Source organism: Heterodontus francisci, chromosome 5 (genome assembly GCF_036365525.1).
Source record: "Heterodontus francisci isolate sHetFra1 chromosome 5, sHetFra1.hap1, whole genome shotgun sequence".
NCBI lineage: Eukaryota > Metazoa > Chordata > Chondrichthyes > Heterodontiformes > Heterodontidae > Heterodontus > Heterodontus francisci.
This window is the reverse complement of record NC_090375.1, coordinates 101,732,428-102,016,485: the sequence shown is the minus strand read 5'-3', so window position 1 is coordinate 102,016,485 and position 284,058 is coordinate 101,732,428. Positions and strand designations below refer to the sequence as shown.

Genomic DNA, 284,058 nt, shown 5'->3' with positions numbered 1-284,058 from the left:
TCTAGAGCAATCCAGTCAGTCCCATTCCCCTGATTTTTTTGCCCATACCCTTGAAAGTTTATTTCCCTCCAGTGTCCTTCCAATTTCCTTTTGAAATCATTGTCTCCGCTTCCACTATTGCTTAGGTAGCAAGTTCCAGATCATTACCATTCGCTGTGTAAAAACATTCTTCCTCACACTTCTGCCCGCATCTCTTGCCCAAAGCCTTAAATCTGTGTCCTCTAGTCCTTGTACTAATGGGAACAGCTTTTCTTTGTCTACCTTATCTAAACCTGTCGTATTCTTGTGCATCTCCATCAAATTTCCCTCAATCTCCTTTGCTCCAAGGCAAACGACACCAACTTCTCCAACCAAACCACACAGCTAAAATTCCTCATCCCTAGAACCATTCTGGTAAATCTCTGCACCCTCTCAAGGATCTTCATATATTTTCTAAAGTGTGGTGACCAGAACTGGACACAGTACTCTAGTTGTGGCCTAACCAGAGCTTTATCAGTGTTCAGTATAACTTCTCTGCTTTTGTACTTGAAACCTTTATGTAAGAAGCCCAAGATCCATATGCTTTGCAACTACTGTCAATATGTCCTGCCACCTTCAAAGATCAATGCATGTGTACCCCCAGGTCCCTCTGTTACTGCACACTCTCTTTAGAACTCTGCCATTAAATCTATATTGCCTCACCCTATACCTTCTGTCAAAATGCATCACCTCACACTTGTCTGTACTAAATTTCATCTGCCACCTCTCTGTCCATTCTGCTAGCCTATCTTCCCTGTTGTAGGAGGTTCATATCATCCTTACTGTTTGCCACTCCTTTACCATCTTCAGCTGCTTCATCAATGACCTTGCCTCCGTCATAAGATCAGAAGTGGGGATGTTCGCTGATGATTGCACAATGGTCAGTACTATTTGCAACTCCTCAGATACTGAAAAAGTCCATGTCCAGATGTAGCAAGACCTGACAACATCCAGGCTTGGGCAGATAAGTGGCAAGTGACATTCACACCACACAAGTGCCAGGCAATGACCATCTCAAACAAGAGAGAATCTAACCATCTCCCCTTGATGTTCAATGGCAGTACCATTGCTGAATCCCCCACTATCAACATCTTGGAGGTTACCATTGACCAGAACTGAACTAGACCAGCCACATAACTACCGTGGCTACAAGAGCAGATCAGAGGCTGGGAATTCTGTGGCGAGTAACTCACCTCCTGACTCCCCAATGCCTGTCCACCATCTGCAAGGCACAAGTCAGGAGTGTGATGGAATACTCTCCACTTGCCTGGATGAGTGCAGCTCCAACAACAATCAAGAGGCTCGACACCATCCAGCATAAAGCAACCCGCTTGATTAGCACCCCATCCACAACTTTCAACATTCACTCCCTTCACCACCAATGCACAGTGGCAGCAATGTGTACCATCTACCGGATGCACTGCAGCAACTCAGGAACTCTCCTTCAACAGCAGCTTCCAAACCCACAACCTCTACCACCTAGAAGGAAAAGGGCAGCAGATGCATAGGAACACCACCACCCGCAAGGCCCCGCCAAGCCACACACCATCCCGACTTTGAACTATATCACCATTCCTTCATTGTCGCTGGATCAAAATCATGGAACTCCCTTACAGCACTGTGGGAGTACCTACACCCCAAGGACTGCAGCGGTTCAAGAAGGCGGCTCATCATCACTTTCTCAAGGGCAATTAGGGATCGGCAATAAATGCTGGTCCAGCCAGTGACGCCCATATCCCATGAATGAATTTTAAAAAACCTCTGCAGCTTTGGCATCATCGGCCAATTTTGAAATTGTGCTCTCTTCCAAGATCCAAGTCATTCATATGTAGCAAAAAAAAAGCAGTGTCCTAGCACTGACCCTTGTGGAACACTACTGTTTACCATCCTCCAGTCTGAAAAACAACCATTTACTACAACTCACTGTTTTCTGTCTGTTATGAAAGTGCTTCCAATTTTTGTTAAATATTTTTTGAGGACTCATATTTAAAGTGTGGCAATAGATTCATTTTGGAAAACTGAAGATTTCATAGATGCTGGACTTTGTTTTTTTGTTGAAAGGACACTGAGAGGTCTTGTTTGAAAACAACCTTTACTGGATATCACATGCCCAATAAAGCTCAATAAACAACAGAAATCTTAGTGACTTGGGGGAGATGTTTACAAAGAAGTGACATGTCAAGAGTTATTCAGATCAGGAGGTGGTTTTGCTTCTGAGATATTGTTTTGGTTCAGTTGGGGTGTGGACAGTGTTGAAAAGCAGTTAGTTTTGCAGCCTGCTAAAAAGAAACCCTCAGCTCATCTTTCCTGCACCTCCCCAAGAGACCCAGAGAAATCCAGTGTGTCAGCTCCTCTTTCTCTACCTCTTAAAAAAAAACCCTGCGAATCTGGAGTGTGATCACTGAAACCCCTGATGCGACATTTCTCCTGGAAAACCTACCAGACTATTTCTCGACATCTCCATAACGAACTGCTTCTGAAAAGATCCCAGTAACCCATCTCCGTATACCCGGACATCAGACCAAAAGGGACAACTGACATCCTTCTAAATCTTCTCTTTTTTCTTCAAGCATTAGCAAGTATTTGGTCAAAGTATTCCTTTTTTTGTCTTTTTTGTAGAAGTGCTCTGCAGAGAAAATGTCTTTATTTTTCTTTAACCAATGCGAGTGTGTGTGTGGTGGAGAGGGTGGGGGGGGGGAGTGGGGGCAGTATTTAAAAAGGAAACTTTCATATTTCAGTATGTGTTAATGCTTTGCTTCTTTACTGGATAAGTCTTGTTTTCTAATAAACTGATAACTTTGTTGCTTATTAAAGAAACCTGGTTGTTGTCTTTTATTCTGGGATAAAGAGTAGATTATATGATTGACCTAATCGGTAACTGGGTAAATATTTAAATATATGTTGTGACCTGTGGAGAAATGGAACTAGAAAAGACAGTGCACTCCTCCCATCTCAGTCATAACATGTCCTTAAGTCCATTTTTTATCTAATTGTACACTGACCCTCCTATTTCACGAGTCTCAATTTTGTTAACCAGCCTTTTATGTGGTACTTTATCAAACGCTTTCTTAAAATCCATATAGATGACATCCACCACATTCACTTCACCAACCTTCTTTGTTACTTCATCAAAAAATTCAATTAGATTGGTCAAGCATGATGTGCTTTTTACAAATACTGGCTATTCTTAATTAACTCAAACCTCTCCAAGTACCTGTTGATTTCACCCCCCCCCCCCCCCCCCCACCCCCCGATTATTGTTTCTAAAACCTTACCCACCACTGATCTTAAACTAACTGGCCTGTAGTTACTAGGACTGTCCTTACACCCTTCCTTGACACCTCCCCGATTACTAGGGAAGATTATAAGATTATGGCATGCCCTCCCATTTCCTTTAGCAACCTGGGTTGAAAGCCATCTGGACCAGGTGGTTTATCTATCCTAAGCATAGCCAACTTTTCCAGTACCTCATAGAGTTATATAGCACAGAAACTGACCCTTCGGCCCATCGTGGCTGTGCCGGCCATCAAACACCGATCTATTCTAATCCCATTTTCCAGCACTTGGCCCGTAGCCTTGTATGCTATGGCATTTCAAGTGCTCATCTAAATAGTTCTTAAATGTTGTGAGGGTTCCTGTCTCTACCCTCCTTCAGGTAGTGTGTTCCAGATTCCAACCACCCTCTGGGTGAAAATATTTTTCCTCAAATCCCCTCTAAACCTCCTGCCCCTTACCTTAAATTTATGCCCCCTGGTTATTGATCCTTCCGCTAAGGGAAAAAGTCTCTTCCTATCTATCCTATCAATGCCCCTCATAATTTTGTATACCACAATCAGGTTCCCCCTCAGCCTTCTCTGCTCTAAGGAAAACAACCCAAGCCTATCCAGTCTCTCTTCATAGCTGAAATGCTCCAGCCCTGGCAACACCCTGATGAATCTCCACTGCACCCTCTCCAGTGCAATCCCATCCTTCCTATAGTGCAGTGACCAGAATTGTACACAGTATTCCAGCTGTGGCCTAACTAGTGTTTTATACAGCTCTGTCATAACGTCCCCGCTCTTATATTCTATGCCTCGGCTAATAAAGGCAAGTATCCCATATACCTTCCTAACCACCTTATCTAATTGTGCTGCTGCTTTCTGTAATCTATGGACAAGTACACCAATGTCCCTCCAAGCCTCTGTACTTCCTAGGGTCCTACATTGTATATTCCCTTGCCATTTTAGTCTTCCCAAAATGCATCACCTCCTCCCTCAATTTTTACCCTATCCATTGCCTCTGCCCTCTCCGCTTCTACCAATATTTTCTCAGATTCCTCTTCCTTAGCAAACACCGATGCGAAGTACTCATTAAGTATTCTAGCTTTGCCCTTTCTCTCTAAGCATATATTATCCTCTGTCCTTATTAGGCCCCACTCCACCTCTTACTACCCGCTTACTATTTACATGCTGGTAGAAGAATTTTTGGCTTCCTTTGATGTTGACTGCCATTCTATTCTCTCTTCTCTCTTTGCCAGTCCTATTTTTCCATTCACCTCGCCTCTCAACTTATTGTATTTGGCCTGGTTCTCGCTTGAAGAATTCACCTGACATGCATCATACACCCTCTTTTAGTCATAGAGTTAAACAGCACAGAAACAGACCCTTTGGCCCATCGTGTCTGTGCCAGCCATCAAGCACCTAACTACTCTAATCCCATTTTCCAGCAGTTGACCCGTAGCATTGTATGCTATGGCGTTTCAAGTGATCATCTTAAATGTTGTGAGGGTTCCTGCCTCTACCACCTCTTCAGGCAGTGCGTCCAGATTCCAACCACCCTCTGAGTGAAAATTTTGTCCTCAAATCCCCTCTAAATCTCCTACCCCTTACCTTAAATCTATGCCCCCTCGTTATTGACCCATCCACTAAGGGAAAGAGTTTTTTCCTATCTTTTTGTTTTGTTTCATCATAATCTGTATCTTCCTCATTATCCCAGGACCCCTGTTTTTGGTTTCTCTACCTTTTCCCTTGTTGGAGTGTACTTAGCCTGTGCCTGAAGCATTTCTTCCTTAAAGATAATGCATTGTCCTGTTACAGTTTTTCCTGCCAATCTTTGTTTCCATTTTATCCTGGCTAGAATCCTTCTCATCACATTGAAATTAGACCTCTTCCAATCTAGCTGTTCTACTTTATATCATTCTTTGCTTTTCTGTATTACGGGTATAAACCTTACGAAACAATGATCACTCTTACCCAAGTGCTCCCCCACAGACACTTGGGCAGGAATTTTACCTTGTGACAGAGGCCCTGCATACTGGCAAAAAAGTCAGAGGGCAAGCCCACCTCCACTGGGCCTGAAAGTCAAACAGCGATTTTGCGTAGCCTTGGCCCTTAATTGGAAGAAGTCAGGCCTTCCGCCCCTCTGAGGCAGGAAGTCCTGCCTCCAAGGGCTGCTGGCCAATCAGTGGGCCAGCAGCTCCTCGGTCCCAGCAGCACCACCGAGACCGATGCCTACTGTTGGGACTGCATCCAGCCAGGACTGGTAAGACGGACGAGGCCCTGGAATAACGCTAAGTGTGTGGGGCCTTGCTGGGGACAATTGGCTAGGCCCCAACAGGGGTCGCTCGAGAGGGTGGGGTAGGTATTCCAGCAGAGGAGGCTTGTGCCACAGAGGGGGCCCTCCGTGGTGCACAGGGTGCCCAATCAGGAGGGCCCCGCAGCCAGCAAGTAGGCCGCCAGGTATAACTCCCCAGATAGCCAAGTAGCTGTCTGCCACTGGTGATATACAGCGGCTGCGGGAGGAGACCTTTAATTGGCTGGGGGCGGGCAGGCCATTTGTCAGCGCGCCAACAGCTGGTAAAATCGGCGCCCCCGCTCCGATTCAATTTTACACCTCCAGCCCGCTTCTAGGGGTCCATTTGGCCCACCTCATTTCCCAGCAACAGATCCGGCAATGCCTCCTTCCTAGTTGGGCTGAGAACATATTGATCAAGAAAGCTCTCGTGAACACATTTCAGAAATTCCTCCCCCTCCTTACCCTTTAATCTAAAATTATCCCAATCGATATTTGGTTAATTAAATTCCCCCAATATCACCACTCGTTCATTCTTCACATCTCTGTGTTTTCCCTGAAGATTTGCTCTTCTATCTCTCACTATTTGAAGGCCTATAGAATACCTCTAGCAGTGTGATCATAACCTTCTCTCTTCTCAATTCTAACCAAATGGATTCTGTTCTTGACTCCTCAAGGACATCTTTTTCCAAAACTGCAATGTCTTCCCTAAACAGTTCTGCCTCCCCACCTTCCTTTTCTCCTTCTGTATCTTTTCTGAACACTTTATATCCTTGTATATTAAGCACCCAGTCCTCACCATTTTAAAGCCACATTTCTGTTATTGCCACTAATCATATTCCCATACTGCTATTTGTACTTGTAGCTCACCAGCCTTATTATACATTGTACATACATACATTGTAATCCTGTCTTTGCATTCCTCATTGTCCTTTTCAGTCTTGCTCCTATCTAATATGTAGGGGCCTGCCAAAGTCACAGGCATGGAAAATGCGGCCTGGCTGTGAAATCCTGGGTCCTCTGTGAAATTGGCCATTTTACGAATTTTGCAGGTTTTATTGATTGACACAAGGCTGAACTCACTGATTTGTAGATGAGGGAGGGCCTCTGGTGCAGTTTTGAGAGAAGCAGTCTCAAGTATTAGCAGAAAAGTGAGAATGCCAGAATGAGCAAATCGAAAACAGCCACAACCATAATTGCAGCACATTAAGTAAAAGAATTTGGAAGCCAAATTCTGCATGCCGATGGTGGAATACTGTTTTGTACAAGCTGCAATATTTTGTTGGATCACACATGGCGGGCAATGGTTCAGAACCACTTGGAGTCCAAAAGCCATCGCAGCAGAAAGAAAGCATTCGACACCGCACTGCTGGAAAACAAATATGCAAAAAAAAAAGGAACAATTTCATCTCCTTTTAAGAAGTCAACAGAGAGCTCAGAAAATCATCAGTTGATTACAATGGAACTTGTGGATGCTTTTGCAAACACTAACATACTGTTGGAAAAACTTGATCACCCAAAGCTGCGGGTATTCATTCAACGTAATGTGCAAAATTATGGTTGCTTGCCAGGTGTCAATAAACTACGACAGGACGACCTACTGAAGGTTTTTGCTACACATTGTGAGGAGATGCAGAATCCCCCACCTTACAAGGCTAGCAAAAAACCGTCTGACAATTCCAACAAACTCTGTGGACATGGAGGGAGCTGTGTTTAAACATGGACAGGTGTTCACAACGCAAAGACAGGAAATGAAGAAAGAGGTAGTTGCAGGTTGCTCCATGCTCACATTCAACCACTGATTTCAGTGAGTAAAGAATGTGACCTATGTTTTGCCCGCTTTTTACAATAGGATCATAGGCAATAGGAGCAGGCGTAAACCATTTGGCCCATCGAGTCTGCTCCGCCATTCAAACAGATCACAACTGATCATCTACCTCTATGTCAATTTTCCCCACTATCCCCATATCCCTTGATGTTATTAGTATACAGAAATCTGTCAATTTCTGTCTTGAACATGCTCAATGATTGAGCTTCCATAGCCCTCTGGGGTAGAGAATTCCACAGATTCATCACCCTCTGAGTAAAGAAATTCCTCCTCATCTCAGTCTTAAATGGCCTGTCCTTTATTCTGAGACTGTGTCCCCTTGTTCTAGACTCACCAGCCAGAGGAAACATCCTATCCACATCTACCCTGTCATGCACTGTAAGAGTTTTTTTGTAAGTTTCAATGAGATCACCTCTCATTCTTCGAAACTCTAGAGAATACAGGCCCAGTTTTTGCAATCTCTCCTCATGTGACAATACCGCCATCCCAGAGATTAGTCTGGTGAACCTCTGTTGCACTCCCTCTATGGCAAGTATAGCCTTCCTTAGATAAGGAGACCAAAACTCTATACAATACTCCAGGTACTTTCTCACCAATGCTTGATATAACTGCAGCAAGACATCTTTGCTCCTGTACTCAAATGCCCTTGCAATGAAGGCCAACATACCTTAGGACGGCACAGTGGTGCAGTGGTTAGCACCGCAGCCTCGCAGCTCCAGCGACCCGGGTTCAATTCTGGGTACTGCCTGTGTGGAGTTTGCAAGTTCTCCCTGTGTCTGTGTGGGTTTTCTCCGGGTGCTCCGGTTTCCTCCCACAAGCCAAAAGACTTGCAGGTTGGTAGGTAAATTGGCCATTATAAATTGCCCCTAGTATAGGTAGGTGGTAGGGAAATATAGGGACAGGTGGGGATGTGGTAGGAATATGGGATTAGTGTAGGATTAGTATAAATGGGTGGTTGATGGTCGGCACAGACTCGATGGGCCGAAGGGCCTGTTTCAGTGCTGTATCTCTAAAACTAAAAACTAAAATACCATTTGCCTTCCTAATTGCTTGCTGCACCTGCATACTAGCTTTTTGTGACTCATGAACAAGGACACCTTTGGATATCAACACTTCCCAACCTCTCACCATTTAAGAAATACTTTGCCTTTCTGTTTTCTTCTACCAAAGTGGATCACTTCACTCTTATTCACTTTATAATCCATCTGCCATGTTCTTGCCCATTCACTTAGCCTGTCCAAATCCCCTTGAAGCCTCCTTGCTTCCTCCTCACAACTTACATTCCCACCTAGTTTTGTGACCTCAGCAAATTTGGAAATATTACAATTGGTCCCCACATCCAAATCATTTATATAGATTGTGAACAGCTGTGGCCTAAGCACTGATCCTTGCGGTATCCGAATAGTAACAGTCTGCCATCCTGAGAATGACCTATTTATTCCTACTTTCTGCTTTCTGTCTGTTAACCAATTCTCAATCCATAGCAGTATATTATCCCCAATCCCATGTGCTCTAATTTTGTTTATTAATCTCCTGTGTGGGACTTTATCAAAAGCCTTCTGAAAATCCAAATACACCACTGGTTCTCGTTTATCTCTGCTAAAAGTAACAGCCTCAAAAACTCCCAACAGGTGTGTCAAACATGCTTTCCCTTTCACAATCCATAGTGACTCTGCCCAATCATATCATTATTTTCCAAGTGTTCAGTTACCTCATCCTTTACAATAGATTCTAACATTTTCCCTACTATTGACATCAAACTAACAGGTCTGTAGTTCTCCATTTTCTCTCTCGCTCCCTTCTTAAATAGTAGGGTTACATTTGCTATTTTCCAGGAACCCTTCCAAAATCTATCGAATTTTGAAAGATAACCACCATCTCTATAGCCACCTTCTTCAATACTCTGGGATGTAGCTCATCTGGTCCAGGGAATTTATCAACTTTCAATCCAATTAATTTTTCGAGTACTACCTCTTTATTGATACTAATTACTTTCAGTTCCTCATTTTTACAAGTCCCTTGGTTCCCTAGTATTTCTGGGAAATTTGTCGTGTCTTCCTCCATGAAGGCAGATACAAAGTAATTGTTCAGTCTCTCCACCATTTCCTCATTCTCCACCATAAACTCTCCTGTCTCCGTCTGCAATGGACCCAAATTCGTCCTTGCTAATCTCTTCCTTTTCGCATACCGAAAGAAGCTTTTATAGTCTGCCTTTATGTTTCTTGCTAGCTTGCATTCATAATCTCTTTTCCCTTTCTTTATCAGATTCTTGGTCCTCCTTTGTTGGACTCTAAATTGCTCTCATTCCTCGGGCTTACCACCTTTTCTGGCAACCTTATAAGCCACTTCTTTCGACCTAATGCAATCTTTAACTTCTTTTGTTAGCCACAGTTGATTCACCTTTCCTGTTGGGTTTTTGTGTCTTAGAGGAATGTATATTTGTTGTAAACAGTGTAATACTTCTTTAAATACTAGTCATCACCTGTCTACTATCAAATTGTTTAATGTATTTTCCCAATCCACCATCGCCAACTTGCCCCTCATACCTTCATAGTTTCCTTTGTTCAGATTTAAGACCCTAGTTTCAGAATGAACTATACCTCTTTCAAACTTAATGTAAGATTCTATCATACTGTGGTCACTATTTCCTAATGGCTCCTTTACAGCAAGGTTATTAATTAGCCCTTTCTCATTACATAATATTAAATCTAAAATAGCTCGATCCTTAGTTGGTTCTTCAACGTACTGCTCCAGAAACCCATCTCGTACACACTCCAGGAATTCACCCTCCACAGCATTAGTGCTAATTAGGTTTACCCAATCTATATGTAAATTTAAGTTGCCCATTATTACTGTATTGTCCATGTTACATGCAGCTCTAATTTCCTGATTTATACCATGCCCAACATTACCACTACATTTTGGTGGCCCACTAACAACTCCCACCAATGTTTCACAGAATCACAGAATCACAGAATAATACAGTCCAGAAGAGGCCCTTCAGCCCATCGAATCTGCACCGATGCATTGAAATACCTGACCTGTCTACCTAATCCCATTTGCCAGCATTTGGCCCATAGCCTTGAATGTTATGACGTGCCAAGTTCTCATCCAGGTATTTTTTAAAGGATGTGAGGCAACCTGCCTCTACCACCCTCCCAGGCAGGGCATTCCAGACCGTCACCACCCTCTGGGTAAAAAAGTTCTTCCTCAAATCCCCCTTAAACCTCCCGCCCCTCACCTTAAACTTGTGACCCCTCGTAACTGACCCTTCAACTAATGGGAACAGCTGCTCCCTATCCACCCTGTCCATGCCCCTCATAATCTTGTACACCTCGATCAGGTCACCCCTCAGTCTTCTCTGCTTCAGTGAAAACAACCCAAGCCTATCCAATCTCTCTTCGTAGCTTAAATGTTTCATCCCAGGCAACATCCTGGTGAATCGCCTCTGTTTGCTGCCCCTTGCTTTATCTTAGCTCCACCTAAACTGATTCTACATTTTGCTCCATCAATCTAAGATCCTCTCTCACTAATGTACTAATCTCGTCCCTTATTAACAGCGCTACCCCGCCTCCTTTTACCCTCCGCCTAGCCCTCCTAAATGACGAATATTCCTGAATATTCAGTTCCCTGGTCACCCTGTAACCACATCTCCGTAATGGCCATTAAATCATACCTATTTACCTCTATTTGTGCCTTCAAATCATTTACCTTGTTATGAATGCTGCATGCATTCCGATAAAGTGCCCTTAGTCTTCACATTATTCCTCATTCTGATCTTAATGCATGTTTGCTTTCATCTCATCTGTCTTCCAATTTTGCTTACTTCTTTTCTACTTCCTTTTACCAATTTTGCTTCCCTCCAATCTGAGTTCCCTTTTAGGTTCCCAACCCCCTGCAAATTTAGTTTCAACCCTCCCCAACAGCACTAGCAAATCTCCCTGCGAGGATGTTAGTCCTGGTCCTGCTAAGGTGCAACCTGTCCAATTTGTACAGGTCTCACCTACCCCAGAACAGGTCCCAATGCCTCAGAAATCTGATGCCTTTTCTCCTGTACTAATTCTCCAGCCACTTGTTACATCACTTAATCCTCTTGCAGCCATTCTGTGACATCCTTGACCCTGGCATCAGGGAGGCAACATGCCATCCTGTTATCACGTTTGCAGCTGCAGAAACACATGTCTGTTCCTCTAACTAATGAATCCCCTATCACTATTGTCCTTCCACTCTTTTTCCTCCCCTCCTGTGCAGTTGAGCCACCCGTGGTGCCACGGACTTCGCTCTTGCTGCACTCCTTTGAGGAATTATCGCCTTCACCAGTATCCAAAATGGAAAACTGGTTAGCAAGCAAGATCAACTCAGGGGACTTCTGCACTACCTGCCTGGTTCTCTTAGACTGTCTGGTGGTCACCCACTCCCTCTCTGCCTGCACACTCTTAACCTGTGGTGTGACCACCTCCCTAAACGAGCTATCCACATAGTTCTCTGTCTCGCGGAAGCACCACAGTGACTCCAGCTGCTGCTCGAATTCCAAAACCCAGAGCTCAAGCTTCTGCAGCTGGTGACACTTCCTGCAGATGTGTTTGTCAAGGACACATGGTGCTTCCATAAGTTCCCACATACCACAGGAGACACATTCCACTCGGCCGAGCTGCCCTGCCATACCTTAATTTACGAACTAATATTGTTAGTGTAATAAGTAGAATAACTTACCAGTTACTCGCCAATCAATGTTTGGGGCCTTGGATAGTGAGGAGAGAGGAGGTAAATAGGCAGGTATTAGACCTCCTGTGATTGCAGGGGAAGGAGCTGTGGTTTAGTGTTTAATTCACTGCCACTTCTCTTCCAGGAATACCTTCGCTATTCAAGGCCCCAAACACTCCTTTCAGGTGAAGCAGCAATTTACTTGTACTTCTTTCAATTTAGTTCTCTGTATTCACTGCTGACAATGTGGTCGCCTCTCGATTGGGTGACCGCTTTGTGGAACACCTCCACTCAGTCCGAAAGCATGACCCTGAGCTTCTGGTTGCTGGCCACTTCAACATTACCGCCACCTCCCCAACCCGACCCCTGCTCTCATGCCCACATCTCTGTCCTGGAATTGCTGCCGTGTTCCAGTGAACATCAACGCAAGCTTGAGGAACATTACCTCATTTACTGATTAGGCACGCTAAAGCCTGCCGGACTGAACATTGAGTTCAATAATTTCAGAGCATGACAGGCCCCCCTTTTTATTTTTAGTTATTTTGTCTTTTTTCTTTGTTTATTTTATTTTAGTTTGTTTAGTGTGTTTCTATTGTGCCTACCCACTGTTTTTTTTCATGTTTGTGCTTGGGGCCATGCTGTTCATTTTTCTGTCAATTAACACCCGCTCTGTACTAACATTTTGTCTTTCACCACACCATTAACATACCATTTGCCTTTGCTCCATGACCTTCTGGTCAGTTATTCTCTGTGAACTTGTCCTATCAACACCTTCCCTTTTGTTATCTCTTGCCTCACCCCCACTTTATTTGCTTAAAATCTTTTACATTTCTAATATTTGCTAGTTCTAATGAAGTGCCACTGACCTGAAACATTAACTCTGCTTTTCTCTCCACAGATGCTGCCAGACCTACTGAGTAGTTCCAGCATTTCTTGTTTTTATTTCAGATTTCCAGCATCTGCAGTATTTTGCTTTTATTATAGGCACCAACATCTTGCACTATGGACATTTGACAAAATTATTGATGGGGGCAATTAATCTGTATATAAAGTATATATCCAATCTCATGCCATCGAAATACAGTCCAATTTAAAACACATTTCTCCCTATAAAGTAGCTAAGCATATAAATATCAATGGAGACGAGCACAACTGTATTAGCTAGCAAGCAAAATAGCATGCAAGGCCAATGGGAATTACTTTTGCAATTACTTTTATTGCTAAGTTATTTTACACAAGGTTAAAGGCTTGAAGTAGAGGCGCCCAACATTACAATTTTTATCTTATATAGGGGGCCAGTGAGACAATTTCAGAAAGATAAATGCATTAAAATGTACCTTACTATAAATCAAATCAACAACAAAGGTGCATTTTTGTAAAGAAGCTTTAAGTGATAAACTAATTTATTGACTTACTTTCTGGTCACTATGTTGGACACTGAGTTAGTGAGACACCTGGCATTTTTTTGCTTGCACACTTCTTGTAATGATGCTGGATAGATGTCCATTTTCAGGAGTGATCTTCACTCTCTCTCCCACTTCTCTCTCTCTGTCTGTCTATCCCTCTCTCTCTGTTGCTCTCTCCCCCTCCCTCTCTGTGTCCCCCTCTCTGTGTTGTCCATCCCTCTCTGTGTCACCCCAACCCCCGTGTTGTCCCCCTCACTCTCGCCTCTCTCTCCCCCCTCTCTCTCTGCCCTTTCTCTCTCTCTCTGCCCCCTCTCTATGCCTCACTACTCCCACCCTCTCTCACTCCCTCTTTCCCTCCCTGCCACTCACCCTCTCTCCCTCCCACCCTCTCTATCCCTCCCTCTCTATCCCTCCTTCCCTCTCTCTCCCTCCCTCCCCTGTCTCTCTCCCTCCTTCCCCTCCCCTCCCCTCTCTCCCTCCCTCTCCCTCTTTCTCCATCTCCCACCCTCTCTCCCTCCCTCCCTCTCCTCATCCTTCTCTCCACCCTCTCTCTTCCTCCCTCTCTCTTCCCTCTCTTGCTCCCTCCCCTCCCTATCTCTCTCCCTCCTCTCCTTCCTCTTTCCCTCCCTCCCCTCCCTTCCTCTCTCTCTTCCTCCCTCTCCTCTCTCTCCCTTTCTCCCTCTCCCTCACTCTCCCTCCCTCCCTCTCTCCATCCCTCCCTCCCACCCTCTCTCTCCCTCCCTCTCTCTTCCTCCTTTGCTCTCTCTCTCCATCCTCCCTATCTCTCTCCCTCCTCTCCTCCCTCTCTCTTTCCCTCCCTCCCCTCCGTTCGTCTCTCTCTCTCCCTCCCTTTCTATCCCTCATTTCCTCTCTCCCTTCCCTTGCCCCTCTCTCCCTCCCTCCCTCTCCCAATCTTTCTCCCTTTCCCTCCCTCCCTGCCACTCTCCATCCCTCCCAACCTCTCTCTCCCTCCATCTCTCTCCCTCCCCTCCATGTCTCTCTACATCCTCTCCTCCCTCTCTCTTTCCCTCCCTCCCCCACTCCCTCCCTCTCCCTCCCTCCTACCCTCTCTATCCCTCCTTCCCTCTTTCTCTCCCTCTGCTTCCTCTCTCTCTCTCTCTCCCTCCCTCCTCTCTCTCCCTCCCTCCCCTCCCACTCTCTCCCTTCCTCTCCCTCCCTCTCTCTCCCTCCCTCTCTCCATCCCTCCCTCACCCTCTCTCTCCTTCTTTCTCTGTTCCTCCCTCCCTCTCTCTCCATCCCCTCCCTATCTCTCTCCCTCCTCTCCTCCCTCTCTTTTTCCCTCCTTCCCTCCCTTCCTCTCTCTCTCCCTCTCTCCCTCCCTCCTGCTCTCCCTCCCTCTATCCCTCCCTCTCTCCCTCTCCCACTCCCTCCCTCTCTCCTCTCTCCTCTCTCCTCTCTCCCTCCTACCCTCTCTACCTTCCCTCTCTATCCCTCCTTTCCTCTCTCTCTCCCTCCCCTTTCTCTCCCCCTCCCCTCCCACCTTTCCCTCCCTCTCTCTCCCTCCCCTCCATGTCTCTCTGCATCCTCTCCTCTTTCTCGTTCCCTCCCTCTCTCTCCCTCTCTCTGCCCCATACTCGCTCCCTCCCTCTCTGTCCCTCCCACTCCCTCTCCTTCTCGCTCTCCCTCCCTCCCTCTCTCGTTCTCCTTCCCTCTCTCTCTCCATCCCCTATCTCTCTCCCTCCTCCCCTCCCTCTCTCGTTCCCTCCCTCCCTCCCCTCTCCGTCTCTCACTGCCTCTCTCCCTCCCTCCTACCCTCTCTATCCCTACCCCTCTATCCCTCCTTCCCTCTTTCTCTCCCTCTGTCTCTCTCCCTCCCTCACTCTCCCTCTCTCCATCCCTCCTTCTCCCTCTCCCTCCTGCTCCCTCCCTCTCTTCCTCTCTCTCTCTCCCTCCTTCCCTCTCTCTCTCTGTCTCCCTCCCTTCCTCCCTCTCCCTCTCCCCCTCCCTCCCTCTCTCTCTGTCTCCCTCCCTCTCCCTCTCTCCCTCCTTCCCTCTCCCTCTGACTCCCTCTCTCTCCCTCCCCTCCCTCTCTCTTTCTCCCTCTCCCTCCCTCTCTCTGTCTCTCTCTCTCTCTAATAGTTGCAGTGAGCGGGAACTCTCAGCTTTGTGATTGGTCCATTAAAAAAAAAAATCGTCGTCAGTAGTTTCACAGCTGACGGGTGCTTGGAATGGGAACAGTGGCTTCTGATTCAGACAAGTTCAGGCTTTTCGGCAAGCTTTAAAAAAAACTGAATCCCGCCAGACAACCCTGAACTTGTCTGAATCAGTAGCACTGTCCCAGCACCTGTCAGCTGTAAAATTGCCAGCTGCGATTTTTTAAAAAACTGACTGTTTCAAAGAGGAAGCCAATGGGAAATTTCTCATCCCTGAAATTACCAATCATGGAGCTCAAAAATTTTACCACAGACACTGGTGTCTGTGTACGGACACGTTGCCGACCCTGCTCCAATCCCTTTTATAACAAATGCTAACATACCATTTGTCTTCCTAATTGCTTGCTGTGCCTGCATATTAACTCCCTGCGATTCATGTACAAGGACAACCAGGTCACTCTGAATGCAAAAAAACCCTGCTTTTTTTCCCCTACCAAAACGGATAACTTTGTACTTTGCCACATTGTATTCCATCTGCCATGTTCTTGCCCACTCACCCTACCTGTCTATATCTCTCTGCAGCCTCTTTGTATCCTCCTCACTGTTTTCCCACCTAACTTGGGTACGCAGCAAGAGAGCAGACAATATAAACCAGGATGGAGGTGGAGTGGGGAGAGACTGTTAAAGCCTAATGCTTGGACTGTTGTCAGGTGGATGCAATGGTTTAGGATTGGAGAAGGCTGCAGCCTTCAAGCGAATGGGGAATATTTTGGGGCTGACTGCCATGGGATGAGTTGTGGAATGGTTTATGAGGCTTGTCAGTACTGGTGCTCTACCCTTAAGGAGAGTAGAACACTCAAGCAGGAGTCTGAAAACTGGGAGATTTGGGTCATATCTAAGTGAATTAGAAGGTGCTAAAAAATACTGGATTTGTGAATATTTGGAACCTGTAAGAGGGAATATGGTGTCGACTAGGATGGAGAAGTACTGGAGGAGGAGAGATGGCAAAGGAAGTGGAGGTATCAGAGGTGGAGTGAGAGGGTGCACTGTGACCGCTGACTAGCAAGCATTGAGATGACGATTGCAAGAACTGAGGAGTCTAGAAACAATAATGTGGCAAGATGGCTTCTGGGAGCAGTATCAGAAGAGCTGAGAGATCCGCAAGGAGAGCTTGGAAATTGGAAGCACTAAGAAAAGAGATGGAGCCAAGATTACTGAGTTTAGAAACTGCTGGAGCTAGAACAGTCAAGATACAAGCAGAGATCCCAAAGCTCAGCAAAGTTTGGTGCATTATGAGAATCAGAAGAGTTAATTTATTTATTTTATTTAGAGATACAGCACTGAAACAGGCCCTTCGGCCCACCGAGTCTGTGCCGACCATTAACCACCCATTTATACTAACCCTACACTAATCCCATATTCCTACCACATCCTCACCTGTCCCTATATTCCCCTACCACCTACGTATACTAGGGGCAATTTATAATGGCCAATTTACCTATCAACCTGCAAGTCTTTTGGCTGTGGGAGGAAACCGGAGCACCCGGAAGAAACCCACGCAAACACAGGGAGAACTTGCAAACTCCACACAGGCAGTACCCAGAATTGAACCCGGGTCGCTGGAGCTGTGAGGCTGCGGTGCTAACCACTGCGCCACTGTGCCGCCCAGTTAAAGAACAAAGAGAACAAAGAACAAAGAAAATTACAGCACAGTAACAGGCCCTTCGGCCCTCCAAGCCTACGCCGATTCAAATCCTCTATCTAAACCTGTCGCCTATTTTCTAAGGGTCTGTATCTCAAAGATACAAAGATAAGTGAAGGGGGCCACAGCTGAACAGGCTGTGAAGATGTTTTCAGCCAGAAGTGAGTTAGAATTGCCAGAAGACACTGAGTGTCATTGAAGTGTAATACACCCATCTCTTGGACCAAAACACTGAATCTCTGCAGCAAAATACTTTGGGGCTCAACCTACACAGAGATCTCACGATTTTCCACCACAATTTCAGCAGATAATTAGAGCACAGAGTCATAGAGTTATACAGCACAGAAACAGGCCCTTTGGCCCACCATGTCCGAGCCGGCCATCAAGCCTATCTATTCTAATCCCACTTTCCAGCACTTGGCCCATAGCCTTGTATGCTATGGCGTTTCAAGTGCTCATCTAAATACTTCTTAAATGTTGTGAGGGTTCCTGCCTCTACCAGTTCTTCAGGCAGTGTATTCCAGATTCCAACCACCATCTGGGTGAAAATGTTTTTCCTCAAATCCCCTCTAACCCTCCTGCCCCTTACCTTAAATCTATGCCCCCTGGTTATTGACTCCTCCGCTAAGGGAAAAAGTCTCTTCCTATCTAAACTAACAATGCCCCTCATAATTTTGTATACCTCAATCATGTCCCTCCTCATCCTTCTGTGTTCTAAGGAAAACAACCCTAGCCTTTTCAGTCTCTCTTCATAGCTGAAATGCTCCAGCCCAGGCAACACCCTGGTGAATCTCCTCTGCACCCTCTCCAGTGTAATCACATCCTTCCTATAGTCTGGTGCCCAGAACTGTACACAGTACTCCAGCTGTGGCCTAACTAGCGTTTTATACAGCTCCATCATAACCTCCCTGCTCTTATATTCTATGCCTCGGCTAATAAAGGCAAGTATCCCATATGCCTTCCTAACCACCTTGTCAACCTGTGCTGCTGCCTTCAATGATCTATGGGCAAGTACACCAAGGTCCTTCTGACCTTCTGTACTTCCTCCGGTCCTACCATCCATTGTATATTCCTTGCCTTGTTAGTCCTCCCAAAATGCATCACCTCAAACTTCTCAAGATTAAATTCCATTTGCCACATTTCTGCCCATCTTACCAGCCCATCTATATCATCCTGTAATTTAAGGCTTTCCTCCTCACTATTTACGACACCACCAATTTTCGTGTCATCTGCGAACTTATTTATCATACCTCCTATATTCATCTTTAAATCATTAATGTACATTACAAACAGCAAGGGTCCCAGCACCGATCCCTGTGGTACACCACTGGTCACAGGCTTCCACTCACATAAACAACCCTTTACCATTACCCTCTGTTTCCTGCCACTAAGCCAATTTTGTATCCAATTTGCCAAATTGCCCTGGATCCCATGGGTTCTTAACTTCTTAACCAATCTCCCATGTGGGACCTTATCAAAAACCTTACTGAAGTCCATGTAGACTACATCATTGGCATAAATCCCAAAGAAATGGTGTAAGTGCAGGGTTTCAACAGTTCTTTCACCAAAGTTGTGGTGGACAATCATGAGAGCCCCCAAGAAATTCAATCCCTTTATTTTGATATTTGTAAGTCAGACTTTGCCAGTGAAACATGTCAATCCCAATAGCACCAAAAATAATGGTTTTCAAACTTTTGGGGGCTAGAATCACTTGATAAACTCAAGGCCTGAAATTCTGTATTTTGGAGCAAAAATGGTATTGTTCTGGTTTGATGACTATAATTTGGGACATGGTTAAAAATGCCAAAGTTTGATCCATTCTAAAATAATACAACAGAGAACCAGGCTCAATATAGTAGGTTCAGAGGAGAAGTGAAAATGCAAATAAGAGACCAAAGAGAGAGTATGAAAAGAGACTGGCAGCTAACATAAAAGGGAATTCCAAAGTCTTCTATAAACATATAAATAGAAAAAGGGTGGTAAATGGAGGAGTGGGGCTGATTAGTGAATTTACGCATGAAGGCAAGAGGCATAGTTGTGGTAATAAATGAATACTTTGCATCTGTCTTTACCAAGGAGGAAGATTCTACCCAGGTCACGGTGAAAGAGGAGGCAATTCAGACACTTGAAGGGTTTAAAATTGATAAGGAGAGGTATTAGAAAGGCTGTTTGTACTTAAAGTTGATAAGGCACCAGGACTAGATGAGATGCATCCAGGGGTACTGAGGGAAGTGAGAGTGGAAATTGCGAAGGCCATAATTTTCCATTCTTCCTTAGACTTGTTCAAAAAAGGGTGTAAAGATAAGCACAGCAACTACAGGCCAGTCAGTTGAACTTTGGTGGTGGGGGAATTTCTAGAAAGAATAATTTGGGACAAAATTAATAGTCACTTGGAGATTAATTAAAGAAAGCCAGCATGGATTTGTCAAGGGAACATTGAGTTTGACTGATTTGCTGGAGTCTTTTGTGCAGGTAACAGAAAGGATTGATGAGGGTAATGTTGTTGATGTGTACATGAACTTCCAAAAGGCATTTGATACAGTGCTGCACAACAGACTTGTGAGCAAATTTATAGCTCATGAAATAAAAGGGAGATGGAGAGACAATATAAAATAAAGGGTACAACTCTAAAGGGGTGCAGGAGCAGAGGGACCTGGGTGTATATGTGCATAAGTCATTGAAGGTGGCAGGACAGGTTGAGAGAGCGGTTAATAAAGCATATAGTATCCTTGGTTTTATTAATTGGGGCACAGAGTACAAGAGCAAAGACATTATGTTAAACTGAGATAAAACACTAGTTCGGCCTCAACTGGAGTATTGCATCCAATTTTTGGTGCCACACTTTAGGAAAGTCGTGAAGGCATTGGAGAGCTTACAGAAAAGATTCACAAGAGTGGTTCCAGGGATGAAGAACTTCATTTAGGAAGATCCATCAATTATGTGGCCAAGAAACCTCACTGTCAACTGTGAGAATACACACTTGTCATTTAATGTGAGCCCTGGCTCTTGTAATCTGTGTAATACTGCTCTTACCCTTGCGTCGTACTCTTCTTGGAACGTCATCCATACGGCAGATAATACCCTCTAAGCCTTCTAGGATTGTTGATATCATCCACTGGAATATGTCTGGCGCTGACGTGATACCGAAGGGCAGTCTACTGAAACAGTAACTACCGAAGGGTGTGATAAAGGTAGTTAACGATTTCGACTCCTTTTTTTTATTCATTTATGGGATGTGGGCGTCGCTGGCTAGGCCAGCATTTATTGCCCATCCCTAATTGCCCTTGAGAAGGTGGTGGTGAGCTGCCTTCCTGAACCACTGCGGTCCATGTTGGGTAGGTGCACCCACAATGCTGTTAGGAAGGGAGTTCCAGGGAGTTCACCCAGCAACAGTGAAGGAACGGTGATAGAATTTCAGGCGAGGATGGTGCGTGGCTTGGAGGGGAACTTGCAGGTGGTGGTGTTCCCATGCATCTGCTGCCCTTGTACTTCTAGGTGGTAGAGGTCATGGGTTTGGAAGTTGCTGTATAAGGAGCCTTGGTGCGTTCCTGCAGTGCATCTTGTATATGGTACTCACTTGCCACGGTGCGTCGGTGGTGGAGGAAGTGAATGTTGTGGATGGGGTGCCAATCAAGTGGGCTGCTTTGTCCTGGTTGGTGTCGAGCTTCTCCAGTGTTGTTGGAGCTGCACCCATCCAGGCAAGTGGAGAGTATTCCATCACATTCCTGGCTTGTACCTTGTAGATGGTGGACAGGCTTTGGGGAGTCAGGAGGTGAGTTACCTGCTGCAGGATTCCTAGCCTCTGACCTGCTCTTGTAGCCACGGTATTTATATGACTACTCCAGTTCAGTTTCTGGTCAATTGTAACCCCCGGGATGTTGATAGTGGGGGATTCAGCAATCGTAATGCTGTTGAACATCAAGGGGAGATGGTTAGATTCTCTCTTTTTGGAGATGGTCATTGCCTGGCACTTGTGTGGCTGAATGCTACTTGTCACTTATCAGCCCAAGCCTGGATATTGTCCAAGTCTTGCTGCATTTCTACACTGACTGCTTCAGTATCTGAGGAGTTGTGAATAGTGCTGAACATTGTGCAATCTTCAGTGAACATCCCCACTTCTGAAGTTATGTTTGAAGGAAGGCCATTGATGAAGCAGCTGAAGAAGGTTGGGCCTAGGACACTACCCTGAGGAACTCCTGCAGTGATATCCTGGAGCTCAGATGATTGACCTTCAACAACCACAACTAGGTATGACTCCAACCAGTGGACAGTTTTCTCCCTGATTCCCATTGACTCTAGTTTTGTTAGGGCTCCTTGATGCCATACTCGGTCAAATGCTGCCTTTTTGTCAAGGGCAGTCACTCTCACCTCACCTCTTGAGTTCAACTCTTTTGTCCATGTTTTAACTAAGGTTGCAATGAGGTCAGGAGCTGAGTGGCCCTGGCGGAACCCAAACTGAGTGTCACTGAGCAGGTTATTGCTAAGCAAGTGCCGCTTGATGGCAATGTCAACGACACCTTATATCACTTTACTGATGATTGAGAGTAGACTGATGGGGGGGTAATTGGTCGGGTTGGACTTGTCTTGCTTCTTGTGTACAGGAGATACCTGGGCAATGTTCCACATTGCAAGGTAGATGCCAGTGTTGTAGCAGTACTGGAACAGCTTGGCTCGGGGCATGGCAAGTTCTGGAGCACAGGTCTTCAGTACTATTGCCAGAATGTTGTCAGGGCCCATAGTCTTTTCAGTATCCAGTGCCTTCAGTCATTTCTTGATATAGGAACATAGGAAGATAGAAACAGGAGTAGGCCATTCAGCCCCTCGAGCCTGTCCCGCCATTCAATGAGATCATGGCTGATCCGCGGCCTAACTCCATATACTTGCCTTTGGCCCAAATCCCTTAATATCTTTGCTTAACAAAAATCTATCTCAGATTTAAAATTAACAACTGTTCTAGCTTCAACTGCTGTTTGTGGGAGAGAGTTCCAAATCTCTACCACCCTTTGCATGAAGAAGTGTTTCCTAACATCTCTCCTGAATGGTCTGGTCCTAATTTTTAGACTATGCCCCCTAGTTTTAGAATCTCCAACCAGTGGAAATAGGTTATCTTTATCTAGCCTGTCTTTTCCTGTTAATATCTTGAAGACTTCAGTCAGATCACCCTTTAACCTTCTAAATTCTACCGAAAACAGGCCTAATTTGTGTAATCTCTCCTCGTAACTTAACCCCTGTAGTCCAGGTATCATTCTTGTAAACCTACGTTGCACTCCCTCCAAGGCCAATATATCCTTCCTAAGGTGTGGTGCCCAGAACTGCTCACAGTAGTCCAAGTGGGGTCTAACCAGGGTTTTGTACAGCTGCAGCATAACCTCTGTGTCTTTATACTCCAATCCTCGAGATATAAAGGCGAGCATTCCATTAGCCTTTTTGATTATTTTCTGCACTTGCTCATGGCATTTTAAAGATCTGTGCACCTGAACCCCCCAAGTCTCTTTGGACATCCACTGTACTTAACCTCTTCCCATTTAGAAAGTACCCTGCTCTATTCTTTTTTGGTCTAAAATGGATAACCTCACACTTGCCTGCATTGAAATCCATGTGCCACAGTTTTGCCCACTCACCTAGTCTGTCAATATCTCTTTGCAATTTTATGCTATCATCTAGACTGTCTACAATGCCGCCTAACTTTGTATCATCAGCAAATTTGGATATATGACTTACTATGCCATCATCCAAGTCGTTAATGAATAATGTGAATAATTGAGGTCCCAACACAGATCCCTACGGGACACCACTAGTTACATCCTGTCAATCGGAGTACTTACCCATTATCCCCACTCTCTGTCGCCTACCACTCAACCAACTTCCTAACCATGTCAATAATTTGCCCACAACTCCATGGGCTTCTACCTTAGTTAACAGTCTCTTATGTGGGACTTTATCAAATGCCTTCTGGAAATACATATAAATAACATCCATAGACATGCCCCTGTCCACTACCTTAGTTACCTCTTCAAAAAATTCACTGAGATTTGTCAGGCATGATCTTCCTGTCATGAATCCATGCTGGCTGTCCCTGATTGACTGAAATTTTTCTAGGTGTTCAGTCGCCCTCTCCTTGATTATAGACTCCAGCAACTTGCCCACCACAATCGGCTATTAATTTTTTCGGGACTTCAGGCAAGTTATCCTCCTTTTCAACTGTAAATACTGAGGCAAAGTAATTGTTCAACATGTCTGCCATTTTCCCATTATCAATGACAATATCTCTATTGTCAGCTTTTAGTTGGCCTACATTGCTCTTGACCACCCACTTTCCCTTTATGTAACTATAAAATTTCTTCTTATTGATCTTGATGTCCCTTGCAAGTTTCCTTTTATAATCTCTTTTAGTAGCTCTTATAAGCTGCTTTGTGACCCTTTGCTGGTCTTTGTATCGATCCCATTCAGCTGGATCTGTGCTGCATTTTGCATTTTTGTAAGCCATTTCTTTTTGTTTTATGCTATCACTAATCTCTTTAGTTGTCCATGGCTGTTTTTTCTATGAAGTGGAGCTTTTTCCTCTCAGGGGTATATGCTCGCTCTGTATTTCATTAAATGTTTCTTTAAATATTCTCCACTGTTCTTCACGTGGAGTGAATCAAATTGGCTGAAGACTGGCATCTGTGATGCTGGGGGCTTCAGGAGGAGGTTGAGATGGATCATCAACTCGGCACTTCTGGCTGAAGATTTTTGCAAATGCTTTAGCCTTATCATTTGCACTGATGTGCTGGGCTCCCCCATCATTGAGGATGGGGATATTTGTGGAGCCACCTCCTCTAGTTAGTTGTTTAATTGTCCACCACCATTCATGACTGGATGTGGCAGGACTGCAGAGCTTGGATCTGATCTGTTGGTTATGGGATCGCTTAGCTCTGTCTATCACATGGGGCTTACGCAGTCGGGCATGCAAGTTGTCCTGGGTTGTCGCTTCACCAGGTTGACATCTAGTTTTGAGATATGCCTGATGCTGCTCCTGATATGCCCTCCTGCACTCTTCCTTGAACCAGGGCTGGTCTCCCGGCTTGATGATAATGGTAGAATGGGGGATATGCCGGGCCATGAGGTTACAGATTGTAGTTGAGTACAGTTCTGCTGCTGCTGATGGCCCACAGCATCTCACGGATGCCCAGTTTTGCATTGCTAGATCTGTTTGAAATCTATCCCCTTTAGCACGGTGATAGTGCCACACAACATGATGGAGGGTATCCTCAATGTGAAGACAGGACTTCGTCTCCACAAGGACTGTGCGATGATCACTCCTACCAATACTGTCATGGACAGATGCCTCTGCAGCAGGCAGATTGGTGAGGACAAGTATGTTTTTCCCTCCTGTTGGCTCCCTCACCACCTGCCCCAGACCTAGTCTAGCAGCTCTGCCCTTTAGGACTCAGCCAGTAGTGGTGCTACCGAGCCACTCTCTGTGTACATTCAGCGTCCTTGCCACCCTCAGTGCTTCCTCCATGTTCTGTTCAACTTGGAGGAGTACTGATTCATCAGCTGAGGGAGGGCAGTAGGTGGTAATCAGCAGGAGGTTTCCTTACCTATGTTTGACCTGATGCCATGAGACTTCATGGGGTCTTAGTCACTGTTGAGGACACCCAGGGAAACTCCCTCCCCACTGTATATTTATTTTATTTATTTATTTAGAGATACAGAACTGAAACAGGCCCTTCGGCCCACTGAGTCTGTGCCAACTATCAACCACCCATTTATACTAATCCTACATTCCTACCACATCCCCGCCTTCCCTCAATTCCCCTACCACTTACCTATACAAGGGGCAATTTATAATGGCCAATTTACCTATCAACCTGCAAGTCTTTGGCTGTGGGAGGAAACCAGAGCACCTGGCGAAAACCCACGCGGTCACAGGGAGAACTTGCAAAGTCTGCACAGGCAGTACCCAGAATCGAACCTGGGTCGCTGGAGCTGTGAGGCTGCGGTGCTAACCACTGCGCCACCCCATGTGAGGCTGCAGTGCTAACCACTGCGCCACTGTGCCGATGTTCTGTCACATCTCTTCTGCTGGTGGGATAGGACATAACTGGGGATGGTGAAGGCGGTGTCTGGGACATTGTCTGTCAGGTATGATTCCATGAGGGTGACCATGGTGACTGCAACAACTACCATGGTATCTCCCTGCTCAGCATAGTGGGGAAAGTCTTCGCTCGAGTCGTTTTAAACAGGCTCCAGCAGCTGGCTGAGCGTGTCTACCCTGGGGCACAGTGTGGCTTTCGAGCAGAGAGATCCACCATTGATATGCTATTCTCCCTTCGCCAGCTACAGGAGAAATGCCGTGAACAACAGATGCCCCTCTACGTTGCTTTCATAGATCTCACCAAAGCCTTTGACCTCGTAGGCAGACGTGGTCTTTTCAGACTACTAGCAAAGATCAGATGTCCACCAAAGCTACTAAGTATCATCACCTCATTCCATGACAATAGGAAAGGCACAATTCAGCATAGCGGTGCCTCATCAGACCCCTTTCCTATCCTGAGTGGCGTGAAACAGGGCTGTGTTCTCGCACCTATGCTGTTTGGGATCTTCTTCTCCCTGCTGCTCTCACATGCGTTCAAGTCTTCAGAAGAAGGAATTGTCCTCCACACAAGATCAGATGGCAGGTTGTTCAACCTTGCCCATCTAAGAACGAAGACCAAAGTACGCAAGGTCCTCATCAGGGAACTCCTCTTTGCTGACGATGCTGCATTAACATCCCACACTGAAGAGTATCTGCAGAGACTCATCAACAGGATTGCGGCTGCCTGCAACGAATTTGGCCGAACCATCAGCCTCAAGAAAACAAACATCATGGGACAGGACGTCAGAAATGCTCCATCCATCAATATCGGCGACCATGCTCTGGAAATGGTTCAAGAGTTCACCTACCTAGGTTCAACTATCACCAGTAACCTGTCTCTCGATGCAGAAATCAACAAGTGCATAAGAAAGGCGTCCGCTGCTATGTCCAGACTGGCCAAGAGAGTGTGGGAAAATGGCGCACTGACACAGAACACAAAAGTCCGAGTGTATCAAGCCTGTGTCCTCAGTATCTTGCTCTACGGCTGCAAGGCCTGGACAACGTTTTTCAGCCAAGAGCGACATCTCAACTAATTCTATCTTTGCTGCCTCCAGAGAATCCTTGGCATCAGGTGGCAGGACCGCATCTCCAACACAGTAGTCCTCGAGGCAGCCAACATCCCCAGCATATACACCCTACTGAGCTACTGGCGCTTGAGATGGCTTGGCCATGTGCGCCGCATAGAAGGTGACGGGATCCCCAAGGACACATTGTACACCGAGCTCATCACTGGTATCAGACCTACCGGCCGTTCATGTCTCCGCTTTAAAGACATCTGCAAACGCGACATGAAGTCCTGTGACATTAATCACAAGTCATGGGAATCAGTTGCCAGTGATCGCCAGAGCTGGCAGACAGCCATAAAGGCAGGGCTAAAGAGTGGCGAGTCAAAGAAACTTAGCTGTTGGCAGGGAAAAAGACAGAAGCGCAAGGAGAGAGCCAACTGTGTAACAGCCCTGACAACCAATTTTATCTGCAGCACCTGTGGAAGAGTCTGTCACTCTAGAATTGGCCTTTATAGCCACTCCAGGCGTTGCTTCACAAACCACTGACCTCCTCTAGGCGCTTACCCATTGTCTCTCGAGACAAGGAAGCCAAAGAAAAAGAAGAAGAAGAAGAAGGTTGTTACTTGACTAGTCTGTGCGACAGCTCTCTCAACTTTGGTACAAGCCCCCAGATGTTAATCAGGAGGACTTTGCAGGGTTAACAGGGCTGGGTTTGCCATTGTCGGTTCCGGTGCCTCGGTCAATGCCAGGTGGTTTGTCTTGTTTTGTTCCTTATTGACCTTATAACAGTTAGGTACAGCTGACATTTCAGAGAGCAATGTCAACCACATTGCTGTGGGTCTGGAGTCACATGTCGGCCGGGCCAGATAAGGACAGCAGATTTCCTTCCCTAAAGGGCATTAATGAACCAGATGGGTTTTTACAACAATGGCCACCATTAGACTAAGCTTTTAATTCCAGATTTATTAATTGAATTCAAATTCCACCTTCTGCCATGGTGGGAATTCAAACCTATGACCCCAGAACAATGCCCTCGGTCACTCATCCAGTGACAATACCACTATGCCGCTGCCTCCTCATTTAAAGGCAACTGCCAGAACTTGCTATTTACATCTAATTTGGTGAATATGGAGCTTTTTCCCAATTTGGCAAGGCTGTCGTCGACTGACGCCATAGGGTGAATCTCTCTCTCTACAGCTTTATTGTGTTGGGTAAGGACCCCGCAAATCCTAATAGACCCATTTAGTTTCCTTACTGGAACCCTCCCAGAGCACCACCTAGTGGGTTTATTTACTGTGGAAATGGCTCTGGTTTACATGACATCGATTTCCTTCTTCACGTTTTCCAGGAGTGGGTGTGGGACCTTTCTCAGTGTAAACAAACATACCAGTCCTGCCCCTTTGTTGAGAGTAATGTGATACTCTGTTTATAATTTTCCTAAACCTTCAAATAATTTGAGAAATTCAGCTCTACAATCGCTAAGCTGATTCTCTTGTCCTTTGATCTTATACCCTGCATATGAGCTGTAAGGCTAAACAAGCTTTCTTACTGAGTAGTGAACAGGCTTGGTTCTTTATAACATCTCGGGTTTCCGGAATGGTATTATTTCTATTTGTTAAGGTTGTTTGTATTTCTTCTACAACCTTTAATAGAATCCCTTCCAGCCTGTATAATTTCTTGTTGGTTTTCCCAAGCTTTTCGTTTCTCAGCCATGGTGTTTTGTCGGATAGGACAGAAACTGCTGCTCCTGTATCCAACTTGAAGTTAGTTTTATTTTCCCCACTAGGATTTCTGCTTCCCAGCAATCTTTGTTTTTCTCTTGACTTTCCGAAGGAAGGGAGTATTGATCCTTTGTTTCTCTTTTATTTCCTCTATTGTTTGCTAGTCTGCAGCATTTGTTTTCTGCTGCGACAAACCTGTTGAAAGTGCCCCCTTTTCTTGCACCAGCAACATTCAGCTTCCTGGGCTGGGCAAATTTCCTGCTGGTGCCACTCCCGGCCACACCTACTGCAATTCTGTGCTGCTGCCTGTAGACGTCTTTCCGCCTTTTGGGCTTTCTGGCGCCATTATTTTCTGTCTTCTCCACAGACTCAAATGATTCTAGAATTTTCAAGGTTGGACTCCCCCAGTCCCCCCAAACTAGTCGGCAATAACATTTTCAGACCTCTGTCTGCCTGCTCAACAGAATGGCTTTTTGCAAAGTCAAATCCTCTTTTGACCGAAGCTGGTCTGACAGCACTTCGTCTAGGACCCTGACTACTATTCTGTCCCAAATTAGTTCTTCTCGCAATCTTCCATAGTCGCAATCCTCAGTTATTTTATGTAGATCATTAATGATTGAATTGATACTTCCACCGTCTTTTTAGATGCTTATGTTGAATTTTACCCTTTCCATGGTAACATTCTTTCTGATCTTAAAGTATTCCTTTGAGGCTTTTATCACTTCGCCATACAGGGTTTCCTTTTCATCAATCCCCAGGGTAATTAAAATGTCATCCGCACTGTTTCCTATGGTGTAAAGTAAAACACTGACTTGTCCCCTGTCTGGAAATGCTGCTAGATTTGACGCAGAACGGTACCTGTTGAACCTTTGAATCCATCTTGGCCACGCCTCAGCCTGGCTGGGTCCCACCGTTTTCTCGAAGCTCTCCGGTAAGGGTATTGGCTTCTCTCCAATGTTTTTGATATCTTCTGTCTTTACCCTACAAAATTTGTTTTTACCACTGCCCCCATGTGCTGTACTGGTCAGTGTGCTGTTAATAGTAAATGAGGATAGTAGAATTTGGGTCAAAGTAACAGGAGTTTATTTACAGGGTCTTATCTCTAAGGCATCTACATTAACACAAAGTTCAGACTCGTGACATCATATCCTGTGATGATACTTAAGGTCTATGTACATAATCCACCCAGCAACAATTTATGTACAGTATACTATACATACCACAAAGCATGGCATGCATTCTGTGCATGTCATTGCGCAGTTCCTGCATCCACTCTGAATGCTGCCACTTATGGCTCTCCATGAGGTTGGCCATGTCTCCATGGAGGAGCTCATGCATTCATATCCCTGAGCCATGGTGGTGCACATGAGCTGAATGGGCTCCTCCGTTCTCAGCTCATGACCCTGCACTGGCTCAAGAAATTCTGACCAGCGGGTACACATCAAAGTAGAGCCACCTTGCTTGTGACTCCAGAGGCCCTGCATCTGCGCCTAGCTGAGCATGGCTGCGTCTGACCTCCATCCTCCAGGTGGGACTGCCCACAGTTGCCTCCTACTCCTCCTGCTCACTACTGCCACACAGTTCTCTTCATCCTGTGCCAGACTTTCCAACCGCATGCAAGGACCCACCAATGTGATTGTATCTGTGCTGGTGGAGGGTGCGCTTGAATGACGTGATGGTGCTGGCTCTGCTGGTTCGGTTTCTTGAGAGGCCCCGGTGATACAGCTGCACTTTCATGCACCCCCTCCATGACTGATCCTGTAGGAGGGATAAGCAGGAGATCATGAGAACTCACCAGTGACAACAGAAGCTTCTTTAGAGCTGAGGCTTCCCAATGCAGCTGGATCTTTGGCATGGCGTCACAGGGGGAGCAGTGCACTCCATTCCCTTCCTCTACAGATCTCAATATCTTTTCACCCTCTCCTCCATGTATTCCCATCTCTCCATATTCCACTTGGACATGCGGGGCCACCCTGGCGATTTCTGTCACTGTCTCCTCCATGGCAGTGAGGATGGCGAGCTGAGGCACTCCTCCTCCTGTGCCTTTTCCTACAAATTATGTGTCCTCTTCTCCTGCAATGAACAAAACAAAGAAAGATGAGGCAGTGCTGGCCTCTCTGACCAATGCCTGCAGCACTTTCACAAAAGAAGCTGCATGAATCCTGCCCATAGCCCACGTCCACAAACTGTCTGAAACAGCAACATTGGCCAGAGTGATTAGAAAGATCTTTTCTCAGCTATTTAACCAAGGAAGGATTCTGCAAATCCTTTCAGCAGCTTTATGAAGAGTAATTTTTTTCTCCCCTTACTATATGGGCTTCAATATGGCTATTCCTATATACGTCCTTAAGATGGAAGCAGAATAGAAGGAAGAGAATATAACAACGGTATGCAGTGTGGATTATATCAAAGACTAACCAGGATGAACACTTCCATCAGAGTCTACAGACTGTGCTGCTCACTCCTTAATGTCTCAGAAGAGATCAGCTTATGGAGGCAACTAGCTATCCATTAAGGAGGCATCGAAGAAACTGCATTTCTGACCTCCAAAATCCTCCTGCACATAAAAATCAAATGAAGAAGAATACACAACTCTAGATCGCAAAGTGATTTTACTGTGCATATTTATTTGCAACTGCTGCTGTTTTGTTTTTACCACCATCCCTACCCCTGGTGCCAGTCCTGCTATTGTTCCAAGAGGGCCAAGGATGTGAATGGTGCAGTCTGTGCTGAGACATAACACGTTTCTTGGGACTGAAGTGGCCTTGTCTCAGGGCTTCTGAGTATCAGGAAGAAGCCATTGCAGATGAATGGACAGCCTGGACCTGAGGGCAGGAAAGAGGAAAGCATCATGAAGGTGGATTCTAATAACACCACTTGTATTGGGTTCTGGATCTGAGTTCCCATTGATTAATGAAGCATCAAACCTGATGGTATCAGCTTGATCTTGCAGATCCTGAGAGATAGCACAACAAATCTTGTAGAGTCCAGTTACCATTATTCCCTCAGGCTTGAAGGCCAGTGGTCAAAGCATCTGCTTTGGATGCACTAATTGAACAGATTCAGATGTTCTTTATGCAACCACCTACTCCAGATATTGCTGCATTTTGTTGCATTCTTGCCAGATATTGGCACTCTGGATGCAATTAGACTCTGCTATGACCTTTGCCATTGTCTCATTTCCTTTGAGATCATTCTCAGTGTCTCCATGTATGTTATACCCATTCATCATTCTTCTTCACAGCAAGAGCCCAAAGACTGAGTTCAAAGGCTTTTGAGCCGGAGATAACTTCAGTGGGGCCTCTGCTCTCCACTCTCAGATTTCACTTTCACTTCTGATTCAACAACAACAACTTATATTTATATAGCATCTTTAATGAACATTATAAAGCCAAATTAGACATCAAGCCACATAAGATTACATTAGGGCAGATGGCCAAAAGCTTGGTCAAAGAGGTAGGTTTTAAGGAACGTTTTAAAAGAGGAAAGAGGTGGAGAGTCGGTGAGGTTTAGAGAATTGCAGAGCCTAGGGCTTGGGCAGCTGAAGGCATGACCACCAATGGTGGAACAATTAAAATCGGGGATGTTTAAGAAGCCAGAATTAGGTGAGGGCGGATATCTTGGAGGGTTGTGCGGCTGGAGGAGATTACAGAGATTGGGAGGGGCAAGGCTATGCAGGGATTTGAAAACAAGGATGAGAATTTTAAAATCAAGGTGTTGCTTGACAGGAAACCAATGTAGGGCAGCAAGCCCAGTGATTATAGCTGAATGAGATTTGGGGCCAATAAGGACATGGGCAGCAGAGCTTTGGATGACTTCACGTTTACAGACGGTAGAATGTGGGAACTGGCCAGGAGTGTGTTGGAATGGTCAAATCTGGATGTAACAAGGGCATGAATGGGGATTTCAGCAGCTGAGGCAGGGGCGAAGTTGGGTGATGTTATGGAAGTGGAAATGGGCGGTCTTCGTGATGCCGCGGATATGTGGTTGGAAGCTCCTCTCGAGGTCAAATCTGACACCAATGTTGTGAACAGTTTGGCTTAGTCTCAGACAGTTGCGAGGGAGAGGGATGGAGTCAGTAACTAGGGAATGGAATTTGGAGCAGGGACTGAAGTCCTTCCAGTCTTTCCAATATTTAATTGGAGGAAATTTCTGTTCATCCAGTACTGGATGTTGAATAATCAGTCTGATAATTTAGCAACAGTGGAGGAACCGAGAGAGGTGGTGGTAAAGTAGAGCTGGGGATTGTCAGTATACATGTGATAACTAACACTGTGCTTTTGGATGATGTCGCCGAGGGACAGCATATAGATGGGAAATAGGAGGGGACCAAGGATAGATCCTTGGGGGACACCAGAGATAACGGTACAGGAACAGGAGGAGAAGCCGTTGCAGGTGTTTCTCTGGCTACCTTTGGATGGATAAGAATGGAACCTGAAGAGAGCAGTCTCACCCAGCTGGACAACAGTGGAGAGGCATTGGAGGAGGATGGTGTGGTTAACTATGTCAAAGGCTGCAAACAGGTCAAGAAGGATGAAGAGGGATAGTATACTGACGTCACAGTCACATGGATTGCCATTTGTAACTTTGGTAAGATCTGTTTTGGTACTGTGGCAGGGTAGGAAATCTGATTGGAGGGATTCAAACATGGAGTTCCAGAAAGTTGGGCACATTCAAAGACTTTGGAGAGGAAAGAGAGGTTGGAGATGGGGTGGTGGGGTCAAGAGTTGTTTTTTTGAGGAAAGAAATGGTGACAGCAAATTTATAGGAAAGAGGGACAACACCTGAAGAGAGAGAACTGTTATCAGTTAATATGGGGACCAAGAGGAGAAATTGGGTGGTCAGCAGTTTAGAAGGAATAAAGGTTGAGGTAGCAGGAGGTGGGTCTCAGGGACAAAATGACCTCTGAGTGGGCAGGAGGGGAGATAGAAGAAAAACTCAAGAATGATGCGAGTTCAGGGCTAGGGCGTGGGGGTATGTGGTTTAGAGGAAGTTTGGCCCAGTAGACTAGTGGGATGGAGGAACACGGCAGTGGCAGCTGATTGGGTGGTCTCAATTTAGTGATAAAGAAGTCCATGGGCTCTTTGCACTTATTGTTGGATGTGAGGGTGGAGGAGATGGGGATAGGGGTTTAAGAAGATGGTTTGCAGTAGAGAAAAGAAGCTGGGAGTTATCTTGCATTCCAGGATGATCCTGGAATAGTGAACAATTTCAGCAGACAAGTGCATGACCCAATAGTGTTTTATGTGGTTCAGTCAGATCTGGTGGTGATCGGCTAAACCAGTTGTCTACCATATCTTTTCAAGTCTTCACTCCTCGGACTTAAGGGAGCAGAGATGAGGACTGTACTGGGGGAATGACCAGGTAAGAGAGAGTACTGTTTTATTGGAGTCTAGGGCATCAGAGGTGGAGCTGCAGCACAGTGTCTCTCCCAGCAAAAAAAGCCCTTATTGGAACGATCTATTTTCCCCATGTGGAGTTCTCTGGGTTAGTGAGTTAGAAAGGGGAAAACTATGTGAAAGTAGGGCAGAGGTGGAAAGCTGCTTGCCTTTTTCTTCCTCCTCTTCTTCAGTAGTACCTTCATATAATATGAGATGCTATAATGTTATAATGCTACCATGGCTATTGAAGTTGCCTGATTGTGCGTCTTGTGCTCCCAAACCATTATACAGGCAGGTTGCAGATGGTCCAGACAAACATGGCCCTCTTATGTTTCCATTGCGAACAGGTTCAGCGCATGGCATCCTAGGATCTCTAAGGCTTCTTTTTCTTGAAAGGTTAGAAGTCTGTTCTTAGGGGGAATAACCACCTGTGGCCTGAGATTCCCAGTGGCTGTTCAATCCACCAAATTGCACTCCTAGCCCATCTACTGGGAGTAGACAATGTGACAGATTATGTTCTAATGAAAGGTCACAGACCCGAAACGTTAACTCTGTTTCTCTCTCCACAGATGCTGCCAGACTTGCTGTGTATTTCCAGCACTTTCTGTTTTTATTTGAGATTTCGAACATCCGCAGTATTTTGCTTTTATTATTGTGGCAGATTATGTCAATGGAATTGTTCATCCACACAATAGTGTTATGATCCTGTCTTTATTTTTCTTTTCCGGGAAGTATACAGTGTGCCTTTAAGGCTGTAAAAGGATCAGTACTGCTTTAAGGCAACAAGCTCCAGGGACTGTGAGCAAGGAAAGTGCATCTTGGTTGCCCCGGGAGTCACCCGAGCAATGGCTAAACAGGATCCATTGTCGGAGGTAAAAGGGACACCACAAATAGATAGCTAAGTACCTGAAACCTTATTTGGGGATTTAGATAATTCAAATGAGATGTTTAACAGATCGTCTATCATTGTAGCACAGCAAGCTGATCCAGAGATATACCGAATAGCACAGACGGCTCTGTCAGAAGCAGAGGCGAAAGGAGTTCCGGAAGGCTATTATATGACAAACGGGGTTTTGAGGAGGAAATGGAGACCGCCTCATAGGCCTGTCGATGAAGATTGGACAGTTGTTGAACAAAAAGTGGCATCGCCTAAATATCAACAAGGATTATTAAAGTTAGCACATAACATTCCTTTTGCAGGACATAGGGGAATTCGGAAGACCAAATCACGCATAAGCCAACATTATTACTGGCCAGTTCTGATGAAGGGTCACTGACCTGAAACTTTAACTCTGCTTCTCTCTCCAGAGATGCTGCCAGACCTGCTGAGTATTTCCAGCATTTGTTGTTTTTATTTCAGATTTCCAGCATCTGCAGAATTTTGCTTTTATTATTACTGGTCAGGTCTTACAAAGGATGCGAGACAATTTTGTAGAACATGCCACACCTGTCAAATGGTGGGAAAACCATAACCTACCATAAAACGAGGGGGTGATGAAGTATTAGTGTTGTTACTGACACAGGGAGAACCATTAAAAGCATGGTTCAGTGGCCCATATGGAGTGATCAAAAGAGTGGGTAAGGTAGATTACTTGATTAACACCCCTGATCACCGGACAAAGAACTGTTTGTGTCACACCAATATGCTCAAACAATATTATCACAGGGAGGAGGATAAGCCAGTACAGGTATGTCAGGTAATCGGGACTGTTGAGAAGGAAAAGGATAGTGAGGATGAGGCAGAAGTAGGCCTAGGAAATTCTAAGATTGAACCTCCAACTATCCAATTAGTGAATACAGAATGACTAGGAAAATTAAACAATTGGCATTTACACTTAGAGGCAAAACAGCGTGAAGTCCTAACTAGGGTTTTCACAATGTTTCAAAATGTTTGTAGGGATAAGCCAGGATGTACAACCTTAGCAACACATGATGTGGGTATAGGGGGAAGCATTCCTTTAAAACAACATCTTTACTGCTTAGGTCCAGACAGACAGGCCCAAGTGGAAGCAAAGGTACAATGTATGCTGAAGGGCAGCTCAGTTGAATCTAGTCAGGACAGCTGGAATTCACATGGGGTCTTGATGCTTAAACCAGGTGAGTCAGCTCAAACTTGCATAGACTCTAGAAAAGTTACTGTGGTAAAGAAGGCAGATTCCTACCCAATTTCTTATTTAAGGGCTGTACAGACAGAGTGGGCAAAACAATGTTTGTTAATGAGACAGATGTGTTGGAGGGATACTGTCAAATTCCTGTGATACCCCAGGGTAAGAAGAAATCAGGTTCTGTTACACCGGATAGGGTTTTCCAGTGTCAAGTGATGCCACACAGGTTAAGGGGTACTCGAGAAACTTCTCAGTGAATAGTGAACCCAGTAGTGGCCAGTGCTCCTAGCTGTGCCGTTCACCTGGCTGAGATGATGGACAATAGGGACACTTGGAAGGAAAGCATGAAACAACTGGAAGACTATGCTTAGAAATTTGAAAATGGGTTAATTGGGACAACCTTTTGAAAATTTAAAGCCGAAAATGTTCTGGTGGAACTTATTGTTGTAGTCCTAATATTTTTGAAAAAGTGTATGCCTGAAAATGTGGGAAAAAATGTGTTAGTATTTTATTTTTTCAAATTGTATTTTTTACACATTGTCATGAAACACTTTTCAGGAATGACGTTTCATTCCGCCAGGGGTGGAGGTGTTACGATCCTGTGTTCTTTTTGTTTTCCAAGAAGCATGCTATGTGCCTTTAAGGCTGCTTTAAGGCAACAAGCTCCTGGGACTGTGAGCAAGGAAAGTGCATCTTGGTTGCCCCGGGATACAGCCACTCAGAGTGGAAGTACCAGCCAGCTTTAAATGTGCATTCTGGTTGCTCTTGGATACAGCCATTCAGAGTGGAAGTACCAGCCAGCTTCAAATGTGCATTCTGGTTGTCCTTAGATACAGCCACTCAGAGTGTGAGGATCGAGAGATACGATGTTACAATTTAATTTTGAAATTGCTTATAGTGGAAACACACTGCTCTAACTTACAGACACAGACAGCTGAACCAGCAGGAACCTACCAGAGTTCTCTAATAATTTTAAACTGCAGGAAGGTGAATTTTAGAGTGTCTGCCAGTTGTTGATTGCTGTTTTCATCACTGGAGAAGAAGAGCATTACCTCAACTTCTGAAATAAACTACTGACTGTCCAACTGTTGAAGAAACTTTTTTCCCCCATCGGACGGCTGTGAGGACTTCAAGCAACCTTGGACTGTTCCACATTGGAAGATTCCACTTCGGCAGGAGCGTAAATCTGCAAGACACTAATTTTTTCTATTTAAATATTGCTTATATGTTAGTAGCATTTAAGAATTTAGTTTTTCCAATTAAACAGTTAATTTGTTGATCTAAAGACACCTGGTTTGGTTAGCCTCGTTCAGGGTTTAATAGATGGTCAATTTGGCTGTGGTTTTCTTTAATTTGGAAAGTTTAAAGTGATATATTAGGCGATCTGTGGATTGGCGGGACTGATTTGACAGTGTGTTGCTCCCACCGTAATCAGAATTATATATTTTGATTGGGGGCTTTGTCTTGAGTGGTCGGTTGTAACAATAGACTCCACTTAGATTGCAGCTGTTTTGAGAATTTTTATAGGAAACAAACCATTGGCAATCTTGTACAACAAGAGGCCATGGAAAGTCAGCTTGGGACTCTTCTGCACATCCTGGAAAGGGAGATTCACATATTTCTTCCCTCCATGTCTCTTCATATTAAGATTCCTTAAAAAAAAAGGATGGATGCAGGACAACTCCCTTTGTTATTCCTTCCTAGCCATGAACACTGTGATTATTGAATCTACTCCATGTATACTGTAACAATTTACCTAACTTTTCTTTCCTGATGCATTATCCTTGGCTCAATGGTAGCATTCTCACCTCTGAGTCATAAGGTCATAGGTTCAAGCCCCACACCAGAGACTTGATTGCATCATCCAGGCTGACACTTCAATGTAGGGCATACTGCACTGTTAGAGATGGCATCTTTTGAATGAAACATTAAACTGAGACTCCATCTATCCTCTCAGGTGGATGTAAAAGATCCCATGCCACTATTCAAAGAAGATCAAGGCAGTTGTTCTGGTCATCTAACAACATAAAAAAAAATCTGGTCATTACCTCATTTCTATTTTTGGGACCCAGTTGTGCTCAAATTTGGTTGCCATGTTTTCCTACATTGCAATAATGACTACACTTCAAAAGTGCTTCATTAGCTGCAAAGTGCTTTGGGGTGTTCTGAGGTTATGAAACACGCTATATAAAAGCCATTCCTTTCCTTTATCTCACCATCAAAACAGATATATTAAGCTTGAGACCTAGTATCTATGCAGGAAGACCATCTCAGCCTTTCAATTTGCCCATAAAGTAGGATATACTATGTAATGCTTTAGTATATTTTAAGAAGATTATCCCACGATTTGTGGCATTAATTTGGAACATCGAAGTATCTACTGAATGAAAATCTGACGTTTAGTTTAATATATATGTGTCTGGTGGCTATTTCAGTTTTCTATTGGTCCATTAAGAAACTATCACAGGCTTTACAAAAGAAACTTTTGTTCATCCTGTAATTCCCTGCTTGGAATCTTAATTTTAGCAACATCTCGCAGTTTGTCATCCACTGTTGCATAAGGGAGGTCCACTGAGGCTCTCCATTCAAAGACAGCAAACTTCATTTCATTTTCTCTTGCCAGAGTCAAGCAGACATTGTGAGCACAAGGGTTTGCTAGGATTGCAGGCTTCCCTATAGTGTTGGGTGCAATTGACTACACACACATTGATTTGTCCATGCCATGTGTCAATTTTCCAAACCGAAATGGATTCCACCGCCTCAATGTCTAGCTGGTGTATGACCATAAGCAGCGCATCTAGCAACCAATGCTTGATATCCTGGAAGTGATTATGATGCCTTCATTCTGTGGCAGTCCACTGTGACAGCTGCATTTCAGCCACCATGGCAATGGAGATAGCGAAAGGGCTTGCCATGATCTTCCAGTCTTCCCTGGATATAGGGGAGGTGCCAGAGGATTGGAAAGTGGCAAATGTGACACCCTTATTCAAGAAAGGGTGCAAGGACAGTCCTAGAAACTACAAGCCTGTTAGTTTAACATCAGTGGTGGGTAAGTTTATGGAAACAATAATCAGGGAAAATATCAACGGATACTTAGAAAGGTTTGAGTTAATTAAGGATAGCCAACACAGATTTGTAAAGGGTGTAGCATGCTTGACTAATCTAATTGAATTTTTTTGATGAAGTAACAGAGAATGTTGATGAAGGGAATGCGGTGGATTTTGTTTATATGGATTTTAAGAAAGCATTGAAAAGGTACCACACATAAGGCTGGTTAACAAAATTGAGGCCATTAGAATAGGAGGGTCAGTGTCCAATTGGGAAAAAAATTGACTTAAGGACAAAAAACAATGAGCCATAGTAAATGGTTGCTTTTCAGACTGGAGGATGATAGACAGTGGTGTCCCACAAGGGTCACTGTTTTTTTGCTATGGATAGATGATTTAGATCTTTGAATACAGAGCAGAATCTCAAAATTTGCTGACGACACCAAACTTGGAGGTGCGGCAAACGGTGAGGATAATATGAACCGCCTGCAACAGGACATAGGTAGGCTGGCAGAATGGGCAGAGAGGTGGCAGATAGAATTTAGTACTGACAAATGTGAGTTGATGCATTTTGACAGAAGGAATAGGGAAAGGCAATATATACTTTAATTGCACAGTTCTAAAGAGTGTGCAGGAACAGAGGGACCTGGGTTTTTAAAAAATTCATTCATGGGATGCAGGCGTCACTGGCCAGGCCAGCATTTATTGCCCATCCCTAATTGCCCTTGAGAAGGTGGTGGTGAGCTGCCGTCTTGAACCGCTGCAGTCCATGTGGGGTAGGTACACCCACAGTGCTGTTAGGAAGGGAGTTCCAGGATTGTGACCAAGCGACAGTGAAGGAACGGCGATATAGTTCCAAATCAGGATGGTGTGTGACTTGGAGGGGAACTTGCAGGTGGTGGTGTTCCCATGTATTTGCTGCCCTTGTCCTTCTAGTTGGTAGAGGTCGCGGGGTTGGAAGGTGCGGTCTAAGGTGCCTTGGTGCATTGCTGCAGTGCATCTTGTAGATGGAACACACTGCTGCCACTGTGCGTCGGTGGTGGAGGGAGTGAATGTTTGTGGATGAGGTGCCAATCAAGCGGGCTGCTTTGTCCTGGATGGTGTCGAGCTTCTTGAGTGTTGTTGGAGCTGCACCCAGTGGAGAGTATTCCATCACACTCCTGACTTGTGCCTTGTAGATGGTGGACAGGCTTTGGGGAGTCAGGAGGTGAGTTACTCGCCTCAGGATTCCTAGCCTCTGACCTGCTCTTGTTGCCACGGTATTTATATGGCTACTCCAGTTCAGTTTCTGGTCAATGGTAGCCCCTAGGATGTTGATAGTGGGGGATTCAGTGATTGTAATGCCGTTGAATGTCAAGGGGAGATGGTTAGATTCTCTCTTGTTGGAGATGGTCATTGCCTGGCACTTGTGTGGCGCGAATGTTACTTGCCACTTATCAGCCCAAGCCTGGATATTGTCCAGGTCTTGCTACATTTCTACACTGACTGCTTCAGTATCTGAGGAGTCACGAATGGTGCTGAACATTGTGCAATCATCAGCGAACATCCCCACTTCTGACCTTATGATTGAAGGAAGGTCATTGATGAAGCAGCTGAAGATGGTTGGGGCTAGGACACTACCCTGAGGAACTCCTGCAGTGATGTCCTGGAGCTCAGATGATTGACCTCCAACAACCACAACCATCTTCCTTTGGGCTAGGTATGACTCCAACCAGCGGAGGGTTTTCCCCCTGATTCCCATTGACCTCAGTTTTGATGCCCTTGATGCCATACTCGGTCAAATGTTGCCTTGATGTCAAGGGCAGTCACTCTCACCTCACCTCTTGAGTTCAGTTCTTTTGTCCATGTTTGAACCAAGGCTGTAATGAGGTCAGGAGCTGAGTGGCCCTGGCGGAACCCAAACTGAGCGTCACTGAGCAGGTTATTGCTAAGCAAGTGCCGCTTGATGGCACTGTTGATGATACCTTCCATCACTTTACTGATGATTGAGAGTAGGCTGATGTGGCGATAATTGGCCGGGTTGGACTTGTCCTGCTTTTTGTGTACAGGACATACCTGGGCAATTTTTCACATTGCAGGGTAGATGCCAGTGTTGTAGCTGTACTGGAACAGCTTGGCTAGGGGTGCGGCAAGTTCTGGAGCACAGGTCTTCAGTACTATTGCCGGAATACTGTCAGGGCCCATAGCTTTTGCAGTATCCAGTGCCTTCAGTCGTTTCTTGATATCACATGGAGTGAATCGAATTGGCTGAAGTCTGGCATCTGTGATGCTGGGGACTTCAGGAGGAGGCCGAGATGGATCATCAACTCGGCACTTCTGGCTGAAGATTGTTGCAAATGCTTCAGCCTTATCTTTCGCACTGATGTGCTGGGCTCCCCCATCATTGAGGATGGGGATATTTGTGGAGCCACCTCCTCCAGTAAGTTGTTTAATTGTCCACCACCATTCACGGCTGGATGTGGCAGGACTGCAGAGCTTAGAACTGATCCGTTGGTTATGCGATTGCTTAGCTCTGTCTATTGCATGCTGCTTACGCAGTTTGGCACACAAGTAGTCCTGGGTTGCAGCTTCACCAGGTTGACACCTCATTTTGAGGTATGCCTGGTGCTGCTCCTGGCATGCTCTCCTGCACTCTTCATTGAACCAGGGTTGGTCTCCTGGCTTGATGGTAATGGTAGAATGGGGGATATGCCGGGCCATGAGGTTACAGATTGTGGTTGAGTACAATTCTGCTGCTGCTGATGGCCCACAGCGCCTCATGGGTGCCCAGTTTTGCACTGCTAGATCTGTTCGAAATCTGTCCCATTTAGCACGGTGATAGTGCCACACAACACGATGGTGCCTGTGCATCAATCTTTGGCAGGACATATTGAGAGAGTGGGAAGTAAAGCATTTGGGATCTTGTGCTTCATAAATAGTGGCATTGAGTACAAAGCAGGGAGGTTATGCTGAACCTTTATAAAGCTCTGGTTAGGCCCCAGCGGGAGTATTGGGTCCAATTCTGGTCACCACACTTCAGGAAGGATGTGAGGGTCCTTGAGATGGTGCAGAGGAGATTTACCAGAATGGTTCCAGGGATGGAGAATTTTAGTTACAAGGTTAGGTTGGAACAGCTGGGTTTATTCTCCTTAGAACAAAGGAGATTGAGGGGAAATTTAATAGAAGTGTAGAAGATTATGATAGGCTTAGATAAGTTAAATATGGAAAATCTGTTCCCACTAACAAATAGTACAAGGACTAAGTGACACAGATTGAAAGTTTTCAGCAAAAGATGCAGGGGGAATATGAGGAAACACTTTTTTACGCAGCAGGTGGTAATGACCTGGAACTCGTTGCCCACAAGGGTGGTGGAGGCAGAGATAATCACTGACTTCAAGCGGAAGTTGGATGGCTACCTGAGAGAAATAGACTTGCAGTGCTAAGGGGATCAAGCCAGGGAGTAGGACTGACTGCATGGCTCCGTGGAGAGCCAGCATGGACTTGATGGGCTTAATGGTCTCCTTCTGTGCCATAAATGATTCGATGACTCTCTGACTCCCTTTCTCTACGGCTCTAAATCAAAGGGTGGCTACTGGGTGACAAGGACTATCCGTGATGATATGGCTTGACTCCGGTTTGCAACGCACACACGTGCAGTATGCATACAATGAGAGCCGTATTGCCACAAGAAATGTGATCGAGCAGACCATTGGTGTGCTGAAGAAATTATTCTGCTGCGTCGACTGCTCTGGAGGAGCCCTGCAGTACTCAGCTGAGCAGGTCTCAAGATTCGTAGTGCTCTGCACAACCTCGCCATCATGAGGGGACAGCCCTTGCCACCAGCTAACAGGTAAGAAGCTGAGCCGTAGGAGCATGCAGAGGAGAAGGCAGAAGAGGAGGAAGAGAAAGGGAAGCAGCAGCCTAGACAGCCCTTTTTTGCCAGGCTGTATGTGAAGCACTCATTTGAATGTGATACCAGTAACTTGCAACCCCAATTCCCCATTCACTCCACCACAAAGCAAACATTCCATACCAAATTTATTAAGTAAATTATGTCATATTGCATACATAAGGCAACTAATCACCCTTGTAAATTCCCTTAGTACCTGTCTTTTATATGTCATTGTCCTAGTGCTCCTACAAACTGCTACCTCAGTGGCTACGGCATTTCCAGTGGAAGGCCACTGACTTTCAGTGGAGGAGATTGCAAATGACCTTGGAGGCCTAGAAAGACCGGCTGCAGACTGAACCATCTTGGCATGGGTGACAGCAATCCAGATTGGCTGGCTGACAGGCAACAGCAAGGGTACAGGCGGAGTGGCGGCGGTGGGAGGACGAATGTTGAGCCGGTGCCTCAGCAATCCTAGTAGTATGTTGGAGGAGAGTTTGTTGGTCTGCTGTGACACCCTGAAAGCAGAACTTGCGTCTGACCTCCAGTGAACTGCTATCTTTGTCCCCTACCCTGGCTGCAGTACATTTGTTCCCAGCATGTCACCACATGCATATGCTGCCTCTAATCAATCCTCTAAGACATGCGCAGTGTCAATATTTGAGCTAATGGCTACGAGTGTGAAATCAAGTGATGATTTGTCTCCATCATCACTCACTTTTTGATGTTGCTTCACTGCCTGACAAGATTTCACTTCTTTATTATCTGAAAGAAAAAAGGCACAAATCACTATGTTGTGGTCAGGGGAGGACGTGAAAATAAGAGGTGCATGCTTACACCATTTGTAGCTTGTAAGTCAGAAGAGATTGTGGGATCAGGGGAGTGAGATGTGAGAAGGAGGATTAGGTATAAGAGTACTGTCATCTTCAATGGTTTCAGCTCCACTGCAGGTCTGGTGCCTCAGCAATGGCTATTTCGATAATGGCCAGCAATGGTATGTTGGAGCCTCCATGAGGCTTGGTGCATGCAGGCTCACCTCTCCCACTCCAGTTAGTTCCTTCTGCCTGTGGTTGTGCGCCACCTAGTCCTGCCAAAGAGAGGGAAGTGCATTGCTTCTTGTGGTGCAATATGTTTGGGTGATGTGGCTGCTATGGTTTAATAGCTGGCAGTTCAAGCTGTGAGATGCGGCTGTAAAGTTGAGTGCTAAGTGTGTGACGGTGAGGAAAAGTGTATGCATGTCAGTTATCAGTCCTAATTGATAGAGATTGTTGTTAGGTGAGTGATGGGGGTGGGGTGAATTGAGCATTGGATGAGGCTAGTGATGCAGTTTGTAGGATATAGCATTTGCAGATACTTTGACAACTTATGTGAGGCCATTGAACTTCTTGTGCCACTGCATCCAACTCTTTGGGGCTAAATTCCAGACATTGACCTCCCCAGCTATTTGTTCCCACTGCCTTTTCACCATTTGTCTGGAGGGCCTCCTGCCTCTCTGTAGATCCATGACATCTCTTCTCCTTTCCATCTCCTTCAGTGCAGCAGCTGAAAACGTTGGTGCCTGCGTTCTCTCATGTTCAGCCAATCTCATGTCCTTCCCAGGTCAGATTCAGCTCCCACAGGACTCCCAGTACCTGGTCCAGCCACAATGAATCTCCTCTAAACAGTGCAGGCTAACTTTAAGTACTACTAGCAAGGGCGGCACAGTGGCGCAGTGGTTAGCACCGCAGCCTCACAGCTCCAGGGACCCGGGTTCGATTCCAGGTACTGCCTGTGTGGAGTTTGCAAGTTCTCCCTGTGTCTGCGTGGGTTTTCTCCGGGTGCTCCGGTTTCCTCCCACAAGCCCAAAGACTTGCAGGTTGATAGGTAAATTGGCCATTATAAATTGTCACTAGTGTAGGTAGGTGGTAGGGAAATATAGGGACAGGTGGGGATGTTTGGTAGGAATATGGGATTAGTGTAGGATTAGTATAAATGGGTGGTTGATGTTCGGCACAGACTCGGTGGGCCGAAGGGCCTGTTTCAGTGCTGTATCTCTAATCTAATCTATCGATTTTGAGCTGTCTGCAGATGCGTGCAGCCAATCAACAGTGTGATTAGCACTGGCTGCACACAGAAATCATGCTGCCTGCATTACATCTAACATGCATGGGTTAATCACGCACCGAGGCTGTTCAATTTAGTCTGATGAATAGATTATGTGATCTATCTCTTTATTGACACAATTTGACAGGTAGGGCATATCCTGTGAGAGTTAAAGGACTTGTGGCAGCCTGATGGGCTAATGTTGAGATCAATCTTGCACTACCCATATAAATACGGTTCTTAGATTACTTTTGTACTTTTGATACAGAGGTAATGGATACAAGACTTGGGCCCAACCTTCTTCCTCTTAGGATATTGTTATGTATTCATTAATATATGGACAGTAAGTACTATTTCTTATTTTTAGCTTTTCGCTTACTTTAAATGTTTATTCTCCAGAAGTGCAAAGGAGGAAAAAGGTAAAAAGTTAGTTCGTGAACTGTTAACTTACAAACTATTTTGCCCACTTCCTGATTTGAAAATAACCTGGCACTTGCCAAGAGGTGCAATTTATAAATGGCACGCGAAGGGGATTCCCTGAAATCCAACATCTTAAATGGGGAGACTATCCTTGTGATATCCCGCATTGGAGAACTGCAATTATTCATTGGTCTGTGAAGTATAAGCATTTGAAAAGAAATACATTTGAATCAATCTAATTTCTCAATTATTGTTGATTATACCTAACTTCAATTTATAAGTCTTAAATTTGTATTTTAATTTGTTATACACTGAAATTGTAAAGTAAGATGCTAATACAGAAATAGGATTGAGAAAGTATTTAAATTATAGCCTAGTGGCTTTGATCAGCAAAGAACAAGTGAATTTTGGGCCTTGTGTCACATCATCAGTGCAACAAACTCCCTTAAATATGCAGTCATAAACATCTAGTTCATTATTTCAATTTAAAATGCATTTTATTCTATGATTTTGGTTTGCAAATACCAACCCAAATGAATGGATGGTAGTGTGGTGGCATTTGGATATCCAGATCCTGATCTGTTAGCCATAACACTGAAAAATGTAATGAAATCAAGATTTAACTTGATCAAAGAGATAAGATGATCACATGTTGAGTTAATCCTCTGATCACTCCAGAAGCACTCGTATTTGCGAGTCAAAAATGTAGCCAGATGGCATTCCAAAATATTTCATTCAGAGAATATTGTGAATTAATTAATTCCTTTATTCAAACTGATTCCTTTTACCTCGTCAGTATTATAAGTTTACAGACAATTTTCCATTTGGGGAAAGCTCATGCTTATTGTGTAAGCGGCAACAAATATTTAACATGAAAACTATTGCAATGGTTAATGATGAGTTTGTGTTTAGGCTGTTTTTATGTTTATCTATAAGACATGCACAGGGAAAAATTAGATAAAGCCCAAAAATAGGCACTGGAGTCGCGATGCGCAGTTAACCCTCACCCGTTCCTTCCGATGCTCTTTGCTGATTAAAGCCACTAAACTATCATTTAAATATTTTCTCAAATTCTTTCAGCTTATTATATAATTTCAATACATAACAAATTAAAATCTCGATTTAAGACTTTTAAATTAAATTGAAGTCCGTTATGAACACCAACACAATATGGAAGGCACAATTCAGCATAGCGGCGCTTCATCAGACCCCTTTCCTATCCTGAGTGGCTTGAAACAGGGCTGTGTTCTCGCACCCACACTGTTTGGGATTTTCTTCTCCCTGCTGCTCTCACATGCGTTCAAGTCTTCAGAAGAAGGAATTTTCCTCCACACAAGATCAAAGAGCGAAGACCAAAGTACGGAAAGTCCTCATCAGGGAATTCCTCTTTGCTGACGATGCTGCATTAACATCTCACACTGAAGAGTGTCTGCAGAGTCTCATCGACAGGTTTGCGGCTGCCTGCAACGAATTTGGCCTAATCATCAGCCTCAAGAAAATGAACATCATGGGACAGGACGTCAGAAATGCTCCATCCATCAATATCGGTGACCACGCTCTGGAAGTGGTTCAAGAGTTCACCTACCTAGGCTCAACTATCCCCAGTAACCCAGTAATCTCTCGATGCAGAAATCAACAAGTGCATGGGAAAGGCTTCCACTGCTATGTCCAGACTGGCCAAGAGAGTGTGGAAAAATGGCGCACTGACACGGAACACAAAAGTCCGAGTGTATCAAGCCTGTGTCCTCAGTACCTTGCTCTACGGCAGCGAGGCCTGGACAACGTATGTCAGCCAAGAGCGACGTCTCAATTCATTCCATCTTCGCTGCCTCCGGAGAATCTTTGGCATCAGATGGCAGGACCGTATCTCCAACACAGAAATCCTCGAGGCGGCCAACATCCCCAGCTTATACACACTACTGAGTCAGCGGCGCTTGAGATGGCTTGGCCATGTGAGCCGCATGGAAGATGGCAGGATCCCCAAGGACATATTGTACAGCAAGCTTGCCATTGGTATCAGACCCACCGGCCGTCCATGTCTCCGCTTTAAAGATATCTGCAAACGCGACATGAAGTCCTGTGACATTGATCACAAGTCGTGGGAGTCAATTGCCAGCGATCGCCAGAGCTGGCGGGCAGCCATAAAGGCAGGGCTAAAGTGTGGTGAGTCGAAGAGACTTAGCAGTTGGCAGGAAAAAAGACAGAAGCGCAAGGAGAGAGCCAACTGTGTAACAGTCATGACAACCAATTTTATCTGCCGCACCTGTGGAAGAGTCTGTCACTCTAGTATTGGCCTTTATAGCCACACCAGGCGCTGCCCCACAAACCACTGACCACCTCCAGGCGCTTACCCATTGTCTCCTGAGACAAGGAGGCCAAAGAAAATTTTATAATTTCAATGCATAACAAATTAAAATCTAGATTTAAGACTTTTAAATTGAAGTCAGTTATGAACTCCAATAGTTGAGAAATTAGATTAACTCAAATGCTCATTTACATGATGGCATGAGTGCACAGTTGAGTGGCTGCATGCTTGAGTAGGGGGTACCAAATCATGAGAGGCCAGCATGAGTTCAAGCTAGTCTGCGCGACGTAACGCAAGCCTGCACCTTTAACGGAGAAGTGCATTTTGGCTGGAGCAGGTGCTGGAATTCATTGTGCATGTGAATTTGATCTGGGAAAGATACAGGAACGGCACAACATGTCAGAGAGCAGGCTCCAAGGTTCTCCAACGCAGCACTGGAGGACTAGGTGCAGGAGGTTGACAGGAGGAGAGAGGTGCTCTGTCTACAGGGGTGCACAACCAGAGGCAGCAGCACCTAATGCGAGGGACAGCATGGCTGCACGTCCTCACCCCGATGAAGATCATGTTCGCCATCATTGGAGCAGCCACAACAGTCCGTGGCCAGCAGCAGGGCTGAAAGGTTTGATGGTGATGGTATGCTTATACCTAATCCTTCTTCTCCATCCCACTTCCTGCTCATTGCATAATCTCTTCTGATTCCTAAGTTTTACATGGTGCAAGCATCCACCTTGTGCATTCTCTCCCCTCCCCTCAGCGCATTCCTACCCTTGTGCCTTTTCCCCCTCAGATATCCAAGAACTGCCCCCTGGCCAGGCAATGGTGCAGCAGCTTGGTCAAAGAGGAAGAAGAGACTAATGAAGAAGAAACATCATCACTCGATCTCATGCTCACAGCCACCGGCTCAGATACTGGTATTGCACATACTTTAGAGGGTAGCATAGAGGTGGGATCTGCGGCATACAGGAGAAGACTAATTGATATGCATAATGGTGCATGGACAGGCCTGCCAGAAAACCTGTGGTCACCACCAAGGAGCATGGAGGAGTTCAACACCAACTTGGAAGAAAACTGTGTGCAGAGATTGGAGTCCATCCTTTCCAGCTTGGGACTGGTGGCCAACTCCCTAAGAACATTTGCAGACCCAACTGTGCACTAGGCGAGGCAAAGACATACAGAAGATAGGCACTTTGGGAATGCACAAGGGAATATTGGGTTGTTTGTTTTATAAAGTTGGTTTAAAGGCTGAAATTGTGGTGGCTTTTATGTCAGCTTTGTGGCCAAGAAGGTGCCCTGAAGGTCTCTAACAGAGGGAAGATAAGGCACAAGACTGCTATGGAATGGAGAATTAGGGTTTCATTTGCTGGTACCATAGTCGGATGAGCCAATCTTGACAGATGTCCAGAACAAAGATGTGCCTCATTTTCCAAGGCATTCTCCCCATGCGGCAGAGGCCCTCCACCCGCTGCGCTGGTACGATCCCAGCGGCGGCAGGAAGTGGCCCTTAATTAGCCGTCAATAGGCCATTTAAGGGCCTCAATTGGCCTCTGGGCAGGAAGGCTGTTCTTGGCCTATCCCACCCCCGGGACTTGTTACAGCAAATGGTAGCTCAATATTAACAGTATCTCATATTGTACAGCATTTTTATGCTGAACAACATATTCCATGCCTTGTATAGAATTTTCTTTGACCTTGTAACCTCTTTAGTGGAGGTTCTGTTCACTAAATATTACTTAATGACACTTTTTTAAAATCAATCTTTTACTTGTGAATTTATCTTTTTTATTGGGTTTCTCCCTATTGTCAGTATCTAAAACTGTCATGTGCATGTACACCTTATTATCTTGTGGAATGAAATTGTTATCGATTATTTTATCTGTAAGAGTGATACATTTTACTTTTGGCCTTTAATTTGTCAGTGTGACAGTATGCTAAATGCATTTCTAGGTTATTTTAAGAAACCATGTTCAAAGCTGCATATCACAAGTAACTTATTGTTCAAAGGATAAAAGCAATTGATGTTTTAAAATAAAAAGAGCATACTACAAAAGCATTATATACATGTCCCTCCATTGTGTCCTCACAAGGAGATGCAGTTCTAGCAGAACAAGGACAGCAATACCAATTTTTCCCCCAAATGGAAGGTGGGTTAAGGTGTAGAATATATGTACCATGTACAATATATTTCCAGTATATTTCTTTTTAAAGGATTTTAATCACGTTGTGCAAAAGATGAATCACTCACAACCATCAATTAAAATGATTGTGCTTTATTTTTTTTGAAAAGAATTGAAATGCCCACACTTTGTCCGTTTTCCATTTGCAAAATAAAACCAGTGATAAATTCTTTAAAATTAAGTTTTATAAACATTCACAAATTGTAACTAAAAAAAATTGCATTTAAGCAAAACTCTGATATTAAAATAATAGAAGTCTTACAACAGCATGTTTTATAGGCAGTATTTTTCCAAACCATTGGCTTAGATACTTGAAGTTGATCCATTTTGTTTCCATCAGCACTATGTTTACATATATCAAGTATATATACTCCAAGACAAGTGGAAGTACCGCCCGAAATAATGCTGATTGTGGCGATGGCATCATTATCATAGCATGGAATGGTAGGAGAATTTTAAACTGTATCATAGCATATGTAGCTTAGGTGAGATGTCATTAGAGGAATATCAAGGCACTTCCGCTATCAAACTCTTGTCTTCGAGTACATCTTATTACTATTTTATGTAAAAAATACAACTACAGGCTTTAAAACGACTAACATTTCATCAGTCATCCTTTGGAGAATCTTGCTGTGTTGATCTGAAGCTGTGTTTTGGCCTGTGTTCAGAGCCCTCTGCAGATAGACATTAAAATCCTTAGTAAAATATGCCTGAGTATTACCTTCTGTGAAGATCATATAGCTCCGGTGTCCCTGTGAGTATTAACAGCCCACAGACATTTCCAATTTTTATTTTCAGAAACATAGCCAAAAAAGTCTTAAGGTTCTGATGATGTATCAGTTAAGGATTGAAGCAGGGTTTTGTAGAGTGCAGAGTTCATGAATCTTGGGTAAGAGTCTCTGTGCATTAATGTGTAAATCTGAAGCTGTGCATCATCAAATGTGTGAGGGGTAGGTTCGAGCATGTTTCTGTTGATGACCTCGCGTACTCTGGAATCAAGGCTAACCTATATTTAGAATAATATAAAATAAGAATCAGCTATTTCAGAGTATAATGTGGTATTCATATTAACCAGTGAGCTATTAGTTTAGAGAATATACTTCCATTACATAGCTGCAAAAGCATTGTACTAAAAATTTCCAAGTAGCTAAACATATAGCATAATAGAAAATGTTTAACTCTGCATTTGTTTTGATCTTTATAACAAGAATCAACTAACTGGTAGAAATCATAGGTATGACTTTTTAAAAGTTTGTTTCAGGGAAGATCCACATGATCAGTTCTGTATAGATTGTAAAAACTTGCTCTTGCTTTATAGTCCTATCTCTCGATGAAAAAAATCGCCTTACGCAGCTTCTGCATAGTCTGTTAAAAAGGGTGAAACAAATAGCTCAAATGGCTGGCTCCTGTCCTGTATCACAGAGGAAATGTTTGTCTAATAAATGCAATCTATTAAACCCTGGGATCTTCTTGCAAGGAATAAAAGGCTGGCATACATGATCTCAACAAGAATAGCAATTGGCATTTACTGATCAGTAATATCAAAAACTTGGTGCTCCAAATAGTTGCCAAACTGGGAAGAAGATTAGGATGGGTGACAGAGATAAAGGCAGAGGAGTGGGGGCGGGGGGGGGGGGGGGGGGGGGTGGGCGGGGGGTTGCACTGTCTGGAGAATAATTAAAATGTGCTTATTCTAGGACTGCTTTCTGTTATATGCTGATAAAACTATATTCTTTCTTGGTGTTTCAGGACCTAAGTGATTAAGGCCTCCATATAACATAGAAGGCTATATCTGTACTGTCTTATGATTCCATTCTCAATTCCTTCGACTAGAACATATAAACTTGAATGGAGCTAAGTGCAGAGCCATAAACCGTGATATATAGCTATAAAAAATGAACTCTTAAAGTCTATGTGGTATGAGTATTTGAAACCCTTACTTTTAAAAGACAAATTATTCAGGCATTGCCATTGAAGGATTCTCAGCTACTGTCATTAGAATCACTGAGACAGTCACATATTTTCTCTCCACATGGAATAGAACCCTTTTCCATTCCAACAAAGGCACATGCTTTTGAGTGTTCATTTGGGATCTCCTCTCCCACAAGATAAACAGGAAAACAACACTATAAACACTAGTCCTGGAACTGAATGCTTTATTGGTAATACCCGTCAAATTTTATTTGATGTATGCAATGCAAGAATGAATCCACAGAATCTCCTCCAGGTAAAGGTAGTATTTCAAACCTTTGCACTTACCAATACAAATCTTTTTAGTGTTTCTGATGCCATCTACAAGCAGGGTCAGTTTCCCTTTGAACTGCCCTTGATAATTTGTATAAGTACAGCAGCTGTATTTAAACTTTGAAAATGGATTCACATTTTTTTTTCATAGTGTAATTATCAGAAAGATGCTCTCAACCCCGAGAAAGAAGCTATAGTCCAGATACAGTAAGCTAGGAAATGTACTTGAAGGATAAAAAGGGTGGGTTGCAATTGACTCTGAAAGTTTGTATCACCAAATGTCAGGTACATAGTATATACTAGATAGACAACTGAAACCCATACACAGAATGTTGCAGCCTTCCCACAAATGTGGACTAATTCCAACAATACAGAAATTTGATGTCACAGAATCACAGAATTGTTACAGTGCAGAAGGAGGCCATTTGGCCCACTGTGTATGCACTAGCTCTCTGAATGAGCAATTCACTTAGTGCCATTCCACGGCCTTCTCCCATAACCCTGCACATTCTTCCTTTTCAGATAACAATCTAATTCCCTTTTGAATGCTTCAATTGAACCTGCCTCCACCACACTCTCAGGCAGTGCATTCCAAACCTTAACCACTCTCTGTGTGAAAATGTTTTTCCTCATGTCACTTTTGCTTCTTTTACCAAATACTTTAAATCTGTGCCCTCTCGTTCTTGATCCTTTCTCGAATGGGAACAGTTTCTCTCTATCTACTCTGTCCAGACCCCTCATGATTTGAATACCTCTATCAGATCTCCTCTCAACCTTCTCTTTACCAAGCAAAACAGTCCCATCTTCTCTAATCTATCCTCATCCCTGGAACCATTCACGTGAATCTTTTCTGCACTCTCTCCAATGCCTTCACATCTTTCCTGAAGTGCAGCGCCCAGATTTGGGATGCAATACTCCAGCTGAGGCCAAACTAGTGTCTTATACAAGTTCAACATAACTTCTTTGTGCTTGTACTCTATGCCCTATTAATAAAGTCCAGGAGACTGTATGCTTTATTAACTGTACTCTCAACCTGTCCTGCCACCTTCAATGACTTATGCACATATACATCCAGGTCCCTCTTTTCCTGCACCCCCTTTAGAAATGTACCCTTTATTCTACATTATCTCTCCATGTTCTTCTCACCAAAATGAATGACTTCACATTTCTCCGCATTGAGCTTCATCTGCCACCTGTCTGCCCATTCCACCAACTTGTCTATGTCCTTTTGAAGTTCTACACTATCTTTCTCACAGTTCACAATGCTTCCAAGTTTCATATCATCCGCAAACTTTGAAATTGTGCCCTGTAAACCAAAGTCTAGGTTATTAATATATATCAGGAAAAGCAAGGGTCCCAATACTGATCCCTGGGGAACTCCACTACAAACCTTCCTCCAGCCCGAAAAACATCCATTAACCTCTACTCTTTGTTTCCTGTCACTCAGCCAATTTTGTATCCATGTTGCTACTGTTCCAATTATTCTATGAGCTATAACTTTGCTCATGAGTCTGTTGTGTGGCACTGTATCAAATGCCTTTTGGAAGTCCAGGTACACCACATCAACTGCATTGCCCTCATCATCCCTCTCTGTTACCCCTTGAAAAAACTCCAGCAAGTTAGTTCAACATTATTTTCCCTTAAGAAATCCATGCTGGCTTTCTTTAATTAACCCGCATTTGTCCATGTTACTATTACTTTTGTCTCGCATTATTCTTTCTAGAAGTTTCCTCACCACTGAAGTTAAACTGACTGGCCTGTAGTTGCTGGGCTTATCTTTACACCCTCAATGGCAATCTTTTCCTGAACTTGACTATAAATTGCAAAAATCTCCAGACCTTGAATGAATTTGCTCTTTTCTGGCAAGTTTAGGGACCAATAGACAAGCTATGAAGACCATACCTGGTCCAGAAAAGGTCATGAGGCCAAAACCTTATCAGCCTAGCATTTAATGGATTGGTACTACAGGCAGTCTGGATTGTTGCACTCAATTATTTGTAGGATGCTAAGTTTCCAGGGAATCAGCCCCTTTCACTTCAAAAATAGTTCTTCCTGCCTCCTGAGACACTATGGTCATTAACCATGTGACATGAAATATAAGTAATGGAGAAGAAAGGTAATTTCTCATCTCTAACATAGCATAATTCTTGTATTCCTTTGCATTGACGTTATATCATTCTCCCTTGAGTGGCTTGGGTATGTATCTTATTTAGTATGTTTCTTTGAATATATATACATATTAACATAAAAGCCTTTTTTCAATTTTAGACGTATTGATTTCCTAGTTGCAGCTCTTGATGACCTTGTATGGCTTCATTAGGAAGATCACATAGTTCCTCTTCAATGCTCTTATGTTGGAGGCTGTCCCTATAATTTCCTTTTTGTCCAGTAGGACAACTGTATTGAATTTTGGGAATATATGAAAAAGGTGCATTACTTACAATAAGGCATTCTTTACATTCAGCTCCTGATCCAGTAAAACCTTGAGAGCACCTTTCTGGCAATTACTCTATGAAAAGAAACCAGTCATCCATCTCTTGAATTGATGCTTTTTTAAAACCTTCTAATATTTTACACTTTAATGCTGTAAGACTGCAGTCTTCAGGTAACGATGTGAGCATGACTGATCAGTTATAATCCTGTGATTGCATTCACACCCAGATGACAAATCTCTAAAGTTAAACAACCTACAAGCCTGTACACTACTATGTCTCAATAGCTCATTAGAATGTAGCTTATTTTGTTTCAAACTTGTAGTTATTCTGGGAAGTGCTTTAGAATTGAACAATGATAAACTCAGCTATGTAGAACCCAATAAATAATACCAGTACATGGTATGGCCCAGATTTTGCAGTCAGCAGTAAATGCTTAGAGCTGCCCACAGACCTTTTTGTGGGTTTTTGCGCAGCAACTTACAGTCATTGGGAGTCTGATACAATGTAATGTCTTCTACAGGGGATCTGGGACCTGTGTTCAAAGAGCAAGCAACAGCATGGGGGAAAAATTTGTTCATGAAGTGCCACTTCAAGTGACGCAATGCATGCAATGTCAATTCCCCGAGGGCAGACAGTTCCCCGGGCCGATACCTGTGTGGCCCGCGTGGGTATGCTCATTGATATAATTGAAGAATGCCGCACAGGCCACTCAGGTAATGGCCCGTGGCACTGTCTACCCTCAGGGAATCAGCGTAGTGTACATAGTGCTGCTCGAAGTGGCTCTAGGCATACAAAATTCTCCCCCCATGTCTCTTCAACCAAACAGACTGAAGAATTCTTACTGAGGCACACTTAATTTAAACCAGGAAATGTAAGTTAGACTATTTAATTCAATGTAAAATCATGGGCAGAAAGCAATATTGAGAGAGGGAAAGAAAGATGGGATTAAGAGAGAGAAGCGACAGAAAGAAAAAGTTAAAAACCTTTAATTTTTTAATATCCACCAATAATTAAAATCTGAAGGAATGAGATTCCACACTTAAAAAGTAAATTGTCAGTACCAGAGAAGTTGCTTTATAGTAATTAAGACAGTAATAGATAGTAATATGCCATTTAAAATTCACTTACATTTGAATTGATAATAGGTTTTTCTGGCATGTTTAGTGCGTAACTAGTAAGTGATGCAGAATTATGCCTTTCGTGTGTTTGAATGCCATATCTTTTGGCTGAATACCAGTGTAGTGAAGCTTGTGGAAGAGGAGGACAACTAGAACAGCAACTTCTAGATTACCATGTTTAACTTCGCATGTGTCGATGCCGGAAGTTGCTGTCTGATTTACTCCTTAATAATAATCACCATTAATCCAACTGTAAAATCCAAGCCAATATGTTGTTTTGGTCTATTCCTGCCATTTTTTGAATATGTTTGTTTAACTGGTGCCTCCTAATGACAGATGGACTACTGACTTGAATGGTTTGCCATACCCAGCAGCATTAAAAAGCTGAATTGTTGCTGACAGTTTAATGGCATGGTTACTGAAGCACCTGGGTTAATGTCTACAGATCCTGATGTTAATTCAGGTTTCACAGGTAGGTTCAGTAGCACCTTCATGACAGTTTCACCAATTTCTTCAGCACATTGTTTAAATTAAAGTCAACTAATAGAAAAAATGTACATACATTGGCATAAATTGCAAGGTCCTTCTAACAGTTTGATTTTTAAACTGAATACCTACACTGAGATTATTCCGTTCAGCCTGATGTTTAAGACATTGGCTTCCACATGGGCAGATTATTTGCATAAATGCAAAAGAACAAAAAGCAAAAAACTGCAAATGCTAGAAATCTGAAACAATAACAGAAAATACTGGAAGCAGGTCAGCCAATTTCTGTACAGGCAACAGACAAGTTAAATGTTTCATCTCTTCAAGATTGGAAAAATAATGAAAGATGGAACAGCATATAAAAAGGAACAGAACAAAGTGAAGGTTGAAGGAAAAAAAAAGACACCGACACTCACACCCACGAGATAATAAGTACGTGTAGAAAGAGCTATGAAGCGTTTAAAAGGAAACTGGAGATGATTAAATGGTTGAAGTGATATTATTATGAGATGTTAAGAAGAAGTTAATGACCAAAATTAAAGACATGTAAGAGACACAACTGATTTGTGAATAGCTGAGACGGTATTGTGAGTGGTACAGCAAAACTGAATTGGAAATGGGGAAGCTGTCAAAATGGAATTGTATTCAGAAATCTTAGCAGAAGGAAATAACAGGTTGACTGCATCACCAGCACTGTGTTCCAATGGAGGGTCTCCATCCTAATATGTTGATACACCCATTCCCAACATCAGCATGTTAAGGTCTGAAATGATTAAAATCATTGTTAATCCCAGAGGGCTGCTAAGTGCCTAATGGAAAGATAAAATACTATTCCTTAAACTTTTGTTGCACTTCATTAGAACAGTATAGAAGGTCAAACACAGAGAGGTCAGAGTAAGAGTGGGACAGTGAATTCAAATGACAAGTGACAGGAAACTCAGTGTTGAGCTTGCAAAGCAGTCAACTAATTTGCATTTGATCTTAAATGTATTTAAATGTATTCAATTTAAGAATGTGGCAGATATGGGAAAATTTGAATATGAGAGGACATGGTACTAATCTGAGATATTGACATAGAGTGCTATAAATGTTGGCATAATTTATGTGTAAGTGTGATCCAGGAAATTCTGGTTCTATATTAGGTTCCCAGTTACTCACTTAAAGAAATAAATAATGTTTCTTAAATAGGTACATCTGTGAGTAATGACATCTGCAATTTCCAGTTTTATCACACAGCCATTCACAAATCCTGTGTAGATTGAAAGAGTAGTTTTTATTTTACAGTTTAAAATCTTTGAATATACCTTTATCCTTTCTAGTTGCATTTTTAAAATGTGCACTGGTTTCATCTTGAATTTTTTTTTAACAGTTGTGTTAGTATACCGGCAACTCAGCCTGCGCAGTTTCAGTGCTGTATCTCTAAACTAAACTAAACCTCTCTCCATTTTGTCGCTGGGTCAAATACAGTGTTGGATGCATCAGTCGATGCTCTATCTGAGAAACTGGTTGGGAAGCAAATGTACAGCAGCAGCTATCTAATTCTCCCCAGATTAAAATGGCAGAAAGTTAATTCTATTTTCTTTATAAAGCTAATTTGCAAATGATTAGGTATAGCATTAAAAATATTAGCAATAAAATCACTCGCTAACAATTCCATGTTAAGGCTTCCTGGTCCTTTAATGGTTTGACTTTAATGTTCGCAATAATGGTATTTTTTGAATTAAGAATGTTTCAGTGGCATCTGGGGTTTATTTGTTTCTAAATTTGGGTATTTGAAAAAAAGAGGCTTCAGAAGGGAATTTTTGGATAGGCTTGGTTTCTGGAACAGTCTGCTTTTAAACTTTTGTCAGACCATTATCCTGTTGATCTTCTGTAGAAAGATTTTGCATAAGTAGAAAGAGTTTTAAGGGATTAGCTGGCTAGAGATTATAAAACACCCCTTCTTTCCTCCCTCACGCATGCACATTTCATGTTATGTTAATTCCTTTAACGAGAAAAAGCCTGATGAGTACAACTGATGAACTGAATTAAAGGTTCTAATACAGGCAGACATAAGTGATCAATACTTTCCAGAATATATGTAATGGTGGCCTGAATACCTCTGCACCCGCCCTCTGATCATGGCCTCTCTACTCAGTATTTGCCTCAGAAATCAGACATGACTTTGCAAAGAATCCCAAGTCTCAGAAAATAAAAGGGAGCAGCAGCATTCAAGTTGCAGAACCAGACATGGTGCTACAACATCTCACTCCAGCACTTCCGAGCATGAGGCTGACTGTTGATCATTTTGATCAGCTGAGCAAGGATCGAGCCATCATGTACAGGTTGGTTGATACCCGAATATTTCAGTCAATTAGCACCTCACTGCCAAAGCCACTTTATAAATAAATGCAGCACTTACCTATAATTGGCTCTGTTAGACTTTTTTTCAGTCTATGATCATCCACATTATTTTGACTTTGATCCAGTTACAGTACTTTCTATGGTTAAATCATATTCTATTGATGACCTATACTGCTACAGTTCCCTAAAGCCAGCTGTGATCTATCCCCACCCTTATTCTGTCTTTTCCAGCTGTGATGTACTTTTCTGGAGGAAGAAAGTTATGCTTCTTCTGTGTTACTAGATTGTGGTCACTAAGTTGCCTTTTCACAAAGTCACACTTTGGCATTATAAAGACAATATGTAAGGTTTAATGATGGAACCAGGTGTTTTGAATAGAACTGGTTCCATTGTTGCTATATTTTGTTCAATGATCCCAAAAATAGTTATTGTACTATAAACTCACCTCTTTAGGTGACAGGATGGATATATAATCCTCGTATATTAATCTTGCTTTCTCCTCAAGAAGATTTTTGTTGACTTCTTTCTTTAGGTCCTCGCAGGCTAGCCAGAATAGCATATTCTCCTCACTGTATTCTGTTCGTAAAAATTCTCGGAATGCATTTCTTCCTGCAGCACTTTTCATTAATTTGTCGAAAGATTGACCCCAGGATTGCACTTCTTCAAGTGTTGGCTTTGGACTGTATAAGCAAAATCACAAGGAAACTGTTTTATAAGAACTTCCCAGAAAACAGAATGAAAGTCACAATGTTTTAAATAAAACCAAAAAAGAAACACAAATTAGAATTGCACAGTTAATTTCAGAAATAAGGTGGACAAAATTTGCTGGATGCTAATTTTATTTAATTAACTCAACACAACAGTATTTCTGTGCCTTGAATCAAGGAAGACATGAATCTTAGTCTATTTCTGTAACCTCCTGCAGCCCTACAATCTTCCGAGATAACTGCGCTCTTCTAATTCCGACCTTTTGCGTATCCCTGATTTTAATTGCTCCACCATTGGTGGCTGTGCCTTCAGTTGGCATGGCCCTAAACTCTGGAATTCCCTCCCTAAATGTCTCTCCCTCTCTATTTCTCCTTCCTCCATTAAGATGCTCCTCTAAACCTACCTCATTAATCACACTTTTGGCCATCTTCCCTAGTATCTTCTGACGTTGTTCAGTGTCAAATTTTGTTTAGTAATGCTCCTGTGAAGTGCCTTGGGATGTTTTACTAAAACAAGTTGTTGTTAGTCAATATAATACACTGAACTGAAAGAAAATGCAAAGAGGGAAAATTAACATTCTTAGTCATATAATGTAAAATCCTGATGGTTGCTATATAATGGATATGGCGATATTACATTGTTCTGATCCTGTAGTTTTTTCCCCCTGGGAAGTATGCAGTGTGCCTTTAAGGCTGTAACAGGATCAGTACTGCTTTAAGGCAGAAAGCTCCAGGGACTGAGTCAAAGAATGCATTCTCGTTGCTGTAGGATACAGCCAGCTTCAAATGTGCATTCTTGTTGCCGTAGGATACAGCCATTTGGAGAACAAGGACAAAGATACAACGTTGCCTATTGATGTTTGAAACTAGATGAAAAACTAGCTTTTGAGACACAGTTAACAGACACAGACAGACAGCTGGACCAGCATGAACCTAACAGAGTTCTCTGATAATTTAAACTGAAGGAAGATGAATTTTAGACTGATCACTTTTTCACCCCTCAAAAATTCTAAAGCCAAATTAATTCATTGAACTGTAATTGCTGAAATTCATCGCTGGAAAAGAAGAGCAGTAATTCAACTGTTGAATTGGACTACTGATTGTTCTACTGTGGAAGAACCTTCTTTTTCCCCCATCAGACCACTACAAGGACTTCAAGCAACCTTGGACAGTTCCACATTGGAACATTCCACTTTGGCAGGAGCGTAAATCTGCAAGGACACTAATTTTTCTATTTTAAATGTTGTTTATATTTCAGTAGTATTTAAGCATTTAGTTTTTCTAATTAAACAGTTAATTTGTTGATCTAAAGACACCTGGTTTGGTTAGCCTCATTCTGGGGTACAATTTGGCTGGGTCTTTCTTTAATTTGGAAAGTTTAAAATGATATGTTAGGTGATCTGTGGAGGGGCAGGACTGCATCAACAGTGTGTTTCTCCCACCACAATCAGAATCATATGTTTTAATTGGGGACTTTGTCTTGAGCGGTGGTCATAACAACATACATAGTATTACATAGTGATAACAGCACAGAAACAAGCGATTCAGCTCAACAGATCCATGCTGGTGTTTATGCTCCACACAGCCCTCCACCCACCCTTCTCTATTGAACCCTCATCAGCATATCCTTTTATTCCTTCCTCCCTCATGTGTTTATCTAGCTTTCCCTTAAATACATCTATACTAGTTGCCTCAACTCCTTCTTGTGGTATCAAGTTCTGCATTCTAACCATCCTCTGGGGAAAGAAGTATCCTCTGAAATCCCTTTGGGACATATTAGTGGCTAGCTTATATTTATGCCCCTAGTTCTGGTCTCTCCTGCAAGTGGAAACACCTTTTCTACATTTACTTTATCAAATCCTTTCATAATCTTAAAGACCTCTATCAGGTCACCCCTCAGTCTTTTTTCTAGAGAAAGGAACCACCAGCTATGCTGCGACCAATCGAGGAGGAGGAGGAAGAGGAGGATGAAGGAAGAGCAGGAGGAGGAAGATGGGAGGAGGCAACTAACAAATCTCCTTTCTGGCCGGGCTGTCCTTGATCAAATCATCCAACTGCAGTACCAGTGAATGCAACCCCAATACCCTATTCACCAACAGTCCCACATCTTACCTTCCCTCTATACTTGGCCATCACAATGTCCTCTTTACTACAATGCTAAAACAAAAGCCACCGCATAACAAACATTCCAAGCCAAATTTATAAATCAAACATTGCCATATTCCATAAAAAGTCAACTGATCAGCCTTGTGCATTCCCTTAAGGCTTGTCTTCTTTATTTATCTGCCTGTCCTAGTGCTCCTATGTAGTGCTACTCCAATGCCTGCAGCTTGGCTGGTGGAAAGATGCTGATTATCACTGGCAGAGACTGCAGATAACCTTGCAGATGGCTTCGCACAGATCTGGCCTAGCAAGTCCAGCTCTGGACCGCACCGTCTTGGCATGGGTGGCAGCAGTCTGGACTAGCTAGCTGAAAGTAACAGCAAGGGGCAGTGGTGGAGTCACTATGGTGGAAGGATGAATGCTGCTATCCTGAGAAAGGAGAGCAGGTTTGTGCTCCATGGAGTGACTGCCACTCCCCGGGACAGCACCTCAGTAATCCTCGTATTCTGTTGGAGGACAGATTGCTGGACTTCTGTGAGACCTTGCAAGCCCCTTTGAACACTGGTATCTGGAGCTATGATGGCAGCTGTCTGAGCCTTCGTGGCACCAAGCTGAGTTTGCATGAGATCAATCTGAGCTTCCACTGCAGCAGCCAGATGTTGAGTGGCTTTTGCTTGTGCTGCAATGGAAGCTGCACCATGGTTGGGTCTGCAAGTGATCTTTGGCCGCCATGTCCACACTGGAAAGGATGAGCTCCAAGCACTCCGTAAAGCCCTGTGCCAAGTTGGTGCCGGTGTCTTCCATGCTCCTTGACATTGACTGCATGCTTTTTGCCAATGCACCAAACATTTCAGTGTTTCAGTCTGCATACCTATCAGTTTTCTTCTGTAGGCCCCCCTATCAAAGTCCTCATCTGAGTCTTCTGCAGCCGAACTCATGTGTGACCTCCCCCTCCAGTGAGCTGGGTCTTGTGCTACCCTTGACTCCTGCCTGGCTGCAGTCCACTCATTCCCACTGTCTCACCACGTGCAGATCCTGCCTCTAAGCTATCCTCTAAATTACATGCAGTGTCAATATCTGAGCTGGTGGCTGTAAGTGTGAGAGTGAGTGATGATGCTTCTTCATCACTGTCTTCATGCTCTTCCATCTCTTTCTTTTCCACCACTGCCTGGACAGGTTGAAGATCTTAGGTATCTGAAAAGGAGAAGGGCACAAAGATAGGGTTGCAATGAGGGAAGGGGTGGCGGAGTGTGTGTGAAAGAGGTGCATGCTTACACCATCTGCAGCTTGTATACCAGAAGAGATTGTGGGGTGAGGGGGAGGTGTGCTGTGAGAAGGAAGATTCGGTATGAGGATACCGACATCTTTGATGATCTCAGCCCCACTGCTGGCCACGGCCTTGGTCATTGCCAATCTAATGATGGTGAGCACTGTCTCCTCCATGAGGGTAACAGCATACAGCCGGGCCTGTCAACTGCCAGTTAGATGTTGCTGCCTCCGGTTACGTGCCACCTTGTCCTGCAAGAGAGAGGGAAGTGAGTCAGTGAGTGTAGTGCAACATATTCAGATAATGTGGCTGACACGGTTGAATAGCTGGCATCGTGTACAAGCTGTGAGATGTGGGTGTGAGGCTTGCAGCAGCGCTAAGTGCATCAGGGTGAGTTGAAGCAATGTAAACTAAGTATGAGTCAGGATTGATAGAGATTGTTGGTAGGTGAGAGATGGGGATATGGTACACTGAGCAGTGTGTGAAGCTAGTAGTGCAGTTGTTGGGATGTGGCATTTGAAGATGCATTTACTAACCTTGACCACTTGCGTGAGGTGATTGAACTTCTATTGGCACTGCATCCAGGTCCTGGGGGCCACAGTGCTGGCATTGACCTGCATGGCTATCTGCTCCCATTGCATTCTCAGAGTTTGTCTGGAAGCCCTCCTGGCCCCCTGCTGATAAATAACATCATTGCTCCTCTGCACCTCCCAATCAAGGCCTCCAGTGCAGCATCAGAAAAACTTGGAGCCGGCTCTCTGCCATGTTGTGCCATTCTTGAGTCTTTCCCATGTCAAACTCACTTTTACAATGACTTCCAGCACTTGCTCCAGCCGAAATGCACCTTGCCTTAAGAGGTGCAGTCTAGCTTGAGCTGGTGCTAGCCTGTCACGATTTTGCATCCCCTGTTCAGACATCCTCAACATAATGCTTAGCATTGGCTGCACACTACAATCATTTAAATGAACAGGCAGCACAAAATTTGTGTGCTGCCTGCATTGGAAGCAACTGCCGCAGGTTAATAGCACATCCCGATCCCAGTGCCTGTTTTCAGGTCTTATTGAATTTTGCAGCCATAATATTCGAACTCAGAGGCAAGCATGCTACCAGCTAAACCAAGCTGAATCTGTAGCCCTGATACTCATTTTAATTGAGATTTCAACAAATTTGTAAACAGGAAAGAAGGTGGTTTAGGCCCTATTCTCTGGAATACATGAGAGATTAAAGAAGTTGATCCAATGAGAGGTGGAAAATTATACAATGAACTACTTCTACAGGACATCTTTAACACAAAATAGCAAAAGCCTAACACTAGAGTTTGCTGCAGACTACCAGATGGGAATAAGAAGACAATTTATTCTATGAATAAAGGTTTGTGTTTCTTTCTCTCTCCCTCCCCATTTCCTGAGAGCATCACTTTCGCCTGACTCTACTGTAATATAGGCAAATATGACAGTTAATTTGTATGCAATAAGGTCTCACAATCGGAAGAAGGTAAAGGACCAGATACTCTTTTTTTATTCATTCATGGGATGTGAGCGTTGCTGGCCAGGCCAACATTTATTGCCCATCCCTAATTGCCCTTGAGAAGGTGGTGGTGAGCTGCCTTCTTGAATTGTTGCAGTCCATGTGGGGTAGGTACACCACAGTGCTGTTAGGAAGGGAGTTCCAGGATTTTGACCCAGCGACAGTGAAGGAATGGCGATATAGTTCCAAGTCAGGATGGTGTGTGGCTTGGAGGGGAACTTGCGGGCGGTAGTGTTCCCATTGCATCTGCTGCCTTTGTCCTTCGATGTGGTAGAGGTCGCGGGTTTGGAATGTGCTGTGTAAGGAGCCTTGGTACGTTGCTGCAGTGCATCTTGTAGATGGTACACTGTTGCCACTGCGTGTCGGTGGTGGAGGGAGTGAATGTTTGTGGATGGGGTGCCAATTAAGTGGGCTGCTTTGTCCTGGTTGGTGTCGAGCTTCTTGAGTGTTGTTGGAGCTGCACCCATCCAGGCAAGTGGAGAGTATTACATCACACTCCTGACTTGTGCCATGCAGATGGTGGACAGGCTTTGGGGAGTCAGGAGATGAGTTACTCACCGCAGGATTCCTAGCCTCTGACCTGCTCTTGTAGCCACAGTATTTATATGGCTCTGTTATAGCTGTTGAATGAAGGATAAATGTTAGCCAGGACAACGCCCCTGTTCTTCTTCAAATAGTACTATGGGATTTTTGCCTTCATTTCAGCAAGCAGACAGGGCGTCAGTTTAATGTCTCATGCAAAAGACAGCATTTGGCCACTGTAGCATTCTCTCAGTAATGCATTAGTATCTCAGCCTAGATTATGTGCCTTAGTCGGGCTGCCAAGTCTGGTTTGAAATATTCTAGGGAATTTGATCATTTGATGGCATTCTATCACATGACACCACTCATGTGATGTTTAATCAAATGACATTTGATCACTGTTTGCAAATGTTATTCCATTTACCTTAGTTAAGTGTCTCAGTATCATCAAGTTCTGAATAAATTATTTGGCTTTTTGTTTTATAGTGAGAAGAATCACAACTTAACAATTAAATAAAACACTAAATAATAGCAAGATTTAAGGATAATAATGTTTAAATAAAAACTACTTCTGTGATGTTTTTACAGTTTTGACTGCAATGCGAATCAGCAAGTAAATACCACTGATGCGACAAAAAAATCAATGTAAGTAACGTCTAATAAGTTTTCATACAGTCTTATAACTTCTTAAAATACACAGTAAGTTATAAAAATAATAAATAAAGACAAAAGGAAACCTAATTCAACACACTGACCCAAACCCCATGGCTGAAGCCCAGCTTCAGGGAGGTGAGGTTCAGTCCAGGGGGAGTGAGGTATAATCCTCAGGGAGGTGAGGTTCAGTCCAGGGGGAGTGAGGTATAATCCTCAGGGAGGTGAGGTTCAGTCCAGGGGGAGTGAGGTATAATCCTCAGGGAGGTGAGGTTCAGTACAGGGGGAGTGAGGTATAATCCTCGGGGAGGTGAGGTTCTCTCAATGCTCACGGAGTTTCCAGACGATTTTCTTTGGCCCCAATGCTGTCATTCCTCACAACTGGCAATGACATGGTGCGATCCGAATAATGGGGCTCAGTCAACCCTGTTTGTTTACAAGCCATGATAGATGAGGTACTGTGCATGTGTGAACTGCACATACAGGGACTGATTTTCCTTTGTTGGGAGACCAATCACCCATTCCAGTAGACTCCTGCCCAAAGCAGTGGGTTAGGAAGCCTACACCTAAGTGTGACTTGAACCCCCGACCTGCTGGGTTAGAGAAACAGAAGCTATTAATAAGTCAGTCCTTACACCCATGCCAGGATAAGAATGTTGCATAATAACAGGAAGGTTATTACGGAAGGGTATCATAGGGACATAAGAACAAGAGTAGACCATTCAGCTCCTCGAGTCTGTTCTGCCATTCATTGGGATCATGGTTGGTCTGTGACCTAACTGCATATACCTGCCTTTTCCAATTATCACTTAATATGTTTGGTTAACAAAAATCTATCAATCTCATATTTAAAATTATCAATTGACCCAGCATCAACTGCCATTTGTGGAAGAGAGTTCCAAACTTCTACCACCCTTTGCATATAGAAATGTTTCCTAACCACATGCTTAAAAGGCCTGGATTGAATTTTCAAGCTATGTCTCCCTGTCTCTCCATCCAGTGGAAACAGTTTCTATCCACTCTATCAGTTCTCCTTAATATCTTGAAACCTTCAATCTAATCACCCCTTGACTCTCTAAATTGCAGGTAATACAACCCTAGTTTGTGCAATTGTTTCTCATTATTTAACTCTTGGAGTCCAGGTATTATTCTGGTGAACCGACACTGCACTTGGGGAAGATGGTGGGGTCGTGGTAATGTCACTGAACTAGTAACCTAGAGGACCAAGCTTATGACTGGGGATGCAGGTTCAAATCCCACCATGGAAGCTGGTGGAATTTAAATCCAATTAATTAATAAAAATCTTGAATTGAAAGCTAGTCTTAGTAATGGTGCCATGAAACTATCATCAATTATCATAAAAACACATCTGGTTTACTAATGTGTTTTAGAGAAGGAAATCTGCTGTCCTTACCTGATCTGACCCACATCCCATGAAAAAATAAAAGAACTCCCTCCAAGGCCAATATATCCTTCCTAAGTTGTGATGCCAAAACTGAACACTGTACTCCAGGTGTAGTCTATCTAGGGCTTTGTATAGCTGTGAGTTTTAGGAGATACCTGATCAACTAATTGAATATAAATTGTGACACCTCAGTGCTTTGAGTACTAAAGGGAAGACTTTCTGTTTGGGTGCCCCTAGGACTTAAAATTAATATATGGCAAATGATCCATTAAATACTTACTTTCTCCAAGTATTCAGTAGGGAACAGAAGAGCAACATGTCCTCTACAATTACTGGTAATCCAAATAGAATTAATCCCTTCAATGTCAATGAAATGAGGGTCCTAGACAGGTTAAAGGGATTTAAACAAATACATTCCCAGAATTTATCCAAGGGTACGATGAAAGAAAATGGATGAGATTTGTAGGCTGAGATTTTCATTTCTGTACTTGCCAGCCTGTACTAAGATGTATGGATGGAAAATGCTGGGGTGTTGAGTGCAGAAGCAGAAAATCCCAGCCATCAGGTTATAATGATAATTATGAATTCTGCGGATGTCCTGCAAGATTGGAAACAGCATAACGTGCAAATCATTTACAAAAAGGATAACCAGAAGAGATCCAAAAACCCATCAGCCTCATATCAGTATCCAGTAAAATAACGGAACTGATTATAAAAGTAAATTGAAATATTATCTGTGTGTTAATAACTTGGTAAAATAGCAGCCAACATGAATTCAGAAGGGTGAAGATCTAACCTCCTTGATATTTCTTTTGAGGGATTGCCATCTCCCAACTAACATGTCCTACCCAGACTTTCAAAAAGCCTTTGACCAAAGCACCACACAAAAGGCTGCTGCTTAAGCTTAAAGTGATGAGGATTTAAGGTAAAATCTAGTACTGCACAGGAATTTGGCTGAAGAATACAAAACTACTGGTATGTGTTCGGAAAGTGATATTGGGGTGGGCGATATGGTGAGTGGAGTGGTATTGGGATTCTAACTATTTTCAATTTAAATTAACAACCTGGGCTCAGAAGCTCAGTGCAAGCTGATCAAATTCACAGACAATACCAAAGTAGAAGGGATGGTTGAACCTGAGGGGATAGCACAGCAACTACAAAATGGATCAGAAAAAATATGTAATTGGGTAGAAATTTAATATGGACCAGTGTAAACTACTGGACATGGGAGGAAATAGAGGACATAAGCATTCCATGAACAGTGCTGAAGTTGCTAAAGTTATAAGATAAAACGATTACACAGAAACAGGCCATTTGGCCTAGCTAGTCTGGGGCAATGTTTATACTCCACATGAGCCTTTTTTCACTGTAATGGCCTGTTTCCAATCTGCTATAAAATCCCTCTAATCCTTCCTCGCTTGTGTATGTATCAAGGCTGAGTCCTGAAGGACATAGCTGCCAGACTAGGCTTGCGGCAAGTGGTGAGAAAACCATCGCGAGAGCAAAACCTACCTAACCTCATCCTCATCAATCCACCTGTTGCAAATGCATCTGTCCATGACAGTATTGACAGGAGTGACCACCGCACAGTCCTTGTGGAGACGAAGTCCCGTCTTCACACTAAAAGCACCCTCCATCATGTTATGTGGTACTAGCACTGTACTAATTGGGATGGATTCAAAACAGATCTAGCAACTCAGCAAAGGGTATCCATGAGATGTTGTGGGCCATCAGCAGCAGCAGAAGCAGATGCAGAATTGTATTCCACCACAATCTGTAACCTCATGGCCCGGCATATTCCTCACTCTATTAACATCAAGACAAGGGATCAACCCTGGTTCAATTAGGAGTGTAGAAGAGCATGCCAGGAGCAGCACCAGGCTTTCCTAAAAATGAGGTTTCAACCTGGTGAACTGCATGCATGTCAAACAGCAGAAGCAGCAGCTATAGACAGAACTAAATGATCCCACAACCAACAGATCAGAGAGAAGCTCTGCAGTCCTGCCACATCCAGTCATGAATGGTGGTGGACAATTCAGCAACTAACATCCCCATCCTCAATTATGATAGAGCCCAGCAAGTGTGTACAAAAGACAAGGCTGATGAGTTCGGAACCATCCTCAGCCAGATGTGCCGAGTGGAGGATACGTCCTGGCCTTCTCCTGAGGTCCCCACCATCAAAGAAGCCAATTTTCAGCCAATTCTGTTCACTCAACATGATATCAAGAAATGGCCGAGTGCACTGGATACAGCAAAGACTATGAGCCCTGACAACACCACGACCACAGTGCTGAAGACTTGTGCTCCAGAACTAGCTGAGCCTCTAGCCAAGCTGTTCCAGTACAGCTACATCACTGATGTCAATCCAGCAATGTGGAAAATTGCTCAGGTATGTCCTGATCACAAAAAGTAGGACAAATCCAAACCTGTCATTTAGTCCTCCATGGTGGTGGAAGGTATCATTGAAAGTACTATCAAGCAGCGCTAAATCACCAATAACCTGCACACTGATGCCCAGTTTGGGTTCTGCAAGAATCACTTAGCTCCTGACCTCATTACACTTGTGGTCCAAACATGGACAAAAGAGCTGAATTCCAGAGGTGAGAGTGACTGCCCTAAACACCAAGGCAGCATTTGACCAAGTGTGGCACCAAGTTGACCTAGTAAATTTAATGGGAATCAAGGGGAAAACTTTCCACCGGTTGGGGCCATACTTAGTAAAAAGGAAGATAGTTGTGGTTGTTGGAAGCCAAACATCTAAGGCCTAGGACTTTGCTGCAGGAATTCCTCAGGGTAGTATCCTAGGCCCAAAATCTTCAGCTGCTTCATCAATGGCCTACCCTCCATTACAAGTTCAGAAGTGGGGATGCTCACTGACGATTGCACAATGTTCACTAACATTCGTGACTCATCAGATACTGAAGCAGTCTGTGTCCACATGTAGCAAGACCTGGACAACATTCAAGCTTCAGCTGATAAGTGGCAAGTAACATTCGCGCCATACAAGTGCCAGGCAATGACCAGCTTCAACAAAAGGGAATCTAACCATCTCCCCTTGACATTCAACTGCATTACCATTGCTGAATCCCCCAAAATCAACATCTTGGGGGTTACCATTGACCAGAAACTTAACTGGACCAGCCATATAAACACTGTGGCTACAAGAGCAGGTCAAAGGCTGGAAATTCTGTGGCGGGTAACTCACCTCCTGACTCCCCATAGCCTGTCCACCATCTACAAGGCACAAGTCAGGAATGTGATGGAATATTTTCCACTTGCCTGAATGAGTGCAGCTCCAGCAACACTCAAGAAGCTCAACACCATCTTGAACAAAGCAGCCCGCTTAATCGACACCCCATTCACCACCTTCAACATTCACTCCCTTCACCATTGACGCACAGTGGCAGCAGTGTGTACTATATACAAGATGTACTGCAGCAAACTGCCAAGCTTCCTTCGACAACACCTTTCAAACCCATAACCTCCATCACTAGAAGGACAAAGTAACAGATGCATGGGAACACCACCACCTGCAATTTCCCCTCTAAGCCACACACCATCCTGACTTTGAAATATATCAGCATTCCTTTGCTGTCACTGGGTCAAAATCCTGGAACTTCCTTCCTAACAGCACTGTAGGTATACCTACACCACATGGACTGCAGTGGTTCAAGAAGGTTCTCAAGGGCAATTAGGAATGGGCAATAAATGCTGACCTTGCCAGCGATGCTCACATTCCAAAGACGAATAAAAAAACAATACAACCTCCAAATACTTTCATTAACTCAGCAAAAGACTGTAGAAATCAATTAGCAACTATTCAAAAAGACGGCCAAGATGGAGGCCCTCTATGTAATGGAGAGACAAAGGGCAACAATGAGGGTAGCGAGCGAACAATGGAAGTTGGTGACCAATGCACGCAGTATGAAGTCCACAAACCTCACCTACCCTCCCAATGCAGGAAGTTTAATAACCTAAGCAGGGCATACAATGGAAGAGGAATCTATCACATCTTTTGATAATACACCTTACTATGCATGTTTCTCACCTCCACTGAGCTCCCTTCATAATATGCTAAAGCATTTCAATTACTTTGCCAGAAGGAGCTATTGTTTTGTATGTAAAAGAAAAATGAAAGGAATGGAACAATTAAAATTGGAGTTATTCGGGCACAGTAGAAATATTATGGGTTGAAATAAAGCAAAATACATTGAAGAAACTAGTTGCTGGGAAGAAATCACCAAGTCAGGGTAAGGATAAGGATGTTTAACAATGCAATCAGAAAGGGGATTTTAATCTATTAGCTGAGAGACTACAGTGGGAGAAAGAGCAAATTATTCATTTCACTAGACATGGTCATGGGCTGCTTTTTGACCTAGCGGTTTAAGGATGAAGTAGCCTAGAGGTAGAGTACAGAACTAGCAACCCAAAGGTTGAGAGTTCTAAATCCCACCATGGTAAGGTGTAAAGTTGAATTCAATAAAATGACTATTAAAGTTCTTGGATTGTTATTAAAAACCTGACTGGTTCAGTCCTTCAGAAAAAGGATCTATCACCTCCACCTGCTATGGCCGACATTTAACTCCAATCCCACACTATGGGCAGAAACTTAACTGCCAAGGGAAGGTGGGTTTGGGTGCATGTGGGGAGTTAAATCTCCTCAAAATGATGATGAGTTGGGATCCTGACATCATCCTGCCCACTTCTGGTTTTCACCCAAGTGTGTTTGCAGGTGAGCAGGGAACTCCCTTGGAGCTGTTGGTAAGTAATTGTCATATGCAAATAGATTATTAACTGCTGTTTTAACCAACCATTCTGGCTTTAACAGCCAGCAGGCCTATTTCCCAAGCTGTCAGTAACTCACCAGGGTCAGCCAGGCAAGGATACAGCGGGCAGCGCTTCTTCAGTGAAACTGACAGGCTGGGAAGGCTTTGAACAGTGAAACTGAAAAGCTCCAGCTATGGTCATGGGAGAGACTGTGCTTAGAGCACTTCTTCTGAGGGTGCGTTTTCACTGCTTGACAGGTGATCTCCAACTTCTTGTAAGTCATTTTATCTTGATCTGCACTTCACTCACCTTGATCTGTACTGCCCTACTGTCAGCCTTCACTGAGGCATGGTAGCAGGTTATGCAGGATGAGGAACAGCAACACCAACAGCATTAAAAGCAGCAGGAGCAACACCAGCAGCTGGATTAGCTGCCTTCTCCTCAGTCACATGCTGCTCCACAGGATAGAGGGGATGGAGACAGAGATCCAGCTCAAAGGAGGCAAGACCCCCAACACAGGCTTTTCAGGCAAAAGATCTGCTCTCTTGACATGTCTGAGCACCAGCACTTCAGGAGGCTCAGACTTTCACAGGAAGTGGTTGCTGAGACTACAGCCTCCTGGAACACAATGTCCTTCCCAGTGGACCAGATGGGCATACATTGTCAGTGGCCATCAAGGTAGCTGTCACTGGAGGAACACTCCAATCCCCCATCACACACTGCTCTCCCACCTCCCCAACTCCTGGTCTCTGCCTCTCCACAAAGTTGTGTGCTCTCTTCTCCTGTAAGGAGAGACAGCAGAGAGTTATGAGTGTTACAAATGGCTTGTGTGGAGAGGAGGCAAGGACAACATTGGTGGAGGGTGAGTGTGAGGCATGGTGTGAGAGGGCAATAGGAAGAGGGGGAGTGTGAATGTTGGCTGTTCCAATGGAGATGTGAGTTGCCTGGAGAGAAAGGCAGTAGCGGAGCTGCAAGGTATGTTGACCTGAGCAGTGCTATGCAGGAGAATACTGGGAAAAGCAGAATATGGGTCTTGGCACCTGCAAGTGCCACTCACTTTTCCTGATCCTGGATCCTCTTGGTGTACTGTTTCCAGGTTGGAAGGACCACACTTCTGCTCCTGACTTCTTTGGCCTCTTCCATCCAACCCTGCTTAGTTGGAGAGATAGTCCTCTTTCTCCTGTCCTTGTTAGAGCTCACCTCACTGCAGTCCCTCAGGTCCCTCAGCAGGACCATCAGATAAGAGTGAGAGAACCAGGGGGCAGCATTCCCAGGTCTCCTCTACATTTCTGTGGCTGCCAGAGCCTCAACAATCCAGTTGAGCCTTTCTGACCCATGCTGAGGTCCCTTTAAATAGAAATTCCTCCTTTGACTGATTTGGCACATCATCCCACCTACCCTCTCTGATTGATCGGGAAATCCTGAAGCAGGATGCTAACATTGTGGCTCAGTTGAAGAGCCATGGGAAAGCCCTCTGCAGATTCCAACCCATTATAGGTTCTGCCATTTCGGCTGGGATTATGAATTCAAAATTATGCCCTATGTTGCATAAAAGAGGCAGCCCGTTCTTCACTCTGCCCAATTTTCATTTCCATTAACCTTTGCTCCCATCTGTTATGTGCCCTGCCAGAGTTGAATTTTATCCACTTAATGTCCTTAGGGCAACTACGGATGGGCAATAAATAATGCTTTGCCCGTGCTGCCAAAGAGCAACTGAAAAAATAAATGAGGGAGAAGCTGATTTGTATCTTGGAAGAGATTTGTATCTTGTTTTGTGCAACAAACCAGAGATGATAGGAAAATGTAAGGTTAGGGAACATCTTGGAAACTGTGTGTATAACATAACTAAGTTTGGCATCAGACTCACCAAATATAAAGAGAATAAAATGAAGACTAAATTTTGGAAGTTCTGGAAATACTGATGAAAGGTCACTGACCTGAAACTCTGCCTCTCTCTGCACAGATGCTGCCTGACCTGCTGAGTATTTCCAGCACTTTCTGCTTTTATTTCAGATTTCCAGCATCTGCAGTATTTTGCTTTTATATCAGAGTCTTTGACATCTGTTTCCTGTGGATGAGGCACCCAGTTGGGAGCGTATTGTTGAAAATAACCCCTTAAGAGTTTAAAACTCATAAAACAATATTTCCATTGTTTCTCCCAAGTGTAGGGTAAACCTATTCCAATGTATATGTGAAGGGCAAAATATGCCCAAAACATACTTTCCACACTCAGAGTCTTAAAAATAGAGTATAATCTACAATCCCACACTTCAGGGAGTGAGTGTATTGTTGGAATCCTGAGAAGGTGGCCTGTAATTTTTCTACACATTAATTATTTTAATGGCGGGGAGATCTTGGAATGCGAACCCACAATTCACTCTGTTCAAGCATTGCACCCAACTAGTAGCTCTGAATCAAGTCTAATATTCTGTGTGATCTTGTGTTTCTGAAGCTAGTTGGATCAACAACTTATTTTCTCCCTTTATCAAATGTTTTATATTTGCAGTGTCAAAACATATTTTTTTTAAAAAGATCTTTTCTTTGTAATTAGTTGGTGAGATGTTCTGTTATTGTCATGCTTGCAATTGGACCTGGAAAGTCTTATCACTGAAATGCCTCCTTTCCCTAAGACAGGTTGCGCAGATGACAAAATTATTAAAGAAAGAGGACTTATCCAGATGATTAACTGATTTGGTACATCTAGAAGACGCTTATTTCCAAAAACACAACTATTCACCTTTAGGTGTAATAGTTATCGGCTTTCTCAGTTGCAAAATTCCCAACTTTTCACTCTTCCGTAAATCCTTCCTTGGGATGGCCAAACATCCTGAATAGAGTCCTGAACATTCTGAACTGACTTGCATAATATGAAATTGAACTCTGTGCCTAATATAGGCTAAATCAAATTGAATAAAAATTATGTATTTGTTTTCAATATACAGTAGCAGGCAATAGAATATTGAGTTTAAACTACCCAAAGAATTGATGCTACTAACCCACTTAATTTTTAGCAGTTGTGGCATATTCTTTTTAGAGAGTCGTACAGCATAGAAACAGGCCCTTCGGCCCACCGCGTCCATGCCGACCATAATGCCTATCTATATTAATCCCATCTGCCTGCCATAATTCCATATCCCTCTATGCCTTGCTCATTCAAGTACCTGTCCAGATGCCCCTTAAATGTCACTACTGTTCCTGCCTCTACCACCTCCCCAGGCAGCTCATTCCAGATACCCACTATTCTTTGTGTGAAAAATTTACCCCTTTGATCCCCTTTAAACCTCCTCCCTCTCACCTTAAATCTATGCCCTCTAGTTTTAGCCACCCCTACCATGGGAAACAGACTCTGGCTATCTACCTTATCTATGCCTCTCATAATTTTATATACCTCGATCATGTCCCCTCTCAGCCTCCTTCGCTCCAGGGAAAACAGACTCAGCCCATCCAATCTCTCTTTATAACTCAAACCCTCCAAACCAGGCAACATCCTTGTGAATCTTTTCTATGCCCTCTCTAGCTTAATCACATCTTTCCTGTAATGTGGCGACCAGAACTGCACACAGTACTCCAAATGCGGCCTAACCAACATTATGTACAACTGTAACATGACGTCCCAACTCTTGTACTCAGTGCCTCGGCCAATGAAGGCAAGCATGCCAGATGCCTTCTTCACCACCCTGTCTACCTGTGTTGCCACTTTCAGGGAACTATGTACTTGCACCCCAAGGTCTCTCTGCTCAACAACACTCCCCAAGGCCCTGCCATTCACTGTACATGTCCTGCCCTGGTTTAACTTCCCAAAATGCATCACTTCACACTTGTCTGCATTAAATTCCATTTGCCAATCCCTTGCCCACTTTTCCAGTTGATCTATATCCTGTTGTAACCTTAGACAACCTTCTTCACTGTCCACTATACCACCAATTTTGGTGTCATCTGCAAACTTACTAATCATGCCCCTTACATTCACATCCAAGTCATTAATATATATGACAAACAACAGAGGGCCCAGCACTGATCCCTGCAGCACACCACTGGTCACCGGCCTCCAATCTGAAAAACAACCCTCCACTACCACTCTCTGCCTCCTATCACCAAGCCAATTTTGTTTGCAATTTGCTAGCTCACCCTGGATCCCATGCATTCGAACCTTCTGGACCAGCCTACTATGCGGGACCTTGTCAAAGGCCTTTTATGCATCTTATTCTTCTAACTCTCTACTTTGCAAATCAATACTGAAATGCTATCTTATTAACAATCTTTGATTTAAGTCAATTATGAATCACTCTGACAGAAATTAAATATTTTCTGAAGGCCAGAGAAGTAACTATTTGGTAACGGGGCTATTGAAAGTCACTGATACACATGCAAAACTTTGAAATTCCAAGCTACTGAAGAAACACACTTGCCTGTTTTATGTTTAATACTGTGAAAGTACTAAAATCTGTTTTGTAATTTATAAATATGTAATTAGCAATATCCATTTTTTCATACTTCCTGAAGCTGCTGTTTAATTTTATGCAAACAAAGCAAAATCAATGTTTGATTTTATGAATTGACAAAAAGCATACTTGAAATCCATGTTCCTCATTCCAGACATCTGATCTGGAACAATCCATGTCAGGATACAGATTTCTTGCTGGCCCCATGGAATATTTTTGGAAGTGGAGAGTGCAGGAAAAAGAAAATTATCTCCACATTTATCATTCTATACTACAGCCTCCTTTTATGTTGACTTTCTCACAAGCCCCTTCATCAGCCTTGGTTGAGGAAGAAGTTAGTTAAATTGGGTTAAAGTAAAACTAATGATACTGGACCATGAGGGCAGAGAATCCTATTTAAGTTGCATAAGTAGCTTGAAGATAATTACAGCGAAGTGTCACGGTCCTGTGTTTTTTTTTCTCTCCTCTGAAATACTGCGGTGCGCCTTTAAGACTGTAAAAGATCAGTGCATCTTTAAGGCAGAAGATACGGAGGCTCAGTGAGCCAGGATGCATTCTGGTTGCCAAGCAACAGCCAGAGAGAGAGATAGGACATGCGATTCAATGTTGCAGTTTGACTTTTTTTTAAAAATTAGCTGAGCAGCAGTCAGTTGAGAGCTCTGAGACAATTTAAACTGAAGGGAAAAAAGCTGTGCTATTTCCCTCTCAAGATTCTACAAAGCTTCAAGCTGAATTAATTCCATAAAAAATAAAGAAAGCTTCTTCTTTCACAACAAATTCTTGATATCTGCTGTGTTAATTGCTGGGGGAAAAAAGAGTTTAATACTACAACAGCTGACCTGCTGAATCCTTAGCTTGGAAGGACCTTTTGTTTTCATCGGACCTTGGAAGACTGCAAGTGAACTTTGACTGTGTTGTATTGGAAAACCATTCATCAAGAACATAACGTACAAAGACTTGTTTATTTGTTTTATTTATGAGAAAAAGATACTTTTAAAATCTACATTCTTTTAAAATCTGAACCACTGTTAATGTTGTGTATATGCATGTGAATGCTGAAGATAGATTTTTAAATAAGAAGTTATAAGGTCTTTAGATATTGGTTTATCTTAATAATGTTTAAGATTTTAGTTTTCTTTTCAATAAATAGTTAATTTGTTGATATATAAAGATACCTACTTTGGTTTGCCCCATTCGGGGTTATTGGATTGTTGAATTTGGCTGCTTTTTTTCCGATTTAGAAAGCTTAAAGAAATATGCTGTGAGCTGTGCAGCGACGGGTCTGAATTGACAGTGCGTTGCTCTAATCGCGATCAGAATCATTTATTTTGATTGGGGCCTTTGTCCTGAGTGGTCGTAACAGCAGAATGTAAAAGGATAATTGAATCATTCTCTTTATTTCCGTTGGACCCAGATCAATAATATACAAGAATATAAATTAATATACCTCACTAAAATTTTTCAAAATTTCAATATCCTGACTACAGTAATCCATTTATCTAATGCCTTATTTGTATTGGTAGTTCAATGATGTCCTGGAAACAGCTTGTGTATCCGAATATAAGTTTTATAGAGGAAGTTGGTAAAAAGTAAATACATTTTATCAGAGTAAATAAGTTAGTCCATAGTAAATAAATCAGTAGTTTTGACTGAGTTTAAAATTTCTACCAACAGGTGCTTTAAATGAGATTTTGCCATGGTAATTATCTACTGATAATTTAAAATAATATTTTATATACTGTGTTATTGGGAAATTTCACCCATTAAAATTAGCCATTTTTCAAACCAAATTAAAACAATTGCAGTTGATTTTAACTTTCAATGGTGACGGGAAATGGGTAATAGTGGATCTGCCACTCATTATGAATGCTAGCTAATTTTTCACAGTGGAAGGAAAACCAAGGCGAAGTATATACTGGTGAGATGTTTCACGATTGCCTATGATCCACTAATGCCTATTTTTTACCACTGCCCAAGGTTAAAATGAATCCTTTAATCTTTACCTCACTACTGAAATACATGCATAGAAAATATAACAGAAAATGCTTGGTATTTTATGTGATTTTTCACACTGATCACTCATTTATACTACCAATTACAGTTTAACCATACTTGGAAGCTATAGGGATTGATTTTAACTTTCCGCAGGCACAGAAAATGGACAGTTGTGAATCGGTCGCCCATTATACACATGCCCTATTTTCCTTTTCATTGAACTCAATGAGATCAATTTTTAAGGCTCCAACTTTAGGGTTTCTGTAACATAGTCACATCATAAAGTATTTGCTATTTGGTGTAAAAATACATCTGTTTTCATTTCATAATGTTTCAATAGTACTGAGCACAGAACAAAGACAATAGTTTCAGTGCAAGTAGAAATTGGTTAAAGAATAGTGTACCTTTCTTCACAGTTTGGCAGGCTTTCTCCTCTAGCTTCTTGAGACATTCTTCTTGCTCGTTCATCATCTTCATTCCTAACAGTAAGACTGCAAGGTAGTAAATAAAATCATTTTATCTAGGTACAGGAGCAGATGCCAATGGTGTGTTACTCACAAAAGAAATTCAGGCTGACCAATAGTAATCTTCTTGACTACTGAAAATGAAGATAGGGAAGAATCTCTGAAGTGTTTCCTTCAGGCTAGTGCAGCAGTTTTCAAAATCAATAACATTCACTGGCAATATTATTTGGCCTTGCTGTCAGTACAAAAAAATTAAATTGCAAGTTGTAATCACTTATTACCTGTTGTGATAATAGCAAGCTAGCCAATCTGAATTATTTTTGTTATTTGTAATATGCACTAATTGATTTCCCATGGCATTGCTCACAGACAAATTTATGTCTATCTCTCGCTTCCTCTTCAAGTAATGATCCTCCTCCTTGTCTCCCACTCTCGAAATTCTTTGTGACTCATTCATTTTCTATTGTTGTGTCTGTATCTGTCTTCCTCTTTCTGCTTCCTCTTTATGCAAGGCTGTCCTTCCCTCTATCTTCTCTCTCTTCCGTATGTCTCCCACTCTGTGAATTCCTGTCATTCTTTCCTTGTGTCTCTAACTGTCTATATGTCTTTAAAATCATAGAATCTCTGAACTTAACAATACAGAAGACTATTTAGTCCATAGATTTTGTACTTGCTCTCTAAGCCCATTTCCCTGGCCTTTTAGAAATTTCCTTTTCAAATTGTTATCCACTTCTCTTATAAAATCTAGCATAGATTTTACTTCCCCCAATAGTTCTGATAGGGCATTCCATGTCCTAAGCAAAGAAATTCCCTTTATGTTCTTTTGGTGATGATTTTAATTTCATGTCCTCTAGTTGCTGATTCACCAACAGGTAAGAATAGTTATCCTTTATTACCTGCATCAGGAGATGGGCCTGCTCAGAGTTCTTAAGCGGTCGTTGGGTAAACTGCCAGCAAAAGGTAAGTGTTTTTAAAAACAGATTCAAAAAATCATTCTCCTGGAGTCAGGAGGAGCAGAAGGGTAAATATGTCTAAAACGGAACATAAAATTCTAAATACAACTTAACCAGTGATTTGTATAGGTGATAACTACCTGATCCCAAAATTAATGGAGCAATGGCAATGCTGGAGGAATAAACCTTCAAATGTTCATCGGAGATTGATAAAGAAGTGACTGGATAACTTGCCCAGTGAGTTTTTTTTAAAACTATTGTGGGGAAGCAGCCTGACTCCTTAATGCCTTGCTGATTGCCCAGTTCATCCAGTGCACACACGTAAAGGTTTGCTTTGGTGAAACAATAACATGGTTAATAGTTATTGTGGTTGGTTGGATGGAAGCTAATACTGCAGAAGGCTTCACTTTTGATTTCTTTTTCATTTTTAACTTTTACTGATCTTTTCATTCTGAGAACTTCAAAAAATATTTATTGACATTTCTAATATCATTCCACAGCAGTACAATTATTCATTTTATCGAAACAAACTGGGCTACACAAATGCTTCACATTGCACATACATATTGCATGTGTACTTTTGTGTCAGTTTAACACAAGTTTGCACTTGTTTCCTGGAGAACTTGTGGCTTGATTTGTTTCATTTCGGTGAACTGGCTACTTTCTGGTGCATCTTGAACGTTTACAAAATTTTAGTTCCTAAGTTAAGTGGCTTCTTTTGTTATTGCCTCTATTCTTTATATCTTCCAACCTCCAAACTAAATGCCAAGAAAGAGGACAGCCTACCTGCTTCCAGGCCTTTGCCAATGTCATTGCAGATTGAAGAGGCGCATAAGCAAGTGATTCATAATGACTTGCCCTTTGACTATTGTTATCTTCTTGTTTAGTGGCTCACTGTTTATCCAGTTAAGCTGGTTACTTCATTGTGTTACTTCATACAGCACATTCATAGTGCTCCTCAAGTACAGAAAGACACAACAGAGCCCTTTTCATGCTGATAAACAAAGAATAAACATTGAATGGGAGGGAGGAAAGATAGAAGGGCAAAAACTGGATCAAGGAGAAGGTTCTGAGAGGTTTTGGAAAGCAGGCAGAAAGGTAACAAGGCAGACTTATTCAGAGAAGGCATTCCAGATGGTAGAGATGTAATAGCTGCAGCAATGGCAGCTGATAGAGCAAAGGGAGCAGGAATAAGCAGAAAACCAATATTGGAGGAGCAGAGATGGGGTGGGGTAAGGCCATGGAGGCATATGAAGGGGAGGTGAAGATTCTTAAAATCAATTAATTCCTCATCCTTTCTTTCAAATCCAACATAGACATGTGTTCCGAATTTTACCGGCCCCTCGACACTGCGAGTCGCGGCACGGGGGCCGGTAAAATTCTGCGGGGAGAGGCCAGCCTCGACCCCCGACGTCGAGAAGGGCCTGCTGCATATTACCGGCGGCGGGTGGAACTCAGTGCGGCCCCCCTGCTGCTTGGCGGCAGCACCCCAATTACCATCTTAAAACATGGTACTTACCTCTGCAGATTATACAGCACGTCGCCTCTCGATGCACACTTCAGGATTTTAAGTTGAAGGGGCAGCCGTCACATGCCGTCCCATTCCCGAACAGAAAAGCCGGCGGGTCATCAAAGGCAGAAGGTTTCGCTACAGAAGGTAAGTTCTGATATTCAGGGGTCTCACTCTGCTTACCGGAAGGGAGGAGGGAGGGGGGATATTCAGGGATCTCAGCTCTGCATTCTTAAAGGGAGGAGGAAGGGGGACCGGGATTACTGGAGGGAAAACTCTGCAGGCATGAAGGGAGGTACTGTGTACCCTCTCTCCATTAACAGTGAACGCTCTGCGTTTGTTTGTGTGTGTGAAGGAGCAATGGCACTCCAGTCACCCTGTGTGTGGAGGGTCCCAGAAAGGGTAGAAGAGTTAAGGTTATATGGATGGTGGGGCAATTGATGCAGCAGGTAGGATCTTGATGTGGTCATGCTGTGCCACTCTGAGTGTTAGCCAAGATGGGCAATGCCATGCCATGCCACATAGTTGATCCATGAAATCACCTGATGTACCCATCAACACCAATCCCTGCCTTGTTAGGAACCTTGGAATACATGCAGGGTTCAACTTTATTTATCACATGGAAAAAGAATGGCTCATCCTACATTGCTCCTGAGGATCCGTATGCGACAGAGGCAAAATCGACAGGCAGGTGCGATCCATGTAGAGGCCCCCGGTCATGAGCAGCAGTCCCCAAGGGCAGCTCGCCGTTACAGTTGCTGTGCATCTACTGGCCCCACATGACATGCCATCAGATGTCAGAGCACCAATGTCAGAGGCGATTGCGCATGTAGAGAGGGTGGTGACACATCTCTGTGCCCTGCTCAAGGATGACCTACAGCCCATGGGCTTCAGTGGACATCCTATGCCTGCGATCCTCATAGTGGTAGCGGTTCTCAAGCTTGACATCTATGTGTGGGGTCACACAGTCAGCAGTACACTGCTGCATCAAGGAGGTCACCGATGCCCTGCACTGGAGGGCCAGTGAGCATGTCCGCTTCAGGACGGACTCTCACAGCCAGGTCCAGAGGGTCATCGGTTTCAGCACCATTGCCGGAGAGCCATAGGTTTTAATGTTCATAGACTGTGCCATGTGGCATCTAGGTGAAGCTGGTATGTGATCACTGGAGATGCTTCATGCAAATCTGTGCCCGTTTCTCAGGCAGCTGCCATGACACCTGGACCCTGTGCCAGTCCCAGCTGCTACCGCTGTTCACTGAACTGGTTCAGATGGAGGGGTGGCTTCTTGGAAACAAGGGCTATCCCTTGCAGACATGGCTCCTGACACCAGTGAGAGACTCCACCACTGCTGCAGAGGAGCAATACAACGCCAGCCACTGAGCTACAAGAGCCACCATTGAGCAGGCGACCAGCATACTGAAAGAGCGCTTCCAATGCCTGGATAGATAGGGTGATGTCCTGTACTACAGGCAGAAAAGGTCAGCTCCTTTCTTTGATGCTTGCTGTGCTCTGCACAACTGCGCACCCAATAGGGGGCAGGATTCGCATGAGGAGGAGCGACATCACAGGCCACCATGGCATCCACAGCAAGACGCCTGTCTCATGTCCAGTGGGGTGACAAGGATTCTCAGTTGAATCATGTGCAGATGAGGGAGTTGCGTGTTTCCCATGCATGCATGTCAATGGCCATGGCCATCATCCCTTCATGCATGGCCATTGCATGCTGGGTCTAGATGTGCTTCCATCTCATCCTTCTCCTCGGAGGTGGCGCACTTAATACTGTCCTCCGTTGCCCGTTCAACCCTTCTCTCTGCACCAGGTTGTGTAGAGCACAGAACACCACCACAATAAGGGAGGCCCTCGAGGGGTTGTATTAGAGGACTCCCCCAGAATGGTCGAAGCATCTGAACTGCATTTTCGGAAGGCCAATTGCCTGCTCGATGATTGCCCTTGCAGTCACATGGTAGCAGTTGTATGCTTCCTCTGCCTTGGTGTTGGGGTGCCGCACTGGTGTGAGCATCCATGTCTTTAGTGGGTAACCCTTATCACCCAGGATCTATCCACAAAGGCGTTCAGGTGGAGTGAGCAGTTGAGGCACCAGGCACTGTCCCAGGATGAACGAGCCATGGCAGCTTCCCGGGAATCTTGCGCACACCTCGAGGATCCTTTTGTGGTGGTCACAGACAATTTGAACATTAAGGGAGTGGAACCTGTTCCTGTTCATGAATGTGCCTGGTTGCTCTGAGGGATACATGTTGGCCACGTGTGCAGTCATAACCCCCTGGACCTGGGGGAATTCTGCCATGGCGCCGAATCAGTTTGCCCTCTTGGCCTTACTGGCCTGATTGGTGTGAAACCTGATGTATTTTCCTGCAATCTTGAACAAGGTGTCTGTCAATTGCTTGATGCAACAGAGGGCCGCTGACTGATGTCTCCAGATGATCCCTGGAATGACCATGTAGTGAAAATGAGCACCATGGTCACCTTCACTGCCATGGCAATGGGTGCCCACCACATCCCAGTGGCCTCAAGTTCTCCTCCAGCATTCTGCATAGGTTTGTGACCACTTGTCTCCACAGACAGTTTTTGGAGACATTGGTGCTCGGACTTTTCCGTAGCCTCTATCGGTGCACACTTTGCGCCAGGTACCGCCTTTCTCGAACATTTGACTGCCTTAATGCCCCGATGCGCTCTCCATGTCCACATTCCTTTGCAGCATCATGCTGCTGGTGCTCCTCTGTCTGCTGCTGCTCCCTTGCGTTGCCTGTAATCACTGCAGCGGACCTGGGAGTTACCCTTCCAGTTACAGCCCTCTGCACTGGCTTTCCACACAGCTGTTCCTCTAAAGGTCCCTGCCTTCTACTCTCTGCCCTGTGCTTTCGCACTTGTAAATGTGGCAGAACTGAAAGGTTGTTAGTTACAGCCAACACTCACCAGCCACTCAGCTCTCACCTCCTATGAGCTGGTGAGCCGCTGAAGCTCCGTGGGAGCCATGCACCCCATGGAAATTTATAAACGAAGTGAAATATCATCTTCAGTTGGCAACTTAACAGGTTCAATTGGATGTCCGCCACTAGCCTGTGTAGTGCCAATCCCGCAGTCTGACTGCCCCTGGGAAATCTGGCCAGTGGCAGGAAGATGTCAGGAATCCGCTCTGGCTTGTTTGCCCACTATTTGCACCACCCCCCCCCCACCCCCCCACCAGCCTCCATGTTCATCACCACAGGGCCAGTAAAATTCCATCCTATTTTTCAGGGCCTCAGTATGATATGCAAAATCACTGTAAAAATTAAGTAAAACTTTTTTAATGCTTCCATTTTAAATAGAAACATAGAAAATAGGAGCAGGTGTAGGCCACTTGGCCCTTTGAGCCTGCTCTGCCATTCATTATGATCATTGCTGATCATCCAACTCGGTAACCTGTTCCCGCTTTCACCCCATACCCTTTGAACCCTTTAAACCCAAGAGCTATATCTAACTCCTTTTTGAAAACATACAATGCTCAACTGCTTTCTGTGATAGTGAATTCCACAGGCTCACCACTCTCTGGGTGAAGAAATTTCTCCTCATCTCAGTCCTGAAAGGTTTACCCCTTATCCTTAGACTATGACCCCTGGTTCTGGATTCCCCCACCATCGGGAACACTCTTCCTGCATCTACCCTGTCAAGTCCTGTGAGAATTTTATAGCTTTCTATGAGATCCCCCCTCACTCTTCGGAACTCCAGCGAATATAATCCTAACTGACTAAAACTCTCCTCATACGTCAGTCCCGCCATTCCAGGAATCAGTCTGGTAAACCTTCACTGCACTCCAGCTATAACAAGAACATCCTTCCTCAGATAAGGAGACCAAAACTGTACACAATATTCCAGGTGTGGCCTCACCAAGGCCCTGTATAATTGCAGCAAGACATCCCTGTTGCTGTACTCAACTCCTCTCGCTATGAAGGCCAACATACCACTTGCCTTTTTTACTGCCTGTTGCACTTGCATGCTTACCTTCAGCGACTGGTGTACGAGAACACCCAGGTCTCGCTGCATATTCCCCTCTCTCAGTTTATAGCCATTCAAATAATAATCTGCCTTCCTGTTTTTGCTACCAAAGTGGATAACCTCACATTTATCCACATTATACTGCATCTGGCATGCATTAGCCCACTCACTCAACTTGTCCAAATCATCCTGAAACCTCTCTGCATCCTCCTCACAATTCACCTTCCCACCCAGTTTTGTGTCATCTGCAAATCTGGAGATATTACATTTAGTTCCCTCATCTAAATCATTAATGTATATTGTTAATAGCTGGGGTCCTAGCACCGATCCCTGCGGTACCACACTAGTCACTGCCTGCCATTCGGAAAAAGACCCATTTATCCCTACTCTTTGTTTCCTGTCTGCCAACCAATTTTCTATCCATCGCAATACACTACCCCCAATCCCATGTGCGTTAATTTTACATGCTAATCTCTTATGTGGGACTTTGTCAAAAGCCTTCTGAAAATCCAAATAAACCACATCCACTGGCTCCCCCTCATCAACTCTACTAGTTAAATCCTCGAAGAATTCTCATAGATTTGTCAAGCATGATTTCCCTTTTGTAAATCCATGCTGACTCTGTCCGATTCTACCACTGTTCTTCAAGTGCTCTGCTATAAAATCTTTGATAATGGACTCCAGAATTTTCCCCACGACTGATGTCAGGCTGACTGGTCTATAATTCCCTGCTTTCTCTCTACCTCCCTTTTTCAATAGTGAGGTTACATTAGCTACCCTCCAATCTGTAGGAACTGTTCCAAAGTCTATAGAATCTTGGAAGATGACCACCAATGCATCCACTATTTCTAGGGCCACTTCCTTAAGTACTCTGGGATGCATACCATCAGGCGCTGGGGATTTATTGACCTTCAATCCCATCAATTTCCCCAACACCATTTCTTTACTAATACTGATTTCTTTAAGTTCCTCTCTCTCACTAAGCCCTGTGTTCCCCAACATTTCTGGTATGATATTTGTGTCCTCCTTTGTGAAGACAGAACAAAAGTATGCATTTAGTTGGTCAGCCATTTCTTTGTTCCCCATAATAAATTCCTCTGTTTCTGACTGTGAGGGACCTACATTTGTCTTCACTAATCTTTTTCTCTTCACATACCTGTAGAAACATTTACAGTCAGTTTTTATGTTCCCCGCAAGCTTGCTCTCGTACTCTATTTTCCCCTTCTTAATCAATCCCTTGGTCCTCCTTTGCTGAATTCTAAACTGCTCCCAATCCTCAGGTCTGTTGTTTTTTCTGGCAGATTTATATGCCTCTTCCTTGGATCTAATGCTATCTCTAATTTCCCTTGTAAGTCATGGTTTGGCTACCTTCCCTGTTTTACTTTTGCACCAGACAGGGATAAACAATTATTGCAGTTCATCCATGCGCTCTTTAAATGTTTGCCATTGCCTATCCACGGTCATCCCTTTAAGTAACGTTTCCCAATCCGTCATAGTCAACTCGCGCCTCATACCTTCGTCGTTTCCTTTACTAAGATTCAGGACCCTTGTCTCAGAATCAACTACGTCACTCTCCATCTTAATGAAGAATTCTACATATTATGGTTGCTCATCCCCAAGGGGTCTCGCACCACTAGATTGTCAATTATTCCTCTCTCATTGCACAATAAATAATCTTATTCAGTTTTATTATTCTTCCTGATTTCAACATTTGGCAGTGCATTTGCCAATCGAGTGATCATAGGACAATTTATTCTATGTAATGTGCTGTTGAAAGAATATTAATTTCCTGGCCAGAATTTTATGGACCCCCACCACCCCCAAGGCTGGATTGGAAGCTGGGGAGGGGAGGCACAGAGTATCACAAGGGGAGTTGCGGGGTGGGGGATGCGGGTGGTGGGGCAGAAGGCCCATTGCCTCCCCGTCGCCCAGTGATCTTCCTGGGAGTGAGATAGGCCAACGATGGCCTTCCCACCCAGAGGCCAATTGTGGCCCTTAAGTGGCCTATTAATGGCCACTTAAGGGCCTCTCCTTCCGCCGCTGGGATATGATCCCTGCCTGTGGGCTTGGGGAGGTTGTCCCTCCTCCGTGGGCAATTTGTGGCCCACAGAGGAACCCCACCAGGAACAACCTCTTGGGTCCCTCCTCCCCCTAGACTGAACGACCAACCACCCACCCCCCACCCCTCAACCCCCTCATCCCCCTTGCCGAGGCTTTCCAGACTGGTCCCAGCGACCCCGCCTCACCTACCTCTGTTTTGGGGTTCCAGCGCTGGGCCTGGGTCTGAGGCCTCTGCAGTACCGGCAGTGACCGCCACTCCCTGTGGCGTTGCCAATACTGCTGAGCTGCCAGCCCGCTGATTGGCCGAAAGCTCTTGGAGGCAGGATCCCTGTCCCTTTAAAGTCGGGATCCCGACTCCTAAAACTTTGAATCAAAAAGACCGGTGGATCGCTCTGGGGAGGGCACAAAAAGGCAGAGGCGGGGATCCCACCACCTTTTCAGCCCAGCGCCGGGAGCCCCGCCTCCAGCACAAAATCCAGCCCTTTAGTGGAAAAGGGACATTGCAAGGAATGCATGATTTGGCCAGTATAGAAAATGCCACAATGCAAAATAAGGGTTCTGAGGCTATGTCATGTTGTGGCAGGGACACAAGAAATTTATTGACGTGAGGATACTTGGTACTGGGTGCGATAATTGTGGAGAATTTCTATTCTCCAACAGATTGATAGGGACTAATGTTCCAAAATAAGTAACACAAATGCTTGCAACTTTAGATCAGCACAACCTGCTAAAGGTGGATTAATCCTTCAGAGCTTTAAGTATTGTAAAAACAAGTTGTGGGTAAAGTGGCAGCTTTATCTGAGGAGACCTATAGTTAAGTAAAATAATAGACGGAGAGGAGAGGAAGGGAAACAACACTCTGGGGACAATTTTTTAGCGCACCCCATGTGGCCAAGTTCCCAAAGTTGTTGAAGTCAAGGTATAGGAGCCCTGTATCATTGAAAAATACCAATGCATACTCAGCATGCATTGCTAGGCTGCACAGTTTGAGGGATCTTCAAAGGGGGTCCATCTTTCCAAATCTTTGGTGTTACAGGGCTGCACTGTGTGGATGGGAAATTTTTCTGCTGATTCCGGCACAAAATTAGGTTGCCACTTTATGCTGCTCCAGGATATTAAGCTAAAAAAGAAAAGAGTTAACAAAGTGAGCATTGGTCCCATAGAAAGTGAATCTGGGGAATTAATAATGGATAATAAGGAGATGGCAGATGAATTGAACAGATATTTTGCATTGGTCTTCACTATTGAGGATACAAGTAACATCCCAGTATTAGCTGTAAGTCAGGAAATGGAAGGGAGGTACGACCTCAGGAAAATTACAATCACCAGGGAAGTGGTACGGAACAAATTGTTGGAGCTGCGGGCTGACAAGTCCCCGTGTCCTGATGGATTTCATCCTAGGGGATTAAAAGAAGTGGCTAGTGAGACAGTTGATGCGTTAGTTTTAATTTTCCAAAATTCCCGACATTCCGGGAAGGTTCCGTTAGTTTGGAAAATAGCGAATGTAACTCCTTTATTCAAAAAGTGAGGGAGGCAGAAAGCAGGAAACTACAGGCCAGTTAGCTTAACATCAGTCTTAGGGAAAATGTTCTAAACTATTACTAAAGACGGTATCGCAGGGCATTCAGAAAAATTTAAGGTAATCAGGAAGAGTTAACATGGTTTTGTGAAAGGGAAATCGTATTTAACCAATTTATTGGAGTTCTTTGAGGGAGGTACATGTGCCGTGGATAAAGGGGGATGTATGGTACTTAGATTTCCAGAAGGCATTTGATAAGGTGCCACATCAAAGGTTATTGCAGAAAATAAAAGCTCATGGTGTAGGGGATAACATAGTGGCATGGATAGAAGATTGGCTAGCTAACAGGAAACAGAGAGTAGGCATAAATGGGTCATTTTCTGGTTGGCAAGATGTAACGAATGGTGTGCCACAGGGATCTGTGCTGGGGTCTCAACTTTTTACAATTTATATCAATGACTTAGATGAAGGGACTGAAGGTACGGTTGCTAAATTTGTTGATGACACAAAGATAGGTAGGAAAGTAAGAGGACTTAAGAGGGCGACAAAGGGATATAAATAGGTTAAGTGAGTGGGCAAAGACTGGCAAATGGAATATAATGTGGGAAAGTGTGAGATTGTCCACTTTGGCAGGAAGAATAAAAAAAGAAGCATATTATCTAAATGGTTAGAGATTGCAGAGCTCTGAGATGCAGAGGGAGGTGGTGTCCCAGTGCATGAATCACAAAAGGTTAGTATGCAGATACAGCACGTAATTAGGAAAGCTAACAGAATACTATTGTTTATCGAGAGAGAAATTGATTACAAAAGTAGGGAGGTTATGCTTCAGCTATACAGGGCATTGGTGAGACCACATCTGGAGTACTGTGTACAGTATTGGTCTCCTTATTTAAGGAAGGATGTAAATGCGTTGGAGGCAGTACAGAGGTTTACCAGACTAATATTTGGAATGGGCGGGTTGTCTTATGAGGAAAGATTGGACAGGCCAGGCTTGTATCGCTGGAATTTAGAAGAGTAAGAGGTGACTTGATTGAAACATATAAGATCCTGAGGGGCCTTGACAGGGTGAATGTGGAAAGGATGTTTCCCCTTGTGGGAGAATCTAGAACTAGGGGTCACTGTTTAAAAATAAGGGGTCGCCTATTTAAGACAGAGATGAGGAGAATTTTTTCTGCTGTGGGTCGTGAGTCTTTGGAATTCTCTTCCTCAAAAGGTGGTGGAAGCAGAGTCTTTGAATATTTTTAAGGCAGAGGTAGATAGATTCTTGATAAGCAAGGGGGTGAAAGGTTATCAGGGGTAGGTGGAAATGTTGAGTAATCAGTTCAGCCATGAACTTATTGAATATTGGAATAGGCTCAAATGGCCGAATGGTCTACTCCTGCTCCTAATTTGTATGTTCGTATGTCGCATGTCTTCCTATAACCTATTTGCCGTGAGTGTCAAATTGAAAGTGGTAGTCTTACCCAGAACTCGTCCAGGCCAATTAGATTTGCTGAACCCAGAAAAACAGTAGGGTTCAATAGAGGTCAGGTTTGCAAAAAGCACACTGCTTGACTGATACTGGGACAAGCAGAGGAGGGAAGAAAGATGGCCTTATTATTATCGTCAGCTATGTCAGTTAATTAGATTATATACATGATATTTCTAGATATTTAGGAAAATTGAATTATAATTTAAATTATCTGCCATTTTCTCCTGTTTATATGAGTGGACTATTCATCATTTGGTGACTTTTTTACATTTGCTACGAGCCCCCACCACCACAATATATACTGGAGTTAGTTTACATTGATGCATCAATATAAATGTAGAAGAAATAAATCCTGTGAATAGACGAAACACCACTAATGTTGTAGTCTGTTAAATCCATATTTTATGCATGTATTATTAACAGTAACAAGGTGTACAAACAGTACATTAAATTTTTATTATGATTACTTTCTTTTTTGTACCATTCAGTATTGAAATTTATGGGTATTATTTTAGATACATTTCTCCTATGTAATACTAACCTTAGACATACTATGGTGGTTTGATTTCAATATATAGTGATCAGGCTGAACAGGGAAGGCTGGAGAGAAAAGCAGAAAATTCTTTCTGAATTTATAATTATATATCTGCTTGTTACTTGAAGTGTTGCTAAGCTGTGACATTAGGAAAATAAAATTGTAAATGGCACTGGAGTACAGTGCCATGCACTGAAGTTGCCAGTATTTGTTTTTGTATCTTTATTTTGAGGTTATTAGAGATCCTTTCAAAAATACAAGCCACAAATATTAATGATTCCTATTATTTGATACCCCATGGCACTGAGACAACATTTCTTTTAAAGCAATTACAAGACTGCAGTTTTATAATACTTCTCCAGTTACAATTTTGTAAGGTACCTGCATTGATGATTCCTTTTACTGTCAATTTTGCTCCTTTTAAATCAAACCATATCCAATTTATTCCATATCAAGTCGATGCTTGCTATTTACTTTGTTTGCAGCAATTCCTCTTGAAATCAGTTGTCAATTGTAAGTCATGGAATATAATTTGATATTTTTAACAAAGGAATATCCAATGAAATACAGCTAAATACTGTGGGATAATATTAGAATAGAAGCAATATGAAGCTATGACTACTGTGATGGGACAACATTTCTATACCATATTTATCTTCTGGTTGTACATGTATTGTAAAACTGTCAGCCTCAATATTAACATAACCTGGCAAGAATGGGGTGCACATAAATAATGTTTATCTCTCTACTGGAAAATATATTATAGATATTTATTGACTGAAGGCATGGCAAATAAGTAAAGATGAACAAAAATATTTGTCACCTATTTTCTACTTGCAGCATCAGCTGCATTCATGCAAGGTTTAGGCGCAATACTCAACTTCTCGTAAATTTGCCTACTGTGCAACTTTGTCCCCATTCCACAAGCTTAAAAAAGCACATCGCAATGCACCAATAAGCAACTTTAATTTCTCATCCTGTCTAATTATACAAATTTGCAAAACAGGGAGCGGAATTTTCATTAGCGATACGTAAGGCTAGCGAAATAGTGCGGATGATTTTCTGGGAGCTGTTCTACTGATCCATGCTATCCTCCACCACTTCTGGGATTCTGCATTGGAAATGACAGGGGTGTGAATAGGACTGTCCAAATGTGACTGCAAGGTCAGGTCATTAAAATAATCTAAATACTCTCTTGATGGTCATAATTAGTGAATGGAGGGGGAGTCATCCAGTCCAACTCGGCAGCCCTTAAAGACTGCGGAGAAAATTACTTTGAAGTAGCTGCAAAATTTCATCCAATCTTGAATAAGTTTTTAAATATTTATCATCCTTTCCAAAGGCTGTATGGGAGACAGAAGACCAAAAGCAATGAAAGGCAAACCCAAAGATAAAAGGAAAAAGTGGAGCTTCTGGATAAGTGGCAGAATATCTAACTTCCTGTTTCGTGTCTGGTGAAGTGGAATCATGGAAAGGTGATAGAATCCTGTGATTAAGAAAGCAGGGAGCTCTCCAGAAATGGAATCTGAATGGATTTAGCATTAATTTAACATTAGGAAGACCACAAACCTAAAGGATATGATGCGACAAGACTACTGCAGACTCGCCACACTGAGGTGTCCTGAGCTTAATAGATCAAGACTGCAGTGATGAGTAGAAACCAGTTGATGATCGTGGTGGTGTTATGCAACATTGGAGTATCTTTCTGGTTTGCAAGAACGGTTAATGAGGCTAAATGAAATGGACAGCAGAAGATGGTGGTGAGCTGCCTTCTTGAACCACTGTAGTCCATGTGGTGTAGGTACACCCACAGTGCTCTTAGGGAGGGAATTCCAGGATTTTGACCCAGCAACAAGGAAGGAATGGAGTTATAGTTCCAAATCAGAATGGTGTGTGACTTGGAGAGGAATTTGCATGTGGTGTTCCCATGCGTCTGCTGCACTTATTCTTCTAGGTGGTGGAGGTCGTGGGTTTGGAAGGTGCTGTCGAAGGAGCTTGGTGAGTTGCTGTGGTGCATCTTGTAGATGATACACACTGCTGCCATTGTGCGCTGGTGATGGAGGAAGTGAATGTTTAAGGCGGTGGTGGGGTGCAAATCAAGCAGGCTGCTTTGTCCTGGATGGCGTTGAGCTCTTGAGTGTTGTTGGAACTGCACTTATCCAGTCAAGTGGACAGTATTCCATCACACTCCTGACTTGTGCCTTGTAGATAGTGGACAGGCTTTGGGGAGTCAGAAGGTGAGTTACTTGCCACAACATTCCCTGCTTCTGACCTGCTCATGTAGCCACAGTATTTATATGGCTGGTCCAGTTAAGTTTGATAGAATGTAGGAAACACAGAAATAAGGTAACCACATCTGTCAGTGGCTTTTAATGCAGCCATTTCATTTGTATTTTATTTTTGGGTTTCCTATCCAATCAGCGTTAGCGTGCATGATGTGCTCTCAACTTCAGTATTTAAAGGAACGAACCAAGCATGCAAGTTGAAGGAACTGGAGTTGGGAAAAAAATGAGAAAGTTCAGAAGCATTCAAAGGCTGCACCCTACTGCATGTTTGCCTCCCTGGATGTGTTGTTGGGGGCTGTGAGGATTCAGAGGGAGATACTCTTCCCTACTGATGGGAGGAAGAAGCCTACCGGGAACCCATAAAAGCGTGATTGGACATGACGGAAGAGGTCAGCTGCAGAAATGTAGTACCACACTCCTGAATGTAGTACAGGAAGCGGTTTAATCACCTAACCAGGCAGGAAAGGCGAGTACAGTAGCAGATTCACGTGCAGCCCAATGTCAGATATCACGATATCTGGGATGCCGTGTGTAGCAAAAATTCTTCTTAAAGATTTAATCAAAGCCATGAACTCTGGCCATGTAATAGCTTAACTTCAACACCTCAAGTAAGAGTCAACGACAATAAGGAACATCTCTTTCGCTCAAAGAGATCCATTTCTAGGTGCCCCCATGGTCTGGATGGAAATGGACAGACATTCGTGGCTCTCTCACCTCTTGTCTGGTAGTACATGTGAAACATCGGGATACCATTTCTTTTGATATCCCTGGCCACCATACTGAGCTTCTGGTTCTTGTTCTACATTCAGTGATTCCTTATTGACCTTGGTGTAATTTCTCCAAGATATCCGACCTTAAAGCTCTTGGGATGACCAATCTTTCGTTGTAGACTAGCAAATCATCCACAATACTCAGATGACCTCTTTGTTCATCATAATTTCCTTAAAACCAGGTTATGTGACATATTGCTGGCCAACCATTTTGACAATATTCTTTTCTTCTGTTGCATACCTCGTCTTTCTGCAAGTTTCTGATTACACTCAATTTTTTAGCTGTTGCTGGTAAATTCTCAGTTATTGTTGAAGCAGACTTCTACTTCATCCAGAAGTAAGATATCTCTTTCTTCAGGTCTTCCGATTGTTGTTTTTGATAATGCATCTGCTGTTATTTGTTGTTTACCTGGAACATATCCGGTCGAATTAAACCTCATTATTCCTAGTCGAAATCCTCGGAGGTAGCTTTGCTAGCTCTTTCAAATTTAGCAACGTCAAGAGTGGTTTGTGGTCAATTTCAATCTTGAACTTAAGGCCCAATACATAGTCTGAACATTTTTCGCATGCCCACGTTACTGTCAACGCTTCCTTCTCACTGACTGCATATCTCTGTTCAGTTTCAGTTAACGACAGAGAAGCGAAAGACACAGGTTTGCGTCTTCCATCCTTTTGCACTTGAAACAAGACTGCATCTAATGCTGATGCATCTGCTGCTATTATGGTCATTAACTCTGGATCACAGTATGCTAACGCCTCTGACAAAGTTAACAACTTTGATTTTCTCAAAGGATTTTTTCTGGCTTTCTCCACAATACCACATATTACTGCTCTTTAGCAGCTGTCGGAAGGGTATGTTTATAGTAGCTAAATTTGGTAAGAATTTCTCTACCTGATTCACCATTCCCATGAATCTTTGTAGCTCTGTTATTGTTTTTGGTTCTGGGAAATCTTTTATTGCCTTTGTCTTCAGTGGGTGTGCCTTGATAGCTGACCCATCAATTATGTGACCAAGGAACTTCAATGTTGTCTGTGAAAATACACACTTCTCATTTAATGTGAGGCCTGCTTCTTCTAGTTTTTGTAATACAGCTCTTACCACTGTGTCGTGTTCTTTTTGGTTTACTCCGTGAATTAAGACATCATCCATGTGACAGATTATTCCCTTTAAGCCTTCCAGGATTCTTAACATAGTTCTCTGAAAATTTCCAAGTCCGATGTTATACCAAATGGTAACCTATTGAAACATAATCTCCAAAATGGTGTTGTAAATGTTGTCAACAATTTAGACTTTTCGTCCAATAGTAACTGCCAGAATCCATGCTTTGCATCTAATAAATATGGAGCTTTTTTCCAGTTTTGCTAAACTTTCATCCACTGGGTGGATCTCTCTCTCTCTACTGGTTTAAGTTGAGTGCGGTCTACACAGATTCTTATGGATCCATTTAGTTTCTTTATTGGAACCATACCAGAACACCATCTAGTTGGTTTAGTTATTGCTGATATCACTCCTTGGTTCTCCATTGCTTCCATTTCTTTTTTAATCTTTTCCAGTAGTGGATAAACACAGGCTTTGCCTCATTTCCCAGACTTATGTGATATTCTGTCTTTACTTTTCCCAATCCTCTAAATAGTTTTGGGAATTTAATCCGAAAATCTCTTTGTTGGTTCTCTTGTCCCTTAATGTCTTCTACCAGTTGTAGGTCGATACATGCCTTTGTGCTGAGTAATGAACAACTCTGATTCTTAATAATATACAGTGTTTCGGGAATCTCTTTATTCTTGTATCTTAATCATTCTCAGTTCCCCTATAACTTTTAGCTCTATGCCTCCCGGTCCATATAGCTTCTTGTTTGTTGTTCTAAAGCTTCCCTTCTTTACCCATGGTTCCTTTTGTGATAGAACATAAACTGCTGCTCTCATGCCTAACTTAAAGTGAGTTTTATTTTCTCCTACCGTGACATCTGCTATCCAGGAATTTTCATTTGCTCCTTGGATTTTTCCTTAAGAAAGGAGTTTCAATCGTTTGCTCATCTTGTACCTCATTTATTCTCTTATTTACGATTTGTCCCTTTGCTGGTCTGCAGCATTTGCTTCTTGCTGCAACACATGGACTGGAAATGTCCTTTTCTTTTACAAAAGAAAACATAGAACATAGAAAATACAGCACAGAACAGGCCCTTCGGCCCACGATGTTGTGCCGATCCTTTGTCCTCTGTCAAGGACAATTTAATCTATACCCCATCATTCTCCTTTATCCATATACCTATCTAAAAGCCGTTTGAAAGTCCCTAAAGTTTCTGACTCAACAACTTCCCCAGGCAAGGCATTCCATGCCCCGACCACTCTCTGGGTAAAGAACCTTCCCCTGACATCCCCCTTATATCTCCCACCCTTCACCTTAAATTTATGACCCCTTGTAACGCTTTGCTCCACCCGGGGAAAAAGTTTCTGACTGTCTACCCTATCTATTCCCCTGATCATCTTATAAACCTCTATCATGTCACCCCTCATCCTTCTCCGTTCTAATGAGAAGAGGCCTAGAATGTTCAGCCTTTCCTCGTAAGACTTATTCTCCATTCCAGGCAACATCCTGGTAAATCTCCTCTGCACCCTCTCCAAGGCTTCCACATCCTTCCTAAAATGAGGCGACCAGAACTGCACACAGTACTCCAAATGAGGCCTTACCAAGGTCCTGTACAGCTGCATCATCACCTCACGGCTCTTAAATTCAATCCCTCTGCTAATGAACGCTAACACCCCATATGCCTTCTTCACAGCCCTATCCACTTGAGTTGCAACTTTCAACGATCTATGCACATAGACCCCAAGGTCTCTCTGCTCCTCCACATGCCCAAGAACCCTACCGTTAACCCAGTATTTTGCATTCGTGTTTGTCCTTCCAAAATGGACGACCTCACACTTTTCAGGGTTAAACTCCATCTGCCACTTTTCAGCCCAGCACTGCAACCTATCCAAGTCCCTTTGCAGACGACAATAGCCCTCCTCGGTATCCACAACTCCACCAACCTTTGTATCATCTGCAAATTTACTGACCCACCCTTCGACTTCCTCATCCAAGTCGTTAATAAAAATCACAAACAGGAGAGGACCCAGAACTGATCCCTGTGGCACGCCACTGGTAACTGGGCTCCAGGCTGAGTATTTACCATCTAAGACCACTCTCTGCCTTCTATCAGTTAGCCAATTCTTAATCCAACTGGCCACATTCCCCACTATCCCATGCCTCCTGACTTTCTCCATAAGTCTACCATGGGGGACCTTATCAAATGCCTTACTAAAATCCATGTACACCACATCCACTGGTTTACCCTCATCCACTTGCTTGGTCACCTGCTCAAAGAATTCAATCAGGCTTGTGAGGCAAGACCTACCCCTCACAAAACCGTGCTGACTGTCCCGAATCAAGCAGTGTCTTTCCAGATGCTCAGAAATCCTATCCCTCAGCACCTTTTCCATCAACTTGCCTACCACCGAAGTAAGACTAACTGGCCTGTAATTCCCAGGGTTGTTCCTATTTCCTTTCTTGAACAGGGGCACAACATTTGCCACCCTCCAATCACCTGGTACCACCCCCGTCAACAGAGAAGATGAAAAGATCATTGCCAGCGGCTCTGCAATTTCATCCCTTGCTTCCCATAACATCCTTGGATATACCCCGTCAGGCCCGGGAGACTTGTCTATCTTCAAGTTATTCAAAAACCCCAACACATCTTCCCTCCTAACGAACACTCTGCCTTCCCGGCTGGGCAATTTTCCTGCCAGCGTTTCTCTCAGCCACACCTACTATGTGCAGGTGCTGCCCCCTCTGGATGCCTTTCCTACCTTTTGGGCTTTTTGGTGCCATTCCATTCCGTTCTTTTCATAAACTCCACTGAGTCTAATGTCTTTGAGATCGGACTCTCCCTGTCTGCTAGAACTACAGGTCAGTTGTATTTTCCAACCTCCTACTGTCTGCTTTGCTGAATGGCTTTTTGTAAACTTAAGTCTTCCCTTGACTGTAGTTGATCTGACAGCACATCGTCAATAACCCCGACTACAGTTCGATCTCAAAACAATTCCTCACGCCAGCTTCCATAGTCGCAATCTTCAGAGATCTTGTATAGGTCATTAATAAATGATTCAACGCTTTCCCCTTTTTATCTGGGTGCACTTATTAAATTTTGCCTCTTCAATGATAACATTTTTTCTGATTTTGAAATACCCTTCAATAGCTTTCATGACTTCAGCATAAGTAGTTTGTTTCTCATCAGTTCCTTGGGTTATGAGAATGTGGTCTGCACACTCCCCATGGTGTACAACAAAGTACTGACCTGTTCTTTGTCTGGTCTCTGTGCTAAAGCTGACACAGAACGGTACCTCTTGAACCTCTGGACCCATTTCAGCCACGTCTTGGCTTGGTTCAGACCAGCTACCCACACGAAGGCCTCTGGCAACGGCAATGATTTTTCCATCTTCTTCTGTTTCTTGATGTTATTGGCTCTTCTCCTCTATGATCACTTTTCTGTTGCCATCATGTAATATCTGGGTTACTTTCGAGCAGAGAGATCAACCATTGACATGTTGTTCTCCCTTCGTCAGCTACAGGAGAAATGCCGCGAACAACAGATGCCCCTCTGCATTGCTTTCATTGATCTCACCAAAGCCTTTGACCTCGTCAGCAGACGTGGTCTCTTCTGACTACTAGAAAAGATCGGATGTCCACCAAAGCTACTAAGTATCATCACCTCATTCCATGACAATATGAAAGGCACAATTCAGCATAGCGGCGCCTCATCAGACCCCTTTCCTATCCTGAGTGGTGTGAAACAGGGCTGTGTTCTCGCACCTACACTGTTTGGGATTTTCTTCTCCCTGCTGCTCTCACAGGCGTTCAAGTCTTCAGCAGAAGGAATTTTCCTCCACACAAGATCAGGTGGCAGGTTGTTCAACCTTGCCTGTCTAAGAGCGAAGACCAAAGTACGGAAAGTCCTCATCAGGGAATTCCTCTTTGCTGACGATGCTGCATTAACATCTCACACTGAAGAGTGTCTGCAGAGTTTCATCGACAGGTTTGCGACTGCCTGCAATGAATTTGGCCTAACCATAAGCCTCAAGAAAACGAACATCATGGGAAAGGACATCAGAAATGCTCCATCCATCAATATCGGCGACCACGCTCTGGAAGTGGGTCAAGAGTTCACCGACCGAGGCTCAACTATCACCAGTAACCCGTCTCTCAATGCAGAAATCAACAAGTGCATGGGAATCATTCCACTGCTATGTCCAGACTGGCCAAGAGAGTGTGGGAAAATGGCGCACTGACACGGAACACAAAAGTCCAAGTGTATCAAGCCTGTGTCCTCAGTACCTTGCTCTATGGCAGCGAGGCCTGGACAACATGTCAGCCAAGAGCGACATCTCAACTCATTCCATCTTCGCTGCCTCCAGAGAATCCTTGGCATCAGGTGGCAGGACCGCATCTCCAACACAGTAGTCCTCAAGGCGGCCAACATCCCCAGCTTATACACACTACTGAGTCAGCGGCGCTTGAGATGGCTTGGCCATGTGAGCCGCATGGAAGATGGCAGGATCCCCAAGGACACATTGTACAGCGAGCTTGCCACTGGCATCAGACCTACCGGCTGTCCATGTCTCCGCTTTAAAGACATCTGCAAACGTGACATGAAGTCCTGTAACATTGATCACAAGTCGTGGGAGTCAGTTGCCAGCTATCGCCAGAGCTGGCGGGCAGCCATAAAGGCAGGGCTAAAGAGTGGCGAGTCGAAGAGACTTAGCAGTTGGCAGGAAAAAAGACAGAAGCACAAGGGGAGAGCGAACTGTGTAACAGCCCCGTCAACCAATTTTTTCTGCAGCACCTGTGGAAGAGTCTGTCACTCTAGTATTGGCCTTTATAGCCACTCCAGGCGCTGCTCCACAAACCACTGACCACCTCCAGGCGCTTACCCATTGTCTCCCGAGACAAGGAGGCCAAAGAAGAAGAAGATACTCTTTGTACCAAATAGATATAGTAGCCTGTGGGTTAAGGTAACTGGAGTTTATTTACAAACGTCTATCATCTATGGCTGCCGCTGCAATACTCCTCACATGAGGCTCTGTACAGTTCGTACAATCAAATGAGTGGATGCAGGCCTTGAACAATGGTTTGCAGACTTTGGATGCCACCTTAAACAGAATGAGCAATACCCTAGCCTTGTCCTTGCAGCGCCCCACAGATCTGCAGGAAAGTGTTCTCCACCTAGAAGCACTAGGAAAAGAAAGAGTAACGATTTGTAGTTGCACCAGAGTATGCATGCACATGGGTATCTTACACATTGTTGTAATGCTGTGTTTTTCTTGTGTTTCCCATTCTTGAATGCTGGTGTCCTTTTCGGTTTGATGATGAAGTGGAAGACCTGAATTGATTGCAACCAATTTGGAGATGTGAAAGAGAGGCTTGATTGTTTGCAGGATTGCATTGTGTTAGTGACATCAGGAGAGTAGAAAAACCGTGTTTTGCATGAGGTTGTGAGATTGGCACACTGGTGGAACCTAAGTGAACCTGGCAATAATCAGGGCATCCCAGGCAGCCAATGCAGCAATGTGCGGTGTTGGTAGTACATTGCTCTCATAACCTTCCCCTTCCTTATCTTCCCCCCCTCCTCTTTGTCTTCTTTCTCCTCGGAATCCTCTGAAGAGGCTCTGAGATCTGTGCCTTGTTCCCCCTGCAGTTGCAAGCCTCACTGCTACACAATGTTGCGCAGAGCGTCGCAGACCATGACCATTCTGAAGACCCTGGTGTGTACTGAAGTCATGTTCCCAACCAGGGAAGAATGCCTTCTCTGACGCATCCTCAGAAAAGTGCTGGCTAGCATAAAACATATCTTCAGCATGCTGATGGCTTGTTCAATCATATATCTGGTGGTCATATGTCATTCATTGTATTGTTCCTGGGTGTCATTCCTCGGGCTTCTGAGAGGTGTCATCAACAACGTTTTAAATAAGTGCCCCTTTTCTCCGAGCACCCAGCCAGTAGCTGCTTTCAGATGCGAAGACGTTTGGGAGGGTGGACGACTGCAGGATGAAAGTATCATGGCAGCTTCCTGGGAATCTTGCTACACCTGCATAAAGATCTTTTTGGGGTTGCACACCAGCTGCACATTGGCGGAGTGAAAGCCCTTGTAGTCGACGAGTGCTCCAGAGTGATCTACGGATGCCTTAATTGCTACATGTGTGCAGTCAAGAATGTCCTGCCCCTGTGGGAAATAGAGTGTGTGGATCCAGAATTGGACTATTCAGTCACCAAAGGAAGAAAGTCATCCTCGTTCCCAAGGGACTGTCTAAGAAGAAGAAGATGCCATTTGTGGGCCAGCAACTGAGAGATCCTGCAAATGTCTCAGGCACAGCCCTGGAAGGAATCAGAAGGTAAGAAGTTGACGGCGGTGGTGACTTTGACAGCCACTGGTAAAATGTGGTTTGCAGTGCATTGTTCAGTTATTGTTCCTTTGATATGTCATGTATTGTTCTTTTGAGGCCACTAGACATGCTTGGTATAGCATGCACGGTGTGCCACTTGAGGGAGTTGATAATAAAGGTTCAGTTTACAGAAGCAGTCCAGAAGGTGCCTTTAAGACTCTATTAAAAACAGTGTACCTTTAAGACAAAGAGAGAAGCTTTTGGATTTCTGAGGCACAGTGTGCCAGCTGCACTTGCTACCAAGGTGAGTGGAGAGGTCACATGGTATAGTTCAAATTGACTATAGTTCCTTTGATACGTCATGTATTGTTGTATGGCAGTGTATTGGCAGTGCCACATGTTTCTTCCAGAGATTTACAATATCAAATCTACAAGGTGAGATCTTACAATGTCTACAAGGACAGAATCTGCATTTACTTTATAGCCAGGTATAATTCGCTGTGCTTTCAGGTTGTGAACTCCAGGTAATGCAGATTGTCAAATACGGACATTGTTAGGGTTTGTGCACAGCAGGCCTTGTATCTTTGTGCAGCTAATGCAGGACAGCCATTTTGTCTCATACGCCAATGCAAAGGTAGTTTGGTCTGCTTAAACCTTACAGAAGAATTTATTGCAGAATTGTAGAACCCCTTGAAATGCGCAAATGTTTCTTCCACCTGCCATTATTATTTTTGACAACATCAGTTTTAAAAATTAGCTGTTTTTTAAGAATAAATAAATAACTGGCATTATTTATGATCTATAGCTGGTCTTTGTGGGTTACATTCCTGATGGGTGAGGTATTCTAATGTAAAAATAATCAAATGCCACTCTATGTCTCCACGCGGATTTGATGAAATAATCTCTTGGTAGATAGGCATTCAAAACACTTCGGCTGCAGCAGGCATCAAACAGTTCTTTCAACGATGAGCACAGCAATAGGTCTACTTGAGTTTTAAAACCGACAGTCTCTCAGTTGAAACTTTACTTCAGAAATACAAATGACCTCTTCAAAGGGTTTTTTCCTCCTTAGGCAATTAACATGGCCTGTGGCTCCTTGTAGAATTTTTGCTGAGAAAAATAGACAGCTTCTTTTCTTCAATAGCACACTTCGCTGGTGTCTCGCAAAACTGGGTTTTGCTGGTTTTTACACAGTCAATTTGAACTATACCATGTGACCTCTCCACTCACCTTGGTAGCAAGTGCAGCTGGCACACTGTGCCTCAGAAATCCAAAAGCTTCTCTCTTTGTCTTAAAGGTACACTGTTTTTAACAGAGTCTTAAAGGCACACTGTTTTAATTCGAGGAGAAAATAAAAAATAAATACAGCTCCATGACAGTATCGACAAAGTTCTTGAACTGTACGCTGATCACTTCATGTGTATGCTGATCTACTTCATGTAGATCCCAATGTACGCCCAGTCATGTGTTAACATAGACGAGTACCATTCCATGCCAGAAAACAGACAGAGAAGGAACTTAAGCACTTGCTTGACTTTGACTTCATTGAGAATGTTAGGGATGAACCCACCCCTTGGATCTCACCCATACAAGTTGTCAAGAAAGCTAAAAATGAGAACAAGATCAGAATCTGCGTGAATATGCAGTCACCAAATTAAGCAATACAACAAGAAAGACTTTGACACCACCAGTGATGGTATCATAGAGAAAGTGAATGGTGCCAAACATTTTGCTAAACTTGACCTCAATGTAGGTTACCATTAAATAGAATTTGCAGAAGAATCAAAGTATCTTACAGTGTTCTCCACTCATATTGGGCTGTTTTGATACAAGAGGCTCAACTTTGGAGTCAGCTCAGCAGCTGAGATATTCCAGTACATGATTCAGTCTGCACTGCAAGGACATGAAGACACGCTGAATATCAGTGATGACATTCTCATCTATGGTCACACTGAAAGTGAACTCATGACATGCCTACATGCATGCCTACAATGTCTTAGAGAATACAATCTCACCTTGAACAAAGACAAGTAGCTGTTCAATGTAAGCAGAATAGAATTCTTTAATCATGTATTCAGCGGTGAAGGAGTATCACCTGATCCACGGCAAGTCGAAGCCATTGCAAATGTTGCAGATCTTATGAAAGTGCATGTAGTCTGGAGTTTGCTTGGGCTCATCGCATACTGTATTAGTTTAATTCCTGACCTTGCTACACTGTCTGCCCCCTGTGTGATCTGATAAAAGAGACCACTGAAGGGAGTGGACTAAATCGCAGAAACAGGCTGTACACCAATCAAACAATGGTTGTCAGCAAGATGCACAAATGCCTACTTCGACTCCAAGAAAACCAGCCAGCTAGTCCTGGATGCGAGCTCAGTTGGCTTAAGTGCAGTTCTCATGAAGATAATGCAGGTCACCCATCAATTGTCATGATGGCAAGCAGATTGTTAACATCGCAGAACAACGATATTCGCAAACAGAGAAAGAAGCTCCCTAAATCACATGGAGCATCCTACACTTTCATATCTACTTGTATGGAAGCGAGTTTGAAGTGATAACCAATCATAGGCCACTAGTGAGCCTGTTCAACAATCTGCATAGCAAGCTACCTACTCGAATACAGTGTTGAATACTCAAACTACAAGAGTACGAGTTCCGTGTTAAGTATCAGCCAGGCAAGCTTAATCCAGCAGACTACCTTCTGCGCCATCCTTTGCCAACAATCAGTCCTACTAGCTGCAAAGAACAGACTATGTGGGCTTAAACTGTGCCAATTTCACTAGAATTAACTGACATCAAAGTGGCATCAAAACAAGATGAAGCATTGCAACTATGTATAACTGCTATGGAATCACAAAGCTGGAATGACATGATTGAGAGCGCCTACAAATGATGTAGCTCACAAGCTACAAGGTCTTCACAATGTTTGAAATGAGCTCACAGTTGCAACCAGTTCTGATCTTGTGTTACGCAGCAACTACATTGTAATTCCACAGTCATTGAGAGAATCTGTTGTAGAAATAGCACAGAAGGGTCACCAGGGAATTGTCAAAATCAAGCAACTCCTTAGGAAAAGTTATGATTCCTGGGAATTGATCGCATGGTGGAGCATAAAATCAGTGTTTGCCATGTCAAGCAACCATTATGTCAAATCTTTGGGATCCAGTCAACAGGTCTGAGCTACCTGGAGGCCCATGGACTGAAGTCAGCTTAGACTTTGCAGAATTGCCCACTGATGAACACTTGCTTGTTGTAACTGACGACTACAGCAGATTCCCAGTCGTAGAATTAGTTACGTCTATTTCAGCATTCGCCAGAGCTGGCGGGCAGCCATAAAGACAGGGCTAAATTGTGGCGAGTCGAAGAGACTTAGTAGTTGGCAGGAAAAAAGACAGAGGCGCAAGGGGAGAGCCAACTGTGCAACAGCCCCAACAAACAAATTTCTCTGCAGCACCTGTGGAAGAGCCTGTCACTCCAGAATTGGCCTTTATAGCCACTCCAGGCGCTGCTTCACAAACCACTGACCACCTCCAGGCGCGTATCCATTGTCTCTCGAGATAAGGAGGCCCAAAAGAAAGAATTTCAGTGAAAGCAGACATCTCAAAGCTTGACCAGATTTTCGCTTTGTTTGGAGTTCCTCAAAAGGTGCGAAGCAACAATGGACCCCCATTCAACAGCGATAAGATCAATAAATTCTCAAACTACCTGGGCTTCACTCACTGGAGAGTCACACCCTGTTGGCCAAGAGCTAATGGAGAAGTTGAGAGATTCATGCGTACCTTGAAAAAAGTGATCCGTACAGCTACTGCCGAGAGCAAGACTTGGAAGCAGGAGTTGTATCGTTTTTATTTCGCTATTACACAGTGACTCTTCACTTGACCACTGGAAAGCCTCCAGCTATGCTCATCTGCGCACATCCTATTAGCACACATCTTCTTGAGTTACCTTGTAAAGCTAATGATCGACATGTACACGGGTGTGAGCGAGGACAGAAAGATCACATGAAAGCAAATGCAAAGCAAGACAAGAAATTCAGAACTACACCGCGAATGACAGGAGACAAAGTGCTTGTAAAACATGACTGTTATGTCGGAAAGCAATGTACAATCGGGAATTGTGCAATTATGCAATGTTCAGCATCATTTGTAACTCCTCTGATATTGAAGCAGCCCTTGTCCATATGCAGCAAGAGCTGGACAACATCCAAGCATGGTCTGATCAGTGGCAAGTAACATTCACGCCACACAAGTGCCAGGCAATGACCATCTCAAACAAGAGAGAATCAAACCATCTCCCCTTGATGTTCAATTGCATTACAATCGCTGAATCCCCCACAATCAACATCCTAGGGGCTACCATTGACCAGAAACTGAAATGGACCAGCCACAGAAATGCTGTGGCTACAAGAGCAGGTCAGAGGCTGGGTATTCTGTGGCATGTAACTCATCTCCTGACTCCCCAATGCCTTTCCACCAACTACAAGGCACAAGTCATGAGTATGATGGAATACTCATCACCTGCCTGGATGGATGCAGCACCAACAACACTCAAGAAGCTTGACACCATCCAGGACAAAGTAGTCCACTTGATTGGCACCCCATCCACCACCTTCAACATTCACTCCCTTCACCACTGACAGAGTGTGTATCATCCAAAAGATGCACTGCAGCAACTCATCAAGGCTCCTTTGACAGCACCTTCCAAACACGTGACCTCGACAGCCTAGAAGGACAAGGGCAGCAGATGCATGGGAACACCACCACCTGCAAGTTCCCCTGCAAGCCACACACCATCCTGACTTGGAACTGTATCGCCGTTCCTTCACTGTCGCTGGGTCAAAATCCTGGAACTCCCTTCCTAACAGCACTGTCAGTGTACTTACACCCCAAGGACTGCAGCGGTTCAAGATGCCAGCTCACCACCACCTTCCTAAGGGCAATTAGGGATGGGCAATAAATGCTAGCCTAGCCAGCGATGGCCACATCCCCCGAACAAATAAAAAAAACAACCCCCTATGCTCGAAGGGCCAAATGGCCAACTCCTGCTCCTATTGTCTATGACAGTCAGTCAGTTGTTGTGACAAACACAAAAAGATTACTGATCACTGCTAAGCGTGGTTCGCAAATCATCACATGAAACACGTCATTGTTCAAAATATTGCAAACACCATCCATGAGCGTTGCATCCAATCCATACATTGAACTTCAGATGAAGCACGAGTTAAAATTGACAACACCAGATGTCACACGTTGATATCCTACTCGTGAGCCGAAAGGACCGCCATATCTAAGTGATTGTGTTACAAACTGAAGTAATGTGCAAACAGATCAATGTAAGCAAACCACTGAAACGCTCATTTACCAAGAAGAGGAGGGATGTAATATAATGTATTGTTCATTTGAAGCCACCATGTATGGTTGATGTAGCCTGCACAGTGTGCCACCGGAGGTAGTTGATAATAAAGTTTCAGTTCACAGCAGCAATTCACAAGGTAATGCCATGTGTTTCTCGATTTCCAATAGCAGATCGACAATGTGAAAGCGTACATGGCCCAGGTCCACCTGACATGACACCTGAGTCACAGTGTTCAGAGATTTCAAGGAAGCTTATCCTTGTAGACCCTGTGCGTTGGGTAAGGCCTCCTGTGGGCTATAGCAGTCTGCTCCTCCCCTGTCTCCTGTGGAGCTACTGGTCTATAACCAGCAGGCTGCTGCCGCTGCTGTGCATGTTGTTGCTGCTGTTGGTCATTTATTTTTTAATTCATTCATGGGATGTGGGTGTCACTGGCCAGGCCAGCATTTATTGTCCATCCCTAATTGCCCTTGAGAAGGTGGTGGTGAGCTGCCTTCTTGAACCGCTGCAGTCCATGTGAGGTAGGTATACCCACAGTGCTGTTAGGAAGGGAGTTCCAGGATTTTGACCCAGCGACAGTGAAGGAACGGTGATATAGTTCCAAGTCAGGATGGTGTGTGACTTGGAGGGGAACTTGCAGGTGGTGGTGTTCCCATGTATTTGCTGTCCTTGTCCTTCTAGTTGGTAGAGATCGCGGGTTTGGAAGGTGCTGTCTAAGGAGCCTTGGTGCATTGCTGCAGTGCATCTTGTAGATGGTACACACTGCTGCCACTGTGCGTCGGTGGTGGAGGGAGTGAATGTTTGTAGATGGGGTGCCAATCAAGCGGGCTGCTTTGTCCTGGATGGTGTCTCGCTTCTTGAGTGTTGTTGGAGCTGCACCCATCCAGGCAAGTGGAGAGTATTCCATCACACTCCTGACTTGTGCCTTGTAGATGGTGGACAGGCTTTGGGGAGTCAGGAGGTGAGTTACTCACCGCAGGATTCCTAGCCTCTGACCTGCTCTTGTAGCCACGGTATTTGTATGGCTACTCCAGTTCAGTTTCTGGTCAATCGTAGCCCCTAGGATGTTGACTGTGAGGGATTCAGCGATGGTAATGCCGTTGAATGTCAAGGGGAGATGGTTAAATTCTCTCTTGTTGGAGATGGTCATTGCCTGGCACTTGTGTGGCCATTTATCAGACCAAGCCTGGATATTGTCCAGGTCTTGCTGCATTTCTACACGGACTGCTTCAGTATCTGAGGAGTCACAAATGGTGCTGAACATTGTGCAATCATCAGCGAACATCCCCACTTCTGACCTTATGATTGAAGGAAGGTCATTGATGAAGCAGCTGAAGATGGTTGGGGCTAGGACACTACCCTGAGGAACTCCTGCAGTGATGTTCTGGAGCTCAGATGATTGACCTCCAACAACCACAACCATCTTCCTTTGTGCTAGGTATGACTCCAGCCAGCAGAGTGTTTCCCCCCTGAATTCCATTGACTCCAGTTTTGCTAGGGCTCCTTGATGCCATACTCGGTCAAATGTTGCCTTGATGTCAAGGGCAGTCACTCTCACCTCACCTCTTGAGTTCAGCTCTTTTGTCCATGTTTGAACCAAGGCTGTAAGGAGTTCAGGAGCTGAGTGTCCCTGGTGGAACCCAAACTGAGCGTCACTGAGCAGGTTATTGCTAAGCAAGTGCCGCTTGATGGCACTGTTGATGACACCTTCCATCACTTTACTGATGATTGAAAGTGGGCTGATGGGGCGGTAATTGGCCGGGTAGGACTTGTCCTGCTTTTTGTGTACAGGACATACCTGTGCAATTTTACACATTGCAGGGTAGATGCCAGTGTTGTAGCTGTACTGGAACAGCTTTGCTAGGGGCGTGGCGAGTTCTGGAGCACAGGTCTTCAGTACTATTGCCTGAATATTGTCAGGGCCCATAGCTTTTGCAGTATCCAGTGCCTTCAGTCATTTCTTGATATCACGCGGAGTGAATCGAATTGGCTGAAGTCTGGCATCTGGATGCTGGGGACTTCAGGAGGAGGCCGAGATGGATCATCAACTCGGCACTTCTGGCTGAAAATTGTTGCAAATGCTTCAGCCTTATCTTTCACACTGATGTGCTGGGCCCCCCCATCATTGAGGATGGGGATATTTGTGGAGCCACCTCCTCCAGTTAGTTGTTTAATTGTCCACCACCATTCACGGCTGGATGTGGCAGGACTGCAGAGCTTAGATCTGATCCATTGGTTATGGGATTGCTTAGCTCTGTCTATCGCATGCTGCTTACGCAGTTTGGCATGCAAGTAGTCCTGGGTTGTAGCTTCACCAGGTTGACACCTCATTTTGAGGTATGCTTGGTGCTGCTCCTGGCATGCCCTCCGGCACTCTTAATTGAACCAGGGTTGGTCTCCTGGCTTGATGGTAATGGTAGAGTGGGGGATATGCCGGGCCATGAAGTTACAGATTGTGGTTGAGTACAATTCTGCTGCTGCTGATGGCCCACAGTGCCTCATGGATGCCCAGTTTTGCATTGCTCAATCTGTTCGAAATCTATCCCGTTTAGCACAGTGATAGTGCCACACAACACGATGGACGGTATCCTCAATGTGAAGGCAGGACTTCATCTCCACAATGACTGTGCGGTAGTCACTCCTACCAATACTGTCATGGACAGAAGCATCTGCGGCAGGCAGATTGGTGAGGACGAGGTCAAGTATGTTTTTCCCTCATGTTGGTTCCCCCACCACCTGCCGCAGACCCAGTCCAGCAGCTATGTCCTTTAGGACTTGGCCAGCTCGGTCAGTAGTGGTGCTACCAAGCCACTCTTGGTGATGGACATTGAAGTCCCCCACCCAGAATACTTTTTGTGCCCTTGCCACCCTCAGTGCTTCCTCCAAGTGGTGTTCAACATGGAGGAGTACTGACTCATCAGCTGAGGGAGAGCGGTAGGTGGTAATCAGTTGGAGGTTCCCTGGCCCATGTTTGACCTGATGCCATGAGACCTCATGGGGTCCGGAGTCGATGTCGATGACTCCCAGGGCAACTCCCTCCCTACTGTATACCACTGTGCGGCCACCTCTGGTCAGTCTGTCCTGCCGGTGGGACAGGACATACCCGGGGATGGTGATGGCGGTGTCTGGGACACTGTGAGATATGATTTCATGAGTATAACTATGTCAGGCTGTTGTTTGACTAGTCTGTGGAACAGCTCTCCCAACTTTGGCACAAGCCCCCAGATGTTAGTAAGGAGGACTTTGCAGGGTCGACAGGGCTGGGTTTGCCGTTGTTGTTTACGGTGCCTAGGTCGATGCCGGGTGGTCCGTCCGGTTTCATTCCTTTTTATTGACTTTGTAGCGGTTAAGTACAACTGAGTGGCTTGCTAGGCCATTTCAGAGGGCATGTAAGAGTTAACCACATTGCTGTGGGTCTGGAGTCACATGTAGGCCAGACCAGGTAAGGACAGCAGGTTTCCTTCCCTAAAGGACATTAGTGAACCAGATGGGTTTTTACAACAATCGACAATGGTTTCATGGCCATCATTAGACTAGCTTTTAATTCCAGATTTATTAATTAAATTCAAATTCCACCTTCTGCTGTGGTGGGATTCGAACCCATTTCCCCAGAGAAATACCTTGGGTCTCTGGTCCAGTGATGATACCACTACTCCACTGCCTACCCCTAATCTGATCTGAGGTCCAATCTTAAGTGACATCCAAACTGATCTGACAGATCAGACCTCCAAAGTGTAGATCAGACGACCAAACCTCCAAAGTGTACATGAGACGTCCAAAGTGTAGATTAAACATTTAAAGTATTGAAGAAGCCGCCAATCTCTCAGCACAAGTACTATGAACAAATCCTTTCCCCCATAAGTTGGTAAGAAAGCAGCTGTGAGTACTGAGAATTGGCATATTTCCCTGAGATTGTCTTAGTGCCCTCAACTACCATGGTGTAGTCACCTTGCTTTCACTGGTGCATTCCAGGAAGCCTGGGAAACCCATGAACCCAAAGTTAAACTGAAAAATCAATGTCAATATCACACTAATTGGGCTGGATTTTGTGGAGCTGGTGGGGCTCCTGGCGCTGGGCTAAAATTGTGGGGGTGGAACGCTGCCTCGGCCTTTTCGTGCCCGTCCTCCAGTGCAATTCTCTGTTGTTCCAGAACCTAATTGTCCGGCGCCAGGATCCCTTTAAAGATTGGGATCCAGCCTCCAAGAGCTGCCGGCCAATCCACTAACCAATGTGAAACATATTTTAATTATGGATATAAAATGGCAGTTTATTTTTATTATCTACTACTGATTACTTTTATTGAATTTTTTAAAAATGAGCATTCATATATATATATATAATTTTTTTTTTAAAAAAGCTTTTATACATTTTAATTACCCAATGCTTGTGGGAGGATACACTGAAACCAGTATAAAAAGGTAATGAGAAACCATTGAGACTTAAGATAGACAAGCCTCCAGATCCTGATGGTTATTAAAAGAAATAGGTGAGGAAATTGCAGACATGTTAGTTTTCCTAATTTTCCAAAACACTCTAGATTCAGGAGTTGTCCTGCTGGATTAAAAAATTGAAAATGTCACTCCATTATTTAAGAAAGAAGGGAAGGAGAATCAGACCTCTCAGTTTAACATAAATTGTGGCGAAGTTACTGGAATCGATTATCAGACATGGAGTTACTCAGCACTTGGACAGGTTTTAGCAGGTCAAAGTGAATCAGCATAGATTTGTGAAGAGTTTGCCATGTCTGATTAATCTCATTGAATTTTTGAGCATGTCACTAGCATAGTGAATAGGTGATTGTCTATGAATGTATCTACATGGACATCCATGTTAAAATTCCACACAAGAGATTACTAGAAAAAAAGTGAGAGCGCATGGAATTGAAAGTAACCATGTGACATGGTTCAGTAATTATTTGAGTGGTAGGAGATAGAGAATAGGGATATATGTAACATTCTCCGATTGGTGGGATGTGACAAGTGGTGTTCCTCAGGATCTGTACTGGGGCCTCAGCATTTTATCATATATATGAATGACTTGGATGAAGACATGGAGAGTTCTATATCCAAGTTTGCAGATGGCACTAAATTAGGAGACACAGTGGGAGGAATTTTTAAAAGGCCATGGAGGCGGACTGGCCCACAATTTCCCAAAACTGGCTGGCATGCCAGTCTCCCGCTATGGTCCTGCCTCTGGGCCATTTTCGTTCTGGTAGGAGAAGGGCAGGTGTAAGCCACCCACCCGCAAGTGGCAGATGGCCTATTAGGCCAATTAAATGGCCTATTAAGGCCACTCAGAAGAAGCCAACTGAAAAATGCGGACCACCCACTGAGGCCAAAACATGGCCAAAGGATGGAGGTAGCCTCCCAGCGACAGACCTGGGGGGTGGGGTGGGGGGGCAGCACTCCATCCAGCGAGGGAAACACCCCTCCCACACCCACCATTCTGCTGCCTCTGGCCGCGCAGTGGAGGGATTATCCCTTCCACAATGATGGCCTGGCAGCGGTGACCTTTTTAATGGTGAAAATTTTTTAAATATCTTCAGAGGGTGCCTCCATTGCCTCATGGCTGGAGGGTTGGAGAGCCCGCCTGCTGTCCTTAATTGGATGGCAAGCACATACCCTGGCCATTAACTGGCCTGCTGGTCAAAGATCGCATCGGGTGATAGGCACCAATGCAATGCAGGCTCCGGATCCAGAAATTTACCCGACGTTGAAGACCAATCCCAGAACAAAAATCCAACCCAGTAAGTTATGTAGATGGGACGAGGAAGTTACTAAAGGGCATAGACAGACAAAGTGAGTGGCCAAAACTATGGCATGTGGAGTTCAATGGGGGAAAGTGCGAGGTCAGATTCGTTGGATGAGAAAGGCAAATCAGAATGTTTTCTGAATGCTGAGAGATTAGGAGATGTGGAGAAGAAAATGGATTTAGGTGTCCCTGTATAAAAATTACTAAAAGCCAGTTTGCATGTACAAAAAGTAATCCTGAAGGCTAATGGGATGTTGGCCTTTATCTCAAGAGGCTTGAAATTCAAAAATGAGGAAGTTACTTCATACAGACCTTGGTCAGACTCCATCAGGAGTTCTACATTCAACTTTGAGTACCAAACTACACTGGCCTTGTAGGAGTTACAGTGCAGATTCAGAAGAATGATATCGGGCTTTAAAAGGCTCAATTATGAGAACATGATGCATGAATCCCCCTTGAATTACGAAAATTGAGGAGCTTTTTTAATTCATTTATGGGATGTCAGCTTTGGCAAGGCCAACATTTATTGCCTATCCCGAATTGCCCTTGAGAAGGTGGTAGTGAGCCACCTTCTCGAACTGCTGCAGTCCATGTGGTATAAGACCTATGGTGCTGTTAGGGAGTTCCAGGATTTTGACCCAGTGACAGTGAAGGAGAGGAAATGTAGTTACAAGTCAGGATGGTGTGTGATTTGGAGGGAAACTTGCAGGTGGTGGTTTTCCCATGCATTTGCTGTCCTTGTTCTAGGTGGTAGAAGTCGCGGGTTTGGAAGGTGCTGTCAACGGAGCGTTGGTGAGTTGTTGCAGTGCATCTCGTAGATGGTACACACTGTGCATTGGTGATGGAGAGAGTGAATGTTTAAGCTGATGGATGGGTGCTGATCATGTGGGCTGCTTTGTCCTGGATGGTGTTGAGCTTCTTGAGTGTTGTTGGAGCTGCACTCATCCAGGCAAGATGAAAGTATTTCATCACACTCCTGACTTGTGCCTCGTAGCTGGTGGACAGGCTTTGGGGAGTCAGGAGATGAGTTACTCACCACAGAATTCCCAGTTTTGGATCTGCTGTTGTAGCCGCAGTATTTCTATGGCTACTCCAGTTCAGTTTATGGTCAATGGCAACCCCCAGAAAGTTGATACCAGGGGATTCAGTGATGGTAATGTTGTTGAACGTGAAGGGATATGGTTAGATCCTCTTTTGTTGTAGATGGTGATTGGCTGGCACTTGTGTGGTGCGAGTATTATTTGCCGCTTATCAGCCCAAGCCTGAATGTTGTCCAGGTCTTGCTGCTTGTGAGAATGGACTGCTTCAGTGTCTGAGGAGTTACGAATGGTACTAAACACTGTGCAAGCATCAGCGATCATTCTTATTTTTGACCTTATGATGGAAGGAAGGCCATTGATGAAGATGGTTGGGCTTAGGACACTACTCTGAAGAACTCCTGCAGTGATGTTCTGGGACTGAGATTATTGACTTCCTAAACCCACAACCATCTTCCTTTGTGCTAGGTACGATCCCTACAAGTGGAGCGTTTTCCCCGATTCCCATTGACTCCAGTTTTGCTAGGATTCCTTGATGCCATACTCAGTCAAATGCTGCCTTGATGTCAAGGGCAGTCACTCTCACCTCACCTCTGGAGTTCAGCTTTTTTGTTCATGTTTTGACCAAGGCTGTAATGAGGTTAGGAGCTGAGTGGCCCTGGCGGAACTCAAACTGAGCATTGGCGAACAGGTTATTAGTGCTTAAGTGCTGCTGGATAGCACTGTCAATGACACCTTCCATCACTTTACTGATGATTGGGAGTAGACTAATGGCATGATAATTGGCTGTGTTGGACTTGTTCTTTTTTGGACAGGACATACCTCAGCAATTTCGTACATTGTCGGATACATGCCAGTGTTGTAGCTGTACTGGAACAGCTTGGCTAGGGGTGCAGCTGGTTCTGGAGCACAAGTCTTCAGTACTACAGATGGGATGTTGACAGGACCCAAAGCCTTTGTTATACCCAGTGCCTTCAGCTGTTTCTTGATATCACATGGAGTGAATCCAATTGACTGAAGGTTGGCATCTATGATGCTGGGGACCTTAGGAGGAGGCCAAGATGGATCATCCATTCGGTAACTCTGACTGAAGATGGTTGCAAGTGCTTCAGCCTTGTCTTTTGCACTGATGTGCTGGGGTCTGCCATCATTGAGGATGGGGATATTTGAGGAGCCTCCTCCTCCGGTTAGTTGTTTCATTGCCCACCACCATTCATGACCAGATGTGGCAGGACTGCAGATATTTGATCTGATCTGTTGGTTGTGGGTTTGCTTAGCTTTGTCTACAGCATGCTGTTTCCGATGTTTAGCATGTATGTAGTCCTGTGCTGTAGCTTTACCAGGTTGGCACCTCATTTGTAGGTATGCTTGGTGCTGCTCCTGGCATGCTCTCCTACACTCCTCATTGAACCAGGGTTGGTCACCCGGCTTGATGGCAATGGTAAAGTGCGGAATATGCCGGGCCATGTGGTTACAGATTGTGGTTGAATACAATTCTACTGTTGATGGCCCACTGCACCTCATGGATGCCCAGTTTTGAGCTACTAGATCTGTTCTGAATCTATTCCATTTAGCACGGTGGCAGTGCCACACAACACAATAGATTGTGTCCTCAGTATGAAGATGAGACTTAGTCTCCATAAGGACTGTGCAGTGGTCACTCCTACCAATACTGTCATGGACAGATGGATCTGTGACAGCTAGATTGGTGAGGACGAGGTCATGTAGATTTTTCTTTCTTGTTGGTTCTCTCGCCATCTGCCGCAGACCCAGTCTGGCAGATATGTCCTTCAGAATTTGACCACCTCTGTCAGTAGTGGTGCTACTGAGCCACTCTTGATGATGGATATTGAAGTCTCCCATCCAGGGTACATTCTGTGCCTTTGCTACACTCAGTGCTTCTTCCAAATTGGGTTAAAAATGGATCGTCGGCTGAGGCAGCCCTTAGGTGGTAATCACCAAAAGTTTCCATGCCCATGCTTGACCTGATGCTGTGAGACCTCATGGGGTCCGGACTCAATGTTGAGGACTCCCAGGGCCACTCCCTCCTGACTATATGGCACTGTTCTGCCACCTCTGGTGGGTATGTCCTGTCCCAATGGCACAGATGGCAATGGAGGACTCTGTGACATTGGCTGTAAGGTATGATTCAGTGAGTATGCCTATATCAGGCTGTTGCTTGACTAGTCTGTGGGACAATTCTCTTAATTTTGACACAAGTCCCCAGACGTTCATGAGGAGGACTTTGCAGGGTTGACTAGGCAGGGTGTGCCTTTGTCATTTCTGGTGCCTAGGTCAATGCTGGGCAGTCCGTACGGTATTATTCCTTTCTGACTTTTCTGTTTGATATAACTGAGTAGCTTACTTGGCCATTTCAGAGTCAACCATATTGCTGTGGGTCTGCAGTCACATGTAGGCAAGACTGGGTCAGACAGCAGATTTCCTTCCCTGAACGATATTAGTGAAGGAGATGGCTTTTTGCAACAATCTGATAGATTCATGATCAACATTACTGAGACTAGCTTTTAATTCCACATTTTTTAATTAATCGAATTTAAATTCCTCCGGCTGCCATGGTGAGATTTGAATTCCTATATCCAGGTCTCTGGATCACTCGTCCAGTAGCATTACAATTATGCTACCATCCTATAATCAAGGTTTTGAAAATGATAAAAGGATTTAATAAGGTAGATACAGAGAAAGGATTCCTCTCTTGGGAGAATCCAGGACAAGAGGACATAAAATTAGAGCTTATTTGTGTATTCCTGCTTTTTTGTTCCTATGTTCATATCAGGAATATGGCATGAAGTATCACAGGTTTGAATCAAATTGTTTGTTTTTTGTTTCTGGTGTTTTTTAGGTCTGGGTGTGGGGGGAGGGGAGGTCCTACACACAAGTGATCATGTTAGTTGAGTTGTTGTCCTTCATGGTTAGTGGGTGAGTTGCTGTGCTGGGGTAAGGGGAGTTTGTATTGAATGAGCTTCCAAAAATGGGTCCAAGTTTCTTAGTGTTTCTTCAAAGGCCAAGCCTTACTCATTCTGAATGAAACATGTTCAACATGTGCTCTAGCTCATTTGTTATGGGGAAGGCTGAACTGCTCCACCAAGTCAGGGATGCACCTTCTGAAGCCAGTAGTTAGAGTTGTACATGCCTGTTGACAGTGGGTAGGTCTTGCAAGGACTGAGCTGGCTTCTCAGTCTTTTGGTTCTGTCTTCACAAAGGAGGACACAAATAACCTCCCAGAAATGTTAGGGAACCAAGGGTCTAATGAGAGGGAGGAACTGAAGGAAATCAGTATTAGTAAATAAAATAGTGCTAGGGAAATTAATGGGGTGAAAGGCCGACAAATGCCCAGGGCCTGATAATCTACATCCCAGAGTACTAAAGGAAGTGGCCCTGGAAATAGTGAACGCATTGGTGGTCATCTTCTAAAATTCTATAGACTCTGGAGCAGTTCCTACAGATTGGAGGGTGGCAAATGTAACCCCACTATTTAAAAAAGGAGGGAGAGAAAAAACAGGGAACTACAGACCAGTTAGCCTTACATCAGTAGCGAGGAAAATGCTAGAGTCTATTATAAAGGATGTGATAGCAGAACACCTGGAAAGCATGAACAGAATTGGGCAAAGATAAAGGAGAACCCGTGGATGTGGTGTATTTGGATTGTCAGAAGGCTTTTAATAAGGTCCCACATAAGAGGTTAGTGTGTAAAATTAAAGCACATGGGACTGGGGGTAATATACTGTCATGGATTGAGAATTGGTTGACAGATAGGAAACAAAGAGTAGGAATAAATGGGTCTTTTTCCGGGTGGCAGGCAGTGACTAGTGGGGTACTGCAGGGATCAGTGATTGGGCCCCAGCTATTCACAATATATATTAATGGCTTGGGTGAGGGAACTAAATGTAACATTTCCAAGTTTGCAGATGACATAAAGCTGGGGGGTGGGGAGGGGGGTGGGGTGGGACTGTGAGCTGTGAGGAGGATGCAAAGAGGCTCCAATGTGATTTGGACAAGTTGGGTGAGTGGGCAAATGCACGCCAGATGCAGTATAATGTGGATAAATGTGATAAATATCCACTTTGGTTGTAAAAACAGAAAGGCAGATTATCTGAATGGTGATATATTGGGAAAGGGGGAGGTGCAACGAGACCTGGGTGTCCTTGTACACCAGTCGCTGAAAGCAAGCATTCAGGTGCAGCAAGCAATTAGGAAGGCAAATGGTATGTTGGCCTTCATTGCAAGAGGATTTGAGTACTGGAGCAAGGATATCTTACTACAGTTATACAGGGCCTTGGTAAGACCACATCTGGAGTATTTGTGCAGTTTTAGTCTCCTTATCTGAGGAAGGATGTTCTTGCCTTGGAGGGAGTGCAAAGAAGATTTACTAGGCTGATTCCTGGGATGGCAGGATTGATGTATGAGGAGAGATTAGGTCGACTAGGCTTATATTCACTGGAGTTTAGAAGCATAAGAGAGGATTTCATTGAAACCTGTAAAATTCTAACAGGACTAGACAGGCTAGATGCAGAGAGGATGTTCCCGATGGCTGGGGAGTCCAGGACCAGGGGTCACAGTCTCAGGATACAGGGTACGCCATTTAGAACTGAGATGAGGAGAAATTCCTTCACTCAGAGGGTGGTGAACCTGTGGAACTCTCTACTGCAGAAGGTAATGGAGGCCAAGTCATTAAATATATTCAAGAAGGAGATAGTTATATTTCTTAATGCCAAAGGGATCAAGGGATATGGGGAGAAAGCCGGAACAGGGTACTGAATTGGACAATCAGCCATGATCTTTTTTGAAAGGCGGAGCAGGCCCGAATGGCCGAATGGCCTACTGCTCCTATTTACGATGTTGTCTATGTTTCTCTGGAATTGCAAGACTGGATATGGTCCTTGTGGTCTCCCACACTATTATCGACAATAAATCAATGAAGGGGCATGTCTGCAGCCCCTCTAGAAGTTGTCTGCTATAAAGGATGAAATTTGCAGAGTTTGTGCAGAATGCATTATGAGCAATATATGATTTTGAGTTGGTCTTCATGCATCTTGCTGCAGGTGGCTGTGCTAGTTGCCATTCCTCCTTGCTTAATGGACAGTGTCGCTTTCATTCCCAGTTTACTCTCAGGCTGCCTGGCTTATCTTTTGTCATGGAGGTGAAGCATTGTGCACAGGGTAGAGCTGTGTTTTCAGAGACTATTGGGAAATAAAGGAATTCACCTGATGTAAGTCTTCCTAAAAATCATACAGTGTGCCAGATTGGAGAGAGGACAAAAACCAGTTTGAGTCTTCAGGAAAGTATATATCTCATTCCAGGCTGACAGGATTGCAGTTACTATGGGATGCTTCTGGCTCTCTGTTAGTCTTTTCTGAGAATATATGAATGGTAAGCTTAGCAAGGTTGGGGGGTGGTAGGACGGACCTGGACTCATTCCCACCCATTGGTTTTGCTGAGAAGCCAGAGCTCACAATTACATAGACCTGAGCTGGTCAGTAACGCTGTCAATCTTTGGGAGACTGGGTCGCCCTCTTGTTTTGAAACTGAAGACACTTGAGACATGTTTGCTGTCTCTGGTCCCTAGGAATTTGAAGATGTATCTGTCCATTTGAGGTATTGTTGGGCTGGTATGTTTAAAAACAGCATCTTTAATAGGTAAATGTCAGGAGAATATTCATCTTTGTTGTGGTCACCATACCTGAGTGTGAAATGGGCAGGTTATTCATCCAGTTAGATGGGTCTTTGGGCTGGATTTTAAGTCTGGGGCCAGCTCCCAAGGCTGGAAGGCCAATGGAAGGCCCCCAGCTCTGAACCATTGGCAGCCCCACTGGCCGACTTAGGAGATGCCGATTTGTGATAGAGAGAGAGAGAAAGAAAAAGAGAGAGAGAGAGAGAGAGAGAGAGTGCCTCAACATGGAGGTGCCTTCTGAAGAAGAGATCAGCTTTTTAAAATTTAAAACGGCCACAGCTGCCTGGCTGTGATCGTTGAGGGGCAATCCCTCCACGGGATGGCCTGGAGTCACAGCTGCAGCCTGGTGGCCTTTGGTGGGTTGTGGGGGGGGGGGGGGGGGGTCCCTGCAGGATGAAGCACAACAGCCCCTTTTCCCAATGTGAGCCCACCATGGTTGCCTGGTTTCGGTCCAGGCTGCTGTCTTTTGCCTGCATTGCCTACTGGAAATTCCAGTTGGTGCGGGACCAGGGCCTAATGGCCTGTTCTGAATCCAACCCGGCACCCCCAAAAATGGCTTGGGGTTGGGATTGTGGCACCAAACCAGCACTATGGCCTGTCACAAAAAAATGCAGGGACGCCCGCCTCTGATCCCTACGCTGAGCTGCTTTTAAAATACAGTCCTATATGATGATTCGGAAAGGTAAGAAAGTTCCTTTTGTGCAGTGTGGTAAGTTTTAGTGTAACATGCACACCAGAATATTTAAAGCCAGACCCTGCCCTACAAAGCAGTAGACCTCCTGAATTTGTGTGGAGATGTTTTGTGAAAGGGGCACACATTTTAGTTAGAATTTTTGAGTTTGCTGCTGGAGAGTTACACAAATTCTTTGGCAATTTGAAAGATGCTGGGAGTGAGGGGTTTGGTTTAGTTACATATAACAGTGTGTCATCAGCATATAGAGATATGTCACATTCTGGTCCTCCTGTCTGTACTTCAGTGATTCTTGGTTTAACCCAGTCACATGATACTTGGAATTCAATAACCAGGGCAAAGAGGAGAAGAGATGGTGGCATCCCTGTCTAGTCCTTTGGTGGACTGAACAAATTTAAAACAAATAACAGACCTGTTTTTTTAAAGTTGAGTATATGAGTATATCAGTGGCCAATTGCTGGAAATGAATGAATACAAGAACTATTTACACTTTGTTTCCTGGCTGATTTTAGTGTAGTTTGACAGTGAGTTCTTACAGGACTGTGCTGTAATCTATTCTGCTATTTACCTCTCAGGCTAATGAAACACAAAATGGTTTTTGAGTAAAAGAATAATTATTCATATTTTGTTTAAGCACTATTTTCAGAGCAGTCTGACAGCTGATGCCTACAGTCATAAGAGTATAGATCTACACGCTGGTATTTACCTTCCAGCCACTCTCCAGAGTTGGGGGAAAATAGACAGAAAGACGTACCATGAGCAGCTGCAGCAGCAGCACCAGCAGAAACAGCAGGCATTCGAGCCACGGTTCCCAGCATCCTGCTGTGGCTGTGCAGAGCCCGGCATCTCCTGCTGCACCGATGTCTGCCGCTTACGCATCTCCATCCGCTCCGATCCCATGGGCTGTGGAGAAAGCAAGACATGAAAAGAAAGGTTTTAAAAAGAGGAAACAGCACAGCTGAAGACTAATAACAAACACCAATGACTCGCAACAAAATGGAAAAAGATGTAAACTGAGGCTTGTGATGTAAAAGCAACCTACCTCTATGTTCTCCTTTTTGTAATCTCTAGTTGCTAATTATTAGGAGTGACACTATTTTAGATTTAAAACTTTAGTCTACCTTGATGAAAATCATTCTTATAAACACATCCCTATTTATTTAAATGAGTTTGAAATATTTGACACTTTATCACCATAAATCTCTTATTAATGTTTCCTCGATGTTGACAACCATATTGAGCTAAGCGAACATTTGTGCTATCTTTCTTCAGAAGACAACACAGATGAACCTGAAAGTGACGATGAGCAAATGACTGTATGAGAAGCACAGCTAAAGACCACGGAGTATGCTGATGGTTTCTCCATCTGAGCTGGCAGGCTGCCGCCCCACATGGGTCAAACCTGCCCTTTGCCCCAGTTCTAACAAAAGGTCATCAACCTGAAACATTAACTCTTTTTTTTCCTCCATAGATGCGAATTATTTCCAGCATTTTCTGTTTTAATTCAAAATATTTGGTTGGGTATTAGAATTAGTAAATAACCTAGTGGTACTTGTAAACAGGTTGTCTTTTACTGGTATTGTGAATTTAATTTGCAGGAATTTTAGAATGACATAATTAAAAACTGCATTGCTTTTTTTTCCAAACGATATTATTATACATCTGCATTCTCTACAACATTCAAGGTTTGAACATTCACACCAAAATACTTCATTAAAAAATTGTATTGGTCCCTTTGAAATAGCTCTTCACATGAGAGGCTAATGCTGCTTTGATACTGGAGCTAGTTATTTTCTCAGACCTACAGATGCGGCGGCGCAGTGGCGCAGTGGTTAGCACCGCAGCCTCACAGCTCCAGCGACCTGGGTACTGCCTGTCTGGAGTTTGCAAGATCTCACTGTGACCGTGTGGGTTTTCGCCGGATGCTCCGGTTTCCTCCCACAGCCAAGGACTTGCAGGTTGATAGGTAAATTGGCCATTATAAATTGCCCCTAGTATAGGTAGGTGGTAGGGGAATTGAGGGAAGGTGGGGATATGAGAGGGTAATGGAATTAATGTAGGATTATTATAAATGGGTGGTTGATAGTCGGCACAGACTCAGTGGGCCGAAGGGCCTGTTTCAGTGCTGTATCTCTAAATAATTAAAAAAAAAATAATTTGCAGTATGCGTTCCAGTCTAACAGCAGGCCATTTATATTGCCTGGTTGAAAGTTTAATTCTTCTGTCCAGAAGAAAATCTTGCATATATGTAGTTAAATACTCTTCTACCAGCAGTTAAAATGTATATGATAAGGAAGTGTAGGTGGCAATGTACTACTATGTAAACATGGAAATTAAGTCCAAAGTTTAAAAAAATGTTTAAGGTATTTAAATGAAGCAGTGTGAGGCACCTACACCAGGAGTCTCACACCACTTCTCTTCGGAGTTAAATTGGACCCCAATTCCAGTCTTATACTACAGTTTTGCTGTGAAATGGATTCTTCCACTAAAGCACATCCTAGAATTAAGACAAGTGACATCAGACAAAGTTCACGATTTCCATTACTGTACTTCCGGCGAACAGCAGGCCAGAGGGTTATATTTGCAGTATATCTAACTACGCTCTCATACTCCATATTACCGAGCCTCTGGCCCTCCATTCATGATGATACCTCTGCAACTGTTGAATTGTTTAATCAGGCCCTCACCTCTACCTCTGATACCCCTATTATCAGCAAAACCTTTACCATCTCCCATCCCAGGTGTTCCCCCAGTGCAGTCCCCATCTTCACTGCCTCAAGTACAAGGAGCACAAACATGAATTTATCTACCAGAACTAGCTTACCTTTCCCTCAGCAGATATGGTTTGGCCATATTAAACACTCCCGGGCCTTGATCTTTGCCAAAATGGCCCACTAACCTAGGATTGTCTTAGTGCTCCTATGGAGAACTGCCTTATCCTTAGCTTCCACTTTCTTTATGGTAGCAGATACTGCTAATTTGGGATGGATGTATTGGTCTTCACAGGGGCAGGAGAGAGATGGGCCTTGGAATGTTTGAGGTGGGGACATTCCATTAGAACGTTGTGTTAGTAAGGCAGTCTGCATCCTTGGTGTCAGCCTGATTTTTCTTCTCAAGCAGCTAGTTTCGGTTCTACTTTGCCACCTTTTCCTGCTTCTACTTCAGACCTGGTTACATCTCCGTTACCACCATAGTCATTCCTACTTTCTCTATGTCTACACTTTTTTATCATTATGCTTCTTCCTATCATTCCATATTAATTTTACTTCAGTCATTTAATCATCACCAGGTTTCCTTTTAGCACTTTACAAAGTCATTTCCTCTCTCTCAGGCATGTGTTCCCCAAACCCCCCACCTCCCCCCCCCACTCCCACCTTCCTTTTGTTCTGGTCCTTTTAAATACTGTTCTGATGTACGGGGTTATATCTAAAATGTTACAATTTTCTGTTCTCTCTATAGATGCTTACTGACTTACTGAGTGTTTCCAGCATTTTCTGTTTTTGTTTCAGATTTCTAGTACTTGCAGCTTTCTGCCTTTTATTTGTATTGTTTTTGTATATGGCTGCACAATGAGGATGAGTGGAATACTGATCTTTTTCTGATTGCGAAAAAGAGGTCACAGGTAAGTTACAAAGCTTTCACACAGGTTAAAACAGATTCACCATTCCTTTGAGTACTGCAACTATGATGGAACAGAAATTCTTTTGTTTAAGTTCCATCTGCCAAAATTGAACCATGCATTGTGCAACGACAAGTGTGTTTTCAAACAGTATCTATTGTTTTGGTAGAAATCACTTTTGTATTACGATTCCTATCTAACAGCAATGCCAATTAGGAAAGATGATAGAAGGAACAATGGTTGGCACATTTTTGTTAATAACACTGCCCTTTCCTACCTTTGAGTACTGGTCTTAAAATGCAGCTCAGGCAGATAAGAACTGAAGGTCAGTCTACTGTTTGCTGTAAAAGGTTTTAACTAAGGGAAGAAAGTACTTGGGAATGAAAATAATTTTTTACATGCATCTAGTGGCAGAATGACCACTCAGCGACCTGTTATAGCAAGAGACACATAATACATAATATAGAACATAGAACAGTACAGCACAGTACAGGCCCTTCGGCCCACGATGTTGTGCCGAACCATTAACCTACTCTAAGATCAAACTAACTACATACCCTTCATTCTACTATCATCCATGTACCTATCCAAGAGTCGCTTAAATGTCCCTAATGTATCTGCTTCTACTACCACCGCTGGCAGCGCATTCCACGCACCCACCACTCTCTGTGTAAAGAAACTACCTCTGACATCTCCCCGAAACCTTCCTCCAATCACCTTAAAATTATGCCCCCTGGTGATAGCCCTTTCCACCCTGGAAAAAAGTCTCTGGCTATCCACTCTATCTATGCCTCTCATCATCTTGTACCCCTCTATCAAGTCACCTCTCATCCTTCTTTGCTCCAATGAGAAAAGCCCTAGCTCCCTCAATCTTTCTTCGTAGGACATGCCCTCCAGTCCAGGCAGCATCCTGGTAAATCTCCTCTGCACCCTCTCTAAAGCTTCCACATCCTTCCTATAATGAGGCGACCAGAACTGAACACAATATTCCAAGTGTGGTCGAACCAGGGCCTTATAGAGCTGAAGCATAACCTCGCGGCTCTTAAACTCAATCCCCCTGTTAATGAAAGCCAACACACCATACGCCTTCTTAACAACCCTATTAACTTGGGTGGCAACTTTGAGCGATCTATGGATATGGACCCCAAGATCCCTCTGTTCCTCCACACTACCAAGAATCCTGTCTTTAAGCCTGTATTCCGCATTCAAATTCGACCTTCCAAAATGAATCACTTCACACTTTTCCAGGTTGAACTCCATCTGCCACTTCTCAGCCCAGCTCTGCATCCTGTAAATGGCCCGTTGCAACCTACAACAGCCTTCCACACTATCCACAACTCCAGCAACCTTCGTGTCATCGGCAAACTTGCTAACCCAGCCTTCCACTTCCTCATCCAAGTCATTTATAAAAATCACAAAGAGCAGAGGTCCCAGAACAGACCCTTGTGGAACACCACTGGTCACCGAGCTCCATGCTGAATACTTACCATCTACGACCACCCTCTGTCTTCTATGGGCCAGCCAATTTTGTATCCTGACAGCCAACTTTCCCTGAATCCCATGCCTCCTTACTTTCTGAATGAGCCTACCATGAGGAATCTTATCAAACGCCTTGCTAAAATCCATATACACCACATCCACTGCTCTTCCTTCATCAATGTGTTTTGTCACATCTTCAAAGAATTCAATAAGGCTTGTGAGGCATGACCTGCCCCTCACAAAGCTATGCTGACTGTCCCTAATCAAACCATGCTTTTTCAAATAATCATAAATCCTGTCTCTCAGAAGCCTCTCCAATAATTTGCCCACTACCGACGTAAGACTGACTGGTCTATAATTCCCAGGGTTATCCCTATTCCCTTTCTTGAACAAGGGAACAACATTTGCCACCCTCCAATCATCCGGTACTACTCCAGTGGACAGTGAAGACGCAAAGATCATCGCCAAAGGCGTAGCAATCTTTTCCCTCGCTTCCCGTAATATCCTTGGGTATATCCCGTCTGGTCCCGGGGACCTATCGGTCCTCATATCATTCAAAATTTCCAGCACATCCTCCCTCTTAACCTCAACCTGTTCGAGCATATCAGCCTGTTCCACGCTGTCCTCACAAACGACCAGGTCCCTCTCACTAGTGAATACTGAAGCAAAGTATTCATTTAGGACCTCCCCTACCTCCTCCGACTCCAGGCACAAATTCCCTCCACTATCCCTGATCGGCCCTACCCTCACTCTGGCCATCCTCTTGTTCCTCACATAAGTGTAGAACGCCTTGGGATTTTCCTTAATCCTACCCGCCAAGGCTTTTTCATGTCCCCTTCTAGCTCTCCGAAGTCCATTCTTCAGTTTCTTCCTGGCTACCTTGTAACCCTCTCGAGCCCTGTCTGATCCTTGCTTCCTCAACTTTACATAAGCTTCTTTCTTCCTCTTGACTAACTGTTCCACATCTCTTGTCATCCAAGGTTCCTTCACCCTACCATCCCTTCCCTGCCTCATCGGGACAAACCTATCCAGCAGTCGCAGCAACTGCTCCCTGAACAACCTCCACATTTCTGTCGTGCATTTCCCTAAGAACATCTGTTCCCAATTTATGCTCCCCAGATCCTGCCTAATAGCATTGTAATTCCCCCTCCCCCAATTAAATATTTTCCCATCCCGTGTGCTCCTGTCCCTCTCCATGACTATAGTAAAGGTCAGGGAGTTGTGATCACTATCACCAAAATGCTCTCCCACCGATAGATCTGCCACCTGGCCTGGTTCGTTGCCAAGCACCAAGTCCAACATAGTCTCCCCTCTAGTCGGCCTATCTACATAAAGAGTCAGGAAACCTTCCTTGACACACCTGATAAAAACTGCTCCATCCAAACTATTTGCACTAAGGAAGTTGAAGTCACCCATGACAACAACCCTGTTACTTCTGCACCTTTCCAAAATCTGCCTCCCAATCTGTTCCTCCATGTCTCTGTTGCTATTGGGGGGTCTATAGAAAACTCCCAATAAAGTGACTGCTCCTTTCCTGTTTCTGACTTCCACCCATAATGACTCAGTAGACAAACCCTCCTCGACGACCTCCCTTTCTGCAGCTGTGATACTATCCTTGATCAGCAATGCCACTCCCCCACCTCTTTTACCTCCCTCCCTATTCCTTTTGAAACATCTAAACACCGGAACATCCAACATCCATTCCTGCCCCTGTGATATCCACGTCTCCGTAATGGCCACAACATCGTAGCTCCAAGTACTGATCCATGCTCTAAGTTAATCACCCTTATTCCTGACACTTCTTGCGTTAAAATAGACACACTTCAACCCATCATACTGGCTGCAACTTTGCCCTGTCAACTGTCTAACCTTCCTCACAGATTCTCTGCACTCGGTATCTGCCTGTTCAACAGCTACCCCATCCACTGTTCCATAGCTCCGGTTCCCATCCCCCTGCCAAACTAGTTTAAACCCTCCCGAAGAGCGCTAGCAAACCTCCCGCCCAGGATATTGGTGCCCCTCCAGTTCAGATGCAACCCGTCCTTCTTGTACAGGTCCCACCTTCCCCAGAAGGTATCCCAATGATCTACATATCTGAATCCCTCCCTCCTGCACCAGTTCTGTAGCCACGTGTTCAGCTGCACTTGCTCCCTGTTTCTAGCCTCACTAGCACGTGGCACCGATAACACTCCTGAGAATACTACTCTGCTCGTCCTGCCTTTCAGCTTCCAACCTAGCTCCCTATATTCGCTTTTCAGGTCCTCATCCCTTTTCCTAGCTATGTCATTGGTACCGATATGTACCATGACCTCTGGCTGCTCCCCCTCCCCCTTAAGAATCCTGTAGACTTGATCCGAGACATCCCTGACTCTGGCACCCGGGAGGCAACATACCATCTGGGAGTCTCGTTCGCGACCACAGAATCTCCTGTCTGTTCCTCTAACCACTGAATCTCCTATCACTATCGCTCTCCTATTCTCCCCCCTTCCCTTCTGAGCCACTGGGCCAGGCTCATTGCCAGAGACCTGGCCAATGTGGCTTTCCCCTGGTAGGTCGTCCCCCTCAACCGTATCCAAAACGGTATACTTATTATTGAGGGGAACGGCCACAGGGGATCCCTGCACTGTGCGCCTATTCCCTTTCCCTCCCGACGGTCACCCAGCTACCTTTATCCTGTAACTTAGGTGTCACTACTTCCCTATGCTCTCTATCACCCCCTCAGCATCCAAAGTTCATCCAGCTCCAGCTCCAGTTCCCTAACGCGGTCTGCGAGGAGTTTAGTTTAGTTTAGAGATAGATACAGCACTGAAACAGGCCCTTCAGCCCACCGAGTCTGTGCCGACCATCAACCACCCATTTATACTAATCCTACACTAATCCCATATTCCTACCACATCCCCACTTGTCCCTATATTTCCCTACCACCTACCTATACTAGTGGCAATTTATAATGGCCAATTTACCTACCAACCAGCAAGTCTTTTGGCTTGTGGGAGGAAACCGGAGCACCCGCAGAAAACCCATGCAGACACAGGGAGAACTTGCAAACTCCACACAGGCAGTACCCAGAATTGAACCCAGCTGGAGCTGTGAGGCTGCGGTGCTAACCACTGTGCCACCGTGCCACTGGAGTTGGGTGCACTTCTCACAGGTGAAGTCAGCAGGGACACCAGTGGTGACCCTCACCTCCCACATCCTGCAAGAGGAGCATGCAACTGCCCTAGCTTCCATCCCCTCAGCACTAAATTGACAACAGAGATTAAAAATGATTAATATGAGATTAATATGTAAGTTTTTATAGCTGAACTCAGTAAACTTGCATCTATAGTCCAAAAGGACTCTCTGATTTAATATTTCACTGAAAAACTGGTCACATCACTTTGTCTATGGGATACATATAATGCAAAAAGGAATTTATTTTCCTTTTTATAACCGGCAACCTCGCTCAGCTAGAAAATTGGAGGCAGAGCAGTCAATGAAAGGTTAAGAGTGAGAATTATATGAAAAGTGAATGACACAGAATGCAAACTCATTGAAAAATGTGATCCCTGACATTTTGCTGTAAGTTATTAATGAGCTGATCTGAAGCTTCTCTCTCTCTGCTAGTTTATTTGAATCTATTTATTTATTTGAAATACCTTCAGTAAAATGGGGATGATTGGAAGTTCAGATAAATGCATTTACACACTTGTATTACAGCATGATTTCAGAAGATATTTTTTCTATTTAGAAGTGACATATATCAAAATAGATTTTATTCTCAAACTAAATTGAGTGATACTTTGCAGATAAAATAAATGGAAATTGGAAATGCTTTACCATTGCCCATGTATTGTAAGAAAAGCTGTACATTATGCATATTATAATTGTCGTCAGAGTGATGAATGCTGTCACAAGATGCATGTGGAAAAACCTTTACTTTGACTCAAGACTAACAATATAAAAGCAGCATTTGGCACCATCTTTGAGAGTTCTATATGACTAGCAATACGAAATACATTAATGATGTGAAGTTCCAGTACTTATGTCATAGACACCTACTAAACCCAGCAGAATAAGATAGGTCGTAAGTAAAATTTTAATGGTTGACAAGTCTTAATTACTGCTAAACAATATCTCTGGTACTGAAAATTAACTTTTACAAGTGTGGTGCCTCATTCGTTCAGATTTTAATTATTGTTAGAGATTTTAAATATATATTTTTTTATTTTTTTCTTTCTGTCTCTTTCACCTCTCTCTTGATCTCATCTACCTTTCCCTCTGCTTTCTGTGCATAATTTGACATTGAATTAAATATTCTAACTGACATTTCCTGATTCAGACTCTGCTCTGCTCATTAACAATTCTTCAATCTGATTGGTTACAGAGATGCATCGCTGCTCGCCCTGTTCGCACAGGTCCCAGATCCCCTTTAGAGGGTGCTGTGCTGAAATGATTCTCAAATCACAGTAAATTCTGGTGCAAAACCCCATAGAAAGTCTGTTGGAAAACTGCTGGCACCACTTGTTCACCATTGAGAGCATTATCCAGACCATACTATTGTTTCACATCTTCATGATGTCCCAAAAAATTTACAGTGGACCATATCTGAAAGACAGTCAGTGTTGCAATATACTGTCTTTTGTAGACATTTAGATGTGAAAGGACCTGGAGGATAGTTTGCCATTGCACTCTGGCTGTTTTAAATATCTAGTTAAATCTATTCTGAGAAGATACAATAATTTGTTGAAATGGCATGGTGCTATTTTCTTTCCACTGTTCCAAACATTCCACCATAATTGACTGATCCACCTCGTCCTTTACAGTTTAAACATCATGCTTCTTTTCAAATTAAGTCTTGAAAAGTAAAAGAAGTATTTTCAGAGTTATATAGCAGTTCAGATACCACCTTGGAAATAGTTCTTTCTATCTGCTTGGGATGTGCAATCTTCCTAGGCTTTGATGAACCAAGTTGTTGTTCCATCATCAATCGAACTAGGCCAGTAAAACAAGTTGTCATGTACTGAGACTATTTTTTCTCACTGAAAATCAGACACTTTGCTTTGCCATTTTGCTGCTCTGCTCGGATAAGGCAATAATTGTCATGAGTCAAAATAATGCTAAGTGAGCTCGAAATAAAGAACCAACCTGAGGGGGCAGGGTCATTCTGTGTGAAAAATTGATTAAATAAAGCCAAATGACATTTTAAAGCAGAGAATTTCCAGCAATCTGCCGCAGGAAACCAGCAATAAAAACAGATGGGAATAAACAGTAATTAGTAAATATAATAGTTTAATATTGGTTTATATCAACATGCCTCACATAGCACAACAAGAATAAAATCCTGCAGTGACCCATTGCTAGTTGCCATTGTTCGTGCTATATTAGTTTATTTACATTTAAAATGAGATTTATGCAAATAGTTGACAAAGAAGCCTTACAGTCTGCATGCATCCATATCAGTATTTAGCTTGTTATGAAACATGAGGAAAACAAACCATCTTGTAGACATTTTGACGACGTCCACCCATTGACACAAAGCCCGAGGAAGGATTTCTGTTTATATCTATTTTGATTTGTGTCTGCATTCTACTTGCTTTAGATTTCTTGTATTTAACTTTTTTATTTTTTAACTGATTTGATAATGTCAAAAATGTAATTCTCTTTGCAAGAGCATAAATGATGACATTGCTCAATCCTCCCTCACTCACAGGTAAAACATCCCTTTTCTCTTTAAATTGCAATAACAAAACTGCAGACATTCATCAATAACTTAAAAAAGTGAATTCCTTACCACATTATAACCTTCTTTAAAAACATATAAGGAGGTTTCTTTTTATTTTTCTCCATACTAACTGTAATACCAGCCTGGATACGCATAAATATACAGAATATATCACAGCACTAGTAATACAGTAGAAGCTAATTTAAGGAATCACATTGTAAATTGGTCAATGATAATTGGGTTAAACTAAGGGTAAAATATCATCAAACACACAAATCTAACATTCAGTCATCAGGAGACTTTCATATTCAACATTTTTGGGGAATGGTTTTAATGTCCATCAATACGTGCTTTAAATACAAAGCAACAAAGATTCAAACACTTAGTAGTTGGTTTATGTACAGCATGAGCAGCAACAGAACGACAGTTAATTAAGACTCATGGTTCTATTTATTTTCCCTAATGTATGAATAGAAGAGAAATAGACCCAATCCACTCTCCAGAGACTTCTCCTCGTAAAATATAATTATTGTTCATTTTCCCAATTATGAAAGGTAAGTGGCTCAAAAACAATATCCAAAGGTTAGTTCATTAATGTTTTTGGATCAAGTGTTTTCTAAAAATATTAACTACGGACCCTGGCTCCTAATGAAGGATATCCTATGCCTGAGGTGCTAATGTATTAGGGCATGTTTGGGTAATGTGATTTACATTGTTAGTCGCATTACATTACAGAATACAACAATCAGTAGGAGTCACAAGTTCCCAGTAAACTAGATTATTAAAATATTACTCAAAATAGAACTATTTGAGAAACTGACTTGAGGAGCATTGAAGGTTAGAGGATTAGTTTAGACATATAGATAATAAAATAATCTACCAAACATAATGGTTCCTGCTGCCACTGAAACGATGGAATTGCCATCTGTTGATTGCATTTGGTGAGAGTGGAATAATGTGGATTTCAATGCTAGATTGGTGTGTTGTATTGTTAACAGATTACTTGCAGAGTTTAGGGAGACATTTCATATGGACTATCTTATTGGATATTTGACCAGTGATTAGTCACCTCCTTTGAGGTTAAATAAATTAAGCAGCATCAATAATGGTGCAAACTGTGCATGGTCTTTATGAAGGTATAGAATTAATGGACTAAATGATCTTTCTCTTTCTGTCCTTTCATACATTTTTGCCATGACTTTTTTGTTCTCCAGTAATTAGCATTTTAGAGACAGGGTATTAATATGCATTAGATAATGAGCTGTGGATACATAACTCAATTTCTCAATCAGTTTGTAGGCCAAATACAGATCAATTTGTCTTTTTGTAATTTCACTACTCAGAAGTCAACTGTGGAATACTAATGTTTATCTTAGAGAATCCTTGATTGCCAGTTAAATCCTGATATAGGACCTGAAATTACTTGAAAGATAATGGTGAGGTGAACAACGCTTATGATTATTTATGCGTTAGTCGGACAACAACTTCAGGCAAGTGCAAAAGCAGAGTTAAACACAAAACTACAGAGGTTGCTGTCTGAGATGTGCCTCTCCTCCATAAGCTATGCTGTCTGCCTCCCCATTCAAATGCATTGAGTAGCATGAAGTTGCTGTACTTACATTGTAGGTATGGACTAACCTCGCCAGAAAAAGTGATGACTTGTCTGGTTCAGTCTAAGTGCCCCTTTTAACGGCATAATATATCTTAATTACTGCTGAACAAGCTCTCTGGCACTGAAAATTAACTTTTACTAATGCCTTCAGATTTTAATTGTTGGAAGTTTTTTAAAAGTGCAAATTAATTTTTTTTAAACTTTATCTTTCTGTCTTTTCTCTCTCAGGCCAGTCTTTCTTTCTCTCTCTTTATTTTGCTTTCTGTACCTGATTTGACATTGAATTCAGTATTCTAACTTACACTTTCTGGTTCAGATTCTGCAGTAGTTATTAACCATACTTAAATCTAATTGGTTAAGGAGACACTCAGTTGCTTGCCCTGTTCACAGGTCCCAGATGCCCTGTCGAGGGTGCCACACCATTTGGATGTCTAACTTACAGCAAAAGATCACAGAAATTAAATGGGCATGGGCAAGTCTAACGGACAGTGGGTGCCGTTCATTCGCCGGCTACAGTAAATTCTGGTCCAGAAATCTTTAGTTGCATGCATAAACCTTTTGAACTTTCGTCAGAGCACTGGACTGCCCAAGAAAGTGGCAGCATTGATTAACGTGCGGAGCAAGAGTTAAAATGCTTGAACAGGCATTTAAATCCTTGCATCTGCACAGGGAAAACGTAGCCCAGTGTTTCTGTTCAATTTTGCTGTAGAATGGGAACTGGAAGAACGATACTAACATGCTTCAATTACCAAGCACAGGATTAATGATGTGGGAAAGGAAGGCTATCCAGAATGGGACAGATGGACACCCTCCTCAAAAACGATTGCTGATAAAATGAATGTTAACTTCAGAATCTAGAGGATACAGACCAAGATGATGACTGGCATGACAAAAGTTGCTAAGACATAGCTAAAGTGCACCTTTTAATACCAAGTACCTGTATATCATAAAGTATACCCACATAATCCAAAAATCATTTTTTGCTGTACTTTTCTAGCGTTAATAGAAGCTGTTCTTCCATGAGATAAAATGATTGCTTTCTGTACTAACCAAAATGCAACAAGGGGCAAATACAAGCAGCAACTTATGAGTCATTGGTCATACAAAAATCTTTATAACACAGCTTAGCTATGTGATGTATGTTTATTTCCGATCAGACAGGATAGGCTGCATGTATATAATTGCCTGAGATCCCTAAACTCGCAACATCTTAAAACGACTTACCAGCCTGGAGGGAAAATGGAACATAATAATGAGAACAGAAAAATAGGGGAAGACCTAGGTATTACAAGTCTTTGAATATGTTTGAGGAAGTCAACTTGGACATCATTGGTTGTGATACCATCAAGAGAGTAGGAAAGGAAACAGCTGGAGGTCTTCCACTAGCTATATGGACATTCAAAAAGCATTTGAGAATTGCCACATAATAAGACATGTTAGCAAAATTGAATCCAATGGGATTAAAGGGGAAATAGGAATTGGCTGAAACAGAAGGCAGAGAGTGGTGAATGGCGGTTTTTCAGACTCAGTTGAAGTATAGAGAGTGGTGTTCTCCAATGTTCTTTTCGATAGTCTTAAGAATATAGATTATAATTTCAAAAGGCTGAATTTAGTGCAGCTGTTTGGAGCGGGAGTGATGGAGTGGGGGGGTGGGGCGGTCCAGAAAATTGTGTCGGATGCCTCTGCCTGGAAATTTATTTATTTATTTATTTTTATTTATTTAATCCGACATCGTGATGTCAATTCCGGATTTAGTTAGGGGCGGGAGCCGCCCTGACATGACAGGAATGCAATTTAAATTGCTGAATATTTAGTTTTAATACATTAGCATCTAATTCATTGTGATTCAGTGGGGGGCTTGGAATTAAGTGGATGACGGGTGGCCCTCGCGTGCCTTCGGATTTCCGGCCATTGAAAGCTGCCCTTCCTGTTTTTTTTTTCTTTCATGGGATGTGGGCGTCACTGGCAAAGCCAGCATTTAGTGCCCATCCCTAATTGTCCTTGACAACTGATTGTCTTGCTAGGCCATTTCAGAGGGCAATGATGTGCAGGTCTGTGACATTTGTGGGATCTGGCTCTCCATGACGGTTGCCAATCTCTCAACGGAGGAAGTCATGCGCTCACATACCTGAGACATGGCAGCAGTCATGGCATGGACGGACTTCTCCGTCATTCACACATGGCTGCGCAAGGCCTCTGGCAACTTTGCCAGATGTTGCCTTACTTCGCTCTGCAACTCCAGCATTCCCTATGCTGTTGACACCAGAGGCTCATCATTAGCCTGGGGCTCAGCATGGGCCTGGCCAATCACAGTCCTCCGACTGTCAGAGGTCTCAGCTGCCTCAGCCTCAGCCCACTGCTCGGGCGCATGGGCAGTGCTTTCACTATCTTGTGGCTAAGATTCTACAGCCAAGCGCAAACCCACTGAGGTGAAAATATCTACGCTGCTGGAGGGTGCAAGACAGTCATGGGACTATACTTCCTCTAACTGTGGTTCCTCCTCAGAGGTTGACGGCTGTTCCCCTTCTGCTTGAGTCTCCTGTGGACACCCAGCTGCATGAGAGAACACAAATATGTGTGGGTTAGGCTGTGCCACCTCGTCATGCCAACCATGCGTGATGTGGGTGAAGTGAACTGTATGTCGATGGAAGACAATCCTCACTCTCTTGCGTGGAGACCTGTTCCGGAGTCATCTGACACCATATGCGTTTCGCATCCCGACCCCGCCGCATGATTGGCCAGGCCCGCACCTCCATTGTGCAAAGTGGCCACCCACTGTGTGATTACGCTGGGCCAGCTGCCCACGTGACTAGCGGGAACGGTGCACATTTCTGGGTCCGCTGCCGGGACCAGTGACGGACTCACTAAATTCGGCCCAAGGTTTGCAGCTTACATGTAATTTGGAAGTGTAGTAAACAGTGAGCTAAACAGTAGCAGACTTCAGGAGGTCAAAGACTGCTAAAATGGGCTGATACATGGCAGATGAGATTTATTGCAGTGAAGTGATGCATTTTGGAAGGAAGAATGAGGAGAGGCAACACAAACTAAATGGTACAATTTTAAATGGGGTGCAGGAACAGGGAGACCTGGAGGTTTACATATACAAATCTTTGAAGATAACATGATAAATTGATAGCTGTTAAATAAGAAAACATGCAGGATCCTTGGCTCAATGAGTAGAAGCATAGAGTACAAAAGCAAGGAAGGTACAGTAAAACTTTATATATCAGTGGTTTGGCCTCAGCTAGAGTATTGCGTCCAAAACTAGGTATCACACTTTAGGAAGTATGTCAAGGCCTTAAAGAGGGTGCAGAAGGAGTTTATTAGAATGGTATCACGGATGACAGGCTTCAGTTATGTGGAGAGACTTCAGCAGCTGGATTTTTTTTCCTTAGAGCAGAGAAGGATGAGGGAAATTTGATAGAGGTGTTCAAAACTATAAAGGGTTCTGATCTCATAGAGAGGGAGGTTCAGTAACCAGAAGACACAGATTTAAGATAATTGCTTAAAGAACCAGGTTGGAGATGAGGAGCAAAAATGTCAAGCAGCAAGTTGTTGTGACTTGGAATGCACTTCTTGAAAGGCTGGTGGAAGCAGATTTAATAATAACTTTCAAAGGGAACTAGATACATACCTGGAAAGAAAAAAAAATGCAGGGCTATGGGAAAGTGAGGTGAGCAGGACTAATTGTTCTTTCAAAGATTCTGCACCCATTCATACATCAGCTCTCTGCCAGTATCAGTAGATTTGCCAGAAAGTGGGCAAGATGATGCAGCCATAGTAGCAATGAATGTGGCTGAATCAGTTACAGGGCAATCTCATGAACCAGCACATGGAGGTACACGGCTGTCTGATCCCAACATTCTGCTACTGAAACCCTGCAGCCAGCTATCATACTTATTCTTGCCATAAGGGAGTACTCATAAGAAATTGTAAGTGGTACAGTAAGTTCACCAATAATATGGAGAAGCCTGTCAGAAAAGATAATATCAGTTATTAGGGTAATAAATCTGTTGCACTACATTTGAACATTGTCCAAAGAGCTTTTTTTCTCTTTGATTGTGGAGAATAATAGCACCATGATAAAGGATGATTGTCAATGTTGGTTCTAAAGGTGCAGAAGAAAGTATTACTGCAGATGTTCTGGGCCAATTTATTGTTTACACGACACCAATTAATTCCTTAAAGTGCAATCTAGTTGAATGCGACTTGTATAAGCACCTGGCTGCACTGCTACATGCTCTCGGTCAATGTCCTCATCCCACCCTGACCTTGAATTTGGGTTGACGTCCTCCTCCTCCTCCATAGTGAGGACTCTTTGTATAGCTAAGAATGTAGCACACAATGATGATTGTGGAGATCCTGGGGCTTTATCATAAGATGCCTTGAACTTTTCAGACATCTGAAGCACTACTGCTAGACACTAATGATAGACACTAATAATATGTTCAAAAATGACCCTGGTGACAATATGAGCTTCATTTATTTGTGTTCTACTTCAGTCAGTAGCTGCTAAAATGTTCATCAGCTGGGATGAAGATGGTAGCTTTGGTCTTCAAGGAGCCATTTTAAACTCTTCCTTCACTTTCAAATTTGCTTTACAAAGATGATTGGAACAAAATGAAAACATCATTGTAATGCCTGGGAAGAATGAATTGCCCTGCATGATATGGTGCTGTGATCATTGAATAGCTGCAGATTAATGAAGAAAATCTCTTTTCTATTCATGTGGGCCATTACATTATGGCAAGAAGCCCAGATGGCAAAATGGGTGCAATCAATCATCTGATTTTCTTTGGAAATCCAGCAGTCCAGTAGATTGTTGCTGCTGTTGTTGCTGGTCAGTGGAAAAGGGGAAGGTGATGATATCCCTTTTGACCAAAGCATCAGTTACCTGTTTAATATGTAAATGGGCAGCAAATTGGCTGATAATGCTAATGTTCCCTGTGCTAGTATGGAAGAAAACATATAAATTCATAGCTGTCATCACCTTGAAAGACACTTGCAGTACTGAAATTATTTTCAAAGTTTTGTGCAGATCTTTCAGAAGCAAATGGCACAACAATGGCCTCTGGAGGTAGTGCTCTTCAGTCCCTTCCTGGGCCTGCAGATGTGATGAGTAACATAACATTGGGCTGGATTTAGTTCTCCCCAGGCGTCTGGTTCCGTGGCAGGGTGGGCCTGAAGACACCTCCAGGAGAGGGCCGCCATGCACCTCGAGGCCGGGAGGGCCTGGTAGAGGCCTGCTCAGGTTTGGAAAAATGAACCCGACCCGAACCCGACCAAACTACAGAAGACCCGAGCCCGACCTGGCCCGAGTCCCTCCGATTTTGCCCCAAGCCCGACCTCACCCGAACCCACCCTAACTCGACCCGACCCAAGCCCGACCCGACCATCCATTTACTTACCTTCCTGACACCGAACCTGCAAGAAGCTGCAGCGCATGCGTGATGACATCATAGTGACGTCACTCGCTCACTGCGCAGACTCAGTTTCGTCCTGGACTCCCAGCTCAGTTAAGTTTTTTAATTTCAATACTTACCAGCAGAGCACTTACCGCGTGTGTCCGGCCCAAACCAATCCGAGCCTGAAAGCCGGACCCGGATGAGGGGCCCGACTCAACCTGAGCCCGACACATGTCATGGGTCCCGTTGGGTTCGGGTCGGGTAGCAGGCCTCTAGGGCCTGGCCCCCCCACCATTCAGCGACGGAACCCCCATTTGAATATTTCAATAAATTAAAATGCATTAATTAATGATACGTCGCTGCCTAATTTCCCGCTGCGATCTTCAGCCCGGTCTTCGGCACTCCCATGCCTTCGGATCCCCGTCCCGGGAAATGAGGTGCCATATTGATGGGGAGGGGAGAGGAGGTAGGTTTATCAGGGCAGGGGGTGGGGGAATGGGGTCAAAGTAATGTCATGGGTGTAGGGGATGGTGGGAAAGGTTGGAGTTTAAAGTTTGTGTAGTTTTGGAGGGGGGGTCAGATGGACAAGGTGTTTTGGAGGGGGGAGTGGCAAATAATTATTTTTGTTATTTGGGGGGGTGGAGAGGTGGGAGGGGGGCAAAAGAAATGTCTGTATTTCTTTTTATTTACTTTACCTTTAAATATTTAAACTTCCCGTTGGGCTGACAGCCCTTTAAAAATGGCGACAGCGCCTGTGCAAAGGCAGCTGACACCATTGCTGGGGACGGACAGCCTGCCCCCTCCATGTGATCGGACTGTCATACTCCCCCACTAAGATAGGGAAGTGTGTGAGATTCTAACCATTCCCTTCTGAATCTCAACATGCAATAATCTAACTCAGCATATTTCCTGAGTGGAAGTCATACATTGCATGAACATTAGAATTTTGTGACCACCTCTCTTAACAAGTAACAATCCTGAAGTTGATTAGCAGATAAGGCCAACATACAGTCTAATTACTGATGTGCTCCAAAACATCAATAATGTAACAGCAACTTCCTGACATACCGAAATCAGGCAAAACAGCCACCACAAAGTATTGGCCAGTATTGCTGAATTGTCAATGACATAATTCTTTATACCAAGAGGAATTGCTCGGCTTATGTTTCTCATTTACTGCATTGAGAACTATAGAAGTAAACCATTGATCTTGGATTGAGAATTGGATTAGCAGTAGAACATAGAGAGGGATAATAAATGGAAAATATTCTGCCCTAGAAAAATTTGTGATGTTTTAAATACATCTGTTCTGGGTCCTATTGACAATGCTTGTGATTTGCGTGTTGTGGAAGTATTATAAAAATTTCTGATGATACAAAATTACCTCGACAGGTAATGAGTAGAAAGTAAATTAACTATCTTCAGTGAGAATTGAAGCAGATGGATTTAAATGGAGATAAATAGGGCACCCCACTTCAAAAAGATATAGATGAACTAGAACGGTTTCAGAGGAAAATGGGAAGGATTATTCCAGACCTTATAGGACCAAGATAAGATGAAACACTACTTTGGAGGTCAAAAAACTAATGATACAAGTCTTTAAAATAATTAAAGATTTAGATAAAGTTGTAGTCAGCAAGATACTTAAGACAAAATCATAGAATTCTAGAATGATTCAGCACAGAGAGAGGCTATTTTGTCAGTTGTGCTCTCTTAAGAGCTACCTTGAAAGAGCTATCCAATTGTCCCAGTCTGCTGTTCTTTCTCCATAGCCCTGCAAATTTTTCTTTTTGAAGTATTTATCCAAATCCCTTTTGAAAGATCTTATTGAACCTGCTTCTACCACCCTTTCAGTTACAATTTAATGGATGTGGACATTTGAAAAGAAGTGGCAGAATAAGGGGGAAAAATTCTTATAGCCATTGCAAAGCTCAAAATCTATCAAAGTCCATTAGTACTGTATCAGGTCCAAAGTTGGAGAGGGCCAAGAAGCAACAGAAAAAAATTAAGGAAAAGGAAACCCAATATGCAGGAATGAGACAGGAGGTAAATGTTTGTTGTCTGCTGAAGCAGAGGTAATGCTGGCATTACGACCCGGTAAGAAAGAGGTCTAGGGTTCCCTCTCAGCCTTCACCTGGTCTTACCGTAACAGGGTTTTATTTTTAACACACCGTTGTTTTAGCTCCCCCTTAGTGAATCCTTGTTCACTGCTTTCCAATTGTAAGGCAAATAAACCAGCCAAACAGGTTTTCTTAGGTTTAAAATAAAAAAGGTAGAACTTTATTAAACCTAAACTGTAATTCGGTTAATGCCTACGGATACGCGATGCGTCCACGCTAGCAGGCATACGCGATACATACATGCAGATAGAGACAGAGCAGAAGAAATAAAGTGGAAAACTTTGAGGCAATACCTAAAGATGGTTTTGGTTAATGTTCTTCGAGCTCGCTGTAAAGTCCTTGATTGTAGGTAGGTTTTGCTTTTCGTTGGAGCCCAGTATTTGTCTTAAACCTTCTTCGATGTAGGAGACTTTTCTCTCTTGAGGTTCATGTCTTCAGTGGATTTGGAGTTCCGTGAGAAAGAGATGGGAGCAGACAGGAGAGGTCTTCACAGTCCAGGAGCAAACAGTCTTTCTGAGTTCAAACTCTCTGTGACTAGTTCAAAAAAAGAACCCTGGACCAGCCAGTTAGTCATATGATCAGATGGTTTAACCTGTCCTGGCTTTTGTGGATTGTATCACCTTCGCAGTCTCTGGAATGCTCTTCCTTACACCTTCAATGTCTGGTGATCAAAATCCATTGTAGGTTAAGTGGACCAGGGAATAGCCCTTTGTCTCCACAAGCACTGTTTGTCAGTATGCAAATGTCCTTCCAGCCAAGTGTCTGGTGATTTTTTAACAAGTCCTTTCTTCACTCCAGCAACAGTTTAAAATCAATGTTCGTATGACAAAGTTAATATGCCTCATTCTTGGCAGGTGGGGGCCTGCATGACCACTGGATAAGGTGGTTGAAAGGAAAGTTATCTTCTGTGCGACTCCACCATACTATTCCCCAAAATCCATATTTCCTCTGTACCTGCTGTCTATGCCAGCACTTTAGTGCATTTCACCTGCAGATATTATTGCAGCATATGGCACAGTTCTGTATCTTGCTCTCTGCTGACTTGGACTCTGTAACAACAATTCCCCACAGTTGCTGCAAAGTAAGTGTGCCAATACTGTTGTTGGTTGATCATCATCTTGGCAAGTTTTCTTTCATGTAGTACCACTGAAAACATGACATCATATGAAGTGGGGTGCTCTAAAGGACCATTTCACATTACAGTTAGCCATACTCTCACATACCTTAGTAGTGATATCGGCTTCACAGCCTCGACCTCTACACCACTAATTGTTTGCCAAAACAAGGTGTGGCCACATCTGTCTGCAGATATGGGTGTGTGGGTACTGCTGGGGGGGCACAGCATACATCTCATACAACCTGAACTGCCCAGCACCCCTCCAGTCATGTTTCTCTAATTTCAAACATGTCAGATGGGAGAGTTCCCGTTGGAAAACTCACTGGTGCTAGTCCAGTAATGGTGGTCGAGCAAAAGAAAACATGAACAACGAGAACAAAAGCTCTGGAGAATCTAAATGCCAGCATAGGAAGAGTAAAATCAGATGGAACAGCTGTTAAACCATTGAATGAATTTTTTTATTCGACCCTTTAAAGCAACTGGTGTATACAGCTCAACATCTGTATGCACATTGTATATATACACAATTTACACATATTGCTGACTTGGTGCGACGACCGGAGTTTGTTGCAGCATCTGTACTTACATGGGTTCTGCATCATTATTATGTTATTAAGCTACTGCTTGTTTCTGTGTTGTTACACCCTTAAACAAGTGCAAACAGGGTGTTAACAACATGACGATCAGCCAAATAGATCACTTCAAAGTCCCATAAATGCAGTCAGTTCATGTTTTAAAGTACATTTGGACTAAATTTATCTTAAAAAGAAACATTTTCACTTTATACAAGCTAAATTCTGGCCTTGATGTAAATAACCGACGGTCTGTATACTTTTCCATTGACATCACTTATTGAAGACTACTCCTTGCTGGTATAAGCAATTAAAAGTGTTATATAAATGCAAGCTACTGGTGTTGTGTACTTCTTTACACTGTATTGTATGCCCTATGAACCCAAAACTCTATTGGCCTTTTTATTGTTTTTATCAGTGAATTATATATTTGAATCCATAAGTCTCTCTTCATTCCCACACCCGTCATTGTACTTCCATTAGCTGTATACTTCAATTTCTTGTTTTAGTCCCAAAAATCAAAATATTACCTCATACTTATTCACATTCATGTCTATGGGCTGGATCTTGTTCTCCCAAGGAAAATGGCGGCCGCCGCACCGCCGCGATCTTGCGTCCAATGGGCACTTTACATAAGCATGGCGGCTACGCCCCCAATCATGTGGTGGGGACGGCCTCAGCAACGCCAATCACAGCGTCAGCTGTAGAAGGAACATGTGCTGGCACCATTTTTGAAGGGCTGCAGCTCTGCAAACGGCACAATATAATGCAGAGTTCACACCTTCCCCCGCATACACAACATAATGCAAAGTTCACCCCTTCTCCCGCATACAGTTCATAGTGCAGTGTTGACCTCTTCCCCCCCCCCCCCACCCCCGTACACTAAATAATGCAGAGCTGACCCCGTCCCCACCTCGGCGGCGCCAGGTTTCCCTGGATGGGAAAGTGAAAGCGCGCGAGTGTCGCACATCGCGCTGAAGATCAGGAACTGAAGGTAAGATTGCTGCAGATTACATTTTAATTAATGCAAATGTAATTTAAATACGCAAACTCGGGTTCTGTCGCACAGCGGCGGAGATGCCACCATGGAGCTTCCCCGCCACTGGGAAAATTGGGCCTGGCAATCCCGGCGTCGGGTTCCAAGGCGGACCTCTGCCACTCGGATTCTCGGGCCCGCCCCCCACCCCCCCCCCCCCCCCCCACCCTCCAGCCACAGAACCTGACTTCGGGCCAAGATCTGGCCCTATGTTTTCCTTACTTTTTTTAGTCATTCATAGGATGTGGGTGTCACTGAGAAGGTCGACATTCATTGCCTATCACTAATGGTGGTGAGCCACCTTCCTGAACCATTGCAGTTCATGTGATGAGTGGTTTGGTACAATTGAATAGCTTACTAGGCCATTCCAGAGAGCAGTTAAAAGTCAATCACATTGCTGTGGGTCTCGAGTCACTAAAGGACATTGAACCAAATGGGTTTTTACGACAAACTGGAAGTTATGTGGTCATCATTACTGATAATAGCTTTTTATTCCACATTTATTTGATTACACAAATTTAAATTCCACATTAGGGTGCTGGGATTTTAACTAATGTCGCTGGAGCATTAGTCCAGGCCTCTGGTTTATTAGTCCAGCAACATAACCACTATGCTGCCATTCCCATTCTTTTATTGTCCTCTCTCTGCACTGTTTACCAAACTTTCAAATCTGTGCCATCAGCAATTTCATGATTGGTTACCTGTAGCAAATACAAATTATCTATATATACCTGGAATAAAAATGGACCCAGCATTGGCCCTTAGGTTGGAAGTGCTATGCCCTTTCTCCAATCCAACCAATGCCTTGTTATCCCAATTCTTAGTTTCCTGCCTGTCACCAACTTTCTGCCCATGCATGCTACTACATTTCCCCTTATATCATATCCCTGAAATTTTCTAACCATGTTCATGTCAAATGCCTTCTGAAAATCCATATAAACCGCCCACAATGCTATCCAATCAGTTACTTCTTCAAAAGATACTGTTAAATTTGTCACCTTTAACAAATCCATGCTGGCTGTCCTTGATTGACATGCGTATTTTGAAATACTTACTAATGGCCTAGAGTTTGTGCTGGTATTATCAGTGCATTCCGAGCACAGTTAGCTGAACCAGTGCAAAAGATCGCAGCATCTCATGTTTAACACGAGCATAAATCGAGTTTCTCTGATCTTTAATGCTGGTTTAAAAATTGGCTACATTTGCTGACAATGCAGCCACTAGGCAGCACAGTACTGGCACATGCGAAAATGCAGCCTCATCGTCTGAAAGGTCACTGTCTGTGACGTCTCAGGCAGCTGTCAGTAATAAAGATGGCACTGCTCAATTGACACACAAAAAGCAAATTGAACTTAAACCTCCTCAATGGCGATGATCGCATCGCCTCCACCATACCATCCAGACAGTTCCCCACTCCCTCCACAGTCGCTGCTTCTCTTCCCCACTCCCTTCCATGATTGACACTTGGGAGGGTGCGGAACCAGGGGTGGAGGAGGGTGGGAGCGGTGCTGGGGAAAGGAGCCAGGAGAGAGGAAGTGAATGCAGCGATCGCGGGAGGATCACACAGTGAATTCGCTTTTGTGTGTCAAGTTTAAGAGCAGACGGGTGGGCAAGAGATCCCCTCTGTCCCCGGCACCCTGCTCCCATCCTTTCCCTGCTCCCATCCTTTCCACGCTCCCCTCTCTTCTTGGGTGCTGACAGAGGCTGTGCGTGTGCAGCATCACACCGGCAGGATGAAAGTGTTCTGTGCATGTGCGCAGCTCGGACCGCAGTGCAGATACTGATGCTCGGTTGGAGACACTCTATTAAAAATGATAGCACCCGAAGGCAACCCGACCCACCAAACTGGCCATGCTACAAATTGAAATAATGAGGATGGCGAGTTTCCAACAATTGCAGCCATTCAAGGAGGGTCTTCAAATTAAGCCCATGTTTTTAGGCGCACAGGCACTAGTTAGCATGTTTAAAGGATTTACATATGGAAAACTATTTAACTTATTAAGAAACCTACTAGTGTACACGATTGAAACTAGTAAAGGGTTCAGTATAGCCTTTTAAAGTCATTTTCAGTAAATTAAAATCAGATGGAGCACTAGACACTCATGAAAAATGCTTATTTTTTGTGATAAACCTATTTTCTGCTGTATTAATAAAACTGCACCAGATTACCACTCCTAAAAACATCAATGAATATTGCTTAATGTAAAAAAAACCTATAAATGAATATGTTCTATTACGCTGACGGATTGCACTGGACCATGGAAGATTTCACGTTTGTGATCATGCAGATACATTTTATGCCAGAACTTGAACTGTAACCAACCAGTGCAACTTCACATGCAATTTGCACCCAATTTCCTGATTGTGCTCAAAGTGAAAACTCTACCCCACTAACTTTATCTCAAATTATGCAAGTTTCAGTATGCTAATAGATACTAACATAAGAAAATCCTAGATTCATAGCTAGACAGACAGTAGATGGATTGATGGTAAAATGTATGACAGACTTCATACTGAATTAACAACATTAAAATGCACAAACAAGAATTCCTTACAATTATGCTGGCATCACTTCTACTTGGAGTTGGGGGCGGGGGGGGGGGCTCCACCATTGTCTCTGCCAAAGTTCATTTGGTCAGGTGGAGGCCCTTTAATTTTCATAGCAATGGTGGATGCTGGCATGAGAGAGGGTGCATTTTGAGTGCCCAACCTGTTGAACAAGGCAAACAATGGAGCCACTGCTGCCAATTGTGGGGGGTGGTGCTCCGAAAAGAAATCAAAATTGTCCCTTTTACCCCTCCCTTTGTAAAGGAGCTACATCAAACAAAAGCATCTTTAGAATGCTCACCATTTTTCTTTGTGGGGTGGAGGAATGGTGTTGATGCCATGATCCAGTTCTCAACTTCATGTGGTCCTCTCGTGCAGCTGAAGCAGCCAGTATGCCCTAGGAGTGTGGGAATTCCTGGGCCTGGATGTCCTTGCTCCAGGCCCTTCCCCCTTTGTGCCAATGGCATTGTTTAACTGAAGGATGGCTCTGTTCTCAAAAAAGGCCACAGGAAACTGTGGCTTAATCTGGAGTCCTTCTGCTACACACCTGCGGGATTTACACTGGGAGTATGCTAGAGGGACCACTTGTAAAGAAAATCTATATGTTAATGTACTCTAATGATTTTCATTAGAGTATATATAATATATGTGCACTTTATTTAAAGAGGGAAAGATTTTTGTGTTCATCAGGATGAGGGATGTTAATGTTGCGGAATTGTTTACTTCCCATTTAGGCATCCCCAGATGAATTTTATATTATTTCCACTTGGCTTTTCTTTACAACATTGCTCCCAAACTGTTACCTCTGGTGTGCCCCAAGGATCTATACTTGGCTCCCTCCTATTTCTCATCTACGTGCTGCCTCTCAACTGCATCATCCATAAGCACAGCATCAGTTTCCACATCTATGCAGACGACACCCAGCTCTTCCTCACCACCACCTCTCTCGACCACTCCACCATCTCTAAATTGTCAGACCCCTTGTCTGATATCCAGTACTGGATAAGGAGAAATTTCCTCCAACTAAATTTGGAAAGACCAAAGCCTTGGCTTTCGGTTCCTGCCACAAACTGTGATCCTTAGGCAATAACTCTATCCCTCTCCTTGGCAACTGTCTGAGGTTGAACCAGACTGTTTGCAACCTTGGTGTTATATTTGACCCTGAGATGAGCTTCCAGCCACATATCCATGCCATCACTAAGATCACCTATTTTCACCTTCATAACATCACCCGACTTTTCACCTGCCTTAGCTCATCTGCTGCTGAAATTCTCATCTATGCCTTTGTTACCTCTAGACTTGACTATTCCAATGCACTCCCACATTCTACCCTCTGGTTATTGTTCTTCAACCTCCTTGATTATAGGTAGGTCTTGCTTTTCGTAGAGGCCCAGTACCCTTCTTTAATCTTGTTTGATGTAGGAGACTGTTCTCTCTTGAAGTTCATGTGCCCTCAGTGGGTCCAGATGGTTGTGAGAAAGAGATGGGAGCAGACAGGAGCGGTCTTCTCAATCCAAGAGCATTCTGCAGTCTCTCTCAGTTCAAACTGTTTGTACAATTCAGAAAAACCCAGGTGGCCAAGCAGTTTAGTCATGTGACTAGCTGGTCTGACCACGTCTGTTTGTGGATTTTCTTGTCTTAGCCGACCCTGGAATGTCTCTTCTTACACACAATATCTGGTGCTCAAAGTCCGTTGTGGGTTAAATTGGAGCAGGGATTAGCCCCTTTGTCCCTACAAGCACTGTCTGTTAGCATGTAAATGCTTTTTTCAGCCACTGATCTGTTTAACAAGTCATTTCCTCGCTCCAGCAACGGTTTAAAATCAATGTTCATCTGACAAAATTAATATGCTTCATTCTTGGCAAGTAGGGGATCTGCATGACACCTCCCCAAACCCCTCCACTTCTTTACCCTTATTTTCTCCTTTAAAATTCTCCTTAAAACTTACCACTTTGACCCAAGATTTTACTCATATGCCCTAATATCTCCTCATGTAGCTTGATGTTAAATTTTGCTTGATAATGCTCCTGTGAAGCACATTGGGACATTATTCTCTGTTAAAGCACTATATAAATGCAAGTTGTTGTTGGTGAGGAAGGAAGGGACAACATACTGACATTAGTTTCCCGCAGTGAACCATGACAAATTTCTGAGTAGGTTGTGAACAAATTTCCTACATGCAAATTTTCAGTAGGCAAGGTTTCCCAGTGGGAATACAAAGAAAACGCCACAAATTTGCAATCCGAACGCACAGCTTTGCCCACCAGGAGTGCATGTTGGTAATTAAAGTGAATGTACAGAGAATTCTTTGGGGTCTGCTGACTACACATTCAAATTACTGGTATGTGCTGCTGCAAGGTGAAGTTCTGCAGTGGGAATGAAAATTCATAAATGTATTCTATAAAATATTATATATTTATACCTAATCACAGAATTGTTGCAGCACAGAAGGAGGCCATTTGGCCTGTTGTGTCTGCATTGACTCTCTGAAGGAGCAATTTACCCACCTTCTCCCATTAGCCCTGCACTTCTTCCTTTTCAGATAACAATCCAACCCCCTCTTGAAAGCCTCAATGGAACCTGCTTCCACCACACCTACTCGCTGCATGAAAAAGATTTTCCTCATGTCCCCGTTGCTTCTTTTGCCAATTACCTTAAAGCTGTGCCCTCTTGTTCTCAATCTTTCCACCAATTGGAACAGTTTTTCCCTTCTACTCTGTCCAGGTCCCTCATGATTTTGAATAGTCTCTATCAAATCTTGTCTCAACCTTCTCCAAAGAAAACAGTCTCAACTTCTCCAATCTATCTACATAACTGAACTTCTTCATCCCTGGAACCGTTTCCGTGAATCTTTTCTGTACACTCTCTAATGCCTTTACAATTTTCCCAAAGGGCTGGATTTTGTTCACCTCCTGACATCGGGCTCTGTGGCGGGGGTGGGGGGGCGGCGGGAGCGGAGATTGGGATGCGGTGGTGCAGGGCGGGAAGATTGGAGCGACAGTAGTCCACCACAGAACCCGACACCGGGATTACTGGGCCCGATCCTCCCAGCGGTGGGAAAGCTCTGTGGCAGCCACTTTGCCGCTCTGCGACGGAACCCTGGCTTAAACATTTAAATTAACTTCCTGCATGCATTTAAATGGAATTCCCCGCAATCATACCTTTGGTTCCATATCTTCAGCACGATGGGCGGCACTCACGCACCTTCACTTGCCCATCAGAGAAAGCTGGCACCACTGAGGTGCGGAAGGGAGGAACCTGTAGTGGGGTGGGGGGAAACGTGGTGAACTTCACATTGTTACTGTAGTTGGGGAGGGGAAGGGGTGAACTCTGTAGGGCACTTAGATAAATTCAAGGTAATCAGGCAGAGTCAACATGGTTTTGGGAAAGGGAAATCATGTTTAACCAATTTATTGGAGTTCTTTGAAAAAGTAACATGTGCTGTGGATAAAGAGGAACCAGTGGATGTACTGTATTTAGATTTCCAGAAGGCATTTGATAAGGTACCACATCAAAGAATATTACGGAAAATAAGAGCCCATGGAGTGGGGGGTAATATATTGGCATGCATAGAAGATTGGCTAGCTAACCGGAAACAAAGGGTAGGCATGATATTTTTATTCTTTCATGGGATGTGGGCATCACTGGCAAGGCCAGCACTTGTTGCCCATCACTAATTGGGCGGCACAGTGGGCGCAGTGGTTAGCACTGCAGCCTCACAGCTCCAGCGACCCGGGTTCAATTCAGGGTACTGCCTATGTGGAGTTTGCAGGTTCTCCCTGTGCCTGCGTGGGTTTTCTCCGGGTGCTCCGGTTTCCTCCTACAGCCAAAAGACTTGCAGGTTGGTAGGTAAATTGGCCATTATAAATTGCCCCTAGTATAGGTAGGTGGTAGGGAAATATAGGGACAGGTGGGGATGCGGTAGGAATGTGGGATTAGTGTAGGATTAGTATAAATGGGTGGTTGATGGTCAGCACAAACTCGGTGGGCCGAAGGGCATGTTTCAGTGCTGTATCTCTAAATAAAAATAAATAAATTGTCTTTGAACTGAGTGGCTTGCTAGGCAATTTCAGAGGGCAGTTAAGAGTCAACCACATTGTTTTGGGTCTGGAGTCACATGACAGCCAGACCGGGTAAGGACAGCAGATTTCTTTCCCTAAAGGACACTAGTAAACCAGATAGGTAAAATGGAGTGAGAGGCTCAGGGGACCCTTTCTGACCCGCTCCTGCCGCCCCCGCATTTTACGCGGGGCGGCGGTAACGGGAAATGGCCAGGCCGCCTAAAGCCAATCAAGGCTCTTAAGTGGCTAACTGACAGCCAATTAAGGGCCTCTGCTCACCGCCAAGGGGATTTTACCATTGGCAGGCAGGCAGCCCAGACCTGAGAAAAGTCACCTGACAAAATGTAGGCGGCCATCTGATGCCCTATGGTGGGGGTATGGGGGTGCCATCCTGATCGGGCACCCTGTGCCCGACGAAGGGTCACTCCCAATGTCTCAACCACCCCCAACACTGCTCCCGCCCCCACAATCGACTCCCCATGCCTTGCCGGGGCCCGACTGATCACCCCTGGAGAAGCCCCAAATACCGACCTCTTTACTGGGCCATCATTCCTCTTCATCTTGAAGCTGGGTCTAGACTCAGCTGTGGCCACTGTTCCCAGTGGCGCTGAAACTAAGAGCTGCCATCCTGCTGATTGGCCAGCAGCTCCATTAGGCTGGACAATTAAGGGTCTATGGACCATAAAATTTGGTCTGGATCCCAGGCCTGGTGGAGGTAGGATCGCCACCGTTTTTTCAGTCGGTGGACGGTTCCAGTCGACAAGCAAAAAAATCCAGGCTAATTTTCAATTTCAGAATTTTATTAATTCATAGTGGGATTTGAACTCATGTCCCCAGGGCATTAGCCTGGGCTTCTTGTTTACTAGTATAATGACACTGCCACTATACCACCATCTTCCTTTGTAAGATGTAATGAGTGTTGTGCCACAGGGATCAGTGCTGGGGCCTCAACCTTTTACATATTATATAAATGACTTAGATGAAGGGACCAAAGGTATGGTTGCTAAATTTTCTTATAACACAAAGATAGGTAGGAAAGTAAATTGTGAAGAAACATAAGGAGGCTACAAAGGGATATAGATAGGTTAAGTGAGTGGGTAAAGATCTGGTAAATGGAGTATGATGTGGGAAAATGTGAAATTGCCCATTTTGGGCAGAAGAATAAAAAGAAGCATATTATCTAAATGGTGAGAGATTGCAGAGCTCCGAGATGCAGAGAGATCTGGGTGTCCTACTGCATGAATCGCAAAAGGTTAGTACGCAGGTTCAGCAAGTAATTAGAAAAGGTAATAGATTGTTATCATTTATTACGAGGGGAACTGAATACAAAAGTAGAGAGGTTATGCTTCAGTTATACGGGGCATTGGTGAGACCACATCTGAAGCCTTGCATATTCTAGTGAGCCGCCAGGCTCAAAGTCATGGCGGCATGGTGGCGCACAGCCCATGCGTGCCAGCCGTCATTATTAACATCCGCTGCCACTCCCGGCAGTGGGAAAACAAAATGCAGCCAAAATGTGGCATCCAGAACTGGACTCAATAGTCTAGTTGAGGCCGAACTAGTAGTCTACACATGTTTGAAATAACCTTCTTGTTTTAATAAAGCCTAAGATACTGTATGCTTTATTAACTGCTCTCTCAACCTGTCCTTCCACCTTCAATGTTTTATGCATATATATGCACCCAGGTCCGTCTGTTCCTTCACCCCCTTTAAAATTGTACCTTTTATTTTGTATTGTCTCTCTGCATTCTTCCTACCAAAATGAATCACTTCACACTTCTCTGCATTAAAATATGAACATTTCCATTCAGGAAATTATTGAAAACCAAAACTATCAATATGAAAGATGACAAAATAAACAATTCCATTCCTGTTACACTCTATACTTCACAAATCATCACCAGTTCCAGACGCTGGCTGGGATGTCACGATGAGGCGATGACCCCACCCACCAGCTGGAAAACATGGATAGAAGATTGGCTAGTTAACAGGGAACAAAGGGTAGGCTTAAATGGGTCATTTACTGGTTGGCAAGGTATTTTTTATTCTTTCATGGGATGTGGGAATCACTGGCAAGGCCAGCACTGGTTGCCCATCACTAATTGTCCTTGAACTGAGTGGCTTGCTAGGCAATTTCAGAGGGCAGTTAAGAGTCAACCACATAGTTGTGGGTCTGGAGTCACGTCAGCCAGGCCGGGTAAGGACGGCAGATTTCTTTCCCTAAAGGACACTGGTGAACTAGATAGGTTTTTACAACAATTGATGATAGTTTTATGGCACTATTATTGAGAGTAGGGTTGAAATTTTACACCCCCGCCCCCAAAGAACGGGCTGATGGCGTGAGTTGGGGGGGGGGGTGAAAAATGGAGTGGGAAGCTTGGGGGGCCCTTTCCGACCCGCTTCTGCCTCCCCAGCCATTTTACGTGAGGCAGCTGAAGCGGGAAATGGCCAGGCCACCCAAGGCCAATCAAGGCCCTTAAGTGGCCAACTGACAGCCACTTAAGGGCCTCTGCTCACTGCCACGGAGATTTTACCATTGGCAGGCAGGCAGCCCAGGCCTGAGAAAAGCTACCTGACAAAACTAGGTGGCCCTCCTCCACCTGCCCCTGGAAGCCACGATGCCATTTTGCATGGCACAGGCAATTAATTGCCTAAGGTCGTGGCTTCCGGCCCTCGAAGGCAGGATGTCCCATCTCCAAGAGTTGCTGGCCAATCAGTGCTACAGCAGGTTGCAGACCCAGCCAATTATGGAGGCTAGAGAAGAAGGTAAGTGGGGTCAGGGTTCGCTGAGGCCAATCAGCCAGGCCCCGGCAAAAGGGAGGGAGATCAATCATGATGGCAGGGGAGGGGGGGGGGGGTTCTTCCACCAAGCAGGAGGGCGTCCCCCACCAACCCCCAGCTTGCAAGGAGGCTGCTAGGTTTTACTGGGTGGCCTCCCCAGGTAGCGGTGCCCATCTGCCATAGGTAAAACACCATTAATTGGCCACTTTAGGGCCTCAATTGGCCTAAGGGCAGGCAGACTGCCCATCACCTCCCCCCGCTGCTGGAAAAATACCAGTGGCAGCAGGTAGGTGACAGGCATGGCCCTTCCTGCCATCCACCCGATATTACACCATCCCCCCCACTGCCTCCCAGCTCACTCCCAGAGGCTGGGAGGTGGGGGAGCAGGTAAATTTCCGGCCACTCTTTCATTCATGAAGAAAATAGTCTCTCTGAAACATCTGTCATATTTTTAAAGAATATCAGGAAGTCATGTTTAATTGTACAATGAAAATGTCGAAATTTAAAAAAAAAATTATGTTTGTTATACAGATCCTACAGTGATCACTGAGTAAATGTAGATATACATCAGTTTTTATGAAGTTATGCACAATCAGTATGTCAACACAATAATCAATACAAAATATACCAATATGAATCTGCTTATAATCTAATATTTTATGACACTTTAGATAGTGCGCCTACTTCAGATATTGATAAAATTAATAATTATATAAACAAATACAAAATGTAGTTCATTTGAAACCTACTTGCACTCAATTTTTCACTCTTTTCCCAATAAACATTTACATTGTTAAGACTTTCGAGCATTTTACTAGTGGTGGTGACTCAGTGTTTATTCAAAAATGTGGCAGACAGATGACTCAGGGAACTACAGTCTTTGCTGTTGAAAGCTTCTTACTGAGATTGGGAGATAGAGAAAATAATACATATTTGGAAGCATAATTCTGATTTTTATTTCAGAAGTGCAAAGGCAATAAAAATTCATTTTTATGATTGAATTAAGTTCAAATAAAAATCAGCAACAAAATAGGAATGGGGTCTGTTCTGCTTTTGAAGGGATAAAAACAGAAAGTGCTGGAAATATTCAGCAAGTCTGGCAGCATCTGTGGACAGAAACAGAGTTAACAAGTTGGATATGACTTTTTCAGAAGTCATATCCAACTGGAAACATTAACATGGTTTCTCTCTCCACAGATGCTGCCAGACTTGCTGAATATTTCCAGAACTGTCTTTTTTTCTTTCAGATTTCCAGCACTTGCAGTATTTTGCTTCTGCTTTTGTATGGGTTTTAAACACAGCAAATGCTGCAATGTAGGAAAGATTATTTCCTTCATTAGAGTGAAAACCCTTTGTCATAATTTCATCTGACATTGCTGTCTTCCTACAATAAATAATGTGATATCAGTGATTGTACATACCAAAACAATTTATTGAATCTGAAGATAAGCCAGAAGTGCTACCAGCATGAGTAAGCATGATTTGACTCTATTCTCACACTTCTGAATGCCGTCGGCTTTCAAATTTGTTTTGGAAGCCCTCGCAATCAGTAGATACCTTTCCATACTTATCAGTCCTAGAGAGCTCCATCCTTACTTTATCAAGCCATACTTTTTGGCAAATATGCTAGCAGTCTGAATCATTGTTGTGGCTGGGAGTTGCAACACTGCCAGTCTTCCCAAACTCCATAATGGGGACATTCAATGTTACATTGGCCTTTAAGTGTTTGGAATTGGCTTTGATGACTATGATGAAAATTCTAGCCTGTCGATATTCCCAAAATCAAATATAGAAGTCCCATTCCCTTTACTAAAATTGCTATCTCCAACTACAAATTATTCTCATCATATTGTACTATGAAGTCATTTAGAATGAAATATGATTGATACAGCTTGAATTGCATGACTTACATACAGATGTAGTAGTATACATACAGTAGTCAGTTTCTTTGTTCGCAACACTTCCCCTAACTTTTCCTTGCATTTTACTTGTCTATTCTCTAGACTTTCACTATTGCTCAAATTCTAGAAGAATGGACAGATTCTTGCTGACCCACGGTCTTTTCCCTACCAGAATGCCAGAAAGGTTTCTAGATACAAAGCCCAGAGTATTGTACTTTTTATTTCTTACTGTTCATTAAGTGCCTGCTGCATTTATGAATATTTAACAAAGTAAGAATCTGGAAAATATGTTTTCCCTCATCTCCTCAAAGGATTTTGTTTTTTAAATTGGTTTCCCAAGCTGCAAATTTCCTTCTCGAACCAATCTGGTATTTTTGTAGTAGCAACACCCAATATTAATTATTCAGTAATGCAGGGAATCTAAGTCGAATTTAAGATTTATTAAATCTCCAATAGATGTTTCCATGCTTCTATCATTGGGACATCCAGTTTCTCCTTCCTTGGCTCCATATAAAATAATTCTGCAGAAACATCCCCCTTCCGACACTGCAATGAAAAAATCAAAGTAGAGGAATAAACATCTGTAGTAAGTATCCCAAGACTTTCCTTCCATTTATGGTTTTAGAATAATTTTTTTAAAAAATTAATGTAAAAGATATACATAAACAGTCTCCATCACTTTTCTGGAGGAAAGCCATTTTGTTCTCCTGAGTAGTTCCTTCCTTTTGGTGACCAATGAAGATCAACTATTATCTCTATATAAATTAAGATTTGGTCAATGTTGAATGCTGGACTGTATAGAAAATGCAAAATAGGCATCCCATATTCCATATTTCATTCTCAGAAACCTCATCCTTTTCCCCATTGGACCATTTCTCCATTTTAATCAGAATTTAGTATGATAGAAACCTGTAGTTCCCACAGATTTTAGGGTCTTTTTTAAAAGATTGAGATGAGAGCTGAATTTGAGAAGTGTGCATTATCCCTGTCAGTTTCTGTTAGTAAATACCCTGCAGCATTTCCTTATCTGTGGTATGAGCTACCAATAAGATCCTACAGTGCAATAATTGTTCTCAGCTGCTTCATCATTTTTCAGATGTTACAATTCTTCATCATCTATTCCAGCAATTCCCATTTTCAGAGATATTCAACCTAACTCCATTTGCCTCTTCTCAGGATGTTCAATACCTCTCGGTATTTTATTCTCATTGATTGTGATTCTAACATTTTATGACTTTCTAACTTCTCAAATAATTCCCTCATCTTGCCACCCTCTAATTTTAATTCAGAGCCATAAAAAATTCATTGATATCCCAGTTGCAATATAGTTTCAAGTCAGAAGGGGAACTTGCAGATGGCGGTGCTCCTATGCGTCTGCTCCCTTGTTCTTCTAGGTGGTATTTTCCTGAGGGTTATTTGTGACCACCCCTTTTTTTATTTTGCAACTTCCTGGTACCCAGTGACAGTAGCAGAATTTTCTTTTAGCTAGCAGTCAGCAAACTCCCTGCTGTATCCTCATTCTTACAACAGCTTTGCTGGTTGCTTTGAAATGCAAATTTTGCATGAGCTGTCAACAGGAATTTTAGTTTCCTTCAAATTTTCCTTTTAATTCCTTTTGCACATCTGTAATTCTACTTGCAATTTGCTAATTTACAATCATCTTTTTTGCTCTTCTGCAACCCAAAGTTATTATCTTGAAGGCCACTAAGTATTTCAACTAAGTCTTTTGTTCCTTTTTTAATATTCCTTCATGGGATGTGAGCATCATTGGTTAGGCCAGTATTTATTGCCCATCCCTAATTGCCTTTGAGAAAGTGGTGGTGAGCTGCCTTCTTGAAGATGGTGTATGTACACCCACAGTGCTATTAGGAAGAGAGTTCCAGAATTCATACCCAATGACAGTAAAGGAGCGGCAAATAGTTCCAAGTCAGGATGGTGTGTGACTTGAGGGTGAACCTGCATATGTTGCCCTTGTTCTTCTAGGTGGTAGAGTTTGTGGGTTTGGAAGGGGCTGTCAAATGAGCTCTGGTGAGTTCCTGCAGTACATATTGTAGATGGTACAAACTGGTGGTACTGTGTGCCAGTGTTGGAAGGAGTACATTTTTAAGATGCTGGATGGGGTGCCAATCAAGTGGTCTGCTTTGTCCTGAATGGTGTGAATCTTCTTGAGTGTTGTTGGAGCTGCATTCATCCAGGCAAGTGGAGACTATTCCATCACACTCCTGACTTGTGCTTTGTAAATGGTGGACAGGCTTTGGGGAGTCAGGAGGTGAGTTACTTGCTGCAGAATTCCCAGCCTCTGACCTGCTGTTGTAGCCAGAGTACTTATATGGCTGATTCAGTTCAGTTTCTGGTCAATGGTAACCCCAAGAATGTTGATGGTGAGGGATTCAGTGATGATAATGATGTTTAATGTCTCGAGGTGATGATTAGATGCCCTCTTGTTAGAGATGGTCATTGCCTGGCACATGTGTGACATGGATGTTGTGTGCCACTTCTCACCCCAAGCCTGAATGTTGTCCAGGTCTTGCTGCGAGTGGACACGGACTGCTTCAGTATCTGAGGAGTTGCGAATGGTACTGAACACTATGCAATCATCAACAAATATCCCCAATTCTGACCTTATGTTGGAGGGAAGGCATCGATGAAGCAGCTAAAGATGGTTGAGCTGAGGATACTATCCTGAGGAACTCCTGCAGCGATGTACTGAGGCTGAATTGTTTGGCCTCCAACAACCACAACTATCTTCCTTTGTGCTAGGTATGATTCCAACCAGTTGAGAGTCTTCCCCTTGATTCCCATTGACTCCAGTTTTGCTAGGATTCCTTTGATGCCATACTCGGTCAAATGCTGCCTTGATGTCAAGGGACATCACTCTGACTTCACCTCTGAATTCAGCTCTTTTGTCCATATTTGGACCAAGACAGTAATGAGGTCTGGAGTCAAGTGGCCCTGGGGGAGTCCAAACTGAGCTTCACTGAGTAGCTTATTGCTAAGTAATAGCAATGTCGACGACAACTTTTATCACTTTACTGATGATTGAGAGTAGTCTGGTGGGGCGGTAATTGGCTGGATTGGGTTTGTCTTGCTTTTTGTGACTAAATTCATGAATCACTTTTTCCAACTTCTTAAAGCAGCATTATCTTCATGAATGTAAAGGGATAAATACTTTTTTAGTTTGGGGAGAATAAAGTAACATTAGAGCTGTGTGTATTATTTTATCACAATGTCATTGTTAGTTAAAAGATCATGGGCTGGATTTTAAAGCCCCTCCACTGCCGGGAATGGTGGCAGGGGTGCAATGAAGATCACTACAGAGGAGGCCCACCACCAAGCCCGACAGCGGCAGGCCTGTACCGGTCTCGGCAGCGGCGGCGAGGCCTCGTGGCGGCCACCCCGCCGCTCTACAATGGGAGCTGCATTAAAACGTGTTAATGCCTACCTACCATGCAGGCCGCTGCAATTCAGCCACCATGTTCCAATCTTTATTCTGGCGGCTGACAATGTCGTGCCTTCGAATCCCCATTTGGAAAAATGTAGCATGACACCTGTGGGGGAGGGGGGTGGAAGAGGTTTTTTTTCTCTGTGTGGGAGTGGGGAGTGATGTTAGAAGGCCTCCAATTGGTCGGGGAGGGGGGGTTGTGTTGATGGGAAGGAGTAAAGGACAAAGATGCCGAACTTTGGGGGGGGTGGAAATAGGTCAAATTTTCAAGGTAGGTATTCAGGTATTCCGAGGGGGAAAAGGGCAGGAATGTTATGATATGCCCTTGGGGGGCGGGGGGGGGGGGGGGGTAGGGAATGGGAGAATGCACGGGAAGACCTGTCCATTCATTTTTTCCACTTAAAGTAACTGCCCCTTTAAATATGTCATGCTCATTTAGGGCTGCAAGACCTTTAAAAATGGCACTGGTGCTTGCACATTAGCGACGGACACCTTTGCTGGCGACAGCGCGCCCGTCCTCTCTACATGATCGCGGGCGGGCGCCACAACCATGCTGATGAGTCACCACCGCAACTCAGCAACATGGTCCCCGTGCACGCGAGCTGCATTGTTTTTACACCCGCTGCCTATTTTGGCAGCGGAGTCTTAAAATGCAGCCCCATGAGTTTCAAAGTGATTTACCTCATTGCATTGTATGCTTATGGAACATTTAAAAAAATGATTCCCAAACAATTCTTCTTGAAGATAGTACCCTTTTAATAAACTCCAGTTGTTTCAGCAATGTATTGCTGAATAATAACCAGAGGGTCTTCTCTATGTTACTAATAGAGGCAATGTCATAGAAATGGAACATGGTCAGAGATTACGATAGAATCAATGCTGGAACTATCCATAGTTCTGAAATGTGAAAGACTGCTTGCAATACATCAATAATTGGTACCATGTCTTATTGCTACAGCACACATCATTTCTTAAAAGTGTAATTTTTCTTATCAGTGTTATAAAATTGCATGTCACATTGGGGGGACAAAAATCTTGCAAGAAAGCCTCAAAAGGCATCTCAACCAAATAGAACTTTTGCCAATGTTGAAAGGGCAGAGGACTAAAAGTCAGGGAGAATTAAGAGAAAGGGAACCCTTGGCATGGGTATAAGTCAGTGGGCAAGTAATGGAGCCACACAGTAATCAACCCCCTGTTTGATGGCTGTTATAGTTGAAGTAATAATGCATGATTGTCCTCTGTGCCGCTCAATGTTACCATTCCCATAGGTCAGCATTGCACATATTTGCGAAGAAGTGCAGCCAAATTTCTGAATACAGCTGACCATTATTGCTAGTCCCTTGTTGCATGGTGAAGATGTTCTTACAGTAGACAGCACAGCTGAACATCTGCTTCTATATTAATCCAGATCCTGAGGAGATTAATTCCTATCACTATTGCCAAATAATTCTGCCAGTGCCTGGAGAAATGGTTGATTACAATTTGACAGATGTGGCTAATTAGATGCTGCTAGCACTTGATCACTCTACCATGCCTTTATCATGCAGCCATACTGTAATCCGGGTACTTCTGAAGAACCATCAGCATAATACATTGTCAGGTTTTCACACAGCTTAGAAAGTCATTGGGGATCTGTTGTCGCAGCTACCTTTGAAAAGAGGAGCCTCCACCAGCACTATGTCTGCCAAAGTGAGATAACATCATCTCTGCTTGCAAATGTGAATTTATAGATGCCATTGAGAAGGCACCAAACATCTGTTAGGGAACCTAACCTGCTTTGCATTCTTCCATACACCTCATCTTGTTCCAAACGGTGCAGAAATGGCCTAAAATACTTCCCCATTCGCTGGACTTCGTATCAACTCCCAACTGACCTGTTAGCTCCTAGAATTACTGAATGCTAGTTTTCCACAGCATGGGTTTCACTTGATGTCCTGCATATTGCCCGTCATGAAATAAGGTGCCGGATATCCCACTACTTTTGTTTATCCCAATAAAGCCTTTATTGGATGGGAGCTTTGGACGCTGTTTCCACAAATGACAGGGAAATTCAATGGGCCACAAATAGGCAGAGATCAAGTGGAATTGCTGTATGCCAAATTTATTGTTCCATCGTTTCTCACTTTCTCCACTGGAGGCATAATGGAGCCAAATATTGACTCTGGTGGGTTTCGGCAGGTCTTTGATTGCAAAAACCCATAACACAAAGACATTATTAGAACTGACATCAGTGAAATCAACAGGAACCATGAGACTTTCTGTTTGTTCGATGATCAACCATCTTCAATTAAATCTCTAATGCAGCTTTCCTTAGGATACAACTCTCTATTTTGGACGCAATGCTATTTTTGCTTGGTTCCCAAATTTACAGCATATTTTCCATTACTTTCAACTTCAAAATGGTCAAAAGGTCAGAGTTTTTTTTTTACAACTTTTAGTTTTAAAATAGACATTCATTCATTTGAGCAATTTAACAAATTAGACAGCACATTTTGTAACCCAAATGCCTTATTCCATCTGTAACTGATCAATTTCAGTGAACAAATAATTGATAATGATTTAACTTTGTTAGATTAAACTGAGCATTTTTATCCAAAGTCTGCTAATCTGTGGAGTTTTGCTACTGATCTGTGGAATTTTATGTTTCAATAAATTAACCAGTAAGGCTACTTCTGAAGAACACAGTTAATGTTGCTATACAGTCGTACTGTACTGTTTTTTAAAAAATGGATTTCACATAGAAGTATCCCCTCATTACAATGTTACTTTGCTTTGGCTCCCAAGAGTAGCTTCATATTAAAGGAGAGCTGTATATCTTGCTGAATATTATTTTACTCAGGTATATTATCATTATTGATTTTTGTATTAATACAAAATATTAGTGACTGTAGCATTACCACAGCCAATTAGGCAACACAGAATGAAAAGCTGTACATTTGCCACAAAGTTTGGCACAATATGATGCATTGATGAGTATAGAGCATCTCTAGTGTGCTAAGAGCGTGATATACACTGTTTTGAGTTACTACCTTGTTATGCTAATATATAATTTACTGCTTGTTTTTTCCCAAAATTTGTACTTTGCTTTCATCTTCTTGACGTCATAGCATCGGATTTCACAGAAAAATGAATGTTCCTGAAGCTGAGTGAAAATTGCATTTATTCTGGAATCTACAATTGTTCTAATAATTGTTAATGTATGACAGGAGGATAATACTGCTTTAAAGATAGTAAATCATTACTAAAATAATAAAATATAATGTATTTCAGCAAACGAGCCAGTCATAAAATCATTACTGCATTCCCTAAAGTCACAGGGAAATTCAATTGACACAGTTTATTATTCCAAACGTTATGGGCACTATATTTACGTGAGGTGGGGAGGGAGCAGGGAAGTGCAATGATGAGGGGGAGTCCTGGGAATTTAAGGACAGAACCTCATCATCATCCTTTTATTCCATTTCCCACCAGATTGGTAGGTTGGTAGGCTGCTGGGTAGAAAAGCCAACAGCAGGAGGACTATGCAGGGACTGTCAGTGATGGTCCCAAGCAGTTCTAAGTCATGGGGTTAGCACAAGTGAACATTTTCTCTTAAGAAAAGAACATTGACAGATGACATGATCTGAAAAAAGACATAAATCTTATAAACAAAATACTGACAATTTTTAAAAAAGTTAGTCTGAAGTGAAAATAGAGATTCGAAGATTCCAATCAAATGCAGTCAATGTTATTTTATTGAACTCTTTAAAATGGATAAATATCTAGTTATGAGCAAGATTGATAAGTATAAAGATGAGTATAGTTACAGACGATCAAATACTCAATGGGCCATAGCACTGATATCAATGAAAAACGCCTGGTCAAGGTTCAGTAATCTAGGTTGTGACATACATCCAATAGGTTGTATGTAATTATATTGGGGATTAGGGAAAAATGTTACAGAATTTGCTCTTAGAAGTTTTGTTTGTGGTAGTTCACCTCCCTCAAAACATTAATTAAGATGAGAAGAACCCATACAATGAAACCTATACACAGAAGTAGCAGGCTGGATGGGCCAACTATTTCTTTTCTTGTTCATAATTTCTAATTCTCACAATAAATCTGTATGATATGCACTAGAAACATAGAAACATAGGAAGATAGGAACAGGAATAGGCCATTCAGCCCCTTGAACCTGTCCCGCCATTCAATGAGATAGAAATGTAGAAAATAGGAGCAGGAGTAGGCCATTTGGCCCTTCGAACCTGCTCCGCCATTCATTATGATCATGGCTGATCATCCAACTCAGTAGCCTGTTCCGGCATTCACCCCATACCCTTTGGTCCCTTTAGACCCAAGAGCTATATCTAACTCCTTTTTGAAAACATTCAATGTTTTAGCCTCAACTGCTTTCTGTGGTAGCGAATTCCACAGGCTTACCACTCTCTGGGTGAATAAATGTCTCATCTCAGTCCTGAAAGGTTTACCCCATATCCTTAGACTATGACCCCTGATCATGATCTGATTATTTTCAGATCATGGCTGATCTGCGGCCTAACTCCATATACCTGCCTTTGGCCCATATCCCTTAATATCTTCGCTTAACAAAAATCTATCTATCTCAGATTTAAAATTAACAACTGTACTAGCTTCAACTGCTGTTTGTGGGAGAGAGTTCCAAATCGCTACCACCCTTTGCGTGAAGAAGTGATTCCTAACATCTCTCCTGAATGGTCTGGCCCTAATGTTTAGACTATGCCCCCTAGTTTTAGAATCTCCAACCAGTGGAAATAGTTTATCTTTATCTAGCCTGTCTTTTCCTGCTAATATCTTGAAGACTTCGATCAGATCACCCCTTAACCTTCTAAATTCTACTGAAAACAGGCCTAATTTGTGTAATCTCTCTTCGTAACTTAACCCCTGTAGTCCAGGTATCGTTCTTGTACACCTACGTTGCACTCCCTCCAAGGCTGATATATCCTTCCTAAGGTGTGGTGCCCAGAACTGCTCACAGAACAGGGTTTTGTACAGCTGCAGCATAACCTCCGTGTCTTTATACTCCAATCCTCTAGATACAAAGGCTAGCATTCCATTAGTCTTTTTGATTATTTTCTGCACTTGCTCATGGCATTTTAAACATCTATGCACCTGAACCCACAAGCCTCTTTGGACATCCACTGTACTTAACCTCTTCCCATTTAGAAAGTACCCTGCTCTATCATTTTTTGGTCCAAAATGGATAACCTTACACTTGCCTGCATTGAAATCCATCTGCCACAGTTTTGCCCATTCACCTAGTCCGTCAATATCTCTTTGCAATTTTATGCTATCATCTAGACTGTCTACAATGCCGCCTAACTTTGTATCATCGGCAAATTTGGATATATGACTTACTATGCCATCATCCAAGTCATTAATGAATAATGTGAATAATTAAGGCCCCAACACAGATCCCTGTGGGACACCATTAGTCACATCCTGCCAAGCAGAGTACTTACCCATTATCCCCACTCTCTGTCGCCTACCACTCAACCAACTTCCTAACCATGTCAATAATTTGCCCTCCAACTCCATGGGCTTCTACCTTAGTTAACAGTCTCTTATGTGGGACTTTATCAAATGCCTTTTGGAAGTCCATATAAATAACATCCATAGACATTCCTCTGTCCACTACCTTAGCCACCTTTTCAAAAAATTCAATGAGATTTGTCAGGTATGACTTTCCTGTCATGAATCCATGCTGTCTGTCCCTGATTAACTGAAATTTTTCTAGGTGTTCAGTCGCCCTATCCTTGATTATAGACTCCAGCAACTTGCCCACCACAGATGTCAGGCTAACTGATCTGTAATTTCCTTGGTTCCCCCTTTCACCCTTCTTAAAAAGTGGAGTGACATGTGCAACTTTCCAATCCAGAGGGACCACTCCTGAATCTAGGGAACTCTGAAAGACTACAGTCAGGGCATCTACAATGTGCTCCCCTACTTCCTTTAACACCCTCGGATGGAAACCATCAGGTCCTGGGGATTTCTCACTCTTTGGTTCCATTAATTTCCTTGTTACTGATGTTTTACTTAATCTAATTAATGTCAGTCCCTGACCCCTATCAGCTATTAATTTTTTCGGGACTTCTGGCAAGTTATCCTCCTTTTCAACTGTAAATACTGAGGCAAAGTAACTGTTCAACATGTCTGCCATTATCAATGACAATATCGCCATTTTCAGCTTTTAGTGGGCCTACATTGCCCTTGACCACCAGTTTTCCCTTTATGTAACTATAAAATTTCTTCTTATTGATTTTGATGTCCCTTGCAAGTTTCCTTTCATAATCTCTTTTAGTAGCTCTTATAAGCTGCTTTGTGACCCTTTGCTGGTCTTTGTATCTATCCCATTCAGCCGGATCTGTGCTGCATTTTGCATTTTTTGTAAGCCATTTCTTTTTGTTTTATGCTATCCCTAATCTCTTTAGTTGTCCATGGCTGTTTTTTCTGTGAAGTGGAGCTTTTTCCTCTCACGGGTATATACTCGCTCTGTATTTTATTAAATGTTTGTTTAAATATTCTCCACTGTTCTTCAGTCGTTTGACCCATTAACAGATCTACCCAGTTTACCGTGGACAGTCTCTGTCTCATCCGGTAAAGTCAGCCTTACCCAAGTCTAAAATTCTAGTAGCTGATTCGTGCTTTTCACTTTCAAACGCTACCTTGAATTCGATCATGTTGTGATCACTATTTGTTAAATGTTCACCCACAGTTAGGCTACTAATTAAATTTGGCTCATTACTCATAACTAAATCTCATATTGCTTGTCCCCTTGTTACATCTCGGACATATTGCTGTAGGAAACTATCCCAGACACATTGCAGAAATTCACTACCTTTCTGACAGGTGCTAGTCTGCCTCTCCCAATCTATGTGTAAGTTAAAATCCCCCGTTAATACTACTCTGCCTTTGTTACACAGTTGCCTAATTTGTGCATTTATACAATCTAACACCTCAGAACTGCTACCAGGGGTCTATACACAACACCTATTACAGTTTTAGATCCTTTTCTGTTCCTCAATTCTACCCATAAGGTCTCCACTGGATGCTTTCCCCTCATTACATCCTCCCTCACCAATGAGGTGATATTATTTCTAATCAGTAAGGCTACTCCAACCCCTCTGCCATTTTCCCTGTCCCTCCTGTAAACTTTATAACCAGGTATATTTAGTTCCCAGTCACGACTATTCTGCAGCCACATCTCCGCAATGGCCACCACATCATAATCTTTCATTTGAATTTGCGCCTGCAGCTCATCTAGTTTATTCCTTACACTCCATGCATTTGTATTTAGAACTCTTATTTGGGCTATACCCCCTAACCTGTCCCCAGCACTGATGCTTTATTCGCCTGTTTATTATTTCTTTCTTCTGGTTTAACCAGTATACTTCTTGCAGTTTTGCCATTACCTGCAGTTCCTGAAGTAGGGTTCTTAACTGTTTCTTTACTCTCTGCCCTGTTACTTGTTTTTGAAACTGTATTGACTTCCTCTGAGGCCTCCCCCTCCCCCCCTCCCCCCACCCAATCATTAACTAGTTTAAAGTCCTTGTGACCACCCTATTTATCCTTTCTGCGAGGACATTGGTCCCAGATCGGTTCGGGTGGAGCCCGTCCCAATGGTGCAGCTCCCTCCTGTCCCAATACTGATGCCAGTGCCCCATGAAATGGAACCCCTCTTTCCCACACCACTCCTTTAGTCATGTATTTACTTCCCTAATTTTCTTATCCCTATGCCAATTTGCACATGGTTTGGGTAATAATCCAGGAGATTATAACCCTTCAGAACCTGTTTTTTAACTTTGTTCCTAGGACCTCTTGCCTAGTCTTGCCTATGTTGTTTGTCCCAACGTGGACCACAACAACTGGATCCTCCCCCTCTCTCGCCAATATTCTTTCAAGCCGGTTAGAGATGTTTCAGTTGGAACACTGAAGCAGTGAAAGCAGCTCCGCCCCTGCGGGTCTGCTCTACTTCCGCTCCCTGGTGACTAGGCCATGAAATCCCTGAGGTAAGTTATTTATACTCACAGCTCCGATGCTCCACCCCTCCGGGTCTGCTCTACCTCCGCTCCCTGATGACTAGGAAAGTAGTTCTCCAACTAGACTGAATTATCTAAATATGTTTTATATAACTTTGCTGGCAGTATTAATTGAAAATCACATTCTAAATGTATATATAAAACTGTTAAGCACCAATTGAAAAGTTTGTTGCTGTCTGAGACTCTTTGATATGTAGTGTCAGGATATGCATAACCATCAAAAGTGCACTTTTGTTTATGTCTAGGAAATTATGTAGTAGTACATACCCCTATAAATTCCTTTCTGCAATATTTACTTTTGAAACTGAACAGCAAACTTATAAAATTGCTCTTCACTGCTCATCCTAACCAGGAATCTGCCTTGATGCCCTCTCCTGCACCAACACGAAGGCCTGATTCTTCCCCTCCCCCATGTTGCTGTAGCCAGAACTGTATACCGTGGTCTTGTTGGGTTCTGACCAGAGCACTGTACAACTTCACTATAACCTAGGAGATTTTACAATTTGATAATATAATCCAGTTTCATGTTTGATTTACTTACTTCCATCTCACACTACTTGAACATGTCAGTCCACTCCACTAACTGCCTTTCCATTTTCCCTTTGGCAATGTCCAATCAAAGGGACAGCAGTAGGTAATTTAATTCCTCAAGACTCTTTCACCATTCAACCAGATCATGGCTGATCTGTGACCTAATTCCATGTACTCAGCTTTGTCCCATATCCCTTAACACCTTTGGTTAACAAAAATGTATCAATCTCAGACATAAAATTGACAATTGACCCAGGATCAACTGCCATCTGCAGAAGAGTTCCAAACTTCTGCCACCCTTTGCATGTAGAAGCGTTTCCTAATTTCACTCCTGAAAGGCCTGGCTCTAACCTTTAGGCTATGTCCCCAGTCTGAGATTCCCCAACCAGCAGAAATAGTTTCTCTCTATTTACCCAATCAGTTCCCCTTATTGCTTTAAAAACTTCAATCAAATCATCCTTAATCTGATAAATTCCAGGGAATACAACCCTAGTTTGTGTAATTTCTTCTCATCACTTAGCCCTCAGAGTCCAGGTATCATTCTAATAAATGTATGCTGCACCGTCGCCAAAACTAATATATATCCTTCCTCAGGTTTGTATAGCTGTAGCATAACTTCTAATCCCTTGTATTCTTGTCCTCTGTATATAAAGGCCAGAATTCCATTAGCCTTCTTGATTTTTTTGTACCTGCCTATGACATTTTAATGATCTATGTACAGGAACCCCCAAAGTCTCTTTGGACTGCCACTGCTTCTGGTTTTTTTACCATATGGAAAGTTCTATCCATTTAAGGTCCAAAATAGATGACCTCACACTTGCCTACATTGAACTCTATTTGCCACAGATTTGCCTCTTCACAAATTTGTAATTTTATGCTTCCATCTACACTGCTTACAATGCTGCCTATCTTTGTGTCATTGGCAAAATTGGCTATGTGGCTTTCTATTCCATTACAAGTTATTAATAAATATGGTGAGTAGTTGAGCCCCCAACACAGATCTTTGCAGGACGCCACCAGACACACCCTGCCCATTAGAGTACCTGCCCATTATTCCTACTCTCTGTCTCCAATTGGCTGCCCAGCCAATTTCCTTACCAGGGCAATAATTTGCCTTTAATTTTATGAGTTTCAACTTTAACTAACAGTCTCTTATGAGGAACTTTATAGAATTCCTTCTGGAAGTCCATATAAATGAAATCCATAAACAATCCCCTGTCCTCTACTTTAGTCAACTCTTCAAAGAGTTCAATCAGGTTTGTCAGGCATGACCTGCCATTTAAAAATCCATGCTGGCTCTCTCTGGTCAGCTGAAATTTTTCAAGGTTTTCAGTCACTCTATCCTTAGTTGTAGATTCTGGTAAATTCCCAACGAGAGGTTAGGCTAACTGGTCTATAATTCCTTGGTTTTCCCAAGGAACCAAAGAATACATGTGCCTCCTTCTCTTATTTCCAATATCAGCAATGCTCTGGTATTCAAAGGATGTACCATGAAGAATTTATTTGTTACTGATCAGTCTAAGAGTAGATCTTTGTTGCTTCCTCTGAGACCAGAGTTCAGCCTAACATGGTGTTAGCTGCAGATATAACTATCTTACAAATCCAAGACATTCATGTGTATCAGGAACCAAAGGGCTCCGAGCATGGACATCTGGAGGACTGCAATCGGTAGTTTCTCACAGTGCAACTGGGTCTCCTTATAACTCTTTTCTGCCTCCTTTCCTTTAATCATTTACTAATCCATGTCTTTCTCTTGCCCTCAATAGCCACTGACCTTAGTTTCTAAAGGAGTCTTTCACATGGTACTTCATCAAAGAACATTTGGAATGTTTAGGTATACGAAATCAGATGCCCTCCAGTGATCAGTTTGAAATGTTATTTCTTCAAAACACATCTGTTAAATGTGTCAAACAAAATCTACTTCTTCTGAAACCAAACTGGCTGTCAGTTATTATGTTTTCATGTATTTCTTTTTCCATTTTGCTTCTAATTATTGATTCTTTTGGTTTTCCAATTATTGTGGTCAGTTTAATAAATCTGTAGTTATGAGGGATGCTTCTGTTGTTCTACTTTAATAGGGAAGCTACATTTGTCTATTTCCAGTTCTCAGAACATTCTTCAAGTGATGGTCAATGTTTCACAAATCTTTTCCCTTGTGTCAGCCCCTTGAGCTTATTTACAGCCTCTGTTTTGATCTTGTGTGTTTGATGTTGCATATTATTCATCTCTTCTCTGTTATAAACCACCAAGATGCATAGTTACTACCTTCTGTTCATCCTGTAAATACATAAGCTATAGGATTCACCAGGTTGGTCATCTAAAGTGGCATGTATGATGTAGTTTGGTTATGCTCATGGAGTGAACATATTTTGTTGGGGATCGTAGCGGTTCTCAACCACAGAAAAGTGAGATTACACTGAGCCAGAGAACAAGAATGTACTGGATCAGGAAAGAAGACTGAACAGAGTTGAGGAGTGATCAAATAAAGTAATGGAGCAAGAAACTGCAGTTGTATGTTTTCTTTTTATAGAAGTTGAAATGGTCTAAGAAAGCAAAATGCATGCAGCCAAAATGCTGGAGCATTATTGAGTGAGGCATGATCTAGTTTTTATAAATGCTATGTGGAACATGATACTGTTATGAGTTGCTGCAATCATACAGGTTTACATCATGGAAGAGACCTGTTACAACCAGGTGAGAAAGGGGTCTAGAGTTCCATCTCAGCCTTCACCTGGTCTTAACGTAACAGGGTTTAATTTTAAACGCACTGTGTTTTTAGCTCCCCCTTAGGTGAATCCTTCCTTGCTCACTGCTTTCCAATTATAAGGCAAAGAAACCAGCACAAACAGGTTTTCTTAGGTTTAAAAAAGGAAGGTTGAAATTTATTAAACTTAAACTCTAATTCAGTTAACGCCTACGGATACACGACGCACCCACCCTAGCATGCATACTCGATACACACATGCAGATAGAAACAGAACAGGGCAGAAGAAATAATGTGGAAACGTTTGAGGTAATCTCTGAGGAGGGCTTTTGTTACTGATCTTCGAGCTCACTGTAGAGTTCTTGACTGTAGGTAGATCTTGCTTTTCGTTGGGGCCCAGTATTTTTCTTAAACCTTTTTTGCTGTAGGAGACTTTTCTCTCTCTCCCATGAGAAAGAGATGGGAGCAGACAGGAGAGGCTGTGGCGAGTCGGCCAGGAGAGGTCTTTTCAGTCCAGGAGCAAACAGATACTTTGAGTTCAAACTGTTTGTACAATTCAGAAAAACCCAAGTTGCCAAGCAGGTTAGTCATGTGACTAGCTGGTCTGACCACATCTTGGCTCTGTGGATTGTATCATCTTAGCAGGGCCTGGAATGCCCTGCCTTCAATGGCTGGTGCTCAAAGTCCATTGTGGGCTAAATGGATAAGGGAAGTAACCTCTCTTGTCTCTATTGGTATGTAAATGTCTTCCAGCCAAGTGTCTGGCAACCCTTGTAACAGGCCTTCTCTTCTTCCCAGCAACAATTTAAAATTTAATGTCCATATGGTGAAATTAATATGCCTGATTCTTGGCAGGTGGGGGTCTAGCATCACAGACCAGTCAAGGATATATGCTGTAGGATATATGAGTGTTTGGATATTGATCCACATTTGGGTAAGAAACTTTCTAAAACTCTTCTTGGGAGCTGAAATTCATTGGTTAGGAAAGATTGTGCATTGTGTGCAAAAGGAAAAGACTTGCAAAACCAAATATCCTTTCTCCATTCCATAAGTCCTCCTTCTTCTGGTTTCCATTGTCTTGTGTTTGAAAATCGTTCCATGGAAGAAATGGATTCAACAGGGTGTTACTGAATCCACTAGCAAGACCTGTTCCATAAGGTGACTAGCAACTCAATCCATGCAACTGACTTTAGAAGGAAACAGTATATATTCTGTCCAAGCTTATTAGCAGGAAAATGCTTCAGGTTCTTTCAACACCTGAACAAACATTACTGGAAAACAAATTGAATAACTATCTATCCAGACGTTATGCCACTTTTTTGATGATTAAATACATCTGAACAGTCACATTTCTTCCCTAACTTTCATACAACCACTTACTTCCTATTTGTATTTCATGTATACAGAGAACAGTAGAAAATTTCTACTAACGATTATGTGGTAATGTTTGTTATCTTTGTTGTGCAATATTACTATTTCTTAGATGATATTTTGTTTATTAAAGTTGTGGAAATTACAATTGTCTTCTAGATAAGCTAGTCATTTCTAAATATTAGTGGACAGAATAAGGTTTCTCAATCTCATCTACCCAATAATAACAGAAGCTACATATGCAATTGATTTGTACAAAAATGCTTTGGGATCTTTCTTTCTTTCTATCTTTTCCATTTATCCAAGACCTCCTTCCAGTTTCCTCCAGTCTTGAAAATCACCTTGCTTGCTTTCTGCACATCTCAAAGACCTTTGTGTAACCTGTCTTGAAAATCTCTTCTGCTTTTTTTTGCATGCTTCCAAGATCTTACAACTGTCTGCTCCATGTTCTTATAATCCTCCTGTTCTTTGCCTTCAAGATTTGGATTCTTTTCTTCTGATATCTGCCGGAATCAGCGCCCTATGTTCCCAAAATACTAGGCACTTGATGTGTGTTAAATCAACCTCCACTCTCTTCTCATCTCCCATTACCATCCTCTCAACATCTCTAAATTGCACCTGTCCTTGAATCTCTAAGATCTGCTCCATTGTGTAGAGTTTCACCCCCATCCTTTCCAAGTTTTCTCTACTCTATCCACATATTTAAAATCCCCTATACTTCTCAGGACCTTTCTACTTGCTCTTTGCTTATTTTAAACTTGCACTGGGTGGAAAATTTTGCATTCATTGTATTTTCCACTAGAACTGATGGGGAATGTTGGAGTTGCTGGCTCAAATATGGGTGAAGCTGGTAACAACAGTGAAGCAAATGTTACTGCCTTGGTAATGTTGGATATTAGAAAGGTCTGTATCCAATAGGGGTTCAGAATTGCTAAGCAAGGGAAATACCACAAAGTATTTAAAGACAACAAATTGGGACATCAGCTCAGTAGTAGAACTACTGATGTGCACAGCCACATAGCTTAATTATTAGATCTGATTTGAAGGCAATGAATATAACATTTTCCTGGAGGCTGCTAAGTTTTTTAAACTGCTGTGCAGGGATCTGAATCCTGCAGCTATTTCCCATCTCTCTCCATAAAGGCAATCTCCCAAATGCAGACAGCAATACTGCTGGGAACCTGCCAAAAGCAGTTATAAAGCTGACCCTGGAAACCTGATCAGTCAGGTAGGTGGAAGTCCTAACCCAACATAATTCTGCTGGTTTTTTTGGTTTTAGAGATACAGCACTGAAACAGGCCCTTCGGCCCACCGAGTCTGTGCCGACCATCAACCACCCATTTTATACTAATCCTACACTAATTCCATATTCCTACCACATCCCCACCTGTCCCTATATTTCCCTACCACCTACCTATACTAGGGGCAATTTATAATGGCCAATTTCCCTATCAACTTGCAAGTCTTTGGCATGTGGGAGGAAACCGGAGCACCCGGAGGAAACCCACGCAGACACAGGGAGAACTTGCAAACTCCACACAGGCAGTACCCAGAATTGAACCCGGGTCGCTGGAGCTGTGAGGCTGCGGTGCTAACCACTGCGCCACTGTGACGACACTGGATTTGAAACTGTCAGTTTTCATGTCTATAACTGATCTTCCACCCACTCCTTGTCTTAATTCTTCCTCTCTCTATATCTCAAAAATCTCACCTCACTTTTATGGAATTGAAAAAAAAATCTTACTCCAACTTTAACTATTGTTACGACCAGGCGAGAAAGGTGTCTAGGGGTCCCTCTCAGCCTTTGCCTGGTCTTACTGTAACAGGGCTTAATTTTAAACACCATGTTTTTAGTTCCCTTGGTGAATCCTTGTTAACTGCTTTCCAATTATAAGGCAAAGAAACCAGCGCATACAGATTTTCCTCGGTTTAAAGAAAAAAGATTGAAATTTATTAACAAAGTGATTCCTGACAACGCAGCCAGCCGCGGTCATCCTCAGACTGCGCCAAGCTGCACACATACGCAAACGGGCTCCTGCTCTCTGTGCGTGCACAGCGTTGCACATTGATAGGAGTGGTTGGCGCATGCGCCAATGCGTCATCATGTAACGCGGGAAGCGGGAAGAAAGCGGGGTGGGGGGGGGGGGGGAAGCGGGGAGAGAGCACCCCCCCCAGTAGCAGACTGCAGGCCGCTCGCTCCCCACTTCCCCCCACCCCGCCCGCTCTCTCTGGCCGCTCGCTCCCTTCCCCGCCCGCTCTCTCCGGCCGCTTGCTCTCCCCTTCTCCCCTCCATCTTTCCACCCACTCTCTCCGGCCATTGTGTGCTGCCAAGGGTTTATGTTGTCTTGCTGTGATTATTTGAGCAGCGCCATCTTTAGTCCTGGCAGCTGCCTGAATGTAGCAGACTGTGATGTTTTAGTGGAACAGGCTACATTTGTGCCTGTGCCAGTACAGCGCCACCTAGTGGTTGCGTTGTCAGAAAATGTAGCCATTTATTAAACTTAAACTCTAATTCACTACAGATACACATCGCGCCCACGCTAGCATGCATACACGATCCACACATGCAAATAGAGACAGAAAAGAGAAGGAAAATAAAGTGGAAACGTTTGAGGCAATATTGGAAGAGATTTTGTTATGGATCTTCGGGCTCACTGTCGAGTCCTTGATTGTAGGTAGATCTTGCTTTTCGTTGGGGCCCAGTATTCTTATTAAACCTTGTTTGCTGTAGGAGACTTTTCTCTCTTAGGGGTTCATGAATCTTCAGTGGATTCAGAGGCTTGTGAGAAAGAGATGGGAGCAGACAGGAGAGATCTTCTCAGTCCAGGAGCAAACAGACAATCTCTGAGTTCAAACTGTTTGTACAATTCAGAAAACCCCAGGTTGCCAAGCAGATTAGTCATGTGACTAACTGGTCTGAATACGTTTGGATTGTATTACCATAGCAGTCTCTGGAATGCTGCTCTTACACACAATACCTGGTGATCAAGGTCCATTGTGGGTTGAATGCGTCAGGGAATGGTCCTTTGTCCTTCCAGTCACCATCTGTTAATATGCAAATGTCTTTTCCAGCCAGGGCTGATCTGTTTAACAAGTCCTTTCTTCACTCCAGTAACAGTTAAAAATCAATGTTCATGACAAAATTAATGTACCTCATTCTTGGCAGGTGGCGGCCTTGCATGACACTATCCACTTCATGTTTTTGCTTCAGTTTCCCTAAATTGTCTCCTCCCACCTGATGCATTTTTAGCTATCCTGCATGCCCATCCTTATTTGCCAAAAGATTTCCACTAGCATGTCCCATGAAGCACCTACCTTTTCCTTCAATTCTGCTCCCAATAGCAGCAGACCAGTTCTAGCACCCTCAGTGTTTCTGAAAGTGTTCACTTAATTTAACGTGCAATGTGAGAGGGTGCCTACAGCTGAATATTTTGACACATGTATCAACCAAAAAATATAAAATACTCATATGATCAAGATTACTGAATATCAATAATTTATATCTTGGACTTTTCCATCTTTTAGAATTAGTTTCTTGCTAACAGAGGTCAATGGGCAACAGTCTTGTGTAAATGAGATCAATAGGCAATAGAGCATGGTGAATTACCGACTGATGTCAAATGGCTGTTCATCTTAGTAAGTCAGACCTTTAAAATGAAAATGATTTAGTCCAAATGTAGAATCTGCCTATAAATTTAAACTTAGAACTGGTTACCTACATTTTCTTATTAGTTTTCACTTGTATGAACGCTCTTGTAGTCTTCACGGCAGGAGTTTATGGCAAAATACACAATGTATTAACTACATAATCCCCGTTCCTCTTGATATATTAGCTTTAATGCTGTAGCAATGAAGTACTATGTGGGCCGATTTAAAAATCAGTTATCCAATTATAATTTGAAAATTACAGTCCATGCGAATGTTATTTTATCCTTGGCTGAAGTTAATTAAAAATGAAGGTTTTTCTCAATTTAAATGAGGGAGTAGTAGGCTGTGCACTACATCATCCTACTGAAATCTGCAAGAATCTTTACCCACATGTCCAGTGACGGCCCTGGATGTCAAAGCAGAACCGCTATCTAGCATATGAGGACTTCTCAACCGATCCTATTTTGATCCACTGATTAATATAATGGCAATGTATCATATTTTAAAATAGGATTAACACACCAGCACTCACCAAGTAAGGAATAAAAAGTGAGTCTCGATTTAGGAAAAATGTATATAATAATACATAAACACACAGTTAAAGGGGATCGGTGACAATTTGTTTTGGGATTTGTTCTCTTGATGCATAATCTAGGTTCAGTCCATTTAAGTCTGCTCTGTTAAATAACTATTAGTTAATCCTGTTACATATAAATGATTCATGGGGCCGTTCTCTAATTTTCCAATATTCGAGAGCGGAGAGGCATTCGCAGGTTTTCATCCCAAAGACACATTCCAAACCTCCCAATCCGGCATCGGGTGTCAGTTACAATTATAGCTGACAACAGCCTTCGAATTCACGGAAAGCTGTCTGTCAGATAGCTCTTTCCCAGTCATCTTTCATGGAACTGTGGAATGCGACTTTTGCACTGAACTCAAACGTCAACCTGCTCCGCGTCCAGGGATTGGAAGAGAAGGCACATCTGCAGCTCTCTCTGAAAACTCAAATAAAATCGACGAGATGTGCACACTTGATCTACAATACATATACGATGTTAAGGTAGAGTATTTAGAAGGGGCTATTGACTAATATTGTACGCTGGAAAGTGGACGAAGTGGAAACCACCCAATTTCCAATACTGAAGGCGCTCCCCTCTGACTTCCACCTTAAGCACCTCGGATCATTGACACAATTGAAATACATTTTCAGGGGTGTAGATTTCCCTTAAGAATACACCGCAACAGGAATTCAGGTAAAGTTCTCCCTTCGGTTCCGAATTATAGACTGATACCATTCTACCATGTCTTGGACAGAGAGGCTCAGTCAACCTTTCGCAAAGCAAAGGCGATGGGGAAATCACCTGTAAGTGGCCGGCGTCAAATATTTGCAATATTACAGCAGGAGGGTTTGGGTAGGTGTGGGGGGGGGGGGGGGGGGGCTGCTGTAGAGGCGTCAGGATGGTCCACCTGCAATCTCTGGGATGATGTAATTACATGAATCAGCAGATGAGAGGAAACTGCGCCCCCGGATTTTTTAAGAGGGATAAACCTGCTCGGCACGCAAGGTTGAAGAGCCGCTGAAAGCAGGTCCACCCCAGCAAGTGGGGGCAGCTCTTGAACGCGGGCTGAACTCCACTCCAAAGCCCGCCTGACTGCTTGCACCATTCTGGGTTAGATACACATTCCCATTGGTCAACAAACGTTAGCACCGTTAAAAAGAATGGGAATCCTATTGAATTGAGCTCCAAGCCCGGGGCCACATGCTCCAACACACACTGTGTTAGCTCCATGCTGCATTCTTCACACTACTGACAGCTCAGCTCTGCACACTGAGTCACAGGCATATACACCAGAGAAAAGATAACAGCTAACAACACTCATTTCCATCACGTTTCGTTACAGTTTGAAGAAGGCAAACACCCTCCACTTTCCCTCTCTCCCCTCCCTCCATCTCCTCCCTCCCCTCCCCTCCCCGAATGGACACGACACGACAGCCCGGCACTGAGCGAGATTCCGCGCGGTCCTTGCCCCGGCCTCCAACCATCTCTCTCCCACACACACACGGCGTCTATTGACCATTCATGTTAAATGTGAAGGGGTGACCGGTACTCACGGTCCGACCACCAAGCCGAGGAGCTGCAGCCGACTCTCCTCCTCGGTCACATCCGTTTTCAGCGGGATCCTCGTTCAGGGCCCTTCGCGGCTGGCGCATGCGCGCGGCTCCTTACAAATAATACGCTAGGATTTTATAGCAAAAATCTCTTTCGGTCCAAAAATTCGATCTTCCTTCTTATTGTCTTCAAAATAAAACATGCGTATTGTCTTGTTGTTTTACATCTTAAACCCTTGCCTGTTGTAGAAATGCAGAGCACAGCTTGCTAAATAAAGCATCCTAAGCGGCTCTTTTTAAAACCAGCCATCTAGTCAGGAATAAAATGGCAAGTGAACCGTGAATGCCATAGAGCCCGATCAAAACTGCTCCAACTGCACTCGTACAGCCAGGCAGCATGATCCACATCCCTGGGGACTACAATCCCCTCAATTACTATCCGCAGATTTCTCTCTCAAGTTACGCAAAATTCTCATTAGGTTGCATTAAATGTTTGAGGTGTCACTGCAGATATTTGTGTGTAATGGATATATGGAAACCTAAAGCAACAATATCCACAAAGTGCATCCCGAACTAATGCGAGGCCGAATAAGGTCTCCCACAAACAAAAATGAGCATAAATTGAATCTCAAACAATTTGGAAATGGAGAGACTTGTTTATTATTAAGCGATCTGTCCATATTTAAACAGCTGTCAAAAGGAGCGCTGCTTAAATATGGACAGAATCGAATTAATTATGATTATTTATACTAAAATCTGCGAGCAGCCAAAATCTGTTGTGTGGCTATCTGGCGTGACTGAGGTCCCATTTTAATATCACGTTTGGTTTTAGTATCACCCCCTCCTAAAATACAATAACTGAGGAGCTCTGATCCGCTGCTGCCTCCCTGGCCATTTTCTACAAATAGCTCAGGAGCATAACACAAAACAGGGCTGGCGTCTGGTTTCTGCCGTTTACTGCAGGATTGTTATTTTACATCTTAAACCCTTGCCTGTTGTAGAAATGCAGAGCACAGCTTGCTAAATAAAGCATCCTAAGCGGCTCTTTTAAAAACCAGCCATCTAGTCAGGAATAAAATGGCAAGTGAAATGTTAATTTGATTACATATTTTAGTTAAGTTGTCAAATCAAAACTGAAAATATCAAAACAACAGCAGCAAAAATCCGCTCAATTAAAATGTAACTGAAAATATAACCAAGTGGTCCACGCGAACAGGGAGAAGGTGGGCAAATGACAACCATAAAATGGACGGTGTGGGACTTGGGGCAGTGATTGTTCTTGGGTATTGCTGTGGCAAACAGTTATGTATATAAGAATGATTTTTTTTCCTTAGGCAAAATTTGACCTGAAACATAAATAAAACTCACGTCACTTCCTTGAGTTAGCCGGAGTTAGAATTGGAGCTCCCTGGCTACAGAGATAACGCAACGCCCAGCCTGAAACCCAGGCAACATGCTGACTGAACTGCTGTCTATTGTATCAGTCTGTGTGTGCTGGTCATTACAATAATAGAAAGAACAATATATACACAATCACGAGCAGCGCAAAGGTCTGAGAGTTGCAATCCCAAATAAACGAATTCTCAAATCAAAATCAAATAGTGCCAAATACAAAATTTATAAACCAATGATGTGTAACAGCACTGACGGGTGCTATACTATCTGGAACAACCCTTTAAATATCAACAACAATGGAAGTTCAAACGAGAAATGAAGGCACGAATAGTCCTAAAATGAATAAACGTCTAATCTTATACTCACCTTTGGTTTGATTGATATCGCCCGACGAAAGCGCTCAGTACATGAGCTCTCTTTAAGTTTACAATTTTTGCTCTGCGTTCAACTCGTCGTTGTCAATGAAGACGCTGCACCTCGCCCGGAAGGTACCTTCACCTTTTTATGTATTATTTTTAGAGCAGAGATCGCACGAATTGAAAGTCAGATCATCCGGCAATAATGCATGGTTGGAGGAATCGGGCGAGAGGGACAGTTAGCATCTGGGAGTTAGCCATATCCAGAGAAAAGGGGGAAGTAGCTGTTCCTCCCACCTCCCCTTATTTTTTAGCAGCAGAACGATCGGCAGCATATTAAAATCTTCAGCACATACCCAAGGAGCCTTTCCGTATCTGCCCAATGAACACATTACCAGTTAGAGCTCAAGGCATATGTCAATATTGCAACAGCTGGGCAATCAGTCAATAATAATTTATCAACATATTTCTAAACACATTTTAATGTAAAATCACATCAACGCACGCAGTGCGAAAACGAGACATGCATCGTACAGGTGACCAGGGAGGGGACATTTCCGAGGCGTTTTATTTTTAGCCAGCTGGGACTGTGTGGTTTGAGACGCTCAGGGTTCGAGTGGCCGGCGCCTCCAGAAGGGGAATCGCTATTTGTTTGGTCTCGGAAATCTCACATCCAGGAATAAGGGGACGAGGTGTTGCTGTGCGGTTGCCTGGCAGCGCCTTTTGATCCTTGTTCGTTATTAATGCCGAGTGGAACCTGCAGTGTTTTTACAGTAGGGCAAAAAAAAAGCTTTCTCACTAACAACGCAAGGCGTTCTCAGCAAAACACCTCAACCATACAAATCATCAAACTATTCCCCGCAAACTCCTACAGATTTTTTATTTGGTTAGTCCATATTCTGTACACAGGACTCTTTTTTTCCTGCGCCAGATACGGAAATGTACACAAAGGTGCGATAAAGTCTATCAGGTTTAGATGGGCCTCTCCCTTTTCCTCTTTCATCATCTCCAGGTAGATATCTTCCTATGCAAATCTGGCATAAACTAACATTTGCCAATCATAATGAGTTGCGGGCTCAGTGAATACAGCTGGAGCCCTTCCTCTTAATGTGCGAATCCGGCAATGAGCAACGTTTATCCAGCCATCAGTTGCGTGGACAGTAACAGGGTTTTACTGTAGAATTAAGATTCTTTAAGATGCCAATATCATCACCCTCTATAAAAACAAAGGTGACCGAGGTGACTGCAACAACTACCGTGGAATCTCCTTGCTCAGCATAGTGGGGAAAGTCTTTGTTCGAGTTGCTCTAAATAGGCTCCAGAAGCTGGCCGAGGGCTCTACCCTGAGGCACAGTGTGGCTTTCGTGCAGAGAGATTGACCGTTGACATGCTGTGCTCCCTTTGTCAGATACAGGAGAAATGCCGCGAACAACAGATGCCCCTCTACATTGCTTTCATTGATCTCACCAAAGCCTTTGACCTCGTCAGCAGACGTGGTCTCTTTAGACTACGAGAAAATATTGGATGCCCACCAAAGCTACTAAGTATCATCACCTCATTCCATGACAATATGAAAGGCACAATTCAACATGGTGGCTCCTCATCAGACCCCTTTCCTATCCTGAGTAGCGTGAAACAGGGCTGTGTTCTCACACCCACACTTTTTGGGATTTTCTTCTCCCTACTGCTTTCACATGCGTTCAAGTCCTCGGAAGAAGGAATTTTCCTCCACACAAGATCAGATGGCAGTTGTTCAACCTTGCCCGTCTAAGAGTGAAGTCCAAAGTACGGAAAGTCCTCATCAGGGAACTCCTCTTTGCTGACGATGCTGCTTTAACATCTCACACTGAAGAGTGCCTGCAGAGTCTCATCGACAGGTTTGCGGCTGCCTGCAATGAATTTTGCCGAACCATCAGCCTCAAGAAAACGAACATCATGGGGCAGGACGTCAGAAATGCTCCATCCATCAATATTGGCGACCACGCTCTGGAAGTGGTTCAAGAGTTCACCTACCTAAGCTCAACTATCACCAGTAACCTGTCTCTAGATGCAGAAATCAACAAGCGCATGGGAAAGGCTTCCACTGCTATGTCCAGACTGGCCAAGAGAGTGTGGGAAAATGGTGCACTGACACGGAACTCAAAAGTCCGAGTGTATCAAGCCTGTGTCCTCAGTACCTTGCTCTACGGCAGCGAGGCCTGGACAATGTATGTCAGCCAAGAGCGACGTCTCAATTCATTCCATCTTCGCTGCCTCCGGAGAATCTTTGGCATCAGGTGGCAGGACCGTATCTCCAACACAGAAATCCTCGAGGTGGCCAACATCCCCAGCTTATACACCCTACTGAGTCAGCGGCGCTTGAGATGGCTTGGCCATGTGAGCCGCATGGAAGATGGCAGGATCCCCAAGGACATATTGTACAGCGAGCTCGCCACTGGTATCAGACCCATCTGCCGTTCATGTCTCTGCTTTAAAGACGTCTGCAAACGCGACATGAAGTCCTGTGACATTGATCACAAGTCGTGGGAGTCAGTTGCCAGCGTTCGCCAGAGCTGGCGGCCAGCCATAAAGGCGGGGCTAAAGTGTGGCGAGTCGAAGAGACTTAGCAGTTGGCAGGAAAAAAGACAGAGGCGCAAGGGGAGAGCCAACTGTGTAACAGCCCCGAGAAACAAATTTCTCTGCAGCACCTGTGGAAGAGTCTGTCACTCTAGAATTGGCCTTTATAGCCATTCCAGGCACTGCTTCACAAACCACTGACCACCTCCAGGCGCTTATCCATTGTCTCTCGAGATAAGGAGCCAAAGAAGATTCTTTAATATCCTTTTGCGCCGCCTTTCTCTTTTGTGTTTTCCCTCGCATTTCTTTTGAATTGTCAACTCGCCGTGCTTCGTGTTGTGAATTTAGTAATGGACCAAGATTGTGAAATCACGCTCCTGATGGACAGCCTCGTCTCATGGTAGAGCGGATTGAGAAATCACAAGTGCGCTCCCCACAACCTTCTGACCACTAAAATTAATGGATGCCAAATTGTGGGGAATGTTCCATGATTTTTCAGTATGTATTCTTGATGAGTGAAGCTCTGCATCAGGAGTGTGTTTATAAAATCAGCTCTTTTGACCATGGGCCACAGCTGAGGTCTGCGGAGCTGCATAAATTGCTGGATAGCAAATAAAAATACGAACCAAGCCTAATATTGCCCTTCCTAATCAGAGCCCGGAGTTCAATTGAAAGCAAGCATACTGTTATACCTCATTGCAATCAACTAGCTCAGCTCAACAAGCTGGGGATCAAACCTGTAACTTTCAAGGCTCGATTACTCACGGTCCTAGCCACCGAAGGTATCCGTGTGCGCTTTTTAGAAATAAGACGGGGCCAATTTTCTGCTGCACAATATCCCAGATGTACCGACATCTAGAGTACTAGGGAGATGAAAAATGGGCGAAGACATGTTGGGCAGAGTCCCAATTCCGTTTGTAGTTGACTTATACTTTTCAACTTGTAGCAAGTGGGGTCATACACATTGTGCTAGAAACAAGCACTGCAGTGCAAACTTCATTTTAAACAAGCGAACAGAATCTAGCATTTTTTCCAGAAAAACATGATTCCCCAAAGTTCAGGCTATCGTTGATGCCATCCATATAACACTAATGTGACCTTGCAGACAAGAATGCCCTAATCATGAACTGTAACGCTTTTTTCCCTTCCCTGTTCAGCTTGTGAGTTACCGTCTCCACCGGACACTGCAAGTGAATACGAGATAGCCCAACAAGAGTCTTGAAGCATTCATTTTATGATTATCCACCGTTATTTGCTGATACGCAGCAAGTCAAGGCTTATATCAGGGTCTCATCAAAGCAGGGTGACCTGATTTTTCTGAATCTGTTCTCAGACATGTCCTCAGCTGCACAGATAATTTCTACAGGGAACATCACAAGCTGCCAGTTCTCCTTTAAACTTCTGCAGGCCTTTAAGGTCTGTAACAGCACATGAATTCTTCCCTTCTATTGGGTCAGTATTCAGACTTAGATATTATGTCTGCCCAGCCGTCACCCACAACATCTGAATGATCTAAACTGAAGTATGGATAGTTCAGGTCTCTTCAAGTGGAGGGTTTCCAAAAGCACACCACTTAATTTACCTTGGGGTAAAGGGGAGGAGTAAATTCACCCCTATGAATCCAATTTACAAAAGGCTTACATTGGAGGAGTTACTAAAGATGCAATTGAAATCCTGGCTATAGTCTGGAGAAAGCAAGAGTGAGACATATTGGAAAGGATGGTCTCTTGCTGTTCAGATTTGACATCACATGGAGTATAACTCCAGTGATGTGTTAACCTAAAGGGAAAAAAATGCCTGCGATACCTCAAAAATCCTGGACACTTTTTGACTCTACCTAGCTAATTAAAATAGACAACGTGGGCACTGTGTTCAGAAAACATTTAAATATTAACTGTAGTGCACCTACATGCAGAACTCTCTTCTGGGCATAAGAATTAGAGCTTCAACCAGGCAATATAACGGGTTATGGCTGGAACCTCTATTGCAGGCGCAGACCAGTATAACTGCAGCAACAGAATGCAACAGTGTGCATGACCTGAACTGAGTTTTATTTTATATCAGCTCAGATGACAATAGGGTTGAACAGCCATAGTGTGAACAGATATCTCATAGATTTGATTCCTGGTGGCCACTGGAATCAAAAAAAGGTTTTCGAGAAATAGTTTTAGGCACCAATGAGCAAGTTACAGATTTTCCATCGTCTTTTGTTTAAACTTGTTCTCAGGATGTGCTTGGCTTTGACAAAGCTATCTTTTTATTGCCATCTCCAGTTTATCTGAAAAAGAGGTGGAACAACTTCTTGAACTGCTGCAACTGTTCAATGGCTATACCATCGCTGAATTCCCCATTATCAACATCCTGGGGGTCACCATTGACCAGAAACTGAACTGGACCAGCCACATAAATGCTGTGGCTACAAGAGCAGGTCAGAGGTTTGGAATTCTGCAGCGCGTAACTCACCTCCTATCTCCCAATGCCTGTCCACCATCTACAAGGCACAAGTCAGGAATGTGATGGAATACTCTCCACTTGCCTGGATGGGTGCAGCTTCAACAACACTCAAGAAACTCAAAACCATCCAGGACAAAGCAGTCCACTTGATTGGCACCCTATCCACCACCTTCAGCATTCACTCCCACCACCATCGACGCAAAGTGGCAGCAGTGTGTAGCATCTACAAGATGCACTGCAGCAACACACAAGGCTCCTTTGATAGCATCTTCCAAACCCGTGATCTCTACCACCTAGAAGGACATAGGCAGCAGATGCATGGGAACACCACCACATGCAAATTTCCCTCCAAGTCACACACCATCCTGACTTGAAACAATATCGCTGTTCCTTCACTCTCACTGGGTCAAAATCCTGGAACTCCTTTCCAAACATCACTGTTGGTGTACCTGCACCTCAAGGACTGCAGCAGTTCAAGGAGGCAGCTCACCATCACCTTCTCAAGAGCAATTAGGGATGGGCAATAAATGCTGGCATAGCCAGCGACACCCACATCTCCGAACGAATTGAAAAAAAAATCACTTTATGTTCTCTGGTTCGCGATCCTTTTGCCAATGGGAACAGTTTCTCGCTATCTATTGTATCATGCCTGTTATCCCTTCAAAGAATTCTGTCAGGTTTGTTAGGTGCAATCGCTTCTTCTGAAATCCACGCTTGCTACATTTTTCCCTTTATTTAAATGTGTGGTAATTTCATCCTTTTTTAAAGATTGTAAAATTTTCCCTATCACAGATGTTAAGCTAACTGGCCTATAATTATTAGATTAGCTCCATCACCTGTTTTAAGAATGGTTATTACAGGCAAATCCTACCATGATAAATTGTGAAATGGAATTCAGTAAATCTTATAACTTATAAGATAGCATCATGAAAAAATAATCATCAAAGTTGCCAGACTGTCGTAAAAGCCCAGCTTGTTCACTAATGTCCTTTAGCAAGTGAATCTGTCACCTACTCCCCCACCTGATAAGGCCTACCACCCTCTGGAGTGGCCTAGTCACCCAGTGAGTTGCAAAACCATTGCTACTGAATGTAATTGTAAGAGAAATATCAGGTGGACCTTTCAGAAATGACCCAGGACAAGGCTAAGGCAATCCCAGCCTAGTTGACCCTGCAAATTTCTCCTAACAACTGGTGGCCAAAGTGGGAGAACTGTCCTATACACTAGTTGAGCAACAACTTACATGGGGGAAATTTTAACCTCAAAAAAAGGGGTGGGTTTCGGTTGGGTGGGAGTTCAAAGTGTCAACTCACTGTCTAATTTTCTCACTTCTAGTTTTATCAGAGGGCAGATGGGGGATGCGGACTACCAACCCATGCCCAGGAGGTGGATTGGCAATTTAAGTATTATAATGAGGCAGCATGCCTCATTTCTATCCACCATTTCCAATATAACTTTGGACAGCCAGGTTTCTCAAGCCTCTGAAAACCCAGCAGCTATAGGAAGGCAAGGACTGTTGAATCCAGCATTTCCACTTACCTGCTGAATCCAGCGTACCTGCCTCACCAAACCCCTGCGATTGGACAACCAGCCCCCCCACTGTTCCGATCTTTCCTAGACTTCACCCGCGAGGCCTCTGTTCTTCCTCTGCAACCCCTTCCCTGAGGCCTCCAACACCCCCCAAGGCCTCTAACCTTTCCCGATCCCTCAGACCTCCAACCACACCCCTCACCTGGGATCGGAACCCCAGCCTCCACCCCAGGATCGGACCCCCCACCACCTCTGGGATCTGTCATCTCCCAAGATCAGATCCCCACCAATTCAGAGCCCCACCCCCAGGGTCAGAGATTTGACCGTCCTGGGACTGGACCCTCACTTTGCCTTTGGGTCAGGGTTCGGACATACCTGGTCCTGCTGCCTCTTATCCAGCGTTCCCTGCCTGACTGGAAACCAAGTCTGTCAATCAGGCTGGCTTCAGGCAGGGAATCTGTCAGTGATGTCACACACACACTGGGATGTAGAACTCCACAGTGTTTAGGAAAACTCTGTCTTCCATTTCTCCCATGCACCACCACCTCCCTCTGCTCCCATAATTACACTCAGAGTCATACTTATCAACCAACATCTCAGACTGCAACATCACTAGGTGTATGTTCAGTCCCACTGCCGGGAAAGACCTGGCAGAAGTGGCAACACAGTGGTATTCAATCAGACAGGTGTGGCCCTGGCTGTTTTCAACATTGACTCCAAACCCTACGAAATCTCCTGGCTTCAGGTCAAACAAGACCTGCTCATTACCAGCTAACATTCCCCACCTTAATTGATGTATTAATATTGAACACTATTTCTCATATGTTTATGTTAAAAGCACTATAAAAATTGTTATTAATAATATTATTATTATCATCCTGGGTGTGATACAAAAAGATGACCTTGATGTTAAGGCTACTGAAAAAAATTTCAAAAACACAAGGAGGTGGGACTCACAATATTGATCTCGATATCAGATCTGAAAAAAGAGAGTAAAGAGTAGAAAAAAAAACGAAGAATGTAACTGTTGCATCCTTTTAGAATTTCCGATAAGGACCTTTGCTCAAGTTCTGCCAATATGGACCAGGTCCTTGCCCAGTTTATTAAAATAATGTGGCCTGCAAAAGTTCTTCAGGGATCATCCAATCAGGCAAGTGCTAATCCTGCCACATTTACCTTATGCTGGGTGCATGCACGGATCCGAAAATCAGATCTTATCTGAGATTTGAGTACATTTTATGGGCTTTGAACATCGGGAGCACATATCAGGAATTTGAACCCAGAGGTCATGGTGCCTCATTTTAATGAACGTAAAATCCTGCAGGGTCTTTGCAGCTCTGTGTGCAAAGCTCTGAACTGGGGGAGCACAAATTCATAACCTATCCTATAGCCACAAAGAGATCACTGCAGACAGATTTCACTGTGCAGCAGTGTATCCAATAACATGATATTATTAATTGAACTTTAGCATGGTTCTTAGTCACTCCATTAAGAATCTGTCCACCGATGAACACTAGTGATTGCATGGTGAGTCATTCTAGTTCCTGGCATTGCATGGAAGATAATTGATTGTTATTTCATTGATATGAAGTTGCTATTTAATGAAAACATATTCCCTTTTTCTTCATAATAACTAGCCCACTTAAAAATTTGCATTCTCAGAAATAACAAGTTTTAAAGCCATCTGTTCCCATGGTTACTTCTTGGCTCAATAATTATGGAGAAAGACAAACATTCTGTCATTTAAAGATGAATTTTACCTCCTGAAAAGGTATACTTTGCCAGGATGGTGTCGATGATGAGTATACAGGGTTAGTGTTGGGAACCCAAGATAATGGTATTGCACTTCACAATAAAGAAGCAATAGTAAGTACGAGTGTTACCTGGAGGTTATAGATCTTGGGAGTGGCTCCCTTAAGCTTTATATACCTTATCTGTAATGGGTGTCACAGTAGCGCAGTGGTTAGCACCACAGCTCCAGGGACCCGGGTTCAATTCTGGGTACTGCCTGTGTGGAGTTTGCAAGTTCTCCCTGTGTCTGCGTGGGTTTTCGCCGGGTGCTCCGGTTTTCTCCCACTGCCAAAGACTTGCAGGTGATAGGTAAATTGGCCATTGTAAATTTCCCCTAGTGTAGGGAGGTGGTAGGGAATATGGGATGACTGTAGGGTTAGTATAAATGGGTGGTTCTTGGTCGGCACAGACTCGGTGGGCCAAAGGGCCTGTTTCAGTGCTGTATCTCTAAATAAATAAATAATATTTCAGAAGTCATGCCCTTACAAATATTTCCATTCTCAGGGACACATATAGATACACACTTGTCATTCATCAAATTATTTTTGACAAATATCAAGCATGCATATGTACTACACTTTACAAATTGAGATAGGAAATTACCTGGACTTAGAAAAGTCCAGACCTGTGTATCCATTTGCTTAATCCAAATGCAATCATAAATAGAAAGGCTTGTATTACTCTGTTAAAGAAATGGTGGGATAAAATTCCATTTGCCCATGTGATTCTGCTACAGTTTCTGGATAGGAGACAAATTTCATATTCAAGATGGGGTTAGATTGGGAAGCCCATTCCTAACTGATTTTCGGCTGTTGGAAGTGAGGGAAGTTGGGTCGATCTACCACAGTTCAAAGGCCACAGCTACAGCTCAAGTACCAATTCCAATATAGAAGGAAAAGCAACAATAAAAAGATGTGCAAAGGCTAAAACCACAGGATTTTCCAAAGCTGTGGTAGAGGTCATGTTAGCACAGACAAAGGCAAGGCGAGAGATTCTCTTTAGTATTCCAGAAAAGAGGCCCCAGTGAAGGGAAGTGATTCAAGCAGTCAATGTTATGTCACCCACAATACGAATGACTATTCAGTGCCAGAAGCATAGTAATGGAAACAGGCATTTTGACCTAACTAGTCCATGTTGGCATATATTCTCCACACAAGCAGTAATACTAATCTCATGTGTTCATTTAGATCCCATATACATTTATTCCCCTTTCCTTCAATCACTTATCTAACCTGTTCTTAAATGTTGACAGCGTCTCTGCTTTAGTCACGAACTCTGGCAGTGCATTCCATAGCCTCACAATCCTTTGTATAAAAAGGTGTCTCCTATTCCCTCTCCTTGGGTCTAGATTTTAAAGCCCACTGAGAATGGTTACGGAGGTGAGTGCAATTTGAAGATCACGTTCTTGGAGGTCAGCACTGGGACCCACCCCTCTGGAATGTGATGCTATTTTTAAAGGGATGCTGGGAGGCAGCGAATGGGTTGGGTGCTTGCCTCCAATTAAGTGCCTGTTGAGCTCATTAAAAAGCTCAATGACAGGCTTTTCAGCAGCAGTTTTTAATTTTCAAAGGCTGGGAACATTAAGGATGCCATGTGTGGAACACAGCAGAGTGTTCAAGTCGTGTACACAGTAGGGGGCCATGAGGGTGTTTGAAAGGGCAGATGCAGAGGTCCAGAAGAAAGCTCAGCTGTTTCAAAAGTGCCACGGAATGGCCATTGCTGCAGCTGTAAGACTTGCTTTTCTCAGGGTTGAGTGGCAGGAAACGAGAGAGGGAGGTGATCAGCTGGCATCACTGGGGAAGCTGGGGTTAGCCGGGTAAGGCCTGGTGAAAGCACAAAGCGCAGCTGAGGGAGTTCTGATGGGAACAGGCTACTCTGATATTGGACAGAGCAGCCAGGATGAGCTTCAGCAGATGCAACATTCAAGACAGTAAGAGGCTAGAGGAGCACAGCAGGGTGTGTGTGTGTGTGGGGAGGGGGGTGGGGCGGGGGGGCTGAAAGGGTAAGAAGGAGTTACCCAAGCCATTGCAAAGCCTGAGAGTCAGCTACCATCAAATGACAGAGCGCCAATCCCTTGGAGGCTGCACTTATCCAGGCAGATGGCCTCGGTCCTGTGTGCTCTGATCAATAATGACCTGAAGCCTCACAGCCCCCAAGGCAGTCCCCTACCTGTCAAGGTCTCTGTCACCATAAACTTCTATGCAACTGGATCATTCCAGGGATCAGCTGTGGACCTGGGTGGCATCTCACAGTCAGCAACTCATCAGGCATTTCAGAGATGTCATTTTCAGGAGGGCAGGGAATAACACCCACCTTGACACAGATGGGTCTGCGCAGGCACAGTGGATATTGGGTTCAGCCTCCATCGCTGGATTCCCCCAGGTGCAGGGCATCATTGCTTGCGCCCATGTGGCCCCAGGCACCCAGCAACCAGTCAGTGAGATCCATCAACAGGAAGAGCTTACACTCCCTCAAAGTCCAACTGGTCTGCGACCACAAGAGCTCAAGAGCTTCCTCTATGTGTGCGCTCGCTTTCCTGGCAACTGCTATGACTCTTTCATCCTCTGTCAGTCCAGGCTGCCTCGGGACTTCACTCCATCCCATAAAGTGTGAGAATGGATCCAAGGGGAGAAGAGAAATTCCTTGGAGAGATGGCTACTGACCCCTGGATGGGAGACCCAGACAGAGGCACAGAGGTGAAACAACCATTGGCACCTGCTCAGCAGACCAACCATTGAGCAGGCCATCGGGTCTCTGGAGATGAGATTCCAGTGCCTGGAGCAGTTATGCCCTCCAATACCCTCCTGCAAGGGTCTCAGTCATTGTGGTGGTCTGCTGCGCTCTCCATATCGTGGCCCTTCGGAGAGGTGTGGAACTTGAGGACAGTGAGGCCCTGGAAGGAGGCAGATCATTGGGGAGGAGCAGGAGGTATAAGAGGAGGAGGAAGAGGAGGTGGAGGGTGATAACAGTGAACAGAGACATGCCTCTTCTGCATGACGAGATGGCCTTCTCCTGCCACCCTCTGGGAAGAGGACCTCCCTTCTCTCCCTCACAGCCTCCAACATTAAATTCAGGTGGGCATCAATGAAACGAGGGATGCCCTCCCCTAGTGCAAGGCCTCCAGCTCCCCTGTGACATCTTGCTTCCCTCTGGTGCTGTGGAAGGCAGATCTCTCCCTCAGGACAACAAGAAGCTTCAGTGATGGCTGCCATGGAAGTCTATATGAGCCCCACTTGAACTGACCCACTGCCATTCTCAATCCCACTGGCTCTAAGAGGACAGGAAACCCATCTCCACACCAAATTAAGGGCTTATCCATTTGAAAATTGCAAACTGAATCAGCTTCCCTCAGGAGGCAGGTTTCTGACCCAAAACCAGAGCTGGTTCCTGTTTCCTGCCCGCATAATGAAAATCCAGCCCAGATCTCTTACATTTAATCTCCTTTCTATTTACATTTGTTCTACAACCTTTAATCACTGAAAATAGCCTGTTCCTACCTGCAATGAGGACAAAATTGGATAGCCCCCAAAATCAGGTGTGAGGATCGCTATGTGTGAATACCTCATGCCTGTTCAAAATGATGCAGGCAGCATGCAAACTTCAATTTGGCTGCTAATTATAATGATTGTGGTGTGCAGCCCAATAGTGCTGAGTGGCTGTATGCCTCAGCAGGGGCCCAAGATCATGCGAGGCGAACACCACTTAAAGCTAGCCTACGCCTCCTTAAAGTGAGGTCTTTTCTAGCTGCAGCAGGGAAAAAGGTTGGAGAAGATTTGGAGACCTGGAGGAAGGATTAGCATAACAGGCCACAGAGTATGTCCCAAGGTTCTTGGATGACATGCTGGAGTCCTTTGGTGCAGGAGGTCGATTGGAGGAGAGAGGTTCTTTCCGCTCACCAGACAACTGCTGAGAAGGCAGTGGGAGCAGGTGGCTGTGGCAGTCAAATTGAAGTTTTCATGCTGCCTGCATCATTTTGAACAGGCACTGACAGTCAATACCAATATTCTAGTGCTGAGAACCTGGCTTCTGTGTTGCAAGAAGTTTAATGACCTAACATATATCCTACAAACTGCATCACTAGCCTCACACACTACTCAATTCAGCACCTGGCCTTTACTCACTACCAACAGTCAATGTCAATCACAACTCAAACCTCAACTCATATGCTTCACCTCCCCCACAGACACCTGTACTGCTGTAAGATGCACACTCACATCTCATAACTTGCACACGATGCCAGCTATTCAACTGTGGCAGGCACTTCACACTTCACCAAACACGGCACCATTCTCAGTGACACCTTCCCTTTCGTTTGCAAGACAAGTTGGTCCATAATAGATGGCAGCAGCAGCTAACTGGCAAGGAGAAGACACACTGGTATGAGCTCACCCCATGGAGGAGACTGTGCTGGGAATGGGCCACTGAAGCTGTGGCGAGGAGTGTCACTGATGCCATTGAAGATGACAATATGTGCCTGCCTAATGTACCTTCTCAAATTCCACTTCACCGGCATCCTGCAATTTGTTATGATGCACAAGTTGCAGATGGTGTAACCATTCACCTCTTCCTCTCCCCTCCCTTCCAGCACCTCAACCATGCCCTTGTGCATTTATGTTTTCAGACACCCAAGAACTGCTGCCTGATCAGCCAGTGATGTTGGAGTCTGAAGGCCCAGAGGGAGATCAAACTAAGGAGGAAGAATCACTTTCAGTCAATCTGACACTCATAGCCATCAGCTCAGATATTGGCACTGCACAGCCGTTAGAGGGAGGCAGAGAGGCAGGATCTACACATGGTGAGTCACTGGGCACTTGTGGGCTGCAGTCAGGCCAGGAGAAAAGGATTGTGTGTGTTTTATTCCAGAAAGCCAGATGGTGAAGGATAGAACTGGAGCCAATCTTTACACACATTTATAAGCTTTTATTTACAAGAGATACACATTACAAGCATATAACTCTTAACCCAACAATCACAGTTTCAGTCTGTTCCTATTTATAAGAGCACAAGTGAATGCCAAGTTAGTGCCCACCACCTGCATACAATTAAACACAATTAATATACAATTAACAGATTCCCTTCTCTCTCCTTAAATAAAAATTAGAGTTTATATATACAACCAAAATTTCAAAAGAAATTAGATCAAAGACCTTCATATTCTAAACATTGCGAAACACTCCACCTTTAGAACTCTTAACAATTTATTTGTAAATACATTTCTTTTAGTAAAACAAAACAGCTCCAGACTTGCATCCATCCATTTAATTTCAGAGATTTCCTTTCTCTCCAACATTTGTTTCAAGTCAGCAAGGTCAATCTGTAACCATTTTTTGCACATTTTTTTGTAGAATGCACGTTATCCCACAAGGAATAACTATCTACATAACATTCAGTGGGTATACTGTCTGTAGTACACCCATTGTACAGAATCTCACTTAAAATATTTGTCAAATTCAATTCCATATCTACTGCTTCCACAAGAGCCAGTGGGCTGAATTTTACCTCTAGGAAGGAAGTCCCGCTGCCAGGACCAAAAGTGGGTCCCGAGCCCGCATGGGGGGACTAGAGGATTGGGACTGCGGAGGCGATTTTACTGGCAGTGGCCAATAATGAAGCCACCAATAGGGCTGCCATACAATTGGGGATGGTGGCCTACCTCTCAGAGCTGCCAGCCAATTATAGTTCCGGCAGTATGGCAGCCTCGGCAGCGCCACTGATAGAGGTGGCCACAGCTGAGGCTGCAGAGCGAAGGAGAGGGTGCCTCCATGTAGAGGCGCCCTCGAAAGGTGGGTAAGGAATTTGTTCAATCTGCTGTGGCCAGGCAGGCAGGCAGGCTTCAGTGATCGGAGGGGTGAACCCTCCAATGGCAACATTGGAACTGTGGGGGTGGCCATTGCCATCAGGGGGTCATGGACCAGCCAGAAAGGAAGGTTCGCTCCCCCCAGGAAGCTGCCACGGTTTACCTGGTGGTCTCCCAACACAGTGGGGGACGGTGCTGATGCCAGTAAAACCCTGGCATCATGATAAAATGGCTGTTAATTGGCCAGTTAATTGAACTAATTGGCTGCCTGTCTCTGGCAGTGGGCAGTTGAGTCGCTGCCATTCCCGCTCCTGGGCATATCCTGTAATAGCAGGAAGATGTTGGGCTTTCTTCACGATGCCTTCTGCCACTGTTTTATGAGCACTCCCACCTCTCAGCCCAACTCCAGAGTGCTGGTAAAATTCAGCCCAGTGTTTTTGCAGCCAAAGTACTCTTATTAACCTTTCTTAATTTCTTAGCTTCCCAAGCTAAAGGGTAACATTTATCATTCTTGCCATCAGAAATATTATGAAACCAGCTGCACTAGAATAACTGTAAGGAAGATTAGCATGTGAAGCACTGCTAAACAATGACTAGCTTCATGTTCTTTGGGTCACCTAAGGATAGGAACATAAGTAAGCATTTGTCCAGATTTAACTTTGTGTTTTATTTGCCCTTAAAACATTCTCTACTTTAGGATATGTTATCGTAGTACTTAAGTCAAAAACATCAAAACGAGCATATAGTCTAACCTGAGTGCACAACCAGTTCAACTTCTCTTTCCACAGATGCTGCAAGACCTGCTGAGTGGTTCCAGCATTTCTTGTTTTTATTTTAATCAAGCTTCTCAATTGCTCTGTCTCTTTTTTAGATATAGTGACATCTTTCTGTGATGACCTATTATGATTATCTGGGATGAGAGTAACACTCTCTAAATAAGATTGTTGATTTAAAGTTATTCCAGACCTGCTTTGCTTAATTTATAAACCAATATATTTAAAAGCCCCATAAGCCTGTCTCTCAATTTTAAATTCTACTCTCATCTTATTAATAACACATTTCTCAAATTCTGCAGTACCACCCCATAAGAAATTATCAACGTGCATCATGAAGATGCCTGAAAGTTTTCCTTTATGATACCAATTAAACATCGCGGGATCTGTTTTTAGTTGAACATAACCTATTTTCAGCAAAACAGATCTCACCATACACACATTTGTTTCATTTCTATGGTTTTCCTTCTGCATCTGCTGCCTCTTTGGGCAGTTTCAGAAACATTTCTTTCTGAAAAGTATCACCCTGCAGAAATGTGGCTTTTATGTCAATTGACCCACGCTCCCATGGATATGTGACGGAAAGAGCTAAAAAGATTTTTAAGATTACTTTTCTAGCCATGGGAGAGTTCACTCTAACAGCTGTTTTACCCAGTACTTCTTCAAAACCCCTAGCAGCAAGCCTCGCTTTACCCCATTCGGCCCATCTGCAAGGACTTTTTCAGTATCCACCTATGTGACAAAGCTGGTTGCCCCTTTTCTGGTACTTCAGAATAAACTCCAAACTCAGTCCAACCATTTAACTCCCCTTTGTTTTGCCTTTCTTATTGGTTTATCCTCAATTTTAATGACTCCCACCAAAACTTCACGGTCATGAGGACTTCTGCTCTAGTTCTGATGCTGGACCGTTCTGTAGACTTTATTTCATTGTCTAACTACTCAAGCTATGCCCTCTACTTCCACTTTAATCTCTGTTGGGAGTACTGTGAGATCTCCCTCTCACACTATTGAAGGTTCTTTCTCCAGTTTATGATTGTTTTTTGACTCAAAAGTCACTTTCGGACTCACTATCATTACCTGCAATGTGCTTTCTTACTTTCCACTCTTTCACACCATTTTGTCAGTCCACTTCTTGGCTGTCACCCCGAACATTCAACCAATATTTAAACTTGCCTGTAGCTTTTCCAGCATGACCCACAATTGTCATATTCCTCCATTCACTAGACCCCTCCGAGTACCCTCTGAGCAATTGGTCTTTGGATGCGATAGCTGTCAGTTTTGTCATGATCACTCACATCACCACTATCCAGTTCTTGATCTACCACATTCTGTTACCCATTGTCTCTCGAGACAAGGAGGCCAAAGAAGACATTCTGTTCCTCAGACCTCTCATCACAAAACTCATGAACATTTGAGGTACGAGGTGCTTTGTTTACTTCTAATCAGCTACTCAGAGTTCAAGATTTTGTAATTTTTAATTTTGATTAATCATGAGGAATGAACCTTAACAGTTTGGTTGCCATATTTGATAAGTACTGTTTTACCATAGCGACCTATTACCTTACCAGAGCATTTCCATTCCCTGTGACCCTCTCTTTTATAGTGTACCAAATCTCCTGAATTAAACTCTATCTCAGATAGTCTTATCCAATGCTTCATTGCTTTCTAAATTTTCTCTGAAACCTCAGTCTTGATGAAAGCTTGTCTCCCTGCATGTAAAGCATTCAAATGTGTAGGAAAAAATGGAACTACTTGTAGTACCTAATAGAGCAGGAGGACTATGCACAGAATGGAAGGCAATTTGGGATTTTGTGCATAACTAATTGTCTCTCGAGATAAGGAGGCCCAAAAGAAAAGAAAAGAATTGATAGGGACTATACCCTCCAACCATTGAAGTCAAATCTTTGCATGAACTGCCCATGGTTGACAACTTGCAGGCTAGCTGATCAGCTAAAGTTTTATGCAGCAATTCATCGATCACCACATGATCTCTTTCACAAAGTCCATTGCTAAAAGGACTTTCAGCTATGGTGTTCATGACTATAATTTTCACACATGTCTCTGAACTCATCTTTGCAAATTCCCCTCCATTATCAGGCAGAAACTTCACTAGCATCCTAAATCCAGTCCCTATCCATTTCTCCATAATTTTGTCTATAATAATTTCTTACTATGTATTATAAACAATTGCTTGTTAGTACAGAACGGGAATATTGCTGAAAAGAGAGATATGTTGCCGAAGGTTTTCATATTGCACTCATCAGGGCAAATGCAAGAATGCCAAATTGCAAATGATCACAGCAATTTATACTACAGGAGAAAAGAGTTCTGATTGGTTTGCAAGTTGACTCTGATTGGCTGAGACGTTGCCTTGGAATGAGCAATAGGTTTTATTGAGTTTAAACAAGAAAAAGGTGAATTTGTTATACTTAACATTCTAAACCCGATCTAAAAAAATAATAAAATTATGCAACACAGTCATGCATGCACTTACACAAGAATCACATACACACAAATGGATTACAGAGTGATGAGGGGTAGATTTGTGGTTGGATTAGAATCCAGAACAAATAAAAAATTAATACGAAGTCTGTGGGGTTGGATGATTCTGTTGTCTTCCAGCTGAAGTTGTGTTCTTGAAGTCTTTGGCTGGTAAATGTGCAGTTTGTGGCTGGCCCACCTGGTTTAGGCTTTTCTTGTAGGCAGAATTGTAGGTTTTCTTCCCCCGGTGTCTTTGTCTTGGATCCAGCAACCGGCAGCCAGCTTTCGCATGTTCCCACCAGGCCTTCGAGAGAGAGAGACCTTCTAGCTTCTGCCCAGAATCAGTCACTGGCTTGCTTCGTTTGTCCAAGGGAAAACACCCAGCTTTCAGAGAGATGGACAGACGGCCACATGACTGCCTCAGTGTATTGTCTGGAACCTTCTAATAAGATTCAGATTTAGGAATTTCAGATCCTCGGGCCTCAGGATGTTAACGTTACACCTGGAAGGGTTGGCCCTTTCAAGGTTAATGTGCCAGGATGGCTTTGAATCTCTTGCTAATTAAAGCAATCTCCTGTAGTTCATTCAATTGAGCAAGCCATTGTTTTGGGTACAGGCTCATCAGACACGTGTCTCTTCGTTGAGGCTGTGGAATGTGTAAGGTGTTCAAATGCAAATTGTGGTGGCCATCTAGGCTGCCAACTTTTCTTAAAAGGTTAACTGTAGAGTTCCAGCTCTTTCTGTTTCATTAACATTTAAAGTTTCCAATCGATGAATTACAAAATCCCCCTTCGGCATAGCACGTTTTCTCGACAACGCGGATACCAATGCTCAAAGGGGCTTGCAGACTCTCACAGTAGTCCAACAATCTGTGCTCCAGCAGATTACTAGGATTTCTGAGGTGCTGCCCCAGGGGAGTGTCAGTACTTCCATGCAGGTTGAAACTGCTGTCCTCTCTCAGGAGGACAGCACTTGTGCTCTCATCACTGCTCCTCCACCAGTGCCCTTGCTGTTGCCTGTCAGCCAGCCAACACAAACTGCTGCCACCCATGCCGAGGTGGCACAGTCTGAAGCAGAGCTTTCCAGGGCATGACTGCCCGCGGGCAGCTTACAAGGTCATCTTCAGTCTCCCCCAGTGAATGGCAGCACCCTTCCACCAGCCATGCTACAGCACTGAGGTAGCATTGAATATGAGCGCTACGCCCGGCAAAGACACTACAGGGAGAATGCACAAGGGTGATTAGTTGAGTTTTTTATGACATAAGGGATGATTTGTTGGATAAAGTTAATTTGGAATAATTGTTTTGTGGTGGTTTTTATTTCAACATTGTGACCTAGGGGATGGTATTGTTTGTGACTGTTGTACAAAGGGGATTTGGGGTTGTGTTCATTAGAACCATAGTCAAATGAGGTGATCATGAGCAGCCTGGCTAGAAAGGGGAAGCGTTAGTTGCCTCCTCCCTTCCTCCTGCTCCTCCTCCTTCTGTTCCTTAGCTGCTCATTGTATCATGGCGGTGAGGGCTGTGACCTTATGATGTCCAGTTTGTGGAAGATACAGCAGACCACCAAGTAGTGGCTCATCGGGCATCAAATCTGCAATAGACGCTGACGGACATCACGCTGTGCCTACTGTGCATACTTCAGGTACACGTCCGTGCTAATACCCTCAACAACATGGCATTAGGTGCAGGTTACCTAAAATGGAGCCTAAAATGGCATATAGTACTCCAATTGTGGTCTTATTAAAGTTCTATATAGATTACATCATTACAGCAGTACACTAGTACATCTCACCTTTTATATTCTATGCCTCTTGCCAGAAAACACAATATTCCATAGCTTTTTTATGACATTGTCTGACCTGCCATCAATGAGGCATATTTATGTTGTCATATGAAACATTAATTTTAAACTTTTGCTGTACTGGAGAGATGAATTGTTTAAAGAGATCAGCAGTGGCTGGAAAAATTTGCATTCTAAGAGACAGCTGCCCAGGAAAAGACAATGGAACTGCTCCCTGATCCAATTTCACCCAAATGGATTTTGATCACCAGATACTGAAGGTGGAACAAGCCAACATTCCATTCCCCACCCCCACTATGGATGTCTGCTAAAATGAAAGGAATCCACAAAGCACAGGAGAGTTTGTTAAAAAACAATTAGTCACATGACTAACCTGCTGGCCCAGGGTTTTTGAATTGTGTTCACAGGACAGTTTGAAGACAGAGACTGCTTTGAAGACAACAGAGAAGGAAGGTCTCTCTCCCTGGCTCACTCTCTCACGAATTTCCAGATCCACTGAAGTCACTTAAACCTCAAGAGAGAAGACTCTTACATCAAAACAAGTTTGAAATCGTGTACTGGGCGTCAACGAAACGGCAAGACTTAACTGCAATCAAAGACTCTACATTGAACTCAAAGGACAGTAATTGACCTCCAGCTATTGCTTCAAACTTTTCCCCATTAATCTTGCTCTTTTTCTGCCTCTATCTGCATGTGTTTGTATCGCGTATGAATGCTAGCCTGGACGTGTCATGTATTCATAGTAATTTTAACTGAATTAGAGTTTTAAGGTTAATAAACTTACATCTTTCTTGTTTAAATCTAAGAAACCCTGTCTGGTTGATTTATTTGCCTTACAATTGAAGGGCAGTGAACAAGGATTCACTGAAGGTCGTAATCTCACCTGGTCGTAACAGCCTTATCAATAAATATGAGGGTTTTTAACACTTTATTGTTTTGATGCAATTAGTATCAGTGTGTTTAACCATTCAGATTTAATGTGATACTAGTAGAAGCCTACTCTGCATAGATACTAGTAGATACCACATAGAATAGATCTAGATATTAGTAGACAAAAATCAGCCCCATTATATATAGCCACATCTTGGTAAAAAGAGAGAGATATTTAAACTAGCAATGTTTTTAAACAAGCTATTTGTTTCTGTCTTTAATAGAATTCACCAGTAATATTACAGTTGTACATCAGCAAATTAGCTCTAATGCTGATACTGTTGCAATTGCATTAGATCCTTAGTATCTTAATGACCTCTGTTAGACCTATACCTTACAGTGAGAGACTGTGAAAGGTTGAGTGAGTCACTGACAGAATAAGTTTTCTTTGAGAGAAGTTTAGGAAAGAAGTGTTGCTGAGACAGATTGGGTCTGAATCTGCAACACCAGGCAGTGATATATTATTTATACAGCCAATGAAGTACTTTAGAAGCATAGTCACAGTTGTCATGTAGGGGAATACGACAGCCAATTTTCACACAGCCAGGTCCACAAGTAGTAATGAGACAAATGAGCAGATAATGTGATAATATGTTTTAGTAATGTTGGTTAAGGGATAAATATAGGCATGGACACCTGGGACAACTCCCCCACTCTTGTTCAAATAGAGCCATGGGATCTTATACATCCACCTGAGAGGTAGACAGGACTTCACTCTAACATTTCATGCTTTCTAACAGCCGCATGGAAGATGGCAGGATCCCCAAAGACACATTGTACAGCGAGCTGGCCACTGGTATCAGACCCACCGGCCGTCCATGTCTCCGCTTTAAAGACGTCTGCAAATGCGACATGGAATCCTGTGACATTGATCACAAGTCGTGGGAGTCAATTGCCAGCGTTCGCCAGAGCTGGCGGGCAGCCATAAAGACAGGGCTAAAATGTGGCGAGTCGAAGAGACTTAGCAGTTGGCAGGAAAAAAGAGAGGCGCAAGGGGAGAGCCAACTGTGCAACAGCCCCGACAAACAAATTTCTCTGCAGCACCTGTGGAAGGGCCTGTCACTCTAGAATTGGCCTTTATAGCCACTCCAGGTGCTGCTTCACAAACCACTGATCACCTCCAGGCGCGTATCCATTGTCTCTTGAGATAAGGAGGCCAAAGAAGACATTGCCCCAAAAATATTACCTGGAGCTGAATTTGTTTACTTGCTTATTCCTTGAAGATTGTAGGGATATCTAATTTCTTTGTAAATTCCTTTCACCAATCTCTGCAGATTCCTGAGGTAATGGAATCTTAAATTTTCCCATGATGATCATTTATGATGAATACAGAGTTCATTTAATACATTTATCTTGTTTGTTCCATCATATTTTCCACCTAACTTACTACTTCAATTAGATCCCACATAACTGTGGAGCAAAACATTTATTCTCTTCCCTCTGTGTGTTAATTACAAATCATTTTTCTCTTGCCTTCTTTAAATGAATGGAAAATTGTGAAGAGTACATGTTCAAGTTCCTCATACATGTTCTCAGCGAGCATGACTCCATGCCTGGAGAGTGATTTTGTAAATACATATATTTATTTTAAAAATGACTATATGGGAGTGAAATTGGTGTTAGTAAATTGGTCAATTTTCTTTACTCTTGAAGATGATTTGCTATTGCTCATTTTATGCTACCCCCATATATATCTATCTACAAGGTGGCAATGTCTGTCATACATAGTTGCAGATGAAATTTAATCTGGTGAAGTAGGAGCAGGAGCAGCTCTGAAGAGTTTCTCAACTTAAGTTTTCTGATCTTGGGGATGAACCAGCAATTATTTACAGCTAGCTGTACAAAGAAACAATTGACTTCAGGATCTATTTACAGCAATTCGGCCATGTGGGGTTAAAAGGACCCAGCAGAATAGCACATTGTGCACATCAGCATAATGCTCTCTGTCTTTATAAAACAACATATCCTCTGTCTTATCATGAATAGTGCCAAGTGAGATCCACAAGTATAAATTAATATAACTAATACAAAAATTAGCCCTTTGGTCAATTGGAAATAAATATAGTTATGGAAGTAGGTCTAAACTTACCTCTCCAGTGGCATGATCAATGTAAGGCTGGAGGTCAAACCTACCAAGGCTTACTCATTTTGAGTTAAGTCAAAATAACTTATTTATGAGTGTCTACACAGTGGAAGTTATCTGTTGTAGCCAATCACAGGATCTGCCAAATTCTTTGTAATTCATGGGTGGCTGCTTTATCTAGGATGTTAGAGCCCTCTAATTTCAGATATCAGCTCTACTTTCACTATGAGAAGTGAGAGAGTGCATTCTTCCAATTGGAATGTTCCTGGTTTGCCTTTCGAACCTATGCAACCTCCAACTAGCATCTGCTCTTGGCCTGGCTTTCCAACCTCTGACTTCCATCCTATCCGAGCCCAGCTGTTCAGCCTTTGACCTTTGGCTTAGCCATTTGCATCGGACTCCCACTTGCTCCTGGTCTATCTCCCCAGACTCTGACTTCCAACTATTCTTGGCTTAACCTTTGCTGTATATGCAATTCAGTGCAATATAAAGTACAAAGCGGATAACTCACTTTGACTTGCATGAGCCGCTGGTCAGAACTGTGAAGTGTGGCTACTTTTTTTTTATTCATTCATGGGATGTGGGCATCACTGGCTATGCCAGCATTTATTGCCCATCCCCAATTGCCCTTGGGACGATGGTGGTGAGCTGCCTTCTTGAACCGCTGCAGTCCATGTGGGGTAAGTACACCCACAGTGCTGTTAGGAAGGGAGTTCCAGGATTTTGACCCAGCGACAGTGAAGGAACGGCGATATAGTTCCAAGTCAGGATGGTGTGTTACTTGGACGGGAACTTGCAGGTGGTGATGTTCCCATGCATCTGCTGCTCTTGTCCTTCGAGGTGGTAGATGTCACGGGTTTGGAAGGTGCTGTCTAAGGAGCGTTGCTGCAGTGCATCTTGTAGATGGTACACACTTGTCACTGAGTGTTGGTGGTGGAGGGAGTGAATGTTTGTGGATGGTGTGCCAATCAAGCGGGTTGCTTTGTCCTGGATGGCGTCGAGCTTCTTGAGTGTTGTTGGAGCTGCACCCATCCAGGCAAGTGGAGAGTATTTCATCACACTCCTGACTTGTGCCTTGTAGATGGTGGACAGGCTTTGGGGAGTCAGGAGGTGAGTTACTCGCCGCAGGATTCCTAGCCTCTGACCTGCTCTTGTAGCCACGGTATTTATATGACCACTCCAGTTCAGTTTTTGATCAATGGTAGCCCCTAGGATGTTGATAGTGGGGGATTCAGCGATGGTAATGCCATTGAATGTCAAGGGGAGATGGTTAGATTCTCTCTTGTTGGAGATGGTCATTGCCTGGCACTTGTGTGGCGCAAATGTTACTTGCCACTTGTCAGCCCAAGCCTGGATATTGTCCAGGTCTTGATACATTTCGACACGGACTGCTTCAGTACCTGAGGAGTCACGAACGGTGCGGAACATTGTGCAATCATCAGCGAACATCCCCACTTCTGTCCTTATGATTGAAGGAAGGTCATTGAAGAAACAGCTGATGGTTGGGCCTAGGTCACTACCTTGAGGAACTCCTGCAGTGAGATGAGATGATTGACCTCCAACAACCACAGCCATCTTCCTTTGCGCTAGGTATGACTCCAACCAGCAGAGAGTTTTCCTCCTGATTCCCATTGACTCCAGTTTTGCTAGGGCTCCTTGATGCCATACTCGGTCAAATGCCACCTTGATGTCAAGGGCAGTCACTCTCACCTCTTGAGTTCAGCTCTTTTGTCCATGTTTGAACCAAGGCTGTAATGAGGTCTGGAGCTGAATGGTCCTGGCGGAACCCAAACTGAGCATCACTGAGCAGGTTATTGCTAAGCAAGTGCTGCTTGATGGCACTGTTGATGACACCTTCCATCACTTTACTGACAATTGAGAGTCGACTGATGGGGCAGTAATTGGCCGGGTTGGACTTGTCCTGGTTTTTGTGTACAGGACATACCTGGGCAATTTTCCACATTGCTGGGTAGATGCCAGTGTTGTAGCTGTACTGGAACAGCTTGGCTAGGAGTGCGGCAAGTTCTGGAGCACAGGTCTTCAGTACTATTGCCGGAATATTGTCAGGACCCATAGCCTTTGCAGTATCCAGTGCCTTCAGTCATTTCTTGATATCACGTGGAGTGAATCGAATTGGCTGAAGTCTGGCATCTGGATGCTGGGGACTTCAGGAGGGGGCCGAGATGGATCATCAGCTTGGCACTTCTGGCTGAAGATTGTTGCAAATGCTTCAGCCTTATCTTTCACACTGATGTGCTGGGCTCCCCCATCATTGAGGATGGGGATATTTGTGGAACCACCTCCTCCAGTTAGTTCTTTAATTGTCCACCACCATTCACGACTGGATGTGGCAGGACTGCAGAGCTTAGATCTGATCCGTTGGTTATGGGATCGCCTAGCTGTGTCCATTACATGCTGATTATGTAGTTTGGCATGCAAGTAGTCCTGGGTTGTAGCTTCACCAGGTTGACACCTCATTTTGAGGTATGCCTGGTGCTGCTCCTGGCATGCCCTCCTGCACTCTTCATTGAACCAGGGTTGGTCTCCTGGCTTGATGGTAATGGTAGAGTGGAGAATATGCCGGGCCATGAGGTTGCAGATTGTGTTTGAGTACAATTCTGCTGCTGCTGATGGCCCACAGCGCCTCATGGATTCCCAGTTTTGCATTGCTAGATCTGTTCAAAATCTATCCCATTTCGCACGGTGATAGTGCCACACAACACGATGGATGGTATCCTCAATGTGAAGGCGGTACTTCGTCTCCACAAGGACTGTGCAGTGGTCACTCCTACCAATACAGTCATGGACAGAAGCATCTGCGGCAGGCAGATTGGTGAGGACAAGGTCAAGTATGTTTTTCCCTCGTGTTGGTTCCCCCACCACCTGCCACAGGCAGACACAGTCTAGCAGCTATGTCCTTTCGTACTCGGCCAGCTCGGTCAATAGTGCTGCTACCGAGCCACTTTTGGTGACGGACATTGAAGTCCCCCACCCAGAGTACATTTTGTGCCCTTGCCACCCTCAGTGCTTCCTCCAAATGGGGTTCAACACAGAGGAGTACTGACTCATCATCTGAGAGAGGGCGGTAGGACCTTACCATGCTCATGTTTGACCTGATGCCATGAGACTTCATGGGGTCCGGAGCTGATGTTGAGGACTCCCAGGGCAATTCCCTCCCTACTGTAGTCCACTGTCCTGCCACTTCTGCTGGTTCTGTCCTGCCGGTGGGCCAGGACATACCCAGGGATAGTGATTGCAGTGTCTAGGACATTGTCTGTAAGGTATGATTCCGTGAGTATGACTATGTCAGGCTGTTGCTTGACTAGTCTGTGGGACAGCTCTCACAACTTTGGCACAAGTCCCCAGATGTTAGTAAGGAGGACTTTGCAGGGTCGACAGGGCTGGGTTTGCCATTGTCGTTTCCGGTGCCTAGGTCGATGCCGGGTGATCCGTCCGCTTTCATTCCTTTTCGTTGACTTCGTAGCAGTTAGATACAACTGAGTGGCTTGCTCGGCCATTTCAAAGGGCATGTAAGAGTTAACCACATTGCTGTGGGTCTGGAGTCACATGTAGGCCAGACCAGGTAAGGACAGCAGATTTCCTTCCCTAAAGGACATTAGTGAACCAGATGGGTTTTTACAACAATCAACAATGGTTTCATGGCCATCATTAGACTAGCTTTTTAATTCCAGATTTATTAATTAAATTCAAATTCCACCTTCTGCTGTGGTGGGATTCGAATCCATGTCTCCAGATCAATACCCTGGGTCTCTGGGTTACTAGTCCAGTGATAATACCACTATGCCACTGCCTCCCTCCCTTTCGACAGGTGACCACTATATGAAGGTGATAGTAAATACAGGTTTCACTGTATTTACAAAATAAGTTTACGACATCTCATTCATTGTGCTTTCCTACATTACAAAATTTCAAAAGTACTTCATTGGCTGTAAAGCGTTTTGGATGTCCTGAGATGGTGAAGGGTTCTTTAAGTTCTTTTCTTTTTCTTCTTTGAAAAAATCTCACTGGCTGTGATGTATTCTGATTGTCAGCTGTAGTCCAAGTGGAGAACAACATTGCATTGTCAGATTCATAATTGTATGTCTTGATGTGCATTCAAGAATGCACATTTATAAGATATCAGTTTAGCGGAAAACAAAATCAGCTGTTAAAAATAATTAGTGGTTTTTGAACGACCAGGGGATTGAAACTCAACCAAGAGTCAGGAAACAAAACAAGTCCACCCAGTGAGATAGAAATAATAAAGTATTTCGTTTTCATGATCACTTTCAAATATTGTCAGATGTTTTTACCTCACTTGACTGTGTTGACTCAAGACTGTCTCACACACCATAGAACATATTTTCTATTTGCATCGTATGCAAAAAGAAAGATTTGACTGCACTACCAAACAGAATAAAGAACTATCAGCAGGCACTGATTACAGCTTAGATGTAGTTGTATTTACAGGTTAACTGATCAAGTAAAATTGTTACTGGCAATGTTCCTCTTTTGAGGGCATGGGTTATGAATTACTATCAATGATTTGATAATGTCTTCCCACACATAAAAATATACCCTGGGCCATCAAATTAATGCAATTTATAATCAACCCTTAACACTTCAACATATTATAAGTAGTTTACAAATTATTATTTTATGTGGCTGCATTATTTCTGAACAAAAACATTTGAGTCATAAACTGACAATTAGGTTGTTCTGTGTTATCCTCTAAATTTTTTAAATTACACACGCTAAGGTCAATTTTAAATGCTTCACCCCTGCCTTCCCCCCTCCCCCCTGCCAAATGGAATGGTATATGGGAGAGATTAAAATCAGCTGAGTTCAATTACCAGCCTGAGGTCGCTCTGTTCACACATGACGGTGTTTTATCTTCATCAGTTTTATTGTCAGCCGAGGCTCCCGCTGCAAGCAGACGAGTAAAAATTGCAGCCTGATGATGTCATCAGCGTCACATCAGTATTTTAACAGAGACCTGCATGGTGTTAAACCTGTCAGAGAAACCTGACTGGATGCAGGAGAGTGGCGAGAAGAGGCCAACATAAATTTATTTTTCATTCTTCAGGCTGAATCCTTGTGGGCTGGGAGCAGCAGCAATTTTTGGGCCTCCCATGCCCCAGCCCTCCGAACACCGGCATCCTTTTGAATTTTCCCCACATCCCCCAAGCTCTTAACTCATGTTGGAGATGTGGGTCCCTGGTGGCAGCTGCCTCCCAGCCCAATTCCCAGTCCTATCCACCAGCCTTGATGTCATTACCTACACCGCACCCTGCCCCTACCCTCCAGCTTTGGGCAGGAGACAGAGTTCAGATATAAAAATGAGGCTCTGCCATTAAAATCATTTGGGTCTCACAAGCTTTCTGACTGCTGTGTATGCCACGCATTTTGGATCCCCACACACTGATCCTGTCCTGAATTAAAATCATCCCCTCTGATTCTCAAGGATCTTTTTTCCCTTCAGTCTGACAGAAACCAACCCTGGGATGGTGGGTGGGGAGGGCAGTTAAAACTGAATGGAGATTGACCGCAGGCAGCAAGGAGACTCACCCCAAGCTGGAGTACTGTGTGCAGTTTTGGTCTCCACATTTAAAAAAGGATATACTTACATTGGAGGCGGTATAGCGAAGGTCCCTGGGATGAGGGGGTTGTCCTATGATGAGAGTCTAAGTAAATTGGACCTATATTTGCTCGAGTTTAGAAGAATGAGAGGCAATCCCATTGAAACATGCAAGATTCTGAAGGGGCTGGATAGGTTTGAGACTGAGAGATTGTTTCTGCTGGTCGGGTAATATAAAACATGGGGGCACAGTCTCAGGATAAGGGGCCGATCATTTAGGATTGAGATGAGGAAATATTACTTCACTCAAAGGGCTGTGAATCTTTGGAATTCTCTACCCAGAGGGTTGTGGATGATCCATTGTTGAATACATTTAAGGATGGATAGACAGATTTTTGGTCTCTCAGGAAATCAAGAGATATGGTGAGTGGGTGGGAAAGTGGAGTTGAATCCAAAGATCAGTCATGATCATAGTGAATGACAGAGCAGGCTCGATGGGCCATATGGTCTACTCCTGCTCCTATTTCTTGTCTTCTTGTGTTCTTGTACCTGGACATGTTTGAGAACCAGTGCAGTAGGAGACTGCGGCTAACTAGGCAGATGGCCACTGAGGTTTGTGCCCTCGCTGTGGAAGTTCTCAGACCTCGCAGAACTGCTCACCATGCTCCGCCTGTAGTCATTAAAGTCACAGTGGCCTTGAACTTTGTCACCTCTGACTCGTCCCAATGATCAGCAGCGGACCTTAGTGGCGTCTCTCAAGCGGCAGCACGTAATTGCATCTTGCAGTTCACTGAAACCCTATTTGCGGGAGTACATACAATTTAAAACAGATGGGGCCTCGCAGGCATAAGGGGCAATGGCATTTGCCTCCATTGGTGGACTCCACAGGTTCAGGACATCATCAATTGCACCAATGTGGCCATCAAGGCACTGAGTGAGTGTACAGTGAGAGTCACCAACGTTCAGTTGGTTTGCAACCACAACAAGAGCTTTATGCATGTGTGCACTTGCTATCCTGGCAGCTGCCATGACCCTTCATCCTCTGGCAGTCCAGGGTGCCACAGATCTTCATGCCTCCACCCAAATTTTGTGGATGGATTCTAGGGAGAAGGGATATCCCAAGATGGCTATTCACACCTTTATGTGACCCCAAGATGGAGCCACAGAGGTGATAAACTGAAGCCATCTGCTCACAAGGATCACATTGGGCTTCTGAAGATGCGGTCCCGGTCCTGTACCGGTTGGGTGGCACTATGCTGTGCACTCCTACAAGGGTCTCACACATTGTGGTGGTCTGCTGTGCTCTCCATAATATGGCCTTCCAGTGAGGAGTGGACCTTGAAGAGGGTGAAGCATTAGACTGACACAGCACATCAGAGAAGGAGGAGGTAGAGGTAGAAAAGGAGGGGGAGGAGAAGGAGGAGAAGAAGGAGGAGGAGGAGGAAGATGCAGAGAAGATGAGATGAGGAGCAGAAAATATGCAGTGCCCACATCAGAATGGCATCAATGCCAGGCCATATCTGATCCAGGCACATTTCACCTGAGTACTAATCCAGCAGGACTGCAGTCTCTGGAACTCACTTTGATTTGCCTGTGAGAACACTTTCATTGACGACACATTTGTAGTGTCAACATTTGTAGTGTTAGCAATAAATTACAAAGTGTGCATTTACAAGTGAAATAAACCCGAGTGAACCACTCAGTCCTCTGGCCAATGCAGTAGCCTCTGCTTTTGGCCACTTCTACGTGGTGCTCCCCTTGTGACCTTGGATGGGATGTAGGCAGCATGCTCACATATGTCTGCTTGTGGCTGAGATATACGTGGTGGTCATTCTCGTCGTGGTGATGCCAGTGGGCAATAATGGAGGGGCAGCCGCCGTCACAGGGATCTGCTGCATAAATGGTTCCTGAGTCAGTGGGGCCAAAGAGACGGATGATAATGATGGCATCCAATGAGGGGTGGCACCTTAATCTTTTGCGGTGACTGCTTCAGCCCTTGGCTGGCACTCTGGATTACTGGAGGGGACCATCAGCTGTGGCACACCTGGCATTCGTTCCATGTATCTTTGCACTATCAGCATCAATGCCGCAGAGCATGGCATGCAATCTGTGCATGCCATTGCGCTGTTCCTGCATCCGTTCTGAGTGCTGCCGCTTATGGCTGTCTGTGAGGTTGACCACTCTCTCCATGGAGGAGCTCATGTGTTCATATCCCTGAACCATGGTGGTGCACATGAGCTGAATGGGCTCCTCCATTCTCAACCCATGACCATGCACTGCCTCAGGGAACTCTGACATGTGGGTATACATCTCATGCTGCTGGTCAAAGTGGAACCTCCTTGCTTATGACTCCTGAGGCCCTGCATCTGTGCCCAGCTGAGGAGGGCTGTGTCTGTCTTCCATCCTCCAAACAAGGTTGCCGCTAGCTGCCTCTGCTTCTCTCACCTCCTCCTGCTATGCTCTTCATCCAGTGCCACCCTTTTTATTTGCATGTGAGAACCCACCGATGTGAGTGTATCTGTGCTGGTGGAGGGTGTGCTTGCAAAATGTGACGGTGCTGGCTCTGCTGATTCGGTTCCTTGAGTGATGCTGCTGCACGTTCATGCTCCCCCTCCATGACTGACCCTGTGGGAGATACAAGAAGAAGATCATGAGAACTTGCCTGTGACAGCAGAAACCTCTGCAGAGCTGAGGCTTCACAATGCAGCTGAGGCTTTGGCATGCTGTGGGACTGCGAGGAGTGCACTCCAGCCCCTTCATCTACAGAATTCAATATCTTTTCACCCTCTCCTCCAGGTATTCCCATCATCCACTTGGCCATGCAGGGCCACCCTGGTAATTTCCATTGCGGCCTCCTTCATGACTGAGGATGGCGAGCTGGGCCAGTCCTCCTCCTGTGTGAGCCCTCTTCCATGAGTTCTGCACCCTCTTCTCCTGCAAGGACGAGAGAGAGAGGTAAGGCAATGCTAGCCTCTCGTACCAATGCCAGAGGCTGTTTTAAATAAGAAGCAGCATGTATCAGTGCTGCCAGGGCTCTGGGAATTGTTGACAGGTCATTAATTATGCTGGGCACACATATTGCTCATGTTCAGGAACACCAAGCACTCTCAGGCTGCTCAGCTGGTGTGTCTGCTGCAGACCTGGAGGCCTGTCATATGGGTGTCGCATTGCACTCACTTTGCCAGAGCGAAGACCATTATTAAACCCCTTGTGGTACTGCACTCAGTTCCTCCAGACGACACTTCAGCTACTGGCACTTTCTTCCACCTTCAGCTAGGTCTGCTTTGTTTGGCTGGGCATTCTTCTCCTGCCGCTCTCCAGAAACAAGGCGTCTCGCCTCTCCCTCACTGCCTCCAGCAGAATCTCAAGGGCTGCATCTGTGAACTGTGGCACAGCCCTGCCCTGGGTGCCAGGACTCAGCCTCTGCTCCTCATGAGCAGGGGCTTCCATGGTAAATCAAACGGCTGCCACAGTAATGGCTGCCTTCATGCCTTTAAATTGGGCCTGAACTTTATAAGTCCCGTCTCCATCCCACACCTGCCTCTGCTAATTGGCTGCCAAATACACCCTTCAGCCAATTTTCAGCCGAAATTGGGGAAAATCACAGGCTGTGACTACATCTCCTGCCCCTGGGTCGGGACTCGGAAATGCTTCTAAAATAAAGTTTCTGACCCAAACTCAAATTCCTGCCCTTGATTTCTTCTGCAGTTTTTTCTCCCTTTTAACTTTTTCTTATTTTCTCTTGCTTTCATTTTCACCTACCACTCCTATATCATTTTATTTCCTATCCCTAACTATTTTCACATGCTTTATTCCTTCTTATATCTCTGCATCATCCTACTGCTTGACTGGACAGTGCCTCAAAACTTCAGTCACTCCTCTGGTGTTACTTTGCCTGGGGTGTGTCAGAAACCCATTTATACGTGCAAATGTCTGGCAAAGTAGGAGCAACTCTGAGGAATTTCCCAGTTTTATACTCAACTGTTTTCAATTAAGTAGTTTGTACTATTTGAGCCACTCTTTCACTGAGTTTTTAAAAAATTCTTTCATGGGATGTTGGCATCACCAGCATTTGTTGCTCATCTCTAATTGCTCTTAATAACCGAGTAGCTTGTTAGGCAGAGGGCAGTTAAGAGTCAACCATGTTGATGTTGCTCTGGAGTCACATCTCGGCCAGATCAGGTAAGATAGGCAGATCTCCTTCCCGAAAGGACATTAGTGAACTAGATGGGTTTTTCTGACAATCAATGATAGTTTCATGGCACCATGACTGAGACTTCTTTAATTAATTGCATTTATTAATGAATTGAATTTAAATTCCACCTGGTGCTGCATTAGCCTGGGCCTCTGGATTACTAGTTTAGTGACATTATCACTATGTCACTGTCTCTCCTGCTGTATCTGTTACTTTTCTTATTGTCACCTCACCAACATTTTTCTCTTCATGTTTTCCATCCATAGTAAAATACCATTTTATTTTGTAGTCTTCCATTCTGATGACGGGTACAGACTGAAAATATCTTCATCATGTTTACGGGTGCTGATTGACGTGCTGTATGTTTTCCATTTTTCTTCCATATTTTTCTTCATGCCTGAGGCTGGACAGTGAATTTGTGGTCTGACCACCTGGGGAGGAGCAATTTAGTTCAGTGTTATCCACCAGGACAACTGGTAACTTGAGTATATATGGGCTTGATACCAACCAGTTCAGATATCATCCACTCCCTCTTCATGGTTAATTTCTCTTCTAACTCTAGGATCATCAGGAAGGTCAAGGCAACTCAAACTTCTCGTTTCCACTTCAAACCACCTTCTTTAACCACCATCCTGGTCTCTGATATCAGTCGTATCCCTCTGCTCTTCTGAATCAGGTCTATTGAACATCCTACACTCCCCTCTTCTGGCTTCAATCGTCTTCATCACCTTCTGTTATAAATTCCAACGGTCTGTCCAACATCAACTCTTTTATCTTCTCTGAAATTTTAAGGGATCAACTAGGTTAAGTGGCTCTCCAATTTAACATGTTGTGGACTCCATTGGGGCACCACCATACATACATTAATGTAAAATTTGCTAAGTTTTTAGGTGATACTGGAATCATGTTTCAGAATTGTCATTAGGCTTATTTAATTCATTGACACCATTATTCTGTAAAACGTATAGAATCATAGAATCATAGAAAGTTTAAGGCACAGAAAGAGGTCACTTGGCCCATCGTGTCTGTGCTAACCGAAAAATGATCCACCTATTCTAATCTCACCTTCCAGCATTTGGTCTGTAACCCTGCAGATTACGGCACTTGAGGTGCATATCCAGACTCCTTTTGAATGAGTTGAGGGTTTCTGCCTCAACTACCCTTTCAGGCAGTGAGTTCCAGACCCCCACCACCCTCTGGGTGAAAATGTTTTTCCTCATCTCCCCTCTAATTTTTCGACCAATCACTTTAAATCTATGCCCCCTCGTCACTGCCCTCTCTGCTAAGGTGAATATGCCCTTCATCTCCACACTATCCAGGCCCCTCAAAATTTGGTACATTTCAATCAGATCTCTCCTCAGCCTTCTCTGTTCCAAGGAGAACAACCCAAGCATATCGAATCTTTCCTCATATCTGCATTTTTCCAGTCCTGGCAACATCCTCGTAAATCTCCTCTGTACCCACTCCAGTGCAAATACATCCTTTCTGTAATGTGATGAACAGAACTACACACAGTTCTCAAGTTGTGGCCTAACCAATGAGTTATACTGTTCCAGCATAACCTCCCTGCTCTTATATTCTATACCTCAGCTAATAAAGGCAAGGATTCCATATGCGTTTTTAACCACCTTATCAACCTGTCTGGCTACCTTCAGGGATCTGTGGACATTCACTCCAAGGTCCCTCACTTCCTGTACACTTCTCAGTATTTTCCCATTTATCGTGTATTCCTTTGCCTTGTTTGACCTCTCCAAATGCAACAGCTCACACATCTCCAAGTTGAATTCCATTTGCCACTTTTCTGCCCATCAATATCTCCCTGCAGCCTACAGCTATCCTCCTCGCTATCTACCACACGGCCAATCTTTGTGTCATCTGCAAACTTCTTGATCATGCTCCCTACATTTACGTCCAAATCGTTAATAAATATAATTTTTTGCATGTAACAATTTCACAATGACAGAACCTATCCTGGAAATAATTTTCCTGCATTGTAATTATTCACTGCTAATAATGTGATGAAGCATTATGTAAATACAAGGTTTTCTTTCTTTTTATGCATTCTGGAATTCTGTCCCGAAATCCCCCAATTTTGCCTAAATTCTCCCTACCTTCCAGAGCTTCCTTAATTCCTATGGTCTGGACCTTTTCTGGCCTGTGTGGCTCAATCTCATGTTAGTTGGTGCATTTATCCTCTGAATTACTAGGGGAATAGTGAATGTTTTTAACTCCATAATATCAATCTCACACAGCATATTGAATGCACTTTTTACCTGTGGCAACACTGAGTATTACCAGGTGATTGTACTCCAATCCATAGGGTACTGCTGAAGCTTGAACCTGCCAGTAACAAACATCAGTTTTTAAATTGAGCCTGTGGGTGGACTATCAGATTGATGTGTAATTTACCCTCCCTCCTTACCCTAAGGGGGAAGCTTTGACACTCCAATCGTCTAGTATGTCAGCATTTTTCTTCAGCTCAGTAAACAGTAGCACTAGTGCTGGAAGTCATACAGCTGTTCAGAGTTTATTTATCCAGCTGCTTCACCAAAAAGTGTTGCATGAAACCAAGTATATATGAGGCATGAGACAAGGATAAATAATGTGCGTGGCGAGCAAGATGTTCAGTAAAATAAAAAAAAATGCCGCTGCTTCTGAAGGTGACATATTGGATAAGCCCCAAAGCTGCTTTTAATATTACTGCCACAAATGACATTCATAGTTTTATAATGCATTTTTACTGTGGTCATTTGTATAGGCAGAAGCACAGAGAACAACAGAGACATAGAAAGGGTCAGAGACATAAACAGAGATATAAACAGAGATAAAGACAGGACAGAGACAGTGACCGTAGCAGAGAGACAGACAGCTAGACAAAAGAAAAGCCAGATGTCATGTCACATTTATCAGAGACATGAACATTGACACTTTATTGTATAAATCCAGCAACCATGCTCTTCTTCATGAGATTGCCTGAAATACTTTTCTCAAGAATTGTTTCACAAGACAGCAGATGAATACTGCTGTCCTCCTATAGCCTGTCCACTTCCTGTAATTTGCTCTATCCCTGTAATAGCTAGACTTTTCCATGTGCACAATAACTCAGTTAGCTACCTTGGTTAACGTTCAGGGAATGGTTATATAGAATACTTTGATGAAAAATGTGAAAAAGCACAATTAGTGGTAGGTGGAGGTCAAACTAGTTACAGAAGGTTGAAGGAAGCAAAGACCTTTAATTTTGATGTGTTGAAGGTTTATTATGTAAATTCACATTCCCTTCTTGCCATCGGACAGACCCAGCCTATAAAGTGGATCCATGCCTGTTAAAAATTTGTAGCTTGTACTAGTTGTGTACTAGATTTAGCATACAAAACAGATGTTTGCTTCACCCATACTTAAACATGAACCCTTTTAATTTCAGTACAGTTAACATCTCTTTCTCTCTCGCTCTTTGGCCTCCTTGTCTCAAGAGACAATGGGTAAGCGCCTGGAGGTGGTCAGTGGTTTGTGAAGCAGCGCCTTTATGGCTGTCCGCCAGCTCTGGTGATCACTGGCAACTGACTCCCACGACTTGTGATCAATGTCACAGGACTTCATGTTGCGTTAACATAATAGTTGCAATTTAATACAACATGGCTGAATAATTAAAGAAGGAAACTATTTCCACTTTCTAGAAGGTAGCTGTCTTGGTGTCGTTCTTCAAGGTCTTTTTTGTTTATTGATAAATTTTTCATCTTTTCAGTAAAGACCACAGAGATCAAAATTAAGTGACTCAAAATTCAGATGTGTAGTGCCTGTTTCTTGATGCTGCAAGTGTCCTTAGAGATCCAAAATGGCATCCGCAGCATACGCACACACTTCTGTTTTGAGTTACGCTGAACACTATATTGATAAGGGCATTAGTGAATATGCAGTGAACGCCTGCCGGAAGTACGCAGGGTAGCAAGATTATGCCGTCAATGTAATGCTGATTTGTTACTAGCATTGCCATCTTGGAGCTCAATGCTCCAGCTGATGCCGTCTCTTTATCATGCATGAATGACCATGTGTTCAGCAGCAGGAAGGACCCTCCATCAATGCTATTTAAAGGGATCAGCAACTACTTTCATGTTGGTTGCTGATTGATTTCTACAGGCTGTTGCTTCAATTTTACAAGTGTTTCATGCTTTCTAGAGTTAATTAAAATTGTTAAAGTCTACAGGGAATGGTGTGGCAGGTGCTGAAGGACTGCACAAACCAGTTGGTCCCAGACATGGGTGTAATTGTAGGCATTCCCCTTGGAATACAACATGACTGGGAGAATGAGCAGAGGCCACCTAGAACAGGACAAACTGCTCGAAAAGGGAGGAGGAGGAGGAGGAAGAGAAGGGCTCTCAACAGGAGGCCGTAACTGCCCAGAGTATTCAGGGAGCAATTAACCTCCGTGAGGAACAATGCATGAGATGTCTATGTTTCTGTAAGGACATCCTCAGTAAAAACTGCCACCTACTGAACCAACAGCAATCTCAAAGCAGGGCAAGGACTGCATTACCACTCCCTGTGAAGGTGACCGGGGCAATGAACTTTTATGTGTCAGGCTCCTTCCAGGTTGGAGCTGGAGATATTTTCAACATTTGCAGTTTGCCATCCACTGTTGTGTAAGGGAGATCACTGCTGTACTCTATTCAAAGAAAACTGACTATATTTAATTCTCTCTCACCACAAAGTAGTAGGCAGGGAAAACTTGCAGCTTCATGAATATTGCAGTCTTCCCATGGCGCAGGATACCTTTGGCAGTGTGCACATTGCTTTGTCAACTCTGAGATGTACCGCAAACAAAAGGGATTCCCCTCCCTCAGTGTCTAGCTGGTGTGCAACCATACACAGTGAATCATGCAGGTTAATGCCCTATATTCTGACAGCAATCTGTTATGCTATCTGCATCTGAACCACCACGGCAAATCAAAGGGTGACTACTGAGTGACAAGGGCTATCCTTTGGTGATGTGACTCATGACTCTGGTGCAGAACCCACACATAGGTGGGCAACGTCCATATATTGAAAGTCATGCTGCCACACAAAATGTGATAGAACACACCATTGGCATGCTGAAAAACTCTTCTGTTGCCTGGTCTGTTTTAGAGGAGCTCTGCAGTACTTGGCAGAGTGGGTGTCAAGATTTGTGTGGTCTGCTGTATGCTGCACAAAAATGAGGGCACAGCCCTTGCCACCAGCTCAATGATGAGTAGCTGAGGAGGAAGAGGGGGAGGAGGCAACCTAGACAGCTGCCTTCTGGCCAGATTGTTTATGAACAACTCCACCACTGCAGTACCAGTAAGTGCAATCCCAATTCCACATTCAACAGTCCCGCCACACTTTACCTTCCTTCTGTTTGGTCACAATGTAAAAATAAAATCCACAGAAAAAATTCCAAATAAATTTTATGGATCAAAGCATGCCATATTGCATACAAACATCAACTAATCACCATGGTGTATTTCCTTAGTACTTGTCTTCCATGTGTCTTTACTTGTCCTAGTCCTCCAATTCAATGATACCCCAGTGGCTGCTGACATTCAGTGGGGGAGACTGCAGATGGCCTTGGCAGATAAGCTTGAGCAGCTCTGGGTCTAGAAGATCCAGCTGCAAACTGCACCATCTTGATATGGGCTGTGGCAGTCTAGGCTGGCTGACTGACAGGCAACAGCAAGGGCACTGGCGGAGTGCCAGTGGTGGGAGGACGAATGCTGCCATCCTGAGAGAGGACAGCAGATTCTTGCTGCTTGGAACCACTGTCACTCTCCCAGGTAGTGCCCCAGCAATCCTAGTAATCTGTCGGAGGATAGATTGCTGGACTGCTGTAAGACCCTGAAAGCCCCTTTGAACATTGGTATCCACAGCCATGATGGCAGCAACCAGAGTTTGTATTAGTTCAGTCTGAGCTTCCACTGCAGCAACCAGATGTTGTGTGGCTTCTGCTTGTGCTGCATTGTAAGCTGAGACTTTGACCATCGCACACTGCAGCATGCTTGGGTAAAGTGTGCTAGTTGAGTTGGCCATCATTTCCATGCTAGAAAGGATGGACTCCAAGCTCTGCACAAAGCCCTGTGCAAAGTTGGTCTCAGACTTCTTCATGCTCCTTGACATTGTCCGCAGGTATCTGGCAGGCCTACTGCCAAGAATGAGGCACATTAATTTTGTCATGAACATTGATTTTAAACTGTTACTGGAATGAAGAAAAGACTTGTTAAACAGATCAGCTGTGGCTGGAAAATACATTTGCACATTAACAGACAGTGTTTGGAAGAGGAAAGCAGCCATTCCCTGACACATTCAACCCACAATGGACTTTCGATCACCAGACATTGAAGATGGAAGAGTTCACATTCCAGGTTGACTGCTAAGATGGCCGAATACACAAACGGACATGGTCAAACCAGCTAGTCATGTGACAAATGATGAGTTTTCTGATGAAGGGTCACTGATCTGAAACGTTAACTCTGCTTCTCTCTCCACAGATACAGCCAGGCTTGCTGAGTATTTCCAGCATTTCTTGTTTTTATTTCAGATTTCTAGCATCTACAGTATTTTGCTTTTATTTTAGTCACATGACTAGCCTGCTGGGCAACCTGAGTTTTTTGAATTTGTACTGACAGTTTGGGAAAGAAAGCAGAATGCTCCTGGACTGAGAAGATCTCTCCTGGCTGGCTTGCCGCAGCATCTCCTGTCTGCTCCCATCTCTTTCGCACAAGCCTCTGAATCCACTGAAGACACATGAACCCGAAGAGAGAAAAGCCTCCTACACTGAACAAGGTTTAAGAAGAATACTGGGCCCCAATGAAAAGCAAGATCTACCTACAATCAAGGATTCTATAGTGAGCTCCAAGAACTGTAACAAAAACTCTTCAGATATTGCCTCAAACCTTCCACTTTATTATTCTTCTGCTCTTTTCTGTCTCCATTTGCATGTGTGTATCACATATACATACTAGTGTGGGCACATCGTGTATCTGTAGGCCTTAACTGAATTAGAGTTTAAGTTTAATAAATTTCAACTTTTCTTCTTTAAACCTAAGAAAGCCTGTTTGTGCTGGTTTCTTTGCTTTATAATTGGAAAGCGGTAAATAAGGATTCACCAAGGGGGAACTAAAAACACTGGGTATTTAAAATGAAACCCTGTTACAGTAAAACCAGGTGAAGGCTGAGGGACCCCTAGACACTTTTCTCACCAAATTGTAACAATTACCATTACACAAGCATTTCATTTTGCATACCCATCATCCTTCTTCTGTAGGCTGCCCCATCAAAATTTCCATCTGAGTCTTCTACAGCAGAACTAATGTGCCATATTGTCCTTTGTTGAACTGGCCCCTGTGCTATCCTTGTCTCCTTGCCCCGGCTGCAACCCCCTCATGCCTGGTGACTCAACAATATGTGCAGTTCCACCTCTAAGCTATCCTCTAAATTAGATGCAATGAGTGTCCAAGCTGGTGGTTGCTAGTGTGAGATTGAGTGATGGCATTTCTTCATCACTGTCTTCTTGCTTTTCCACCAGGTGCTCTCCCACCACTGCCTGGCCAGGTGGCAGTTCTTGGGTATCTAAAATGCAAAGGCACAAATGCTAGGGTTGTGGTGAGGGGGAAGGGGTTGGGAGAAAGCACGGGATGTATAATTACCCTATCTGCAGTTTCTAAATCAGAAGAGATTGTGAGTTGAGGGGCATGTGCGATGTGAGAAAGAGAATTTGGTATGAGAGTACCTTCATCCTCTATTGTTTCAGCCCCACCACTGACAACAACCTCAGCAGTGGCCACTCCAATGATCGCGAGCATCTCTCCTCCATGGGGATAAAGACATGAAGCTGCGCATGTCTCCCTACAGTTACTGCATGCTACCTCTGGTTGTGCGCCACCTTGTCCTGCAAGAGAAAGGGAAGTGTGTGTTCGTGAATGTGGTGCAATCTATTTGGGTGATGTGGTTATCATGGTTGAATAGCTGGTGGTGTGTGCAACATCCGATATGTGGGTGTGAGGCTTGCAACAGTGCTAAGTGTGTGAGAATGAGGTGAAAAGTATGAATATTAGGTATGAGTTCTGATTAATAGAGATTGTTGGTAGGTGGGTGATGGAAGTGTGGTGTATTGAGCAGTATCTGAGGCTAGTGGTGCGGTTGGTGGGATATGACATTTGAAGATGCACTCACTGACCTTGATCACTCGTGTAAGGTCACTGAACTTTTTGCAGCACTGCATCCAGGTGCTCAAGGCTTGACTCCTGGTGTTAACCACCACAGCTATCTTGTTACACTGCCTCCTGGATTCCTCCTCTCCTCCTCTGCACCCCCTGAACCAAGGTCTCCAGTGCAGCGTATAAAATCTTGGAGCTTGCTCTCCCTTTGTTGTTCCATTCTTATGTCTTTCCCAGGTTAGAGTCAGTTGTAAAATGTCTTCCAGCACCTGCTCCAGCCACAATGCATTTCTTCTTTAAGAGGTGAAGGCTGGCTTTAAGTAATGCAGGGTAGCTTTAACTTGTGCTAGCTCTCACAATTTTGGGCACCCTGCTGAGGGACATAGCCACTCAACCACGCAGTTACTGCTGGCTACAAGCTTCAATGATGTTAATTAGCAGGCAGCGTGAGGTTGGCATGCTGTCTGCATCAGAAGCAAAAAGCATGGGTTAATACTGCAAAGTGATCCCGCGCTCATTTTTGGGCCGCTATCGAAATTAGCCCTCAAGATCTTTCTGGTCTTTGTCAACTACATAACAGGTAAACTCACTGGGGTAGAATTTCATCTTCACCACCTGGGCAGTAATCACCCACCCATTAAAGAATCCACCTGATTTTCATTCCATTAATTTCACAGGGTGAGTGATCTGTTCCATCTAATTACGATGAAGGTAAAAATCTAATCATCCTGATCTTTTGGGGGGCTCATTTCTTTTGCTGTTTGAAAGTTTAAAAAAAAAGGATGGCTATTTATCAAATTAGTTCTTAGCAAAATGTATTATTCAAGATATTGGTCCATCAATCTATATCGATTTACAAATACCCGATGAAAGGTCACTGACCTGAAATGTTAACTCTGCTTCTCTCTTCACTGATGCTGCCAGACCTGCTGAGTATTTCCAGCATTTTTTGTTTTTATTTCAGATTTCCATCATCCGCAGTATTTTGCTTTTGTATACAAATACATGATTTACGGAGATATTACTGGATCCTGAGTTTAGCTATTGTATAACATTAAAACAGATTTTCTAGAAGTAAAAAGGCAATTCTGATCCACTATCTTGACCAAATCATCATATTATCAAAACCTTGCAGCAATAATATGGTAAAGTGCATTTTGCCTTTTGTGAACATACAGGCTTGTATTCAATGTGCTGTAAGAGATTAATTTGTTAACAATAAGTAGTCACTTATTTCAAAAGATTGTACCTAGAAAGGCATTTTGTAGATAATGTGTGAACATATTGGAGTCATAGCTATATGACACCTCCTCACCTATTGTACTTTTATTATTTGGGGAGATTGCAATGAAGTAGTTAGCTGCTGAAACAATCATATTTTTAATAAAAGATGTTGGGCACAATTGTTAAATGATAACAAGATTACACACACAGAAAATACACATCAGCAGAACAAGTTGAAACTTGCAATTTCTGAAATAGAAATATCGTTAATACCTGTATCTGATCACACGGTATATGCATTTCTATTTGCATTTGAAGTTTACTCCATTTTACAAGTGTATTTGATCATATTTATTATTAATACACCTGGAGATTTTTATGATAATGACTTCACATAAATATTGCAACAAATTTGTCTAGAAATGCAGTCACCCTAGTTTACCAGAAGGTGGCAATGCAACACAGTTATTTACATTGATATTGGGTAGAATCTTGTGGATTTAGTCCCTTCTGGAACGATGGGACCATTTTGGGTCGGAAACCTGATTTCCTAATGGGTGGGGTTTACCAAGGCTCCTTCCCAGAGCAATGGCATTAGCATGCTGCCTCCAGGCTCCCTGACCAAACAGGGAGGGCAGGATGATGTGTCCATTCCGTCAAAGGAAGCTTTTCTGGTTGAAGAGACCATATGTGAGCTATTGTAAGATTCACAGGACTACAAGTAATATTCAAAGAAAATTAGTGTTTTATTATAACTTGAAAGGAACATACATATACAAATAGTTACTGCATGAGCACATCTAAACACATCTCATTTTGTCGGGCTCCACCCAAAACTAACTGGTGTGGAGCACCATCACTTCCTCTGATGATCTTCACTTACAACTCTTACAGATTGAAGGTTTGGGGTAAGAGATACAGGGGAATATGCGAATAACTTTTTATGCAGTGGGTGGTAATGACCTGGAACTCACTGCCCACAAGGGTGGTGGAAGCGGAGACAATCCATGACTTCAAAAGGAAGTTGGATGGCCACTTGCAAGAAATAGACTTTCAGGGCTACAGGGATCAAGCGGGGGGAGTGGGACTTACTGAACAGCTCCATGGAGAGCTGGCATGGACTTGATGGGCTGAATGGCCTCCTTCTGTGCTGTAAATGACATTTAAGGTTGTCAACAACCAACACTTGGATTTTAGAGGCTGGGACCACCACAGTAATGGAGAGGAGACCTGGGAAGGCTTCCCCCTGGAACTTTCACTCTTACATGGAAGCCCTGTTGTGGGATCTGAGGGGCTGCGGTGAAGTGAGCTCTACCGAGGAGCGGGGGGAAGTGGACAACCTCTTCAATCAAGCAGGCATGACTGGAAGAGGCTTAGGAAGTCAGCAGCTGAAGTGTGGTCCTTCCAACCTGGAGACATTGCACCAAGAGGATCCAGGAACTCAGGAGGGCATGACAGATGAGAGGTGTAACACCTTAACGTCTCAAGCTTCACACTCTGACTTTCCCAGCATTCTCCTCTATAGCACTTGTCAGGCCAGCTATTGGTAATGCCTGTCCACCTGGTTCACTGGGAAGGAGGTCTTGTTCTAGGAGGCTGCAGATGTCAGCAGGGACCTGCTATGACAGACTGAGCCTCCTGAGGCACTGGTGCTCAGACATGTCGATAGAGTTGATCATCTGCTTCTCGACCCTGTCTGCAGACCCTGTGTTGGGGGTATCGCCTCCTTCCAGGTGGATCTCGGTGTCCATCCCACCTGCCCTGTGGAAGGGCATGCAGCTGAGGAGAAGGCAGCTGATGCTGCTGTTTTTAAAAAATTTGTTCATAGGATGTGGGCATCGCTGGCCATGCCAGCATTTATTGTCCATCCCTAATTGCCCTTGAGCAGGTGCTGGTGAGCCACCTTCTAGAACCTCTGCATTCAGTTATGGTGTAGGTACACCCACAGTGCTGTTAGGGAGGGAGTTCCATGGTTTTGACCCAGCAACAGTGAAAGAACGGCAACATAGTTCCAAGTCAGGATGGCTTGTGACTTGGTGGGGAACTTGCAGGTGCTGGTGTTCCCATGTGCCTGCTGCCCTTACTCTTCTGGGTGGTAGAGGTGATGAGTTTGGAATGTGCTGTCGAAGGAGCTTTGGCACGTTGCTGCAGTGCATCTTGTAGATGGTACACACTGCTGCCCCTGTGCGTCAGCTATGGAGGGAATGAATGTTGAAGGAGGTGGATAGGGTGCCGATCAAGTGGGCTGCTTTGTCCTGGATGATATCGAGCTACCTGAGTGTTGTCAGAGCTGCACTCAACCAGGCAAGTGCTCCTGACTTGTGCTTTGTAGATGGTGGATAGGCTTTGTGGAGTCAGGAGGTGAGTTACTTGCCACAATTCCCAACCACAATATTAATATGGCTGGTCCAGTTCAGTTTCTGGTCAATGCTAACCCCCAGGATGTTGATGGTGGGGGATTCAGCAATGGAGATGGTTAGATTCTCTCTTGTCTGAGATGATAATTGCCTGGCAGTTATGTGGTGTGAATGTTACTTGCCACTTATCAGCCCAAGTCTGAATGCTATCCAGGTCATGCTGCATGCAGCCACAGACCTAGTGAGGGCAGGGATATGACGTTCCTGCTGAAATTAACAGCAGGAGGTCGTTCATGTGTTTTTTACCATTTCCTGCCTGGCAGTCAGCCAAATTGACAACCTTATTGGCTGCCAGGTGGGAAAACCAGCTGCAGCAGCCCTTAGCCTGGGACTTTTAGGGATGGTCCCTGGCAATTGGGATGGGGAATGGTCAGTGATTGGAGTTTTGAGTTAAAGAATCAGCTCTAGTAATCTAAATAAACAGTTCTATTAGTGAATAAAGAATACCTGTGTTACCGTGGAAATAGGTATATGTCTTAAAACTATTGCATGACATGTCTTTCTGCAAAAATAATAGCTAGTTGATGAGAAATGTTTGAAATGTCAATACATCTTTACTTAACTGAACTGGTCTTTTCTCGTCATGTCTGTATCTGTAGTGTGGATCATATGACATTGATCACGGATTTTTTTAAATAGAAAATTAAATACAGAAATAGTGTTTCCCTGCCCATTGTAGGTAAATAAAAAAAAATGTGTTCCTTTCACTTACTGCAGTTATATACATAAATAAATAAATCTGTGCATGTAGCATGCATAAATAACAACCCCTTTGAATATATTTACATCAATTTTCATGTCAAAATTGTCTAAGATAAAACCTACTTTGTTTTGATACAAAAATAAACCAAATTCACATTGAATTTCAAAGTCCTCATAATTGCTTCCCTGGTTTCACTGCTGTCCATCCTTTTCCATCACTGGAGAGAACAGGAGGGGAGGGGAGAGGAGTTGGGGTTGAAATACAAGTCCTGATGCAATCTGTCAATGGCTAGTTTGCTATCACTAGTGAAAAAAAAACTTGGGTAGTGGAGGTGGATTTAATATTGATCTTTATTTTTTGGGATCTGGGGTCAAATCCAGCCCAGATTAATAGGATAAAAGTCTTTCCTTTCTACTCGCTGTAAGGATTCTATAAGAAATGTGTTTGGGCAACTTCAATTCAGTTCCTCGTGGGCCTGCAGCACAAAAGTGTCCCTTAATTAGCGATCTCACTCAAAGAGATTGCAGGATGGCCATTGTGGATTTTAAAAAATATTGCACAGATATTCTTCTGAGGTTAGAGCTACAACATGTTAGTGTTTCAGAGCAGTGGGAGTTTTACTGTACAGCTGACTGCCATACCTGCTCTGGTAGTGTCTGAAGCAGATACTGGCTCCCTGAAATGGGCAGAGTTCTATTTTCCAGCATTAGCACCCCTCACCTTGATAATCAGAAAACAATGCAGCGACCCCTGCTCCTCATTCTGTCCAATTGCAACGTTGTTCATTAATTTAAGTACCTCAAAAGCAACTGCACAAATAAATTCAATTCTTCTCTTATTTTGTAGTTGTTCAGGTCATTATGATGTTGGAAATCCGAATTCCAGTATTAAGGGGTCACAATCCTCCAGCAGAAGTTTGGTGGAACAGATTGCCAGGCAGTCGAGATTCGATGAGGCAGACCCTGCCCCAAGTCGTGGGATGGTTGCTGCTGTTATGCCTTTGAAGGCTCAAAAATTTGTAATGGCTCAATGTTCTTACAAATATAAATGCATCACTATATTGCATTAACCTTCAGACTGGCTTGATGGAGCTATTCTGAGTATCAAAATTCAAGGTTGTTTTCATACATAAGAGTGATTTCTCCCACTGGCATCAGTTTCAGCATGTTATTGACCATTGATATCTCTTTTTTTTAATATTTTTCAATAATTTATCAATGTCTTTTTACTTAGTTTTCCCCGTAGGTTCCCATTCCTACTATCAGGCAATATCAGGCATCTTGTTCCCTCCTTCAGCTTTACAGGAAGACAGTGACATGGTGGTAATGTCACTGAATAGTAATCCAGGCTAATGCCCTGGTGACAAGGGTTCAAATTTCACCACGGCAGCTGGTGGAGTTTAAATTCAATTAATTAAGAAAATCTGGAATTGAAAGCTAGTCTCAATAATGGTGATATGAAACTATCATTGATTGTCATAAAAACTCATCTGGTTCACTAATGTCCTTTAAGGAAGGAAATCTGCTGTTTTTACCTGGTCTGGCTTACATTGTGACTCCAGACCCACAGCAATGTGGTTGACTCTTAACTGCTCTCTGAAATGGCCTAGCAAGCCACTTAGTTGTTAAGGGCAATTAGGGATGGGCAATAAATGCTGGCCTTGCCAGCAATGCCCACATCCCAGGAAAGAATTTTAAAAAAAGCTGTGGCAGTGGTTGAGAGCCGGGATGCAGAGTACTTTGTAGCTGCTCTGTGATCAAGTAATAGGCAGTCTAATTACTCAGGGCTGCCTGGTCCTAAATATGTTTAATGTAGCAAAAGAAGAATTCCTAAATGGCCGAGCTCTAATTTTTAGATTATGGCCTCATCTTCTTGACTACCCCCCACCAAAGGAAACAGTTTGTCTGTATCTAATCTTTCAAACCCCTTTATCATTTTAAGTACTTCAATTAGATCATCTTTCAATCTTCTAAACTCAAGAGAATACAAGCAAAGTTTATGCAACCAGTTTCATAATTTAACCCTTTAAGCACTGGTATCATTCTGGTAAATCTGCACTGTACCACTTCTAAGGCCAGTATATGTTTGTAGAGGTTTGGTGCCCAAATCTGAATGCAATACTCCAGATAGGATTTGATCAAGGTTCTATACAACAGAAGTCTACTTTTCTCACTTTGTTATCCCAGCCCCCTTGAGATAAAAGCCAGCATTCCTTTAGCCTTTATGATTTTTTGTGCCTATTGTCATGAAAACCACACCTGCCAAAGTGAGACATGTTGGTTTCGTAATATGAAGCATTAATTTTGAACTGTTGCTGGACTGAAAAAAATGGCTTTGTTTGAAAAGACCACTGGAACCATGACTGCTTGTTTTGCATTCTAAAAGACAGTTGAAAAAAGGAGACAACGGGAACTGCTCACTGATTCAATTAACAAAGATTGGTCTGAGCAACCGTGATCCACATCTTGTCTGTGTAAGAGACAGCACTCCACCCCCCACCGAGAGCTTTGAAATACACAAACCACAGGGGCAGTTGTTCCAAGTAAGGGGTTAGTCACATGACAAACCTGCTGGCCAACTTGGAGTTTTGAATTGTGCCACACAGTTTGTGAACAGGCTGCAACTGAACTTGAAGAAGAGAGCACCTATCTCTCTCTCTCTCTCACGAAAAGCACAGAAGCAACTCAAGTCTCAAGAGAGAGGACTCCTGCAGCTAAACAAGTGAAAGTGTGCACTGGGCCCCAACAAGAACTGCAAGATTTAACTGCAATCAAAGATTCTACATCCAACTCAAAACGAGTAACTGAACTCCATATTACTTCAAACCTCTTCCCTTTAATTCTTTCTCCTCCTCTGTCTCTATTTGCACGTGTATTTATTGTGTATGCATGCTAGCATGGTCGCGTTGCATATGTCTAGTAGTTTTAACCAAATTAGAGCTTTAAGGTTAATAAATGTATACCTTTCTTGTTTAAATCAAAGAAAACCTGTCTGGTTGATTTCTTTGCCATTACAATTAGAGAACGGTAAACAAGGATTCACTGAGGGAAAGCTTAAAACATGGTGTTTTAAAAATTAAACCCTGTTATGACGAAACCAGGCAAAGGCTGAGAGGAAACCCCTAGACCCCTTTCTCACCTGATCATAACACTATGCACTGGCTTTTAGTGATATTTGCACACAGGCACCCAAATCCCTCAGCATTAAGAAAAAAAATGACTTTGGAAGAAGAAGAGATGATCTCATTGAAACATGCAAAATTCTTACAGGGCTCAACAGGGTAGATGCAGGAAGGATGTTTCCCCTAGCTGGGGGAATGGCTAGAACCAGGGGACACAGTGTCAGAATAAGGGGTAAGCCATTTAGGACTGAAATGAGGAAGAATTTCTTCACTCAGAGGGTGGTGAATCTTTGGAATTCTCTACCCCAGAGGCTGTGGAGGCTCAGTCACTGAGTATGTTCAAGACCGAGATTGATAGATTTCTAGATATTAAAGGCATCAAAGGATATGGGGTAGTGCTGGAAAATGGCTCGAGGTAGAAGATCAGCCATGATCTAGTTGAATGGCGGAGCAGGCTCAAGGGGCCGAATGGCCTTCCCCTGCTCCTATTTCCTATGTTCCTATACTGATCTGAAGTAGATGACCTTACACTTCTTCACATTGAATTCCATCTGCCATAATTTTGCCCACTCTCTCAGTTTATGGCCTTTTGTAACTTCATTTTAGAAACACAAATACTGTGTAGAAAATTCAACCATATCTGTCATTTTCAGAAACATTTGCAGCCCCTCAGCTTTTCCCAGCTTCACTCAATTCCTGCTTAATGAATTCTGGCATCTTCTCTGCACACTGCTGTGTCTGAATTGATGTTTTGTTCTGCACCTATAGCATTCTGGATCAGCACAGGATCGCTGAATGTTTAGTTCTGATTGTTGACTCACACAGACCTTCAATAACTATTCAAGGCTGATTGAAATAGTCTAGAAACATGAAATAAAGTCAACTATGTCATTTTTCTTTTGCTGAGATAGCCTGTAAGAGTGAAGACATATCACAAACTTGATGAATTATCTGTTTTCTAGCACAATACATAAACCTTCCTTCTGTTGTAAGCAGAGAGGGTTAATTTAGTTTGTCTAGGAATGCATCAAGTTAAAGACATTCTATACATTGAGTAATTATACCATTGGGCCAATCTGTACAAAATGAATATCAATATTTGTTTTATGCTATACCTACACAATTCCCTTTTCCTCTATTTGAAAGCAGTTTGCAAAGGATGCTTAGAAGTGTCAGAGTCAGTGCCTGAAGACCTCTGATTTCCAGGGTGCAAAGCAATATTCCAAACTGAGTATGAATCTGGGAAGTGACCTAAACAATAGTTTTAATAGAGTTAAAGTTCCTCTTGTATGTGCTTCATGTTCAGATACCAATTAGTGTCCAGTATTCAAGAATGTTTGGTTGCAGTTACATAAAGAATTGACAAGACCAACTTTTACTCAGTATGAACATACGGACAGTCCTCCAAGAGATCACAGTGAAAGACAACAGAATGACATCAGACATATAATTGAAAAGGTCAACTTTAAGTAAAGACCAGTGCTTAACTGTATGAGATTTCTCACTAAACTTTATGGCGCAAATAGCTAATGGTAACCCATCACACTCACAAATCAAGAAAACCAATAGAATGGAGAGAGATAAAAACTAACCTGATGATGATGTGAAATTTAGATCATTTAATTTTTATTGCATAATTGATGGACCTCATTTACATTAATATTAAAAATAGAAATACATAATTATGAGAAGATGTGATAAACACTCAGGCATGTAGGTATAAGTCCAATACACAAACACACACCTGTAGTGACCCTTGTAATCCTCAGGAGAGTTCAGACATTTGCACAGGCAAATGTTAATATAAACATTTATTAGAACCAGAAGAAAGTGAAGAGTTTACTCACACACCTAGTCCTTAGGAAAGTTCAGACATCTTCTCCACTACAACTACCCCCAAACACATACATGCAAAGTTTTACAGCCCCACTGGATACAAGGTCTAAGGTTTACTCTAAGGTCTCCAGCGACCCGGGTTCAATTCTGGGTACTGCCTGTGTGGAGTTTGCAAGTTCTCCCTGTGTCTGCGTGGGTTTCCTCCGGGTGCTCTGGTTTCCTCCCACATGCCAAAGACTTGCAGGTTGATAGGTAAATTGGCCATTATAAATTGCCCCTAGTATAGGTAGGTGGTAGGGGAATATGGGGACAGGTGGGGATGTGGTAGGAATGTGGAATTAGTGTAGGATTAGTATAGGTGGGTGGTTGATGGTCGGCACAGACTCGGTGGGCCGAAGGGCCTGTTTCAGTGCTATATCTCTAAACTAAACTTCTTCTGGATGCACTTCCTAATGACTGCTCACCAATGAGACAAGAAAATCAGGCAGGATTGTGATGTTACATACTCCCACTTCATTTTCATTCTATTTCCATGTTGTGCCAGCTGCAGTCATGTGTGCTCCTCCACCATGCGGAGTCTAAATCAGTCCCATACTTCATCTGAGCCACCTCCGTGTTTGCTCCCACTTGTTATAATTTGGCAGGAAACATGTCCCCATACCAATTAAGGGCTTACCCACGTCAAAATCTTAACTTTAATCAGTTTTCCACCAGAGGTGGGTTTCTGACCCAAAATCAAACCCAACTCCTGTTCTCACCTCCGTGATGAAATTTCAGCCCAAAGCGGCTGACTTTGAGGAAGCTTTTAAAGGTCAGGAAAATGGTAGCAAGGCAGAAGGGTTTAGGAACAGAATCCTAACCATGAGGGAGTGATGTCAATAAATAATGAAACAGAAACAGAAATGAAACACATAAGCACACTAGAGTTGCAAGAGCATAGAGTATGAGCTAAGATGTAAGGTTGAGTGGCGCTGTGGTTAGCCTCACAGCTCCAGCAACCCAGGTTCAGTTCTGGGTACTGCCTGTGCGGAGTTTGCAAGTTCTCCCTGTGACTGCGTGGGTTTCTGCCGGGTGCTCCAGTTTCCTCCCACAGCCAAAGACTTGCAGGTTGGTAGATGAATTGACCATAGTAAATTGCCCCTAGTGTAGGTAGGTAGTAGGAGAATGGTGGGGATGTAGTAGGAAATATGGGATTAATGTAGGATTAGTATAAATGGGTGGTTGTTGGTCAGCACAGACTCGGTGGGCTGAAGGACCTGTTTCAGTGCTGTATCTCTAAATAAAAAATAAATAAAAGATTTCAGAGGTAAGGAGGACAAAGAAAGTTGAGAAATTTGAAAATAAGGATAGGTAATTTAAAGTCAGTGGGCTGGGGAACAGGAAACCAATGGTGGTCAGTATGGACATTCGTGATAGGAGATCAGCATTTAGTGTGGAACAGAAAACAAGTGAGAGTTCTGAATGAGATGAAGCTTTTGTGGGCTTGCACCTGGGAGGTCAGCAACAAGAATGTTGGAGAAATCAAGCTGGAAGTTGATAAAGGTATAGATTAGGTTTTCTAAAGATGAATGACATGCCTATTCATTTCCTCATAAATTATTACACTCTTACCGATAAAATGTTTTTGAGAAATATATTCTCTTAATGCATTGTGATACATCTATATTACAATCGGTTGAATGATTCTTTATAGACCTATCTTGAGCTGTTCATTGTTATTCATTATACTTGACACTTATTATAACATATTAACAAGCCAGTGAATTCACAGCCAAGTTAGAAATACATATTGCAAAGATAGTTACATTGGCAAAGCTCATTTCAACTTATCTAGCTCTGATTCTCTGAGGCTCCACTGGAAGTGTAGGTCGGAAAATTGGGCATTTGGCCTCACAAGAGTGAATTGTGTCATTCTTAATTGTTTCAAATGTGATTTGAGAACAGAAAATGAGGCTGGGCTATCAGTATGCACATGCCTCTTCTAAATATTAAAATTAAGTCCTGAATTTAGGCAAGTTCATCTTACAACATCCACTTCTCCCATAGAAAATGGACTCATGACGAATTCTGGAAACTGGTCTCTTCAAGTAAGCTTCTTAAAAGATATGAGGACACAGTTTTTGGTATAAGTGTTTTTACTTTCTCATTTTCAATTGCATTTTGCCCCCATGCATTTGTTTGGCGAGATAATCTGAAATTTTTGAATTTTTGGGATTTTTCTTGCTGCACTTTTTTTTCTACTTAAAAGGAAGAAACACTGTCCACACATGAGCCAGCTAAATTCCATTTTGACAAATTAATGTTTATGATGCCTTTTCATAAAGACATTTAGGTAGAATATAGGTCTCTATCACTAGGGATGAGCAATAAATCCTTGCCTTGGCAATGATGCCCACATTATGAGGATGAATGAAAGAAGAACAGTAAGAGACAATTTTTCAAACAGACACTCTCCCCCCGTGTATAATAAGCTCCTCTTTTAATCAGCTGAATGTCCTGGCACTGAAATTCGGTGGGGCTACCACCACACTCTCATCATAACCATGGCAGAAGGTCAATAGTAACTCCAGAGAAATGGCCATTTTCAGCCATTTATTTCTCACCTCCTTGGGAGTTCTGCCAATTTACCACTAAAGTTATGGCAGGAGGCTTGTGCTAGCCCTGTGGAATTGCAGGGCACCAACTTTTTAAACTTACCCCACAACTAAGGAAGCGTAAACATTCTCCTGTCTAGGAATCTAGATATGTTTAATATGCATCTTGTCAGTGATATTGTGTGCCTAAAAATGCTGACCACTTCAAACGATTCTTATCCTGTAATAAACTTTTCAAAATCACTGATATTGCACTTAACCATTTCCAATGATCTTTGGTTTTGTTGAGTGACGAAATGAAGACTTTGTACCTGAGTAGGCAATAGTGAAGAAAGAATAGAATAAGACAATGATGCGCCAAATGCCTTCCACATGCCACGAGGCTAATTGCAATTGCTGTTGGGTAATTTGTCATGTTCATTCCACAGATCAAACTGCATCCGCAGGATGCTTTAAATATAAACTAAATATAATACAGCTCAATCACCAATGGCCAAATTACATCTGAAACAGAATAGCTTTTCTGTAACTAGAACATTTGTTAAGAAAACATGCAAAGAAAGGAGACCAGTGATAGAAGTAAACAAAGTATTGAACAATAAAGTATAAAAATATTGAACCTTTTTGGAGAGATGAGCGAAAGGACTTATTGAAATTCACAATTCAATCAAACAACAGAGATGCAAAATTATTATTCTAGTACAGAATATGCTGTGCAGAATCCTTCCTTATGCCTATGAACAGTTTTGCAGAAATTTTAATACAAGCACAATCCTATCATTTTGCATCTGTTTTTAGGATTTAACTGTATTGGAAATAATCAAAAATGACACCGACAGATGCTGTTTCCCTTGCCCATACCAGTATGGATTATATGGGAACAGTTGCCAGAAATATAAATGCAGCTGTAATATATTAATAGGGTCATTAAATCAATGAAATGTCCCACTGCAAACATGCAATTAGACATAACAAACAATTTAGAACCTGTGGCTTTTGTGGATTTGCAAATACCAGACCTAGTGCGGGTGTGATTTAAAATTGCGGCCCTGGAAGTCATTTCAGGATCTCCGGGACAGGCTGCAATATTCAAAGTGTTGGCGGGGTGGTGGGGAGTGAACGGGGAACCTGCTCACCTCCAAATAGCCTCCTGACTTCATTGTCTACTTTCAGATATGGGGATGGGGGCAGAGCGGGTGCAAGCGTGATTTGAAGATCGGGTTCTCGGAGGTCAGCACTAGGTCCCGCTGCCTCCAGAGTGCAAAGCCATTTTTAAAAGAACGCCGGGAGGGAATGGCAACACCACACACCTCCAATAAGTGGAGCTCATTAACAAGCTTGTCAGCAACAGTTAACACATTTCAAAGGAAGGGAACATGGAAAACACCATGTCTGGAACATGGCAAGGCGTACAAGTTGTGAACACTCCGGGAAGACCATGAGGTCTATGGAAAGGGCTGATTTACTAAATGCAGAGGCTCAAAATAAAGCTCAGCTGCTCCAAAAGTGCCACAGAGTAGCCATTGCTAGAGCTGTAAGACTCACTTTTCTCAATGGTGAGTGGTAGGAATCGAAAAGGGACATAAGGCTACTGGCATCAGTTGGGCAGCTGGGGTTAGCAGGGGAAGGCCTGATAAATGTACAAAGCCTAGCTGAGGAAGGTCACTTGGGAACAGGCTGCTCTGACATTGGACAGAGCAGTCAGGATGAGCTTCAGCAGATACAACCATCTGGACAGCAGGAGGCCAGAGGAGCACAGTGGCGGTGGGGGGGTGGGGAGGCTGCAAGGGAAAAAGATGCTACCGTAGACATTGGGTCTACTGCCCATGAGTTGGCTACCTGCAAATGACAGAGTGTCAATGTAGTAGGAGGCTACGCCTATCCAGGCAGATGGTCTCGGACCAATGTGCTCTGATCCACAAGGACCTGAGGCCTCGCAGTCAATGTCACCGTCGCCCTGATTTTTAATGCAACCGGGTCATTCCAGCGATCAGCTGTGCACTTAGGTGGCATTTCGCACTGGGCAGCTGATCATGCCATCAGGCAGGTTACAGATGCCATATTCCAGAGGGCGGGAGACTATATCCATTTTGACACAGATGGGCCAGCGCAGCACAAAGGGCATTGGGCCGCCATCGATGGATTCCCTCAGGTCCAGTGGGTCATTGATTGCACTCACATACCCATCAAGGCATTGAAAAGCCAAGCAGTCAGATTACTCAACAGAACGAAAATTTGCATTTGTATAGCTGGACGTCTCAAAGCACTTTACTGCCAATGAAGTACTTTTTGAAGTGTAGTCACTGTTGTAATGTAGGAAACACGGCAGCCAGTACACGCACAGCAAACGCCTACAAACAGCAATGTGAAAATGACCAGATAATCTGTTTTTGTCATGTTGATTGAGAGATAAATATCGGCCTGGATACCAGGGATAACTCCCTTGTTTTTCTTCAAAATAGTGCTATGGGATCTTTTACATCCACCCAAGCAAACAGATGGGGCCTCAGTTTAACATGTCATCTGAGAGACAGCACCTCTGACACTGCAGTGCTGCCTCAGTACTGCACTGGAGTGTCAGTGTTAGTTTTTGTGCACAAGCCCTGGAGTGGGATTTGAACCCATAACATTGTGACGCAGAGGTGAGAACGCTACCAACTGAGCCACAGCTGACACAGAAAGGGCTATCACTCATTGAATGGCCAGCAGGTCTGTGACCACAGGAAGTGAATCTTTCAGGTCTGTTGCCAGTTCCTGGGCAGCTGTTTTGACTCCTTTATCCTGCGATAGTCCCAGGCACCACACCTCTTCAGGCTCACATCCAGACTCCTCGGGTGGCTGCTGGGGTACAAGAATTATTCCCTAAAAGAGAGGGCTCCTGATGCCATTTGAAATCCAGAAACAGAGAAACAGAAGCACAGCAACCAGAGCCATCTACTAACACAGACCTGCATTGAACAGAACATTGGTACCTTGAGGAAGTGCTTCTGCTGCCTTGACTGGTCAGGTGGTGCCCTTTAGTAGGAGCCAGCCATAGTGTCCCATATCGTGATCGTCTGCTGTGCCCTAAACAACATGACACTGCAAAGAGTCCGAGAGATGGATGAAGAGGAGGAGCTGGACGCCACTCCACATTGGCAGAGAACTGGGAGGAGGAAGAAGAGGAGAAGGAAGGGATCACTCAAGAGGTGGGCAGTGCCCAGGCAGCAGAGGACGTCTGTCACCAGCATCCCAAACCTCAGGGTGCAGTGCAGGCTTGCATAGCAGCAAGGGCCATGCTGATTCAGCAGCATTTCACCTGATCACCCCCGACTCCTCATTGCTGAAGACCCCACAACTCACCTTCCAGCATAGAGAGCTACTTTACCGCTATGACCCTTAACTGCGAGGTCCCATTGGCAGCCATAAGCAAGCAGATGGAGAGTTCCTCCATCTGCAGTGGGTGGCACAGTGGTTAGCACCGCAGCTTCACAGCTCCAGCAACCCGGGTTCAATTCTGGGTACTGCCTGTGTGGAGTTTGCAAGTTCTCCCTGTGTCTGCGTGGGTTTTCTTCGGGTGCTCCGGTTTCCTCCCACAGCCAAAAGACTTGCAGGTTGGTAGGTAAATTGGCCATTAAAAATTGTCCCTGGTATAGGTAGGTGGTAAGGAAATATAGGGACAGGTGGGGATGTGGTAGGAATATGGGATTAGTGTAGGATTAGTATAAATGGGTGGTTGATGGTCGGCACAGACTCGGTGGGCCGAAGGGCCTGTTTCAGTGCTGTATCTCTGAAACTAAAAACTAAAACTAAAAACATTGTCCAATATCATAAGGCATGTGTACGTAACATTCTCAGGGACCCACATCCCTGCCACCCGCCCCACAATGCAATGTTCCCCTTTTGACATCAATAATACACCTGTCAGAGCAGTGAAATAAAGAAGTTATATTGTGAGGCAAATGAAATAACAGACTAATGTAGACACAAGTACCCAGGTGACCCACTGAGTGAGTTTAACACCATGGCGCCTTCCTTACCCTAACTCTTCTATGGGGTCCTCTCCCTGTGGCAGAGGAAGACTGCCTCCGGCTGTGATGTTCATGGCTTCTGCCCTTGTCTTGGAAGTGCCTGTGGGGGCTCCTCCACAGGCTGTTGCGACTGTTTCATGGCAGGGTCTGCCTCTGTCACAGGGCCCTGGCATACAGATGGCTCCTGAGTCAGAGTGGGCAAGGGGCTGAAGGGTGATGTCGGTGCCACTAGGACTATTTCAACCTTTTCCTGGCACCTTTTGATGCTGGATGCAGCCTTCAACTGGGACACTGCTGGCATCCACTCTGAGCATTTCAGCATCACTAAACAATCAATGCTATTGAGATTTTCACTTTTTCTGCACCCACTCAGAGTGGTGCTGCATATGGCTCTCCAAGAGGTTGCCCAGACTCTCAGTAGAGGATTTCATGTGATTGGATCCCTGAGTCAGGGCAGAACACATGTACTGCATGGACTCCTCCATTGCCTTCTCAAGGAGCTCCAACAAATGGGAAATTATCTGCCTCTGGTTCTTGAGGGAGACGCTCCTTGTCTGTGACACCCGAGGCCCAGCATCTTCATCCAGCAAAGCATTGCTGTGTCTGTCCTCCATGGGGGACTGCCCACAGCTGACACTCTGCCTCACCCTCCTCCTCACATATGCTACGAAATTCACTCAGTTCTCCCCTTTCTACACTAATCTGTGGCCCACCCATAGAGTCATAGAGAGATACAGCAAGGCCCACCAAGTCTGTGCCGACCAACAACCACCCATTTATACTAATCCTACATTAATCGCAGATGCCTTACTACATCCCCACCATTCTCCTACCACCTACCTACACTAGGGACAATTTACAATGGGCAATTTATCTATCAACCTGCAAGTCTTTGGCTGTGGGAGGAAACCGGAGCACCCGGCAGAAACCTACACGGTCACAGGGAGAACTTGCAAACTCCGCACAGGCAGTACCCAGAACCAAACCCAGGTCGCTGGAACTGTGAAGCTGCAGTGCTAACCACTGCACCACTGTGCCACCCACAATCCAAGGTGAGTGTGTGCGCGCTGATGGAGGTTGCTGAGGTCTGATGTGATGGTGCAGGTTCCATGGACTCCTCCCCCACTGCCCAGGGTGACGGCGCCAATTTGGAAGGTTGACTTTGGTGCCACTCTGCAATTAGCCCTGTGGGAAACACAAGAAAATGGTACTGAGAACTGGTCCTACTCAACAAGTGTCCCAGCACAACCTTTCCCTCAGCTGACAGGAGTCTAAGATCCATAGCTCGCATTGAACACAAGAATACAAGAAATAGGAGCAGGAATAGACCATATGGCCCATTGAGCCTGCTCTGCCATTCAATACAATCGTGGCTGATCTTGGGCTTCAATTCCACTTTCCTGCCCACTCCCGATGTCCCTTGATTCCCTGCGAAACCAAAAATCTATCTATCCCAGCCTTAAATGTATTCATTGATGGAGCAACCACAACCCTCTGGGAAGAGAATTCCAAAGATTCACAACCCTTTGAGTGTAGTAATTTCTCCTCATCTCAGTCTTGAATGATTGGCCCCTTATCCTGAGACTGTGTCCCCATGTTCCAGATTCCCCGACCAGTGGAAACAATCTCTCAGCTTCTACCCTATCAACACCAAGAATTGGGCAGGATTCTCATCCAATGCCCTTCACCTCAAGAAAAAGCAGTCCAATGATCCTGTTGCTCAGAGCCTCCCATCTCACCATCCCTCACTGAATGCCTCAACTGGCAATCTCAGCACCACCTCCTCCACCTCTGTCAGGGTGTGGAGCAGAGCCACTCTGCCTCCCGTTCTGGCCATCGCTTGTGTATTATAGGCTCTCTTCTCCTGCAGGATGAGAGGAGAATGATTCATGAGTAGGCTGCCCTCCCTCATTTCTTCCAGCATGACATGCATGTGGGCTGATGTTCCCCTGAGTGATGCTCCAATCTGAATAGAGCCCCAGATGTGAGAGTAGCTGCCTCTCAGTATAGCGACTGTTGCCTCACTCTAACGATGTGAGGGAGATTTGTGGATGTTCTGTGAGGGAAGCTCATGTGAATTCTGGTGCTTAGAGAGTTGGTGCCCAATGAACCAGGTGCCGCTGGTTACTCACCTTACTAGACTGCAAGAGGTCATTAAACCTTTATTCAATACTGGACTGAGGTCCTTCTTGTGGGTCCCCAGCTACTGACCCTCTTAGTCTCGTTGGGTGGATTTCTCCTTCCTGAGGCCGGGAAGAACAGCTCTCTCTTCTGTGACACTGCATCAATGAGTGCCTCCAGGGAGGAATCAGAGAAACAAGGATGGCTGCCCATGCCCAGATAGGATGTCCGATCTCCGTGATGGTGAATCACTGAAGGCAACGGCAAGCCCAGGCCAATCGAGTGATTTCTATTTGAAGATTACACGCGTCAATGATGCTGGCGTGATGCAGGATCGGAACCTGGAAATGTTCCAAGTGTCAGGTTCCCGACCCTATTCTGAAAATCCCAGCTATTAAGTATGGCTACTTAGGTGAGACACTAGAGGGTTTGTTGGCATAGTGAAGCCACACATGATATGAGTTAACCATCTCTAGGAGAAAAAGGAAGACAATTGGGGAAGTTGAATTTGAAACAAATGTTTAAAAAGTTTAAGAAAAATTAAGTGTTTCTGTACTTTGAAATAAAACATAAATAAGTTAATTATACGGTAATTTATTAAGAAAAGAAAGCAGAAAACTCAGACAGATTGGCCCAGAATTTGCTGTAACAAATCCATGAATGGAGCCTACCATTAGTTAGACTTGACCTTGCCTGTATAATCACCATGTTATTTTGTGCTGGAAGTGCAAGATGGAAAGGGTACAGTGGCCTCAACAGGACATCTGAGACCTGAGTGAACAGAGAAAGTAACTGTATCTTCTTGACGAATCACATTGAAGGATTGTGAAGTTAACAGCATAAGAACTGAGAGGGAAGTGTAAATAAGAATAGTGAATTCAATGCGAAAGAGAAATAAAGAGAGCAAAAGAAAGTTTGGATTAAGAGAGAGAGGAAAGAAAGATACAGAAATAAAAAGTGTTTAAAAAAAAATTCTCCAGTAGCCATTAAAACCTGAAGGAATGAAACGCCAAAGTTGTATTAGTTAACTTTCAGTGCCAGAGAGGTTGACTGGCAATCATTAGCTTTCTGTGGCAGATTCCTTGTATTTATTGCACAAATACTGGAACTTCACTGCTGCTGAATGTCCTTGAATGGGTAGCTAGACAGCGAGATGATGTTTTTGCAGAGCTAACAGTAGAGAGGTGGGACACCAGCAGCAAATCTTCGGTTTCTATGTTTAATCTCACATTTGACCCTCTTCTGAATTTTCTGTAGCATTTTCACTTAAGTAATTCTAAGTTCTATTAGCCTCTCTGTTACTTTAACAGTACATTTCGGGCCATTATATCAGTTAATGTGCCAAAGTGCTTTCCTGAACTCCAGGGATTCTGAAGGGAAAATCTGAAATTTAAATTAGTCTGAGATTAATGTTCTGTTCTACAGTGCTCTGGGATTTCTGCAGTTTTCCTACAAAGGTGGAGCTTTGTCTGCCATTGGGTTTTGATCTCAGAGGCCTGACATGCAGTATAGATCTCACTTCCCTGTCTCTTCCACTGGTGATAGACTCTCCGGGGTGGCCCTGCAAAGGGGATTTCTCGGGGAATGTAAACGGTGGAACATGAAATCCAGGTGATTTGGGCCTAGACAGGGGCAGCACACTTCAGGTGAATTAAAAGCAAATTACTGCAGATGCTGGAAATCTGAAATAAAAACAAGAAATGCTGGAAATACTCAGCAGGTCTGGCAGCATCTGTGGAGAGAGAAACAGAGTTAACGTTTCAGGTCAGTGACGCTTCATCAGAACTGATGAGTTCTAGTGTGCCATTTCTAATGCTAACAAATGTGAGAAGTAATGCTAACAATCATATGACAAGTCCTCCATGTGTTTAGCGTTGTTTCTTGTGCTATGTTTGGACTGTGTTTGAAATCAACCTGTATGGGTTCACTGGATGAATAAAACTACCAGAACAAACTACTCCACAGTGATAGCTGCAATTAATTTAAATTTCCTTGCACCCGGGGAATTTGCATTCCCTTGGGACAAGATCAAAAAATTGGCTCTATATTGTGCATATAGATTTTTCATTTTGAGAAATCCAGTTTCATAGTTTAGAACATTACCAAATTTGAAAAGAGCAAAAGAGTTGCAGTAGATCAGAAAGTAATGATTAGGTGATGTCACACTCTTGGGTTTTAAGAGACTGATGATTGTGGGAGAAAGGACAGATTGGGGAAAATAAAGAGTTCCAAAGTATTGATTGTATTAAAGAGTCTTGATGTCATGGTGTGGGGTGGAAGAAGAGCATGTAAAACTGTGTTTTTACAAAATATTTGGTTACCCCACACAATAATATCCCCATTTTTAGATTGGCCTCCATTCTCTCACATGGCTGGGAAGCCCTTTTTGATGTCTTTCCTAAGTTAAAGGATACTGTATAAATGCAAGTTGTTGTAGAGCTGGCCAGGAATGCACCAGTTTGCAGCAGTTTGGCATCCTTCCATCTACGAAAAATGATGGACACGTAGCAAACAATTCATTTAGGTAGGGTGGCTTCTCTTGGTGTTGCACAGTGGCGCAGTGGTTAGCACCGCAGCCTCACAGCTCCAGTGACCCCGGTTCGATTCTGGGTACTGCCTGTGTGGAGTTTGCAAGTTCTCCCTGTGACCGTGTGGGTTTCTACTGGATGTTCTGGTTTCCTCCCACAACCAAAGACTTGCGGGTTGATAGGTAAATTGCCCCTAGTATAGGTAGGTGGTAAGGGAATTGAGGGAAGGTGGGGATGTGGTAGGAATATGGGATTAATGTAGGATTAGTATAAATGGGTGGTTGATGGTCGGCACAGACTCGAAGGGCCTGTTTCAGTGCTGTATCTCTAAATAAAAATAAATCTTTGTTGAGAGCTGTGAAGGTCAATCCTTGAGAGGTAGGTTCTTCCAGGCGTGCTGCACATGAAGCTGCCAAGTGATGCTGTGAGTTGTTTTTGACATTGACACCTATTGCCAAGCTGCTGTAGCAATTGGTCATCGTGGTAGTGCACACCAGTCCACAGAATGTGTCACCATTTCCCTCTTTTACCAGTTAGTGACTCCCAGGTGCAACAGTTGACAGTTAAGGACCTTCATGTCACACTTGCATGCATCCTTGAAGCGGAGCTTTGGACGCCCCACTGGTTGACTGGCCCCAGCTACCTCACCATACAGAAGGTCCTTGGGAATGTGACCATCTTCCACCCTGCAGACGTGTCTGATCCACTAAAGCTGCCTCTGTTTGATTAGTGCCAACACAATGGGAACTCTGCCTTTGAGAGGACTACCACATCTGTGATTTTGTCCTGCCAGGATATACCCATTATTCACCACAGACAGCAAAGATGGAAATTACTGAGCCAAGGATGCATCAGGTTGATTATGTTCCTATATGTAATATGCAAAATTTTTACAAAAGGTTGCAGACCATAAGGCATAATGTTCATAATGTTTTAATGAATCTTGGCTCAGTGGTAGTACCAGTCATGGAGAGTCAGAGTCATAGAGTCATAGCATACATACAGCACAGAAACAGGCCCTTCGGCCCACCATGTCCACGTCGGCCATCAAGCCAATCTATTCTAATCCCGTTTTCCAGCACTTGGCCCGTAGCCTTGTATGCTATGGCATTTCAAGTGCTCCTCTAAATATTTCTTAAATGTTGTGAGGGTTATAGAGTCACTGAGTCAGAAGATTATGGGTTCAAAACCCCTTCCAGAACTTGAATGCACAATAATATAGTTATTTGTATATCAAATAACCACTGTACCATTTTTGTAGAATCCTACAATTTTTCATACGGAATATCTCTGAATTTTATCTTTGCATTTCTTGTTTCTATTTCCAACAATTAACATTGTAAGAGAAATTGAACACTTTGGCTGGGATCTTGTGGAGGTGGCGGGGCTCCTGCTGCCAGCTCAGAAAGGCAGGGGGAATGCCCACCTTGGCCTTTTCGCAACCCCACCCACACGATCCATTGTTCCGGAGGTAAAGTTTTTGTCATCGGGATCTCTGTCCCTCTACAGGCAGGGATCCCACCTCCAGAGCTGCCAGTCAATCAGAGGGCCAGCAATTCAGCTGTATCAGCAGGGCCACCGAAGGCGGTGACCACTGCCACAGCGCTGGACCTGGGTCCAAGGCTCTGGAACCCCAGACCTCAGGTAACAAAGAACAAAGAACGAAGAAAATTACAGCACAGGAACAGGCCCTTCGGCCCTCCAAGCCTGCGCCGATCCAGATCCTCTATCTAAACCTGTCGCCTATTTTCTAAGGGCCTGTATCTCTTTGCTTCCTGCCCATTCATGTATCTGTCTAGATACATCTTAAAAGACGCTATCGTGCCCGCGTCTACCAGCTTCGCTGGCAATGCGTTCCATGCACCCACCACCCTCTGCGTAAAGAACTTTCCACGCATATCCCCCCTAAACTTTTCCCCTCTCACTTTGAACTCGTGACCCCTAGTAATTGAATCCCCCACTCTGGGAAAAAGCTTCTTGCTATCCACCCTGTCCATATTTCTCATGATTTTGTACACCTCAGTCAGGTCCCCCCTCAACCTCCGTCTTTCTAATGAAAATAATCCTAATCTATTCAACCTCTCTTCATAGCTAGCACCCTCCATACCAGGCAACATCCTGGTGAACCTCCTCTGCACCCTCTCCAAAGCATCCACATCCTTTTGGTAATGTGGCGACCAGAACTGCACGCAGTATTCCAAATGTGGCCGAACCAAAGTCCTATACAACTGTAACATGACCTGCCAACTCTTGTACTCAATACCCCGTCCGATGAAGGAAAGCGTGCCGTATGCCTTCTTGACTACTCTATTGACCTGCGTTGCCACCTTCAGGGAACAGTGGACCTGAACACCCAAATCTCTCTGTACATCAATTTTCCCCAGGACTTTTCCACTTACTGTATAGTTCACTCTTGAATTGGCTCTTCCAAAATGCATCACCTCGCATTTGCCCTGATTGAACTCCATCTGCCATTTCTCTGCCCAACTCTCCAATCTATCTATATTCTGCTGTATTCTCTGACAGTCCCCTTCACTATCTGCTACTCCACCAATCTTAGTGTCGTCTGCAACCTTGCTGATCAGACCACCTATATTTTCCTCCAAATCATTTATGTATATCACAAACAACAGTGGTCCCAGCACGGATCCCTGTGGAACACCACTGGTCACACGTCTCCATTTTGAGAAACTCCCTTCCACTACTACTCTCTGTCTCCTGTTGCCCAGCCAGTTCTTTATCCATCTAGCTAGTACACCCTGGACCCCATGCGACTTCACTTTCTCCACCAGCCTACCATGGGGAACCTTATCAAACGCCTTACTGAAGTCCATGTATATGACATCTACAGCCCTTCCCTCATCAATCAACTTTGTCACTTCCTCAAAGAATTCTATTAAGTTGGTAAGTGAGGTGGGGTTACCAGGGCCAGTCCAGAAGGCCCTGGTGAGGTGGGGTGGGGGGTGGTGCATGAGCGTGAAGTTCAGGGGGAGTGGGGGTCCATAGAGGTGGATGCTTTGCTGGCAAGGGTCCTTTGTGGGCCACAGATTGCCCACGGAGGAAGGACCCCCTCCCAAGTCTGCAGGGAATGTGTCCTCCCTGCATTGCGGAGGCACCCCTGTCGCTGATAAGATCCCAGCGGCGGCGGGAAGAGGCCCCAAGTGGCCATTAATAGGCCACTTCAGGGCATCAATTAGCACCTAAGCAGAAGGCTGTTGTCAGCCTATCCCGCCCCCAGCAAAATCTTTTGACGACGGGGTTGCAACAGGCCCTCAGGGCCCCTTGCCACCCGTCATGATTCTATGGGCCCCCCTTGCCTCCGACCCCAACTCAGTGGGGCCCATAAAATCCAGCCCTTTGTTTGCACTTGCCAAACACTGCATTCATTTAACAGTTCTTAGTGTGACACTTCAGTCCAGTACTGATGGGGAACTGCACTATCTGACATGCCATCTTTAGGATGAGACATCAAACTGAGGCTTCGTCTGTCTTCTCAGGTGGACGTGAAAGATCCCATGTCACTTCTTGAAAACAGCACAGGATTTCTTCCAAAAATATACATTCCAGAAAATGTTTTCTCACAATATATTACACATTACCTGCAGCTACATGTGAGGCACTTAGAAACAGTTTTGCTCTTTCCTTGTTTAACATGTATTGCCATGCTACAGTCGGTAAACATTCCACCTGCAAATTACAACTGGAAATCATTTTTTCACTATGGACACCTTTAAAGTTGTACCTTGAACAATTCTTCAGACAAAGTACAAATCACATTTATTTACTCACACACATGCTGTAACGTAAGGTGGGTTCCTGGGTTTGGTGCATTTGAGACTTCAACATCTCAACAGTACTTCTTTCCTTGAAGCACAAATTGGCTTATTGCATGAGGGAGCAAAAGAAGACTGAAGAAATGTTCACAAGTTTCAGCCCACAGTCATTGAAGAGAGCACTCCGGATATAATTGAAATTGAGAATACAGAGGAAGTGGGGGAGATGAAGCTGAAGGCTAGTGTCATCCATTTCCTTCTTCTCTCCTGATTCACTCTCTTGTACCCTCAAGCACACCACCATGAGACAGTGTATGTTGAAATGGAAATATAGGGCTGAATTTTATATCGGCGATGAGGGTCCCGATGACGGGCTGGAAGGTTGGTGGCAACCCCACCTCTGCCCTCTATTGGACACCCCCCCCCCAGCTGAATTCAACAGCTGGCAAGTAATTAACTGCCTGCTGCCAGGGATGCGGTCCCCTTTAAGGGACAAGATCCCATTCCCAAGGTCTGGCAGCCAATCGGAGGGCTGGCAGCCTAGCAGTATGAGCAGTACCACCAGGAGCGGTGGCCGTTGCTGGTACTGCAGGAGTGCTGAAGCAGCTAAGATGGGGGAGGCCCAGAGACCAAGGTAAATGAAGTCGATGTCACGGGGACCAGTCAGGCAGGCTTTGGCGAGGGGTTGGAGGGGTAGTTGAGGAGGGCAGAGGGTGGGGGTCTTGCTACGGGGGGGTGGCCTTTGCTGCCAGGAGGGCCCTCCGTGCGCCATGGATTTCCCCCAGAGGAGGGAACCCTTCTGAGCCCACTATGAGGCCGTCAGGTCTCAACTCGCCAGGTCTTACCTGGCAGTGTCTCCACGCAGTGGTGGGCCCTTCTGACATTGGCTAAGTGCCAGTGGAGGTGGGAGGCAGCCCTTAAGTGGCCCTTAATGGGCCAATTAAATGGCTTAATTGGCCACCCAGCAGACCTCTCACCCACCATGGTGCCTGCTGTGGGCAAAATGACATGGGGGCAGGACAATGTCAGGCACCCTGCTTGACACCAATTCATGTCATTTTGTCTGGGAGCCTTGCAGCCAAATGTTTATCATGTGTTCCTATTTGGAAATTGGAAGAAGGTAGCACCTCACACAATATTGAGTATCGGAAGATATATCTACCCTAGTGTGAAGGAACTCTCGTATCTTCCTATGTAACTGGACTGATTACAGACCATGGTGGAATTTTATGTTCTCCCCCATGTTGGGTTTCGAGGGATGTCCCTCATTAAAACTGCCTGATCAAGGGACCCAGCATCAGGAAGGGGGGTGCCGCACTGAGCTACCCCATTGTCTTTGCTGCCGACCCCCCTCCTGCACTGACTTATCTGTGGCCTGGGTCCAGTGCCTGTGGTGAGTCCTGTACCTGCAGCAGCCACTGCCTTCACAGTGCCGCTGCTCAGTGAAGGAGCTGTTGGCCTCTCAGCAGGCAGGACTTCCGTCACCAGGGTCCTTAATTCCAGGAAGGCCAGCCACTGTCCACTTGTGCCTAATCGGTACGTCATCTGGCAGGCCTTTCCCAGAGGGGCGATGCAGGGCTCTCGGTGATGCTTTAGCCGGTGGTCAAGACTCCCGTTGCCAAGATGAAATCCAGCCCAGAAGGAGAAACTGCAGTTGCAGAAGCAGGAAACTATTGATAAGAGAGCTAAGTTCTTTGTTGCCGTGCACATTGATTCAGACCTTATATAATAGATGGTTGTCAACTGAGCCTGATCATCCATTGGAATCATTAGATACTGTGCACAACAACCTGCAAGATCAGGTCTGCTGGGTGGGAAAACCTGTGTACAAAGATGTAGCTGGGGATGAGAGAGAAAGTGGGAGGGAGAGATCTTATGGGGGAGAGGGGAGCATTTGCGGAGAGGAGATCACATGGGAGAGACATCAAATCAATTGGCTGATCAGTGGGAGCGGTGAGATATTTGATTGTGGGGTGTTGGGAGGGAGGCTGATCATGACGAGTGAGACTGATCATAACAGGTTAGCTTGAGGAAGGGTGGGGGGAAGCTCTTCTGCTCCTCCTGACCCTCAAGCAGTTCTGGAAAAGCACTTAGCTGCTGGATCCAACAGTTTTTGCCCCCCTTTAGTTGGAGAGTTTCTTGAGCCCTGGGAAGACCAGTCCACAGCCATTAAATCCACATGGCTGCTAAAATCTGAGGCATGCTGCCTCATTTAAATATTATAATTACTGACCCACTTCTCGAGAGCAGGTTACTTGCCAGACCTTGTTAAACACAAGTAGATACATTCACGGCAGGTTGGGTTCACATTCCTGATTTTTAAAAATTTAGACCCTGACTCCTCCCTGCCTATCGGGAAAGGGGTGGGGGAGGTAAAATTCCTCCTGTGCTATTTACCTCCAGATTTACGTATAAATTAAAACAAGTGTCGTAAGTACAACGGAGGTGGCAGAAGAAAACTAAGTGAAATTAAAAGGAATGAGGACAATTCAAGAGAAATTTCACAATTGTCAGCCTTTTTCAAAGTTGAAAGACAGGGGACTAAGTAGAGGCAGACAAAAATAAAAGGAAAGGAAATTCAAGGTGCAGGCCTGAGACTGTGGGTAAATATTGTGCCAGTCAAATATAACAAGCACTTGAAGAACCAACTAGAGAACAGGCCATCTAGACTGGGTATTGTGTAATGAGAGAGGAATAATTGACAATCTAGTGGTGCAAGACCCCTTGGGGATGAGCGACCATAATACGATAGAATTCTTCATCAAGATGGAATGTGACGTAGTTGATTCTGAGACAAGGGTCCTGAATCTTAGTAAAGGAAACTATGAGATGCGAGTTGGCCATGACGGATTGGGAAGCGTTACTTAAAGGGATGACAGTGGATAGGCAATGGCAAACATTTAAAGAGCACATTGATGAACTGCAACAATTATTTATCCCTGTCTGACGCAAAAGTAAAATGGGAAAGGTAGCAACCAATGCTTACAAGGGAAATTAGAGATAGCATTAGATCCAAGGAAGACACAATCTGGAATCTGCCAGAAAAAACAACAGACCTGAGGATTGGGAGCAGTTTAGAATTCAGCAAAGGAGGACCAAGGGATTGATTAAGAAGGGGAAAATAGAGTACGAGAGCAAGCTTGCGGGGAACATAAAAGCTGACTGTAAAAGTTTCTATAGGTATGTGAAGAGAAAAAGATTGGTGAAGACAAATGTAGGCCCCTTACAGTCAGAAACAGGGGAATTTATTATGGGGAACGAAGAAATGGCTGACCAACTAAATGCATACTTTGGTTCTGTCTTCACAAAGGAGGACACAAATATCATACCAGAAATGTTGTGGAACACAGGGCTTAGTGAGAGAGAGGAACTGAAGAAAACCAGTATTAGTAGAGAAATGGTGTTGGGGAAATTGATGGGATTGAAGGCCGATAAATCCCCAGGGCCTGATGGTATGCATCCCAGAGTACTTAAGGAAGTGGCCCTAGGAATAGTGGAAGTATTGGTGGTCATCTTCCAAGATTCTATAGATGCTGGAACAGTTCCTACAGATTGGAGGGTAGCTAATGTAACTCCACTATTTAAAAAGGGAGGTAGAGAGAACGCAGGGAATTATAGAGCAGTCAGCCTGACGTCGGTAGTGGGAAAAATTCTAGAGTCCATTATCAAAGATTTTATAGCAGAGCACTTAGAGAACAGTGGTAGAATCGGGTAGAGTCAGCATGGATTTACGAAAGGGAAATCATGCTTGACAAATCTATGAGAATTCTTCGAGGATGTAACTAGCAGAGTTGATGAGGGGGAACCAGTGGATGTGGTTTATTTGGACTTTCAGAAGGCTTTCGACAAAGTCGCAAATAAGAGATTAGCATGTAAAATTAAAGCACATGGGATTGGGGGTAGTATATTGCGCTGGATAGAAAATTGGTTGGCAGACAGGAAACAAAGAGTAGGGATAAATGGGTCTTTTTCCGAATGGCAGGCAGTGACTAGTGGGGTACCGTAGGGATCGGTGCTAGGACCCCAGCTATTCACAATATATATTCATGATTTAGATGAGGGAACTAAATGTAACATCTCCAAATTTGCAGATGACACAAAACTGGGTGAGAGGGTGAGTTGTGAGGAGGATGCAGAGAGCCTTCAGGGTGATTTGGACAAATTGAGTGAGTGGGCTAATGCATGGCAGATGCAGTATAATGTGGATAAATGTGAGGTTATCCACTTTGGTAGCAAAAACAGGAAGGCAGATTATTATCTGAATGGCTATAAACTGAGAGGGGGGAAAATGCAGCGAGACCTTGGTGTTCTCGTACACCAGTCGCTGACGGTAAGCATGCAGGTGCAACAGGCGGTAAAAAAGGCAAATGGTATGTTGGCCTTCATAGTGAGAGGATTAGAGTACAGGAGCAGGGATGTCTTGCTGCAATTATACAGGGCCTTGATGAGGCCACACCTGGAATATTGTGTACAGTTTTGATCTCCTTATCTGAGGAAGGCTGTTCTTGCTATAGAGGGAGTGCAGCGAAGGTTTATCAGACTGTTTCCTGGAATGGCGGGACTGATTTATGAGGAGAGATTGAGTCGGTTCGGATTATATTCGCTGGATTTCAGAAGAGTGAGGGGGATCTCATAGAAATCTATAAAATTCTAACAGGACTTGACAGGGTAGATGCAGGAAGGATGTTCCCGATGGTGGGGGAATCCAGAAGCAGGGGTCATAGTCTAAGGATACGGGGTAAACCTTTCAGGACTGAGATGAGGAGAAATTTCTTCACCCAGAGAGTGGTGAGCCTATGGAATTCTCTACCACAGAAAGCAGTTAAGGCCAAAACATTGTATGTTTTCAAGAAGGAGTTAGGTATAGCTCTTGGGTCTAAAGGGATCAAAGGGTATGGGGAGAAAGTGGGAACAGGTTACTGAGTTGGATGATCAGCCATGATCATAATGAATGGCCGAGCAGGCTCGAAGGGACAAATGGCCGAATGGCCTACTCCTGCTCCTATTTTCTATGTTTCTATGTTTCTAAGCACTTTGATGGCTGCTGTAGTTGAATTAGTGCTGCATAAGGTGCTTACATGGCTGGTAGTGCCATTCCACAGCATAGGTCAGTATTACAGAATTAAAGCCACAATTTCCCTTTGGATGAGAAAGTTACGTGGTAGCTGCAGGTGTGACCGATCAGGGTATGATGGCTGTTAATTGCTCTGATTTTTTTTTATTCATTCATGGAATGTGGGCTTTGCTGGCCAGGCCAGCATTTATTGCCCATCCCTAATTCCCCTTGAGAAAGTGGTGGTGAGCTGCCTTCTTGAACCACTGCAGTCCGAGTCGGGTAGGTACTCCAACAGTGCTGTTCGGAAGGGAGTTCCAGGATTTTGACCCAGTGACAGTGAAGGAACGGCGATATAGTTCCAAGTCAGGATGATGTGTGGCTTGGAGGGGAACTTGCAGGTGGTGGTGTTCCCATGCATCTCCTGCCCTTGTCCTTCTAGATGGTAGAGGTCGTGGGTTTGGAAGGTGCAGTCTAAGGATCTTGGTGTGTTGCTTCTTTCAAGCAGTGCCACTGAAAGCAAGACATATTGCAGGCGAATCTCCTACTTCTCCCAGTTGACTGCTGCATCTTAGGCAGAAGAACCATGGAAACTGGAAAAATGCTGTAAATGCTCCTTCCAGCCCTATAAAAATAAATGAAAATTTATCAGCTGGGGCATCTCTTCAGCTGGAATGTCAGATGATGCAGGGTGGAACATTTGCAATGCATGCTCTTCCCCGTACAGTCCTAAAATGGGAATCGAGGTCTTATGTATGTCATGGGGCACTGATTTTTATATTAAAAGGGATTAAAGTCTGACTCCGGTGCTCCAGCCATCCAGTGCCAGGTCCTGGGAAAGATGGGGTCTGCCATATTGTTGGTGGGAACAGTGCGGTCAATCCCCATCATTCTATGTATGTGTCCTTTTAAATCTCTTATTAAATCGACAAGCATTTAACTGAAAAATTGCCATCTGAGGCCAACATTTTAGGGGAAAAATACAGATAAAGAAAGAACTTGAATTCATTCTGCTGGTAAAGATGGCAAGAAGCATTTTGTGGAAAAACGTTGTGGGAGAAAGCAGAATATGTAGAATGCAAAGCATTCAATACTGTTTTCAAGGATCTATCCAGAAAATGTAGTTGCCATTATCAGGAGAATAAAAGATAAAACTGCAAATGCTGGTATTCTGAAATAAAAACAGAAAATGCATGAAATATACAAGAAGGTGATCAGTATCTGCAAGGGGAAAGGACTGGTTTTGACATACCTTCATCAGAACTGATGACCGAAAGATAGGCATTTTAGTAAAGGTTGGATAAAAAAGTGAAGGAAAAGAAAGGGGAGAATCAACAGATACAGCAATTGCAGCAAGAGAGCTAATGGATAAATGACCTGGAAACTGAACAGCCTCTCCATATACCACAAGCACTGTGAAGAAAATGGAAGGTGTAGCTGAAGTCTGAATTTACTTAAGTCAGTATTCCCAACATCTGCTTCTTTCCAGCATTTATTATCACCTGGATGTCCTATCCAGAAATAGTGCCACATTTCTCATAAAGAAAATCAAAATGCCGCACACTGCTGACATGGATTTAAAAGATTTACTTCTCTCTCATTTTTATTTGCTTTGCCCTCCTATTTAGGTTCCCCACATCATCCACATTTCCCAGTTCAATAAACAAGATATGACATGAAGATTCTGATAGCCACTCTTAACTGCAAAATATAGCTCCAACTGCCTTCTTACAGTTTTCACAATGTTATACCCTCATTTGAATAAGTATTAATATCAATGAATGGGTTAAAAATAGAAATGTGCCAAAAATGACATGATTTTTCACAGCAGTCATATTATAAGTGAGAATTCTTCCTATGACGTAGCTTTTAGCGAGATCTATGAAATTCAATTCATAACTTCAAAATAGAGTACAAATTCCTTTTGCCAGTATTATTAACATACTCATGCCAAGTTCATCTCAGATATTTTAAGGGAGCCTTTAATCCACTTAAAATAAATAAACTAATACCTCTATTAAAAATAGATGAGCTAGGAATCTGAATTCATCAAATGTTTGTGCAATCACATTCCCAACAGTAGTTTCTACCCTGATGTTTCAAAAGGAGTGGGAGGTTTGCAGCAGCAATGTGCAGTGAGCCAAACAGGTTTTTTCCCTTTGGTTTCTGCAGCAATATATATAGCCTTATTTTATGTTGTGAATTATCTAATGTTTTGCTGAACTAAGACTCTCAGTCCATGGTATGTTAGTGTGTTGATGTTTTAGATTACATTTTTGAAAAGTTAGCAAAACTATATAAAGTCAAATTTGAACTGTCAGTCAATGTCACTTAAACTGACTTACAACTACACTGACATTACTGGCAGTCAAAACTGGAGTAACAAAATGTTTGATGACAGTGTGAAGTTGGCATTTTATGGAATATTATATACCCTTAGGAAATTATCAGTTTTAAAATGTATCCTTTGAGGGTTCAGTGAACTACAACAATTATAAGAGAGAAAAATAAATGTGTTTCCTTATCTTGTTGTCTTATTCATTTATAAGAAGGTGGCGTTCGTATTCTTTACGCTAAAATGTAGAAGGATAGAATTTTTGAAGAAATTACTGATTGAAAGATTCTATATTTTCTATTTTATGACATTCAGAATTTCCAAATCAAAATTAGGCACTTTGGTAAATGCTGGTGATTTATATTTTTGAAAGCTGAAAAGGAAATGAAGGGGTAAATGATTAACATCTGACTGGAATCATTAGAATTTCCTTCATTAGTCCTCAGGTGTTTTGGTCGAAAAACAGAAAGTGCTGGAAATACTCAGCAGGTCTGGCAGCATCTGTGGAATGAACCATGTGTAATGCCACTTGAGCAACATCACTGCACTGGGATTGCACACAATTTGGTTCTGATCCAATTTCTAGCCTCACATTTCATTTATACCAGATATTTTCGTTACCCAGCAGTTACAATTAGAAGCTTAGACTGAATGAAAAGAAAATCTACAACTCTGAGAGGCAGTATTCTTGAGCCACAACATAAACAAGTTGCATTAATTAAGTAACTGTGAGAACCATGGTGTGACATTACGTCCTGATTGACGTATCCCTGTTTGTGAGCTAAAGTGCTGTTATTCTATTGCCCACCACCCTTGTCACTACTACTCCCCGCCCCATTACCCCCAGCACATATTTCTTCGGGTGTTTTGATTATCCTATTAACTGACTAGTAGTGTATCAAAAATGAAAATGTTTAAAAAATGTCATTAATTGAAGCTCCTTTAAATTTTTTTTTTAGGGAATGCCAACCACAGGAAATTTCACAGACAGTATTAGAAAAGTTGCAGTACAAATACAAATTAGGCTTAATAATCTTCTGAAAGAACATAAGAACATAAGAAATAGGAGCAGGAGTAGACCATATAGCCCATCGAGCCTGTTACACCATTCAGTAGGATCACAGCTAATCTTTGGCTTCAACTCCACCCTCCCGCCTTCTCCTGCCTTCTCCCCAAAGCCTTTGATTCCCCGAGAGACCCAAAATCTGTCTATCTGAGCCTTAAATATATTCAATGTAGCTTCTAGCATATTTCTATACAATCCTATAACTGGCTCAGGATAAAGAATGGAGTCAAAAAGAAATTATTACTCAGATCAATTCTTACTGTAATGTAATATTCTCAGCAGTTGCTGGCAATTACCAAGAGACGATACACAGCATAGCATCACAGACTAACTTCCAAAGCTCTTCTAGGTGCATCCACAACCCTCTGTGGTAAAGAATTCCAAAGATGTTTAACCCTTTAAGTGAAGAAATTTCTCCTCATCTCAGTCCTAAATGATCATCCCCTTATCCTGAGACTGTGCCCCTATGTTCTAGACTCCCCAGCCAAGGGAAACAACCTGTCAGTGTCTACCCTGTCAAGCCGCTTCAGAATCTTGCATGTTTCAATGGGGTCATCTCATTCTTCTAAACTCCAGAGAATATAGGCCCAATTTACTTAGCCTGTCATCATAGAACAACCCTCTAGTGAACCTTCACTGTACCGCCTCCAATGCAAGTATATCCTTCCTTAAATATGGAGACAAAACGTCGCACAGTACTGCAGGTGTGGTCTCACCAAAGCACTGTATAATTGTAGCAAGACATTTTTATTCCTGTGTTCCAATCCCCTTTCAATAAAGGCCAACATGCAATCTGCCTTCCGAATTACTTGCTGTATCTGCATGCTAACTTTCCGTGTTCCTTGCGCAAGTACACACAAATCACTTTGAACATCAACACTTACAAGTTTCACACCTTTTAAAAAATATTCTGCTTTTCTATTCTATTGTGAATAACCTCACAATTCCCCATATTGCACTCTGTCTGCCACTTTGTTGCCTACTCACGTAACCTGTCTGTATCTTTTTGCAGCCTCTTTGATTCCTCCTAACAGCTTGCAGTCCCACCTGGCTTTGTATCATCAGCAAACTTAGATACATTACTCTCTGTCTCTTTGTTTAAGTCATTAATATAAATTGTAAATAGTTGAGACCCCAGCACTGATCCTTGTAGCACTCCACTAGTTACAGCCTACCAAACACCTGTTTATCCCTACTCTTTATTTCCTGACCATTAACCAATCCTCTGTCCATGCTAATATATTACCCCCAACTCCATGAGTTCTTATCTTGCCTGTTAACCTTTTGTGTGGCGCCTTATCGAATGCCTTTTGGAAAAATACTACATCTACTGATTTCCCTTTATCTACCCTGCTACTTACATTCTCAAAAAACTCTAATAAATTTGTAAAACATGATTTCCCTTTCACAAAACCATGTTGACTTTGTCTGATCATACTATGATTTTCTGAGTGCATTATTAGGTCACCAGCAACAACTGCCACTTTAAAGGGTTTATTAAGTTGGGAGCTGCCAGAACCAGTTTGTTTGTTAAAAATGGCTTTTAATGTCTCGAAAGCTGTTTGGCACCTCTCTGACCACACCAACGTGGCTCTTTTCTGCAGTAAGTCTGTCAGTGGGGTGGCTATAGTGAAGTTTGGAAAAAACTTGCGGTAGAACCCACACATCCCCAGAAAAACTCATTATTTCCTTTTTTATCGTGGGGATGGGAAAATCCATCAGTGCCTGTACTTTTGCTGCCCTAGGCAGCACTCACCCCTGACCTACAACATGCCCGAGGTAGGTCACTTGAGCTTTAGCAAACTCGCTTTTTGCAATGTTTACTGCTGGGTTAGCTGACTGTTACCTTTGCAAGAGGGCGTCTAATTGGGCTAACTGGTCCCTCCAGGTCTTATTGTACACTAACAAATCATCCAGGCACACTACACAGTTGGGTAGGCCAACCACTACCTGGTTCATTAGCATTTGGAAGGTGGCTGGGGCATTCCTTAATTCAAAAGGCATCACTTGATACTGGAATAGGCTGTCTGGGTTGACAAAAACTGAGACCTCTTTTGCTTGGAGTGTTAAGGGAAACTACCAATAACCTTTTCACAAGTCTATTTTGAGTATTGCTGAAAATAGAGACATGTTGTCGAAGCTCTTCATCTTGCACTCATCAGGACAATCGCAAGGATAACCAATATAAGGGAAAACAACAACTTATACTGCATGAGAAGAGAGTCCTGATTGGTTGGCAAGTGAACTCTGATTAGTAGAAGCATTGCCATGGCGAATGCACCAGTTTATAGTGACTGACAGTTAACTGCCAAGCTTTGTTTAAAATTTAAACCAGGCTGCTTGACTCTGATTGGTCAAGGCATTGCCCTGAGGAATGAACGAGCGAATGGCTGTCACTTACTTTGTTCAACTGAAACGGGCGCAATGTTTGTACATATTCTTTCTGTCTGCAAAGAACAGGGCCCTGTGTATTAATATATGTAGCTTCCAGTATGTGAAAATGCACCAAACTGCGAGCCCTGCTGACAATCTTAAATTGGTTGTCAGCGTAATTCTTAGTACACTGTGGATTATTTAGCAAATGTTGTTCCAATCGCAGAATCACATCTAATGTTGGACACTGTGTTTTTAGTTTTGCAAGCATAAGCTGGTTGGGTATGGCTAGGTGATAGGGGTTTTATTGGAGGGGTCTCTCCTACATCCACATCTTGTAGAGTTCAGGTTGTGCACCCTGGTGTGTCCTTGTAGACTTCTTTAAATGCTGTGAGCAGCCTTGCTAGGGCTTCTCTCTGTTCCGCATTCAGATAGGAGAGTGTGGTGTCAAAGTTACCCAACACTTTGGTGTTGGCTAACCGAGCAGTAAGGGGTTCAATTTGGGAATCCTCCAGATCTTCCTCTAACACGTCCTCACTGTCCCTTTTGTCCCCTTTCTTCCTGACTGTCTGACAGATCTGTGCTTGTCTGTCCCCTTCCCAGCTGTGATACTGTTTTAACATGTTAATGTGGCACAGCCTTTGTTTCTTCCTTCAATCTGGGCTGTCAATTAAATAGTTTACCTGGCTAATTCTTTTTGCCACTCAGTATGGGCCACTGAACCGGGCTTTCAGGGGTTCACCCTGAATTGGGAGTAGTACTAATACCTGGCCTCCAGGCTGAAATGTTCTGGCCTTGGCATGTTTATCTGCCTGCCTTTTCATTGCTGCCTGAGAGGTTTTTAGCTGCTTCTGAGCCACTGCACAAGCATTCGTGAGCTGCTCCTGGAACATGGAAATGTAGTCTTACATAGAAGACACATTCCTGTGTCCAAAAAAATCTCTGTTTGATTAGTTTAAGAGGACTTCTCACCCTTTTGTCCACAAACTAATTCAAAGGGACTAAAGACAGTAGACTCATTGAGTGAGTCTCTGGTGGAAAACAGGAGAAATCCCAACCCTTTGTCCCAGTCATGGGGGTACTCGTAGCAGTATGCCCTGATCATTGACTTTAGGGTCCGGTGGTACTGTTCCAAAGCCCCTTATGACTGTGGGTGTAGGCTGAGGACTTTAGCTGGGTTATGCCTAGATTACCCATGACTTTTTGAAAGATCCCAGACATGAAATTTGTGCCCTGATCTGACTGGATCTCAGCAGGCAGCCCATATCTGGTAAAGAATTGGGTTAGCCCCTCCACCAAAGGAATGGATGCTGTTTAAATCCAACCTGCAACAACTCCCATAAGTATGAGGAGGGGGTGAAAATTGGGCAAGCAGAAACAGTTAGAACGAGTGTAACTCTGGTATATATGTGACTTACTCCTCAAATTCCACTCCATGATGGGACTGTTTTCACTGCAAAAAAGGGGGGGCAATTTCAGGACTTAAAAAACCGACACGCCCCGTTCTGCTGTCATAACCAGAGCAGAGCGGAACTTATGTCTGCTGGCTTGCTATTGGAGAGATTTCATTGTGGATGCCAGCTATGGCAGAACAGAGCCAGTCTGGCTAAATGAAACAAACAGACCCTTTCCAGAAAGACTAGGAATCCTTACTGCTACCTATTGTTTTCTGACACACTATCAAAACTAGCTTTTCAACATTTAGTGGGGACTACTTCCAATATGATGTGATCTTGTTAAGTAATGTATGCCTGCTTCATGTAGGCATACATAATGTTGGAGGAAACAGTGGTGAGATTGGTGAGAGAAATTGGTGAGAATTCCAATGGGCGACATCATCCTGCCAGTCCTGAATCTTTTCCTGATGGCACATAACAGCTCATCTTCTATAGCTGCAGAACCTCCATTGTAGTTCAAATGGAGTGGACACCTGGTGTAGCCAGGTCTGACCCCAAAAACCACCTTCAAACACCCTGATTATTTCTTGGATTCACTGAAAGGATACTGATTCTCAAAGCTATAACCTAGGCTTCTATGTAAGTGCAGGACAGAGTGTGCTGCATTCTAGAAGTGCAGCTTTTTCAGATGAGATGATAGTCTGGGAACCTAACTGTCTGGTTGGGTGGGTTTAAAGGATCCCATGGCAGTTTTTAAAGACACGATTACCACCAAAACATTTTCTGGTCATTAATTAATTTCCTATTTCTTTTGGTTTCAGATGTTCATAAGTTACTGAAAGCTAACATGAAGATGCAGCAAGCAATTAGGAAGGCAAATGGTGTGTTGGGCTTTATTGCAAGAGGATTTGCGTACAGGAGTAAATATGTCTTGCTGCAATTGAATACAGCCTTGGTGAGACCGAACCTGGAGTATTGTGTACAGTTTTCGTCTCCTTATCTAAGGAAGGATATACTTGCCCGAGAGGGAGTGCAACGAAGGTTCACCAGACTGATTCCTGGGATGATGGGATTGTCCAATGAGGAGAAGTGAGAAGTCTGGGCCTGTATTCTCTGGAGGTTAGAAAAATGAGAGGTAATCTCATTGAAGCACACAAAATTCTTACTGGTCTCGACAAGGTTGATACAGGAAGGATGTTTCCCCTGGCTGAGGGGACTAGAACCAGGGGACACAGTCTCATAATAAGGCCATTTAGGACTGAGATGAGGAGGAATTTCTTCATTCAAAGGGTGGGGAATCTGTGGAATTCTCTACCCCAGAGGGCAGTGGAGGGTCAGTCATTGAGTATATTCAACAAAGAGATTGATAGATTTCTAGATATTAAAGATATCAAGGGATTTGGGGATAATGCAGGAAAATGGCATTGAGGTTACAATCAGATCAGTCATGATCTATTTGATTGGTGGAGCAGGCTTGAGGGCCAAATGGCCTACTCCTGTTCCTATTTCCTATGTTCCTGTGTACATTGATGCAAATATGGCAGTCTAGCACAACCCAAATTGTTGATTTGAATCTTGACTGCACTACACTAAAGGACTATGAGACCATTACTCCTGTGCTCCTCACATTGCTTCGGCTTTGCATTGGCTACAGTGTAACTACACCATTTAAACATTAACATTCTTTTTAGTCTCAGGCAAAAGTGTGCATTCTCATCTGCTTTTGCCTAACATTAAAATGCAGCCAGTCATCAAATAGAGGTCTTTACATTGATCATGCATATTGTCTGGCCCTAGATGAGTTGGAAACAGTTCGGCCAATAGTTGGCCATTCTTATTTATGAAATAGAAAAGCGTGGTGAATGGAATTCAGAGTTTTAACTTACTGCTGGCAGTAAGAGCTGAATTTTTGCTTTGGAGCGGGAAACAGGAGTCGGGACTGTTTCCGGGTCCCAAACCTGCCCCCAGCAGGGAGGAAACTGATTTGCAACACGATTTTCATGGGGGGTGGTGGCGTGACCCCTTAATTGATATGGAGATAGGTTTGCTCTCCATTTGGAGGCCACAGGATGGGAACGGAGGTGGGACAGAGGAGTTCTGATGAAGGGTCACTGACCTGAAACGTTAACTCTGCTTCTCTCTCCACAGATGCTGCCAGACCTGCTGAGTATTTCCAGCATTTCTTCTTTTTATTTCACAGTAAGTGCAGGCCTGGCTTAAACTCATTATGACAGCCATTACTAAAGCTGCAATTTGACAGAAGGAGGAAAGCTGCAGAGATTGTCAGAGCCTTGGTCAGCACTGTCGCAGCAGATGTCGCAGGAAAGCTGGAGGTCTGGCTCCTGAGGCTGGCTGTCCCTAGGCTCTTGGAAGCCAACTTAAATGACATGCGCGAGGCTGTATGCAAGAGGAGGGAGGTCCTCTTCTCGGAGAGTGGCTGGAGGAGGCCACCCATCCAGACCAAGGGGGCATGGATGGAGGTGGCAGCCTTAGTGAGCAGCTGGAGCATGCTTAGAAGGATATGGACCCAGTGTTGGAAGAGGTTCAATGACCTCATATGCTCTGGCAATGTGGGTGCAACCCCCAACCCTCAGGTCAGGCCTCTGGGTATTCATCCTCCAGCAGACACACCACCTGAGAAGCCACAGGGTGCATGCTGCTCCTAAATATGGTAGAAGTGTGTGCCCAGGGCATTTACTCACCCCTCAAAATGGCTCAGAGCTGAAGTGCTGCTGAGGACCTGCGAATACTGAGAAATGCAGCTTCTAATGAATAGGGGCACATGACTATGGCCACAGAGGACAGCAGCATCTTATCTTGCTCTCTTTTATCCTTGCAGAAAAAATGGGCACATAATCTCACAGAGCGGGCCCAAACCAGAGGAGGGGTGCCATTTTTCAAGCACATAACCCCAACGGAGGAAAAAGCCATGGATATAACCAGGATAGCGGACGAGGAGGAAGTCGGCCCTGGCGAGTCAGGAGCTCATGTGAACCTGGTGATTACAGAAGGCAATGTGGTCATTAGGGGAGTGCAGTGCACTCCACCCGTCCGATAGCATGTCGCACACTGTTGCCTCAGCACTGTAGAGGCTTCTACTCTTGTGCAGATGTCCAACCCAGTGCACCCTCTCCCCCGCCCTTCATTAACCTAGAGGAGTAAAAAGCTGATAAAGAACCATCATCACACCTTACGAGCGCAACGTCTACCAGCGCAGATACACTCACTTCTGTGGGTCCTCACGTGCAGTCAGATAGGGTGGCACTGGGTGAGGATCACAGCAGTTTGGGAAGAAGGAAGTGCCAGAGGCAGAGGGAGCTGTAGTCAGTTCCCCTTGGAGGAGGGAGGACAGACATAGACCTGCTCAGCTGGGCACAGATGCAGGGCCTCAAGAGTCACAAGAAAGGAGGCTGTACCTTGAACAGCAGCAGCAGATGAGATGTGCTCCCACTTGTTAGAGTTCCCTAAGGTGCTGCAGAGTCTTGGGCAGAGGATGGAGGAGTCCATCCAGCTCGTGTGTGCCACAATGGCTCAGGGCTATGAGCACAAGCTCCTCCAGCAAGAGAGTGGCCAACCTCTTAGAGAGCCATATGCAGCATCACTCTGAGTGCATGCAGAAACAGGATGCATGAGACGTTGTGTAGCATGGACTAGTCAGTGGTGCTGGTGGAGCAGAGATCTCAAGAGCTGGTGCTCCCTTCCAGCCGCCCAGAGCACCTGTTAAGGGCTGAGGATATCACAGGGGAGAGTGAAGGTGCCACCCCTCACAGGGCACCCTCAGCATCCTCGGCTTCCTTGGCCCCTCTGACTGAGGGAGCATTTGTGCAGCAGAGCCAAGTGACAGAAGCTGCCACTGCAATTGTACAGGTGCAGCAGGCTCTGGAGGTGCCACCACAGGCAGCTAAACGATGAGTACAACCACCACAAGAGGATGTTGGATGGCCACCTGAGAGAAATAGACTTGCAGGGCTACAGGGATCGAGCTGGGGACTGGGACTGACCACGTAGCTCCGCGGAGAGCCTGCATGGACTCGATGGGCCGAATGGCCTTCTTCTGTGCTGTAAATGACTCTTTGACTCTATGACATGCATCTTAGCTGCGGCGAGACGAGTGAGCAGGCTGCCTCCACCTCCTCTGAGGCGACAAAGGGAGCACCGCATAGGAGTGTCCAAGTGCAGAGGCCACCTTGTCATGTACAGCACTAAGTGGGTCACTGGAATGTGTTCTTACTGTCTCTGTCTACAGTTTTCCTTTCTTTGTACTATATAAATGATGACACTTTAAGCCACCCCTCTGACATTCCTTTTATTGCTGCTATGACAGGGAAAGTAGCATGACTTGGTGAAGGAGATTACAGGTTTCTCCACAGTGAGGGCAAAGCCTCTGGACAGATGTGCTTCCTTCATTGGTGGTGAGTGATTAGATGTTTCAGGCTATGTCTTATATGGATGTGTGAACACAGGTATTTCAGACTCCCTTCTATACAACCTCATCCTGGCTGAGAGGGGCTCAGTTGAAACATTCTTGAATCAGATGATCCCTGCCATTCATGGCATCCTGACAAACTCTTTGTGCCCTGCGCCATGCCCGATTACCTTACTGTGCAGCCAAGGCACCTCTCTGTTCAGCATCATCTCCCTCCATCTTCTCTTCCTTCTCTCTGACGTCCTGCTCCTGCTCTTACCCCGATGAGCCTCTCCTTCCAGGGCCTCACCATCCTTAAAGTCCACACCTCTGGAGAGTGCAGCAGACCACCACAATGACTGAGACCCTTGCCGGAAGGTGTTGGAGGATGCCACCCAACTGGTCCAGGCACCTGAACCACATTTTCAGAATCCCAATGATCTGCTCAATGATTACCCTAGTGAGCAGGTGGCATTGGTTGTATTGCCTCTGTGCCTCTGCCTGGGGCTCCTGTAGAGTGGTGAATAGCCATCTCTTCAAGGGATATCCCTTATCCCCTAGGATACATACACGGACATTGGGGTTGGAGTGAAGATCAGAGGAAGCATGGACTGCTGGAGGATGAAGGAGTCATAGCAGCTGCCAGGAAAGTGAGCAGACACATGGAGGAAGCTCTTGTTGTGGCCGCAGATCAGTTTAATGTTGAGGGAGTAGAAGCCCTTCCTGTTGATATATCTGATTGGGCGGTCGCTGGGTGCCTTGAGGACTTCATGGTTAAAATCAATGATGCCCTGCACCGGAGGGATTCCAATGATGGTGCTAAAACACAGTGCCCTCTGTGCTTGCAAGGCTGTGACTGTTGCAGTGGTGTGCAGCTGCTTGTGAGATGCACTAGGGTCTACAGCTGATCCGTGGAAGAAGCCAAAAGCAAAGAAGTAATGGTTATAGAGTCATTTACAACACAGAAGGCAAATATTTGGCCCATTGAGTCCATGCCGACTCTCCATGGAGCTGGGCAGTCAGTCCCACTCCCTGGCTTGATCTACTTAGTCTTCAAGTCTATTTCTCTCAGGTGGCCATCCAACTTGCTCTTGAAGTCATTGATTGTCTCCGCTTCCACCATCCTTGTGGGCAGCGAGTTCCAGGTCATTACCAGCTGCTGCATAAAAAGGTTCTTCCTCATATTCCCCCTGCACCTCTTGCCCAAAACTTTCAATGTGTCCCCTAGTTCTTAAAACATTTGTTAATGGGAAGAGTTTTTCCTTGTCTAACTTATCTAAGCCTGTCATAATCTTGTACACGTCTATTAAATTTCCCCGTAATCTCCGTTATTCTAAGGAGAACAAAATGGCTCTCCCAACCTAACCTTGTAACTAAAATCTGCCATCCCTGGAACCATACTGGTAAATCTCCTCTGTACCCTCTCAAGGACCCCCTCACATCCTTCCTGAAATGTGGTGACCAGAAATGTACACAGTACTCCAGCTGTGGCCTAACTAGCGTTTTATACAGATCCATCATAACCTTCCTGCTCTTATATTCTATGCCTCGGCTAATAAAGGCAAGTATCCCATATGCCTTCCTAACCACCTTATCTACCTGTGCTGCTGCCTTCAGTGATCTGTGGACAAATACACCAAGGTCCCACTGACACTCTGTACTTCCTAGGGTCCTACCATCCATTGTTTATTCCCTTGCCTTGTTAGTCCTCCCAAAATGCATCACCTCACACTTCTCAGGATTAAATTCCATTTGCCACTGCTCCGTCCATCTTACCAGCCCATCTATATCGTCCTGTAATCTAAGGCTTTCCTCCTCACTATTTATGACACCACAAATTTTCGTGACATCTGCATCAGATCATTCCTCCTATATTCACATCTAAATCATTAATGTACACTACAAACAGCAAGGGTCCCAGCACCGATCCCTGCGGTACACCACTGGTCACAGGCTTCCACTCACTAAAACAACCATCGACCATCACCCTCTGCCTCCTGCCACTAAGCCAATTTTGGATCCAATTTGACAAATTGCCTGCATCCCATGGGCTCTTACCTTCTTAACCAATCTCCCATGCGGGACCTTATCAAAAGCCTTACTGAAGTCCATGTAGACCACATCAACTGCTTTACCCTCATCTACACATCTAGTCACCTCCTCAAAAAATTCAATCAAGTATGTTAGACACAATCTCCCCCTGACAAAGCCATGCTGTCTATTCCTGATTAATCCCTGCCTCTCCAAGTGGAGGTTAATCCTGTCCCTCAGGATTTTTTCCAATAGTTTCCCTACCACTAATGTTAGACTCACTGGCCTGTAATTACCTGGTTTATCCTTGCTGCCCTTCTTGAATAATGGTACCACATTCGCTGTCCTCCAATCCTCTGGTACCTCTCCTGTGGCCAAAGAGGATTTGAAAATTTGTGTCAGAGCCCCTGCTATCTCCTCCCTTGCTTCACATAACAGCTTGGGATACATCTCATCTGGGCCTGGGGATTTATCCACTTTGAAGCCCACTAAAACTGCTAATACCTTCTCCCTGTCAATGCTAATTTGTTCGAGTATATCACAATCCCCCTCCCTGATATCTACACTGACATCGTCCTTCTCCATTGTGAACACAGATGAAAAATAATCATTTAAAACCTCACCTATGTCCTCCGGCTCCACAAACAGATTGCCACTTTGGTCCCTAAAGTGGTGAGGGGATGGTAATGGTCGATTCCAGGCTAGCAGCAGTTCACAGTTTATTTCTGGAAACAAGAGGAGCAACCCTGCTCCATCTGACGCCACAAGAATAAAATTTTGAATAAGTTTTGCAACAGCTTTGAGCAGCTTTAAGGACTATTGTTCAGACCCTAAAGACCTGGTAAAACTACGCTTAGCTTGTATAGCTCAAGCACTGCCCATTTGCAGCTGAAATTTGCACCAGGATCCTACAACTCATCAATTTACAGTGTGCCTAAATACAGCATAGAGAAACCTTGCGTGTCAATGAACGGCAGTGGTCCCCCCCCATTTTCAACTTCTAACTGCCCAGATTTTAGGTGCTAATTGGATGGCCATGAGTTAAATCCTTCCTCCAGGTTTTTGCGAATTGCAATGTCTTTTGCCATAATATGTAGATTATTTTCCAGAAATTTATTTTTTAAATACCAAATGTGATGTATCATTTTAAGTTATCATGTACCTGTTTACCAATTGCCTTGACATAGGTGATGCTACACTGCACATTTTTCAAGGGTATCAACAATGATTAATAGATTGATTTAAGATTTGTACTAATATTATCTTTCATTTGGGAATTAGGCGTGCACTTACAGTTCCAACACACAGTCGCAGAACAGATTTCACCTGACTCATGACTAGATGTATGGCCAGAAATTACTCTTAACCACAGTAATGTCGAATACCTATTAGTGCACATTATTAGGAATAATAATGTCAGGATCCCCAAAGACACATTGTACAGCGAGCTCGCCACTGGTATCAGACCCACCGGCCGTCCATGTCTCCGCTTTAAAGACGTCTGCAAACGCGACATGAAGTCCTGTGACATTGATCACAAGTCGTGGGAGTCAGTTGCCAGTGATCGCCAGAGCTGGCAGGCAGCCATAAAGGCGGGGCTAAAGTGTGGCGAGTCGAAGAGAAAAAAGACAAAAGCGCAAGGGGAGAGCCAACTGTGTAACAGCCCCGACAAACAAATTTTTCTGCAGCACCTGTGGAAGAGCCGGTCACTCTAGAATTGGCCTTAATAGCCACTCCAGGCGCTGCTCCACATACCACTGACCACCTCCAGGCACTTACCCATTATCTCTCGAGATAAGGAGGCCAAAGAAGAAGAAGATTAGGAATATATTTCTAGACTGGATTCTAAAATGTACTCCATGTAATCTGTTGATTTCTTGACTATAGATGAGCGACCAGTTTGTAAATATTGTCAATTTTCCTAAGATATCTAGGAGCCATGGTTTCCTCTCTTGAGGTAAAGTGGGCAAAATGCCTGTCATGCATGATGGTTCACACAATTAACAAATTGATTTGTGAGTTTAGGATTTTGTAGGTGGTAGTCAAAAACTGGCAGCTAATAATGACTGCTGAAATAATGATCATTTAATGCTTTCAATCAGGAATGTGCCAGTTAACCAATTTTGAAAAGTTTGTTAATGCAGCTGTAGAGTGACCCAATTAATGACTCCACAGCTGCATTAATCCACAGATAAATGTCAATTTTAGTGACCTGTTCCCCAAGTGTTTGAGTTATGGAGAAATACAACTGGGTTAAATTTTACTGCCCAGGCAGTAAACTGGTGAAGTGAATCATAAGTAGAACCATTGAAATAAATGGAATGAAGTCAGGCAGGATCCATAACACGCAAGTGCTCTGCCCTGCCAGATTCCTGCCAAGGTGAAGATGAAAAGTTACCCCAGTGAGATTTTTAGTGCATGAGGACAGCCCCCAAATATAAGTTAGAAATGCCTAGAAGAGCATTTTTATAATTTAAAAAACAGCAGAAAAGTAAGGCAGGAATATGACTCTACAGCAGTATCACTAAATATATGCAAAAATGTAGGTACACAGAGGAATCAGAGGAATGTTATCAAGAATGTAGCAACTAAGATAGTACCCACTAAAATAGCAGGATTACATAAATTATATGGTACAACAGTGGCAAAGAAAATGTATTGAAAGAAGGAATTCCCATGGGCCAAATCATCTTGTCTTGATCCACAATGATTTTAGACTAAAAGCAAAACTAGTACATATCTGCACAACACAACACAGAACAAATCAGCAGAAAACTTTTACTGCATAAGCAATAACAATAAATTTATCCAACTGGATGCTCTGAAAAGCTCAATTTACCATATGGTAAATATTGGTTTACACTCAGGGACTCACTGAAAATGCTGTTGCATTCCTGATGAACCCAACAACTGCCTTAGAGTAGTACTAAACCCAGAAAAACATTGTTAGCAATTTCTATCATCATTATATAATTTCTTACTTGCATTATGTTAACATTACTGGAGAGAGAAAAATATGACTCTAAGAAGCAACCCGACCAATAAAATCTCCTCTGCTAAGACACAATTTATTAAAGTCCGCTTAGTATGGTCTTTTTCTGGTAAATTCATAGATCCATTTCAATTTATTCAACACAAAGAGATCTGAGAGTGTAAATGTAAAATATTGTGTGAAGTGTTAATTTTAGTGGCTTCAAATAAAACTGACTACACAGCCATGTCAAAAATAATATTTTCTCATATGACTCACCATTTAGCTGTTACTAACAAATAGCATCTTATTGCTGAATTATTAAAGTGGTCTTACTCAACATTTACCTTAAGTAGCTGTAGCCCTTCATTTTTCTGTTCATTTTCAATTTGGATGATTTCCGTTGCTTGGCAACCTTCAGCATAGTGCCGAGCTCTGGCCTGAGTGGAGAATCTTCTCCACATTGAGGAAAGTTGGAAATATTCCTGGACTCCAGATAATCTTCTTTTGATTGACAAGAGGACACTTATTTATGCTACACTTAGGCATTAATTTTCATTTGTAGATAACTCTTTATATTTTCTCTACTCTCAGGAAAAGTTCATGTATGCAAAGCTGAGCCGACATAACCTGTTTATAGTTGAAGTGACAAAACAGGATTATCCACTGTCAATGAAAATGTGCCTTATCCAATGCGCATTAGAACAGCATTCAGATTTACAGATTATCTACAATTTTGTACAGCTCCTTAATGTAGAGACAAATGAAAGAATAAACTACATTCCTCCATCTGAATCTATATGCTTGAGTTTTTGTCATCTATCTTCATACCTAGTCACATCCAACACTGTTTAAACAGTAAAACAATGAAGGTTTAATCTCCTTATCAATAGCTGTATTCCATTTCTACACTCGAATCTGTAATGCTTGCTTTAGTATTAGGACTTATTCCAAAGAACAGATGGCCTTGTCTAAGTGATAATCCTTTGAGTAGTATTGAAGGTATTCAGCTTAACTTAAATTAGTGTGAGATGTGTCTGCACGTGACATGTTCTAAATTTAACATGCAAACTAAAATTACCTTCTATTAATATCAGCTTGCTATAAAGATGAGACAGTAATCTCATGAAGACAGATAAAGAAGAACTGTATTTCTCTTCATTTTAGAAAGGTACACATTTCAAAAATATATTCATAGATCAAAGCTTCAACCGAATATACTGAACCTTATGCCTTCTGATGTTGTCATGTGCATCAGTTCCATTGGGATTGGAATAGGTCATGCAAACTTAGTAGGATGGGATTATGGCATAAATGGTGCCAATACTAGCTGGGAGATGCACTGGGAGCTGGGGTGGAGGGGGGTGGGGTGTGGTGGCCAGGTTTGATATCCCGTGGGAAACATAAAAGTACCTTCAGCACGTCGGTCAGTATCTTCATAACAAAGCCACCTCATTAACATTTTAATTACCGGTTTTCTATCCAATCCGCAGCAGCAGACATGATGAGGACCTGCATGACACGATCTCAACTTCAGTATTTCAAGGTACAATCCAGAGATACAATTTGAAGGCGTTGGAGTTGGGAAGAACAGAAGGGAAGGTTAAAGAGTGGAGCCGAGATGTTCCAAGTCTGAGCCTCGGCTCATTGATGCCTCCTTTGATGTGCTGCTGGGGGGTTGGCTGTGAGGAGTCGAAGGGAACATATCATTCTCCAGCAATGAGAGGTGAAACCTGTAGCAGAAACAAAGAATATGTGGTTGGAGGTTGGAGGTTGCCCAGCAGTTGGAGGATAGAGACATATTCCTGGATGCAAGCAGGATGGACTTTAATGACCTAACCAGACCACGAAAGGTGACTACAGCTGCACATTCAACCACATTCTGCCATGCACATCACCCCACCCCAACCCTTTCACTCTGTCTTCTCAAGCCTACTCCATCACATCACTCCTCACACCCACATACCCCCATCCTTCTCTGCCTGTGCACTTCCTCACATCCTCATCTGTCCATCAACCACTCCCGTTCACCCTCATTGTTATGCAGTTTCATGCCTCTCCCTGAAAGTCACCCTCACCAAATGCACTGCATTCATTGGGTTAACACATCGCATTACACTCACTCATAGGTCTGTTCTTTCCCTCATCGCAGGAGAAGAGAGTACAAAACACCAGGGAGAAGGGCAGAGCTGGAGGTGGCCCCCCCAATCATCTCACAACTCACTAGTGCAGAGGAGGGGACCCAAGGGATCAGTAGAGTTTCTGGTTGTCAGAAATGGGTGGTGGGATGTGTGTGTGAGGCAGTGGGGGGTGCTATCAGCTGCCTACTGAAACCATCAGCCACCCACATGTTAGATGTTACTCAGTCATGTTGACTTTATTTAAACACCGAGTGAAATATTAGTGATAATGATTAATGGTAAGTTGCAACATTCTTATTTTGACAGCACTAATTCATGTCTTGTATCATTGATAAGGGTTTCATGCATACAGTAGAAGTTGATGGAAGTCGCGGATGACAATTTCTCAGAGCAGCTGAATTCTTCTGAGGATGCATACACGCAGACCATGCACCAGTTAAGAAACTCACATTTCAGTGGGACCTCATTCACAGGTGGTTGGGTTTTCACCTGGTGACTTACACCACACAAGTGAGCAAGTGCAGATGGTGCAGACAGGGACAGTTGTGGAGTGTCCGCAGCCCTCTCCAAACTTTGCTTGGCTGTACACCGATGCTTGACCACAGGGACCATTGATAAATAGGAGAATCAGCAAATAATTTGTGATGCACTGACAGAAATTCCAAGCACACTCACTACAACTGCATAGAGAATGGAGGAGTCCACCTCAAGCATATGTGAGTTGATATCGTAGGCCATTGAGATGATGTGTTTTTCCATGGGAAGAGTGACCAGAGCCGTGGAACATCAAATGTTCCAATAAAATGAGTCCATGTATGCCTTTGCCACTGTCCTGCAGATTCTGGATGCCAAAATGTCTGCCACATTATGATGAAGCTTGTGGGCAATGCTAAACGACATTTGCAAATACCAAGGCAGATACAGATACTTCTATAATATATATATTATAAGCATCTGCAGTATTTTGCTTTTATTTTAGATACAGATACTCTTCAGTATCAACTGTGGTCACCCAGAACATACAAGAACGTCGAACTACTCAATGCCCATTTCCAAAATATGAAGGAGGCATCACAGCAATATACACTGCTACTCTTGACACAATTATCTGGCTAAATTATAGTTCTAAATCAGCTGTAAGAAAGAGAAAGAGACAATAGGATGGCAGATGCTTTAGCCTTGGCCTTACAGAGCCTCACTGATCAGCACCAAAGTGTTCTTCAGCACCATGGTAGCAGTGAAATGTAATTGGCCAACATTGAGAAAGATGATGGTGATAGGGGACGTGGAAGTGTGGACTCCACTCAAAATCTCTTCCATTTCTCACCTGTTGCCCCCATCCCCCACCACCCCACATGCTGCCTCTGCCAATGGCTGAGTCTGCCCAGCACAAGTGCAGGTGGAGCAGTCTTTGACAGGGCCATCGCAAGCTCCAAAGCTCAGAGAATATTGGCCAAGAGCAACTTAGCAGACAGAGCAGGGATCTGAGTAGCCTGTCTCTACAGGAGTTGCACCACATAGGAGCAATAGGAAAAGGAAGATTAAAGATTGTAGTTGCACAAGGGTATGCACATAGGTGAATGAAGAAGTGTGATGTTGTTAAGTTTCTGTTCCTTAGTTAGGTAACAATTGTTTTTCACTACTTTCCCGTCTTGTCCATTCTTGTGTCTCAGGTGGCAAATCGCCTTTTAACTTGTTTCACGATGAATGGGAAGACACGAATTGATGAAGACCAATGGGGAGTTGTTTAAGGGTGTTTGGTCCTGTAAGTCAGGAAATGCAAGGGAGGGAGGAACTCAAGAAAATTACAATCACCAGGGAAGTGGTACTGAAAAAATTGTTGGAGCTGCAAGCTGACAAGTCCCCGGGTCCTGATGGACTTCATCCTAGGGTGTTAAAAGAAGTGGTTAGTAAAATAGTTTAGGCGTTAGTTTTAATTTTCAAAAATTCCCTAGATTCGGGCAAGGTTCCATTAGATTGGAAAATAGTGAATGCAACTTATTTTATTCAAAAAGGGAGGGAGACAGAAAGCAGGATACTACAGGCCAGTTAGCTTAACATCCGACATAGGGAAAATGTTAAAAGCTATTAAAGACATTATAGCAGGGCACTTAGAAAAATTCAAGGTAATCAGGCAGAGTCAACATGGTTTTGTGAAAGGGAAATCATTTTAACCAATTTATTGGAGTTCTTTGAGGGAGTTACATGTGCTGTGGATAAAGGGGAACTGGTGGATGTATTGTACTGAGATTTACAGAAGGCATTTGATAAGGTGCCACATCAAAGGTTATTGCAGAAAATAAAAGCTTATGGTGTAGGGGGTAACATATTGGCATGGAAAGAAGATTGGTTAGCTAACAGGAAACAGAGAGTAGGCATAAATGAATCATTTTCTGGTTGGCAAGATGTAACGAGTGGTGTGCCACAGGGATCTGTGCTGGGGCCTCAACTTTTTACAATTTATATAAGTGACTTAGATGAAGGGACTGAAGGTATGGTTGGTAAATTTGCTGATGACACAAAGATAGGTAGGAAAGTAACTTGTGAAGAGAACATAAGGGGGCGACAAAGGGATATAGATAGGTTAAGTGAGTGGGCAAAGACCTGGCAAATGGAATATAATGTGGGAAAGTGGGAAATTGTCCACTTTGGCAGGAAGAATAAAAAAGCATATTATCTAAATAGTGAGAGATTGCAGAGCTCTGCGATGCAAAGGGATCTGGGTGTCCTAATGCATGAATTGCAAAAGGTTAGTATGCAGGTTCAGCACGTAATTAGGAAAGCTAATGGAATGTTATCATTTATTGCGAGGGGAATTGAATACAAAAGTAGGAAGGTTATGCTTCAGCTATACCAGGCATTGGTGAGACTACATTTGGAGTACTGTGTACAGTACTGGTCTCCTTATTAAAGGAAGGATGTAAATGCGTTGGAGGCAGTACAGAGGTGGTTGACCAGACGAATACCTAGAATGGGCAGGCTGTATTATGAGGAAGGATTGGACAGGATAGGCTTGTATAATGAGTGTATTTATTTTTTATTTTGTAAACATCAGTTTCATAGAACTATAGAAAGTTTAAGGCAATTAAAGAGGCCATTTAGCCCATCATGTCTGTCCTAGCCAAAAAATGATCCACCTATTCTAATCCCACCTTGAGGATTTGGTCCGGAACTCTACAGTTTATGGCACTTGAGGTGCATATCCAGAGTACTTTTGAATTAGTTGAGGGTCTCTGACTCAACTACCCTTTCAGGCAGTGAGTTCCAGCCCCACAACACCCTCTGGGTGAAAACACATTCCTCACCTCCCCTTTAATGTTTCTACCAATCACTTTAAATATATGGCTCCATGTCATTGACCTCTCTGTTAAGATGAATAGACCCTTCACCTCCACTCTATCCAGGCCCCTCAAAATTCTGTACATTTCAATCAGATCTCCACTCAGCCTTCACTGCTCCAAAGAGAACAACCCAAGCCTATCCAATCTTTCCTCAGAGCTCCATTTTTCCAGTTCTGGCAACATCCAAATAAATCTCCTCTGTACACGCTCTAGTGCAGTTACATCCTTTCTGTACAAAGAACAAGAACAAAGAACAGTACAGCACAGGAACAGGCGATTCGGCCCTCCAAGTCTGCGCCGATCTTGATGCCTGCCTAAACTAAAACCTTCTGCACTTCCGGGGTCTGTATCCCTCTATTCCCATCCTATTCATGTATTTGGCAAGATGCCTCTTAAACGTCTCTATGGTACCTGCTTCCATCACCTCCCCTGGCAACAAGTTCCAGGCACTCACCATCCTCTGTGTAAAGAACTTGCCTCGCACATCCCCTCTAAACTTTGCCCCTCTCACCTTAAACCTACGTCCCCTAGTAACTGACTCTTCCACCCTGGGAAAAAGCTTCTGACTATCCACTCTGTCCATGCTGCTTATAACTTTGTAAACCTCTATCATGTTGCCCCTCCACCTCCGTTGTTTCAGTGAAAACAATCTGAGTTTATCAAACCTCTCCTCATAGCTAATGCCCTCCAAACCAGGCAACATCCTGGTAAACCTCTTCTGTACCCTCTCCAAAGCCTCCACGTACTTCTGGTAGTGTGGCGACCAGAATTGCACGCAATATTCTAAGTGCGGCCTAACTAAAGTTCTGTTAAGCTGCAGCATGACCTACCTATTTTTATACTCTATGCCCCGACCGATGAAGGCAAGCATGCCGTATGCCTTCTTGACTACCTTATCCACCTGCGTTGCCACTTTCAGTGACCTGTGGACCTGTACGCCCAGATCTCTCTGCCTGTCAATTTTTGTTTAGAGATACAGCACTGAAACAGGCCCTTCGGCCCACCGAGTCTGTGCCGACCATCAACCACCCATTTATACTAATCCTACACTAATCCCATATTCCTACCACATCCCCACGTGTCCCTATATTTCCCTACCACCTACCTATACTAGGGGCAATTTATAATGGCCAATTAACTTATCAACCTGCAAGTCTTTGGCATGTGGGAGGAAACCGGAGCACCCGGAGGAAACCCACGCAGACACAGGGAGAACTTGCAAACTCCACACAGGCAGTACCCAGAATTGAACCCGGGTCGCTGGAGCTGTGAGGCTGCGGTGCTAACCACTGCGCCACTGTGCCGCCAAATACTCCTGAGGGTTCTGCCATTTACTGTATACTTCCCACCTGCATTTGACCTTCCAAAATGCATTACCTCACATTTGTCCGAATTAAACTCCATCTGCCATTTCTCCGCCCAAGTCTCCAACCGATCTATATCCTGCTGTATCCTCTGACAATCCTCATCACTGTCCGCAACTCCACCAACCTTTGTGTCGTCCGCAAACTTACTAATCAGACCAGCTACATTTTCCTCCAAATCATTTATATTTACTACAAACAGCAAAGGTCCAAGCACTGATCCCTGCAGAACACCACTAGTCACATCCCTCCATTCAGAAAAGCACCCTTCCACTGCTACCCTCTGTCTTCTATGACCGAGCCAGTTCTGTATCCATCTCGCCAGCTCCCCTCTGATCCCATGTGATTTCACCTTTTGTATCAGTCTGCCATGAGGGACCTTGTCAAAGGCTTTACTGAAGTCCATATAGATAACATCCACTGCCCTTCCTTCATCAATCATCTTTGTCACTTTCTCAAAAAACTCAATCAAATTAGTGAGAGACGACCTCCCCTTCACAAAACCATGCTGCCTCTCGCTAATAAGTTTGTTTTTTTCCAAATGGGAGTAAATCCTGTCCCGAAGAATCCTCTCTAATAATTTCCCTACCACTGATGTAAGGCTCACCGGCCTATAATTTCCTAGATTATCCTTGCTACCCTTCTTAAACAAAGGAACAACATTGGCTGTTCTCCAGTCCTCTGGGACCTCACCTGTAGCCAATGAGGATGCAAAGATTTCTGTCAAGGCCCCAGCAATTTCTTCCCTTGCCTCCCTCAGTATTCTGGGGTAGATCCCATCAGGCCCTGGGGACTTATCTATCTTAATGCTTTGCAAGACACCCAAACACCTCCTCCTTTTTGATGATGAGATGACTGAGACTATCTACACTCCCTTCCCTAGGCTCATCATCCACCAAGTCCTTCTCCTTGGTGAATACTGATGCAAAGTACTCATTTCGTACCTCGCCCATTTCCTCTGGCCCCACACATAGATTCCCTTCTCTGTTCTAGAGTGGCCAACCCTTTCCCTGGTTACCCTCTTGCTCTTTATATACGTATAAAAAGCCTTGGGATTTTACTTAATCCTGTTTGCCAATGACTTCTCATAACCCCTTTTAGCCCTCCTGACTCCTTGCTTAAGTTTCTTCCTACTGTCTTTATATTCCTCAAGGGATTCGTCTGTTCCTAGCCTTCCAGCCCTTACGAATGCTTCCTTTTTCTTTTTGACGAGGCTCACAATATCCCGCGTTATCCAAGGTTCCTGAAACTTGCCAAACTTATCCTTCTTCCTCACAGGAACATGCTGGTCCTGAATTCTAATCAACTGACGTTTGAAAGACTCCCACATGTCAGATGTTGATTTATCCTCAAACAGCCGCCCCCAATCTAAATTCTTCAGTTCCCGCCTAATATTGTTATAATTAGCCTTCCCCCAATTTAGCACCTTCACCCGAGGACTACTCTTATCCTTATCCACAAGTACCTTAAAACTTATGGAATTATGGTCACTGTTCCCGAAATGCTCCCCTACTGAAACTTCGACCACCTGGCCGGGCTCATTCCCCAATACCAGGTCCAGTACGGCCCCATCCCTAGTTGGACTATCTACGTATTGTTTCAAGAAGCCCTCCTGGATGCTCCTTACAAATTCTGCCCCTAGCACTAAGTGAGTCCCAGTCAATATAGGGGAAGTTAAAATCACCCACCACTACAACCCTGTTACATTTACATCTTTCGAAAATCTGTCTACATATCTGCTCCTCTACCTCCCGCTGGCTGTTGGGAGGCCTGTAGTAAACCCCCAACATCGTGACTGCACCCTTCCTATTCCTGAGCTACACCCATATTGCCTCGCTGCATGACCCCTCCGAGGTGTCCTCCCGCAGTATAGCTGTGATATTCTCCTTAACCAGTAATGCAACTCCCCCACCCCTTTTACATCCCCCTCTATCCCACCTGAAGCTTCTAAATCCTGGAACATTTAGCTGCCAATCCTGTCCTTCCCTCAACCAAGTCTCTGTAATAGCAACAACATCATAGTTCCAAGTACTAATCCAAGCTCTAAGTTCATCTGCCTTACCTGTTATACTTCTCGCATTGAAACAAATGCACTTCAGACCACCAGTCCCGCTGTGCTCAGCAACATCTCCCTGCCTGCTCTTCCTCTTAGTCTTACTGGCCTTATTTACTAGTTCCCCTTCATTTATTTCACTTGCGACTTGTATCTTTTGGAATTTTGAAGAGTAAGAAGCGATTGGTTGAAACATATAAGATCTTGAGGGGTCTTGACAGGGTGCATGTGGAAAGGATGTTTTCCCTTGTGGGAGAATCTAGAACTAAGGGTCACTGTTTAAAAATAAGGGGTCGCCCATTTAAGACAGAAATGAGGAGAAATTTTTTCTCTCCGAGGGTCGTGAGTCTTTGGAATTCTTGTCCTCAAAAGGCGGTGGAAGCAGAGTCTTTGAATATTTTTAAGGCAGTGGTAGATGGATTCTCGATAAGCAAGGGGGTGGAAGGTTATTGGGGGTAGTTAGAAATGTGGAGTAATCAGTTCAGCCATGAACTTACTGAATGGCGGAGCAGGCTCGAATGGCTGAGTGGCCTACTCCTGCTCCTAATTCGTATGTGCGTATGGTTGTTTGCAGGACTGGTTTGTGGCAATGGCATTGGGTTTGCGGGGGTGGGGAGGAGGTGGGTAGGAAGAGTGGCCGTTGCATGTGCTTGTGACATGAGTCCACCAGTGCAAACTAAATGAACCCTTCATTAATAAGGGCATTAATACAAAAGCAAAATACTGTGGGTGCTGGAACTCTGAAATCAAAACAGAAAATGGGGGAAATACTCAGCAGGTATGGCAGTATCTGTGGAGAGAGAAACAGAGTTAACGTTTCAGGTAGATGACCCTTTATCAATGTGAAACATTAACTCTGTTACTCTATCCACAGATGCTGCCAGACTTGCTGAGTACTTCCAGCATTTTCTGTTTTTATTATTATTAATTCCAGACAGCAATGTGAGGAGCTGGTGTTGCATTGTTCTCAGCTTCTTTTTTCTTCTCGTCATCCTCCTCCGCCTTCAAATCATCCATGGAGGATCTGAGCTCTGCATTTTCTTCCTCCTGCAGACCAAACCTCGCACCTGTGCATTGCTGTACAAACCACTATGATTCTGGTGCAGGAATCTTGCCCATACCTGCAGGAATATCTTTGTGTGATTGAACACCAGCTGCACATTGAAGGAATGGAAGCACTTGTGATTCATGAATACTCCTGTGTGATCTGGAGGTGCACTGACTGGCTGGCTTCTCACTGCACATACAAAGACATAAACCTGAGCACCTGCTCCTTCTGACTGGTGCCATCGCAGGTAGCGTTGACATAATTGCGGGCTCTGGCAAACCACCATCAGCTGACTGGCAGATCCTGGATATTTCTCCGACAGAGCTCCGGAAGGATCAGGAAGCAAAGAAGTCAAGGGTGGCAGCGGCTTTGACAGCCACTGGTAACTCGTGATCACCAGGTCCAGCAGGGAGCAGTCTTCTTCTAGGAGGCTGCAGTGTCTGCCACCACATGAACTGAGAACCTGAGTCTCCAGAGACACTGCTGTTCAGTTGTGTTAAGGAAAGCGAGCATCAGCCTGTACACTCTGTTTCCTGGATAGCATCTCCAGTGAGCTGCAGCCCCCTGCTGCTGGCTCTGTTGCTCCCCTATCTTCTGCTCTCCTCTCTCCTGTGCAACTACCGTTGTGTGACCAGCAGCCCTCTGCTGCTGCTGGTGCTAGGGCTGGTCATGTTGCTCCTCATCTGAGCTCCAACCTAAGGCAGCTAAAGCTCCACTCATCCTGATGTGTTAAAACAAACCTCCAAAGTGCAAAAAGTTAACACTCAACTAAAGTACTGTGAGTACTCTTTCTCACAAGCGGTAAGAAAGCAGCTGTGAGTCCCAAGTTTTTATTGCCATATTTCCATGAGATAGTTTGACCCCTCATTTGTCGTGGTGTTCTTTCCTTGTTTTCACTGGTGAGTTTCAGGAAAACTGGAAAACTCATTGACTCAATGTTATGCCAAAAGTCTGTAAATATCTCTGTAATTGAGTGATTAATATAGTTAATTGCTAACCTTTCTCTCCTGAGGGGACTGCAGACATGCAGCCTAACACACACTGGAGGGAAGTGCAGAAGTCAGCAGGTTGGAGCTAGTTTCCCGACACACTGCCATTTCCCTGGTTTTAATCGTCCATGTGTACACAAACCCACATATTATTCCATGTTAAAACTCCCCCCATTGGTCTGAATTTTAATGCGGGCTTCAGGACCTCGATGTTGGGGTGAAAAGTGAGCCCCAGGCCCGCACTTGCTGGCAGTGGGACCGGCTCGGCGATTTTATCACAGGCAGCCTCCTAATTGGCTGCTTGTGGGCCCACCATCCAATTAGGGAAGGCGGGTGGACTCCTGATGCTGCCAGACCAATCAGAGGACTGACAGGTCTAAAGCCTCAGCAGCCTCACTGAGACAGGTGGGGGCTGCTGAGGCAGGTCAGCAACCTCGGGCACCTCAAAATGGGGGCGCCCTTGGATAGGTATTTAAAATTTAGGGGGTCGAGGGAAGTAGCCCCCGCGAGAATGGAGTGGAAACCCCTCAGGAGCCATCATCATGACCGTGGGAGTTGCCTTTCGTGCCCACAGCCCCATCTTTGGGTCATGGAGCCTCTAGCTCTGATGGCCCCCCACCCAGGCTGCCACAGGGATGTCGCTACCAAGAGACTGGCAGCTTCCACACGTGGCGGAGGGCCACTCTGCTGTTGGAAAAAATGCCAGCGACCATATAAAATGGCCTGTAATTGAGCCCTTAATTACGAAAATTGGCTGCCTGCCTTTGTGGAGTGGATAGCCAATCTGCATCCTGCCTGCTGCTGGGAAACTCCCCCAGTGGTGGGACAGAAACAGGAAGCTGTCCCGACATGGCTCCCCGCTGTTTTACTGACTCCCTGCCTTCATTCCCACCACTTGGGACCGGTAAAATTCAGCCCAATACATCAGCTTGCAGTTGTGCTATATAACTTCCATAAACTCTTACTTATAGAACAAATGTTTAACTGCTGAGCACAATCTGGCCATCATAAAGGGTACTGGACAATGGAGAAGCATTAGCACCATATCCACCTCCATCCTCCACCCTTCCCTGCACCCCCAACTACAATGGCCAAGCATTAAGCTGGAATCAGGTCATTATATGTCTGATACTCGTTGTGTGCTCCATGGCTTTTAGCATTCTGCTTGTTTGCTACCAGATCCAGGTATCAGCATTGGCTGACAAAAACCAGCTCCAACTAGACCACTTTCCCCAGTGCCACTGCTACCTAATACAAAAGCTAATTACTGCAGATGCTGGAAATATGAAATTAAAAACAGAAAATGCTGGAAATACTCAACAGGTCTGGCAGAGAGAGAAACGGAGTTAACAGTCGGTTATCAGGAGGTAACAGCTGGCGCTATAGTTAAATGGCAGCCAGTAGTAGAGCAAAAGTTGCAGCCCTGGAGAGACCGGAGAAGGAGCCCAGGCAACCGAGATGCATCCAGAAATTGCAGAAGGGAGATCAAGGGTGGCCCCACGGTTCACGGATGCCTCCCTGCAGGTACTCCTTCAGGCTGCTTGGGCTAGGAAGGAGGTCCTGTTCCTCTGGGATGGGAGAATGAGACTGGCCCGATAAAGAAAGCAAGTGTGGATGGAGATCGCTGAGGAGTTCAGTAGCCATAGGGTTGTTCCTTGCATGTGACTGCAGTGACATAAAAGGATTAATAACCTGATGCATGCCAGCAAAGCGAGTGCATCACATAATACTAAGTTTATAGCCTTATATGTGACTTAGGATGAATGTGAAATCAGTAGAAAGGGCATACATACAAACATACGAATTAGGAGCAGGAGTAGGCCATTTTGCCCTTTCAATGGAGTATAATGTTCTGCCATTTAATAAGATCATGACTGGTCTGATTGTGGCCTCAATTCCACTTTCCCGCCTAGCCCTGATACCCTTTGACTCCCTTGTTAGTCTAGAATTTATTTACCTCTAGCTCTACCGCTCTCTGGGGAAGAGAGTTCCAAAGACTCACAACACTGAGGGAAAAAATTTCTCCTCATCTCCGTCTTAAATGGGCAACCCCTTATTTTTAAACTGTGTCCCCTAGTTCTAGTCTCTCCCATAAGGGGAAACATCCTCTCAGCATCCACCCTGTCAAGTCCCCTCAGGATCTTATATGTTTCAATAAGATCACCTTTCATTCTTCTAAACTCCAATGGATACAGATCCAACCTGTCCAACTTTTCTTAATAAGGTAACCCCACCATCCCAGGTATCACTTGAATGAACCTTCTCCGAAGTGTGTCGAACACATTTGCATACTTTCTTAAATAAGGAGACAAAACTGTACACAGTACTCCAGATGTGGTCTCAACAATACCCTATATAACTGTAGCACAACATCTCTAATTTTATATTCCATTCCCTTGCAATAAATGACAACATTCCATCTGCCTTCCTGATCATTTGCTGTTTCTGCACACCAGCCTTTTGTGATTTATGTACTAGGACACCCAGATCGCTCTGTACCTCAGAGTTCTGCAATCTCTCTCCATTTAAATAATATGCTGCTTTACTATTCTTCCTGCCAAAGTGGATAAGTTTACGTTTTCCCACATTAAACTCCATTTGCCAAATTTTTGCCCCCTCACTTAACCAATCTATACCCCTTTGCAGACTCCTTATGTCCTCTTCACAACTGATTTTCCTGCCTATCTTTGTGTCATCAGCAAATCGAGCAATGATACATTTGGTCCCTTCATCCAGGTCATAGATATAAATTGTAAATAGTTGAGGTCCCAGCACTGATCCCTGTGGCACTCCACTCTTCACTTCTTGCCAACCTGAAAATGATCCATTCATGCCTACTCTCTGTTTCCTGCTAGATAACCAATCCTTCATCCATTCTAATATGTTACCCCCAATGCCATGAACTCTTATTTTGCTTAGTAACCTTTGATGTGGCACCTTATCAAATGCCTTCCAGAAATTTAAGTAGGGCACATTCACAGGTTCTACTTCATCCACATTGTTTGTTACTCCCTCAAAGAACGCCAATAAATTAATCAAACATGATTTCCCTTTCATTAAACCATGTTAACTCTGCCTGGTTACATTGACATTTTCTAAGTGCTCCACTATAACTTCTTTAATAATAGATTCCAGCATTTTCCCTATGACAGATGTTAAGCTAACTGGCCTGTAGTTTCATACTTTCTGTCTCCTTCCTTTCATGAATAGAGGAGTCACATTCTCTATTTTCCAATCTGTTGGGACCTTTTCAGAATCTAGGGAATTTTGGAAAAGTAAAACCAATGCATATAACTATCTCAGCAGCCATGGTGGAGGGGTAGACTCCATCTGTGAATGGCCTTCCTGCCCCATCACAAATTGAGGCCCTTAAGTGGGCAATTAATGCCCAATTAAGGGCTTCATCCCACCACCGCTGCAATTAGCCCAGCGGCGGACGGGCCTGTCGCTACACAGGAAGCATGGCAAGAAACACCGTGTTGGTTGCTTGCCATCTCTGTGGGTAGGGGTGGATCTCCCTCATTAAAAGACACTTAATGAGGCACCAAGCATCAGGAAGTGGGGGGCCCGCTAAGAACCACCCCCCTTTCCTTGCTGCTGACCCCCACATCCCCTCCCCCACAAGTCCCCTCCCACCCTAACCTACCTGTGGCCTGGGTCCAGCACCGCTTCTAGGCCTCAGGTGGGTGCTGTACCAGCAGCAGTCACTGCCTGTGCAGTGGCGCTGCTCAGTTAAAGAGCTGCCAGCTTCTGATTGGCTAGTATCTTTCAGAGGGCGGAACATCCATCGCCGGGGTCCTTGCTTCCATTGGAAGGCCCTCTGCTCTCCAATTAAGTGCCTAATTAGCACTTGATTTGGCAGGCCTCTCACAGAAGGGGCAACACAGGGTTCTCACCAGCACTTTTGCCAAAGTTAGAGATCCAGATAAAATCCCAGCCATTGTTTTCAATTTCCACCCTTCTCCTGTCTTCACAGGCTCCATCTCCAACTCTTCCCTTCCCTTCCTTGACTTCTCTGTCTCTATTTCTGGGGATAGGCTATCAACAAATGTTTGCTATAAGCCCACTGATTCCCACAGCTACCACAACTACAGTTCCACACACCCCATTTCCTATAAGGACTCTATTCCATTCTCCCAGTTTCTCCATCTCTGTCGCATCTGTTCAGACGATGCAGCCTTCCATACTAGGGCTACCAATATGTCTTCCTTTTTCCTCAACCAAAGAATTCTCTCCCACCCCCAACATGGTTGGCAGGGCCCTCAACCATGTCCATCCCATTGCATGCACATCTGCTTTCACCTTTTCCCCTACCTCCCAGAACCATGATAGGGTTCCCCTTGTCCTCACCTTTCACCCCACCGGCCTCTGGATTCAACAAACCATTTCGCCACCTTTAGCATGATGCCACCGCCAAACATATTTTTCCCACCTATAACCTTTGCCAGTTCTGATGAAAGATCACAGGCCTGAAATGTTAACTCTGCTTCTCGCTCCACAGATGCTATCAAACCTGCTGAATATTTCCATCACTTGCTGTTTTTATTTCAGATTTCCAGCATCTGCAGTATTTTGCTTTTATTATATCTTTCCCACCCTTCCCTTTCAGCATTCTGATGGAACCATTCCCTCTGTGGCACCCTGGTCCACTCCTCAGTTACCCCTAACACTTCCCCCCTTTCCTACGACACCTTTCCATGCAGGTGCAGGAGATGCCACACCTGCTATTTATCTCCTCCATCTTCACAATCCAAGGCCCCAAACATTCCTTCCAGGTGAAACAGCGATTTACCTGTACTTCTTTCAATTTAGTAAACAGTATCCACTGTTCAGGATGTGTCTTCTTTCCACTGGGAAGACCAAATGCAGACAGGGTGACTGCTTTGCAGAACACCTCTGTTCAGTTCATGAGCATGATCCCAAGTTTCCAGTCGCCTGTCATTTTAATTTTCCATCTTGCTCCCAGTGTGACATTTCTGTCCTTGACCTGCTGCAGTGTTCTATTGAAGCTCAACACAAGTTTGAGGAACAGCACCTCATCTTTCGACTGGGCACTTTACCTCCTTCTGGACTCAACATTGAGTTCAACAATTTCAAATCGTAACCTCTAACTCCATTTTGTTTCTGTTTTCTTTACTGATTTGTTTTTTTCTCTTGTTTCTCTCTTATTTCCTTGACATTGCTTTCGATGGAAGCTATGCAGGATCCTGTCATTAATTTCTCCTCGAGCCACATCTTTTGTTTCTTTACTTGTCCCATTACTACTCCCTTTGGCCTTGCGCCATGAAATCTTTTTATCATTTAATCTCTCCTGCCCTCCACTCTAACACAGACCTTCCCTTTTGTTCTTCTTCCCACCATCCCCCTTTTGCTTGCTCAAAACATATTACATTTCCAACAGTTTTTTTACCTGCAGTGCTTCCTTAAATTTTTCTTTTAGGTAGCCTGACAGGCAGCCTGATTGACAGGCTGAAGGCCTGTTGGGTGAGAAGACTACAACACAAAGCCACAGCTGAGGAGAGCATGTAGATCTCACGGGGGAGATCAGGAGGCTATAGACATGTTCATGCAATGGGTAGATAGGTGGCAGATGTAGTTCAACGCAGAAAATAGTGAAGCAATACATTTGGGGAAAAGACCAGTGGAAGGAAATATGACCTAAATGATATATTTTATCAGAGCAAAGGAACAGGAGACTCTAGATTGCAAGTACCTACATTATTAAAGGTTGAAAAAGACAAAAAGAGGAACATTAGCGTGTTGGTGGTATACATAAAGACATATTGGCTGGGAAGTTTTGTTAAATTTGTCCAAGACATTGGTTAGTCTCCAGATAATGGGTTGCATAGTGCACTGGGTATCCTATCAAAGAAATGGTATTCGAACAATGGAAAGGGTGCAGTGAAGATTCACTGAAATCATACCAGAAATAAGGGGCTATGGTTATAAAGAAAGGGTTGAAAAACTGAGGCTTTTCCCACTGGAACAAAGAGATTGAATGTATATCTGATAAATGTTTCCAAGGTAACAAATGGCTTTGAAAGTGAAAACTGTAAAAGATTGTTTCCATCGGTTGGCAAATCAGTCATTCAAAAGGGAGTACGATAAGTGTTTGTAAAGAGAAGTGTAAAATGGTCTAGGCAAAGCCTATGGAAAGGGTGTTAAAGTGGTTAACACCAATGGAAGAACTAGCACTGGCACAAAGACCAAATAGCTTGCTTCTGCCATGTAATTTCTTTGATCTGATCATAAATAATTTCGTCAAGTCCTCTGGAACCTTCTTGGCCAATGAGATCATATTTTTTTTTAAAGGCATTTTTTGGCCTAATTTATATCAATGCCCAGTTGCTGCCAGCACATCAGGTAGGTTTTAAAGACTTATGGGGATGATTTTCAACATCTGCCCAAAACATGCGCTTATTGAGAACAGCAGCTGCCACAGTCACTTGTAGCCATCAGAAATCTGCAGATGACAAGCTAGTGCCCCAGTCGGGTGTTGGAGGGTGGGAAAGTGGCCAGTTCCTATGCTCAGCTAGCTAGCATGTCAGCCTGGGGAGAGGGGACCTGATCCCAGCAGGGTCGAACATGGGCCAGCAGTAACTGGCATTATTTTTCTGAAGCGAGGAGAAGCACTTCTGCTTCTCCTGGCAATAATAAAAATCTCCCAAGGAAATTTTGTGCCTTTTCCAGAACAGCTATCAAGCCGCGATTTGTATATTTAAGCTGCCTTCACAGAAAAAGGGCAAGTGTGCTGCTCATCCATTTATCAACCCACCTAAAATTGCATCCGGTGGGCCTTGGGCATCAACGGATGGTTGAAGCACCCCCACTCTTTTTAAAGTTAAGTATTTGCTAAAGACAATGACTTTTTCTTTAAAATTTGTTATACTTCAGCCAGTTTGTGCATTTGTGTGACACGAGAAAAAATATTATGAATCCTATAGATCTGAAATAAAAACAGAAAATGTTGGAATCACATGACAACATCTGAAGAAAGACAGGTCACTGTTTTGTGTGGGTCCTTTGTCATTATTTTTCATGAATGACCCCACTCAAAATATTAACTCCACTTTTTCATATCAGATGCTGATTAACCTGCTGTGTATTGTCAACATTTTCCATTTTCATACCAGGTTTCACTTTGAACTCATTTCGCTATAGCACAGCAAAATGACTCTTCAAATGGGAATTTCCTGGAATGATATCTAATCAACATTTACTTAATAACTATTGCAATGTGAATTCATGCTACATACAGCACCGACAAAGTGTTGTAATAATTACTTGATCCTTAGCTTCTTGGATTCCCCACCCATCACCCACACCATCCCCCAACTGACCTTACCAAAATTAACTTTTCATTTAGCAAGTACTTTAATTTAAAAAGAGAACATTACAAACTATTTTTTGTACAGCTAATGAGCTTTCAGAAGAAATGCAACAGGACACAAATGCAACAAGGAAGCAGAGAATCTGTGAAATATTGGAAATATGGTTAAACTAATTTTTGCTACGTGCAAGCCGGAGAGTACATTCATTTTTCATCTCAGTGAATCGAGAAAATAATTTACCTCAGCTGCAGCTCCATGTATCATAGAGTAAACATCACTATTCATAAAGTATTGGATCTCACAGGTCCCTTTATAAATGATATACAGTTCCAGTTTTATAAATGCACGTTTCCAGAGTGGAACCCTGCCTGCCGGGAGCATATGTTGTGAAATTATGGGGATGCTTCCCTACGATATTCCAACCAATTTGTAAAATCAACCCTATTAGTCTAGTAATTGTGAGACTCTGCTGGCAGAGCAGGATCTTGCCATGTGTGAGTCCGCTTTGAGATGTTGGCTTGTGTGCCACAACTCAGAAAAAAAAGTGGTTTAAAGGAAGGCAGCTTCCTTACGAAGGTAGAGGTTTGTTCATGAAGCCCAGTGCCAAATTCAGGGTAACAATCTCTGATCACAGAGCTCCCCACACCCATGTGAAATGGGTGAAATAGTGAGTCAATAGCAAGAATGTTGTGATTGGATTGGTAGGCCCCAATTTTGACTGGGGCAAGATTTTGCAAGCTGGGTGGTTTATACTGTTTTAAAGTCACAGCGTACATCTCTTTTTCCAGCAAGTCTCCCATCCGGAGGCCAGCCTGCTTGATAGACTAGTATCTTTGTCGGGTGGTGTACACTTCGAAGGAGGCTGCAGCCCAGGAGCAGGTAGGGCACATGTGGCTGAGTTAGTGGCTGCATTGGAGGAGGAGTGTGATTGCCAATTCCAGGATGGGGGGGGGTGGTGGGGTGGGGTTTCCAATCCCAGGAATGGGTCCGAGCATGGGAGGGTGTTAGCATTCCCAGGAGACTAGTCAGATTTTTTGGGGCGGGGGGGTTTAAGAAATTTAAGAGATAGGAGCAGGAGTAGGCCATTCAGCCCCTTGAACCTACTCCACCATTCAATAAGATAATTGCTGATCTGATTGTGGCCTTAACGCACTTTCCTGCCTGCCACCCATAATCCTTGACTCCTTTGTCAGTCAAAAATCTGTCTAACTCAGCTTTGAATATATGGGTTGGGTGGTGATTGCAGGGTATGGTGAGTGGGGGTTGCGAGTAGGGGGCTGGTGCTTTGGATCCTTGAGGGTGGGGGTCTTATATTGGGTTGAGAAGCAGGAAAGCTAAGTACAATGGGAGTTAGCACTCCTGCTCCTCTCGGCCCATAAGCAGTGCTGCAAAGGCAGTTACCCTTTACATGAAGCAGTTCCTGCCTCCTTTTAGTTGGGAGTCTTTAGTCCTGGAGCCAGCAAACCAAGCCGACCAGTGTTAAAAAAAACAACTTATATTGATATCGCGCATTTAACATAATAAAACATTAACAAGAGTGACACAGAGCCACAGAAAAGGATATCAAGACAAATGACCAAACACTCGATCAAAGAGGTACGTTTTAAGGAGCATCTTAGAAAAGCAGAGGTAGAGAGCAGAAAAGCCAAGCAATGATAATTTGGAAGACAGATTAAATCTGAGACACGTAGCTTCGTTATAATATTTAAATGACCAAAAAGTCATCCCTCCATCAAAACTGGGTGGGTTTGAGGCAAGGTGGGTTCTGGTTTCAATTTTATAATATTTTAACATCCCACCTGACCCAAACACACCCATTTTTGATGGTTGAAATTACCCCCTTTGAAATCATAGATTCCTAGAATCATAGAATGTTCTCTGCAAGAGAAACTCAGCTAGTGCCACTCCCCCACCTTTTCCCCATTGCCCTGCAATTTTTTTCCTTTCAGGTAATTATCCAATTCCCTTTTGAAAGCCACAATTAAATCTGCCTCAGGCAGTGCATTCCAGATCCTAACCACTTGCTGCCTAAAAACATTTTTCCTCATGTCGCCTTTGTTTTTTTTGCCATTCAGCTTAAATCGGTGTCCTCTGGTTCTTGACCCTTCCGCCAATGGGAACAGTTTCTCTCTCTCTACTCTGTCCAGACCCCTCATGATTTGAAAACCTCTATCAAATCTCCTCTTAAACTTCTCTTCTTGAAGGAAAACAGCCCCAGCTTCTCCAATCTATCCACATAACTGAAGTTCCTCATCCCTGTAACCATTCTTGTAAATCTTTTTTGCACGCTCTCTAACACCTGTGGTGCCCAGAATTGGACAGAATACTCCTATCTTAATGCAAGTTAACTCCCCCATTCTGGGAAGCATTCTTCAAGTCTTCATTATGTGGTAATCAATATAGTGTCTGTAGGCTTACGTAGATTTGGAACATGATTGTTGGAAGACTCGGGCTATCATCTGTGGCTATGACTTGTGAATATGCATAGAAACTTAGAAACAGTTACAAAGTATAAATATGCCAGGAATATTTCTCAAAGTGAATTATTTTATGGCATACTCAAAGAAGCCGCTGTTTGGACTGCTTAGTGGGGTGCTTCCCCAGAGCTCAGCTTTGGTATCAACACTAAACCTCCTTCATTACCCATTCCCTTTCACTTGTGGACCTTGATTTAAGAAGCCAGCGCTTCCAATGGTAACAGGCGTGGGCTAACATTTTCCATTGTCAGGACACCCATAACTATTTTTGGCTCATCAAGTGCTGCCGCCATGACTTCCTCAATCTACCCACAAATAATTTCCATCAGTAATGTCGTGGGAGCTTGCCATTCCCAATGAAAACATTGCGTCAGTTTCCACATATACACTGATGACACCTGGCTTTACCTCGCCACCACCATCCACGAGCCCTCCACTGTCTCTAAATTGTCAGACTGCTTACCCAACTTCCAGAGCTGGATGAACAGAAATTCCCTTCAATTAAATATTGGGAAGTTTGAAGCCATTGTTTTCAGTCCCCACCACAAACTCCGTTCCTGGACACTGACTCCATCCCTCTCTCTGGCAACTGTT

The 284,058-nt window shown here is 43.8% G+C and overlaps 1 protein-coding gene across 1 annotated transcript; it reads right to left on the bottom strand.

Annotated features, from left to right (window-relative positions):
• Positions 1 to 50,368: 50,368 nt before the first annotated feature.
• On the bottom strand, positions 50,369 to 263,184 carry rgs20 (regulator of G protein signaling 20). The gene is made up of 5 exons (XM_068030868.1): positions 263,068 to 263,184; positions 119,816 to 119,964; positions 77,968 to 78,054; positions 58,623 to 58,857; positions 50,369 to 50,557 (listed from the first exon to the last, which is right to left on the bottom strand). The coding sequence occupies exons 1-5, from the start codon at positions 263,182 to 263,184 to the stop codon at positions 50,369 to 50,371; spliced, it is 777 nt and encodes a 258-aa protein (XP_067886969.1).
• Between the last annotated feature and the right edge of the window lie 20,874 nt (positions 263,185 to 284,058).

Coding starts and splice junctions, on each gene's coding strand:
- rgs20 (XM_068030868.1), bottom strand. CDS start 263,184: ATGTGGAGAAGATTCTCCACTCAGGCCAGAGCTCGGCACTATGCTGAA. Junction 119,965..263,067: donor AAGGGCTACAGCTACTTAAG/GTAAATGTTGAG, acceptor CTTTCTCCACAG/CCCATGGGATCGGAGCGGAT. Junction 58,858..77,967: donor CTGCCAAACTGTGAAGAAAG/GTACACTATTCT, acceptor TTGCTTATACAG/TCCAAAGCCAACACTTGAAG.